Raw genomic sequence first — 223,730 nt, 5'->3', positions numbered from 1 at the left:
GACGTCATCACATTAAGTCCACGTCATTGGTCGAAGGGCATTATCTGTGGAGCATTTGCTGCCAGCTCGAAGAGCGCTAGGAAGGAGAAACATTTATTTAAACCAACGAGATTAGTGACCTGGAAATCGACTCCACTGGCCAAGGAGGAGGAGGTGAACTATAGAAAAGGTCTTAGGCGCGGGTTGGGGTGATGTTCCCCTCCCCGCTGTGGGCTCCTCTTCTATAGGCCGGACGTCAGGTGGCCGACCGACGATGTCGTTCGGCGACCTCTTCGGCCCGCTTCGTGGCTCGGTGTTGAACCTCCGGGTCCGAGCCGAGCAGCGCAGCCTCCCACTGCGGTTGGGTAGAGAGCTGCAGACTCTGCGATGGCTCTTCTTGATGTGCGGTGTGTCAGCCTTTTGGTGCCCACAGAGAGAACAGACGGCGCCGAATCATAGAGCTGGACTGCTCTGGGAACCACTGGCCAATTTTGATCGTAAAACATTTTAAAATATTCGCCGGAAATAGCTTGGTAAGAGGTCCCGTTAAGTGGTTGAGAGTACATAGCCCTCGACGACTTTATCAGCAAAACGGTTATCACAGACTCTCGCCTGGCCTGTGAACATTATCTTGCAGGCGAAATATCACCTCTTGCCTCGCAAATTCTAAGACGCGCTCTCGCCGATCCAACTCGTACAAAAGTGATCTGGCCTCCTGGCCACCAGGGTCTACGAAGCAATGAGGCCGCTGATGCGGCCGCCCGAGCGCTCACACACCGGGCTCCCCATCCTAGCTCTCATGGCTCAGAAGCTCATAAACCGCTTCTGCGGTTCCGCGAAATCCTAATTTATTATTGCGACGTCCAGCCACCGTCTACCGGGCACCTGCCAAGGGGCTGAGTAAGGCGGAGGAGCGAACTCTGCGGCGCCTGCAGACAGGAACCCTTCTCTGTCCTGCAATAGCAAAACACTTCGATCCGAACACAGATGGGCGCTGCCCGCACTGTGGAGAGATCTGCGATATCTTTCACATGGTGTGGGCATGTACTCAGAATCCTCACCTTCCCCCCTCCCCCACCCCCACCCGAGAGGCATGGGAGACTGCCCTCCTCAACTGCTCCACACTGGAGTCCCAAAGGGCTCTGGTCAAGCGGGCGCGAGACGGGGCCTCGTCGTGCGGTGTCCCGGACTAAGGATACCGACCATGCAGCAGGTTTTTTTTTTTTTTTTTTTACCCTCAAGCTCTCTTTGATTAAAGTTTTTCACCACCACCACCACTCCACCGCCAGAACTTGCGTTCTGGAGTCAGAGCTAGCCAGCACGATTTCGCATCGCTCGAGAGAAGGAGCGGTAACTAGATCACCCGGAGGTGGCCCTATTTTACAATCCCACAGAATGTGATCGTAGTTGGCTCGTTGGCCACAGTATTTACAGTTTGCGTTGCATAAATCCGGATAAATGTGCGCGAGGAGGGGTGCGTATCGACTTCGTCTGTAGACGACACCACGTAACCTCTTGTTCTTTAGTCAGGGTTTTGTCCGGATAGGGGAAATCTCTCCTATCTAGTTTAAATGATTGGTGATCATGTATGATATGATCACATGAGATATGTGATCATGGAGTCCTTCGTGAAATTCAGGGAGCCAGACTCATCCATTGCCCGGCCGACGAAACCTCATGTCGGCCAAGAACTGTACAGAACACTACATGCGAATTTAGCGCGCTTGCAGTTAACAGCTATTTTTTTTAAAAAAAACGAAGAATAACGTATAAAAGCGTGAATTTAGGAGTACCAAAAATAAATCAGGTCATTGCGTTGTTTTTTTTATGCCTCAGGGAATGCTAAACTCGCCGCTAAATGTGACCATATCAAAGCTCCATCAACCTTGTGCTTATGTCATATGAGTGCGAGCCATGGTGCGAGCGCTTCCCGTTGTCGCCGTTGTGCTCGTTTGCTTAGCGCGTTGTAAGGGGCGCGTTTTCAAAGTTCAACCGGTTCAACGGTTCAACCAAGTTCCCGCAAGTTAAAACCAAGTGCTTCAGAGACGCTGGCGAGTAAAGTGGAGTGCATGTCGGCGAAGAGTGGATCGCATTCAAGCTGCTATAAGCGAAGCCTCAACTTCAGCGCCGCTTTTGCTACCTCGGAGTGCAATGTCTGTGGTGGGAAACTCCTTGGCCCATCGAGCGCCACACGAGACGCTGTATGGGTATTGCTGGTGCCGGAGTGTCACCAACGAGGTGCAGAGCTTGATGGGCATGTGCTACGACGCGCTCGTTCGAGACGCCCGCGTGCTGCATCGCGTGTTGCATTCTCTGCCGGCCGCTTTCATTCGGGACCTTCTCGTTAGAGCCGTGCGAGATGGACGGGACAGAGCTGCGCAACTTTTGGTGTCCGTATGGCCAGACAGCTCGCTCAATCTAGCTGATGTTCTTGGGTGTTCTTGCCCTCTAATTCACCACCCTGAGCGCGTTGTAGCGGCAACAGCTATCTTGAGAGCCTTCGTAGAGCTCTCTCTCAGAGGAGACAGTCACCACCTTCGCTCTCTAGACGCCACAGGCTTCCAAGTTGGTCGCGAGCTGCTAGAATTCCTAGAGCGCGAGATGGATACGCGTAGAGAAATACTGAGGCGCTCGGGGAAGCAGTCACGGCGCAGTCCGCGCACAGTGCGGTGCGACGTGTTCATTTACGGGTCACGGGCGTTCCGAGGGCTCATCCACGTTTTGCAGCACCAGTTAGCCAGGTGTGTGCTGCGGTTTGAAATTGTTTACCTGGAGGTTGAGGGCATCGGTCAAGATTATCTGCAGAAGCTCCTTGAAATGGTAAACCCGGACGCGCTGGCCGGCCTCAGCGTGGCGTACAACTGTCTTCACAACGAGGGGTTGTGGACGATTTTGGAGCAGTTGCGCCGCTTCCCCAGGCTGGGAGCGCTCGATTTGTCCTCTAACTGCGTCTCTCTCCGTACGGACGCACGGCTCCGTGATTACCTTTCGGACACTTTGCTAGGCATGCCGCAGCTGCAGCGGTTCAACGTCAAGAGCTGCCTCATCGGTGGATGCGTCAGCGCGCTCCTGGCACGCTGCCCGCGCGAGATGACTCACTTGGACCTGAGCGCATGTGGCCTCCAGGTAGAGGACATCCAGGCCATTGGCCGAATGCAGAATCTCGCCTGCTTGATGCTCTCGAATAACGACTTCTCCAACATGCTGGCAGAATTGACAAGTGTACTGTTTATGTTACCGTGCCTGCAGGTGTTGCACATGTCAAACTGCAAACTGAGAGCAGACTTTTTTGTCACTCTGTGGGAGTCAGTGAGGATTTCAAGTAGAATTCTGCGCTCACTGGACCTCACGTGCAACAAACTCTCGGTGGAAAACTTTGCAGTGATTCTGAGGGACCTTGAATGTGGTCGGTTCCCTCATCTAGTTCTCTTGTGGCTTCCTGCCCTAAGCACTCCTAACCCTGCATACTCCGAGCTCATCAAGCGCTTAAATGCAGTTAATGCTCGCCTGAAGGTACAACCTCCCTTGGTCTAGTGCATATTTGCTACGACTCTCTCCACTGCCACAGGCAGTACGAGTGCTGCAATGAATACTAGGGCTTCTGGTTTTAGTTTTCGACCTGTGCCAGCACACAACATTTGAATGTCAACCAAAGTGGTAGGCACAGCTTCTGGGAAAATGTGCATGAATTTTGGTGTTAGGTGCTTATTTCTGTTTCGTGTGCAGCGCAGGCATGCTGCATGTGTTTATTCTGCTCTGCTACAAATACCTGCATTGCTTCATGAACATGTGTGGCGTAGTTTTTTTATGTTGCTACTGATTTGTCTGAATTCACTACCAAGCAGTGTTCTGCTCTGCATGTAATTGCTTAAATGTTTAATGAAAACTGAAAGTGCTACTAATTCTCTTCATTTCCAAGAGAGACACACAGAATAAAATAAACGGTAGGATTGTGCAAATCGGCCAGGACAGGAGGCATAGAAATGAAAATGGCACCATGGGCACAGACTTCCAAATGTTTTTTCATCAGTAAAAGCACATGCTACAAAATTGTGGAACTGAAGCTCGCAACCACCTTTGTCATTCACACAGGTACTGGAATATGATAGCATACAGTGATCGTATTCGTCTTTCCTTGGATAACCGAAAATACAAAAAAAAAACAATCACATTATTGTGCTTTCACTCATGAATAACCTGTTTGATGTCTGTGCCCATGGTGTCATTATAGTTTCTATGTCTCCTGACCTGTCTGATTAGCAAATTCCCACCTTTTATTGAAATGAATTTACTATACCAGAAGAACGTTCTATTAAAAACGCACAGAGGTTGAGAAAGCTAATACTTCAGAAGATCGCTTGAAGTCGACAGCCAGGCTAGCTGGTTTCTTATAAGATGGTGAGGCAATGCTAGTGCTAAAAAGAAGGAAGTACAAGAGAATCAGAGGTGGATGCTATGTACGCTTGATATAAAGTGAAGTTTATTGCCAGTGCGATTGACAGACACAGCATCAGGCAATGCTAAACATTGCAAAATCATTTAAAGAATACCCAAGAGAGAAAGGTGACAATAAAAGAAAACACAGTGGCCACCAGATGAAGCAATTTCAGCATGAGATTTTTGGTCTTCATTTTTTTTGTCTTTTTTATGTTTTTTCAATGTTTGTAGCCACCATTCATTCTTTCATCTTTGCCTTTTTAGCTGTGGTAGTATATCTTGCCATGTTACAAGAAACTGAATTTTGATGTTTATGAATCCTTGCTTCTAGTCAACCTTATTGCGACAATAGCGTGTTCGCCCTCATATTTGCACTCAGCCAGCAACTTATCCTTCTGACATGCAAGTCTGTTTTTTTTTTTTTTTTCACCATTAATGCCTGTAAGGCATGCCGGAAGAACGAAAAAATTATGCACCTGGACCCTTAGCAGCAAGTCCAACCTTTGCACCTTCGTTTGCACATCTACTCTGGATGGAATGATGACTAGGGTTTTCAGACTTCTACTCTCGTGGCTTCTAAAATGATCGAGTTGTTGCAGATAATTTGTGTTCCTAAGTTTGTGAGGAAGAAGGCTCAAAAACAGCAGGAGGTGCGTGGTACCTAACCAGGTAGCTTGCATGTCTTGGCATGCTTACGTTGCTAGAAAATGTTGAAGCGGACTCTGGCGGTACTAAGCTGTGACCAGAAGTTTTATAATGCACTTAGCCATAATCCGATGGGTCATTTGTCTATGGTAAGAAGGGGTGCAGTAGTTGCCAGAAAAGTTAGTTTGATGTATTGCTAATGGTATGGAGTGTTCGCTGGCTATAGGGCCACGAAGTGGTTGCTAGAAATGCCATGTTATTTACGGAGCAAGATACTTGGCATACTAGTTCCTGACGAAGAAGGCAGTTTTGTTGTACCTTAATTTTTTCAAGAAATTTTCCGCCTTTGTGCAGTTATTTCGCTCAGAGTCCGAGTAGTAACGTCGGATATGGGCGCATCAAACTGAGTGGTGTGGTGCGATCTCGGGTTTTCCAGCCATCGGAACTTCAAGACTATGTGCTCTACAACACATCCGTCATTCTGTGAAATGGAGTTAGTTTTCAATGCAGACGCTGCCCATGTATTCAGGAATATCAAGGGTCAGCTTCTAAACTCTATCGTGTTCACATTAAGTGATGCAACTATCAGCGACCACAACCTGCCTTCACATGATGTGAAACTAGAGCACGTACGTGCTGTCCTAGAGTTCGACAACGAAAGGGAGCTGGAGCTCGCGCCGAAGCTTTCTGAAGCACATGTTTCCTCAGGACATTTCACAAAGATGAAAGTGGGAGTTGCAGTGCAATTTTTCATAGAGAGCCCCGCTGCAATCAGGTACTTGGTGAAATAAAAAATACTGGAGCTAGAAGCCGAAACCTCAGCATGGGAGTGGCATACTCTGATGTCATCGCATCACCCCTCCATTTCTCTTAGTCTTCAGGACATGGAGAGGCATTATGAAGCTGTCTACTCTCAAGCTGGCCATCAATACTTTTCAAAGCATGAATATGGGCAGCACCTCGTAGTGGAAGCCATCACAGGCAGGCCTTCTAATCACCATTACTGCTGTACTTCAACTCAAGGACATTCTTTTGAGCTCTGAAAGTTACACTTTCTTTCTCACTGGCAGAATACTACACGATTGCTTGGAAAACCTTTTCTCTGTTGTTCGCCTGAAGAAGCCGATTCCAGATGCTTTGGACATGAAATATGTTCTCAAACTTGTGTGCATTAGCCAATTTTTGCACACGTCGAAGACAACTAGCTATGCTGTCGATGATTCGGAGTATCTGGTCGATCTACTGACACATGGCAAACGTGAGCTAGCTGAGCCAGACCCATCTGAAATCGATGACTCCGAGATACTCTTCATTGAAGAGCTGACACCTACAGAATGTAGCACCCTCTTTCATATTGCCGGATTCCTCCTGAAAGGCATTATCAAAGTGATAAGCTATTGCAAACAGTGCAAAGCTGCTCTGCTAGGTTCGACAGACAGTCAGCATTCTTACCTGACAAGGCTAAAGGAATACATCCAGAACGGCGACAACCTACATTACCCCAGTGCTCAAATAATGAGTATGCTAAAGTCATGCGAGGAACTATTCAAGGGGATCATGGAATGGACTGAAAGCCTTCTTGCTGTACAATCTCCTTTACAGGCTGTTGTGACGTACTTGAGCAAAATGGTAAAGTTCAACGTAAGGGCTTGCCAAGTACACATTGCAAATGTTCAGAAGCTTCTCATCTCCACCTATGCCTGAATGAGGTTATTCATTCACCTGCGTCAGCTTGAAAAAAAAAAGACAACGGCCGCGGAAGCAAAACGTGTGCTGAAGTCAACTTACAGTGACACCACAGGTTTGATTTTGTGCACAGAGCTTGTGTGTACTTTTTATAACTTTTTCTATAGCATTTTCATATTTTTCGTATATTGTTGTAATAAATTGATGGAGTGGTGTTGCAAAGCTTTTTATCACTACACCTTATTTTTTGTGGATTCTTTCAGTGATTTGTACATTATGAAAAATAAATATTCAGTTAACGCGACGCGAACTTTTTGCCAAAGTAAGCTCAATGGGCTGGAATTGTTCGTTTTATTGGGAGTTTTTAACGGCTGCGCTTCCAGCAAACCTTTTCTTTTTTTGGCAGGTTAAGAAAATGCTATTCAACGCCTTCCCGCTGCAGTGACTCGATGGTTAAGGCGCTCGAGTACAAAACCGGAGTACCCGGGTTCGAACCCGACTGCAGCGGCAATGTTTAGATGGAGGCAAAACGCAAAACGCGGCTGTGTGCTGTGCGTTGACAACGAACCCCAGATGGTCGAAATTATTCCGAAGCCCTTCACTACGGCACTCTCTCTTTCCCTACTCTACTGCTTAGCAGTAGTGCGCGGCCAGCGGCTGTTTTATTAGGAGAACTTTCTTGGTTAAACCAGAGCCCAAAAACATGGACCCGAAGAACCACGAAGGAAGACGGGCGGCGAGATCATTGGAGTTGGACAGGTTCCTAAAGAAGAAACGGATATGGTTCTGTATGTTGACGTGTCCAAGTACAGAACGAAGGAAAACGCTAGGGCGGTAGCAGTAGTGAACGCCAATGGGAAGATAATTACTGGTGCATCAGTGCGCACAAGGACAACACAAGCAGCGGAAGAGATCGCCATAGCTCTAGCCCTGACCACGAAACTCCGGCCAAAGTTTCATATAGGGACAGCGCGCGCCGCTAGGGGCGCAGCTATCGGCGAGGGGGCACGAGTCGTTGGGACGTCTGGCGACGATATTAGACTGAAGTTAAGCTCTGATCGAGGTTACGCTGGTCTGATGTGTTCGTTCCGAAGGTGGACGTGGACGAAGACGACGGTGTACAATGCGCGCAGCGTGCGAGAGTGTGTTGCAGTTTTAGTTTTTTTCTGTTTGGATCTGCACGAAACCCTGGCCAATCTCCCACCGTGGGTATGTGCCATCGTTTTTGAGGCAACAACAACAAATACACGAGGCATGATCGGCTGCTGCGATAGCATAGTGCTCTCGTGAAGTGGCCAGCGAAGTTGATCCGTTCGCGCCGCCGGGGGTTCAAAATTTCCAGTCACGGCAATATTTATTTTATTTCGGCACCCTTAAATTCAGGGACGCCACAAGATTCTTGGTTGGGTTTAACCCCGTGAAATAGCGCTTTCGCACCAAAATCCATCAGCACATTGAAGAGTACAGCTGTCTGAAATGCAACGTCGGCACAGATTTGTGCAAGTACGCTGGTTGGCCTTCGAATATCCGTGGGACGGCGCCGGGCCTAAGTGTCAGCTTCTCGCGTTGCAGCGACACTGCTTCTGCGTTGATCACGAACTTAATTCCGAATTACGTCCGCGGGACAAAATGCCTCTCGCACACACGGATATGCTTGGAGTATAAGCTAAAGCCACCGCTTTCCTGTTAGGGTATCGCCCGCTTCCATATTTTACGCTGCTCGGCGTACCTCGGCAGACAGAACAGCGAGGCCTTTTCCTGCGTACCTCCGTAGCCGGTGCGGCAACCCGCCACGCAGCAAGTATTCGACATCGCAGCCTTGCACGTCACGTGCACTGTACTTATTTTGCAAACGAAAGCAAAGTGAAAAGAGAAAATAGTTGCAGCCGCACCGCCGGCGTCCTATTCCGCCCGTAAACTCGCGGCCATAGAGACGCTTGCTTCCTCGCGTCGTTGCCCCCACATAGAGTTCCTGTATATGCTCTGGGAGCATATACAGGAACTCTACCCCCACACGACCCTTAGCGCCACCTCGTGGAAGGCGCGGTCAACATATGAAGCTCTCCCATAGAGTTACGGAGAAGTTTCATGACCATAAGGACGATGCCCTGACTGAAGCCAATCGGCAGGGACTGAGTTACTGGCAGCGACGGATTCTCAGGCTGCAGCGAGGGCATACAGAGATGGAAGGATCGGCCGAAAAGCCGCGCGGATCCTCTTCGAACAAAAACAACACAGACATGGATCAAACAACACAAACATTCAACACACCACCATTTGGGTCCCTGACACTGGGGTTGAGGGAAATCTCATGGCAGACACCGTTGTCCGAGGGTTCACGAACCGGAGGGCGGGTTTGCCGGTGGAACCCTTCAGCCCGCCAGAATCTTACGGGGAGGCAATGAAGGCGTTGTTGGGAGCGCGCAAGAAGTATGCGGCTCCGGCGGATCTCCTCAACAGAGAGCAGGCCACCACGCTCAGACGACTACAAACAGACACCTACTCAAGCAGAGCCGTGTATCATAAAATGTGGCCGAACAGATACGCGAAAGAGTGCGTGTGGTGTGGGGGCTACGCCACAACGTACCACGCCACCTGGGGCTGTGAAAAAAGCCCTTTATTACCAAAGATAATTAGCCCTAGTCTAGAGCAGTGGGAGGCCCTCCTGACTGACTCCGACCCGAGCACACAGCTTATGCTGGTGACGAGGGCCAAGGCAGCGGCGGAGGCCAACGGGATCCTGGAATAGGGAAGACCGACCACTGGAGCTCCACATCTATCTATCCCCAACCCCCTACTCCCTAACTCTTCCTTTTGTAAAAATAAATGTTTTTACTACTACTACTGCTTAGCCCACGGCGCGGTTGAGGTGTGCTCCTAAAAGAGAGCGACAGTTACCGTGCCGTTCGTTTCCTATAACCACGGTTATTTTTAAGGCCAGATAACATGGCAGCTGGGTTTCGCAAAATGTAAAATACTGGATGTGGAAATACGTTCCAAACACCGCACTTTAGCGTAGTTTGTGTGTGTGCTTCCGAAGAATAACTGCCTTCTAATAGGCAGCCACTCAGGTTCTTGACTTCGCCAAAAGTACGACATTTTATCATTTGAGTCATCCGCCTTCTATTCATAATGATACGTGTCGCTCTGTGAGCAAAACAGCTTACTTTCAAGGAAGCGCGTTCGGCCCCAGTGCGTGCTCCCGAGAGAGAGAGAGAGAAACTTTATTATGGCAAGTGTGTTTAGACCCCCCTTGGGTCCCTGGACCACCGCACGGTCCCACTCTACGTCGGAACGTTCATGTGGTGTTTGTTCATGACGTCGGCACCCCGAAGCACCGCAGCAAGTTGCGATGGCGGTTCCAGAGACGAGAGCACGACCTCCCAGTCTTCCCAACTTGATAACGCGGGCTGTCCCTGCGGGGGAGGATCAGCAGGGCAGCCGAAAAGGATGTAGGAGAGTGTGGCGTGAGGGTCGCCGCACAGGGAGCATGCTGGGGAGGTGCCACAGTAGAGAGATAGCAGCTGAGGGGATGAGAGAGAGCGGGTCTGGAGGCGTCTCCAGAGGATCTGTTGGGAATGGGTAAGGGAGGGGTGTGGAGGAGGGTAAGTCCGACGGTCCAAGCGGGGTATTTGCGTGAGCTCTGCAAAGGTGTGCGCCCGTTCTCTCGAGAAACCTGGATCGAGGCCGTCCTGAGCCCGGCAAATCAAACCTCGGGCCAATTTATCGGCAGCCTCGTTTCCTGGATTCCCAGAGTGAGCCGGCACCCACTGGAGCTCTACTCTTCGTGGTAAGTTTTTACGTGACGAAAGGAGTGGGCAAAATTATGTCGGACTCCGTAGCAGACGACGCGGTTGTCCCCACCCTCCACGAAGCTGCGGTGGGGGCGCGCGCATCGAGGCACCCTACATGCGGGGTTCTCACGCCCCGAACAGAAACCTTTAACAGAGGCGAACGACTACTTTGCTTGATAATAAATACAAATGTCAAAGGAAAGAAACCGATAGCAAGACAACCTTGAAACAAAGTATGATCCTCACGAAATACTCAAGTATGATCCTCACGAAATACTCAATGGCAAAAGAAAATGATGGATAAGCCGACGTTGGAGCTCTATATGACGGCTAAATCTAAGATTAAAAGAGGATTAAAAGCGAACTGCGATGGCTGCTCACCGTTGTACCGGTTATTAGTTAAGTCCCATTGGAAAGAGCGCTGTTAATTTCTTTCTTTATTACGGTCTGCGACAAAAAAAATTTTACCGTGTGTGTGTCAAATGGTTAGAAGCACCGACATTTTCGGGTGTATTTTTACTTTCAAATCATGCGTAACACACTGATTTAGCACACCAGAGACGTATTATAGACGTATGCTGATTTATCGGACGCCTCGTGTGCACGCGCAGTGACCTGGGTGTGCGCCCAAGGCCGGTGAACATAAATTCCCGCTTGAAATTCGCTCGCATCCAGTGTCTATACTTATAACTAGATTTATTCTTCCATGCAGATTTGTGAAGCATACAAAAACTGCAAGATAATAGCTCGTTGTTCACTTGTTGCCATTCGGCTTCTGGACCACTGTGATGTCAGAGTTTCTATGAATCAAAACGGCAAGGCAGCGGTTATACTGCAGTTTTTGTACGCCTCACATCATCTCATACGCATCTGTGACGTCGCCACCATCGTCTGGCAACTGAAACTGCAAGGGAAAAAAAATCAGGTACAAATGATTTATTAAGAACTGACGAACTGTACATGGTGATCTATGTTTATTGGTGTCGTACGCAACATTCCAGGCAGAAACACACTCCGAAAAATTCACCCTCCCCATTCCTTTAAGATAGGAAAACAGATGACTACGGAAGCCCGGAAAACGCATAACAACCCGGGGAGTCGTGCGACGTTGCCCAATAGTTTCGAATTGTAATGTGCAATTCTATGAAGAGTTTCGGTTGAAATAAGATTCTCTAAAATCAGGCGTAAGCTGACCGCATGCCTAAACGGTTCTCGGCACGAATGAAATAATTTAAAACAGTCCCAGACGATCAATGCGATTCATGAGACAGAGTAAGCGTTGTCATTATAATCGGATACAAGTCAAGAAAAAAGCGGTCTTTTCTCGTCAGAGGACCCCCTTCCAGCCAATAACTTCAGGCAATTCTCATGAACCTGCTAGCGCGAGTAGCACGACAATGCAGGGAGCGGACTATCCCTTTCATCTGCCACTCCCCTCACTGTCACGCTAGGAGGTTCAAGAGAATTGGCCGACGCCATTGGCTGGAAGGGGGTTCTTTGGCGGGGAGAAGCTGCGTTTTGCTTGACTTGTATAGGCGGATACAACTCAAGAACCAAGCGGCTTTTCCCCGTCTCAAAGGACCCCCGTCCAGCCAATGGGGTCGCCTGATTTTCATGAACCTGCTGGCGCGACAATGCAGGAATAAGACTATCCCCGACCATGGAAGGAGAAGACTATCCCCTTTCATCTGCCACTCCCTGTATTGTCACGCTAGCAGGCTCATGTGAACAGGCTGACGTTATTGGCTGGAAGGGGTCCTTTCAGTGGAAAAGCCCCTTCATTCTTGAGTTGTATCCGGCTATAATGTTCTCCCCATGACGGTGGGGGGCGGCATGATCCAGTCCATCCACGGCCGGTCTCGACGCGCGCGGTCTACACCCCCCCCCTTCCCCCCCCCCCCCGCGCCACTTTCCCCATCCTCCGCTCTCCTCATCGCGGTTTTCCTCTCGCCGCCCATCCAGCGCCATCCTAGTGTCTAGGTGGCTTTGGCCCATCGCCTCCCACCAACGCTCCCACTCCCACCGACTCGCGCTCTCTCCACTTATTCCTGGCCTCTCCCTCTAAACTTTCCTCTTCACCTTGTCTCCTCTGCCCCAAGGAGGAGGCTATGCCCGAGGATTCATACGCTAATGGGGGTTCTAATGATAACATATTAAAAGTCTAAAACCGGTAAGGAGTCAACACGGTGGCCGGTCACCGGCATGTCAGTGGATAAGGCATGTAAGTGATCATTCCGTTCATTCCCGTCGAATGCATGCTGTGTGAAGATGTTTAGGTTTTCTTTTGCCTGCATATCGTTGGATATACGTAACACAAGAAAAAAGCGCGGGAAATACACGTCCTGCTGAGCCGACCTGCCACGTCGCTTGATTGTTTCAGATTTTCTGGCCCAGCACTTGGCATTCTTCCCCACTCCAGAAAGGCGGCGCCATTGCTCAGATATCGCGGTCGCGTCCGTGCTCAAGGAAGGCAGGACGTGAACACTCACGGGTATTTATTACAACTGCAACTACTAACGAACAGCTATAGTCGGCTACAACAATACGTTGACGAGTGTCTTCCTAAGTGCGAGTGATGCATAAGTAGACAGCCAGCCGTGATGTGGAGAAGCTTACAATCCGGTACTTTCCCAAATTTAGCTCGACTCCACACTATTTGGTACGAACAATCCTATAACAACAGCTGCCCAGCCTGCGTGAAGGTCTCAGACCTACTCCACATGATACGGAACTGTCCAGAGCAACTCGAGAAATACGAGCTTAGATAAATCAGCCGTATAAAGAGCGGCAGACGAAGTTGGCCCACTCAGAGCATCCCTTTCAGCTTGAGCTGATCGGCCGGGCCAGGAGGAGGGCACAGAGGAGGGCTCCGTGCTCCTTTGTTGGGCATAGGCGCTTTAGTTGTGGCTTACTGTGTGTCACAACTATCGCCCGTCAACCGGCTGCCTGGTGCAAGCCGCTGAGGCACAGGGGCCGCTTTACGCTCTCCTGTGGCCTAAAAGCGAGCGTTGTGCAACATTTATTTGTTGAGGTCGGTCAGCCCGTGCGAGGTGCACGTGTGTCGGTGCGTCAGTCCTCCAAAGGAACTCAAGGGGTTGCGGGTTTAGAAGAAATATTTACTCGAATGCAGGAAAACACAAAAAACAGGTAAAACGAACAGAGGAGTAGCCGAAAAACTATACAAAACACGAAACGCGACAAGCAAGAGAGAGACAATACAAAGAACACACAAATCCAACTAGAGAGAACAAGAAGGCGTACAGGGCATGAAAAGAAGTAATATACAAAAAGTTAGATAGGAAAAAGAACAGAAAGTCCGACGGACAATTCACATACGGGGGCTGCGGCGATGACTCTGGTTCGGGTGGTTGTGGATGCAACGATGGCTCGACGGCGGCGGGCCTTGAGCGATGGAACGCGTGCCTCGGCGCGGTAACTCGGCCCTCCACGCCCGCAAACACACCACCCAACCTCTTCAGCTGCCTATTTCCTCCCGACTGTGCCAACCGCCCGCTGCAACCTGGACGGACGGGCAGATCGCATACTTCTTCCCTTTCCTTCATCATTGTGGCGCTTTTGTCAACGCGGTGACGACGGGGCAGAGGGGACGCATTAACCCGCTCAGCTCCCTCAGAGCGCCGCGCGGGAGAGCAGGAGGGAACGCAAAAGGTCAATCTTCCGTGACAGGCGTCGTCGAGTCGGCTATGCCTGCATTCTCCACTTTAAAAAAAAAACAGCGCACCCGTACCACCGGCGATCGCTGAGGTGAGCGGACGCGTTCACATCGGCTCTGTCTTCTACAGATGTTTTCGCAGCGATTTCAACAGCATTTTACCGCCAATATTTCACCAACGGATCCGTGAAGTCGAGAGGCATCGACGGATACCCAGTTTTGAGGTGGGCCACCATTCTTCTCAGAGATATTGAATTATCTGCATTCCGACCGCGCCGTAGCTTCGCTGGGCCTAGGCGCGTTCGCCAGACGCTAGGCCTAGCGGGCGCAACAGCTGCGCGCCGCCGACGAACGCGGCGCCAAGTGTACGGACTGTTTTGAACGAAGCGGCACAAGCCGACGAACGTCACTCAAGAATGAACGTGCAAGTGATGGGGGAAGACATTTCCGCCGAAGAAATTACCGAAGAAGCCGGATGGAAGACCGCCGGAGAGCGGCGTTCGAAAACCCGAGACCGCGGTACGAATTCGACGCACGACATCGAGGCAAAAACGAACGCGCATGGCACCAGCCAGCAAGGTACGAAACCCAAGAATGTCAAGGGAAAGGTTATTAAAGCGGGACGCATGCCCAGACTACCGAAGGAGGAAATCAAAATCGTGGTTCGACCACAAGGCGCTCTCGACATCGTTAAGGTCGGCGCCCCGACGGTCACCGCCGCAATCTTCGCAGCCGCTGGCATAACGGGAGATGAAGGTGCAGAAGACACGGTCTGTCCCAATTCACACCAGAACATCGTCGTCGTCAGCACAGCGAAACGAACGAACGCGGACCGCTATGCCAAAATACGGCAAATTGACATCCAAGGAAAATCACATGTAGTCAACGCGTATGAAACGGCACCCGATAATACAACCAAGGGAGTGATTCATGGCATCCCCATTGCGCACGGACCCCAGGCACTGGACGAGAACATAGTAAACACGAGAAACCCACTTGCACTGGCGGCCAAACGCATAGGCACTACGACCACGGTCGTTATTGCCTTTGACGGACTCAAGGTGCCCAACGTCGTCAGGTACGGCGCAACACTCGTCCGTTGCACGTTGTATCGCAAGCAAATTGACATCTGTTACAAGTGCGGACGCCTCGGCCACCGCATGGACGTTTGCCCAAATCCCGCCAACCGCATATGCAGGGGATGCGGAGACCGCGACCCCGACAAGGGACACCAGTGCTCGCCCAAGTGTAACCTGTGCGGCGGCGCTCACATGACGGCCGACAAGGCCTGCAAGGCAAGGTACAAGACTCCGTACGTGATTCGCAGGCGACGATGGGAACGCCAAAACGCAAATGCCCAACTGACACAGCAAGACTTCCCGCCCATCCAGCCGCGAGATCAACGTCGAGTTCGCGTGACGGATCCCGCTCCCGCAGCCGGCAAAGGGACAGCCACGATCAGAAAACATCGAGATCCAGGACACCAACTCCCGGAGACAAGGTGAGCTGGGCGGATACTGTCCGGGGCACCGCGCGGGAGGGGGTCGTAACAGCGCCTGTAGTCCCAGGGCAAAATAAGCAAAATCACAAAGCCGATAATGGCATTTTAGAGGCGCTCAGGAAAGAGAACGCAGAAATACGAAAAGAGAACGCGGTAATGCGCGAATTAGTGCAAAAGCTCATGTTGGAGATGCAAGAACTCAGACGCGAGCACGCCGTGGTGGAACAAAACAAACAAATCGCACAACAGCAGGTGCCAACGAGCGTTCCGGACGCGAACGCGCCCGCCCCGAAGAAACGCGCGCTACAACAACAGCACGAGGGTGGTTTCGAGACCCAGGTTCCAGCCGAAATTACAGACATCAAGACAATGCTATGCACCATGCAAAGTACCATTGAGACCCTTCACGCAACAGTCCTCGGGCTAGCAAACAGGACCACTAACCTCGAAGGAAACATGCAGATAATAATGAATCACTCCGTATTCACGCAACACGGACACGTGCCGGCTAGCTGTGATGCGGGACCGAGCCACCATCAAGGGCAGGCGGACAACTCGCTTCAGCATCAACATGGCCAATGATAAAGGGATAGTAATATGGCAGTGGAACTGCCGTGGCTTCGCCGGCAAAAAGGCGGTTCTACAGCAACACATCCGGCACGCAACACGTAAACCGGACGTAATATTACTACAAGAAACACTCACCAATGTGGCTACTTTGACTGGCTACAAAACGCATGACAGCAAAATCAAGGGGAGGGGTGTATGCACGCTCGTTAGGAAGCGTCTCACATTCGTTGAACACGAACTAAGTGGCGTCCAGATGGAACACGCTTTCATCGAACTGATACCCACCAAGCAGAGGAAACAAAGTATATTCATATTGAACGTTTACAGCAGCCCGTCAAAACACCGCCAACGCTTCCGTGCGCTGTTTCAGAAGACGCTGAAGATTGCCGGGTCCCGGACGTTGATTGCAGGGGGCGATTTCAACGCGGCAGACACAGCATGGGGTTACGGATACAGCACGACCAAGGGAAGACAACTCGGACAAGATGCGCATGAACTCGACTTCATGTTACTTACGGACCCGGCGCACCCGACAAGAATCGGTAACTCTACTACCAGAGACACGACCCCGGACCTTACGTTCGCCCGAAATACCGGGACGACGACCACCACGTGGAAAAACACGTCGACCGACCTTGGGAGCGACCACATGATCGTCGAAATATACGTCCAGACGCCAGACAAGGCGCAGGACAAGCGAAAGTTCCAATGGATCGACTGGGAAGACTTCAGAAAGAAAAGAGACCAAAAAGAATCTGCAGGCGATACAATCACGGACATCGAAGCCTGGACCCGCTCGCTGGTTGCAGACGCCAAAGCGTCAACCAAGACCGTCGAAACTGAGGTTGAAACTGACAAGATGGACAGCCGCCTGGCGCATCTCATCGAGGCGAAGAATTCGATCCTGGCCAGGTGGAAGGGCCAGAGACTCAATCGGAGACTTAGAAAGAAAATAGCTGAGATCAACCGCAACATCGAGGAGCACTGCCGAACGCTCAACCGCCAGCAATGGGACGAGTTATGCAATGCAGTCGATGGACAACTGCACAACGGGAAATCGTGGAACCTGCTCAGGTATCTGTTGGACGAAACGAAGACCAAATCCCACCAGAGTGACTGCCTCGCACGTCTATTACACAGGGAGCTCGAGAAGTACGGTGAAGATGCAGTGACCGTCCAGTTACTAGCCAAGTACTTGCCGCACACGTCGACTGCACAACACGGCCCTTATGATGGGGATCCGAATGTAGAATTGGATAAGGACTTTAGTGCAGAAGAGATCAGGACGGCGCTGCACAACCTACACAGCAGATCGGCGCCAGGCCCTGACGGTGTGTCGAATCGCGCCCTGAAGAATCTTGACGACAAATCCGTGGAACAGTTAACGGCATTTATCAATGACTGCTGGCAGCGCGGCACCCTCCCGCAACAATGGAAAACTGCGAAAATGATACTAATCCCGAAACCCGGAAAAGCACCGAGCCTCGAAAACCTTCGCCCCATATCGCTGACGTCCTGCGTCGGCAAGACCATGGAGCACGCATTGCTTAACCGCTGGCAAGCCCACTTAGAGCACAAAGGGGCATACCCACCATCCATCATAGGATTCCGCCCACAATTGTCCACGCAGGACGCAATGATACAACTGAAGCACCACGTTCTTGATGGCAAGACGAGAGGCACCAAAGCAATTCTCGGCCTCGACCTTGAAAGCGCGTTCGATAGAATCGCGCACTCGGCGATCTTACACCAGATATCGCGGCATAACCTAGGTGTACGCACGTACAACTACGTTAAAGATTTCTTGACAGACAGGCGAGCTGTTTTAGTGGCAGGGGACCTCCAGCTAGAAGAGCAAACGCTGGGGAGCACCGGCACCCCGCAAGGCTCCGTCATCTCGCCCACGCTCTTCAACCTGGTCATGATCGGCCTAGCAGAAAAGCTACAAGAACTGAAAGACGTCCGGCACACAATATACGCCGACGATATAACCCTTTGGGTGCACAAAGGCAGCGACGGTCACATCGAAACGGCACTGCAACTAGCAATCGAGACAATAGAGGAATACCTAGAGGGTACGGGTTTACGATGTTCGCCGAAAAAGTCGGAACTCCTACTCTACCGCCCCACGCAGAGGGGCAGACCACCCGGGAGTGGTCGCAATGCGGCAACGACAAAGCGCGAGTACGAAGAGATCAGACTACGTACGAGAGACAGAGCAACCATCCCGATAGTACACACGATTAGGGTCCTCGGCATGATAATCGAGGCCAACGGCGTCAACGGCGAAACGATCACTAAATTAAAGCACAAGACAGCTAACGCCATGCGAATCCTCAAGAGGGTCACTAGCAGAAGAAACGGAATGAGGGAGGAGAGTCTCACACGACTCATACACTCTTTCGTCATTAGCCATATTGCGTACGTTGCGGCATTCCACAACTGGTACAAGGGAGAAGAAGCCAAGATCAATGTCCTCATTCGCAGGGTGTACAAGATAGCACTGGGTCTACCCGAGTCCACCAGCACGCATCGCTTGCTCCAGCTCGGACTTCACAACACGCTTAGCGAAATCGCCGAGGCGCAGCGCACTTCACAACTGGAAAGATTAACGGGAACGACAGCAGGCCGCCAGATCATGGAAAGTCTCGGCATCCGTTACCACGTACAAGGCCAGAAAGTCGCCATTCCAAACGCGATCAGACAAACGCTAAGAGTCGACCCGATTCCACGAAACGTCCACCCGGAACACAACCGGGGAAGAAGAGTGGCCAGGGCCAGAGCTCTCCTGCACAGCCACGGAGACGATACGGGGACAAGGTTCGTTGACGCCGCGGAATACGCAGAACGCTCGCGATTCGCGGTTGCGGTCGTCGATTCGTGCGGCAAAACGCACATAACGTCAAGTGTAGCGTGCGAACGCGCAGAAGAGGCGGAGGAAGCGGCGGTGGCACTCGCCCTCACGGATCCGACGTGCACCGTGGTTTTCTGCGACTCGCGTCAGACGGTTAGAAACTTCGCCAAAGGATGGATCTCACAGAGAGCGGCCCGAGTCCTGAGGAACCGACAAGTCCAGCAGGAGGTAGAATTCCAAACCAGAATTCAATGGTTCCCGGCGCACATGGGAAAAGTATCGAGGACGTATCGCAACCGCAACGAGACGGCACACGCCAAGGCGCGCGAGCTCGCGAACCGCGCCGGCGACCGTCGTCCGTGGAATAGCACCAAAGACTGCTTGACCAGCTACAACGAAATTACCAAGGCCCTCTGCCTGGCCCGCCGAACCTTCCCTCCGCCCAGCGACAAGCTGGACAGGGCGCACGCGGTGACCCTCAGACAACTGCAGACGCTCATGTACCCCAACCCGGAACTATACCACAGGCTTTACCCCGGTACATACCCGACAAATATATGCAAGGTCTGCAACGCCAATGTATCCACTTTAACTCACATGCTCTGGGACTGCAACAAAAACCTTCACGGTGCTAATTCCGGAACCCTCCCGCCGCGGTTGGCCGCTGCCTTGCGCAGCCCCAGCCTCGGGGACCAACTCTGGGCCGTCCAGCAGGCCCGCGAGGCGACGGCGAGGCAGCGCCCCGACATCCCCACGTGGGAGACCTAAGGCCCCGTCGGCGAAAGCTCTGCAGGACTATGAATAAAGTTGTTACCAACCAACCAACCCGTACCACCGCTGTAGAACTTTCCACTCCTGGAATTCCAGTCGGCTTCGTTCGCCGATAGCCGAGCCCCGAGAGAATTCCTGACGAGACACATTCCATTGGTCTGCGACACTGTGCTTTGACTGTGGGACTGTGTTCTTAACTGGGTTGTGGATTTGGTTTTGTCTTGTTTGTTTTTATTATGTTTTTGCTTCTCTGATTTTCGTCGTGGCCGGCAGTTTGTGTTTTGTCTTGGCTTACTGTTACCATGACTATACTGTGACTTCGATTTTCTCATTTTCTTTAGTTATTTCGCGGACTGCATGCTGTGCTTTGGCTGTCTGCCTGTGACTGTGACATTGGCTGTGATGTGCCTTTTGTTTCCTCTTCTTTTGATTTTCTATTTTTTAACTGCTCTGATGTTGTCTTTAAATCGTTTTTTTTTCGTTGCAGCATTTACTTCTTTTTCATTTATTTTGAATTGACGTTAAGCCTGGCAAAGCTTTGCTGGTCCGGGCACCCTCTCTCTTTTTTATGTTTTCTTTTTTTACCTTTTGTGAGAGGAGCAGTAAAAGGGAAAATGGGGTCCCACAAAGGGAACATGTTGCCGGAGATAGCGGCCCTCCGGAGGCGGGCAACGCATTGTCACACAGCATTCACAGCTTGGTGATGGGGTCAAGGCAGCGCGTCGTCGTCGGAGAGAAAGCTGTAGCTATTTCGCATAGACTCTACACCCTAGCGCGCGACGGGCAGCCGAAGTCCGCTCGCTCGCTCCAAAAAACAGCAGCGTCGCTGTGTCACGATATCGTGGGCGGCTCGAAGTTTGGTTGGCGCCAAGGTTATAATTATTCGGGCCAACCTGCGCACCACTGCACTCTTCGTAAATTTGGAGGGGGAGGAGCGACAAACTTCTCCAACCCGCGTGCAAAAGATGAGGTTCGACTGCTGACCGGTGATAGGGGCCACGCCTGATTAGCCGTTGACCGGAGGCATGAGGCGTACTCAAGTTAATTAACGAACCCCTTTACTTGGGCAAAGAACAACCACAAAATGCACAAAACAAATCGCAACAAAAATAAGCGTCAACTCACCGGCGCGACGCCAACAAGCACAAAATCAGAACACAGACAACTATTAACAAGAAAAGGAAAACGACAGGGCAAGAACTATACAACCACGTTACAACAACAAAGCAATACTGTACAAACGGTTACGACAAGAAAGAGCGATAGGACAAAGAAAAGAGTAAAGCGAGTGGGGAGAAACGGTGGCTTAGCTGCGTAGTGGCAAGGTCCGGTCGTAGGGAGCGTCGGGCTGCGGAGGCGCGCGGGGCTGATGGGGGGTTGCGGATACGGGCGAACTTGGGCCACGCATCTTCCACGCGTCTTCGGGGCCGCCGTCGCCGCGCTCTACACGTCAGACACCTGCCTTAGCTCGCTTGCCGACCACTTCCCTGGCTGACCTCATACACGTCCGCACGTACCAAATCTCCAAGCCAACTAACTCGCTCGCGGTTTTCCCGCCACTGCGTTCCCGCGGCTAACCAACAAAAAACAAACAAACAAAAGCAAACGAATCCTCAAGGCCCCGTGCACCAATGATTTACAGATGTTGAGAAGGGGGGAGAAGAAACACGAGGAAACTGAAGGGGACGCGAGGGAAAGCTACGGCCCTAACGAGAAGCGATGCTAACTTGCCAAGGTCGGGAATGGCGCTAGGGCATTCAACTCGCCGCTTCCCGTCCCTAGATCTTGCACGCGCCCGCTTCCCGGCGATAATCCTGGGGCGGGGGCGGAGTAAAGTCACTTTAGGGCGGAGTAGCCTTGACCCTCCAGTGTCGCGAGCGAGCGGTCAACTGGCCCCGCGAGGGATGCAAAACCGTCGCCGCAGCTGGTTTTTCCCTTGCTCCGTCGCCGCCGCTCGACGGAAGCGTAGAGCAGGACCCGGCGGCACCGGCCGCCCGATTTGGGGGGGAACGGTCCAAAAGCAGCCCCCTCCGTCGGCTGCCGGCGTGACGGAGGCGACGGAGCAAGGGAAAAACCGGCTGTGAGAATGTGGCCTCACAATGCGGCGGCGACGGTTTTGCATCCCTCGCGGGGCCATTGACCGCTCGCTCGCGACACTGGAGGGTCAAGGCTACTCCGCCCTAAAGTCTACTCCGCCCTTCGTCGGCGGCGGCGGCGATGCACGGGTGCGCGGGCAGGGAGAAAATAAAAAAAAAGCCTGCTCATTTTTGTACTCTCCGTCGGGAGATGCACGCGTCTTGCGCCCCGAAAAGCGCCCGCCGTCGAGGAACAGAGAGCGGATGACAGTTTTATTTCATATGGCAATATACGAGGTGCTCGAGCCAAAACGGGTCTGCGAATGAGCATTGTGTTTGCACCAGGCGTGGGATATACGATAAATGATTTGTTTTTTGTTTTTTCGGGAGGGTAACGAAGTGGGGGACGAAAAGACTGCTGCCAGGTTTAAAGCGAAGTGAAGGGGATGGCTGATGCAAAGGGGAGCCATCCAGGTTAAGAAAGGAGAAAGGGGCGAGAGAGGTAACTGCGGAGATAACGAAAAGAGCAGAAAAAACAAAATTCCGTTCACCCATTGCTAGCTCTTGAGGCCCCATTGTTTTTATTAGCCGTTTAAATTGTTTTGCTAGCTTAATTCTTGAATGGTTGTATAAAGACCAATCTCTCAAGCCATTGATAACAAAGTTCATTACCACCCTACATATGTTCAATTTCGTGCATATTGGCCTGAATACTGTGACTGCAGCACTCATTTCTGCAGCGGCTTTAAAAGTAGCTTGCTATACTCATATACAAGGGCGTCCGCAGAATTTTTTGCAGGGGGGGGCCCATTGGTTGTTGGCGCCGGAGGGGGGGGGGTATATTCGTAGCGAAAAGGCACTATTTGCGGAGTAAATTTATTTATTTATATATAAATAAAAAATAAGTAAAATACACACATGAAAGAAAATTACAAGCAGCAAATTAAAGCGCGGATTGTAGAGATACATTGGAGTTTATCAACAAAGAAACAATTAAAATTAATAAAAATGCAAAAAGATACTATCAATACTCGAAGTGCTCAGTCTTACTGCATACGGGTTCTCGACTCACCCGAATTGATGACCAGCACACAGCGCAATATGTTCACAAACACGCAACTACAGTCACTCAGTCAGTCTTCCTTGAACAGCAACTGTAGGCGCCTCGGATTTTTCTGGGCGAATTGCGTAGTTACACGGGTGATAAATTCATTTCTGTGCTTCATTACACGCTCTCAGTGCACAGTCATCATATATATTGATTGGAAAAATGGTTGAACGAGTACGTTGAAAACAAAAGATGACTATATATACAACGAAAACTTATTTACAAGATAAATGCACGCTCGCAGCTTCATACACCTCGCTCCATCTTGCTCGCGCATCCGCACAGTCGAGCAACCGCACACACACTGCTCGCCGCTCGTCGTTTTCTCGTCCGCTGTCTTGGTTGTTCTCACCTTCGTTGACAACCCGCCACTAAAAACACCGAAGCACAAACACACTGGGCGTTTACATGAGCCCGACAAAAGTCGGGTTAAGCAGGCTGTCGGGCCGAGAACCGGTTGTAGGGGGTCGAGCAAAGGGACCGTCGAGTCGAGCTGGGCCAGCCCGACTGCAGGGGGTGGGTTGGCTCTGCCCTACCCGGCTGGAAGGAGCATGTATACGCTGCCGCATCGGCTTAGCGCCTCCTCTCCTGCCTCCTCTCCGGTCTGGCTGGCGCTGTGCAGGAACTCGGAGCACTCGGCGCGCGCGCTCTTTCTTAACGGCCTGTGCATGAGGGGCAGTTGCTATCTACCGCCGCAACTCTCCGGGGGCTGGTTCGGTTACTTTGCACATATTGCTGAACGGCTGCTCCGAGTACTGAAGAAGAACTTGACGACCATATCTTATGCAGCCACTGCTATCGGCACGCAAAGCAGGGAACTAGTAGATGGGTCTCAAAACATTGAAGTCGGCATGCAATGATGGCGCATAGTATTAGCGAATAGGGCTGTATCATTTGCGTCTAGCAGGAATAAAAGTGAGGCAAGATATTACAGGGCGAAGCCACGGTTAGGAAAACATTTATTTTCATCTTCAGGGCTGGCACAGTCTCTGTCGATACTTGGAAATGCATGAATAAAATAATAGCACTTGCCGTTTGAAAACATTCGAAGTATCTGTGCCATCTGTTCTCACTGCGTGAAACACACCAGATCAGAAAGATCCTTTGCTCTTTGGAACTCCGATATCGTTTCACATACTTAGAAGGACTGAAAACAATAACAGGCGCTGCTTGTAATGACCTATACAACATTGTTGTGCGGCTCGCAGTTCAAGGGATGTCAGTTACAGCCTTAAATGCTTTCGCGTTGGCTTGTGGATGAAACCAGAAGGCTTGTCATTTTGGTTTGTCAATTTCTTTGTGTAGTTGACGAGAAGAATTCGGAGAAACTTCTCAGAAATGAGGTGTGTTAAGCATTTGGTGTGGCTTCTGTCAACCCATTCCGGGCAGCATAGGACGGGTGAATCTTCTTGATGTGGTTCAATGATTAGTTACAAGACTTCGAGAATTTCGATCGTGGGAGATACTTGACCGCCTTTTCAAAAAAAAAACGCCGGAATCACTAGAAACCCCGGCTTTGGATAGTGCTTTTCACCATGATTTGTTTTCTCGGCGCCTGCTCAGGCCGTAAGAAGAGAGCGAGAAAGCGCGCGCGTCGAGACCGGCCGTGCTGGGAGATTTTTTTTTCTGGCAGCGGAGACACCCATTAGAAATCAAAGCGAGCCGCTGCCGGCCTCGAAGACAGCGCGCACGTGAACGGGCGAACCAACCGGCCGGAAAGAGCAGCAGCGGGAAAGGGAACTTTTGTCTGGGCGTCTTTCCTCCTCTAGCATGCGTGTAGTTTGCGTGCTCGACGCTAGGGGTAGCGATGGTCTCTGCCCGACAGAAAACCGGTTCATGTAAACGCGGTAGGGTCGGGCTGGTCAGCCCGACATCTGGCGCACCCCGACCCGACCCGCAACGTCGGGCTCCATGTATACGAGGCTACAGAGGCGCGCACACGTGCAAGGGCTTACTTGCCACAATATCCACGAATGCGCACTTTTGGGGTGTAAGGAACGCCGCGCGACTTCCGAGGGGAAGGGACACCCGCAACTAATTCGGCCGGAAAATTTGTTTTTGTGCTTTTATGGGGTTCAGAGCCCCAAAACGACTCAGGCTATGAGGGACGGAGTAGTACAGAGTTTCGGATAATGTCGACCACCTGGGTCTCTTTACCATGCACTGACACGCACAGTACATGGGCGCTGTTGTGATTTGAGGCCCAGCCAGAGGTGACAGGCGAGCCAGGCAGGCGCCATCGGGCTGCGTTGACCAAAGGCGCTGGTTTTCGGAGAAGACGCAAGGAACGCTGGTGTGGGGGCGCCTCTGGAGACTGCAGCTGCATTCGATTCAGCCGTGGTTCTCTGCACCGCCGGAACCGGTTCACGGTGCGCTGCACCAAAGCGCTCGATTCACAGCGCCCCCTGCACCACCGTCCGCGATTGATTTTGGCGCAGTCGTGGTGCCGCTTCGGTGCAAAGAACCGCGGCACCGTCAGAGACGGAGGTGCAGGATAGTGGTGCATGTGTTTGACGGCGTGAGCAGACGACGCGCGCAGCCGACGTTTTGTTTGTTAACATCAATGGCCAACTAAACGATGTTTACCCGTTTCTCGCGACAGCCTGAACACCCTCTTGAATTCGAAGCTGAAATACCTAGCTACTACGCTTTCGTAGTAGTTGGGGATTCTGCTGCGGTCTGTCCGCACTGTGTTGCTGCAAAAGAAAGCACCACGTCGGCTTCCTCATCTTCGCTGTCTGACGGCTCAGAAAATTCCATAAAAGTGGATTCGGCGATGTCGTAGTCCATGACTCCACGAGGCACGAAAAACAGACGCGACGCACCGCAACACAGCACACCACGACGGACGAGAACCAGATAGCAGACGACAAGGCCTGTGCGTGCACGCGCTCGATTGAAAATCTCCGCACCAGTGATTTGTGACGCTGCGGACGCGCTGCACCTGCACCAAGAAACTAGAATTGCACCGCGCCGGCACCAACGGAAGTTTTTCAGAATTAGTGCAGAGAACCAGTTCTGAATCGAACAGACCTTGCGTCGCCGTGAACAAAAGCAGCTAATCCCCTTTGCCGAAGGTTCTGAAAGCGGCGCTTCTACCGCACCGAGCTCTCCCGTGGATCGGAGGAGACAGCGCGCGGCGGCGGCGCCAACTCGTCGCCCGCTTGCCCCTGAGCAGCCCGACAAAGCGGGGGTGGACACGGCTGATTTGTCCTTCCCCCCTCAAGAATTCATCGGTGGCCGGCGTACGAACGTATCATGATTATAGCGAGCGACCTGTGCCCTGTGCACTGTCTGCCTCCGTGTCGCTATCTCTCTAGAGATCAAAGAAACAGACACCCATCTCAAGACGGCTCGAAGCACATGCTCGCCGGTGCCGCTGCATGTCTGCAACAGGTCGTCCTTCAGCAGAGCTGGCGGTGGCGTGGTTTGAAAACGGCGGAACGACGCGCGCCCGGACGCGGCATTTCGCAGATGTGACCAAGCGTCGAAGCGGGGCTGCTTTTACCCTTTTGGCTGAGCGCACCACCGCCCCTGGCGTGCGGCCATCACTCACGGTTCGAGTGAGTGATTTTCCAGGGGGGTGCAGCCGCCCCCCCTTGCCCCCCCCTCCGGACGCCCATGCTCATATATATTTGTTTTGGTGCTGTGCGCGTGGTGTTTCGCTGCGAAAACAGGGGAGTTGCGTAGAGCTAATAAACTAACTTCAAACTTTTTCCACCGCTTGAGAGATCGCTTCGCTTTTTTTTTTCTCCAATCAGAGCCCAGTGAACCAAAGCGCAAGCAGACGACAGACGACTTTCACCGCTACTTCGGCATGTCCTTCGGACACCCTCGAGCAGCGTTTTTTTTTTTTTTTTTTCGCGCGGAAGAAAAAAAAAAGACACTGACGTAGAGCCACGTGGGAGCAGCGAGCGCTCGCCCAAACTGGTTTGCCGGTGCCCGGCGCCTCTTTCGATTAGAACACAAATCCGTTCCGTTGCGGCCGGGGTGCCCGGCTCCGTCGCCGCCGCGCCGGAGAGGAGACCGGCTGTGAGAATCAGGCGTGAAAAACTGAGGCGCCTTGCCTACCTCTGCTGCAAAAGTAAAATACGTACAAGACAGGTACGACTTTGTGACACGCTGCCAGAGCTGCTTGTAGCAGGAGGCAGAGGATGCGCGGCCCTCTCTCGTTTTTTTTTGGCTCCGCCCCCGTTTGCTCCAAAGCTACTCGCACGCACGCGCAGTAGTTTTACGCCTCGGAAGGCGAGATCAGTACAGCAGCAAAACGTTCAGTTGGGCGATTTGGTAGATATTCATGATGTAAACAGCGCGAACCTGTGTCCCTTCTTTTTCTTGTCCCTTGTAGTTCGCGCTGTTTACATCATGAATATCAGTACAGCAGTCGTAAAGAGTGCTTCAACATCTCCCACCGCACGGAATGTGTGCTGCGCGTACGTCTCGCCAAAAATGAAAGGACTACTGCACCGTAGTGTGGAAGGATCTGATGCCAAATTTTTTTTTAATTACACTCACAAACCAAGCATGAGAAAAAAAAAGAAAATACATCGGCATGTAAATACACCACGGGCTGCACTATGCGTCACGATAAAAGTGGCGGCCTCTAGGACGAAACGAAAATATTCCAGCAGTAAAAATTTACCAATCGAGCTAATACCATTTTCTTGGGCTTACGCATGCATATCCACTGGTTTATTCGGGAAAGAAAAAACGCGTCTTCTGAACACGGCCCAAGCAAAGGAGTGCATTGATATGTCACCGAAACATATGACCATCTTGCGGCGGCCCTCCATGCAGTGCGTCATTCTTGCTTTTGTCAGGCGTCACCGCTTACAGGCGCTGCACGTGAGCCCTTCGCACGGGATGGGGCAGGTGACGTACTACCGCTGTCGCCGCGAGTACGAGCGCGTCAGATGAGAAGCTCCCCCCTGAGAACCACCGTGGCGTCACCTCCGATTTGGAGCCGATGTCCGCCGGCCGGAACGCGGAGGAAGAGGTCGCCTCCGCGGGCCGATGCTTGGTGGGCTGCGAAGACGAGTTTCCCACATCACTCTACTCATCAGTATCGCCACTGCTCAACCGTTGCCCACATCACTCTGCGCATCAGAATCGCCACTGCTCAACCGTTCCGCGGTATGTATAAAACTTGCCCAGCTAGACACTACTCCAAACACCAAATCGCTGGATGTCCATTAGTATATTCGCTGAGGAGTCCGCAGGTGTTTTATCAGTGCGACACGACGGATTCGAACAACACTGCTCCAACTCACTACATGATGCAGTGGAGTGGAGTGCGAGGAGACGGCTTCCGTAGGTGTGCTTTTATCACGCGTTCGCGAGCCAACCACAGGCCTCCGTGAGCCCCCACCTTGTACGTGGGCCGACGCCGAGACCTTCGGTGGAGGACAACTCTGCGGCTTCTGTAGAGGGGTATTCATAAGGCGGAGAATTCCATCCCTCAGCAGGGTGTAGCGTGCACACACCACAAAAACGTCATGCCTTTGGGCGCTCAAAGGCGTGACGTTTTAGTGACGCGCGCGTGTACCCTCCACGCTGGAAAGGAGTCGAATTCTCCCCCTTGTGTATACCCTATTAAAACGGCTCTCTTGTTTTGACCCACCCGGTGGTCTCTAGTCCCTATCACCCCAGTTATCTACGCCTTCTGTTTACCATACAGTTAGGGCACGGACACCCACAAAGCATTTTACATGTGGAGCACTAAATACTGCCCCGGTATATTAGTGGTTTTGATACGTTTCTGGCCACTATGAAGGAAAAACAACACTGTTGAAGCCGGGTTGAAAGGAACTTCGTCATCCTTTTCTTTTTTTTTTCTATTCTAGTGAATTTACTGTTCCCACCCGCGCGCTCTAAACTATACTCCATCTGAGTAGTTCCTTGCAGCACTACCATAGCTGCGATGAGTGCACAGGCGACGTCCCGACGCTGCAGAATGTATTGCCAGTTTAAAATAAACGTATGAGATAGAATATGTTTAAAAAAAAATAGCGTGCATTGTGGTGTATGGTCTGCGAAACGCTATTTCAAATCGAGCCTTATCGTACGCTTGCGTTACGTACCGCTATTTCCCGAGCGTGGCTCTTGCATACGCTACAGTATCGTTTCCAAAGTGGCGGGGCCCTTGGCAGCATTATATTCCTCGCTAAGTTGGCTACCATGGAGGAAGGAAATCTAAGGAGAGGCCCTCGCTATCCAAGCTGCGCGCCAGAAAGTGTGCCGGATGTCACGCGCTTTCGCAAGGACTACTGGGAGTATTTGGCCGCCAGCGCAGCCAATAGTAACGCTGGGCGCAGCGTCGTAGTCTGCTGCAGTGTCTGCTGCGCATGCGCAAGCGTGCTGAGACGGCGCGGCCAAGCAGGGAAGGGGGTGCAGGGGCAAGCTTGAATAAAAAAATGCGCCGTTGACTGAGGAGGACTCTACCTTCATAGCGCTGCAAGGAACTTATGAGATGGAGTACAGTAAAGACTCCTGGCTCAAGACACCTATCAGATAAGTTCAGGCAGTGAAGTCTTCAACGATTCTGGCCTATCTTGTGCAACGCTTCGTCTTTTTGAAAACACTGGGGACCTTTAGCTGGGACAGCCTGTACACACATAAAAGCATCAAGACAGCTGGTGGCTGTCACTGGGCAAACCATTCTATAAGGGATGCGTGCAAATGAGTAGGATTCGTGTAGATGCCAAAGTCGGTGTTGCTTGACTTTAGAATCGTGGATCTTTCCATTCAGTTAAAGCGACACTGGGCTATGATGACGCTTTATGATGACTCCAGTTAAATTTAGATCACTCGAGGCTCACTAACGTGCACTCAATTCACCTCACAGGTGCCTTTCCGTTTTTATAATCGAAGTGCGGCCGCCGCGGTCGGTATGGTACCCGCGACTGAGTTGCTGAGGCTGCCGAACCACCACGTAGAGGCTGCTGTTTAACAAGTCTATACGAAGCTGGGCTAGTTGGCTCGCAGTCATATGTGAGCAGCCCGACGAACAGGAAGCATCACTCTCGGGTTGTCTTTCCTTTCAGTATCACCGACATGTCTATTGCGCTATTCCTATAAAATGACTTCGTTTAGCTTATGGTTTAGTTTTGATCGAACGCATCATGTGGCTTAGCTGGGAATTATAGCGTTAGACAGATTCAGAATAGCCCACCTTTCAGCTCCTCTTTACCGAGAGCAGCTGCCCAGTAAGGACCGAGTACAGTGTGAGCAGACCCTGGGAAGAAAGAAACCAGACAGCTTTACGAAGAACGCGCGACCCTTGTGCTCCGTAGTGGTGCATGCTGGTGTCGCAAACTTCTGTCGCACTCTTCTCAATAAAAAAAAATCGTTTTCATGAGTTCGTTATGGTTGTATCACCGGCTGGAAGGCATAGTAGCTCAGCGATTCCACTCGATCGAGCGGCCCTGCCGAGGTGCGCCCAGGACTAATGCTAATACTGTGTTGGTACTAATAAAAAATGGCAGAAATGCAAGAAGGCAGATCTATAGCTTACCGGTGACTGGGTCTTCGGGGATGCCGTTCCAGGGGCTGAAGTAGCGCGAGAGGAAGTCGTAGTCGCCGCCGCCGCGAACGGTGACAGCCACGCCACGCACTCGACTGTCGTTCTCGGCACGTAGCATTTCCGCGGGGCTCGGCCTCAGCGCTTCCAACTGCGACCTGCGCGTATCCAACGCACGTCGCGAAACCACTCCCACGTCCATGGTACGGGCGCACCTCAAACCCTCCACGAACCCTGTACGGAGGCCGTATCGCACGCGCTCTTCGCTCTTTGGAATCTACCTCCCGACAACCACGAACCTTGGAAGAAAAATTCGCAAGAATCTGAAATCCACTTTTCTCGACACGCATGAAAAACTTCTTTGAAGGCGCTCTATGCTGGGAAAACTGCTACGTTCTCTTGTTCACCCGCTTCGCCTGTATTTGTCCGCGTTGTGCGCCATGAAGCAAGGGCAAAATAATGTGGCAGGATTCGACTCGCTGAGGCCGCCACCGAAGGTCCAGCCACCGCGAAGCTTCGAGCGCTTCGCAGCGCTGTCTATAAAGGCGTCACGTGAATAAATTACGACTCCGAGCTACAAGCGTTTTTTCAGAGTATGGCGGCAGTGAGAGCAGGAGATAGTTCCCACCTGGTGCAGCGGTCATGCAGGCGCACCACAAGCTTCTTCTCTTCGGCCGAGTAACGCAGCTCAGCTGCCGGGACGTCGCCGAGCACAGCCTGCGGAAGCGCGAAGCTGCTTTTAAGTCTGCACACACTATAGGCGACAACTGCCCAAAGGCCGAGCCGGCGACGCTAAAACATTTGTGGGCATGGATGCAGGGACCTAGCCAGAAATTATTTTTGGAAGGGGCCTAAGGTAATTTTTTGCATCGAGTGGCGGTACGTTCCGGGCTGTACATTCCTAAAAAGAGCACTGCCAAGTGTCTAGAGAAACAGGGCGATGGGGATGTCGGAAGGGGGGGGGGGGGGGGGAGGGGCAGGACAGGGCACCGGCGGGGGACTATATCCCAAAAACCTTCGACAACTTATGCCCGACTATTTGAGCGTGTTCATTCCGTGCATGGCAAATTATCTTTAAAAGAACTCCTAGACTTTTGTCCGCAGGAACTATTTGAATGAGTGAAGAACCCATCTTTAGACAAATTTATGGGGTATAAGGAATCTTGTTACGTACGAGGCCTAAAAAAATTGCTTTCTCTCTGGGTTTGTAGTGAGTGAGTTTGATTCAGACCATTCACGGAGTAGGAACAGACATTCTGCTGCTTGCTGTTCTCGATCTTGCACCTGTGCAGATCGGCAGAATATAGAGGTGTGTCATTTGCGTAAATGACAAAAGTTGGAATCTTACTTATACTATGTCGTTAACAAAAATGAGGAAAAACGGTGGTTCCAAGACACTTCCCTGCGGAACACCAGAAGAGAGGCGTTTAAAATGTTATAACTCGTTGTTTACTGTTACTTGTTGGACACGGGAACTGAGGAACGATCTAATTATTTGATGAAATTCTGCGCGAAAACCACGGTTCTCGAGTTTGGGAAATATTTTGAACAGTCGACAAAATGACGAGAGTGAAAAGCTTTCGTTTGGTTTTGGTTTATAGGAGTTTAACGTTCCAAAGCGATTCAGGCTATGAGGGATGCCGTAGTGAAGGGCTCCGGAAATTTCTACCACTTGCATCGCACATTGCATGGGCCTCTAGAACTTCCGCCTAAATCGAAATTCGACCGCCGCGGCCGGGATCGAACCCGCGTCTTTTGGGGCCATAACCACTTAGCCACCGCGGCGGCTTGAAAAGGTTTCGTTCAAAGGACTCTAAAATTAGTTCTTTTTGTGTTAGAAGTGCAGTTTTTGACGAGAAATTTTTCTTAAAGCTATGCTGGCTAAGCGTTAGTATGTTGCATTTCTCGCTGAAACTCGGCATTCGCCTGCATAGTATATTTTTAAAACACTTCGAGAAAAAGGGGAGAACAGAAATTGAGCAATAATTCGATAGGTCATTTTTGTCTCCACCCTTATGAACTACGGCTACTTTGGCAATCCGCATTCCTTGAGAAACGCTGCATATTCGAGGCAACAACTAAGATGTGTTTTAAGGCTGGGCTAATTGCACTGGCTACATATTTTACTGGCAAAATTTTGAGATCGTCTATGTCTCATGACCTGCTGTTGCGGAGAACCAAGAGTCAAGTCGTGATCTCACTGGCGTCTGTTGGCATCAAGGATACTGTGGAAGAAAACAGCAAGTCAAGGAATTTCACATCTGGGGGCCATGATTGTTGTGTGCCAGTGACACAAAGGATCATTTATTTTTCTGCATATGTTTTCCACTCAGTGGTGTGTTGTCAACTAAGACATCAAACATGCCGCTGGATGTCCCCCTCGATACAAATTTAATTCATCGTTTTGGTCACGATGACACTCCTTTCCAGCAGCGTTTGTCTGGGGACTAGTTGCTTGATGTTTTCCTTACCTCTCTTCTTTCTTCTTACAAGCCTTCCTTTCTGCTACTGTAGCGTCTGCCTTGTACCCAATGCTATATATGTTTGCGCAAAAAATATTCCGCAGAATTTTTTTAATACGGCTGAATTAAATAGTTTTTCCATATAGGCCTACTCTTCACGACGGCGCTGCGCGTGCACTTGCGAAACAGTTTAGTAGTGTAGCCAAGTAAATGGTCCTTACGTTCAAAGCATAATGAGGGCAGGTTGGAAGCATCTGTGTCATTTAGAGGTGCCGTATTCTGTGTACCAATATGACGTCATTCCTACTCGTCCAGGTCAAAGCTATAAGCTCCCAAAGTGATGTTAAACGACCGTACGCTGTTGCATTACCCCACCGCACAATAAAACTTGTGCTTGTTCCGAGTTTTTTTATCAGGAGTGCAATTCTGGGATCAGCAGAAGGTGCGGTAGAGGTCGGCGCTTTGACATCCGAGAAATGCCGAGAAGCGTCATGAAGCGAAAGGCGTAGGTGCCGCCAGTGTTGCGAAGTAACAACATAAAATGCGAAGCAACAGATGCATAAGAGTAGCCGTTATCTCGGCGTATTCCGTATTTTTCCAAGCAAAAAGTGGATGCTCCATATACCCCAGTTTCCAGGAGGTCTGGTATAACCAGCCCAAGAGCTCTGTAGCTGTCTGGCTCGATCAAGCATACATGAAATGTGCGCTAGCTAGCTATTGCCACGTCTACATTTTGTTCAACAAGTACGTCAATGACGTTTTTGAAGGTCAGCTTTAATTTGACACATTTTGCGGATACAACTGCAGAAGTTTTGTTAGAGGCGGAACTTTCTGTACAAGGCACAGGCGCAAAAACACTGGGGAAAACCGACGCACGGAGCACACCACGACTCCAAGCAAGCCGATAAAATCTTTGCTACCTCACGACGTTTTGTCTCACACTTGAGCTTCAATTCAAGTTAATGAATCGCAATAATATTAAGTCGGGGTACTATTTATGTACGACAACTTTTCTCCGCCAAACATTACGGAAACAAATAGCCATGGAAACTGAGGAGCATAGGCGATGTTTTCTTTTTTCTTTCCCAACTTGTGGTGTTAATTAATTGGAGATTAATAGTGTAAATAATTAATGACCTAAAGATAACTGATAAGCAGAAGGAAAAACAAACACATGCCGCCTGTGGGATCCGAACCCACAACCTCCGAATTTCGCGTCCGGTGCTCTACCAACTGAACTATGGCGACGGCTGTGCAATCTGCTGCTTTCGGGGATATTTATGTTCAGTGTAACCGAACCTTGAGAGTGTTCACCAGCGCCACCCTCATCCGTAGCAGCGGACGTATTACCGCGAGTGCCACGTAGGAACGTGGTCGAACGGTGAGGGCGGAAGCTGTGCGAGAGCCCTCTTATGCTACCTATGGTATGAAGACTGCCAGATTCGGAGGCCTCATTAAACTATTAAGCATACAAGTGAAGGGAAAAGAGATGCTCGGTATGACATAGACTGAAGCCAACAGCCACGAAAACCAAGGAGCATAGGAGATGTTTTCTTCCCCCCACCCCAATTTGTGGCGTTAATCAATTGGAGATTAACAGCGTAATCATTGAAGATAATTTTTTGACCTAAAGATAACTGATAAGAAAGCAGAAGAAAAAGATGCCCAGGCTTAGCTTGGTTAAGCCAAGAATGCGTTGCATATTGCGCGGTCTTTTTGCGCGAGACGTATTGCTTGGCGGCACTCGATTTTCTCAGCAGCTTTTCCTCCGTGACGTATGGATGGATGGATGGATGGATGGATGGATAGGAGCGCCCCCTTTGAAACGGGGCGGTGGCAACCGCCACCATGCTCAGACGTCCTTTTTTTATTTTTTTTCTTATGTATTTTTTCTTTCGTATTTTTTTGTTTTTTTTTGTTCTTTTTTATTTTTCTTTATTTATTTTTTCAGGTGGTTTGATGACGTGACGTGACGTCACCAAACCACGTGACGTCACGTCACGTGGTTTGGTGGCTGCCCGGCCGCGCCCAAGGGCTGAACTGAGTGACTGCAATATGCTACGCATAAAAACAAACACATGCCGCCGGTGGGATCCGATCCCACGAACTCCGAATTTCGCGTCCGATGCTCGACCAACTGGGCTACGCGTCAACGACTGTCCAATCCTCTGCTTTCTCCGCCGAAGTGCAATATGTGCACGCGTTGAGATCGATCCTATAACCTACGTATACAAGGGCATCGCCTGTAATTGTCCCAGAAAAATCGACGTCAGAAGGAAACGCCTCTAGCTTGCACTTGCATACTGGGCACACTATAAAACGGCAATGGCGGCGGTGGCAAAAAAAGATGAGGAAACGCCGCTCCACTCACGTCAAGGAGGCTCCGGTACTTTGCCTCTTCCTGCCGGAACGGGGATGACACCGTGGGTTGTGGCGGGAAGAGACAAAATTATTCATCACTGGTCCATTTTTGCTGGCACGTAAAGGCTTCTCGATGCTCTAGCTATATCGCGCCACACCTTCCGGCAGTATGCCTCAGCCACCATAGTGGTCCTAGTGGCCAGTTCTGTCAATATTATGACATGCCCAGCGACGTTTTGTTGTTACCATTTCCATTTAGCTGGATAAACAAACCCTGATCGCAGGCCTCTGCTCGATCTCAATTTTAGTCAGCTACGCGAAGAACCATACACTTCATACTAGGTTGCAGAGGCGTCATTAGAGGGTGCTCTTACAAGGTGTGCAGCTGCTGCCAGCGCTGCTGCGCATGCATAGTGGCGCCTGCATGCGCAGCGCGCGCCCTTTAATCCGGTATACGTCTACGCTAATAGGTTTCCGCTATGCTAAAACTCTCTAATGATGGAAATTCAGCGCAAAAAAAAAACGCAACACACGGGAGAGGAAACACGAGACATGCTTCGCCGTGTGTTACGTCTGTCTTTGCGTCGTCATGGGCGCTTTCTTTCCTGCATATGTGTCAGTTGCGCTGCAGCATGCATCACACCATTTTTCTCAAAAGGGCCATTCCACGCTAAACGCATCAGACTTTGCGCTCGGCCCTCCCCGATTTCTTTAATAAATTTTATTGCTCTCTATATAATGTCGAAAGTAATTTTCCTCAATATATTTTTGGGGACAAATTTTTCTAGTCAGCTGCCACCCCTTTAAATTTTCGAGACGAGGGAAAATTGAGCTCTTATTTAAAAATGTACAAGCTTAGTTTTCCGTTTTCTACGCTCAACAATTTTCCTGAACAATATAGAAGAGAAGCCTTTTGCTTTAATATCAGCCCAGAACTAAGAGCCTGCAGGAAATGCTTTATTTTTCATGTTTTCAGTTATTTATTTCAGCACAAAAATATCATGTTTACAGTTTTTTTTTTTTTTCAGGAAACGTTCGCGACATGTGAGAACATGTACCAACATAGCACATGCCCCAGAGAGCCGATGAAGCGTTTTAGATACGCTCCATCGGCTCTCTGGGGCATGTACTATTCGATAAAAGTGTTTAAACTCGAATGGAGTAGAATAAGTTAACGAAAAAATTCCGAATTAAGGAGCAAAAAAGTGCGATTTGCCACGTATTCAGGCTTAAATTCCATACTGAGGTGGTTCGAGTAAAAATACAAAATGCGGTTCATTACATATCATATGATTTTAATTACGCGCTCAGCAGTTTTTTTATTGGAGCAATTTTTGCTTTAGGCGGGAAAAATTTTTTTTAACTTTATCATCGCCGCCAGTGGTGGTTGTCCCGTTATGCAACTGGACTGAATGGCAAGCTCTTGCCAGAGTCTCACGGGAGCCTTTTTGTGCTCTGCTTTTGAAGTGGACCCTGAGAGCTGTAGAAACAAGTTGCTTCTCCCCAGATTAAGTGAACATTCAAGTTCCTCTGTCTTGTCCTGCGTGGTTGCGTATCACAATCGAATGATTGCGATACACAATCATTTGCAAAAACTTTCTGAAAGATAATCTATCGGCTCATGATCTTCAGTTAGCTATGTCTCTCATATTTACTGTGGTGACATTAGCATGTCATACGGCTGAACCTGTCACTTGTGATTAACGCCTTTACGCTAACAACACTCTTCGCTGGATGCTGCAATGGTATACAGTAAGATGTCTTTTTTATGCATTTTGGATCAGTCCTGTATTCTATTTGTTTGATTAGGCGAATAGCTAGCGGTGCATACGTCGAGAGCCCGTCACTGTTCTTGTAAGCACCTCAAGTGAGAGGCGCTGGTGCCCGCTAGGAGGAGGGCGTGGGAGCATGAACGCCTGAACGTGATATTAGGATTTCGAGCAGCGCCGCAGTCATGTTAAACTTTTTTTTTCTCTCCTGAAACAAAAATTGCTCCGATAAAAATTGCTCAGCGTTATTACAATCGTATTAGTTATGTAACCAGCTGCATACACTGAATACGCGGCAAATCGCACCTTTTTGAGACTTCGATTTTTTTTTCCATTTGGGTATACCGTTCTATTCGAGTACAAACATTTTGTCATGTCCTAGACAGTCCAAGAACCATTTATTATCGCTCATGCATGTCGCGTGCGTTTTCTGAAAAATTATATACATGGCACATTTTGGGCTAAAAAAATAATCTCCAATATATAAAGTATTTCCTGCTGGTAGTTATTTCTCGGCTGATGCTTTCATACTAAGTTTGAGAAAAGATCTCGAGCGTATAAAAAAAAAAAGTAATTTTTGTTGCTTTATAATGACACTTAGTTTTTCACTATTCTGCAATACATGATTTGGAAATTTTTTTCCCCCAAGAATATTGAGCGAAGTTACTTTCAACAGTGGGATAAAGATCCATAAATTTATGGTTCATGGTTTATGAGGGTTTAACGTCCAAAAGCAACTGAGTCTATGAAGGACGCCGTAGTAAAGGGCTTCGGAAATTTCGACCACCTGGGGTTCTTTAACGTGCACTGACATCGCACAGTACACGGGCCTCTAGAATTTCTCCTCCAAAGAAATTCAACCGCCGCGGCCGGGATGGAACCCGCGTCCTTCGGGTCAGCAGCCGAGCACCATAACCACTGAGCCACTGCGGCGGCTCTGTTTGACGTGGGATGACCCAAAAGCAAAAGGTATATTGGCAACCTTCGAATCAGATTGAGCACTCACCACTATCACCGATGTCCTCGCTGGCAAGTCAAGCAGGATGGCGCCGTCTGGCTCTTTTGTTGCTTTGAGCACACCACTCTTGGTGTGGAACTGAAGTTCTTGGGACGGATTTCCTGGAAATGAGGTTTTTGTCATACTTTTCAAGAAAAATGCACTCAGAGTTAAAGGTTTATAGAGCACGCAGGTCGCGAAAAAAAAGTTAACCGGAGCAGGCACGTCCGGTCTAGTAGAATATTCTCCTATAAAAGGTCACAAATAAAAAAAAACTGCAGTTGGAAACAGTGGGTCACAGTCGGTGGCATCCTGTATTACTCCGCTAACAAATCACAACATCGAATGAAATCAGCTTTTTAATGTTTGACTATATCAAAGAAGCTAGAGAACTCGAAATAGTTGAGCTTATAATTTCGTCTTGTGATTAGCTCTTTGTTTAAGTAACTAGGAAGGCTTTAACAACGGACAAATTTTTGTCGTGAAGGAATTTTGTGTGACGGCCCTGAATGTGGGCGGATTTTCACTGTAGAATTCACTATAGTAAAGTCGTCAGAGGCACTTACGAATTCTTACGTGTGAGAAGGTGTAAGCGAGCATGCTCACTTCGTGAACGCAGTCGCCGCGCGCTGCAGCGTGATGTAACCTATGCCACGCAGCTGGCAATTCTAACTCTGCATGGCTCTACGTACCCGACGCGACGCCGCTGTACGCCTTCTGATCTGGACGCTGATTTCGTGAAGGCAGTCGCCTTCACGAGGGTATGACGTGATAGCTATCGTCTTATGGGTATGACGTGATAGCTAACGGGTCAATGCCCATACATGCAGAATTGGTGTCTTTATACTTCACATTCATAGACCCCAGGTAGTCCTCATACTACCCCTGGCGCAGATGCAGCGGTTAAGCGGTGCACCACTGCCCTGGGATAGCAGGTGCTGCCACCGGTGAGACTTGTGCGATCCAGCGTGTCCCAAGGAATCTCGCGCGACCCATCATTAATTTAACCGCCCCATGGAGGAAGGAAAGAACTAAGGAGAGGCCCTGACGTCACTTTTTGTGAAGCCGCCGCGCAACCGGAAGTTGGCTCCGCTTTCCTCACTATCTTTCTTCTCCACCGAGCTACGGGGCGGGTATCGCGCGCGGCTCGCAAGCGCTTCGTAAAAGAAAGGTATAAAAAAACCGCGCCGCTCGCCGCTACACTCCTACACCTCCCTCCCCGCAAACACGCACCTAGACACAGACCGGCGCACAGGTGCGGTGAACCTTTTCCGACGCCAGGCGAAGACAACATCACCATCCTCCTCGGGCTACCGTACACCCGCCGTGTGGCCTTCGAAACGCAGCTCAGCATCGCCGAGAGCGGCTTCATGTTTCTGTGCCGTTTGGTGAGGTGCGAAAGTTCGCTGATCAAAACAATCAACGCTTCTTCGCGTGTCGAAGCGCGGTTCCGGAGTGCCACCTTTTCGCGAGATTCATTTCAATGCATCGATCGCTCCGCGTAACGACACCAAGTTTGACGAACAAAATATCGAATGAGCGGTTATTTGCCGCATTTAAAAGCAATCCTAGGTGCGTGCGTAACGTCACGACGCTACGCATGTAGACTTAAACACGCAAGGCCGAACACACCGTGCCGAAAGCCCGTCCACCGCCACCGAGAAACACTCGGGCCCCTAGCAACAACGACGCTAACGACGCCGTACGCCGTTGCTAGTAGCCCGAGTTTTCTTAGCAACAACGTTGCTAGTGGCCCGACTTTTTAAGCCTAAATTTTGACGTCACTTCCGCCACATTCTCGCTAATGCATTGGGAATACGAAGGGCCTCTCCTTAGTTTTCCTTCCTCCATGAACCGCCCCCTGCCAGGTTGCATGAGGACGCCATCTTTTATGGGTGTCATCAAGTTAACACATACACACAGACAGAAAGAGAGACGGCTTACGCTTTAATACATAGATGCGTTGTATCCGCGGTATAATAATGTGTAATAGTCATAGCTGAAAAATAAGTTCTGTCCCTTGATCCGCTTCGCTAAACTCTAAAAGGCGCACTGCGGGCGAGTGCGGACGCTGCCCATCTCGACTCTGGCATGCGCATCGTGGCCGCGAGGAAATTAATATCGTTTGCCGTTTGTTAGTTCCGTAAGCTTTCAAAGGGGCCCTGCTATGAAAATCAATCAGGGAGTTTATGTTTTTTGCATGCGCAGTATAATGCTACATCGTAATGCCTCAAGGACCAAAGAGATCCCCGAAATCGTAATATTTATATTTTAATCTGCTCGAAATGCTCGTTTCGGGCCGATGGCATCGAAACGTAGCGGTGATTTTCAGAAGCGGAAGTGATGTGGCAACCAGAATGGGTGCTGTCTTTCTGATTTGCATCCAGGTCCAACTAGTTCCCTTGAGTTGAGGTGAATAATCTGTATTAAATGGAGCTGGCACAGAGCCCTATTCACGGGAGAGGAGAAGTAGGGAGAGGGAAATCACATTTCGAGGTCAGTTCCTGCCTCCCTCGCAAAGTCCTAGAGGAAGAGTATGTCGGGCCCAGGCGTCGTTGCTCGGTGTGCGTAATCCAAGCACAGAATGTGGCGACATGCCTTTTGAGATGTTTTCTGCTGACGTCGTGGTAGCCATGGCAGTCTCACAACATGTGCTGCGCCTGTTGGTAGGCTTCCATGTTGCACTTTCTGCACGTTACTGTGTCCACATGTTCGTTGGCATATACTTGAGCGTCTTCAGCGTTACTCTGCCGGTCGTCTGTCTCAGCCGCGAGCAGCTCGTGGCGCCTAGGTTTCTTATTGGACAGCCATTCAGCAATGACATCTGCAGTGAGTGCGTATTCCGTGCGGGCCTTATGGATGAGGACTTGGACACTGCGGTGAAGTCCAGGAGGCAGGGGGTTGGGATTAGCTGGCGTGTGCGCCGGGAGGGCACACCGTCTTTCTTTTCTGGCCACTTTGACATGTGCGGCCGGGTAAGGTCGTTCGGTGCGGGCAGGATTGTGTGTGCCGAGACGGAGCGGTCATCGCTTACGGTCTTGCTCGCCAACACGTGCGCGGCCTCGTTGCCGACGCCGCCACCCTGTCCCTGTATACCCTGTCCACTCTCACCTCCAAGCCATGGGCTCGAGAGAGTGCGTGGCTCCACGTTTTGATGTTGCCCAAAATGGGGCCGATTCTGCAAGAGTCGTTTCAGGGCATCTTGGCTGCCGGTGTATATGATCACTCGTCCTCCGGGTCCTTGCAGTCAACTAAGTGACTCCTCTATTATTTTGTAGACTGCGGCCAAGACCACTGAAAGCTCAATTCGAGCGGAGCTGGCCGTGTGGTCTTATTGATGCGTAATCTTGCAGTTACCATGAGGTGACACAAAATCAAGTGTTGCGCAGTTTGTTGACGGGTCCCAGGTCGAATATGTAAAAACTACGTTTTCGCTGTATTCGCTGTAAATTCGACAGTCGCAGCCGGGATCGAACCCGCGTCTTTCGGATCAGCAGCCGAACGCTATAACCACTGAGCCACCGCGTCGGCTGAATGCAAAGCTACAAAAAGAAATTTAACCAAGTAGATGACACATGTGCAATATGTGGTAACTCTATATAAACAATTGAACATCTTATACTCTAATGCAGTGGTATCCCTCCGTATGTCGATGCAGGCACAGTCACTCGCCCTGAGGTCCTAGAGTTAGAGATAACAAAGGTCATGTGAATAACAAAGGTAATGTGTGTTTCCAACGTCCTCTTTCTTTTCTACAGCAACAGCTGTTCAGAGCATGTTTTCTACAGCCTTGGCGTAACATGAAATGGTACGAGGAGAAAAGGGGAAGAGAAAAAAGCAGGTGTAACGCACCACGCTGACTGGTTTGAACACAGTGACGCTTATAGTGACGACATGGAAGCACGCCACGGTGACTGATCCGAATCCAAATACAGTGATGTCACGGGCACGTCATGACATCCCGCTGGGTGCCATTCCACCACTCCATCCATCCCCTCTCACTCTATACCTCACCCGTGTCCCTGCGCCTTTAACACGGGACGGCCGCCTTATATGGATGGATGCGCCACTGTTCCTGACCCTACGCCCGTATATGCTCTACGACGGGTAGCATCACACGGCTACTCCAGCTCTCCAGCGAATGCCGGGGCAGTGTAGTTCAATACCGCTCTGGTAGAGGCGTAACAAACGTTCAAAACCCCCACCAGAGTGCTAAGGACTCTGCCCCTACCCAGAGTTACTAAAACACACCGACCGGCATGCGCATTTCACATCCCAGCTGTTGCTGAAATCGGAGTCCTTGTGTGTGTTGTCCGCCGCTGTCTGTGTCTGCGAAGTGATATATGCAAAGAGGACCCCAGGCCGCTGAAGGGAGAAATTAGAGACTTCTAGAATAGGGTGTCCCTATCGGTCAGGGGCATAGGGGAATAGCGGGGCGCATGTGCGCATGCAGGCGCAGGACAATAACGCCTCTCCGTTTTGTTGTCCTGATAGCTGAAGGGGCCTTATTGTACTGCGCATGCCACTGGTACCCTGCTAAGCCCCCAACCGATAGGGTCACCTAATTCTAAATGTCTCTATTAAACGTCATACAATTAAGGCTGAGCTTAAGTCCCCCCGAATTTTTTTTCTCCATCTTTTCGCAGCGCTGGGAATTTGGGTTATATGAATAGCAAGCAGACGAACCCCACTCGCCAAAGATGGCGGCCGCCGTCGCCAGAGTTGCGTGACCGCAGAGAGCCACTTCGTTCTGGGGCGTGAACCAACGCAGCTTGAAGCATGAGGCTGAAAAAGAACGTCGAGTCAGCATGAGTCGCAGAACGATCGGGAGAGGGAAAACTAAGAAAGCACGCTTGTGGCAGCAAAAGGATTCAGATCCTTGACACACGTCTTCACTCACTTTTGTCGAACTGGTCTTCAGCTTTCTGCTTAGACACAAAAGCAGTCTCCGAGTGCTTCATCTCCGCAGCAATCGACTGCTTGCGGTGGTCTTCAATCTCCTGCGCATAAATTAACGCGCATTGCGAGAGTGAGCACATTACAAACAAAGGTTAGGAGAGTCATGAGGTTAACTAGGTAGTGTCAGGTGTTTACATTTACAACACGTCTCAGTACCGGCAGCTCGCGCGCCATCATGGCGCATGAGCAAATCGCCTTGGCACCATACGGGAAGCTGTAGGAAGCTGAGCACACTCCTGCCGCATCGGGACCAATAGGTGGTGCCCAAACTATGGTGGACATTGCGTCACGGCGAAGCTCTGTCACGTGAATTTGGACTTCCGGGTCGTTCCTGCGGTTTCGTTTGTGTAGGCATTGCTTGCAGATGTGCGGCTTTGACCTTTCGTTCCTGATTACTAACGCTCGCATAGCTGGAAAAGGGATGTTGTGCGCTGCCTCAAACTGCAGCAACGAGATGAAACGAGATGCAACATGATCCGAGCGTCATCAAGCAGTGAGTGGCGAAAACAGTACGCCGTTTCGATCTGCTGGCAGACTGCCTGCAACGTGCTCCACGGACAACTCTAGGCTTTACTTCGAGCATTTTGTTAGCGGTAAATGTTTGAAAGTGTTGTGAAAGCTATAGGGAATTTGGTAAAGTAGGTTGTTTTCTTTTCTTGGGGAGCACTAAGTTCTCGCTCGGATAACTTCGGCTATGTGCCACAGGTGTTCTCGCATGACGACAGCAGCAAGGCGCTGTTGTAGGTTTAAAAACATGCGCTATCACCCCCCCCCTCCCCCTCGGTCGCTATACAGCGTGAGAAGATATGGACTGAACGATATATTCTTCACGCATTTGTGCTGCATGCGAGTTGCTCAAATCCTGAGCCAACACTTGCCAATCCCCGACATTCTGGCTCTCGGGTCTTTACTACTCGGTGTTCCAACCTTCAGGATCACAACATTCGCTGCTCTGGAGGTTCCACTTCCAGAGCAAAAACTTCCAGAACCTATACTACGTCTGCTCCAAGCTCCAGTTGACCATGCCTAAGCCGAGGACAACCACTACAACCTCCGAAAGAAACACCCGGACACCTTAAAGAAAACCGCCTGAGACTAATAAATTCGCTTCCTGCAGGACGATAGGTTTTGCCCCAAATTCTCGGATAAATTTCTACGCATGAGAAAAGTTGTTAAAAAACACATTCGTTCCGAACTTCATGCTAATATATTCCAAAACTTATGTAGCATCCTCCGGAGCTCCACACGGTCTCCGCGTTTATGTTAAAACCAGCAACGTTCAATCTGTCTAGTAGCAGCACTGCAAAGTGGGAAAACACATCAGCAACGGCTGCTTTGGGATTTCCGCGGGTTGTTTTGGGTGCGCACCAATCATCCCTAAAGTCATTAACTAATATAGAAAAAAATTGCCGAACCGCTCTAATTTTCTTGCGCGCCACCCTTGATGTGTAAAAAGACAAAAAGTGGGCCGAGATAAACTCCATCAAGTCCAAAAAGCTTCGCGCAACAAAATCTTCCTGTGCACGAAATGCCAGATTGCGTTGCCACTGTCACCCCAGCTGCAAACCTCAATTGTCGGTCTTTCAAACTTCACCTTGACTCATGATGAAGAGAGCTCACTGGTCCATTCTTCAACAAGGGCCATTGTTCCAGCTTGTTAAAATAAAAATGCCATTTGAATGAAGCCATCTGCGTCGATATTGGAGCCTAACTATTCGTTCAGGTTCGTATTCGAAAAATTGATATTCCACACCCCTAGTTTTCTGCGTTCGTTGTTGCGCGTATTTCCCAATATGTGCAATGTTAACAAAATTCTTGGCCAAATATATGCCAGGCCCTTGAAAAAAACATCGCGTGGACCGATCTGCCTTCGCGACAAAAATTTTGCGTTTGCCTTTTTTCTCCTCTTCTGAGGACAAAACCATCTTGACTGCCTTTGAGTTTACGGTTCAATGTACGTACGCTGTCGTCCTGTAGAAACACCACGGCCGCAGGGTTGCCCGAGAAGGGAGCCTTCGTGAAGGCATCCACGACGAACAGCGGAAATCGACCTGAGCCCGAAGCCACTTCCATTTCGCCGTTTCCAGCTCCTGCTGTCCGCACGACATAAACTCACACTCGCACTGCGTCTCTGACAAAGAAGGGGCAACTGAAATGCCGCAATCTCGTTTGCTGCAGACCTTATCGCGAGCAGTTTTCTGCTGCCTAGTGGGTTGTAAAGAAAGATAGACTGCTTCTTATCGTCTGCGGCCTGAAAATATTTGACTGAAGTCTGTCCCTTGTACGTACGGTGCTTGAATAAATATGCATGCAGTGTTCTTCCCTTAATATGATGCTGCAATAGTCCAATCACTACGGGAAGTTCCGTCGGAAGCAAGAAACTCCGCTTTCAGGTTTTCGACTACATTTGCGTTCGAATTGCGAGATTCTTTGTTCCAAGTTCTCATTTGTTTCTCCTAAACGGGCGCAGTTGCCATCTTGCGGTTTCTTTTAAAGATGTAGCCTTTCATTAAGCTTGGGTTGGCCAGATGGCAGCACCGCCCGTTTGGTAAAAAAAAAAAAAAGTCAGTGTGATTTTCGGTGGATCTTATGAGTGCTTTAGCATGCTGCTAATAGGTGAGGTGCGTTTCCCAAGTGAATGCAAGCAACCATGAAAAAATCGTCTGCCAGCTACTTCCGGTTCCAAATTTCTTCCACGCAATGCCTTCTGCATTGCAATTGCCGTGCATTCGGGCATTGTTTATTCGCTAATCTGTTTGTGCTGCGACATTGCGTATTGCACAGCATCACCGTAAGATCAGCGCGTGCTGCTTATGAACACGTCCTGAGTGCAGAAATTAACAATAATGAAAGGTAAGAGTGTTTTCTCGTGGATTCTAATATTGCCAGCATAGGCTGGCTGTTCGGCGTATGCACGGCAGTCGACTGTGTGCGCGGTTGAACTATTTTAACGCGTTGCTCATTATATATTAGTTTGTTGTTGTTTTTTTTTTGCTGCACCACGAACACGACGAAGGTTGAGCTTGCACAGTTTAGCAAACGATAGATGTATTTGCCTCAAAGGGTGTAAAAGCTGTCAGTGGGCTAGCAGACTATCCACACATGCAACCGCGCGCACAGCGCGTCTTAACACATCGCACTGCATACGCATAGAAAACCTCCTACCGTTTGCACTATTTTGGTTGTACTTCATGCGAAGAAACGCTACGAAGCAGAACAGAGCTGACGTCTAGTTGGTCTTGCGACGATGCAATACAATCAGCGGTGTTGCAGTGAAAATAAATTAGTGTAAGAAGCGAATTAACACAGCGACTGCTGTGAAGCAAGCGGGTAGGGGGAGAAATTTGGAACCGGAAGTAGCGGTAGCAGACGACTTACCCATGAGCCTCTGCGCTGAATCTGGAAACGCACCTCACCTATTCTGTTGTTGCTGAAATAAAGTTCTCGTATACGTCTCCTCACAATATTCTCATGTTATTATTTTCATTTTTGCAGCACAATGTTCCGCTTAATTCTTTTGGTCTCACACGCACTGCTCTTTTTCTGGTGGTGTTTGACACGCTAAAACTTTGTTATGTCCGAGGTGATAACTCTAGTTTCGTTATTTTGGGGTCAACACACTTAGTTCGTTATATCCGAGGTAACTTACGAAAGTTCGTTACATCCGAGGTGGCATTTTAGGTTTAGAGTTAACACGCAAAGTTCGTTATATTTGCGGGGGAATAGTAAGGTTCATTATATCCGAGGTAGTATACATAGTTCGTTATATCCTAGGTGGTCACGCGGGACGACGGTCACCATTTCCGCTTGCACAGACTCTCCTAATGCTAACGCATTAATAATACGTCACAAGCGTTTTCTGCCCTTGTCATGTGGGCTCAAGGGCGGACCTTAGCAGTTTGATGCCGAATACAAGGAATTCGCCGCGATGGCTTAGTGGTTATGCGTTCGGCTGCTGAGTTCAAGGTCGCAGGATCTATTCCATGCACCGGCGACTGCCTCTCGATGGAGGCGAAATGTAAAAACGCCTATGTGCTATGCGATGTCAATGAACGTTTGATTAACAACCCTAGGCAGTCTAAATTAATACGAAGCCCTCCGATCTAGCGTCTCTCATAGCCTATGCGCAGCTTTTGAATGTTTACTGCGACCCCAGCGGAGCGACTCAGACAAATGTTCAGGTACCTTTTTCTAAATGAAAACTTAAAGGTCAGTGCTGGGCTGATTTACTTGTTTTCTGTTTCCACTGCTGGTTTTTACCTCAACTCTGAAAGTCTTAAACGTGTGCACTCAGATGACTGCTGATCCAGATGGCGGTAATGGTGGTGAAAACTTTATTTGGAGCAAGGGAGTTTTGGACACGTATGTCCTTGGGCCCCCGAATGGCCCCACTGCACTCAAACGTTCATGTCCCGGAGGCTCATGACGCTGGCAGCCCGGCATGCGGCGATGGCTTGCTTGGCCGGGTCCTCGGAGCGCAGTACGGTCTCCCAAGCCTCTCAAGTGGTAAGGTGCTCCAGGCCCCGCGGGGGAGCATCCGCCGGACAGAGGAAAAGAATATGGTCGAGAGTGGCTTTGAGGTGGTGGCAGAGGCTACAGGAGGGGTTTGTGTGGACTTGGTGATATCACGAGAATATATAAGGGGAGGACAAAGTGCGTGTTTGGAGCCGCCTCCAAAGTGTCTGATGGTAATTGTCGAGGGAGGGATGGGGTGGGGGGTAGAGCCGACGCTCGGCTTTGCAGGCGTGCGTCATTTCACTGAATTAGTGCATGCGCTCCGGCGAGAACCCCAGGTCGGAGGCCGCCGGTGCCCGGTTGAGAGAAGCTCGGGCTAAAGCGTTGGCGGCCTCGTTTCCGGGATTCCCGGAGTGGGCAGGCACCCATATCAGCTCCACATGGCGGGGCGGGTGCGCGGCGAGGGACTCCAGTATGCGAAATGCAGAGACGTGAACTCTCCCGCGAGCAAAATTTTGTATGACAGCTTTAGAATCTGACAGTATATATCGAGCCTCCGTGCGTGTGATGGCCAGGGCAATGGCGGCCTCTTCGGCCTCCTCGGAAGTGGCAGCGGGGGATATGTGGAGGGTAACAATCGGTTGGAGGGAGGGGTTTGTGATGGCTACACCCGCGTCCTCGCCTGTGCATGCAGCATCCACCCAAACGGCAAATGGTTCCGTGCCATATAGTGTTTGTGGAGCGCCCGAGCGCGAGCTCTGCGTCGGGGTTCGTGGTAGGTGGGGTGCATGTTTTTGGGGAGAGGTTTGATAAGTAGTTCGCAGTGAATATGGCGGGGGACCTGGAGCTGTGTGGGATCCGTGGCTGGTAGGCGGATACCGAGGGTGTGTAGGATGTGTCTCCCGGTGGTGGTTCTCGCGAGACGTATGTATTGTGTCTGTCGGTGGGCCTCGATAAGCTCCCCTGTCGTATTGTGTAGGCCTAGTTGAAGGAGTTTTTCGGTTTAGGTATTTAGGGGTAGGTGTGGTGCTGTCTTAAATGCTGTTCGAATCATGGCATCCAGGGTGGAGACTTCCCCGGCCTGAGTTCAGGTAGGGGAGCGTGAAGATAAAGCGGCTGAGGACAAAGGCATGAATGAGACGACATAGGTCATGCTCCTTCATGCCCCGGTGGTGTGCAGAAACGCGGCGGATTAGGTCTGATATCGACACAGTTGTCTGCTTGAGTTTCCGTATGGTGAGTGTTTTCACCGTTGTTCTGGATGTGTAGGCCAAGTACCCGGAGAGTGTTTACCTCCGGGATGTGCCGGTTTTCCAGTGTCACGGTGATGGGGGCTGTGGGGCGGTTTCGTGTTGTGGGCGGATTATGAGGAGCTCCGACCTCTCCGCAGAGCAGGAGAGTCCGATACTCCGCGCATGTGTTTGGGTGAGGGTAGCTGCCGACTGTAGAGTATTCTCTGTCTCCATTACTGCCATGGGTGGTCCATAGCGTGATATCATCGGCATAGAGTGTTTGCTGAAGGTGAGGGATGGTTTGTAGATTGCGGGCAAGGGAATTGAGAGGGACATTGAACAGAAAAGGGGAGAGGACGGACCCCACTAAGGGTGTATGGGGGGATATGTGGGGACCGAAGTGAATTTCGGCCGTACGGTTAGTAAGGAATGTTTGAATATAGGTCTACATACGTTCACCTATGTTCATGGGGGAGAGAGCCGCCATGATCGCTTGATGGTCCAGGCGATCAAAGGCCCTGGAGAGATCCAAGGCTCGGACAGCTTTTGTGTGACCCGGAGTGAGGGGGTCGAAAATGTCCTGCGTGAGTTGGAGCATGGCGTCCTGTGCCGACAGATAGGGACGGAAGTCCACCATGCTGTGCAGATAGAGGTCTTGCTCCGCCATGTGTTGGGTGAGTCGGGCAAGTGCGACGTGTTCGAAAAGCTCGCCTAGGCATGAGGTTAGTGAAATGGGACGGAGATTTGAGGGTGTAAGAGGTTTGTGGGGCTTTGGTATGAATACGATTTTGGCGTGACGCCTGGATTGGGAAGAGTGCCCTCCTGCCAGCATTTGTTGAAGTACCCCGTGAGCTGGTCGATCGATTGATCGTCCAAATTGCGGGGCATGGCATTAGAGATCCGGTCAACTCCTGGGGTGGAGTTAGAACAGAGAGTCAGGAGGGCCGCTCTGACTTCTGCTTCCGTGATCTCTGCGTCGAGGTTGGCATTCGGGGCGCCTGTTTAGGGGGGCAGGGGGTTTGAGGTACCGGGAGTTGTATGTGTGTTTCTAAGTATATTGATGAGTGCGTCGGGAGAGAGGCCGGTCTTGTGTATAAGGCGCGTGACGTGGTGTTGTGTGGCTGTTTTGTATTGCGTGGGGTCAATTAAGTAACGGAGGAGTTGCCAGCTACGTTTGGAGGACAGATTGCCAGCCAAACTATCGCAAATCTGACCCCAGTTTGATCGGCAGAGCTCCTCAGCGTGCTCAGTAATTTGTGTTTGCAGCTCGGCCAGCCGCTCCCTTTCCAGCGCTCTAGGATGCTATGGTGGGCCTCACATAGGTGGGCCAGGCGAGTGTCGAAAGTGGGCGTATCTGATGTTGTGACAAAGGGTTCGCGTGTGTGAGGAGACATCGTCGAGGAGACATCGTGTGAGGAGACTGGTCGACGTCTGTAATGGGAACGTCAGGGAGCGCCGTCCGCGTGGAGCGGACAGCATTCCAGTTGGTGATTTTGTGTGTTAGGTGACGGGCCTTTCTTTGCTTGTACGGTACTGTAACGGAGAGGATGTAATGATCGCTTCCTAATGTATGACGTGTTGTGGTCCACGTAATACCAACAAGGTTGCGGCTCAGTGTCGAATCCGGGCTGGTGTCCGCGCTGACACTGTTCCTCGTGGGGGTGTTAAAGTTGTTGTGTATTGTGAGGCGGAGCTCTTGTACCAAGGACCAGAGACGCCGGACTCGTCCAGTGGTGGTGCGGTAGCCCCAGTCAGTATGCTGACTGTTGAAGTCTCCTCCGATAATCAATGGATGCTTGCCTGCAAGACGATGGAGATCTCGCAGTAGCGTTTCCAATGAAGCCATCGGGTGAGATGGTGGGTGGTATATATTGGCGATAAAAATCGATGGTATTGAGTGTTATCTGTATGATTTCTGTGATTACGCAGGGCGTCTCGGAGGTGATGTGATGGGTTTGGTGTGTAATGGAACGATGTATGAGTGTGGACGCCCTGGGTGTATTCGTGGCTTCCGAGTGAGCAGATGTGTAGCTAGGAAGTGTGGCACGGCTATGTGTGTCCTGAAGGAGAAGGATGTAGGGCGTGGAAAGTGTGGGGAGGAGGAGTTGGAGGGGTGGGTGCGCGCTTTCCCCGGAAGCGGCGGCAGTTCCACTGCAGAATTGATAAGGAATTAGGAGGTAGCCCCGCCATAGTGGAGCTTTTGTGGGGTGAGGGTAGGTGGGTTGGCTGGGGAGTTCTGTGGGGTAGGTGGGCGAGATTGAGGTGGCGGATTGAGGAGTAGCGAGGGAAGGGCCTGGTCTATTGTTTGGAGGCAGGCGTCGTACTGTGCAAGGCTCATCTCTAGGGTGTGCACCATGCGCTTAAATGCCGCTTCAATTTGTTGCTCGAAGTGTTGGGAGCAGGGTGTCGAACCGGAACTGAACCCGAACCCGAAACCGGAACCGAACCCGAATTTTCGCCCGGAACCGGAACCGAACCGAACTCATATTTTTTTCGCCATCTTGGAACTGAACCCGAACCGGAACGATTCAAAGGAACCGTTCCGAACCGGTTCGGGACCCGGTTCAGCCCCAGTTTTTTTGCATCCCGGCATACGTCTTGTTTTCCGACAAAATGAGATGATCTATCGCATAGATCTACCCACCCGTAGCTGTCTGCGCTGGGAAGTGAGAAAATTGTACCCAGTATATACGACAGCAAACTTACAGGAGATGTGGTGCCTGGGAAGAAGCCTAATTGACCCTTCTGTAATGTACTACCGCCAATTCTAAACACTTGTAGAGTACGGTCCACTGTTAAAGGGAACATGCGATCGCGTGGCCTCCGCGCTTCGCGGAGCGCTGCCGCCGAGAACTTGTGGGAATTGTCGGCACAAGACGCATGCGCAGTAAGCATGACGGCTGGTCACTCCGCGCATGCGCCTGATGCCGCCTATTCTCGCCGCATCCAGGCGGCAGGGCTTCCTGAAGCGCAGAGCACACGCGATCGCATGTTCCCTTTAACATTGGACCGTACTGTACGTCAGGTTTATGTGAAATATTGAGTTAGTTCTCCTCCCCTTTTACATATTTGCGTAAATCTTTAATCAAACAGTTAGGACTGCTCTAATTCAATGAAGTACTATAGACACGAAACTTTTGCTTGGTGCTTTCTACTTTCGAACAATGCGTTAGACGTTGCTGTACATGGAGCACCACGTGGTATTCACCAAAACATAATAAATAATTTATATTTGAATTTCTTCTTGACCCTGTTTCGGTTTCACCAACATAACGATGGGTGTGACGTGTAGTGGAAATTAGGTCGCGTGAGGGGCTACAAAACGGCAATATAACTGCTGATACGTCGTTCGTTGTAATGATAGGTCTTGAAGCCGGCTGATTTAAGTGCTACAGTGAGTCAAAACAACGCATCAGCGTTTGTATTAGCTTTCCCGTGCCTCACGTGACCTAATGTCGAACTCACGTAACAGCCATCATTCGGTTGATGAAACCAAAACAGCATGGAAGAATAAATTATTTTCTAAATTATTTAGCGGCTGTAGCCGAATACCACACGGTGATCCATGCATTCTAATATCTATGGCGTCATTTTAAAGGAGAAAACACGCAATAAAACTGGGTGTCTATAGGCATTTTTCTACCGCTTGAGAATGCCTTCCTTTTCTTTGCGTCATTTCCCGCAAATAGACGAAATATTAGTGCGAGGACCCAACAATGCTGTGAGAAAAGGAAATGGCGCAGTCTGTCTCACTTCTTGATGGACACCTGAACCGCGCCGTAAGAGAGGGAGGAAGGTGGGGATGAAAGAAAAAAGAGAAACAGGCGCAGTAGGGGTGGGCTCCGGAATAATGTCTACTAGCTGCGAATCCTTAAAGGGCAACTGCATAGGTTTTAGAAATCGACGAGCTTAAAATGGTCAATTTGTGAAACTTCCAGGTAAAGTATGCGAAGTCCTTTTGGACTAGCATTTGAAACGGTGACGTAATCACCAATTAAAATTGCGACGGCCTTCAAGCTTCTCCGCAGCGCCCAACGCTAAGGGGGGACGCATGATGACGTCATTGAAAGTATCCGTACATTTACAACGCATAAACGCCTTTGAAAGAAAAAAACCAACGCCACCGAAGTCAAAGCCCGGCGAACGTTGTTTGACAGCCACCAACCAGGCACGGCAGGGCGTGGCTGACGGCAGCAGTAATTTGAAATCATACCTTCCGTGACATCACACTGAACTTCGCCGCACTCCACTGTTGCTTTGAGGAGAAGTGCAAAATTTAATCGTCGATTACGTCACTATTTTAAATGGTAGTGCAATGCAAGAGCGGGGGCTAGTTGGTGCTTCATACTGATCAATTCGTGCTACAAGGCACAGACACACGGAAACACAAACGGGCGAAGCGCGTCGTCCGTTCGTGTTTTCGTGTGTATGTTCCTTGTAGCGCGAATTGATCAGTATGGGTAGTGCAAAAAACTTAGCATACTTTACCTACAGCCTATATAGATTTCAATCCTTGAGTATCGCGAAATTCTCAAAAAGTAGCGCAGTTGCCCTTTAGCGTGCACTGACATCGCGCAGCTCACGGTGGCTTTTGCGTTTCGCCTCCAACAAAACGTGGTCGCCGGAGCCGAGTTCGAGCCCGGGTACACCGAATAAGTAACCGAGCGCCCTAACCACTGAGCAACCACAGTAGGTAGTGCAACATTTACTTTTGTTGGCGCTCATTGTCTGAGACAGCAAATTCTAAATAAAACCCCTCACGATGGGTCTGTAGGGCAATAAAGAAAAAAAAATGGCTCAATGGCTGTGGAGCTCGGCTGCTGATTCCAAAAATACGAAAACCAGCGTGACGTCGAAAATCCCCAGCTGGTCTCCGTTAATCTGGAGCCCTCCACTACACCGTCTGTCATGTAGCCCCAATGTCTACTCGACACGTTATACCTGAGATATTACTACTGGTATTACCAAAAGAAGGATGTATAAATTGGTGCAGCTTCTTTTTCTTTTAGAATCCGCATATTCTTTTTTGCACGCGACGGAAATAAGAAACGAAAGGCGGGTTCTTGGCAACGGTGGAGATGTACTAATAAGAAAAAAAATAAAAACCGATTACACAAAAGGACAATGCGGAAATATATGCGCTCGCTTGCATGCGATATTGATTCCACCCAGAAAGATGCTACTGCGATGAAATGTAACTACGATGAAGTGATTTCGTTATGCCGATTCGCTGAAATCGTTCTGCTTCTAAGAAAGAATTGCTGCCAGTCGTCAGCGCGCGGCTCCATCCGCTGTTTTCGCACTGCTCGATCTTGAATTCTCTGTCTGGCGACTTATATCTACTTCTCGCAGTCATATTTGCTGTTCTTAGTGTCTGACACGACAGGCTTATGCTTTTTGGCGTTTTTTTCGTAGAACGCTTGGGCGACTGAATACGTTGAGCCTTCACAACAATCTGCCTCGGCTATATCGGGTACAGGTGGGTGATGAGGGGTGGAGAGATGGGTGAAAGTTTTTGAAGGTGCATTTTTGCCAGTGAATGCTCTGATGTACGCCCACCGGAGTGTGAATCAAGGATGGAGGCTGCACGCACACAGCGAAGTTATTTTTGGGAAAGCAGGCTATACTGCTACCGCAGTAAAATGAATAACTAAAACAGTATGCATAATCTAACCTCTGACTCCGAGCGGGATTCGTACTAATGGCGGCGGAACAGAAAACTTTGCTTACAGATGCTTTAAGCTATTCGGCTATCTTGTAGGCTTTTTTTATGGTTGTTGCATGGAATATTTGGAACCTCTCTGACCCTCGTCATGCCTTACTTGACCGCGTCGATTTCAGCGATCTCGGCATAAGGCATGCCACCATAACTCCCTGCCTCCGCCCGCACATGCTATGCATATGCACACCACGCGACTAGCATGGCCAGCAAGGATTTCAGAATTATCAAATCGCTGTTGTGAGTTGATCCACGACCATGGTCAGTAGCTTCGCTTTTTACGATGCCCCTTTCTCACGCGCACCGCGCTTCTTCCATTCGGGATCCTTTGCCGAGCCGGCGAACGCGTAGGCAATGATTGCCCTCGTTGGCCATCGACGCGGGTTTGGCCGGCGGTACTATTTGAATAGAAAATTACAGCATGTCGTTACCGTGCTTTTTTTAGCGTTTACAGTGTTACCGGACGCCGGACTTAACGGTTAGCGCTGCGCACAGCAGTGCCGCCTTTTAATTCCACGCATTTCTGGGTTGACATGTTCTTTCCGGGGCGGCGTCGTGAAGGTTGAGGGGCGCTATTACATTTGCGTGCTTAGCGGAAGGACGACCTCTACAACCTCGGGGTAGTTCACCACGCCACCTCGTTCGCTATAACCGAGTGGTGTGGCCAGAGTTGTTCGCTGTATCTGCGACGAATTTCCGTTGCTCTTATGCATGTTTTCATATTAGCACTACACCCGCTCGCAATAAGCGAGCGTTCGTTATATCTGCGGCCATTAAAGTGGGCTCCACTGTACATCCGCTGACTTTGCTTTAATACACCAGCATCAAGAAAGTCTAGGTAAGGCTGTATATGTATGGGTAGAGGAAGTAATGCCCGATCGCAACATTTGTCATCTGCCTTGTGGAGAGGCCGTACAGGTAAGTAAAAGCGAAGAGTGAGAAAACCGAATGAATCAGCACTCGCGAGCATGTCCAGTAAAGACAGGCGAGCACTTAGTCACCTATTAAGCACAGCTGCCAGAAAGGGGTTGTTTGTTGTTTTGAAAATAAATGCCTGAAACAAGTTGGTGGACAAATGGTGCACGCCAGATTAACCACTCTTTATCACTCTATCAAGGGCGCAAAAAATTCTGTTGACGAAAAGGTTGCCTTTCATAGCGCCCCAGTAAAAGGCCCAAACATTCTATCACACACAAATTTCTTACTTTACTATAGTGAGAAGCCGCGATTACCTGAGTTTTTAAGCTACTGAGCTATAGTGGCTTGGGATATATAACGTGAGTCACAAAGGCGATGTCAAATAGGTGATTTAAATAAAATATGTTTGGTAAGTTCTGGATGTTAGGGAGAGCCAGTGCTCCCACGAGGCTCTCGTTGGGTGGGGGATGGGCGGTGGAGGGATTCTCGAACATATTCTTACCATGCAGTAAAGGAGGGGGGGGGGGGGGGGGGGGGCAAATCGGTTTAGTGGTGACGGAAAGGTATCTGCCTGTATGTATACGTGCCGACACATGACAGTTTCGTTTCTCAGTAGTGCGCGGGAACGTAGAGGGCACGTGCGGCGGAAATTTTGGTGCCCCGTAAGTACACTGCGTACGAGAAAGTACCAACTGACTAAAGCTTTAAGGGAGACCTATTACTCGCGCTACGGGGTCTCCTCAACTGCTGAAGCAGGAGGGTCTTGTACATGCAAAATCCATCGGCTTTTCGTCCTACACCTCATAAGGTGGATTATACCTTGGGGGATTCCCCTAAAAGCATTTGGTCAACACTGTTCCCACTTCGAGTTATTGATCAATTCGCTCTCGCCCTACCATAAGCTTGCCGTCCTGGTTAGCTCAATTGGTAGAGCGACTGCTCCGGTGTAGCGGTGGTCCTGGGTTCGAACCCCGGACCAAGACGAATTTTTCTTTAACTACGAAGTTTCTGAGAAAGCTGTATAGCTTTCCTTTTTAGCCGTTTGGCTGCGCTCGGGTGGACGTCAATGAGTAATTACTCCCTTATTACAAGGTGGATTATAGCGTATAGTATACATAGCCGATTTCCATTAATTTCGAGTTCATTTCATTTTGCGGCCCTTGCTGTAAATTCGTCTTTTTGCTGCGGACAATAAATAAAATAGGAACTCACATTAAACAATTTTTTCATGCTCAAGTAACCCAGTAAACACGACAAAAGGAAGACGGGAGACGACACGAGCGCAGACTAACAACTGGTTATTTTATTCTGGGAAAAGTATATAAAGGCGCAGGACTACAGGAAACAACCCCAAAAAACAGAACAAAGGTTAAAACTTAAAAACCATGCTGCTCATGCACATCGCATTCTGACGTCTTTTTAACGAAATTCGAAGAGTATCTTCCACAGCAGACGGCACTCCCCTATATCCTGGACCTCACACAACGCCAAGAAAGCCTGACTCCTTATCTACCAAATTGATAGATGGTGAAGCAACACACTCATCGGCTTCCTTCCAGATTCCATTGGCCTCGACCAACTCCCTACAAATTCAAACGGGGTTATTAAACAGGACACTTGTCTTATCTACTGGGGGAAGCAATCGTTGCACTCGCTGCAATACAAAGCCAACACCGCTATTTTTTTCACCCATCTGTGATGTTCGAACAATTGCTCATTGCTTCCCCAATTAGAAAGACAAGTCTCCTGTTTAATCACCCTGATCGAATTTGTAGGGAGATGGTCGAGGCCCTTTATGATCAGGAAGGAAGCAGATGAGCGGGTTGCTTCACCATACATCAATTTCGTAGATAAGGAGCCAGGCTTTCTTGGCAACTGTGTGAGCTCCAGGAGATAGGGTAGCGCCGTCTACTATAAAATATAGTCTTCGAATTTCGATGAAAAAGATGTCATGACTCGACTATGCTGGCATGCGCAGTACGGTTTTTTAGTTTTAATCTTTGCTCTTCTGTTTTTTGGATTGTTCACGGTGTCCTGCGCCTTCATATACGTTTCCGAGAATGTAATAACCAGTTGTTAGTCAGCGTCCTGTGTAGTCTCCAGATTTCCTTTCTCATGAACCCTTTACCAACTAGCCCAGTTTTATGTTCTTGTAAACAAATCTTTTGATTTTTTATTTTGTACCGTGATGTGCAAGAAAAAAGAAAACGCATAGCAAGGTTGACTGAAACCCCTCGGCGTTATAATTGTTTTTGTCCTGAACCAGTTTGAACCCGTTTGAACCGGTTCGAGACGGTCCGAACCGGTTCGAACCGGAACGGAATGGCCCTCTGGAGCCGAACCCGGAACTGAACCCGAAAGGCGTGAACCCGAACCCGAACCGAACCCGAACCGAACCCGAAAAAATGCCGGTTCGACACCCTGGTTGGGAGAGGTGGTCGATGAGGTGATTGAATTTTGCCTCTAGACGCGCGTCCATCTCAGCGAGTTTAGCGTCCAGGCGGGCCTCGAGGGATGTAAGGTCGGTCCGGGTAACGGGTGGGGGCTCTGTTGTCCGTTTTTTCTTGGGTGGGGTAAGGGTGGGGATTGGGAGACGGACTTTCATGTTTTCTGTTGATGTTTGAGGTAGTGTAGTGTGCTGGGCGGGATGGACGGTTGGTATAAGCTGAGGAAGGACGGAGGTGGGGGTCTTGATAAGAGAGGTAAGACGACTCACCTTTTCTCGCAGGGCCTGGAGCTCCCGGTCACGGGGATCCACCTGTGTGTGTGTGTGTGGGGGGGGGGGGGGGGGGGGGTCGGGGGCTTGCTGGCATTGTTGACTCTTGCCGGCCACTCTGTCCGCCCAGGAAAGTTGTTGAGACTGTTTGTCTTGGCGGCGACGAGATGAGGAACGCGACTTGCTGGAACGACGGACGTTGGTGCGGTCCGCGTCTCGGTCCGGTGTGCGGGAGATGTGCTGTTGCAGTGAGGCGGGCGGTGAACGGCGTCCCCCTGCCTTTGCATCCTCTAGTGCCCGTCATGAGGGCGCCTCCACATAGTATGCAGGCTGGGGTGCATGTCGGAGTGTCCTCTCGTGGGTGGGGGACGCCACATCTTGGACAGTTGTGTGTGCGCTGAAGGGTGCACACGTCCGCACGGTGTCCTGATTGACTACAGTTTGTACATGCGTCGAGGTGTACTCTGTATGGGGTGCAGGTGTGGAGGCAGCCTCCGTAAGAGATGGTTCTGGGCACCGCACGCCCCCCCCCCCCCCCCCCCCCCCCCCCCCCCCCGGAAAGTAATAAGGATTGAATGGGTCTGTCCCATGCGGCGTGCATCAATGATGGGGGCCTATAGGGTCGGGGTTTCCTCCCAGTAGGCGTTGATAATAACTCCCCTTACTGCATCATCCTTGGGGGGGGGGGGGGCGATGTAGGCACTGACAGCATTGGGTTGGTTTCAATTGTGAGTTGTGAATGGCGACCAGGCGAAGCGCGTCGGCTACCAACCTATTTTTTGAAGTAGCCTGTATTCACGTGTCAGCGATGTCCTAATTTGGTTTATGGTTTATGGGGTTTAACGTCCCAAAGCGACTAAGGCTATGAGAGACGCCGTAGTGGAGGGTTCCGGAAATTTCGACCACCTGGGGTTCTTGTGCACTGACATCGCACGGTACACGGGCCTCTAGAATTTCTCCTCCAAAGAAATTCAACCGCCGCAGCCGGGATCGAACCCGCGCCTTTCGGGTCAGCAGCCGAGCAACATAACCACTGAGCCACCGCGGCGGCCTGCCCTAATTTACCATGATGTTTTATTGTGTTTTGTTTACTGCATTATTCTTTTGAATTGTGTCGTGGTTGTGTATACGTAGCAGCCAAGGGGGCGCGGACACGAAGAAAGAAAGAAAGAAAGAAATAAAGGAGGAAAGAAAGAAATAAATAAAGAAAGAAATAAAGGAAGAAAGACGGAAAGAAAGAAAGGAGGAAAGAAGGAAAGGAAGAAAGGAAGAAAGGAAGAAAGAAAGAAAGAAAGAAGGAAAGAAAGAAAGGAAGAAGGAAGGAAAGAAAGAAAGAGAGAAAGAAGGAAAGAAAGAAAGCAAGAAAGAAAGGAAGACAGAAAGAGAGAGAATGAAAGAAAAAAGAGAGAAGGAAAAGAAGAACGGAATGAATAAAGAAAGTAGGAAGGAAAGAAAAAAAAGAAATAAACCCCACATTTCATGCCATCGCCGAGCACAAGCGGACTAAAATATGCTGCGGCGGTTTCTGGCATGTATGCCACGTGACGCCATCGGTGTGGTATTCTAATGGCTCCCACACCGTGTCTGCCCAGTCGAGCATAAAAGAACGATCAGTTTCCTTCCCGACAATAGAGGATTCGAAATATGCTGATGTGTTTTACCCCAGCAGTGTGCCTGGTCACGTCCCGTCATTATTCACGTTAGATATGTGTCCTACATTGTGTTCTTCTAATAGTTCACTAAATCCCCATCAGTACCAATACATCATCCTCAGCCCAACTACTTCCCACTCGTCTCCAGTTAACTCTGTCCTGCGCCAGCTGCGGCCATCCTCTCCCCGCGAACTCCCTAATCCCATCCGCCCACCTCTCTCCAGCCAAAGCCTCCTACTCCAGCCCACTGCTACGTTTGTCTTGTCTTCGAATCCACTCCGCCACCAAGCGACCATCGATTTTCTGTTCTCTGCATTACATGCCCGCCCATAACCATTTCCTCTTTTATTTGTTTAACAATACCATCAACCCTCGATCTTACGAGGGCCCTTTCTAACCAGTTCCGCTCTCTTCCTATATCTCTGAACGTTACCCTATCATCATCTTTTCGATAGCTCGTTGCACTGTCCTCGGTTTATTTTCGAGCCTTTTCATTAGACTGCACGTTCCTGGCCCACTGGCGAGTATCGTACCTGGGTCATTACACGCCAAGCGCCCAAGACGTTCTGCTCGACCATCTCCAATTTGTTAAAAAAAATTCACGGAAACTTATCCTAGTGTGCGTAATCAAAGCATAAAATATTTTTACCCCAAAAAAAATTTGTTCGCGATGCGAGCGCAGTTTGAATATTTAGAAAAGGCGAGAAACCAGGAACCGCTCAATAATTAATAAAAAATTCAAATTTTTAGAAAACATCTCGCAATATTTTTTCATTTAGATTTGCGCACATTCTGGGCGGAGCATGCAGCTTTATACGGCATAAATATTTTTAAAAAATCGAAAGAAAATATGAAAATACCATTTTTGTTGTTTTTTGTTTTAAATATCAACTTGCTCTCGGAAATTCAGAAATAGCCGTTTTGCTTCTTCAGATGTATAGTAAATATAACCAATATTACTGGTGATGAAGCTGCCTACATCGAAGTAAAGAAAAATACTAAAGTTGCAAAAAAGTGCGTTTTGAGCCAAAAACACTCGCCAATTTCATCCTGAGGTGGTCAAGCAAAGATGCAAGCAATAGCGGGTTACGTAGAACAAACCTCTTTCGCATGCGGTCTGATCCCTCCTGCCCCAACTGCCCCTCACCCTATGCCGATGTGGAGCATTCTTTCAGAGCCCAGTAGCCCTCCGAACTCTCTTCATCCCCTCTCCCCCCTCCCTGCAGTACCTTGCTGCGTCGGACCAACTGGAAGGCCAGGACGCCCTGGTGTTCTATGCCCAGGATATTTTGAGCGCTTAAAATGTCGCTTTCTGACAAAGTGCTTCTCTCTCTCATCGTATTACGTGAACCCTGCAGGCCACGAGGGCCTCGAAGGGAACGAAAGGGTTGACGCATTAGTTCGCGATCTTACCAACCAAATGGAGCTGTCTATACCCTCCACCTTGTCCGCCAACCCCCCCCCCCCCTCCCCCCACGTATTCAGAACGCCTTGAGACCCACCAGCTCGACCGCCGGATTTATCCACCTCCACACAGGCGCCTCAACTCAGAGGTATCCTACGCCTGGCGTCAAATTCAGATGAATACTTTTCCAAATCGTTCAAGATTCCACAAAAATCCATCCCACCCGCTACCAACATGCCTGCCCTCGGTGCAGCGCTAGTCCGATACTCTCTCGTATATCATGGTTTGGTTTGGTTTATGGGGTTTAACGTCCCAGAGCGACTCAGGCTATGAGAGACGCCGTAGTGAAGGGCTCCGGAAATTTCGGCCACCTTGGGTTCTTTAACGTGCGCTGACGTCGCACAGTACCAGGCTAAACCGCAACATTTACAGACACCGAACATGTCACCCGAGAAGTGGCAGGTACAACTGTCCGGCGCCATCTTGGAGAGCCCTCATCCAACTGATGCCGTCGCTGGCTAAGGCCACAGGGGTACTGGACTAAGGACTTCAAACACCAGCTCAGCCAAAACCTTTTTTTGGTGATTAACCTTTTACTTTCCAATGTTGCAAAATTGGAAGATATGAAATGCATTTTTTATTTCTCTTCGAAATGCATCCTTGTTGGAGACTTGCCACGTAGTGGTGACGTCAGTGTGGCAACCAGGAGAACGGCAAAGAGGATGTAGCGACCCGCGCGCCCGGCAGTGACAACATGCCGAAGAGGACGAAGCTGTGGGCGCGCGCAAAAGGGGAAAGCTCGGACCTTGGCCTCGTCCGGGCGCAGCCGCCGCCGCTCCACCGCAATCTCTTCTCCGCAGCCCTCTAATAAATGTGGTCGCGGTCGCCTCCTCGGCGACCTCCACATCGACCTCTACAAGGGCTTCCAAAAGAAACCGTTCATTGGGCTGACTCGCGCCAACAAAGAACTGAATGGCTCGGCGGCGTCGAAAGCAACACTTGCTCGGCGGTCGTCGAACAGAATGTGTTCCGCTCTCGGCTGCGCTAAATTTAAAGCTGGCAAGGAAACATCGAGATAAGGCGCGAAAGCAGCTACAGTAATCTGGAACAATGTAGATTTTTCAGACAGCGATGTCGAAGTTGCCACCGGGTTCCAACGAAGTCCAAGGGACCTGACAACATCATAGTGCGGTTTCTTTCACGAGCTACCCGCGACAAGGTCTTGCAAGCAGCCAAAAAACACACTGAACACATCCCACCTAGGCTTTGAGGAAGAAGACCCATTGTTCGTCAATGAACATCTGTTAGCTGAAAAAAAAAGAGATATTTCTTGGAACGGCCATCAAGGCAAAACGAGATAAAGAGTGGCGCTTCGCATGGGTTTCTGAAAGCAAAATACTGTTACGGAAAACGGAAACTTCCCGGGTCATTTATGTGACTTGCGAAGAAGACCTCGACAAAGTATTTTAGCTGCATCTTTTCATATTCCCTCACAAATCAGTTCCCTCGTGGCGTCGCCATCGGATGGCAACAAAACCCTTTCCGTTTTTCACAGTAACATTCGAAGTATGCGAAAAAACATAGCTCTGCTTATCTCCTTTCTATCGTTACAAAAAAGAAAATTTCCCCTAATCGCAACAATCAAACGTGGCTGAAAAAAGGAGAGAGTTAGTCGTTCCAGGTTACACGATGATGTCTCATCCTCGTCTGTCTTCCACTCATGGGGGTGGCGTTGCGTTTTTTGTGAAAGCAGGTCAACACTTCTCTGTCTTGCATAATGTCACATGCAGTACTTCTTTTACTGAAGCCCTCTTCATCCATTTAGAACCCTCGCTCATAGTTGGTGTCGTTTATCGGCCTCCCAATTCTTGCCAAGCTTCTTTTCTTGATAAATTTGAAGCAATTTTATCCTCCCTGACACGAAAGCCAAAGCAACGAATTCGTATTGTGGGAGATATAAACATTGATATGAACAATGCAACACACAGCGAATACGCGTATTTACTCAAGTCTTTCTCCTGTAAAAATATTATCAAGACACCTACTCATGTTACGAGCACATCAGCAACGTTAATTGATCATGCACTCGTAAATTTCACCACAGGTATTACTGCTGATGTTTTCGATGACCCCTTGTCTGACCATCTTCCCATATTTGTCAATACAGATAATTTTCCAAAATTAGAAAACTATTTTCTTCACCACCTAAGCAAAATAAACTACTAACTATTGCGTGACAATTTTTTATCAGTTAATTTTGAGGAGATTTATAACGAGAATTTTGACACCGAATTTTCAAACTTTATTAATATTCTTGCAGGTGCGATATCAAACAATACTGAAACGATCAAAGCTCGCTCTCGCAGCACACCAATTTGCCCCTGGATGAATAAGCCCATTCTTGAAGTTTTAAAAAGAAAGGAATACTGGTATAATAAATGGAAGCACAAGAAAGAGAACAATTTTTACTTGCGTTAATATAAGGCGATGCGTAACAAGTCGGTAACAATGATGAGGGCTCGTGAAAGGGAATTTTACAGACAGCACATAGAGAGGGCAAATTGAAACTCGAAAATACTCTTGGACATGGACAAAGGCATTGTGGGTAGCAAACAGGCATCGCATATACTCCCTGAAACAGTAGACAGGGGTACAGTTGAAACCTTCAACTCAACTTTCGCCTCTATGGGCCCACCCTTAGCGCAGAACCTACAGGACTTAAATGCAATTGACCTTGAGTGTAAGATCCCCAATAGTTTTGTTATGTTCCGAATTGAACTAGAAGAAATACAGACCGTTGTTTCCACGATGCCGACGAATAAAGCGACAGGTTTGGACGGCATAAGCAATAGGACTGTGATAGAAAAGTTTGACATCCTTGGTCTTGTCTTGTGCTCGCTTTTTAACCATTCTGCTAATGCTTCCATGTATCCGTCTGTATTAAAAACAGCGAAGTTATTACCAGTATATATGGACGGTGACCGATACGACGCAAATTGCTACAGGCAAATATATTTTCTTAGCCCAATTAATAACATGTATAAAAAATCCTTGCAAAGAGATTCAACAAGTTTTTAGATAAATACGGTATCCTCAGTACACAGCAGCATGGTTTCAGGCCACACTATTCAACTTCCACAGCAGTTCTGTCACTTACCCAGAAAATTAATGCGGCTTTGCACAACGGTATGTTAGTTGGAGTAATATTTTTGGATTTAAAAAATGCATTCGACACAGTTGATCATTCTACACTCATAACAAAACTAAAACACTATGGCTTTCGTCATAATATTTCCGGCCTACTCACTAGTTATATCAATGACCGTCAACAAGTTGTGGGGATGAATTCCTTTACATCCTCACCGCACAAGCTTTACACTGGAGTTCCGCAGGGATCCGTACTTGGTCTGTAGTTGTTTTCCCTATACGTTAATGACTTACCTTCATTTATCGGCTGTTCAAAAAAACTTCTGATGTAAGCTGATGATTCATGTTTAATAATAATGGAAGATACAATGAAGGAGTTAGAAGAAAAAGCGAATCAAGAAGTCCATAAAATAGCGGAGTGGTTCTCGGTTAATAAGCTGACAATAAATACGAAAAAAACTAAATACCTCATATTTTATTCAAGAAGGAAAGTAATTAACCCAACTGATGTCCGAATCCTGGCAAATAATGCACTTATAGAACACACGTTTTCATTTAAATATCTACGTGTCACATTTGACAGCCACTTACACTGGCAAGACCAAACTCAGGCAGTCTGCAGGAAGTTGGCGTCTGGATGTCATGCTCTTCATCAGGTTAAGGAATTTTTTGACATGTCTACATTACGTATGCTTTATTTTGCCTTCATTGAAAGCCATCTATCATACTGTGTCGAAGCATGGGGTGGAACTTATCATATGTATTTTGATCATATTATCCGCCTACAAAAGCGTGCAATAAGAATAATAAATAAGTCTAACCGTTTTGAGCACAGCAAACCGTTATTCTGTAAGTCAATAATTCTTCCATTTGATTTATTGTACCGATTAAAAATATCTGTATGTGTTCACAACATAGTAAGACACAACCGCCCTTTTCATGCATCAGTACTTCTTCCCCCGCTTCGGTCCACTATAAACCTCTCCTTCGGCAATTTCAACCTCCCTCCCATCCGCAATGTATATGGTGAGCGCTTAGTGCAGTCTGCTGGGGTAAAAATCTGGAACGTGATACCTATTTCTCTGAAAAACTCCCACAATTTTGCTGGTGCGTTTAAAAAACACAACTGAAATAATTGATTTAACCTGAAATTCTTTTTTCGTCATAGTTTTCTGTTATTATGTACTTTGTATGTAACACGATAGATTGTACTCACACATGATGTCCGAAAGTTCTCTTTGCATGTCATGTTTTCAAAGCTATTTTCTTTCTTTTTTTTTTGGTTAGACGAATCTCATCTACTAGTGTTATTTAGACTGCTTCGCTTTTTATCTTGTACGCTTACGCTATTCTGTATAAGTCCGCCGTTTTTTAATTTACTTTTACGTAGTTTGTGTACTTGGATCCGAACTAGCCGTTGGCTATGGGCCCAAAAAGTGTTTTGTATTTCCTGTAAAAGGAATTCGAAATAAATTAAATTGAATTTGAATGAGCAGGTCGCCGACGTTTTACCCTCGAAGCCCTGGGCTTCCGCCTGTGACTGTCCCTCTCACATGCGCTGAGGTTGCCGCCAGACCACGACGCCTACGTCTCCAACCCATCCGTCGCGCCGCTGCCACCTCCGCCGGCACACACCCGTCTTAACCCGTCGCGTCGTCATGAACCCACGGCTGGACAACCACCCCATATGTTATGCCTGTGGCTTGCCGGGCCATGTCGCATGGCTTTGTCGCTCACGCGCCGAGTTTTCGAGACGGGGAACGCCCATTCCGCTACGATCCTGAGTCTCCTTCGCTACTCATTTCCTCCAGCATCTCTGCGGACTCCTTCCATCTTGACCGTTCTTCATCCTCTTCACGTCGGTCGCCTTCTCCCCGTCACCGATCTCTCTCCCATGCGCCGCCGCTCACCTTCCCGCCCGGAGGAAAACTAACAGTCGCAGTTCTGGAGGCAAGAACTGCGCTTCTATCGAACTGCCCAAGTCTTCCGTCTTCCCCCGTCAATGTTGTCGAAGCGTTTGTCCATGGCGTCGCCATTCTCGCCCTTGTGGACACGGGCGCTGCTGTATCAGTTATTAGCGCAGCCCTACTACGTAAAGTGACGACGCCTGTTTCGAACTTTTGCCTCCGCACTGCAAGCTCGCACCGCATTCAACCTCTGGCGGCATGCGCAGCACGCCTTGTTATCCGGGACTTTGTGTATATCGCCGAGTTTTTCGTGCTGTTCTCACGACGTCATTCTGGCTGTGACTTTCTCACCCTTTGTCATGCGATAATCGACTGCTGCCGTGCCAGCATTGAACTGTCTCCGCTCTGTCCCGCCCTGCCGTGCGACGCCTCTCCCCGAGCGGCCGGGAAAATGCTGGTCGCTGACGACACTCAGTACACTCAGGACACTCAGTACAAAGTAACAAAATTGGCTAGTGGTGATCTCCTGCTCGAACTGCTCGACATAACCCAAATATCAAAGCTTGCGAACATTGGAACCTTTGGTTATATATCTGTCTCCGTCACACCACACACATCATTGAACACAGTAGGCGGTGTTATCGCAGACAGTGACTTCCTACACCTAACAGAGGAAGAGGTGCTTGGAGTATTGTCTCCTCAGAATGGGACTAATGTATATGGAATTACAATCTGCAAAGAAAACAAAGAAATTCCGACGAAACACCTGGTTCTGACTATTGCCTCCTGCACCCTGCCCGAGTCAATCGAGGTAGAGTACGCAAAAATCTGCGTCCGACCATATATACCTAACCCTACACCTTGCTTCAAATGCCAGAGGTCTGCCAGGGCTCCAAAAGCTGTCGCGGCCGTGATACCTGTGTCAAATGTGCCTCAAATGACGACAAATCCGATGATTGCGATGCTGCACTACGCTGCGCTAACTGCGAAGGTGACCACGCAGGTCATGTCTCTCTTGGAAGAAAGAAAACGAAATAATTACCATGAAGACAAAAGGAGGAGGAGGATGTAGAAGAGGAAAGGCAGGGAGGTTAACCGAAAGAATAATCGGTTTGCTACCCTACACGGGGGGGGGGGGGGGAGTGAGGGGATAAAAAAAAGAAAGAGAAAGGAGAGTAACAGAAAATTGAAGTCACTCTAAAACGTCACTGTTCGTTAAAGTCACAGCATATCGTGCAGGCCAGAAGTTCTCAAGAAGCGGAGCAGTGCCTTGCAGGCCTTCTCCGCCGACGACCGCCGCGGCCAGTGGCCGAGAATCTTCATTTCCGTGAAAGGGCGTGGATCTAGGCGCTCCAGCGCACGGCTGAGGGGGACTGCCTTTCGGTGGTGTAGGCAGGGCAGTCACAAAGAATGTGGGTTATGGTCTCGTCATGCCCGCAGATGGAACATGCAGGACTATCAGCCATACCGATTAAGAATGAGTAGTGGTTGGTGAAAGCTACACCAAGCCACAGGCGACACAGCAAAGTTTCTTCTCGTCGTGGTAGGCCTGATGGCAGCCGGAGCTTCAGATCTGGGTCCAAGGATTGTAAACGGGGATTGCAAAATTGGCCGGAATTCCAAGCGGCAAGCGTGATGTCCCGCGCAAGTGCGCGAAGCCTGCTCGCTGCGTCTGATCTCGCCGTCGTCGTGAGCAGTTCGCGCGACCTCATCCGCGCGGTGATTGCCCAGCTGCTATGCCGCTGTGCCCCGGTAGCCACTGGTAGATAATGTCATGTCCTTTGTTGATGGCAGAGTGATGTAATTGTCGAATTTCTGCGACCAGTTGTTCATGGGCTCCACGGCGAAGAGCAGCTTGTAAGCCTTGGAGGGCAGCTTTCGAATCGGTGAAAATAGACCACCGCTGAGGGCGCTGCTGACTGATGTATTCAATGGCGACACGAAGAGCGGTGAGTTCTGCACCCGTCGAAGAAGTGCGGTGACTTGTCCTAACTCTAATTTCTGTAGTGCTTGCGGGTATGACGACGGAGCCAGAAGAAGTGATAGGGTTCACTGAGCCGTCGGTGTAAACGTGCACCCGGTTTGCATGGTGCTCATATAAATATTGAAGGGTGACTTGTTGTAGTTCTGTCGGCGATAAGTCTATCTTCTTCCTGATGCCAGGTATCGAAAGAAGCACACGGGGATTGTGCAGGCTCCAAAGTGGCGAGGACGGTCTAGAGGCGGGTGTAAACTGGGACTGCAGAATGGCGGGATGTGCCGGAAATGTGCCCTCAGTGCGTCAACTGTTAAGTAGGTAGGGATTGGATGCTCCTGGGCGATGAGTACAGATGCGGCCGTAGAGGCATATTTCGGCAATCCTAGGCAAGTCCGGAGAGCTTGAGCTTGAGCGCTTTGCAGACTTCGTAGGTTTGTTTTTCGAATATTTCCAAGTACAGGGAGGCTGTAGCGAAGAAATCCCATGAATAAGGCGTTGTAGAGCTGCATCATCGACCGCACCGACGCTCCCCACGACTTTCCCCCAAGAAAGGCGAGAACGTGAGAAATCACTGTCAGTCTCTTGTTCATGTATGAAATATGAGGGGTCCATGATAGATTTCAGTCGATGATTACTCCCAGAAACCGATGGCTCTTTACGTAGGGTAGTGCTGTGCCGTTTATGCATACGATGTAAGGAGACATGTTCTTTCGTGTAAAGGCAACCAGCGAGCACTTTTCGGTTGAAATCTGTAGGCCTTGCTGGCGAAGGTAGGCCGCAAGAATACTTGACGCCTTTTGAAGTCTCGCTCGAACTTGTGGGCGCGTAACTCCGGATGCCCAGATACAGATGTCATCCGCATATATTGAGAGTTGCGCCGACTGTGGTAGTATATCGACAAGCCCGACAAGTGTAAGGTTGAACAGCGTTGGGCTGAGCACTCCACCCTGCGGGACTCCACGGGAAGTGAAATGAGAAGATGTTGGACCTTCCTCTGTCTGCACGAAGAGAGATCTGTTGGATAAATAACTACGTATCCAGCAGAATACGCGACCACCAAGCTCGGCAGCTTCCAGAGCGTCCAAAATAGCCTGGTGGGTTACATTGTCGTATGCGCCCTTTACATCCAGGAACAATGCCGCGGTCAAGCGCTTCAAATGTTTTTGGCGCTGGACGAATGACACTAGGTCGACCACGTTGTCAATTGAAGAGTGTCCACGTCGAAACCCGGACATTATATCCGGATATATGCGGTAGCGCTCCAGGTACCACTCAATGCGTGTAAGTACCATCCTTTCCAGTACTTTGCCAACACAACTAGCCAGCGCAATTGGACGGTATGATGTCAGGTCAAGAGGCGATTTCCCTGGTTTCAGGAGCGGAACTAGACGACTGGACTTCCACTCGTCTGGAACTGTGCCCTCATTCCATGATTTGTTGTAATGCTCCAAAAGGACACGCCTAGCTTCTTGTCCAAGGTTTGCAAGTGCAGTGTATGGCACACCGTCGGGTCCCGGCGATGATGATCGTCTGCAACAAGCCAGCACGGCGTCAAGTTCCTCCACGGAGAAGGGAAGGTCCATCCGAGAATCCCGAGAAGCAGGAACATCGCTGCAATGCAGCGTCGCAGATGGGGCAGATGGTCCTGCTACCCTAGCGCAGAAATCCTCAGCTACCTCGACCTCGCCACGTCGTTGGAAGAGTGCAAGAGACTTGAAAGGGTGCAGCTTGTGGGGATGTTCGAAGGCCACGAACTACATTCCAGATGCGTGACAACGGTTTCCGTGGAACAAGCGTTTCACAGAATGACCTCCAACGTTGTGCCTGGACTGCTTGAATTCTGCGCTGAATTTTCTTTTGCATGCGCCTCGCATCTCTGAGGTCAAGGCTCGACTTTGTGCGTCGGTACCTACACTCGGCACTCCGCCGCCGTGATCGCAGGCGCTGCAATTCCATATCGAATTCCGTGTACTTTTTAATTGGGGTGAATAACCGTGTCGCGCTCTCCATGGCTTTCTTAACTTTCCCTTCAAAACTTGCGGATGAACCTTCTCTGGATGCATCTTCCATATGTGCTTGAAACACTGACCAATCGATGCGTCGCATGCGTGTGGCAGAGGTGCATGTGGAAAAGCCAGTAATGGTCAGATATGTAGGGATATGGTCACTGCCGCGGGTTTCAATATCCGAAAACCACCGGACATTGCTGATAAGGCATCGAGAAACGAAAGCCAAGTCAAGGCAGCTGCTGTAAGTTGTCCCTCGAATATAAGTTGGGGAGCCGTCGTTTAAACACTGAAGATCATGGTCAGAAGCGAAGGACACAAGTTTCCGTCCCCTAATGTTCATTCTAACGCCTCCCCACATGGTGTGGTGAGCGTTAAAGTCGCCCATGACGATCCAAGGGCCGGGTGTAACCGCGATCAGGTCACTCAGTCGTGCGGCGTCAAATCGACTTGATGGAGACATATACGCACCCACAAGCGTAAACGTGAGATTACGCCTCTTCACTGTTAGACAAACGTACTGGTTGTCGTTATTAGTGGGAACTGGATGAACCACATATGTAAGTTCACGCCGAATGTAGATGATGACTTTACTGTTCCCTCGGTGCGTGGGAGATGCAAACGCCTCGTAACCTGACAGTCGCAATATCTTCGGCACATTAGGCTCACAAATGATAAGGATGGGGAAATTATTTACGTAAACGTACTGCCGAATATCTGTAATTCGGGACTGAAGTCCGCGGGCATTCGATTGAAAAATAGAGGCTTGCCGCAGCTGCTTTTGAAATGTTAATTCTGGGGGAGCCATTGTTCCTGCTACTGTAACGCCGCTAGGACTGGAGTTAGCGCATCCAGTACTTGCAGCGCATTCTGTGCCGCTGGCGTACGCAGGCCTGCCAGCACAGCGCGGATGGCACTCAGGATGGACTTCAGCATTGCCATAACCTGTAGTTCTTGGCCATGGCTGAGATCATGGCCTTTCTCCGGATCAACAGTAGGCGCCGAACTTGGAGATGGCATTGACTTTCCTGACCCAGTGGATGTGGGAGGTTTCGGGAGTGACGGCCAGGTAGCGGCCGATGCAGCATGTCCGGCCTCATCAACTGTCGGGCTCCCTTGGTGTAGTACGGCAGGCGGAGGAGGAGGACAAGATGCAGCAGTGCTAGAGCCCTCTCTGTCAAAAGTGACGGCTTTCTTAGAGGACCTTCGACGACGCAAGCTTCGGCAGCCCGCAAGGCTTCCGTTACTCAGGAGAAGCCCGCAACTGCCCTGCCCGAGGGTTCTCCGCGACACTACACCGCCTCCACTGAGGCGATGGGCACAAGTCAGAGCTCGCCTTCACTGCAACGGCGGTGGAGCCCTTTTGATCGAAAAAAAAGAGAGAAAAGCCCAATAACAGGCCCTCGACAGGCAGGGACCTAAGGTTCTGAATGCAACTCCCCCCCCCCAAAGAAAAGAAAATACCATGGCGTTCCTTATCCACTGGAACTGCCGTCGAGTTCTAAATAACTATGGTGAAGCAACAGACCTCTTAAATTCTCTGTCTCCTGTAGCACTGAGCAGGCGAGTAGGCGTTCTGATGGCGTTGCCATCGTAGTCCAGAACGGTGTCGCAACCCACGAAATCAAGCTCCAAACGAAATACAAAGCAGTCGCAGTCACCGTGCTTACTTTTGAAACAATTACCATATGCTCAGTATATCTTCAACCAGATCTCACGGCAACACTTCATGACCTAGAAGCACGTTTTAATCAGTTACCAGAATCATATCTGGTAGTAGGTGACTTTAATGCCCACTCTGTGTTTTGGGGGAGCAAACAGACTGACACTAGAGGTCGTGTTTTAGAAGATTTTATTCTGTGCAACAACGTTTGCCTGCTCAATGCAGGCAAACGCACATATTGCTCTCCATCTTGAGGAAAAATGAGCTGTAATAGATTTGTCTTTCAGCTATCCATCTGTTTTCACCGATTTTTAAGTGGGATGTTCTTGACAACCCGTATGGAAGGGATCACCTTGCTGTGGTGATTAACTTTTCATCACCACCATCCATAATTCCAACTAAACCACACCGTTGGAAGTTGCACTTAGCGGACTGGCCACTGGTTCGAGAAAAGGCCAGTCTGGAGAAAATATTTTCGGATAATCTTAGCATTGACGAACTAAATGAAATTTTTACGACATGTATCATTGCGGCTGCACGTCTAGCTATTCCACAGTCATCAGGAGTAGTTCGACGGAATAACAAGCTTTGGTACACACAAGAATGCAGAGAAGCAAAAAAACAAAACAAAGCCTGGGGAAATTTTGAACATACCCCACACATGAAAACCTCATAAATTTTAAAAAAGGCGGGGGCAAAAGCACGGCACTTCCTTCGCAATGCTGAAAAAACTTCCTGGAAAAATTACGTATCTTTCATAAATTGTTCAGTTACGTCCAAACAAATGTGAGAACAAGTCCGCAAACTTAAAGGCAGTTTTTCTCCTTTTACAATTCCTTTCCTAACAGCCCCGGATGTACAAAACAAGTATAGAGGAACAAGCAGACATCTTAGGTGAACAGTTCTCAAACATTTACAGTTCTTCGCACTACATAGAATCATTTTAAAGCATAAAAACGCAGCGGAGAAACATAGACTTCCAATAACTGGTTTATTCACAATCCAAGAAATGAACAAAGTTCTCTCAGCCAGAAAAAAGGCTGCTCCTGGCCCTGATAATATACAGGGTGTCCACGCTAACTTTAGCCATGGATTAAAAAATAAAGTATTCGAAGTAGGCCAGGAAAACCGCTTACTTACATCTACCAACCGGCTTTCGCATCATAGGCAATTTTTTGTTTTGCAATTAATTAGCAATTAAGATAATTTTACTAAATGTGTAAATATTTTCTTTAGACAGAAAATGTGAATAGCAAAGTTGGAGAGCACCTTCAGAAACCCCAATTCCATTTATTTGCGGTAAAGAAAACCTCACGTATATATTTTTTCTGAGCTGCAAAGAAAGCCCGCGAAATACAAAAAAAAAATCACGTGACTAGCGCATTCGCCCGTCCCGATTGTGCTGCTCTCAACCGTCGTTTAAGTGAACGAAATCAGCTGCTGGCAAGGCGCGACGACCTCAATGCGCCGGCAGGCTGATACGTCAACGGTGGTTGCGGCCCCCCGCGCGAGCCGGTCTGCAAGCGTGGCGGTGCAAGTTGCAGCGAACGCGCCGGGCATTATGAGCTATGACATGGCCAAAGGTAACAAACACATATTCGACGAGTTTTATTCGTCACTGAGAGGCAAAAGAAGATAAGTAAAATACTTGCCTGTTCTCTTTTGCCCCTCAGCGGCGAATAAAACTCGTCGAATATGTGTTTGTCACCTTTGGCCATGTCGTAGCTCACAATGCCCGGCGCGTTCGCTGCAACTTGCACCGTCACGCTTGCAGACTGGCTCGCGCGGGGGGCCGCAACCACCGTCGACATATCGGCCTGCCGGCGCATAGAAGTCGTCGCGCCTTGCCAGCAGCTGATTTGGTTCACTCAAGCCACGGTTGAGAGCAGCACAATCGTGGCGCGCGAATGCGCTAGTCACGTGATTTTTTTTGTATTTCGCGGGCTTTCTTTGGAGCTCAGAAAAAAGATGCACGTGAGGTTTTCTTTACCGCAAATAAATGGAAGGGGGTTTCTGATGGTGCTCACCAACTTTGCTATTCACATTTTCTGTCTAAAGTCAATATTTACGCATTTAGAAAAATTATCTCAATTGCTAATTAATTTATTGCAAAACAAAAAATTGCATATGATGCGCAAGCCGGTTGGTAGATGTATGTAAGTGGTTTCTCTGGCCTACCTTGAATATTTTATTTTTTAACCCTTGGCTAAAGTTAGCGTGGACACCCTGTATATCACGAAATGCTGGCGCATCTTTCCCAGCCCTCTGTGCAAGCATTCTTGAAATTTAACAAAATATGGGCACTCAGAAAAGTAACGGAAGCCTGGAAGAAAGCAGTCATTGCACCATTCCTGAAACCTGAAAAGCAACCAACATTCCTCAGTAGTCAGAGGCCAATAGCCCTTACTAGCTGCCTCGCTAAATCCTTTGAAAGTGTCCTGAATATAAAACTAACTTTTCTCTTTAAATCCAGCGAACTTCTTGATAACCACGATGAAATAAAAACTGGTATGGCGCAAGAAACGGGGACACAGAAGGCACACAAAACACAGGACTGACGCCAGTCCTGTGTTTTGTGTGCCTTCTGTGTCCCCGTTTCTTGCGCCATACCAGTTTTTATTTCATCATGAACCAACTCGCCCAAACTAGAGTTTTACTTGATAACCACCAGTGCGGTTTTAAAAAGGCATGCTCAACAACAGACCATTTAGTTCGCCTCGAAAATACTGTCCGAGAAACTCTTATGCACAAACAGCTTTTATACACAAACTTTTATACACAATCTTGCCGTCTTTTTCGACCTCGAGAAAACATACGACACAAACTGGAGGTTCGGGATTCTTCGCGACCTAGCAGAGCTTGGTATCCGTGGCAGGATGTTAAACTGCCTTAATGATTTCCTGCACAACCGTTCCTTTCACGTACGCCTAGGCTCAACCCTCTCAAGAAACTTTTGTGGACGCCAGCTCATCCCCGCCGACGGAGATCCTTCGCCGGACGGCGAGCAACCCGAACTTTGAGGCAGAGCAACCCGAGCCGCCCGTGGGAGGAGAGAGAGATGTGAGGAGAGGATGAGGAGGACGAGCGCTCGCGTGGCGCGTGAAGACAACAGACTCAGGGGTTGGACACAAAAGAAGCAACACGGCCTCTTGTTAACCCAGCGCTCCTTTGTAACGTAATGACGAATAAACGCCTCTGAATTGTTCTTTTACTCTAACATTTGAGAAGTGGGATAGAGTCAACGTTCGCCCGAACTTACGAAGTTAACCGGCAAGCCCCACCATGCCTGTCACCTGCACAGGAGCATCTTCAACGGATACGGCAAACGAAGATGGCGGACGACCGCGCAGCATGCCGCGCAGCGATGTCGGGAACGACGACGCCGACGACTCAAGCCAAGACGGATCCGACAACGCGGTGACAAGTGGAAACTTACCTCCGATACCTCAGTCAACGATTAACGTGGCGGAAACCCTGCAGGCCAGCGTTCAGGCAGCAGGGAGAGAAGCCATCAACGGAATTGCCTTGATTCAGACGCAGCAAGCAGCAGCCACACCCATCATCGGCGCGGGAGAGACAGCTCGGTTAGTTCCATCGTTTGATCCAGTGTCATTCAGCTCTCCGACAGTAGACGCGTGGATAACACTCATGGACGACTTGGCACAAGTCTACCATAGGTCCGACCGGCTGACATCTGGCAACGCACTCTCGAGGTTGGAAGGGCCTGCGAAGACATGGTATGACTCCCTCTCTTCCGTCAACAAAACATGGCCGGAATGGAAAGAAGAAATTAAGCGTGCCTTCCCCAAGACAGCGGGATTCCAACGACTCCATCGAGAAATGAAGGAGCGACGACAAAAGCGCGGTGAGCCCATCGAGTGTTATTACTACGACAAGCTTTCGAAAGCTCGCCGTTGCAACCTCACAGATGAAGCTTGCATTGAATGCCTCATCACGGGGCTAAACGATGACAAGGTAATTAGAGCAGTGAGCGTACGCAAGTACGAGTCGCCGGAAGACCTTCTTCACTGCCTGTAACGCCTCGAAGAAAGATTGGTAAATACTGCCTCCAAAAGTTCAAACTCAAGTGGTCGCCCGCACTATTCTCGTTTCCCCGCATATGCCAACGCCCATGGCAACAAAAGCGAAGCAATGGCGTCGACCTTGAGCACTACCGACCGCAAGAACCTTTGTCCGAGGGCGAGGAGGAAGCCGCCATGGAATGAAAGAGGAGAACCTCTCTGCTTCAACTGCAGCGAGTACGGTCACGTGTACCTCAACTGCCCGGCACCACCGCGAAAGGCGAGATGCAACGCTTGCGGACGAGTGGGCCATGGAGAAAAAGACTGAAGGGCAAAAACGGAGAGAGGAGCGCGCGTCGCTCAAAACGTGGTGGGCTTTGACCTCTGAGCTGCTGAAGAGGCGAACGAAAAGTACTTTATGATGGCGAAAGCGAACTGCGGTGACATACGAGCATACGTCGATCTCGGTAGCAATGCGTAACTCTGCGGAAGCAGGATGCCAACCTAATCGCAGTCGCTAACACGAAGTTGACCAAGCCGTTCACTATCAGGAGCTACAGGTCCGTACATGTGACACCATGTGGGGAAACGAGCATCACCCTCACGGTCGACCAAGCTACAGCGGACGTTCCCGTCCTGGTCGTGCCAGACGCGTCACAGTCCATACCCCTACTTGTGGGCTAACCTTTCACCGATCAACCACGTGTCACGATTGTGAGGCGGAAGAACACCGTGCGGATTTTTGAGGAGCACAGGAACGAGGACAATAGAGACGACACGCTTCAGTCCATTGAAATTCCAGAGCTCCGAGAACGACCTGTGTGCCTATGGGCGAAGGAAACAACGATTGTGCCCCCAGCTCTACGCCAGTGGTAGCGCACCACGCTCGGATGTCTTCGTGGACGTGCAGCTCAGGTGCCAAGAAGGTCGAGAGCATTGAATATCACGCTGTGTCCTCAGCGTTGACGGTACCAACGAAACACTCGTCCCTATAATGAACATTTTCAATCATGAACTGACCATTAAAGAGAACGAGCGTGTCGCACGAGCGGAAATTTGCTACCCAGACGATGCACCGCCACGAGAGGGTGAGTCAGACACCAGCATTTTTTTATTTATTTATTTATTTATTTATTTATTTATTTATTTATTTATTTATTCGGAAGTCCTGGGTTCGGATCCCACCGGCGGCATATGGTTGTTTTTTCTTCTGCTTTTCTGATCAATTAGCATTAAGCGATAACATATTCAGTAACATTCTAAATTGATCAACACCACAAATTAAATAAATAAATTTTAAAAAAATCCCCTGTGCCCCTTGGTTTCTGTGGCTGTTGGCTTCTGTCATATTTATAACGAGCCCCTCATTCCCCTTCCCTTGTTTGCTCAGAGCCCGAAGGCATTATAGAGGGGAGTGGGGATACATAAAAAATTCAGCCTAAACAGCAACAACAAGGAGACAAAACAAATATAAACCAGGAATACATGACAGAGTGAAAACACAGGAAGGCAATGAGATTCGAAATGCAGTGAGGATACATTAAAACAGTCTGTAGACAGTGAAAGGCAATTTTTATACAGTGATAAACGAACACATACTCAGAAATAAACATTAAGGACTTTACGAAATGCAATATTATCAGAAATACCTGCGATGTCGTGGGGAAGGTGTTCCAGCTTACCCAAGTTGTGGGTATGAATGAGTCATGAAAAAATTTGGTGTGACAAGATGGGATTCCAACTTTATGACGGTGATCAACGCGTGCTGATACGTAACATGGTCTTGACAGTAAGTTAGGTTTGCGAAAGCTGTTGTGGTAAATTTCATGAAAAAGACACAATCAGGCTATTGATCTGCGGTGGGAAAGAAGTGGTAGGGACAAACTTGATTTCATGGCGGTTACACTGCTTGTTCGGTGATAATTAGGAAGAATAAAATGGCATGTGCGGTTCTGCACAGCTTCCAAATCTGAAACGAGTAAATCGATGCCAGGGCTCCAGACAGATGCAGCATATTCTAACTTGGACCGTACCAATGTTTTATAAAGTAATAATTTTATTAAACTAGATGAACGTGAGAAATTTCTGCGAAGGTACCCAAGCATGCGATCAGCGTTATTTATTATGTATTCAACGTGACTTTTCAAAGACAGGTTACAAGAAACGTAAACAAGGTCCCGGCACCTGAAGCATGGGCAGCGGTGCGCAGCACATACCATAGAGATACAAGCATGATAACATCACGGCAACAAAATACAAAAGAATTGGTGACATTATGTATACAAAACGAGATGGAGAAGCACTGTATTAGAAAGTGCGGTCACGGTATATAACACACAAGATATATATATATATATATATATATATATATATAATAGCATAACAAAAATGCAATTAAAGAAGCACTGCATGCATTAGAGACAACGGCAATAGAACACAAGATACACAATAATTATACAAAATAAGTGCACAGGCACTGCACGGAAAACATAAACCATATAAACATTGAATATTTACCAAAGACTAAAAGCGTAGTAATTAAATAAAGTAACATGATATGCAGTAAAAAAGTAAAAATAACGAAATGTACGCCAAAAACGAGGCAACCTTACGAAATTTTGATGTTAATAGAGGGTAAATTTCTAACAAAAGCTTCTTGATGTTTTCTTAAAACCATTTAGAGAGATGGTAAATTCAGTTTTCAGGCTAAACACATTGAGAATAGTTGGTACCTGACAATCCAAACTGTTTGTCGTAGTTTGTACGGATTCTTGGTACTACTTTCATTATTTTGCGGAAGGGGTACCTCATTGTCGGGGTATCATTGGTGGAATCATATAATCGATTTTTGTGTATATGCTGCAGCAGGCGAAAGTTATAAATCTGCTTAGTGTTTAGTAGACTATATTTTCTAAAGAGTGGAGCAGTTGGAAAATTTAACGGTAAGCCATAAAATCCTTCTAATGCCCGCAAGGCTCTTTTTTGGAGTGTGTGAAGTTTTTCAATGTTACCAGCTGTCATGGTTCCCCAGACTAAAATACAGTACGATAGCCTGGAATAGAAAAAGGCACAATATATTGCTAGCTTAAGCCAAACAGGTAGTAAAGGTGCAATTTTATATAGGCATCCAGCATCTTTGCTTAATTATGTAATTAGCTTTGAAACATGTACATTCCAGGACAGGGTGTCATTAAACCAAACGCCAAGAAATTTTTGGTTTGGTTTGGTTTATGGGGTTTAACGTCCCAAAGCGACTAAGGCTATGAGAGACGCCGTAGTGGAGGGCTCCGGAAATTTCGACCACCTGGGGTTCTTTAACGTGCACTGACATCGCACAGTACACGGGCCTCGAATTTCTCCTCCAAAGAAATTCAACCGCCGCGGCCGGAATCGAACCCGCGTATTTCGGGACGGCAGCCGAGCACCATAGCCGCTGAGCCACCGCGGAGGCGCGCCAAGAAATTTTTGATTAGTAACCCGACTTATTGTAGTGTTTGCATATTGTATATTGATAGGTTGCGATATGAGTGCATTAATAGAACTGAAAATAATGTAGTTGGTTTTTGTCAGGTTTGAACTTAGGTTATTAATTTGCAGCCACACATGAAGTTTCTTTAGATAAGAATTTACACTTGTTTCTAACTCCGACATGGAAGTTGCAGAAAAGAAAATATTAGTGTCATCCGCATACATAATTAAATGAGGCGACCCTGGTATTTTGGAGAAGTCATTAATATAGGTGATAAACAGGAGTGGTCCTAATATTCAGCCCTGCGGCACTCCCTGTCTAATAGCACAGTGATTGGAAGATACATTATTTACCTGCACATACTGAGATCGATTACATAAGTAATTATTTAGCAAATCTAACGCAATACCACGAATGCCATAAGTTCCTAGTTTCTGCAGTAAGAGTTCATGCTGCACACAGTCGAATGCCTTACGGAAATCCAGAAAGAGACCAAGCGTATATCTTTGATGTTCGATATTTTTAATAATTTTCTCCTTCACTGTTAATAAAGCTTGTTCCGTGGATTTGTTCTTCATAAATCCATATTGTGAACTATCGATAGTGTTATATTTATGAAAGAAGCCCATCAGCACATTATTAATGACACCTTCAAAAACTTTAGAAAATATTGACACAACAGAAATAGGTCGATAATTGGACATTTCAGTTTTATCGCCCCCCTTTGTATACCGGAGTGACACGTGCGGTTTTTAGCGCATCTGGAAATACGCCAGCCGTCAACATATGATTAATGATATGACTCAGTATGTCACATATAAATACTGACACATACTTGAGTGGAAGTAGGTTAATATTTATGTCGCCCATAAGTACAAATGGGAGCTTAGTGGAGATCAGGTACTCAAGAAAATTTTCAAGAAATTTAAAAGTGTGATTTGTTACCAGCATGAGGTAACAGCTACACAATATTTGTAACGGACAGAGCCAAACATTCCACCCTGGGATCAATAACAGAGAATTCGTCCAACAGAGAGTACGGATAACCATTCCTCACATAAAATGCAAGGCCTCCACCTCTTCCTTGCAGAAGTATTAGGTCATTACAATGATAATTAGTTATGCTAATGTGATCCTCATGGGATAGTAACCAAATTTCTGTGAACAAGATCATATTTAATTGCACACCCAAAGATTCCAGGATCATATTAAGGCTATCTTCCTTATTGTTCATACTGCGGATATTGAAATGCAGGGCAAAAAACGCTTGTCTTTGCACATGAAATTTGTCTTTGAGTGACGAAGAGTCATAAAGAAGATATGGATAAGGATAATCCATGGAAGTTCCGAACCAGTTAGCATATTAGAATGGAAAAAGCACTACCGTGTCATCTTATCAAGATCTGCCCGCTCAGCTATCCTGATGACGTCACTTGTTTCATCTTTCCGCGCAAGAATCTTTCCCTTGTTTGTCCAAACAAATTTCCAGGACACTTCCTTCTTGCGCGCTTTTGCTGCTCCTAACAACTGTTTGTTAGCCGGGGTGAGGTGCTCATTGACATAGACGGATCCTCCTTCCGAGTAGCCAAGGTCCTCGTTCGTAATCGTCTGCTTCCTAGCCTTTGCAAGAAAAGCTAGCATGTCGCTTATCTCGCCTTACTAAACGACAACAATGTTGAATTCATCCGGGTTCCTTGTGGGAACGTTGTAGCATGTGTCAATATCAGAAGTGGTGAGTGGTTCATCTATGATTTCAAAAATTTTTGTTACTACATCGACAGGTTCCTCCTGAGATGCGACACCCTTTACCTCCAGATTATTCATTCTGCCGTACTGCTCTAGTTCTTCAATTCGTAGTGTCAGCCTGTGGTTTTCTGTTCTCAAACTTTCGTTGCACTTTATCAACTCGCCTATCTCTTTGCGAAGGGCTTTGACATCCGAGCCGATAGCACGAGTTTCATCGCAAGTGTCGCTAGAAAACTTCACGCTTTCTTTTACGCTGCGAAGGCCCTAATCTCACTCTTGAAATCCTCAATGACCTTAGCAAATTCTTTTGACATGTTGCTATACAGTTGGAAACAGAAAAGGATCATCCAGGTTTGGCAGCAGCGCGCAGCAAATTAAAGTACCTCAAATTGACAATGTGCTTACCTGCTAATAGCAGTAGGTTAGCGTCGTGCTTGTCGCCTGCGCACCGCTGCCAAACTGGTACAGAATGCGGGATGGTGACAGCTTATAAAGGCAGTCGAAGGCGGCGATCCCACGCTGTGTGATAGCCGCAGCCACTGATCCGCAGGGGCGTTGGCTTATCATTTGTCGATGATTACTGCGATGTGCTCGGGCCTTTCTTTTCCGGCGGCTGGGCGAAATGCGTTCTTGCGGTGTAAGTGCGTATCCTCCAGCGTTGACAGGGCCCAGTCGATCTCGTAGGCACCGGAGTGGTAGACAGTAGGTTAGCGTCGTGCTTGTCGCCTGCGCGCCGCTGCCCAAGTCCTATCCTACTGGTGGGAAAAAAGATAGGAGAGCAACGAATTTGCGTGGGCTGCCGTGCCCTCAATCATGTCACAAAAAAGGATCGGTATCCGCTGCCTTTAATTGAGGATCAACTGGACCGTCTGAGAGAGAAATGCTTCTTCACGAGCCTAGATCTTGCGTCAGGCTACTATAAAATTCCTATGACCGAAGAATCGAGACACAGGACTGCGTTCGTTACTCCAGACGGCCATTACGAATTCGTTCGAATGCCATTTGACTTGGCCAACGCACCGGCAGTGTTCCAGAGAATGATCAACGCTGTACTGGATCCCCTACGATACACCGTGGCTCTCGCCTACATGGATGACATCCTGTTGCCCACAACGACCGTGGAAGAGGGGCTTGACCACCTGAGGATGCTTTTGGATGACCTCCGTGGAGCGGGATTAACGCTGCGTTTAAGCAAGTGCCATTTCTTCTTCGAGAAAGTCGATTACCTTGGCTACGACATTTCTGGCAGAGGAGTGCGACCCGGAAGTTTAAAGATCCAGAGCGTCGCTGACTTTCCCGAAGCAATGAATGTACACCAGGTGCGTCAGTTTTTGGGCCTCGCAAGCTATTTTCGGAGATTTGTAAAAGGGTTCTGTAGAGCCACTGAGCTTAAGACCGCCACGCAGCAGCCGAAATATATGTGTTCCTGCCGCCCTGCAAGCTGTTAGTCGACGCGGTTGAGACGGTCGCGTCGACGAGTGCCCGCGCCGAAGAGCTTGCCGGGTGCGCGTTAGTGAGTTACGGCGCGCCGGCAGTCTCTTCTCGGCCCCTTTGAAGGATCCCCGCCGCGAGAAGCCCTAAACGGCACTTGCACCCGCACCGCTTTTCGGGGGAGCGCTCCTTTTTCTTTTGCTTGTGCGTGTGTGTGCCGACTCCGCGTATTCACCGTGAGGGAAACGGCGCCGCTTCTGGGCGACGCGCGGGAAGCCGGGAACACGGACTGTGTTTGGTCGGTGTCAGTGGCGCGCTTTCCGAACGCTGGCATTTAGTTTTCTTTTTCTTTAAGGAAACGGGCGGCTTCGGCGGCGGCATGCCATAGTTCTTGAGCTGCGCGGACAGATATACGCTTCAGCTACGCACATTTCCCGAACTTGCGGCCTAACGGCGGCGCCGAGACGATTTTTCTTTTGGCCGTGTGCTTCTGTTACCGCTGGCTGGCGCCGCTTCGAGGAACAGGGCAAATGACGGTTCTGTTCGTGTGTTTGTGTGTATTCCTGTCTCTTTTAGGGCGCGCAGGCCGACTTCCTGAGGGGAAGATACTCTGTTATGGTTTCGTTGCGTTTTGCTTGTGATGTATCTTATATCAGTCACGTGCACTGTGGGCCCGCCTAAATACACGGCCACAGGCAACTGTTACGTCACGAGAGGGCCGGCCCAATCAGCGATGAGCTGAGGGGTTAAGAGGCGATGTTGGCGGGAATCTGGGGGTTCTCGCCAGGAGCTTTTGACCGGGAGAGCTCTGGCGGCTCCATTCTGTTGTTGCTAGATCTCCCTTTGTCCAATTCTGTATTCACTGTACCATCATGCTAATCTTATATGTATAAAGTTTTTTTTGTTTCTACAACGAAAATTATCGTCATCGTACTTCGCGCAAATGCCAATCACAAGACCGGGCCGTAACGTCAACGAGACGGCCTGACCTCGCTACGCAACAGCAAGCGAGGAGAAGAAAAAGAGTGAAAAGAACACCAACTGGTTCCCCAGCATTGCTAAACCTCTAACGCGACTGACGTCTATAGACGCAGTTTGGAAGTGGATCTCAGAGCACGATGCTGCGTTCACTGAACTGAAGATGCAGTTGACTGAAAGGCCAGTTTTGGCGCATTTCGCGTTCGATGCAAGAACAGAGGCGCACACGGATGCCAGCAAAGACGGCCTAAGAGCAATACTTCTGCAAGAACAAGCATATAGGCAGCTTCATCCTGTCGTCTACGCAAGCCGGCGGACAACTGACTACGAAGAGAGATACCACCCATACCAACTAGAAGCGCTTGCGGTTGTTTGGGCGTTAGAAAAGTTTAGAGTGTACCTAATCGGGATGAACTTCAAGGTGCACATGGTCACTGACTGCAACGCAGTACGGGCAACGATGAGCAAAAGGAATCTCCTGCCCCGTATTGACAGATGGTGGCTGCGACTCCAAGAATTCACCTTCGACATGGAATATCGTAAGGGGGCTGCAATGGCTCATGTTGATGCACTAAGCCGCTCTGCATACGACCCTCCAGAAGAGACAGATATTGTTCCTGGCCTTCACGTCCTTGCGACATGCATACCGACAGAAGACGTGCTCACCGTTGCCCGGCTGAATGATCCAAAGGTTCAAGCTTTGAAGGAAAGGCTAAAAAAAAAGACCTATCCAAAGAAGACAGGCGTGTCAAAAACGAGTACCGGTTGCGTAACGGCATAGTATTCAAGAAGAACCAAGAAACCGACTCGAACGAAGGATTGCTGTGGGTAGTTCCAAATCAGATTCGGTGGAGAATCGTCAGGACATGTCATGATGATATTGGCCATTTTGGAGCTGAGAAAACCTTGAAGAAACTTAGGGAAAGGTATTGGTTTCCCAGCATGAAGCGTTAGGTTAGAAGATACATAGCTTGTTACGTCGAATGTCTTTTCCACAAGACGCCGTCTGGAAATAGACCGGGCAAACTTCACAGCATTGACAAGGGCAACAAGCCATTTCGATATATACACGTCGATCACCTTGGCCCGTTCGTAAGAATCAAGTCCGGAAACGCCTACATAATTGTGGTCGTCGCAGTCCGCAACACACAGCTGCACCAGTGGCGCAGTTTCTACACGATGTGGTAGGAATCTTCGGCCCACCGGCTATGGTGATCACGGTCCGCGGAACTGCTTATACAAGTGCCAAATTCAAAGCAGCGTGCGAAACTTACAATATCACGCACGTCAAAAACGCTACTGCCACACCGCGAGCTAACGGGCAAGTCGAAAGATATAATCGCATGATAACCCCGGCAGTGGCAAGCTTGACGAAAGATACAAACGGCAAAGACTGGGACTCTGCGTTGCCTCAGGGGATGTGAAGCTTGACGAAAGATACAAACGGCAAAGACTGGGACTCTGCGTTGCCTCAGGTGGGCATGAACAATACGCTCCACAAAGCCACTAAAACTACTCCGTTCGGACTGCTCTTCAACTTCAGGCCACGGGGCATCAAAGGCGACACCGTGGAAGACGCCCTCGCCGAGGAAGTTGACCATGAAGTCGAAACCAGGCGAGCCGTAGCGGCGGAGAATATCCGAGAAGACCAACGCAAGCAACAAGAGCGGTACAATAGGAAGCGGGTGGAAGCCCCGACGTACAATCCCGGAAATGTTGTACTAGTAGGGAGAGAACCGGCTGCAAGTGGGGAGTCACGGAAACTGAAAGAAAAATACAAAGTACCGTACATCATCCTAGAAAGGCTTTCCAACGGCAGCTACCGCATCAGGAACGGGCCTCGGGCGCGGCAGATTCGAAGAACGTGCAGCAGTATTGTACCGGTTGACAAGCTGAGGTTTTGGGACCGGGAATTCAACGATACAAGTTCTGAAGAATCTGAACGCGAGGACGGTTCCGACCGGTACGGTCGGTGGCGCAGGATGGCCGATTGTGAACGCCAGCTCATCCCCGCCGACGGAGATCCTTCGACAGAGGGCGAGCAACCCGAACTTTGAGTCAGAGGAGCAACCAGAGCCGCCCGCGTGAAGAGAGAGTGATGTGAGGAGAGGATGAGGAGGACGAGCGCTCGCGCGGCGCGTGAAGACAACAGACTCAGAAAGAAGCAACACGGCCTCTTGTTAACCCAGCGCTCCTTTGTAACGGATTGACGAATAAACATCACTGAATTCTTCTTTTATCCTAACAATTCAGAAGTGGGATAGAGTAAACGTTCGCCCTAACTTACGAAGTTAACCGGCAAGCCCCAGCATGCCTGCCACCTGCACCGGAGCATCTTCAACGGACATGGCAAACGAAGATGGCGGACGACCGAGCAGCGATGGCGGGAACGACGACGCCGACGACTCAAGCCAAGGCGGATCCAACAACGCGGTGACAAGTGGAAACCTCCGATACCTCAGTCAACGGTCAACGTGTCGGAAATCCTGCAGGCCACCGTTCAGGCAGCAGTTAAAGAAGCCATCAACGGAATTGCCTTGCTTCAGACGCAGAAAGCAGCGGCCACACCCATCATCGCCGTGGTAGAGACAGCTCGGTTAGTGCCATTGTTTGATCCGGTGTCATCCAGATCCCACAGTGTCATCCCACGCCGGAAGGGAACATACAAAGAAAAGAGTAAATAGGCCGCTGGAGGCTCTGCGCTAATTTCAGTACCCAGAGTTCTTTCATTCGTGCTCTGACGGCGCACATTACGCGAGTCCTTTTGCTTTTCTCCGTCGAAATGCGGCCGCCGCGGCAAGATGTGCTCAGCAGCCGAACTCCAAAACCACAGAACCACCGTGGCGATCGTGGTAAACACCGGCCGGGCGCACCCAGCATGCACGCAACCTTCGATGACGCATCACTGCAGGACCAACTTCCCCATTTTAGAACGTACAGCCTTTGCCAAAAATATACAGCCGAAGGCTTTTGCTTTGGAGCCCTGCAGCGTGGCTCATTTTGCATCCTCAGCGGCCCTGGTCTCTAGAAGGTGGGAGGAACTCGCGTCCTCAACCCCCCCAAGCGTAGGACTGCCCAACGTGCTCGAGAGGCTCGCTACACGGCTCAGAACCAAACCCCTCTGGCTCTTCTTCTTTTTTTTTTGGCAAAGGCTGCACAGGCTGTACCTCACAACTGGGAGCGCGTGACCACCGCGCATCGAGGCACCCTAGTGTTAACAAGGCCTCCCTGGGGTTCAGAGATAACAATGGTCATGTAAATAAATCAGTGGTGAAAGTTAACAAAAAGCGATTGGAAGATTAGTGGCTCAAAAGCAGAGGGGACATAATTTTAGAAATGTAGGACTGAAAACGTATTTATAGAAAATGACGAATTTTAAGACAATTTGTAACACTTAAATAAAAATAAAGAAAAAAATGAGCATGGTGGCAGCTGCCACCACACCGTTTCAAATTGGGCGCTCCTATCTTCCATCCATCCATCCGTCCGTCCGTCCGTCCGTCCGTCCGTCCGTCCGTCCGTCCGTCCGTCCGTCCGTCCGTCTGTCCATCCATCCATCCATCCATCCATCCATCCATCCATCCATCCATCCATCCATCCATCCATCCATCCATCCATCCATCCATCCATCCATCCATCCGTTCATCCGTCCATCCGTCCATCCATCCGTCCATCCATCCATCCATCCATCCATCCGTCCATCCGTCCATCCATCCATCCGTCCATCCGTCCATCCGTCCGTCCGTCCGTCCATCCGTCCGTCCGTCCATCCGTCCGTCCGTCCGTCCGTCCGTCCATCCGTCCATCCGTCCGTCCGTCCGTCCGTCCGTCCGTCGCGCGGTCGCTGCTCGCGCAGGGAGCGTGCATGATGTGCGGGCCATGTTTAGATGACTCATTTCTGCGCTAAGCTTTGTTCTGAGCGGGCCACCGAGGAGAAAAGAGAAGCCCCAAAGCTAGCACATCATGCCTGGGCGCAATTCTGAGCTTCCGATTGAAGAGAGTTGCTCAACTAGCGGTGCCCCTCTATCCCGAGTGCAGACGACAAGCATTTAACCGAGAATCCTGCCATTAGCCAAAATCAGTTCTGGCATTTTATTTCTCCTCTCTCTCTCTCTCTATCTCTTTTAAAGGCGTAGTCGTACTGATCAGATACGTTTTGCCCACTTGCATTCAAAGCTACATAACCCTCAAGCAGCGAGTGGCTTATATATCTTATATTTCGATCCTCGACCATGCAGCATTATTCGGCGATGGCATCAAGAGCCTATTTTAAGTGGGAAGTACGTCTATGTGCCATGGCGAGTTCTGGTTCTGATAAAAGGCGCAGTACTGGCGGTCTTAACATATATTGCGAAAAACATGAACGACAAATACATGCTCCGTAATAGCTAGGTGAAGAAAAATAGAGCTCTAAATTGCTAAAATTTTACTTCTCACATATGTTTTTGTACCATCATTTCACATGAGTAAATTAAGAAGAAGCAGACAAGAAACGTAAATAACGAAACAGGTATAATACGCAGCGGTTCAAGGCATATTAGTTTAAAAAAAGAAAAGTTGTCTCGTGCTCGTTTACACACAATCGACAACGCCGACTACAGGGAGTCGGCTGCAGTTGTTTTTTCTGCTGCGGTCTTCGTCTTTGCGCTGTTTACCTTTCAATATGTACCACCAACTCGCCCATTTAGCTGTTTTACAATTAATTCGTCCAAAGTATACTTAAATTCTTGCAAATTGGCAGTCCGCATTACAATATTTGGAACACACTTAAAGATGCTGTTGAACAATCTAATGCTCGAAATTGAGTTTCGGGAAATTTCATTTTGCTGTGGACAATGTATGTAAAGTGTACTTTCGTAAATATGCAATCAATCCGCCTAAAGTGTACTTAAATTCTAAAAAAAGGACAGTCGCGTAAACTTATCTGCATTACACTTGAAGCTATAGCGTGGAACTATCTAGGGCTCGAAATGACGTTTCAGGGAACAGTGAAAACTCTCCCTTTCCTGTCGTCCTTTCGTTTATGGTAACTTCCAGCAGGAAGGTAATCACCACTTATTTATATTACGTGCGGAGAACGTGATAGCACTATACCGGCAATGGCGCCTTGGGTAGTTACGGGCCCGAATATGCCAGCGAAAAGGACCCCGACTGGCACGCCCGTGTATCCGTTGGCAGACAGTTCGACTCCTGACTTATTACTAACGCAAGTTTCAACTACCATTTCGGTTCTAGATTTCCCCCAGATTCGAATGCGACCAATATGGCACTCCTGCGATAATTTGGGTGCCCACGGTCTTTGCGCAAAAAACGCTTACCGGGCAAGATAGTGCGTCGCTCTCGGTGGGTATTTATAAGGCAAGCCACGTGCAAAACATGTCGGAGCACTTGTTCGCTGCTTCACTTTCGTCGTGATTTGCTGTGTAGGTATCTTTGCCGTTCCCATTCCGTCACATGACCTTATAATCTCATACACCTCTTGATTGATGATGATTACGCGTGTACATTTGTTCTGCAGTTGAAGCATTAACCCGTCTCACTCTATGGAGCCGTCCAATAGACCTTTTTTAAGCCCAGCTGAATATATTTTTCATGTATTAAATGTATATTTATAGTCTATTTCTAATGTACTCTAATGTATTTAATGTATATTTTTAGTATATTTCTGATGCATTATAAATATGCTAAGCGGGCAAGAAGGTACTTTTCTCGTATTTTTAAGAACGTTCAAAATATTATTCCTAGTATACTTAGAAAGCATTCGTATTGGAGTTTGAGCATAGGGACAAAAAAATGCGCAATAAATATAAAATAAATACAATATGTTTGAAATGCATTTTTAGCACATCCTCTTTTTCGCTAAAGGCGTTTGTGCTTGCATGATAGAAATTCATACATTTTTTTTAAAGGCCGAGCTGACGGATGCACACCGCGCAGTTTTCTCGTGTACTGAGACTTCTGTGGGAGCTCATCCCAAGTGGTCGAAATTATAATCCGAAGGCCTAGCTTCGCTACGCATCATGACTAATACAGACGAAGTTGTGAATGGCACATCGCAGTATAGGCGAAGTATGCATAGATGAATATTCATCTAAGCGAACCTAAAATGAGGAGCACTTACTACAAATTCAAAAATGTTTCTTCCCCAAATAATTACCCCAATTTTCTTCTTAGTCTGAACTACTCCAGCAGCCCTGCCGCTGACAGCAGGGGAGAGTCTGCGGTGCGGGGCCTGTGGTAAAAGCGCTTGTGCAATAAGGACGGCCGGCGGCTGCTTTTTCCAAATGATACAGTGTCAGCTCCAACATGCGCAAATGCGATGGCTGCACGGGCTGTTAGACTTAGGAAGGAGCCAATTTCTTCATGCGAAACTCCATTATATTTGGAAGGCTTTTATTAAAAATAAATAAAAAATTTAAGGGGCACTTTGACTGTCTAAAGTGCGTAGAGGCGAAAGCGTTTTCCGCACCACTTTGACTGCCGCTGTGGCACTGGTGACGTCACCACTGGATGACATAACAAATAATTATATACCAATTACTAAGTAATGACAAATACTAATTAATGAATAAGTAATGACTAATGACTAAATACTAATTGACTGCTAATTAATGACGCTTAAGTTTCGCCTTTAGGAGTGGAACACGACCGCGTGTGCTGCCAGGGAGTCCATGGAACGCCAGCACCCGTTCGGCACGATGCCTTGCCCTTTGAACGCAACGCTTTTTGGGGAAAGGAAATGGCGCAGCAATTCTCTGTCATCTCAGTGGACATCTGAACCGCACCGTACAGGAAGGGAGGAAGTGGGAGTGAAAGAAAAAAGAGGGGCCGTAATGAAGAAAATGAAAATTGCATTTGAGGAAGTGAGTGAGTGAAAACTTTATTAGATCTTTCAAGGGTTTCGCGGTTGTGAAGTCTCCGTCGTCTTCTCTGGCGCTGGCGACTTGAGGCTTCTCGTCAGCAAGGGTGGGCCCCTATTCCAAGGCTCCACTGAGTCGTGCTGCATCAGTCGCGTGCTGCACGAAGGCCCTTTGGGTCGCGAGCTCGCCGCTGGTGAGCCGACTCTCCCATTGCTCCGCACTCGGGTGTTCGTGTTGGTGGAATGCTTTGTTGCGTTCGCATTCCCACGTGATATGATAAAGTGTAAGTGTGGCATCGCACCAAGGGCAGGTGGCTCTGTATTGAGTCGGGAACATCTTATTAAGTATGAGTAGGTTAGGAAAGGAGTTGGTCTGTAATCTGCGCCAGCCGGTCGCTTCCTCCTTTGTTAGGGCTTTGTGTGGTGGTGGATATCTAATTCTAGCTCCCCTATGCAAGTGCAAGGTCTCTGCGTATCCCCCCTCGCAAGCCTGTAGGCAGAGCTCTGGATCATTTGACTGCCCTGCTCGGAATACGTTACCTCGAGCTAGGCTGTCTGCCCTTTCGTTCCCCACTATGCCCGCGTGGCCCGGGATCCAGATTAGGTTATGCCTGGGTTTCTCCTCGGCGGAGGTTACCCCGCTGAGTATTTTAAGGGCTGTTCTGCTGTTCCTGCCCCTCGTGTAGTTCCTGCACGTCTCCTTCGAGTCCGTCAGTATGTTGAGAGATCGGCCCGTTCTGTAGCCTTCTGCTGCCGCCAGCGCAATGGCAATCGCTTCGGCCTCCGCTGTGCCGGCGACCTTTGCCGTGGCACACGTGATCATGTTTCCTTCCTTGTTTACCACTACCGTCGCGGCTACGCGTTCTCTCTCGCGCGGGTATACGGCAGCGTCCGTGTATACGGTGTTGTCTAACTGGGCTAGCGTTCTCTCCACGTACTCGGCCCTCGCTTTTCGTCTGTTTTCGTGAAGATTGGGGTCCATGTTTTTCGGCAATGGTCCCACGTTAATGGTTTTCCTAAGGTGGTCCGGTACGTCCGCGTATCTGTCTACCAGTCCGCTCGTGTCCCGACCCAACCTTCTTAGGAGCGCTCGTCCCGTGGGGATTCCTCTGAGTCTCGTGGTTTGCGTTCCCAGCAGAGCTTCGGCGAGCTCGCTGAAGGTGTTGCTGATGCCTAGCTGGAGTAACTTTTCGTTCGACGTGTGCTTGGGTAGGTGCAGAGCAGTCCTGTACGCCTTCCTGAGAATGATGTCGGATTGCTCTCTTTCCGCCTTGGTCGTCGCGTGGTACGGCAGGGAGTACGTGACTCGGCTGACAATTAGGCTGTTAACTAGCTTGAGAGTGTCTTCTTCTCTCATTCCATATCTCTTTTGGGAGACTCTACTGATCATACGGCCCACCTGCTCTGCCGCCATACTCAGCAGGCTGATGGTGTGGCTGCATTTCCGGCTTCCTTGCAACCACATGCCCAGGATCCTTATCATGTTCTTTTCCGGGATGTTCTGTCCCTCGAGAACGACCTCCAGTGTCGCTTGGGTGGGATGCTTGCCGACCCTGAGGAGTTCCGACTTCTCCGTCGAGCATCTTAGGCCCCTCTCTCTGATGTAAGTTTCTACGCAAGTTGCCGCTTCCTGTAGTGTTTCTTGCTTCTCCCCGAGTGATCCTTGGGTGACCCATATCGTGATGTCGTCGGCGTACATCGCGTGTTGGATGCCCTGGATCTCCTTGAGCCGTCTTGCAAGTCCAATCATTGCCACGTTGAAGAGGACGGGCGATATGACGGATCCTTGGGGTGTGCCTTTGCACGGCGTGGGGAAGACGTCGCTTCTCAGCTCGCCCATCCCCACGGTCGCCGTTCTGTCACTCAGGAAGGCTCTGACGTAATCGTGCGTTCTCTTCCCGCAGTTGGTGTTGTTGATGCCTTCCATGATGGCCGCGTGGCGTACGTTGTCGAAAGCCCCCTTTATGTCGAGGAAAGAAAATTTGAGGAAAGAAAATTAAGCAGTAACTGTCTCACATATATCGGTGGCCACCGCTCAAAAGCGTGACACCTCTGCTGACAAGCTTTTGCTGACAACCTTCTGTCGACAACGATGAGGCATTAAGGCTTTCGCATTAATAATTCGCGTAGTTTAACGTCCCGAAGCGACCTATGGGCAGTGAGGGACGCCGATAATGGGTGTCTCCGGATCATTTGACCAAGTGGCCAAAATGCGAAAAAAAAATCAGAAAATCACGTGAGCAGTTTCTTTGTAGGACACATTGTTTGTTTATTTTGAGCGAGGCATCAACTGGAAACACGAAAATTCAGACTGACTTCACCAAAAGAATTATACGACAGCGGTGCCTATAATCACGCAAACTTTTTTTTGGCTGCTTTGCGCTCGTCAAAAAATGAGGCTTCGGCAAGTGTACCATGTACCACATAAAATGGTTGTGTGCTGATAAAATGCTTGGGACAAAAGTTCTTCTTAATGAAACAACGAACAGCTACAGCAAAAAAAAAAATGGAAAGTCAGTGGCAGGGTAGGAAGTCCCGACTCCAACGCTATCTCACGTTCCCATGTCACACCAAAGTTCTTGTCGATGGAAATCTGCCAACAGCAATAGGAGGTCGTCAAGAGAGAGGCGTTGGTCTAGCCGCCGCATCTCCTCTTCGCCCGGCGGTCTAGGGTGAGCAAGAATGCATTGAGATGCAGGAAGAAATCGTGGTAACGCACTTCGAAGTGGTCGAAACGCTGCTCCTGCGCGTTCCTCGCTGGTTCCTGGCCGACGTCCATGTCTGGCACCATGGCTCCATTCTCCGGCATGGCTCTCTCACCAGGCGGTCTCGGTCTTTCTTCGTTCATGGTGAGACAGGTGCAGTACGCGGGCCTTGGTCTCCTTCCTCGGGCAGTGTGGTCGCTGATAACCAGCTCTGATGAAGCCTCGACGGAATCTTGCCTTGACTATTGCGCAAAGAAAAATTGGAACGCAGCTAGCTTAGCAATGGAACATCCGTTTTCTCGTGCGAATATGACCATGATGGCGATGATGATGATGGCTAGATGTCTCTCCGGATAAGCTACGATCACTGCATGGTCGTTGTGAAATGCATGGAGGAAAAAATAAAAACTGAGGAGGGAGCGTCCGGCGACAACCTTGAAGCCTAGTCTTATCAAGTAAAAATGAAGTAAAAAAGGAGAGAGTTCGTCCCCCGTGATCACGCCACGTGATAGCGTGCGGTGAAATCTAGCCCCGCAGCGCGCGCGCATGCGCGATCCAGCGCGGCAGACAGACTGTAGATCAACCTCCTTGCTGTAGACACCCCACGCCATGGGCCACGCAGAGGCGCGCACTAAAACATACCAGAACCGAACACATAAATTACGGGGGAGGAAGTGACTTCCCCCATGGTGAAAGCGGCAGGGAGGAGGGTGAAGTTTTATGGCGCGAGAAAGTTTCCTTACACACACATCAATTAATGGCGCGCCGTACTTAGGTAAGGACAGTACGATGGAGACCATGTAGGATGCAGACGGAGCGAGACGCAACCAGACCATAGTGCCGGACCCGGAGCATCGAGCCAAAGCGACTTTTGACTCACCACAATACTAATTTGATAAGTGCCTCCCGCCGCTGTGCGTCGCAAAATAGGAACAATGTTCTTGAGCCACCACAAGGTGGAAAGGGGCCGCCGCGGTGGCTCAGTGGTTATGGTGCTCGGCTCCTGACCCGAAACACGCGTGTTCGATCCCGGCCGCGGCGGTTGAATTTCTATGGAGGCGAAATTCTATAGGCCCGTGTATTGTGCGATGTCAGTGCACGTTAAAGAACCCCAGGTGGTCGAAACTTCTGGAGACCTTCACTACGGCGTCTCTCATAGCCTGAGTCGCTTTGGGACGTTAAACCCCCACAAATCCTACCAACCAACAAACCATCAAGGTGGACAGAGAACGCAAGCGCTAACTGCACTGTCAACTTTCCGAATAGTTTTTTTACAGCTAAAACAGCGGAGGGTGTATGGTGCAGTGCACGTTACATGTGCGTAGTGAAAGGGTCACACGTTTAGCTCTGCGAGCGGGAAGGATTTTCAGCGAAGACTAGAAGTGTAAACAAGTATCCAATGACCTCGGATATCACAAAATCCTTATGTTGGCCGTAAAACGCTGCATATTTAATAAATATCATACTGTATAAAAAAAGTCGCGGAAACACCCAAACCACTCAGCTACGGCTGTTTCACATCTAGAATGTATCTTGATTAGACATGCAAGAGGTCTGTATGATAGCTAGGCGTTAAGGGGAGCTGTGAAACATCTAGAAGCCATCCTGTCAACCCTTTTCAAGACATACCAAGGTGTATAGTGGCCGTATCATATCTAATATTCTGTCAGTTTTGGGTGACAAACATATTCTTAGATATCTTCTATAGTTTTAAAAATGTCTGGTACAATTAGCTGGTCAAAACATTTATCAATACATCTTGTACTATACACTACATTTCACACGTTCGCAGTGGAGTGAAAGCCACGAACTCGAGGCGACGGCTTTTAGGCTTGTCATGTAACCCTGCCAGTGCATGAGAACAACACATTGGAGGAAGCCGCCGTTTTGCGCTCGTTGCTTCCAGTACACTGCGAAATACTTATGAAATGGAGCGTAGACATTGGATCTATCGTAAAATGACACTGAAGAGAAACTGATGTTGCTTTGTATTTATAGAATACCTGCTTCTGACCACAAAAACAGCCATCTTACGGAAAACAAAGCTCTTGAAAGGCAGAAAAATCGCCGCCACGGATCACGAATCTCGCAAGTACAAGCATGATGACGAAACAGGAGAAAAGATGGGACGGATCTCTGAGGCTTACAAACGTGTGTGAACGCCAGCTCATCCCCGCCGACGGAAATCCTTCGACGGAGGGCGAGCAACCCGAACTTTGAGTCAGGGGAACCCGAGCCGCCCGCGTGAAGAGAGAGTGATGTGAGGAGAGGATGAGGAGGACGAGCGCTCGCGCGGCGCGCGAAGACAACAGGCTCAGGTGTTGGACACGAAGAAGCAACACGGCCACTTGTTAACTCAGCGCTCTTTTGTAAGGGAAAGACGAGTAAACGTCTCTGAATTATTCTTTTATCCTAACACTTTGTTCAAGAAAATGTAGTACCTTAGTGGTGTATTTTAGGCACAACGCTCTTTGTTATAAAAATTAATTCCATACCCAAAGTAATCCCGAAGTCCATAATGTATTAAATCTGTGTTGACGATCTTCAAATAGCCTGCACGTCTTCAAACCTAGTAACATGCGAGAGACAAATACAGTTGACATTGACTAAACTAGTGACATGGGCAGATAGGAACGGTTTCCAGTTTTCCATGCAGAAAACAGTGGCCATTCTTTTCTCGCTCAAACGAGGCCTACAAGCCGTCCCATTCATACACCTGAACGAAACACAGCTACGTAAAAAATGAACACAAATTTCTAGGCATAACCTTTGACAAGAAACTCAATTTCCTACCACATATAAGCGCACTGAAAAAGAAAGCTTCCTGATCCTTTAATGTACTCAAAGTACTGTCACGAAAATATTGGGGGAGGGGGGGCAGCAGGACATAATTTTTTACAAATTTACCGGTCTGTGGTCCGCTCTACCTTGGATTATGAATGTATAGTGTATGGGTCAGCAAGACCATCATACCTTAACCAGTACATAATTTAGGTTTGCGTCTTTCCCCTGATGCTCACAGAACGTCGCCCATAAACAGTCTTTATGTATAAACCAACGAATCGTAACTTACAGACAGAAGAACCATACTCACATGCTCATACATTTTAAAAATCCGTTCGCCGCCCAAACACATATGTTACCCCATAGTCACAAAGTTCCCGTCTAGAACATTGTGTGACAACAAACCACTAGCTATCAGGCCACTCCTTCTGCGTTTTGAAGAGATGTGCCAAAACCTCGGCGTACTAAATACATTATCTGGCATTGCTCGAAGGCGGAACCCACTGCCTCCATGGTACAATCTGTGATTTCAGTCTTAGACATTTCCTAAAAAGCAAACTCCACAAAAGAATTTCTTGCACTCCTGGAAAAATACAGTACTTTCACACCTTTTCATACACAGGGTTCAAAAACTGATGTTTGCGTAGGCAGCTCAGTGGTGCGGGGAAATTCGGAGAAAACAGTACGACTTCCACAGTGCGCATCCATCTTCGCTGCAGAATGTTACGCAGTCTGTGTGGCCATAGAAAAAATAGTAAACGAGAACCTCACAAACAGTGTTATATACACAGACTCATTAAGTGTACTTAACAGCTGTCGACTCTAGAAACGCAATCACTCTTATACTTGGTGACATCATACACAACATATAACAGCCACAGCTCGAGGACACATAAAACTCTGCTGGGTCCCGAGTCATGTCGGAATAAAAGGCAACGAGAGAGCAGATTAGTGCGCTGCTCAAGCTCGTGGCAAGGAAATAAAAAAAAAAGTAGATATACCCTTTAAGGATTGCATGAACTTAGTACAACGGAAATTAAGAAAAAAGTGTCAGTTGGCTAGCAACAGCGAAGTGAATAATAAACTACACTTGGTAAAGCCGGTTTTAAGTGAATGGAAGTCATGTGTGCACCAAGAACGTTTCAAGGAAGTGATTCTCTGCCGTCTTCGTATATGACACACACCACACACACATAATTTCCTACTGACAAAACAAGCGAAACCCAATGCGAATTATGCGAAGATGAGCTAACAGTAAACCATGCTTTATTTCCATGCAGAAAACTCGAAACACATAAGAAAAACCATTTTGCAGTTTTTGTACGATGAACATACACCATTTCATCCAGTATTGCTCTTAGGTGAAGATGCACTTGTTGACTTTTCACATGTTTGGAAGTTTTTAAAGAGAGCTGGTGTTCTAAACCAGTTGTAGATGTTATAATAAATAGTAATTTATAGCAACAAAAAGACTTTTTTTAACCACACCTCAGCCAATTTCTCATTCCTGAGAAGAAGGCTGAGGTCTTTATTCGATTAGTTGAGAGCCTCGACATCCTTGCGCAGGCAAAGATGCTTGCAGAGGTTGCGCGACTTTCTTGAAAGCCTTTACTAGCTGCCATTTTTAAAATATCTTTCCTTCGGCATCACTATGTAGTAAAACTAACGCTTAGGCCATTTACACCGCCGATCACTTTTCACATTTTTATAAAATTCTCCAGAAAACTTTTCTATGCCATGTGCTTGGCGCATGATGGTCTTAGCTGCCTATGTGCCATCAAACTCAACACAACACAACTGTGAGCTCCTTGCCGGCGACCGCAACTTCTCGTCTTGGACACGCCTTTGCCTTTGATGCGGCGTTCTCCACGCTTCGGCCAGGGTCCCAACTTCGGCGCCTGCTTGTGTCCCCTCCAACCCTCCGCCATTTCTACCCCAGCCAACATACTGCAATTAACACTGACGCCAGCGGCGTGGGCCTCGGCGCCGTTCTGGCACAACGGAAACCCGGTTTCGCCGAATATGTTGTTCTGTATGCCAGCCGCACATTGACAAAGGCCGAGAGGAATTATTCCGTAGAGGAAGAGGAATGCTTGGCGATCATTTAAGGCTATTGGATAGTTCCACCCTTACATATGTGGTCGCCCCTTCTCTGTCGTTACCACGGTGTAGGTCGTTATTGATCACCATGCCCTCTGCTGGTTGTGCTTCCTCAAAGACCCCACTGGCCGTCTTGTCGTCTTGCTCGTTGGGCGTTGCGGTTACAAGAATGCGACATTGAAGTAGTCTATCGATCTGGCCATAACCATTCTGATGCCCGCCTCTCCCGCTCCCCTCTACCCTGTGACTGCGACTCCACATCTCTCGTAACCACTGATTCCTCTTCCCTTGATATTGCCTACATGCCATTTGAACAACGCCAGGACCCTTAGATCGCTTCCCTCCTCGCTTTCCTGTCTACACCCCCTGTGCGTCCAGCGGCCCGGACTCTCCGCCGTCAGGCCCGCCGCTTTGTAATACGGGACGGTCTGCTTTACCGCCGCAACTACCTTCCCGACGAGCGCAAATGACTCCTTGTCATTCCTCGGCACCTCCGTTCCGACATATGCGCCTCTTTCCACGCTGATCCCCAATATGCGCACTCCGGTGTGGTGAAGAATTGCACGCGCCTTCAACTCCGCTTCTACTGGCGGGGAAAGTACTGGCGGGGAAAGTCCGAGAGTACGTTGGCTCCTACCCAGAATGCCAACGCCACAAAACCCCTCCTTGTAGTTCCATCGTTCCCATGCAGCCCTTGCCTTGCCTCACGCGCGCATTCAACCGCGTTGGTGTCGATCTTTACGGGCCCCTTCCCACCACTACGGCCGGACACCGCTGGATCATAGTGGCAGTGGATCTCCTCACCCGCTGCATCGAAACCTGTCCTTGCCATCCGCACGTGCGCCAGACGTTCCCTGACAACACCAAACGTCCTGAGGACGTCCTCAAATGATCAGAACGTCCTCAACCCGAACAGGACATTCTGAGTGCCTTTTGAGTGCATCGATGGCTAAATTTCCTCACCAGGATGTCCCCAGTATTTACTTTGCTGGACGACTCGAGGATAAAAATTCCTCAAATGTCCTACAATCGTCCTATCGCACCATAATACTGTGGAACGCAACAGAGATCAAGCCAGCTGTATCTCTCGCACTCCGCTCTCAATAATTAAAATTTGCAGGTTTATTAAACGATATGTGTGTGCAGTAGTCATCTAATGAAGGAAACCGTTGTGATCCCCAAAAATTGTATGCTTTAAGGAGATATCAAGATATTTTTGCTTTTACATCTGTTCTTATGTGTCGCATGCTTGGGATTTCGCCTCCATCGACAATCGACCGCAGCGGCCGGGATCGAACCCGCGTCTTTAGGGTCAGTAGCCGAGCACCATAACCACTGAGCCACCGCGACGGCTTCTGCGGCCCTTGGTAAACCTGTTCGTTTTGTTTATTCTGGTTACCTTCGCTTACATCAGCTTTGAATACGGCACTCCCATGAAAAAAAAGAGCTTTGATACAAATCCTGAAGTAGTACTGAAAACGCCCCCAAGCATGATCCTCAAGATATCCCGAGTATACGCAACGGATGGATACATGGATCCTGGTTGGACTGCTTGAGGACCAGTTAGAGACAACCTGAGGACGTCTGAACATCCTGACGCGGACATCCTGAGGTCACAATCAAGACGTCTTTGCATTGTCTGGCTTGCGTATTTCATTCTACGTCATCTCGTTTTGCGCCATGGTTTCCCTAAGGAACTTCTGAGTGACCGCGGCCGTGTCTTCCTCTCAGACACCGTCGAAGCCCTACTTCGCCAGTTCCGCATTGCCCACCGCTCTACAACGGCCCACCACCCTCAAATAAATGGCATGACTGGAAGTTTCAATCGCACATTGAGCGACATGCTAGCCATGTATGTTGCCTCTGACCACTCAAATTGGGACCGCATTTTCTCATTTGCAACATATGCTTAAACACTGTCACACAGAGCACAACTGGCTTCTCTCCCTTCTTCTTTACGGCCGCGAGCCTACCTTTACCATGGATACCGTGCTTCTGTGTGACCCTGATGTGTCCGAATCATACCCTTTCTGAAGCAGCGACATACATGTATGCTGAAGAATGCCGCCAGCTTGCCCGCTCTCTCACAACCCAGGACCAAAGCACCTTCGTGCCCCTACCAGTCCTGTTCCGTCCTATAGCCCAGGCTCGCTCGTGTGGCTTTGGGTTCCGTCAACCGGTCCGGGTCTCTCCAGAAAACTCCTTTCAAAGAACCAAGGCCCGTACAGTGTTATCCGCCAGACCTCTCCATTGAACCGCTTTCGCTGCCCCAGGATGCGCGCCATCACGGCCGTGAAACAGTGCGCATTGACCGCATCAAGCCGTACTACGATACGCCTATCGGAGCCGCCGCGGTGGCTCAGTGGCTATGGTGCTCGGCTGCTGACCCGAAAGACGCGGGTTCGATCCCGGCCGCGGCGGCTGGAATTTCTTCGGAGGAGAAATTCTAGAGGCCCGTGTACTGTGCGATGTCAGTGCACGTTAAAGAACCCCAGGTGGTCGAAATTTCCGGAGCCCTTCACTACGGCGTCTCTCATAGCCTCAGTCGCTTTGGGACGTTAAACCCCATAAACTAAACTAAACTAAACTAAACTACGCCTATCGTGCGTGCTCCCCAAGTCGGCAGGATGCCTCCATTTTCACCGGGAGGTACTTGTAGCGTAGCAGCCACGCTCGCTAACAGTGGTCGACTGTGTGCGTGAAAGACGACGACGATCCGGAGGCATGCAGCTGGCTCGCAGCCCGAGCGCATGGCCTGAACCTTAGCAACCTTTGCATAGCGATCTAGGTTCTGCTGAGCCACAACCCCCTCTTACAACTACAACACTTAATTTAGCCTGCTTCAAGAGTTAAAATGACTACAAACGACGTATTGGAAGTTATATTTACGTTGTTTTCATGCTTCACATAAAATTACGTCACAGGCATCGTTCGGTTGATGAAACCGAAATCGAAATAGCATCAAGAAGAAATACATTTATTTGGCAGTCGTAGGCGAATACCACGCGGTGATCCATCCATGTATTCTAGTGCCTAACACATCATTTGAAAGAAGAAAACACGCAAGCAAAATCTATACTCTCTATAATCGTTTAAACCACGGCCCACGCGTGGATCGTTGCTCCTGCCTACTATGGCATCTGAACCGCTGTATGCGATACATACAGCTCGTACGCTAAAAAAAAGCATTATTCAAGCATAATAGTTTTCTCACTGCACAGGTTACAAACGCTGTTTCGGACGACATTAACGTTAAGTGAATTGTGAATTGTGGAGCGGAACAAGAAACAAAATTTGGAGGACGCTTAACCTTTAAGAGTGGAACACGACAACGTCGTGCGAGATAGAGAGAGAGAGAGAGAGAGAGAGAGAGAGAGAGAGAGAGAGAGAATCCCTTTAGTGAAAAAGCAGTGAATTTAGCCGGCGTCTAAAAATCACTGGAATTATACTCTGAGTGGGGAAGGGAATTTGGAGATAAATGCAGAAGGAGAGCGGTGCGGAAAAGGTGAATTTAAAAAAAAAGGGGGAAAGATAAAATGCGGCCATTAAATGCTTCTACGGTGCATCGGCGAGTAGTGATGTCGCATATGAAATTATGAAGTGCATAGTCCGACATATGAGCGAAAAAAGTTTATTGCATCTAGAATGGCTGAGGCCAACATATTCAAGGTGAAATTGGAGCTTGTCAGTATGTCCAATGTCCTTTAAATATGCAAATAAAAAGTTCATTGCATGTCTCTAGTTGCCTAGGGCAGGCTAATGGACCTGAAACACTGTCCATTGTTAGAGGCACTGGGGTGAACTTCTCCATGCAATCTTCATAGTGCGCATGCTCGTTAGCATATATGCAGGGCACACAAGCAGGATATGTTTTATGGTTTCGACCGAGTATAGCTGTCACAAAGCGGATGGTTCATTTGACCGAAACGGTATCGCAAGCCATTTGTGAATGCAGTGTTTAGGCGAAGTCGGTGATAAAGTTTTTGCAGTCTTCATCTGAGGTGTGGGTCAAATGAATACAGAAATTGGTAGCGATGTGTCGGCAAGCTCCAGAGCCGATACGTTTCTTCGGAAGCAAATCTTTTAGCCATTTGGGACGCATCAGATTTCGCGAAGAGAGTCCGAATATATCTTCGATGTTGGTGGCCTTTACGGGCTGCTGCATCTGCTTTTTCATTGGCCAGAATGTCACAGTGTGCTGGCATGCACTGAAATGTTATGCAGTGACCTGCTACAGTAGCCAAATGATGTAGATACCCGATGTCAAGGAAAATGGGCTGATGATTTGTGTTCTTCAGCAGGTTGGAGAGGATCTGCAGAGATGATTTGGAGGCGGTAAAGATAACCCATCGGCTAGGGGTTCGGCGTGATATATGAAACAGCTTCCTTAATGCCGTGTAGCTCAGCTGTCGTATATGACTTCCGCTGCAGCCGGTAAGAAAGGTCATGGCTTGTCGAGGAAACATAAAAAGGCCACAGGAAGAGCTTTCTTGAGTAGTTGAACCGTCGGTAAAGATGTAGGTATGCTGCGTATATTTCTCGCTTAGATAGGCTAGCGTAGCTTGCAAGCGCTGCCTGTGGCATGCGGCTCTTTGCATTCACACCTGGAATAAAGTGCTTCACCGTTAGAGGCAAGAGTGTCCAGGGGGGAAAGGACAGAGGCAGTAGTTTCTACGGCTGATTAATAGTGGGGAGCGGCAAGAGCTGCACAGCTTGGCCAAAGCCAGAGTTGCAGTGAGTAAGGTGCACATGGTGTAGGAAATGCTTCCTTGGATGACATGGCGGAGGTGGAACGCATAGTTTCCTGGGCGGCAATCACATCTGGCGGGAGACAGCCTGCTTTTGCGACTGTTCCTGATGCATCGGAACCCTTTGGGAGGCCAAGGCATATATCCGCAGGGTTCCGCGCGGCCTCGAGAATTTTCTTGTTTGTTGGAGATAACCTTTGAAGCACCGGTAGACAGTAGCGCAAGGTTCCTTCAACGTAGGCTTTTTCAAGCGGAACCACTGAACGGCAGTTGCTGCCCCACTGTGTTCCCGCCAGGAAATTGAAAACTTGAGATGCTGCACTAATCCCCTCGCGAAGTTTTTTTTTTATTGAGGTGACAGTTAACTCGAAACTCTGATCCTCGTGGTCACGGCACCAGTTAAGTTGAAAGACTGGTCCTGGCACCAGTTAACTTTTCTCCTCCGGATCGTCGTCTGAATGGCCGGTTCGTCTATGATCGTACGTGGCTAGCAGTTCGAAGGGCGCTTCGCGCCTTCGTCCACTCGTCCGGCGACACGCTGCCGGTTGGGGCAGCCACTCCAAACTTCTTGAGAAGCAAAACTTGTTTATTGAAGACGGGACAAGATACAAGAACTTAGAGAAAAAGGCGGTTTAAAAGGGCTGTAGAGAAGCGGCCGAGACTGAGACTCGGCGCGCTCCTTTTTCTCTTTGTTTGCAGCGGGTTTTAATACCTTCGATAATTCGGCGGAGCTTTATTAAATCTGCTCTCGCCCAATTTCAACCAATACTGCTGCGATGGCACCGTGCATACAAGTGGGCGGAGCCCAGTGCTCGCCAGAGCCCGACTCGGCGCACCGCGCACTTTTCGTGGAACTTCCGCACTTTTCGAGGCGCCAGCAAAGCAGTCGGGTGGTTTCAGAAGGCGCCGACTTTAGTGACACCCACCCCTTGAGAGCTAATCTCCCTTCAATGGGAAACTGTCGTCGGCCCCTTGGTCCCCATTTCCCGCGGCTTTGGACAGCGTCCGCAGCACGCGACGCGCTGTCATCATTGTCAACCCCTCCCGACTTCAGACGGACACGGTAGGGGGGGGGGGGGGGGGGGGGGGAATTAAGCTACTGGCGCCGTAGGCTTCTACCTTAACAGTGACCACGAGAGATTGCTGCCTATCACAAAACATACGAATCGCTGTGATCGTACGTAAGGTAGTGACCGTCCACCTAGGAGGAGCGGATATCGAGTCATCGCTTTTCTTGTAAAAGCCATGGCAACACTCTTTTCTGGCGAGAGACGAAGACCTCGGAAGGGGGGGGCGGGGGGGGGCAGGTACATCGAGATGTGCAGTAGCGCTCTCTGAAGACGTTGCTGGGTAATATGGCGCGAATGTGACGCGTTCCAGATGCATATGTCATCTGCATAGATCGCTATGCGCACTCCTCGCAGATGGTTTCTTGTTATGCGTGAAAGGGTAATATTGAAAAGGAGAGATCTGAGCACCACTCCCTGAGGTATGCCCCTCTCCACTGCGTGAAACAGTATTGGACCATTTGGAGTGCTCACAAAAATTTGTCGTTCTTTTAAACCGTGTCCAATCCATTTGTACAGCCTTCCTCCGAGGCCGACTCGCCAAGGCTGCGAGAAGTGCATGTTCAAAAAGGGACTCAAAAGCGGCCTTGATGTCAAGGAAAACGGCTATCGGGATGTATCCAGCATGAAGGTTCTCTTCAAGTGATGAGACGAGGCCAATGACATTATCAGTGGCAGACCTGTTCTGACGGAACCTGTTCATTTCTTGGGGATGCTCATTTCGGCTTTCGAGGTACCAAGTTATGCGTTTGCAGATCATTCGCTCCATAAGCTTACCTACGCAGCTCAGTACGGCGATGGGCCGGAAGGATGCGTAGCTAGTTGGCTGCTTACAAGGTTTCAGAGCAGGCACAATTTTCGCCAGCTTCCATTCTGTGGAGACCTCTCCAGTCATCCAAGAAGAATTGTAGTATTCCAAGAGTCGAAGACTAGTAGTGGGGCAGCTTTGCGATGGCGTCATAGTCACTTCATCATGACCCAAACTTCACCCAAACTTCGCGCACTTTTTGCGTGAAGTTCCCAGACACCCTTAGAGCGTGGGGGGGGGGGGGGGGGTAGCGGTCTCGGACTCAAAGGAGATGCCCTCGACTCGGCGTGGCAAGCTCTAGCGGAGACCGACTACCAAGTGACAAGAGGTTTTTGTTCGTTTGGTGCCCAGCTTTCGCGGTCGCAAGCCAGAGAATGGGTCTGAGCCAAAGGTTCACAAACAAAACAAAGTTTATACAGCAAAGAGACGATACAGAGGATTTCACAATCACTAGTACAGACACATTAACAAAACAATGCAACTCGTGCAAAGTTACACGCAAGAGAGAATACAATACAAAGGAAATATTGCACCTAAAGTGCACTAACACAAGAGAGAGGCAAAACAAATAAAACACAATTTGTTCACCGGGCACTGCGACGGTCCGACGTCCAGAGGTCCACGATGGTGCCGTCCCGCAGACTGGCGCGCGCTGCCTTGTTGAACCGCGGCTGGGCGAGTGGTGTGGTCCCGGGAGTCGATCGGTCGCGCTCCACTGAAGCTGCGGCTCGGACTAAACTGACAGCGGTCAACGCCCTTCTTATATAGGCTTGGTCCGCGTCTGTTTGTTCTACGTGCCAAAGTAGGCGCGCACACACACACAGTATCGGCCGTGCAGTCTCCTTTTCCCTCTCGCGCTGGCCGCGCGTCCTCATTGGTCAAAAGCCGGGAGTCGCTTCGAGGAGCTTCTCGTACATGGAGGAAGGAAAAAGGAAAATTTTCCTTCCTCCATGTTCTCGTAATATCTCGCGTGGCGCCGCCGCCGACATGCGAGTGAGAGGAGGGGGACATGTCTTAGCGCACGCAAGGCTGCGCCCTTTCCGCCGGTTAGGAGTAGAAGCACCTCCGACGTTCTCGAAAAACGACGTCATTGCTAGCGGTGATGGAGGGGGCAGCCACACGCACACAAGGCTAGTAACTCTCCGGGGGGGGGGGGGGGGGGGGGTTCCTTCGCCCCCGTTCTACGACCCGCGCTGGCGAGATGAGTCCGCGCGGCGCTGTTTTTGTTTCTTTTTTCAAAAATGCGCCGAATTTTGTGACACCAGGAAACGTGCGTCTGCTCGATTCCGCAGTAGCTGTGAATAGCTCCTCAATTGTGAAAGGCAAGTCCAACGCTGGCACAGCCTCCTGTGGGATACCTGATAGACTATCTGCGGAGAGTCTCGTAGGTCCTGGCCCCGCTGACAGTATAGCCTGCAGTATTCTTCTGAGACTTCTTTTAGGGATTTTCGTTCATGCAGAAAGAGTGCAGCGAAGGGGTGAAGCTGTTGGAGAGGAGTACGCATATACCTCTAACGATCCGCCAAATTTTTGTTACTGGTTGGCGAACATCCAGCGTAGAACAAAAGTCATGTCATCTTTGCCGACTGAGTTTATCCAGATAGCGCCGAATGTGTCGTTGTGGCCGTCGGCAGGCACGGAGGTCTTCAATGTTTTTTTTTTTTTTTGCGCATCTTTCCTTTCATCTCACCCGCGCGAATAGCGCACAGCTAGCACAGCCTTTGAAATACCTCGATCATCATTTGAAGGTTGCCTCTCATTTCTGGCTGTAATTCGTGTACTCTCTCCCAGGCAATGAACTATTGTCGGTACTAATTCCTCATTCCTGGTTGCGGCAGTAATTCCTCTGCTTGTAGCGTTCTTGTATGCATCCCAGTCTGCAGATTTTATAAGGAATTTCTTTGGCGCCGTCTGCGCGCGGACAGCTCCCAAGCAACCACCGATATCCTTCGGACGACCGACGGAGGTCCGTTTCGGATGTTCCGTACGTCCGCTGAACATCCGCAAACAGAGGTGAACGTCCGTCGGCCGTCCGGTAGAAGGCCAAAGGTATACGTTTCGCCCGCCGACGTACGTCTAGTTGAGTACGTCCGTTGGCGGATCTTTCTCGAATATTCGCATATATGGTGCATGCGTGCTTTGTTCACTCCACGCGATGCAATAAAACGAAAAACAATTTGATGCATAGCAGGCATATTTTATTGTAGTTGATGATACATCAGCAGAGCAATGGGTTATATTCGTAAAATTTCTTAAATCTGACTCTTCTAATGTGACAAGCTTGGGACACACATCCATAACCTTCCCACCCGCAGGATTTCTGAAAAAAAGAAAGCGAGAAACATCAGTCATGTGAAACAAATGACAAAATGCAGTAGCCTAAGTAAAAACATTTGAACTAATTAACAGAAGTGTTTAGTGCTGCAAGTATAACGTCCATGCGCTTTAACACCTCAATAAGTATAAGGCAATGACAACTCTTACTTTTCCACACCATATTTAACAATGTATCTGTTCTTTATTTATTCGTATAGTTTATGTTTTACAGTCATCAATTCACCGCCTTAAGGCATTAACCTGCGTAGCACTGTACGCGACTGTGCACAGAAAGCCGCAAAGCTTCCGTTGCGAACCACTGCGAACTACACGTGCTCCTTATGTTCTGCCTTTCGCGCGTTCGCACTCTTTATATCGGAACAGTGAACCTAGCGATTCCTTAAAAATTAACAATATGCGAAAATACTCCGTCCCACAACTTTGCAGAGGGGTGGGAATTAGCCGCGCGAGTTGAGGGCTCCCGCAGCTGATATGCAGCCCCCGATTATAGCTCGCTGGTTCCCCCGATTAAAGGTCGCCGGTTCGAATCCCTTCCGCGAGCTAGGCTTTAACTTCACAGTAAGTTTGTGCTGTACTAAACGCTGAATCGTATGACACCATCCGGAACATTCTGCGGCAAATGGTTGGCATGAAACGATTTTTTCTGACACGCGGGTGCTCACACTACTACGACGCCGACAGCTTTTCGGCCGAACGAGCTTTATGCGCTGTCGCGTAAAATAATTTTTATTCGCTTATTTATCTTTCTCAGCATCAGTGACATCCCACCAAATTTATGTCACGAAATGTACGAAGAGAGTGACGAAAATGAAACTGAAACGAATGATCGCGAAGTTAGCGAAGTCATAGCCACTAGCGCCTGCAATGGCTAGTTCTGAGGATTGGCATAGTGTGGCTATTCATCGCACGGTGGCCCGTGCACGGTTATCTTACAATGCGCGGATGCATTGGATGACGTTTGTGTGTGGTGTGGTGGGCGTATATGTCGCCGGTGCCAGTGAAAGTTTTTGCGTGATAGCCGCGCATTGGCCAGTGCAAGTGTATTTAAGGACGTGGCCAGCGCATCATAAGGTATAAAATATTTGTTTGTTTGTTTGTCTCTGGGTGCACAGAGAACAAGACGAGCGCTGTTCCTTGTTCTCATCTGTAGTTTCTCTTTTGCTGTGCGCATCTAATGTGCTTGATCAATTAGCCCAAGCTGCTACCAAGGCTACGTTAGGTTCCTTTATGCGCGTCATGTGTTAATGAAGCGAAGTCACTGATATAAGCGTCAATTCATGCTTAGGTGCGTAGTTGTCATTAATTTTACGTTCGCCTGTGTGATCACGTGCGGCAGCGACGTGCGCGACTGTCCGAGCATCAGGACGTGTACTTTTTTTTTTTGTTTTTGTTATCAGCATCCGCACAGTACTCGAGTAATATTTACCTGGTAGGTATTGCCAGTGCGGAGATTAAAAAAAAAAAAGTTGATGTATTTGTAATGCAGAAAGTTGGGCGAGTTGGTAATACATGTTGAACTGTTTTTGTGTCCAGTAGAAAACGTAAATTTTATGCTTAATAATGTCCTCTGCCACCTTAATCAAACTTTGGTTACGCCGCATTCGACACAGTCGAATACAACTATAGTCTGCATGCAGTGAAGCTCCGCTTATAGCTTTTGTGGTTACCGAAATAAGCTTATCGCGAGACGAAGTTATCAGCTCAAGAATTCCGATGCGCTTGTTTGATGCAGTCAAACATTAAAAAGATTTTGTTCACTGTTGTGAATGGCCAGTGGAGTACTACAGGACGCCGCGGACCATGGCCCACTGTTGCTTACCGCTGTTTTTTTTTTTTATGCGTATCATACAATAGCTGTCATTTCCAAGTAACCTGTTGTGTTTGTTATAATACAGATTGGGCATTACAGTTGGCGGCAATGGTCCAGTCAATCGAGTTCTGTGCTATTGCACGGGATGCTACAGTGCTCGTGAGTCACCAAGAGACATCTGCTGACTTTGAGTACCTGCTTTCGGATGTGTTAAAAGAGATCCCACCTCATGCGGACTTCAAGACAACCCGGTCCCGTGGTGGGTACGTCTACTCCGCAGTTAATACGATTGTTTTACATTTGTGAAAGTGCTCACAATCATGCCATGGCTGATAGTTTTTGGGGAATTGGATGCGGTATTTGTACACTACATGTAACTCCAATTTCCACAGAAGTGCATAAAAACACAAAACTATGTGTATTGCAAATCAGTCATTCAACATCTTTACTGTCATGATGCAAGGGCATTGAGGCTGCTAGCATGATGTGTCTAGCGATCTGACGTAGAACATAAGACATATGCTGGCTATTACGGTGTGTTTAGGTGAACCTCCTAGGGTGGAGTAGGTTTTAATCAGGGGAATAGTTATTAATTACAGCATCTTCTATCTGCTAGCCTTCCTGATTAGCCTAATTATTAAAGTACTGAACAGGTCATGGTCCTGGGTCCGAGCCCTGGACCAGGGCAAACTGTTTTTCAACTGTGAAGTTTCTGAGAAAGCTGTGTGGCTTCCCTCTGCAGCAGTACGACTGTGCTCGGGTAAATGACAACAAGTAATTCCTCATAAAGGATTTTTAGCGCAACGACACAACACAAGAAAGACTACAACACGGGCGCTTACTCCAACTGTTTAATCAAGCGTAAGCGCCCGTGTTGTCGTCTTTCTTGTGTTCTGTCGTTGCGCTAAACATCCTTTATTATGTCTGAAAACCAACTAGCTCAGCAGTTAACCCTCTTAAAGTAATTCCTCCTTTATAATTTGACTATGAGGAAAAGCAGAGCAGCTTATGAAATGCCTTGGTTGTTAGATTCAAGATCTTGCTTTGTCACTCTGATTCAGGAGGTGTTATACTCCAAATCTGAGCATTGAAAGTTCTCTATAGTCTCCTACCGTATGTTCTACAACAGTCCAGTAAATTAAGCTTCAAGGTTTGGTTCGCAAGTCTAAATTGCTTTTTTTGTACTACTAGATTGGCATGCCCTATTCTGCTGTATTGTTTGTCAGAAGTTGTATTGTGCTGTATTTTATCGAACACACAGTACCTGAAAAACGTGGGATAGTCGTGAATTAAGTAAAATCTTTTAATCTGTAGGGCTCCAGTTAGTGTAATGATTTTAATTAATCTCTGTACCTTGTGCACTTGCGTTTTATGCAGTGGCTAATGCCATAGTGATAAACAGCTGAGTGCAAGTGCCAGTGACTGGAGTGAATTGTGATGCAATTGATGTGTGCTTTCAGGCATGCACTATCAGTGTACACCTACTCTGCATATATTATAAATGTGGTTTTTAATGAAAGGGTTGATCAATAATAGCTTTTGAATATTTCAAGGAGCACTGAGGACAACTTTATTGAATTTTTGTTCTTAGCAGAAAATCGATTCTAGCCTCTTTCTTTCTATGTTGGTGTTTGCTTGGTTGCAAAAGATGCATTTATTGCTGAGAAAATTAGATTTAGCAGTGGAGCGCTTTTTTCCCTTCTCTTGATTCAAACTTGTGGCATCAAGGCAGAGAGCGGCTCCGTATTCACTGCATGGAAGGGCATGGTGGTGTAACCGAAAACCTTTTTTTCGCACAACCAACAAAGGAAATGTTCTAACCATTTGGCCTTCCACATTGACTTAGTGGGTGTGGCATTCAATGCCTGAGCCTGAGCTCAGTGGTTTAATCACCACCATGATACTGCATTTCGATGGGTGAAATGCAGAAGTGCTCCTGAAATGAGATTTTATTTTAAAGAACCCCAGATAGTAGACATTAATCCAGAGCCATCCACTAAGGTGTAGAGGTGCAGACATAAGTAAACAGAGCGCTCTAGTCAGTGCAAATTGCAATCACTCCTGTTGTGACTAAAATCAAAACACTGGTCATTCATGAAAAAGCACACCACTATTAACTACCATCCTGTACATGCCACATATCCCAACTTCCGTTAGACTGTTCGTGGAAGGGGTTAGAAGGCAACAGCATGCTCCATTAACTTCTCTCCGCACCTGTAAGTCATAGCCCACAACATTGCTTTGGCACGTAAAAGGTCCATCAACCATTAAACATAATGTAACCCTTTATTTTAATCATGTATGTGGAGTATTGATTGAATATTGTCTTTACACTTTGTGATTTGTTATCTTAGTCTTCTCTTATGACCTACACACGTTTAAGGAACTGCACATAAAGCCCATAAGCATCCTTCCTGTATTAGTCAGTGTTTAGAGGTATGCCCCAAGATGGGGTTTATTTGAAATAAAGGAGTAATTACTCCTTAGCATCTGCCCAAGGGGAGGCGTATGTGTGGCAGCAGAGGGAAGCTGTAAAGCTTCCACAGACACTTCATGGCTGAAGATAATTTGCCCTGGTCCAGGTTGAGTGGATACTAATGAGTAATTACTCCCGTAATCTTTCCTGTATATAGCCAGTTGCTTGGATCTCTGAAGCTTGTTGTCAGGCGTCTTGAAGATGCATGCTGTCAAGATGTGATATCATCCTGGAATAGGGTTCTTCACTGCAATTCCCCTTGCTTCTTGGTATAGGACTATAACTTCATTTTAGTAACCAAGCCAGATAATAAAATGGGATCAATATGAAAATTGACTTCCTGAATTTACGCGCTGTATCAGACGGAATTTATCTGCCATGTTAGGAAGTGTGATCTTTGTGGTTGAGGTGATGTTGAGGTTGGGCTGCGAGTAGAAAGCTGCTGGGCATTGTATTGAAAGTTACTCATGTCATCTCGCCTTGTGATGGATGTCATTCGAAATGTTGAAGCATGGGAACCACAGCTAAGCAAAGTTCATGATTTAACAGTTTCTAGCTGCAAATGAAACTTCATTTTGTCAAAGTTCAACTGGCCTCCACATTTGCTGTTGTCTTTTAGAGGGCACAAGCTGATGTTTCTTAAATGCAGGAGTGAAAGAGTAGTGCTCTTCCTTATGTGAGTACATAATAGGAAGCATTGCTTTGTGATGGCAAGGTTCTTCTGTTTCTCTTCATTATCTTTGCTTAACGGCTTTTAAAGCAAGTGCCCATGTATTTGTACATTTTAGTTGAAGTAACTATGCGAAGCAGTTATGTTGGATAAATCATTGTACATGACGTGTACTTTTAGGTATGTGTTCCACCTTCTGGTGGAGCAAGGTCTTGTCTATATCTGTGCCACACTACCAGAGGCCAGCATGCACCAGTCCTTCACTTGTCTCTTCTTGGTAAGTTGCATTAAAAGGACATTCAAGTAGTTTTAGTGTTGCTGTTGATTGTGCATAGTGTGATAATATCTTAGCCTAGCATTATCAATGCGTCACATGCAAAGTATTCATTTTGAGTTACATATGGTAGAATGTTGGCGACATTTCAAACTCCCGCTGCCTTTGTAATTGCCCTGGCATAGCACTTGGGTACCTCTCTCCCATTGTAATTGCCGTGATATAGCACTTGGGTACCTCCCCACCATTAAGGCAGAAGTCATCCACTCTGCAGAAGGTGGTACGTGGTGTGGTGCAGTGTTATTTTGTCTTACATGAAACCGTGAGCACTGCAGTAATCTAAATCGCAAGAGGGTAGCAGTTTAGGCTAGGTGTTAAAGGTGCACCAAAGAGGGTACTGAGCTTGTCTTTTTCCTGTGGGAACTCTATCTACACGCTCCGATCATTCTTAGAAACTTAGAATTATTGTCCTGTGTGGCTGATTTCCCTATTAAATCGAATTAAACGTCCCAGCTCCCGCCTTTTTTTTTTTAACTCACCTTCGAAAAGAGGAAGAGTCGGCCAGCGCATGGAGTGCCTCTCAGCCAGTTGCGTCGCGGCTTGCCGCTCTTCCATCGGCGGAGTGCTGCGTAGCGATTGGCGAAAGCAAAGAGTCCACGCGTATATTTATTTCCACAGGCCTAATTTGCGGCTATGTAGTCTGCGACTGAAACTATTTATTAACGGAAACCTAAAAAACAAAATAAAAGCGAAAGCGAAGCCTCCACGCTACTGGCTGAAAGGAACTCCCCGCGTTGGCTGAAAGGAACTCCCCGCGTTGGCTGACTCCTCTTTTCGAAGGTGAGTTGAAAAAATTCAGTTTCTAATTCGAAATAATTCGAAGTTTCTAAGAATGCTCAGAGAGGGTAGACTGAGTTCCCGTGATAAAAATAAGATTTCAGATTCCTCTTTAGCGCACCTTTAAGGATCCATGTTCTTATGGTGCAGCATTTCGTCCTGTATTTTCATCTCCTGTGTGTCGATCTTGGGGCGGCACAACATTATGGGTATTAATTTAAATCCTTTTAGGCTTCATACCAGTATGTAAGCCTCTACTGTGCTGGGTGGTATGATATGGTTATAATGATTGTTCTCGTGTAACCTCTTCAATGCATTTGTCTGATTTTTGATACCTTCATTAGAAATTCTTGAATTGGTCTGTTGCAGCTGTGCGAGTTGAAAGTGGGATAAAGCAATTTAAGGTGCACCATATATAAATTCAGTGTAAAAAAGCTTTTTTTTCCAGTGTAGGTGTTGGGACGCACTTTAGCACGAACCTATTGGAGGGCAATTGATGACTGGTAAAACAAATGTCCATACTGGTGGGCCTTAGTGTATAGGTATGATTACAATCATTCAGGCTCAGTTTAGCACACGCTGGCATATGACGTTGCTTGTGAGAAGAATTCTGCATGTGTGAATCCCAAGTTGATGAAGAGGTTACTTGAGAAAGCACTGCCTGTTTAAATTTTTCCACTGGAAAATGTCTCCAGAAATTCATAGTAGTTTCGTCTTTTTTTATCAAGGTCTAATTATTTGGGCTGTCGTATTTGTGACCATGTTTCAAAGGAGGTAAAACAGAAGAGGCGCCTGTGTCCTATGCCATGTTGGCGCATACTAAAGAATCCCAGATGGTCTGAGTTAATCTGAAGCCCTGATTATGGCATCCCTCATAGCTGATGTGTCACTTTTGGACGTTAAATCCCATAATTTACAATTTACATTTGTTGTCTGCCTCTCCTTTGTCACATGTTAGCTTTAAAGGAGTACAGACACCAAGCTTTAGTTGTGTGCTCTTTCTTTGGAATGATGCACAGCACGTTAGAAAACATGGACAGCTATGTGTATTGTGCCAACAAGTGCTAAGTAATTGACAATTGAATTTTTTCCTCTTCTGTTTCGATTTCAACAGCCAAACAATGGCTATGATGTAAAAGGTGAGTTGAGGTCATGTGAGGTATACAAAATCTGCAATATAGTTGCTTCTTTCTTCGTTTTGACTTACCCCAGCTCTACGCAAGCCTGCTTGAGAGCTAAAATGGCAGAAAATGAACAACCAGTGATTATATCGCAGTTTTTGTATTTTGTAGCCCCCCTGGTCCTGCAGTGGTGGCCTAGTGGCCTGAGCATCTGCCTTGTATGAGGGAGGTGTGGGTTTCAATCCACAGTGCCACTGGGTACCCACCAGTTTCCAGTGGGTACAGGCTTTCGCCTAGCATGATGCTTGGCTTCTCTGGGGTGAAATGCTTGGAAAATTGGTCTGGATATTGGAGCAAAAATATCTTGTCCCGTGGTGCTCTTTGGCCATAGATGCCCTTGCGCCATTAAAACATCATCATAAGTTTTTTTATGCCTCCTTCTGTCACCTCATCTCTTCTTTTATGTCACAGCTGCAGTTTGGCTGTTGTAACCGAAATCGTTCAGCTGGTGTAGGCGAATTCCATGTTGTGACTCGTGTACTGTTAACTTGCGCACCTGTCCAAAGAGAAAAATCATGCATCCAAAAATTTGGTATCCCTACTCCTTTAAGTTGCTATATGTGCTCAGCATAGTTGATTTGACGTTATGGTACTACAGGGCTCTGCATTAAACTGTGCTTAAGGGCTGCATGTGTGATGATCCAGTCTCAGTAGTTTGTTGCTAGCTTCATGAAACTACAGGAGAAATGTGCCAAAAAAAAAAGATATCTTGTCCCATGGTGCTTCTTTAGCCATAGATGCCCTTATGCCATAAAAGTCCATCATCATCATCATCATTTATTCTATGTGATCTTGATGTGTGTAGCAAAATGCCATTGGAGAGAGGTTTCATTTTTTTTTTTGTTTACCGGTTTCCTGACAACCTACTGCTGGTACACTTTTCACAATTGGTGGTGATCTGAATAAGAAGTTTTCGTTAGATAAGGATGTTGAGGTTTAGCCTTAAACAGTGGTGTAGCCAGAAATTTTTTTCGGGGGATGCTATACGCCATCGGTAAAAAAAAAAAAATTCTGTGCTTAAACAGTATCTTAGTGACTTTTCTTCTTTAATAAAGCTGTAGGGTTAGTTTCATTCACTGTAATATCTACATAAAAATACGAGTGCACACAGGATCCCAAGGACTTCATTCGTAGAGAACATTTATTTTTTCACAAAAGAACACTCGTATGAAAAACCGTGGCTATTTAAAATATTTTCACACCATATACAACAACGCAAATGCTTCTGCTCTACAACAAAGTCAGCAACTGCGAACGAATGGCATTTGTCAAAACTTCATCCCCATACATATGAACCTGCACCCGGCCGCAGAGGCCTTTTGAAAAAAAAAAAAGGGGGGGGGGGGGGCACTTTTTATTTTCGCGATAGTTTACGATCATTTGAAGACAGTGCAAAGAATGAAAAAGTAAGTTGATGTGAAAAAGTGTGTTTAATTGTGTGAACCGTGCCTAGAATTAAAAGGAGTGCCATACATCGTGTGATGGTGAAGAAGAGTGACTCTTTTCTCCAGTACCCCGCCGCAGTGGCTCAGCGGTTACGGCGCTCGGCTGCTGACCCGAAAGACGCGGGTTCGATCCCGGCTGCGGCGGCTGAATTTCTTGAAGGCGAAATTCTAGAGGCCCGTGTGCTGTGCGATGTCAGTGCACGTTAAAGAACCCCAGGTGGTCGAAATTTCCGGAGCCCTTCACTACGGCGTCTCTCATAGCCTCAGTTGCTTTGGGACGTTAAACCCCAATAAACCAAACCAAACCATCTTTTCTCCAGTAACTTCTGCTTCCTATTATAGAGCCGCGACAACATATATCAATCTTTTCGAGAATAAACTGACACCTTTTTTTTTCGTTCCTAAATTTTACTATATCGATGCGATGTGTAAATAGCATGCGTGAAAAAAGGCCGAAAAGAGGAGGGGAGGGGAGAGATGTAGCACTCAGAAAATTTTGGGGGGTGTTCTGACACCGAAATACCACCCCTGGCTACGGCCTTTGCCTTAGAATATAGGTTCAGTTTTTGACTCGCAAATATGGATGCTCAAAATGTGCAGGGTTTTTAGCATATAAAGTGTAAGTTCGTATACAGCCATGCTAAAATCCCCAAACCACATTCAGGTATGTAGTGGTGCACTTACAGTACCTCTGAAGCGCCGCATCTGTAGAAAATGACAAGTCTCATCCTTGGCCTTAACACCTGCAATTGTACCGTGAGTGCTCAATTACTTGGCTGCAAAAAGCGCACTCTGTGGCCTGGTGACTTTTGACCAAGGCTTTGTTTGTACAGGTGCCCACAGAAGTTTCGGAGCATGGGAAAGATAAAAAAAAGCTTGGTCTAAACATGCAGCTACTAACTGAAGTGTATGCTTTGTACTTCCCCAGCTAACCTGCCCGTTGCACCCCTCAGTATCAGTTAATGTTCCCAAGCTACGAGGAATTGAAGCTTTGTTATGGTTTCTGTCTTCCGAAAACGTCTTTGGGCACCTGAACATTAAGGTCGTGCTTGTTTTTATGCTCACTGTGAATTATAAATTCCAAATTTTATGACATTGTGTGCTAGTTGTGACCAAATTGTATATACAGTCAAGCCCGAAGGTTGCGGAGATTGCATTCACTCTATCCAAAATACTTTTTCAGAGCAGACCCTATCATGGCACTCTTCAAGCTCTTAAACACTGTCATATCACGTGCTCTTTCTCAAGCACCTTGCTGCCAATGGGACTTTTGGGATGCGATATAAGTAGTCACATTTGAAGCGTTCAAGTTAACTGGTAGTATGTTGGCCACCTAGTCTTCGGTCCTCGGCAAAGCCTCCCTAGGCCAAACGCTAGGCCAAAGCATGGTATAACTAAGGCCCCTAACTTTATGTGGTAGAAAATTCTGAGTTCCATGGAATGCAGAATAAAGCATCTATGAAATTCTGCAAGAAGCATAAACCGTATGAAAGAAACTTGCATGTTTATTTTCTGAGCTCATGCCTTTCATGCTGTAGAGGTGCCTCTTCTAAAATTGAAGGTGGCTGTAACTCAGCATCAAGTAATGTTTCCTGTTATCTTGACTGAAAGAATAGTGCTTGTTTCATACTAGATCTCCATAACAACTGAATGATCCCTAAATTTGCATCAACAGAGTTGATTGTGATAGACAAATATTTGAAAGCAATGGAAGAGAGTGTTTAGGTCACTGCTTCCATTCCAGCGAAGATAGACAGGTAGTTCAAATCTTCATCTTGTTCATCTTAGAAAGAAACTGTGCAAGGTCTCTGTCGTTGGACTTCAGCTCTCGAGTAGTTTTTACGTATACTTGCCACTGAGCAGCTAGGACTAAGTCTAGGTGCACTTGCGAACTTTAACCTTTTTTCTGGTAGAAGCCTGACCTACAGTGGATCCTCCTCCAGCTATGGTTGGCCTGGACAGTTTGGGATTGCATTATAATTGTAATAATAATTCTTTAAAAGTTTTCCCAAGATCTCAAACTCTTCATTTTATATATTTGTGCAAATAAGGTAAATTAAACATTTTCCCATTGTGCTGTCATTCCTACTGATGTCTATAACAAGAGTTGTATCAAAAAATGAGAATTTGGCTGCCAACACAAACATCCGTGAAAAATGCCTAAATCCACAATTTTTTTTGCGAAATCACGGGAAACTAGGAGCCTTAGATATAACGCAGTGCACACATGCGCAGAGCATACCGTCTGCTTGCTGCCAGCATGTGGCAACGGCACAGAACATCGAGATTCGAAGTAGTTTCACTTTCAACGTTGCCCTTGTCTTGCGCCCACCACACTTCTGGTTCCACTTCAGGTGCCCTGCCAAGCTAGCATGCACGAATGCATTGAATGACATTGTAGCTGGAGGGTGTGTGCTTGGCTGGCAGTTAATTGCAATTTTAATGCCGCCTTTTTTCCGGTTGTGAGGTTCTTCTGAGTGCAGAGAAGGGGTACCACTGCATGGAGAAGTTTATACAGCACCTCCTTATTCATTCTAATCGAGTGATGTTGCCACAGTTGTCAGTTTCTTCTGAGATGCAGTGCTATTGTCATAATATACATACTTTTACAGTAGCACCACCCTAATTCGTAATAAGGAAGCATTATTATAACTGCGGGCGTTATAATAATGGCTGTACATGTGCGTATATGAACAGTCATGGAAAACATCACCGGAAATGAGAGCGGCAACAAAAAGCTGTAGGTTGCTCCATGCACCACAAGAACAAAAAATAAGAATGAGATCAACACTGGCACCAGAATGCTGCTTGTGTCTCCTATTGAGTGAAATGACCCCACAATGATAATGCTTATGAAGGTGAATTTGCAAAGCTGAAAGAAACAGAATGCAATAAAAAGCTTTCCAATGGTAGAATGCACTCAGGGAGTAATCATGGGAATGACACATCAAGGTGTAACAAAAACATGCCCCTTGGCTCGCCCAGCACTCATTACGCTGATCCAAGCATGCTTGAATGCATTCCTTTGCTGGTGTTTATCTCATTATTGGTTCATGTTCTGGTGGCTGCACGGTGCCACCGCTAGTTTTTGGTTGTCACTTAGTCATTTTAGGTTGTGACTGTACATTGTATGAATATATTTCAACAGCTGACCACTTTTTTCACGGTATCATGCAAGTGCCAACTGGCAAGTGTGTTAGCACATTTTCATTGCACAGAGTGGTGTTACCAGCGACGATAGGTATGTGCATAGAGAGCTCATGCCATCATTTGTGTTATGCCCACGTGTTCACTTTTGTCCACGCCAGCCGCCGTGATGGCTCGCTGGTTATGGTGCTCGACTGCTGACCTGAAAGACATGGGTTTGATCCTGGTCGAGGCGGTCTCATTTTGATAGAGGCAAAATGGTAGAGGCCTGTGTGCTGTGCTATGTAAGGGCGCGTTAAAGAACCCCAGGTGGTCGAAGTTATCCGGAGCCCTGCACCACGGCATCCCTCATATCTTGAGTCGCTTTGCGATATTAAACCCCATAAAACAAAACCAAACAATTTGTCAATACCGGGATAAGGTGCTGACACACTGATTGGTCAATTGTTGTGCAGTTGTTTTAAAACATTGGCTGGCCGTATACACAGAATTGAACAGGCCACGAATCTGAGACCGAAGTGCGAGCTTGTGAAATTTAAGAGGAATATTTTACTGATGTTTGTGTGTTGCATAGCTATGTTTGTCCATCAACCTACTGTGGCCTTGAATTTTTATAGCTTGAGACACCAGCAGATTTAGACCACAGAACAATGTTAAATTCATTTACTCTGCAGCTCGTACTTGTGTATGCGTTACTTCATTCCTTTATACTCTGCATAGTTGCAACTGCCCTTATCCATTTTGTTCCTCCCCTTTTCTTCTCTGTCCTTTCTTTTTTTGGACTTAGATAAAGCAACGTTTCATGGAGGGAAGCTTGTCATCTCGAGCAGGGACAGCACAAGAGCATGAGCTCGACAGAGACTTTGGCTGCGTCATTGCTGATATTATGGTAAATGTTATGTTTCTTACCACAGGAAATGTTTGGGTGAAGTAACAGCAGTGGTGAATTTAGTAGGGTGGTTTGCTAAATCTTGTTGATAAGTTTTGATGATAAGTTATTAAACTACCCTTATAGAAGCGGTGCTAACACGCTACTCTCCCCCACCTTTTGCAATTGAATTTCTATGGAAATGTATGCATACTTGCATTTTCTTTTATACTTGGTGTAATTTTAAATAGTGGGAAAAATTAAAGTTGTTCAAGAAAGATATTTGGTCCAACAAAAACTGGTGAGGCTGAAGCATTACAGAGGTCTCATTATTTCTTGCTGTAGTTAGTATTGTCCTTTATTCTTCGCCCTTGATTTTGTACAAAATTTTTCATATAAAGCAGAAGACATCAAAATTTTATCCTCTGCAGAATGGAAAAGCTAAGGGAACCGGGATGGATATATATATATATATATATTTTCATGCCGTGCTTGAGCTGTGCTAGCTGTCTATACGCAGAGCCACCGACAGTGCCTAAAGATTGCCCTGAAGAGCTCACAGTAACAGTGCTATTGCTTTCACATGTCGTCGTAGCGCAACTGCAACAGTGGCCGTACCGGGGACCAGATTTCACAACTACATCGACAGGTGGAGGATGTACGTGGCATTATGGCACAAAACATAGAGCGGGTCGTTGAGCGAGGTGACAGGCTTGACAGCCTCCTTGAAAAGACACAAGACCTGGAGCAAGCGGTCAGTTGGCTGCAGTGAAATTTTTTGCCTCGTTTGTGGACTATGAAAGAGTGATTGAGCTGCTGTCCACCTTGCTGTGTGTGATGCTGGTCTGCCCAAGTGTTGTTGGCAGAGCAGCAAACTCATCATGATTATGCTGTTTTTAAAAGCAAATTCCTAGTATCTTTGGTTTGCTCTTGATGTTGGCGTAGGCACCAAAGCTGTGAGCTATAAGAGCTATGAATTTAACTTCTGTGCTTCAACTGGACAAAATGTGATTGATAATAGTTTTGCATATTGGGTATTCTTTCTTCATGGCTATATGCACTCATAGGCTCAAGGCATGCTCTTTGGTAGCTGCCATGCTGTGTACTGCCTGAATTCTTAGTCACGGCCTGGGCAGGTGGATAGAAAATTTGGACTGGGCCTTAATCGATCAGAGGCAGTCAAGCAGCAGATAAAACTAGTACGGTGATTTTATCTCTAATTTTGTACTGCGCCCTGCTAGCTAGAATGTTAAATTTCCAAGACATCCAAAATTTTTTTGAAGAATATCTGAAGTGGTTAACCTCACTGTCCATTTGGTGGTGCTCTGTGAAAAAATGATTTTGTGATCCATTATGACTTGCACTATAGTTTTGAAAGGAAATCTTTTATGGTCTAGCACATATCTGTTTGCATTAATGATTTATAGCTGAGGGAATGGCTTCTGGATGTGATGCACAATTGATTTACAGTTGCTAAAGGGTTATTACGGTTATTTTTTGGACATGTAACCATATTTTAACGAGCAAAAGGCCTGTAGTTGTTTAGTTATTAGTATACTCTAGACAATTTTTTGTTGCTTTTTTATTTTTTTGATGCTTAGCAGCTGTTCTGGCTTTTTGTATTTTTTGCAGTTGTTCTTGCCCTATTTGTGAAGTTTTACATTGTCACTTAAAAAATGTACATTATGTTGAGAAGGCAAGCTGCTATGTTTGCCCATTGTTCTCAAGTTGTCTTTTTGAGGATGGACTAATTTAAAAATAAGTAAATATGCAAGGTCGTATCTTGCAGTCGTGTAGGTACATGTGCCTGCCATGTTTTTTGCATCTAGCAAGTAGCCTTTGCTAGTTGTAAGTATTTCTATCATGGGCATTTGGTAATGCTTCCTTTTGACATTACAGGGGACAGTATTCCGAGCCACTGCAAAGAAAGTGAATCGTCACATGTGTCTTCGTAATGCTCGCATGATGATCGTCATCGGAATTATCGTAGCTGGTGTGATCACCTTGATAACCTTGTTTGCAACAGGTGTGATCAAGACATAATTGGTTTTGCTTCCATATGCGAGGCTGCATTCCATGAAAACAATCCCCTTGGAGATTTGACAGTGAATAATATTCCAGTATGAAATAATTTTGATGTTTGGAACTCCTGACTGGACACATGAATTAGTGGCCAGATGTTTGTTATTAGTGGCCATAGCATGTTTGTAATGTGTGATACAGAGTACATCAAATATTGCTAGAACTTGGTCATTCCAGTGCGATTTAGCTGCAGTCTTGACCATAGAATGGTGTGCATTAAGTGCCTCATGTTCTTAAGTTTGCCGCTGATATGTGTGTGTTTGACCCAAGCTCTGTCTGAAAGCAACACACTTCTGTCATTGCACTAGGTCCATCATAAACATTGATGGAAGGGGCCATTTCATTAGGCTTTTTCAATGTAGACTGAGCTATACCTTTGAAAGTTGCATTACTAATTGATGGTGGTTACCCATTTGTACATGATTTTTGTCTACCAGGGTGGCCTTCTTAATTCTTCAAGGAGAAAAAAGGAAAGCCTGTTTTATAGTGAAGCAAATGTGATTCTAATGGAAATCTCATCGCTGCTAATGCAAACTTGTGTGGTTGTTGACCGTCACAAATACAAATGACCAACTTGGAAACTTGGTGATGGCATGTTTGCAGTTTTCATGATGCGAAGTGAAACATAGATGGATAAATATGTTCAGTGTATTTGTGTGTATGTGTATTCTGTGAGTATATATACCAGGTGTTTCAGGGAAACGTGCAACTCATTTTTAAATATAGATTCTTTTTAGGTTAAAGGAAGCTTTTTGCGGCATAATAATACCAGTGTTGGTGGAGTAAAAAAAGACAGATGAATCACTTTAACTAGTAAAGTGATGTACTAAATTGTAATAGTAAACTCTTTGGCAGTCATATGCGCTTGATTGCAATTAGTGACTTGTAGCTGGCTGTTGATAATAGCCGTATCAGTTTTTTAAATTTCACTAACACTATTACTCTCGCTGCTCTGGCTCAACAAATTTTGGTAATTTCTGACGCCATTCGAAAACAGTGTGTCTGCGAAGAGCACAAAGCGAAGTCCATCAAATCGCGACACTCTGTGAAGCACCTGCCATTCTCTGCCTCGTCCGTGATGGAGCAGCGAAGTGGACAGGAGTGGGGAGCACGGAAGCGTGGGTGGGCCAGAGATTGTCACATGGCACATGCATCATGGAGTGTCACAATTTGATGGACATCGCTTTGCACTCCTCGCAGCCGCATGGTCTTCGAATTGCACACGAAATGGCCCAAATTTTTTGAGCCAGAGTGGCGAGAGTGATCGCGTTTTCGAAATTTTAAAAGCTGATGTGGCTCTTACTAACAGCTGGCTAAAGTCTCTAATTGCAATCAAGCGCCTATCGGTGATAGTTAAAGTTAACTATTACTATTTTGTGAATCACTTTACTAGTCCACGATTCGCCTGTTTTTGGACGTCCGTCAACACTAGTATTAATTAGCTGCAGAAGGCCTCTCTTTTCTTCAAGAGCCTTATTTTAAAAATTAGTGGCAGGCTTCCCTGAAACACCTAGTGTATATATATATATATATATATATAGTGACATTTTTTCTAGTGTGTAAAGTGCCGACTCGAGAAATTACTGTTGGATTCAACATATGGTGCAATACATCTTTTTTTCCCTTTCACAAAAAGTGTTTGCCCTTACGTCCACTGCCAACAAGCACATGGCAGAGGTAAGAAATGAACCATTGTTGTAGATAACTTAATCTACTTTAAAATTTCTCGACGAATTTCTCTAGTCTCATGACTAAATGATAGCAATAAATTCCTGTGAGCTGAAGATTACATCAAGACAAAGATTTTTGTACCTCTCTTTACATACCTCTACTCTGTGGAATCTATATTTACACAGTAATATATACTTTTTGGGTTCAGTATGTCATGCATGTTTCTTCAAAGCAATAAATGCTGATATAACTGACCGTTTCTGGCGACTGTATGTGTTCATTTGATGCATGCAATGATGGGAATGCTATATTGCCAATAGCGCCAACCTGCGCCATTTCATTAAACATGCTACATGCTGCTACAAATCCATGATTATTGATAAAATTGTGTCGGTGCTGCGCCAAAATGCCGTTCCAGCAACCAAAAACTGTGGCGAATCCGAGGTGGCACAGGTAATTACTGAAAATGCACAGGCATGAGTCTGGTTTCTTCTCTCAGTGTATGACGAGGAAGATGAACCGTGGAGTCCAAATCTGCCCCTTTTCACTTGTTAGCCCTTTACCACCTACTGTTAATGCATAGCATGCATGCATTTTGCACATATGCCTTGATGACACTGCCAACATTGTTTGAAATCAACACGGCGAGTAAGATTTCGCATGTGTTACAGCTGCTACCTCTATTTTGCAGACCTCATTCATGCTCACTGCAACCCTGGACCAGGACAAATTTTTCTTCAACTACGAGGTTTCTATGAAATCTCTTTGTAGTTGTATGGCTATGCTTGAGAGGATGGTAATGAATTATTACTTCAGTCTGTTTGCACAGTAGAACCACATAATTCAAACTTTCGGGGTAGAAAGTCCATTCATATAAAGAGGAGTTCATATTGCAGCACTTAGCAATGATGGGGTTGACATACCATGACCACACTGTGCACTCGTGATCTCAAGCTTGTGTCCTTACTGGATGTCCTCTGCGATGTGAGCTTGTGAATTGCAAACCCACCACGGTGGCTCAATGGTTAGCGTGCCTGGCTACTGAGCCGGGGTGCCTGGGTTCAATCCTGGCCACGGCGGCCACATTTCACTTTATGAAAAACGCAAAGGTGCCCGTGTGTTGTGTGATGGCAGTGCACGTTAAGGAACCCTAGGTGGTCTGAATTATTCTGGAGCCCTGCACTGCAGCATCCCTCATGGCCTATGTCTTTGTGATGTTAAGCCCGACTATTAACAATTTGAATCAGTCTCAGTGCAAGAAATTACTCCAAACAGAGTCTCTTCGTCAGAAACGCTTAATATTTTTTTGTTCGCAGTAAGCACGAATTTCTTTCTGGGTGTGTTGATGCTCACCCAACAGCAGAACACGTGTTTATTGTTCAGGAAATTGCATTTAAATGTTTTTCCGCTGCTTGATTCAAACCCTTGTCGTATACTCCAAAATAACTCTGTTATAAATGTTTTGAAGGAAATGGCACTGTAGCCTAACTTCTTGGATCTGCACCAAAAAACTGGCGACGCACTGTTTAGTTTCGAAATCGGCTGGTGGTGCCTTCACCTGGTCATTTTCTTTGCCTTTTCTAGCTTACAAGAGCGCCGTTCTCAGTGAAAGCCTTTGTCGTTAGACCAAGCTACTCTGTCGATACAGGCCAACTTCTCAGTCCTCAGTGTCCCTTTAATTAAATATTTTGGGAAGCAGTGAGGCGTGTGCTACATGCCTGGAAAGTCCAAGGCTATGAGCGAAGGAAAATGGCACTGCTCTTTCACTCGGGCCATGCGTGTGCGACAGAATGCTTTGTCATGAGAGGCACAGCCATATTGGAGTGTAGGAAATCATCTGTGCTATACGGCGTGGTTAAGGTGGCTTTGGCGGCTTCCATAGCGTGAGCACTTCTGTGCAGTATCGTAATGCTACCAAAGCAAAGTGCTCGTGCTCATCCCAGAATGATTGCTGTGACCCATGCTGTGACTGGTGGTGGCCTGTTTATTAACTGTGGCTTTCTGTGGCCAGTTTCAGTCAATTTTAGCAGGTTTGAGGTGCCATATGAAATTGCGACGCGGGAATGAACAGTCTCAGATCTCGCAGGGATTATTTTAAGCTTAAATTAAGAAAACTCTAAACTTAAACTGAAGAAAACTGAAATGGCATTTCTCAACTATCTCTCCATCTTTCACAAATGAAGTTTTGCACCAGCGTTAACAATACAAAGGTTTGCTGATTTATCTTCATTGATCAACTGGCAAGTTAGGTGCATTGAAGAATGTGCGGACCTGGTCAAGACGACTGCCTACAATCCTGCACTGTTGATTCCGATCTACAGGCAACGTGTTGTCATTTTTTAAACATTGGCACCTCTTAGGTGAAAGATCCTATATAATCGCATTTGTGCCTTATTTCTCAGCGTACGGCTCCTGCGACAAAACACTACGAAGCTGCTCCAAATCAAATTTTTGCCTGCTACAAAGGCAACTCCAAAGCCTGCTCCGAAATTCTTGTGGAGATTCCAACTGCTCTGCATGTTAGATTCTGCATTCTCCTCAGTATTTCTCATCCTATGCCAGTGATTATTTTAAAAGCAGCAAACTACATTCACTCTCCATTGTAAAAAATGCAAATGCACATGATCATGCTTAGATTATGCTTAGAGTGCTTTAAGCTACACGCATGATAACAGAAGTCTTGTTGCGAAAAGGTTTATATACTTGATGCACATGTATTACTATTGTTTAAGAATTGCGAGCTTCTATGGTGGGAGAAGCATGGGAAAACAAACTCCCACGAGTGCACCCCTGCCCAGCTTGGTCACGTGACTAAGGTGGTGCACTCTTAGCCCTCTTCCAAGGCGAAGTGGAAGCAGTAGTAGCTGTTCTGCACCTTATCCACCCCTGACGGCACAAGACCCACTTGGATCATGCGACTACACAGGGAATATTCTGGAGAAAATGCCCGCTCCCTGGCTTGCGAGTTCCTTGTGGATCAGGCCCACCTGAACACTCTTTTTGGTGGCAGGCAAGCACAAGAGTTTTCACTTGCAACAAGTTTTCACTTCGTACAACAGTGGCATCCATTTTCCCTGGAGAAGGTTCTTTGTGCAGCCATCATTGTTTGGGTAGTGGAAATGCGTTCATGCTAAGTTTGATGACTCCCATAATGAAGTGGCTTTCACACTTTCATTGCCATGCCTATTGAGCGCGAAAAGCCATGGACCAATAGATACTGCATGCCATTTCAAAGCCACCAAAGTGCTTTTTGACTTGTTGCTGTATCAGTTATGTCATCTAAGAAGTTAACTTTCAGTGTGAAGGAAGTTATTATTTTGTTGTAAAGCGGTGAATTTTAGTCCACGTGAATAAGATTGTCTGGGTGCTCATCCTGAGCTAGCAGCCTTGAGCTAAACCCGATGACCCATAAAAAAAAAGACAGTTGCAAGTGCAGATGTGCTTCATTCGACGCATTGTTCACAAGAACATTGTCGAGTTCCTACGACTGTGTGTCTGCTAAATTGATGCCAGCTTGTTTTCTCACCTCTTGCTTCCCAATTTAGTGTCCACGACGCATTTCACTGCTCTTATGTGCTTGTTGGACATCTGTATATGCCTTCAATGTTAAGCAGTTGTGAATAGTAACAAATTGGCCTTGATTAGTGAATTTTTTTTTTTTGTAGCTGCAAATGTTATTGATATGCAACTGTATCTTTATGCATACTCTTTAGTCGCTTTAATTCAAAACATTTTTCCACCTGGGGCCAAATTGTGGAACGATCACAATCTCGAAACAGTCACAAAGCCCCACTCCTATTGGTCGACACGGACTGGTGGACATATCGACCAGTAAGAGCGGGGCTGATGGATCTGTTTGCGACAGGTTAGTGATTTGGCTCCTGATGTATATTAGCCATTTTTCCTTTCATGATATTCGCATATCATGCTGTCATCTTCACAAAATTTTGTATTTTACAATTTTGCTTGTGTGTCACGATTCCACGCTTACTCTTGAGATGTCTGTTATCCAGAATACCATTAATGTTAGTTGATGTGTTTGTACTTTCTAATGGTTTGAAATAAAAGTATTTGGAAGAAAATAATAGCTTTTCTAACACCTTCAATAAATAGATGCTTTCTATGAGGCAGGAAACATTTTTTATAGTTCGAAGTATTTGCCTGTCAGAGAATTTAAACCTTCAGTTGCTTTATGCAATGAAACAAGCGACCTTCTGTTTATTTGACGTTTAAAAATATTCTTTGTTTTTCATGTTACAAGCTTCATTCAAAATCTTTGCACAATTTTCATCAAAGTTTGTATTGAATAAAATTTCACATTATTGTCTTATATTACTATCTGAAGTGCACCCGCCGCGGTGGCTCAGTGGTTACGGCACTCGGCTGCGGGTCCGAAAGACGCGGGTTCGATCCCGGCCGCGGCGGTTGAATTTCGATGAAGGCGAAATTCTAGAGGCCCGTGTACTCTGCGATGTCAGTGCACGTTAAAGAACCCCAGGTGGTCAAAATTTCCGGAGCCCTTCACGTCCCTCATAGCCTGAGTTGCTTCGGGACGTTAAACCCCAATAAACCAAACTATCTGAAGTGCACACTATCAAATATTACATTCATTTACTTCATTTTGATGTGCTGCATGTTTATGTAACCAACATATTATTTTCGTTTAAAAATAATGTGAACCTATAAAAAATGCCCATTTTTCTCATGGTAAGGAAAGAGTTGGTCATTTCCTTTTTTCGAAACACCTCACTCATGGTTATTATGCAGAGGTGACTTAGAGACATGATTTGTGACATATTGCACACAACAGCAGCTTTTGAGCATATTTTAAAAAGTGTAGCCTTCAAGGCAGCATTTGTGCCCTCTTAAAAGCACATGCATGCAAAATGCAAAGCCTTCTTTAAGGTTTTGCATGCTTCTTTGTGCATGTTAAGCCTTGGCATAGACAAAGGCCTCTTTCTGTTTTCCTAGTCTTTCGATAAGATTAAATGGACCACACTTGTTTAAAGGGTGGACTGCATGTAGAAATGTGGAAAACTTTTACACAAATAACTACTTTAGGACCTTCATAATTTTCATAGGCACATGCTGTAGCACTAAACAGTGCTGCCACTACCATACTCTTCTCGTCTGCATGGCAACGCCACATCTTGCTCAGACCTGGAGTATGTGCCATCTTTGATGAAATTCTAGCCACATCAGGTAGCTTGACACACACCTGCAAAGATCTGTAGCCATTATTTCCAAAATGATTGCATAGTTTGGAAATTGCAAAGTGGGTCAGCTCATGCAACACAGTATAATCTTGCAACCCAAACAGGAGTTCATAAGACAGCAGAAATTGTTGCAGACCTACAGACATTTCATGAATGGCCACGAGAAGGCTCTTATGTTTCAGCTGCGCTTATTCTTTACTAGTTAGCTAGACACATGCTTTCAGTTTTTTCATTCTGTGCTGTAGACCTACCTATATTGTACTGCTGTCCATGTCCATGAAGCTGGTCGCAATTGTAAGGCTTGATCACAAAGAATTTGCATTCAAAAAACCAGACGGGCAAAAAAAGATGTAAATTATCAATTCTTTTAGAGCAATAGGTGGACTTGAATTGGCTACATTTTGCATTGATCAGTATTACATCGTGCAGGTATATGCAAGGGTTCATCACTCAGTCTTCCTGTCCCTTGACACCAATGTCCAAGATTGCCATCAACGAATGCCTCCACATGGAACTAGATGTCTCGGCAAACACCCCTAGCTGCCTCATTCAGCAAGAGCACCGTGCACAAAATGCAACATCCTCGAGAAAAAAACCACAGCTTGCAATGAAGCTCATTGCCCCTGCCTGACCACCACCTGCCAAGGCTGTGCAACACTGAAAGCTATAATATGACAACTTACACCTCAACATCCGTGTCCCCAATCCCCAACCACTGTGGGACCTTCAACCCTACATCGCTGTGCTCCCACTGCATAAAAAACGATCTTCCGCCACAGGACATCATTAGTTTGTTTGGTTTTCAGCGTTGTCCTGTGTACTTCTCCTGCTAGTGAACGCGTCCTTTCCGCTGGTTTTCCAATTGCCATGCACTGACCGGCCCAACAAGCTATGCTTCTTCAATACTATGCTTCTTTTTTAGGCATCTTTCTACCTGTTCAGGCTCCTCCAGACCAGGCTGCCTTCTGCGTCTGCACTATCGCCTACCTCTCCGGCAAAGCCCGGTTTTATTCCCATGCGTAAAAAATGATCTTCTGCCACAGGATGTCATTAGTTAGTTTGGCTTCCAGCATTTTCCTGTGTACTTCTCCTGCTTGTGAACACGTCCTTTCTGCTGGTTTTCCACTTACCATGCACCGACTGGCCCAACAAGCTACACTTCTTCAATCTCTACATCAAGTAGCATAGGCTTGGAGCGAGATTCTGCATGCCACATAGAGCTTGTAATCTCAAGACCCTATCCCATGGCACCTCCTACAAAGATGCCACCACCTCAGACTACAATGCTACGATTGCATTTGTAGGCCCCACCACCATAAAGTAGTGTGGCAGGACTTGTTGCCCAAAATGCAGCCTCAACCTACCTACTTCATTCTGTGACTCAGAAGTGGAACATTTAACAAAATTTTCTTACTCCTCCTTTCTCTCTAGCATATTCGTTCAAGGACTCCTTGCTAATCGTAATGCCGCTTGGATTTATTTTCATGCCAGCCACTGTCTTTACTACTGAATGTCCAATTCAAAATTGGACAACACCCTCAAAGAAACTTTCACCATTCCTACTATCTCTGTATGGCCTCTGTTTCCTGCTTTATTTGCCTATTCAAAACAACATTGCATTTTGGCATACCAAGTGCAGTTCCTTTCAAACAGAAAACCATATTTGTCAATCTTACAATCTGCACTCAGTAATGGAGAACATATCATATATCACTGGTAAATTTTAAGCTCTAGAAAAAGGAATTGGTCTCTGCCTGCCTTCAAGTTGCATAAGTGTCAGCTTCCACATAACCAAATTCAAGAAGGAAAACCCCTCTCCCAATTATCGATGCGTACTGGCACATTTCATTATCTAAAGTATGCTGTCAAAGGGGGCAACATGAAGGCATGCAAGTAGCAAACACCCAGTGCAGATAATTCTGTTCAGTACAGCCCACTCTAATAAAGAACAGGTGATTACTATTTAGCCATTCATAGCCTCATGCAGGGCTGAAGTATGCAAAAATTATTGTTTCTTTGACCATCACTTGTGATGTCTAACAACTAGTTCTTACATCAATAAGTGCCGTGGTACATATATTTGAATTCAGTACAGAATGAAGGTCAACTTTCGCCCTTCAATGTTAGCCAAATGCTCTGGGTCACATTGGGCCATACTGCGCGCATGTATTCTATTCAAGGCTCGCATGGACCCTTGAAATCCTTGAATACCTTTAGTTTTCAAAAAAGATTTTTAAGGGCCCTTGAAACTTCTTAAATTTTGATATATCCTTAAATTCCTTGAAAAATTTTGATCAGTCTGACCTAGTGCTTAAAGAGCGAATTTCTACATAGTGACGAAGAGTTGGGACGAGTCTGCGAAGGTACCAGTTTCGTGAAAATACATTCTCTGTGACGTAAATTTGATGGATTGCGCACCCGAGTGTGAAATTCCACTCTCCCTCCTCTTCCTTTTGCTTTCCCGTGGCAGTAGCTGGCGCATCATGTGGAAACTTTCGCAAAACCTTGATTCAGTTGGGACCAGTGATGTAGTCAATGCAAAGCAGTTTCGCAGCACCATTTTTCCTTGTACATCACACCAGGAAAAACTTTTACCTTCTTCACGTTTTTATATTTTTATACTTTTATGTTTTCACCTGTATAATTTCATCTGTGTCCTTCATAGCTTTTACCATTCCCCGCCCTTCTGGGTACTTTTTCATTGTTTTAGGTTGTAGCCTGTCTGGCCTTTATTGTCCGCATTGAGGACTGAATATTCTTCCCGAGGAACATCAGTGTTGCTACAATGTAAAAAACTGACCCAGAAGGGCCATCTAAAAAGCTCCAAGCACATCAAGCTTGTCGCTAAATCGTGTGTAGTAGCAGCAGCATTACAGAAAGTTTGATGCCCACTGAAAAATGACTGTTTGGAATGCTTGCATTGGAACATAATGACAATTTAAGTTCTCAGTGTAATAGAAAATGCCTTCAACATTACAATCAAATCCATTTGGAATACATGACAGAATGCTTGTCAGTGTACCAGCTGCGATGAAGTCAAAAGCCGTGGTAACCTCCTTAGTGTGCTAACATCTCTGAAGTTGAAGGCTTCCATGTATCTTGTGAGCCAAGTGTATGGTCTGTTCTTGGGAAATGAAAAAGAAAAAGCAGCAGCTAGCGAGCAGGAAAATCGAAAATGAAAGGTGGTGCCGATAAAAAGGGAATCAGGCAAGCCCTAGATTCCTAGTCCCAGCGATATCTAGTCTATGTGGTCGAATATTTTTTCCACTCCTTGATTATTGCTTCATTGTGTCCCTGGAATCCTGGAGTTAATCTTGAATTTTAGGTCGAATATTCTGTATGAACCTCGATTATATTCAGTAGCATCAAAAAGGTGTAAAATTAGTTTAGTGGGAGCAGTCCTAGTTGCCTCATGTTGTTATCTGAAACCTGTGTATAATGAATACAAATTTCAGGTGTTAATGGCACAAGGAAATGCACCTTGAAGTTTGTGGGGTGCATACTAGTACCTAAACCTTGTGCCATTTTATTCAGCCATGACTTTTAATAAAGACCAAGAGGTATTAATGAAAAAGCACGTAACCACTGGTTTTATGTAAAAATGTGTATAGGAGCCTGTGGGCATGTTTGCATCAAATAAAGGGAAAGCCCATGCTTTTAATATTGTTGCCACCGTATGCTTTGACAAAACGTGTTTACTGGACAACTTACACACCTTTTTGCAGAAAGCACAGGTCTCTGTGGCTCCAAAGCTGTGCGTGTAATATTTTCATACATTGCATTTTCAAATCAGGGTGGGAATGACCGCGTGCATATACATGAAAGAAAGCATTCTTCACATAATTTGTTAGTTGTTGCCTGTCCTATATTTTATACTTTTATCATCTTTTGGTGCTGCTTTAAATTAAATTACATTGGTATCTTTCGTGCTGTTTTAATGTAACTAAGGTATGTTGTCATTTATACAAACAATTAAATATAACACACACAGCCAAATCTCGACCAGAATTCGAAGGGGGACCAAAAATTTTTTTCAAATTACACAGATTTCTAATTATGCCATGCCACAGCAAACTCATATTAGCACTAAGAAGTGCAACAAGATATATATTGCAGTATTTTAAAAAACTAGAAGCTGCTTAACATGCTTTGTACCTTGTCAAGCACATGCAATGAAGGAGAACAGGGATATGATAGCAAAAGATGGCAATGTGTGAAAAGTAAACATGACTAACAATTTAATAGATTTCACAGTGCCAAGGAAAAACAGCACCAGTGGCACTCTGCTACTGAGCACAAGGTTACAGGTTGTTTCTGGTTTCTGGTTGCTGCAACATTTTCATGAAGGCACAATAGAATTATGCATGTGTACCGAGATTGTGGTCTATGGTCTATGGGGGTTTTACGTCCCAAAGCGACTCAGACTACGAGGGACGCTGTAGTGAAGGGCTCCAAAAATTTACAACCACCTGGGGTTCTTTAACGGGCACTGACATCGCACAGTACATGGGCCTCTAGAATTTCGCCTTCATCGAAATTCGACTACCGCAGCCAGGATTGAACCCGCGTTTTTCGGGTCAGCAGCCGAATACCATAACCACTATGCCGCTGCGGCAGCTCGTCATCGTGGGGCCCAATAAAGAACCCCAGGTGGTCAAAATTAATTCGCAGCCACTGCAGTTCATTGCTATTTACTTGATTACCAATGTGCAGTCTTGCCAGTTCATTTAATCATTAATTAATTTCTTCAGAATTTAATTATAAGAAAAGCATGCACGAGACATACTAATAAGTGTCAAGCTTCTACCATCATCACGAGCAAGTGTCAAGCTTCTATCATCATCACGAGCCTGACTATGCCCACTGCAGGGCAAAGGCCTCTCCCATGTCTCTCCGATTAACCCTGTCCTTTGCCAGCTGCGGCCACCGCTTCTATAAACTGTACCAATAAAATATTTTCTTTTGTTCATATAACCACAGCCTATTCCAAAACGTAGCAAGAAATTCTAATGACAATACCATGTTTATTTCCCAAATTATTTTCTGATTTATTGGTTCGGCAAGTCACAATATTTACTAATCACCGCAGTGTGACTTTTCTTGCCACTGCAATGCATTCAAAGATATCTAAACCTTAACTACATATATTTTATCACTTGTCTGATGTCTTATCACAAATTAAATTCAGGTCACTGTCAGCCTTTGGCACACATACAAACACAGTCTGCTGGTGAGCCTGAACACATTAGTTCTTGTTGGATGACCTGGCAGTTAATAAAACATCCTCAGCAATAAAGGTGCAATAGTTAAAGGCATCAGTGACCAATTACGTGCACCATCCCGATTGCAGGATTCCCTTCTAGGCAAAGTAAAAAAATATAAGAATAACAATTCTTTAAACAAGCATGCAGTATTTGAATACTGCGGAGAAGCTACAAAAAAATGTGAAAGAAAAAGGTAAATTACTCATCACAGAAGGTTGGGATTCATGTCTGTGTTTTTAAAGTGCACTTTTTTCTCATGGGCTTGGGGTAATTTAAACTGTTGCTGCATTAGACTTCCATCAAACAACAGGAAACATAAACAGTACAACAATGTTTATTTCATCAGACATAGTGTACACAAACTAACGAGTAAAAACTTGTATAGACATTAATCAACAGTGATTTAACACACAGCTAAAATTGTACAAAGAGTGCTGCCTCGAGGTGTGGAACCAGATATTGGCACCCTTGATTAATTACATCAAAACTGCACCACAAAGCGTGGTTTCACAGCAGAAGCATTTGTACATGGTTTACAAGATTACATAAGAGCTCTATTCCTATATATAGCTTCATTTGTATGGAAACTCTGCAACAGTGATCTCCCACAACTTAATTTCTTCCACAATTAGATGCTCTGCCCCACTTAAATGTATGTTAAATTTTCAGTTCTTTCACAGGCTCATTTAATACATTACATAGACGCCAACTTCAACGCCCTAACATCCACATTGAAAGAAGCTGACAGTGACCAAAAACACTCTGCTTCGCATTGACAGATACAATATTACTAGTCTTGCCACTGTACCATTAATCCACAAATATATTACCATGATATTACCAGCTGCACAAAAAACTGTAATTTTAATCTGGCATTGAAAATGCATAAAGCTAGGTGAAGCAACCATCTGTGGCAAAAGTGGCACCATCAATGAATCCCACTACATGACCATATATCAGTATACATGACCTAGATGTTATTAAATGCAGTGAACTGTTTCTTTAAAATTTGTTTTATTTTATAAGTAGTTATGCTCTTTCCAGTGCATTTTCTAATATAAAAGACCTGTGTTAAAAAGTGCCACTGCACTTATCTACCCCTTCCCTTTGCATTACATTATCTTCCATTATCTTCCCTTTGCATTACATGCTTTGGCCATGCCCACTATTGATTTCAGCTAGGATTTACATCAACAAGTGGAATGCGGGAAACTTGGTGGCTTCATAGCTCAGTGGCATGCATTGGCATTTTTAAACTAAAGGAGTAACTACTCATTAGTTTTCATCTGAGTGAAGAGGCTACAAAGAAAAGCTACACAGTTTTCTTAGAATCTTCACCGTACCACCATATGTCCGGGGAAGTTGCTCTACCAAGCTAACCCGGACACCTATCACATAGCAGGACGAGGCCGAAACAACTGCCAGCTCAGTAACCTGTGTAGCTTTTCTGGTAACCATTTGCTGTACTCAGGTGGATGGTAATGAGTAATTACCCTCTTAACTGAAATAGGCTCCACCTTGGGGAATTCCCCTAAATACAATGGACTGATGCTGTTGTACACAAGCATGCACACAAAAAGAAGGTACAAGCATGCATGTATTAGCATTGAAGTAATCAACAGTCCTGAGGGCCTGTGAAAAGATGACAACCACATTTTTCAACAACAGACTTGCTCTTGTTAGGGTCACATTTGTTTTTGGTTTCTTTTTCTGGTGTGAAACTGCTATTGCGTTCAACTGTCACTATTTTCATCACTGATATATACATAAAAAGAATTGCATTTACTGGCCAAAAAATGATTTACAGTATATTACATTTCTTGCACAACCACTACATGGTATCAGGCACTTAGGCTGCCAAGATTTCCACCTTGTTAAAAAAAATTTTGACCCTTAAAAATCACCTCTCAGTCCCTTTAACATTAAAAATTTGAAGCGACAGCCTAATTGTGGTACACTAATGCTCAGACAAGGCAATGGCTACCAGTGCGAAATGGCCAGCATCTATAATAAGCCAGAAGAGTAAAAGCCACCAGTGCTGCACAGTGAAATTAGGTAAAGTGTTTTGGCACATGACAAAAAGATGTCACATGCACGTGCTTGATGCACAGATCTGAAATGCGGCACTACAGCCCAGTGCACAGCTCTGATATAGCTGCCAGTACAAACAACAAGCACCACACTTGATGAGGCACACAGAGCTGGCAACACCACACAAGGGCATAGGGCTTACAGGCATGAAATTTAACCATGTAATGTAACCATGCAGTGGAATGACTGACCTTGTTCCCTAGCCTTCTAAACTGCATCACAGCTGGCGATTTCTTATTTTTGTGTTGCAGATTGAACTTCTGCATTTACTTGTTTTGCAGATTTACACCAGTGAATGAAAATGAAACAAAACTTTAGTGAATTTACCTGATTCGAACACCAACTGTTTCATAAAATTTGAATTCCTTTTGAGGGCTTCTATGATTAGAGACAAGCACAGATTTGCACATATATTGTGAAATTTGCAAACGAGGATTGCGTACGTAGCATGACAGATGTCATGAAATGCACTAAGATGCTGAAGAAATAGTTGTAAACAGGCCATGCTTGATGAAAAATGAAAGCATCAGAGCCCTGAAGCCTAAACATTACTGGAGATTAACTTATGAGCAAGCATTTGGGTGTGTAAAATAGAAAGCTGGACCCAGCTAAGTGTGTCACCACTTTTGCCCTTCTCAAGAATGCCAAATCCTTCATAATGTTCATTTCTTTGCTGGCTTTATCTCAATCAGTAAAAATTGCTCTATAGTTTTTTGACACACATAAATTCAATGCACAAAAAAAGTTTCACGTCGCATGACTTATATAAGTATAGAATATTTGTTCAAAAATATAAATTAACATGGAATAAACAATGCAACCTATACAACCTTGAATTCATAACCTGCAATTCTAGAGCAACATGTAAATTACCATGTTCATTCAATTAGCTGCCTGGCTACCCTGGAAAGAAAGCCACAGATGAGACAAAAACACTGCATTATGAATGTGCATACCCATTAATCGCCTGTTATATATTTCTGGCACCCAAAAAGAAAATGAATAAAACAATGAAACATAACTGCATTGAAGATGAACACCTGATTGTCACTTTCTAATGCAAGTATGTTACAATCTAGTATGAATAATAACATATGTCAACCATTGCAATTGCTGCATAACTGAAAACTTTGTTTTGGAGACTGTTGTGCAAATTTTGCATCAGCATTTATACCCTGTAAAAGACTTGCTATGTAATGCTAATACATTAATGTTCTTGTGTTCTATAACAAGTGCTACTAAAACCGCTCTGCAGAGTGTCTGCTAGGAATGTTAGAATATACCAACACCAGGTTTAAAATTGTGCACAAATTTGCAGAGTGCCTTCTTCAGTGCACTCTCACAGAGACATCAAGCGGACGGATGTTTATGAGTGATTCAGGGTGTGCCATAAAGTACAGAGCATACTATAAAGGTTGTAAGTATATTTGGTGGTTTTCAGATGAATGGTAGTGCCTTGTTAGCTTTCAATGCACACATAAAGCACATTTTCTTTATGTTGCTGTCATCAGCTACTCTGTACCACTGTCCTTTTGCTGACAAACTACAAGAGGTAAGTCACACATTGGTCGTTATGACACTGATGAGGTGTAAAAAAGTATACAGAGAAGACACGGCAGTACAGTTCCATGCACTTGTACAAATCTGGTGACAAAATGCCCTTGGGTGACGCCATTGCGTGCCATTTGGTAACCAGATGTCACAAGTCAGTTGGCTCACTATTTTCACTGCTAGCGAATGCCTGTCTTATGCAGGCATTCTTTTTTTGACTTGCACACACTTTTGGCATAATGCTATTCTGTATTCAGTGCTTTAATCACAGGTTCCAATGCTCAGTAATCTTGGTATACAGCGAGTAATACCATGAATTGTATGAATTGAAAAGAAGTGTAAGAATTAATAAACATAAACGTGGTTATGGAACGTATGAATCTAGCTATCAGGCACACATGCCATTCATTATACAGCCATGCAACTGCTCGTTTACTACTTCCCAAACAAAGCAGAAGGCAGTATTCTCACAGTCTCTTGAAAAGGCAACATTAGTATATTTTTCATAAATATTCTCACATAGTTGGTTGCACAGTATACATGTGCTTTAAAAAGAAAAGACAAAAGGATATCACAAGTTCATACATGTCACAAAATTGGGCAGCTGAAAAAAATTGCATTTCATCACAAGTTTAAGAATGTTCATATATTTTTTACACTTTGGCATATCTGTTAAAAATGGCAAGTTTTAATTACTAGGGATTAGCCTCATACATAAAAAAAGCCTTATTTTAAGGCCCACAGCTGACAGAAGCAAGACGACACAACCTACACTGTTGGCCCTCAGTTGCTATGCACGTGCAATTTCACGCAGTACACTGATAAGCTTACAGAGTCCATACAGGTAGTTTTTATCACACTCCAATGTTGGGAAGACATGAGCAAAGTCAATCATCTTAGCAACACAGCGAACTGCCTTGCCATCAGAGCTGTCAGTCTGAGATTCATATACAAGTAAAACTGAACTTGAGTAAAAGGCATACAGATGCTGAGTCTCAAACCAGCGTCGAATGTGTTGCAGTTGAGCTAACAAGTCTGGCAGGAATGTTGGCACATTGGGTTGTTGCTGTGTCATGCCTAAAAATGTCTGAAAAGCTGCGAAAGTAACACACAGACACTGAAAACTCCCAATCTGCCACGACAAAATCTCCAGAAAAGAACTACAATAGACTCTCGTTCAGACGCACTCTGCTGGGACAAAATCTCCGACAAGCTGAGCAGTTAAGGGACCTTCAGTTTCCCACAGATGTAATTAAAAAAAAAAAATCTTTCCCACAAGCCATCAAATAAGCGAACACTGATTAACATGCAGTGTAACAGTGCCACAATGTTTACCATCTCACAAGAACAAGTGGCCAGCCAATAGGTTTTTTGCTAGAAAGATGCAAGGGCATAATAGAAAATCGAAGAGCATAACTGAGCAGGCTTGCATGAGCAGGCATTTCAGCCTGACAAGAACAATGGTGAACATGCAGTTAAGCACAGTCTGCTGTTTAAACCCAAATACAAATTTATCTGCTGCACGACGGTTTAAGACATCCTTAGAAGTACTGAGCAGATATTCTCCTATGTAGCAAAAAAATCTGGTGTAGTAGAAAAGGCCAAATCCCACAACAAATGATAATGAGTGAAAGTGTTGTGTGCCGGATATCTGAAAGTATTTTTTGGAGTTCTTATCAAATGTTTCCAAGCAAACTCCTCAGTTATACTTGTTCTATTACTGGTTAAATTTTGAAGTTTGTTTCACTCACTCTCATTTGTTCGTTCATATTACTCTGAAGGCCCCTAAGAGCATTACATGAGAGGGGGGGGAGAGTTTGCAACAGCACTAAGTTCAAAACCATTTAAAGTTGAAATTTCTTGAAAACCACAAGAAAATCAATTAATTCTGAAAGCTGTAAGCAGCAGTACACGTAGCAAGGTAACAGCAACGGTTACAAACAAGAGGAACTAGTCTGTCAAACTGTAGCCAAAAGGCTAGAGTCTCAAAGACACGAGGCTCTTTTCTGTATTAAGACGAAAGCCTTTCTTGGCTCATGAGCGGCGTGGGCGGAAGTTGTAGACAGAGGCTGTCCGCAAAAGTGTCTGCACAAACTGTCAATCATATGTTGTATGGTTCTTAAAATAATAAGAAAAGAAAATTGGGGTCTAGGTGGAAATCGAACCCGGGCCGCCGAAGTGCCATAAATTTCTTGAAAGAAACTGAGGAGGGTTGGGCACAAGTTCTGGTGCGTTCAGTGTGGAATGATCCAAACGCAGCCAACTAGCTCAGTTCTGACCAAGAGCCTTTCTTCTCCATTTAAACAATCTGGTAATTGAATGCAAATGTCGCAGGAAAGCTTTCAGAGCTTTAATGAAACACTGCAGAAAACTGAAGCAGCCAGGTACTGTTAAACAGCCTGTGAGATAAAGCTATTATAGATAACAGTGAAAAGTTATCTAAAGTTCCTCCAGCATGTTCAGAGATATCACATACAAGTCGAATACACTAGAGCGCCATTTTAACAACACTGCATGCAGTAAAATTGTGCTTATTGTAAACAAAAGCACAAGTTTCAATTGAATTTCTATGCCTCCTATGGCTACCCAACATTGTCATTACAATAAACGGCACTGTCCACGATAGTGCTACACACTTGCTGAGCCTTAATTTAAGACTTAGGCATTGGCAACTGCGCACCTTAATTTATGGCATATTTTTTGAGAACCTAGAGGCCAACTGTTAGAGGTACATACTGTGTGCGGTTTGTAGATATTTCAGTCTCCACAAAGGTGCCAACATGGATGACAAGGCTTCAGAAAGTTTAGCAGTACAGCTTTGGTATTTTGCCCTAAACTAACTGAGCTTTACCAAAATTCTCAAAACCAGAGGTTCTTCCTCAATTCACGGAGATATAGGAAAATGTAATAAATTTTGATCAGTGGCATGGAAATATTACCACAACTTCCCATATGAAATATATGTGACAAGGTAGCACGATATTTAGACGTAAACGCCTATACTTATAGACCATAATTGGTACTGAAAACATTTTTCATTCATAAAGTGAGAGAAGTGCTTCTTCTTGAAAGGTATTTAATAATCTTTCTGTTGTGTTAACACGCAGTTAGTAAGCATAACTATATCAAGTTTAAAATGGACTTCAAACAGCTCATTTTTATTTTCAATTTTTTTATTCTCAATCATGGAGGTTATTTAAAGCCATGCTCAGCACTTTTCTAGAGCCTCTAATATTAAATTTTCCGGCATTTACATATGTTGTTAGATCCTTGCCTAAGCTCTTACACAGGAGCCTAAGATAAACAGGAAGAAAACAGCATACCGTCAAGAATGGTGTCTGGTGTCTGCTTGAGGCCATAATCCTTCCCATATATGCGGTACTTCTGTTCATGTTTGTCAAAAACCTGTGAGAAAACAGCAAAGAAATAATCTTTCTTGTTTTCTTCACAGTCACTTAAACTGTAAAAATACAGCAAAGGTCATGTCGACCAGCAGCACATCGGATCTTCAGGGATCGGAGCAACCGCAAGCAATGCACCAAGCGCACGGACCATCTGCCAATCGTCCTCCTCCTCACCCTCATATAAACACGGAGCAGATGACGGCTCAAATTACAAGCATCCCGTTTCAAGCTGCTACACAGCAGATCTATCACTGTATTCCTAGTAACCACACCTATGTAGCCTACACAGGAATCGAACCCCTGACCCTCAGGTTGCGAGTCATACGCGCTACTGCAATGCCATGCAGGCACGTTCATGCAGCTTGGTTAACGCGGGGCTTTACATGTATGCCGTGTGGTCTTTCACGTAATGACTGTGACTGTGAGAGAGGACACAGTGTCCATGTCTGCATGGGCAAGAGGAACCACTGTCGTATCATGCCTAAAGGCGGAGCATAAGTGTCCGCTCAACTTTTTTAGCACAGGGATCCCTGAGTTTAGGCTACACCGCCATTCACTTCCAAGTGGTGACCACGGAGTCCTTTTCGATCGTGACCTCAGTAGTGCAAATCAACAGGGGGGCAAAAAATGTTCCATTTTTAAATCCCATTTCTCAGCAAGTATTTTGCTGCTGGAATAACAACAACGTAGCCAGTAAGAGTCACAGAACTGATTTCTACTGCAAACAAAACTTTGATGGAGTGGATTAGTGTCCCTTTAATTATGGTGGCTATGTTGTTTTTCTTCTAGGCACTCGACATTCACATAAAGGATGCAAAACTGAAAGGTAATTCTACTCACTACTTATTCTGACTGTTTCCACGAAAAATACTTTCGAATGCACCCTCATTTATTGCTCAGCACCAGCCTAAACTTTGTAAGGAGAGTGGCAACCAGCAGAGAACAAACTATCATATAGAGTAATTGCTTCGTGGACGAGAAAAACAGATAAAATTAAGCAAGATGTCACACATTACATGCGCGCAAAGCAAAATTATGTCATGCAAATGTGCACAGACTGCATGCTTGGCACTCACAATACTGTCGCAAATCACTGCAGATAATCAGGTCAATTTCAGTTCGTACTTTCCTTGAGTTGGCCAAATGTTTTATTGTATCCCTGAAAATTCTGATTTCTCCAAGTGCACAAAGTTTTCCTGATAGTTCCAGGTTTTCCAGGTCACTAGACATCCTGCATTACTCTGCCAATGCTTATGAGGCATGAGTGTACAGCATAAATCCTTTCAAGTGACTCCAGTTAAATATTTTGTTTAGCACAACTATGCATGCAGGTCTCCTCCCATGTGAAAAAAAAAAAACTGACTGGGTTCTGCCACTACCCTATCAGTGCTTATGGTGCATGTCAGTGTAAGCACAGATGCATTCATGCGACTCCAGTTAAATTTTTGTTGAACACAATTATGCACAAAAAAATTTGCTGGGTTCTATCATTATCTGGCAATGCTTATGGGCATGACACCCTCATTTTACTTTTGCTCCCACAGTGGCATGATGATTTTTATTCATAATGTTTTATATATTATACAAAATTATACTGTTTCATTGCAAATGAAGATATGCAATTATATGTTTGATAACAATACTGAAATTATGACTAAATTTATCTACAGAAAGGCATACGATCTCTCTGATATAGTTTCCACAAAGTGGAAGTACACTCCAATGTCATACGACCATCACACATGCCTAACACATACAAAAATTACACATTTGCTTCCTCTTCCACACAGTGTAAAGAAACAGTGAAAGGCAATACAAGATACACCAATTCTGTTGAAGTATTTTCAGTAAATGCATCAGTATTTGCTTTTTTTCTTCATTAACATGGTACTGTGGTGAAAGCAATGCAGTCCAAAATGGAAGGGCAAATAAAAATTAAAACAGCAGTCATTTGCTCGTAATGAGTGCAAGAATGGAAAGAAGAAACAAAGTCAGTACAAGGCTTAAATGCATCAGCGCCATATCGAAGCTTTCACATAAAACTAAATAAATAGGTGAAAAAACACCAGACAGGACACTGCATGCATAGAGAAAACAATAAAAAAAAAGTTCAAAGAATTTTCAAACCTAAGAAGTTTGTGAACACTGCTTCAAAATTATCGTCTAAAATTCTCTGCTAGATTATTCCCATTTTTTATTTAAGAAGTAGAAGAACTTATATATGACTTTTTTAGCAACATTGGGTTAAAAGTGCTTGTGTTAATAGGCCTCATATACAATGAACGAGACTGTGCTCATTTTCTCTTATTTAGGAATGCATAAAGATTAATCTGGCAACTTGTCACTGTATGTAGCTCTTCATGTGTGCTCATTAATGACCTTTCTTGGTTTTCTTGTTTTGACTTGCTCATCAATCAGCTTTAAATAAATGCAGCAGAAGATAATGTGTCGCTCTGAAATTTATGTAGATCTGTCCTCGGATATTTTCAACCAAAATTTCTCAGCACAGACATGTTTTGTACCGAGCTCATTGGCTGATCTCATAGATGTTACCATCAGACATTGGTCCAGTCAAGAAGTTCAGCAGTGTCTCACCCGCATGCCAAGGATACGGAAGCCAAGCTGCCGGCTCCATGGGTACTTCGCATCTTCAAGGGCAACTTTCTCAGGGGTAGCCAATGGGTCATAAGTTTGAGCCCCTATCTTCACATCCATGACGCTGGGCCTCCGGAACTCACGGGTCACATCGTCCAATCGCAAGTACTCCACTTCTGCCAAGGAGGCACACATCCATGAAAGTAGCCACCAGGGGGAAGGCTGGTGGCAAAGCACAATGTGCAGCACCTCATATCACGGCCAGGCTATGTTAAGTAGCATACTTCATGCGTAAAGGAACTATAAATTCAACATCTCAGCGTTACATTTCTTTAGTGCAGTCTAACATTTGGGCCCCTCACAGTTATTTGTTATACGTTTGGCACAGATGGCTGTTCTAAGAAATCAGAAACTTGCAAGCCATATTCTGTGCCAGAGTGACTGAATCATGATATCATGAAATAGTATGGTGCGATTAGGCCAGCTGCATACGACAAGACTATAGCAGCCTTTTTTTCTCATTATCTCGATGCTTGGTGTGCTTTGCATACTATTCATACATCACACTTTTAAAAAGCCACTAATCCAAAACATTCCATCATACTCTAGGCATTATTTCTCGAAAACAATCTTTGAGGCACATCTAGTAAACTTGCTCATCTAAATATTATCATCTCTTGTAGTACAAAAAATGCAGTCTCCATAGGTACTTACATGATTAAACTATTTTGCCACTCAACAAACCCATTTTTGGTGACACCTGCATATTTTACAACCTTTAAAGGTAATTTACATACTTCAGCTGACTTTGAATTATGGTTTGCAGTCCCTTTCAAGAGTAAGTAAAGGACTGTCCTGAGAAATACTGTATAAATATACAAAGGGGATAAATATTTAGAAATGCCAGTTTTTTGCTCGCAAACATCAACTGACCTTCTGTTCTGCACACTTGAGCAGCACTAATTTGTGGGGGCCAGCTTGAACACTGGGACAAAGGGAGACACACAGAACACATTGCTGCAATGTATTCTGTGCATCTTGCCACATCCCAATGTTCAAGCTGGACCCCACAAATGGAACCACACCAACTAGCCCAGAAGAATGCCATTCTAGCAGCACTCACTGGAATTAGTGCATTTGCTATACAAGCCCAGCGGCTCCTTCAGTGTCTTGTGCTCCTGTGGCTCCTACTGGGCACTTGCACGTTTTACAACAGAGAAACTGAAGCAGCATTACCAACAGCTTCATCATACAAGTAGTATTTTCATACTTCAGCTATGTGACTACATTTTGCCATCTTCAAAAATGCAACTTCCTTCATGTCTCACTGCCTCATAACACATGCTGGGTGAGTAGAAGCAGTTTTGATTGTATCCACATCTCCTTGAGTAAGGATGAAATCATCCTTGGCCTTCATCAACAACATGCTTAGTCTTGTGCTCTTTTCAAGTGCAGGTCAGATGATTAAATATTTACAGTAGCTTCACAAGTAAGTGTGAACTGACCACCAGGGGCTAATAAAAAGCAAGCAGTACTTCATGTAAGTTGCAAAACTTAATTCATTGAGTGCCAGGCATTCTGTACCAAAGTACATTTTGCCGCTTATGGGTAAATGAAAGTAACTTCCTGCATAATTCCTTTTGCAACTGCTCACCACTGTACCTAACAGAGATTCAAGACCTTTTTTATTCTTTAATATCTGTTCTGTTTTCTTAACTGACAGGTTTTCTTTCTACTAGGTGCCAAGATGATAACAGATGCTGCACAGTTCAACAATTCTTTGTCACTGCATTTAACAATTTTTTCAGTACATAACTTGGAGTAAAAGTTGACTTTCCTAGCAAGACATCTGAAGAGCAATCTGTGAGACTTCGTACGCTTTGTCAACATTCTTTAAAAATTTTTAAAAAGCAAAGAGAACAGATTAAATGATGATTTTTCTATTCACTTTCAATATTTTCAGAAATCTGCAGTGCATCCATTAAAATTTGAAGGCCTATGAGAATGTACAATTGCTGCTTCTACATTACAGTCATAGTCCCATCTGCATGCATATGCTCTGACGTGCAGTACAACACAGGAGGTGGTTATTCTCAAATCCAAACTTGCCCCTATTTCTTTTCATCATCTCACATTATTTTTATATAAAATGTGTGACACACTTTTTAACGAAAAGTAATGCAGTCTAATGCTGCACTCGTGCCTTGTCCAAGGAAGTTCGTTTTCCAGGTTCCTAAGTACTTAGGCAAGAAGGCTCTCAGGGTCAGAAGCTCTGGTGGAGAATCTTGGGCACTAAACACTCGTTCATAAAACTTATGCTCTCGCAGTGTGCGCTCGTCACAGCTCAGCAGAGGCTTCAGGATGGACCCATCTTTATGCTTCAGAAGGCCTGCAAGTAGTCAGGAGACAAAAAAGCAATGAAAAATTTCCCTGCTCATTTGAGGTTGTAAAAGCTAGCTTCTCCAGATATCGAACTAAAACATACCTTAACATGAAGCACAAAGAGATTAACAATAAACAAAAAAATATAGAAACAGAGTTAGCTATGACTGCTTAAGTTAATCATTCCTATGCAGCCCCGCCGCGGTGGCTCAGTGGTTACAGCGCTTGGCTGCTGACCCGGAAAACACGGGTTCAATCCCAGCCGCCGCGGCTGAATTTCGATGAAGGCGAAATTCTAGAGGCCCGTATGCTGAGCAATGTCAGTGCATGTTAAAGAACCCCAGGTGGTCGAAATTTCCGGAACCCTTCACTACAGCGTCCTTCATAGCCTGAGTTGCTTTGGGACGTTAAACCCCAATAAACCAAACCAAACCATTCCTATGCAGGCAAATTCAATACAAAGGCTCCAAAGCAATTAGGGGCTGTTTCCCCTAAAGACAGAATGTAGAAAGAATGAGTCCATCAAAAATGAGAGACTGAATAAAACTACCTACGGAGATTCACATAAGTTGGTCGCTTCATACAAAAATGAAATGCACAAAGACGTCCTTTTTGATTATTTTTGATGTCTTGCAAAGGTCTCAAATCATCATTGTAACCTTGTTAGCTCATTTTTAACTGTATGTATATTTATCACTAATGTACAATCTGCTTTTGCCAAATAAATGCCCTCTATGTTACAATGTAAGGTACAAATATTTTATGTCTTATACTGAGGTAGTACGATATTCACCATTTGGAAGTGGCTGGCACCCAACTTTACTCTACATTATTAATGGTTGCCGCCAACTTTATTACAAGATTATTAATACAAAATTTTCTTTCTGCAACTGCAGCACTAATTTAATCTGCTTGTGCCATGCTAAAGAAGCCAGAGGCAGATTTATGGGGGCGCAGTGGGGGCAATTTCACCCCCCCCTTCCCCCGAGCGCCAAAATTTTGCATGAGCTAACAATGCTGAATGCCACTTTTTCCATGGAAAAAGTTGGAAAAGTTAGAATGGAAAACTGGAATTCTAAATACCAACATGCTGCTTCACTTTCTCCAAAAATGAGGCAAAAAATATCCACGCTACTTTGAAGTGGGACACACTGTACAGTCGCAGCCACAATAATACAGAGCATGCTTCAGCAATGAAACTTCTTTCACACCTTACCAAGGCATTAGGTGGAACCGAATACATATGCTGGCAAATGCTGCTGGCACACAAACACGCATAAATGGAAGAAGCCTTCTTATCTCCCCTACGTAGCATGTAAAAAGAGTCACAACAGCAAAGTGTGCTGCAACTGTACTGTACATTCTGGCTGCAACTGTACATACTTTCAGTAAGCAGGCATCTTCAACCTGCAAAAACTGGTGATGGCTGTTACCTTGGAAGCACAGAGACACAACGAAAGCTGTCTGCAACACCTGTTTCCAAGATAAACCCAAAACAGTGTAGCTATTATGTAGCAGAACAAGCACAGCATGAGCAAAAGCCAAAATGCGTACTCTTTGAAGTACACAGAAAGATATATGGCGTTGTAATTCACAAAATTATCACATTCTACACGAAAAATAGTCTACTCTTCAGCGTTGTGCTTAGAGAAAGTCACCAGCCTTGTTTTCTGAAAGTTTAAGGTATGTATACACATGGCAGTATACATAAAATATTTCTGCTCTGCAAGAACGTTTTGCCTGCTTGGGAGAACGAGCATGCATAAAGGCTTCAGTGGCTATTCAGTCTCCACAAATGAACCTTTTTTTTTTTGCTTGGTACACGCACCCTTCATTCCGTCTTTTGATAAAAATACCGACAAGAACATGTTTAATGGAAGGGCTTTTAATAACTGCGGAACCGATCGTAGTGGTATGGTTCTTATTACCGATGCACCTGAACATTCTTATACAGGAATTTACAGCTGCATCGCCGTGTTAAGAGGCATAGAAGTAAGACAGCAACGCTGCTTAACAGCGCGCAGAAAATTCACTAGGGAAGGCAATTTCACAAATCACACGGGCAGATAAACCGCCATGCATGAGGCAGCACGCCAAACGAAAGTAATTCATTGAAAGTAATTCACTGGACTACTTGGCAAGCCGAAGGCAATAGCGTTTATAGGTATGCGTACGCTTGGCCATGTTCAAGTAAACTTGGGCGAATTTTACGAATTACCAAGTGACAGTCCGTAGGAGATATATTACCAAGCAAACTTCAAAAGTCTAGTCTCATGCTTTTATTCACATAAAATTCAGCAGCGGCACTAAAGATGAGGGCGTAACAGCAGCAGCGCGCCAGACATCCCTGTCAGCATACAGCAGTATGCCACGGATAAGACCTTAATGCAGAATAACACAAGGATAAATAAAGAAAAACACAGAGACGGAAATGAACACTACAGCGAACATTTTGCGGGATGATCTGAATTACCTAACTTGGTTTTTTTGTTCCCGTGGACGTGTCCGGCAATCTGATAGTCGAACAACAATGTCCCTTCGGGCAATGGAGTTCCTTCCTTCATGATTGGCTTTGAGAAACCCGTTAGGATTGCGGACCGTATCGCCCGACACAGGCCAACCAGTGAGCTGATGAGATTTGCAATGTTTGCAAACTATGAACTGAACTCGAAGCACTCGAAGTAACCCAAAGTAGTGCAGTGCTGAAGTCGTTACAGTCACACAGCACCTTTTCAGAGCATTAAACCCATCGCGAACACATAGTACGTACTAATCTAATAAAAAATCACTCAAAACTCGTTCAATCTACAACTTCAACCTTCAACTTTGACCTGTGATCGAATTTAACTTCCGTTACTTCCGTTGCCTCCGCCCACCTCCGCCATAACTTCCGCTACTTCCGCCAACTCGTTCGCATTTTTCGTATTCCAACAGTGACAGTGACAAGCAACTTTATAATTTTGTTATTATGCCTTGTTTATTAAGACCAAGCTTCAACGTTATTATTTTTGCGTATATTTTCGCAACTATGGCGCGACCGTAACTGTGCGGTTCGGACGGCTTCGGGCAGTCATGCAGTCGATTAGCACCGCATAGCGAAGCGCTGATGAAAGTGGGTGAAACCGTTTCTGTGGCTTCAGCGCTTAAGCTTGTTGACTAAAAGATTGCAACCAGAGGACGGAGAAGCAAATAGTGTTCGCGGCTACAGACAACTGCTGTCCGTTCTAGTTACCAAACTGCAGTCCTGCTACAGTTAGTTTTGTTTAGCGTCGTAGCTGAGTTATCAACGAAACTTTTATTTTAAAAGCAGTATTCGTCAAAATCGTCGCTGCCATGGGAGTCTTCAAGCTCTCAAGTAGAACTGCTTGCTTCTTACTTTGGCTCTTCATTGTTCATAGTGTTCAAGGTAAACGACAATAACTTGTGTGATCTGTCTAACGGCACGAAACACGCTGCAGTACCTTTGACGTCGAGAGTTTTGTTGAGGGTTCACGATCGTAATTTTCTGCTTTTGTGGACGACTTTGCCTAAATCGGTACTGTTTCTCTGGGAGCTATACTTTTGAGAGCCGATCATGTCTTGTGCAATGTATTCTGTATATGCGTGCGCGTGTCCGGGTGTTGCAGGTGAGCTTAATTTAGGCATTGTGTGGTGCCATGTAATCAGACATTATTTAAGTTTTCGCTGATAGACATCTTACATTTAGTAACGTTGGGGGTGTGTCTGCGCGCAATAGTAAATAGTGAGACATGGGAGTAAATAAGAAAAATTTGTCATGTCAAAGGTAACTAAAAAGTTATATTTAATTGGCATTACATAACAGTAGTTTTTTCCCACTAGTTGTGATTTATAGGCAGGCACAGCCTTTCATCTGCAAAGCATGTGAAAGAAAAAAAAAACAGTCCTCAGTGAAGCACACAAATGCTTTGGGCCACGTCTAAATGCCCTTCATTTCGCTTGTACTTGAGGAAGCAGTTTGCGACGTTTGTTAATAGTGCTGTGCAGAATGTCATAGTGGCTGTCAGTTTCATTTGAGCACCATTTAAGAGAGTGGAGTTACGTAGCAGCTCCGCTTTGGTTCTTTCCAAAGAATGGGCAGGCTAAGTTTGTTCCTGCTTTTGCAGTGGCATGTCATTTCATTGGTTCTGGTACATCAAACTTGTTTGCTGATTGTATAGCCCTGTAATGTGAGAAAACAAGGGACAATACCTTGCATACAATAGCACATAAGGTGCATACTCCAGTACGTTATTGTAATTAAGGAGCCGGAAGTGGAATGTTGCAGCCCTAGTAAATTCAAAAGAGAGATATATTTTCGATTATCGCGTTTGTGGAGTCTGCCAGGGATTCCATCAACTAATTGTATTTCTTAAAAACACACCAGTAGTTGAAGGTTGTTAGTATATGTTAGAAAGTATAAATGTGTTTTTCCGAGCTACAGAAGACAGTGGTTAGAAGAGAGGCAAATGCCATGAAACTATTGCATGCATGTTTATTTCTTGTTCTCAGAAAGTGCTTCAGGGCCTCTTTAAATACAATAATGATATTTACATACTATAGAAAGCGGGACTAAATGGCCCCTGTATTTATTTCGGTTTCCATTTTTCTGAACCTCATTGCAACTGCAAAGGACAGCTGCTTAACTTTTGTAGTATACGTTGCCTTCCAATGACATAAGAGGAGCAGGACAACTGTATGCATACCATGACAAGGTCTTGAGACCTTTCTCAGCCACCTTGTGCATGTCCAGAGAGTGGGACCTAAAACCCTTGTTATCATGGAGTTTGTCCGTTGACTTGTGCTATCATCTATGATTGCCATATTGGTCATTTCCACTCTTTTTATCTATTGTGTTCACAACTGCATTTTATCTTCAATATTTGCCTGCAGGTCTACTAGCTAATTGTGAAAATAACTTGTTTTACAATTACTACTGTAGTAAGTTGTGATAGCAGTCATAAGTGGCTGCTCCGGGCATGGTGCTGGTTGTGCTGTAGCATTTGTGATGTTTTGGAAAGTATGTTGCTTGAGGATCACACTCAGCTTGGCACTGAAGCCAAGTCACTCATGTTCGTGGGTGCAATCAGGCACACAATTCTCATTTAACTGCATATAAGTGTTACCTGATTCCATCAAAAATTTTGTCCTATGGCTGTCTCAACCATTAAACATACATTCCAAAGTTTTTGGTATTTTGAAAATGAGAAAAAGCAGAATTATTTGAACTTTGAATCACAAACTCCTCAACCCTGGTGTACGATAGGCACTGTTTGCAACAAGCTTTTGTTGCGCTTCTCACAGATGAAGAAAGCATCTAGAACCAGATCTTCATGATGTCTGCATTTGCATGAAATACATGTTATCATGGGATGGCTATATGTTACAGTGAGAAATTAACAACATTACGCTGTACTTTAAAAACGAGCTTTGGAAGTATCAACAGAGGAAACAGACCTTTGGTCCTTTTTTGGTGGATAGCTTCTTATACACTGATTGCTTTTCATGTTTCATGCTGGCTCAAGTGATTTCCTGCAGCTTGTCTGTGGGAGGCAGTACTGTCATAGCAAGATCTGTACAGCTATGTTGGCATTACAACCATGGGCCTCATCTTTTCTGGAAACAGAGTAAATTAAATGTATTCTTGCTTGGAAGGTTAGGCGATTAATATGTTTAGAAGGCCAGTTTGGAACTCTTCCTATTTTTAAAATTGTAACTTTTTCTTAACCGTGACTGTACTATGTGTGTGTGTATTTACCACATGATGAGAGTTGCATCAGTGGTCTAATGCTAGCTTTGCTAAGAAACTGCAGAGTTGTGTAGAAGATCGCAAAGATCACCGAACTTAGAAAAAAGTGTAGGAGTATTACCTGAGGGGCAAGGAGCATATTTTGGGAGGATCGTTTTTTTGGGGATACTATAACTTTTGCCTGCTATCTTCCTTTGATGCAGCAACAGGCATTCAGTTTCATTTCTCAGAGTACTTAATGCAGTATGCTTGGCATGTTTTGCGAACATGCTGAGCTGTGCCTTGTTTCTAGATGTGCCAAATCAGTCACACTTGTAGTATTGCAATGTTTTCATTTATAGGGCTAGAATGGGTGTGTTTGTGGTTTGTAGAAGGCAGCCATTTCATTAGCTTAAAGAAATACGTATGAGGCTGTCCCATTTTTTTCTGCATTATTTGTTTTTATCTGTTTAAAAATTTTCATTTTATTTTCTCTTCATACACGCACACATGCATGCATATATACACATATATATTTTCCCTTTTTCAGTTTGTGCTCTGGCGGTCCCTTCTATGACTTTGAATAAAGAAGGAGGTGAAGAAGCAGCAAGAAAAGCAGCTGCAGCAAGTGATGGCTTTGAAAAGAACGCCAAAAAACCAGATGCACCTAATGCTGCACTACCTGGTGTAGTACATTCTGAGAGCAAGAAACCTGTTGAGAGTGGTGAGGGTGGTGACCCAAACAAGGTTGTGCAATCAGAACCTACTTCCACTGTAGGAAGCCAAGCTATAGGGGAAAGCAAGGTTGTTGGTGTCCCACTGAACAGCCATGCTCAAGTCAAGTCGAACCAAGATCACCAGGTTCAAGTGGAAAGTGGTGGAAGTGCCCAAGAACCAAGTTTGTTACCTGCTAAGCACCTGGTTCCCAAACCAGAGCATGCTCCGGTGGTTGAGCAACACGAAAGTGGAGTTGGACGTCCAGCCTCATCAGGTGGTGGCAAGTTGACTGCCAGTGCAGGTAAATTACCAATGTTATTCGAGTCACTTGCACGGTGAAAGCAGGAACTCCTGCTTGCAGCTGCTTTTGTAATGGGTTGGCAATGTTTTTGTGGGATGCCATATAAGTGTGGTAATGGTCACATGGGCTTTTACTTTTAATTCGTACAGCTGGCATTTGAGTAATTGTCGCTATGGGGTCAGTGGTAGTAGTAACTCTTAATACTACAGCCTCCCCTCACTATTAGATCAGCAGCCTGATCTATGACCGAGTTGCTATTGGATGTGTATCCTGCTATGACTTCGGGGATGAAAAATGTATATGATATACTCTTATCATTTTTCTCCAGGCAGACGTGCAGAGTTTTTGGAGACAATATGCAAAAAAAAAAAAACTGTGTGACAGCACCTGCTCCTTACATGCATATACTTTCAGTAGAAGTAAAAGCCATGTTACTTGCAGTGAGCATCTTGAGCAACCTGCAAATATATAATTTTCACTAGTAATTTTCACTAGTAAAATCATATGTATTCTAATGGGGAACGCTGCAGTTGAAGTTCCTAAGAAATGTTAAAATAGAGCATTTATTTTATGCTCAGACTAATAATGCTCTGAACCCAAAGTAAGTAGTTGAGCATCTCAAATGCCTTTTTTTTTAATTTTGAGTAGACAAGGGAAGGGATATGAGAGGCTCGCTACGACATACATATGAAGGAAGCCAACAGCCTCCGAAACCAAGGAGCACAGGAGAGTGTCAAATACAAGAGTTTAAAACTTGTGGTGCTGATTAATTGGATGTTAATAGTGTAATTATTTTATTGCTTAAAGATAATTGGTTAGAAAGCAGAAGAAAACACAACCACATGCTGCTGGTGAGATCCGAACCCACAACCTCCGAATTTCATGTCTGGTGCTCTACCAACTGAGCGACGGCCGGCCAATCTTCTGCTTTGGGTGTATTTATGTGTAGTGTAACCTAATCTTGAGAGTGTTCACCTGTAGCACCCTTGTCCACAGCGGCGGACGTAGTAAGCCCTGTATTACCGTGAGTATGACATGGAACATCATCGAATGGTGAGGGCAGAAACTGCGTGAGAACCCTTTTATGCTACCTGTGGCATCAAGACTTCCAGAACCGAGGCCCTCGCTGAACTATTGAGCACCGGCGGCATTTGGTTTTTTTCTTCTGCTTTCTAATTAGTAATCACTAAGCGATAAAATAATTACACTATAAATCTTATGATCAACACCACAAATTTAAAAAAAAATACAATAATAAAAACAGTCTCCTGTGCTCCTTTGTTTAAGTGGCTGTTGGCTTCCCTCGTATATTCTCTTTTAAATAGGGCATTTTAGAGCACTTACTCTGGGCTTGGTACGGTAATGGTTAGAGTGTGAAATGAATGCTCCGATTGCTCCATGTAAGTGTTTCATTCTAATTCAAATCTTGTTTTAACCGCTGGGGTGATGTTCATATCTGTTTTCAAAACAAGAAGGAGCAGCAATGCTCATAGGTGCCGTTACTCAAAGCAGTTCTGCTCGCTTGAGGCATAAAACATTTTGGTCACGGGTGTGAACACAGGCAGCTTTATTGCCTGTATGCATTATCAGCAAAGCTTGAAAGCTTGTTTGAGTTTGGCTGCATATGTCATGGCACGTGAATAAAAGGGAATATGGGTGGAAATGAAAATGTGACTCCCAAGTCTGCTACTATTTGGTTAAAATAATGCCGAAGAGAAAATCACCTGAGCTGATCTAGCAGTCATAAAGAAAGTTTGTCCTTATGGTAGGCAAAATTAAGGCACCTTTAGTAAAAGAGAGAGTCTTAATTCATTTGCATTAACCTGGCAGATGTGATGTGTCTTCCTCAGTCAGGTTTACAAGTTAGAAAGTTTGCAACATCACCCCTGCTCCTCTTGCACTGGTACACTGGTGTACAGTAAAGCGTACAGGGTGAATCAGGAAAGTGCATTGTTTGCTTGCTGTTCAGATGGACTCTTCTGTTTCATATACAGCTGCGGATGCAGGGAAGCAGCACCCTGATGTGAATGATGCGACAAAGCATCTTGAAGCTGAGAAGACTTCAGTCAAGAAACCATTTGAAGGCTCTGCAGCAACTGCAGGTACCAGCCTCGCTGCAACTTCTGAAGTGACTACATTGGCTCAGGAAAAGACATTGGCAACAACTACCTTGAAGCCAGCTGAACGTGCACATCCTGTCACTTCTGAACATGCAAAGCTTTTGCCAGATGCACCATCTCAAGGTTAGTACGTCTAGAAAAGCATGTAGTCTGAAGCTTGTTAAAAGTGACATACAACAATGCATAATGATAGTTGGTCCAACTATCATTATGCATTGTTTTGTTTGGGTGCAGTCGTCAGTGGGATTCATACTGTAGGATTTGGTGTCAGTATAGCTTTTTCTGTTGTTCCGCCGCGGTGGCTCAGTAGTGATGGTGCTCGGCTGCTGACCCGAAAGACGCGGGTTCGATCCCGGCCATGGCGGTTGAATTTCTTTGGAGGAGAAATTCCAGAGGCCCGTGTACTGTGCGATGTCAGTGCATGTTAAAGAACCCCAGGTGGTCGAAATTTCCGGAGCCCTCCACTACGGCGTCTCTCATAGCTTGAGTCGCTTTGGGACGTTAAACCCCATAAACCAACCAACCTTTTTCTGTTGTGAAAGCAGGAGTAGGTATGACGAGGATATAAGGTTGCAAAAATAACCTTGTTAATGATGCTTCATTACTTCTTTACGCCATGCAAAGCTGTTGAGAGCATGTTTAATTCTGTATTTGTGTGCGTACGAGCGAGCGAGCCTTTTCTCTTTAGGACTCATAGGTACAGCTGGCCACTTTTTTAAAAGTATCGCGTGAGCATCGACTACCTGGTGCTGATGCACCAGAAGACGAAAGACGCAAAAGCATGCAAGGGCGAGGGCATTTTCGCAATTCCTGTTCCAGTTGTTTTTATCCCCTGCATATAGTGCAGGTGATATTTGCAAAAAGCACACATTTGCGATAAAACAGCCTAGCCTGCCCAAGAAACCAGGTAGAATCATTACTTATGACACACTAATTGTCGAGAACCCACGATATCGGTGCAATAATTTAATTAAACGCTTTCGAGGCGCTACCCGCAAGTGCATCTAGGGCCTAGCGTAGGGCTTGGAATGTTATATGTTTGCATCAGTCCAGAGCCACAAAACACGCAGCAGATAGAACACGAAACAAACGCTCTCAGAAGTCAGCCATGAAACTTGCTTCACGGGCCGTAACAATGCGATCTCAAGGACAGTAGTCTGAAGCCAATGGAGATCAAAGGCAAAAAAACTGCGCTCCACTTTGCCTTTCACACTCGCTTGTGGCCCGACGGACTAGTGGCAAAGTGACTGCAAATGGTCCTATAGTTTCGGATTCCGGCATGACGCAGGCCTTGGAGATTATCGAAAGTTTGCTCTCATATTGCCTACTGCTCGTGAGAGGAAGCGACCGCCAGCACGAAAGAACCGTGTAAACGATGCACAATTCGTATTTTCTTTAGCAGAACCGATTTGCATATGAATTCATGACTTTTTTTTTTTTACACCTGGAGGCCCATGCGTCCTGCAGGGAACAGACGCCGGCACAAGGCACGTACTACTTGCTGCTCGTCCAAAACTATCTTACGCTCCGCAAGTTAATCAGCTAAGTTAATCAGTTAATCAGAGGCACCAGATCAGCTGATCTTGGAAAATCCGTAACTTGACAGATCAGATAAAATTACCAGTACTATAATATTTATGAGCAGAAGGTAAGCAATACAGGTAGGCATAACATTGAGAGGATTTTGCAAACACTAAAAAAAGGAAGAAGCTTGAAAACGGCAAAAATGAAGCTAGGCATGGACAGAAAGCAGTAAATAGAGTTGATTCTTAGCATGGTGCAAATAAGACAGGACAGGTGCCAACTTACAACTGAGGTTTATTCGCCCATAGTCTCCCATTTTTATGATGCAGCTTAGCCATATCACGGAAGCCTTTCTCAAAAATCATAAACTGTCAACAATATTCAACATACAGAGTCTTGGCTCAAGTCCAAATCATTAAAAGTACTATAGACACCAAATTTTTGCTTGATTGTTCTCTTATTTCAATTGAAGCGTTAGACTTTAGAGCACATGGATCACTGCGTGGTATTCTTTGCCTACGGCCACTAAATAATTTTCGATTGAATTTCTTTTTGATGTTTTTGTTTCATCAACCGAACGATGTCTGCAACGTGTAGTTTATACTTAGGTCACGTGAGGTGCAATAAAAACAACAATGTAACTGCTGATTCGTCATTTGTTGTCATTCCAGCTCTTGAAGCAGACTGGTTTAAGTGTTGCAGTGAGTTAAAATTATGTATCAGTGCTTTTATTGCAGGTATTTTCATGCCTCGCGTGACCTAAGTGTGAACTACACATCACAGCCATCGTTTGGTTGATGAAACCGAAGCAGCATAAGAAAAGAAATGCAATTATAAATTGCTTAGCAGCCATAGGCCAATACCACGCAGTTATCCATGTATCCTAATGTCTAACGCATCATTTGAAAGAAGAAAACATGCAACTAAAATTAAGTATCTATGGTCCTTTAAATCTCAATAGTAGCTTTGTGTAATTTTAAACATCATCTACATGGTTTGTGAAGTTGATGGATGAGGTGAGGTCTAAAGCAGAACAAGTATTTCCTCAAACATGTGCTGGCTCTTTGACCAGCTGGAATGAAAGAAGAGTAGTCAATGTTAGGGGTGTGCGAATGTTCAAAATTTCAAATAGTTCATGAATAGTATTGGCTATTCTATTCAGTTCGTGCCACACTTTTACTATTTGAAGTATTCGAACCTCCGAAACATTCACACATTACTAAATTTCTTGTTTACTTGAACTCGCGGCCAAACATTGCGACATTTCCAAATGGTAGCAGCTATCACTTGTCACATGAGTAAACATGCCCTTTTCTCATACGATTGACTTGGCTGCCAGCATGCCACAAAAGTGCGCACGTAGCAGCTGCGCGCTTGCGGGTTGGAAAATGTAGTGCAGCACCTCACGGCACGTGATTACGTCATGTCATGATGCAGTCGACGTCTGCCGCCTGTGAACGCGTTGACGAAGAAAGCGAATGGGTGCAGAAACCGCTTGTGGAGGATGATGGAACTGGCCAAGCTGCAGCCCACATGCGCTGCTGCCAGTGTCTTGCGGCGGCTACATTGATCCTTCACAATTTTCATCTATTAGAATCTAGAAACTGTGTATCTTAGGCCACAGAGGGCAAGAAGAAAGCTAATGCCAGAAACATAAGTCTCAGAGCCAGACCGCTCGACCGTACCGCATACAGTGTGGCCCATGTGCTGGGGACAAAACCACACCAGTCGTGCAGCTAGTTTCATTTTCTCACCTTCAGGGAGGGGACATAAGAAAAGTGCCGTTTGGTCGCATGGTTATATTCTTGCATATTTGTTTTCCTTGAAACATTCAGCCGTTAAACACGGGACGGAGTCATGCAGTTGTCATTCACATGCTTGACCTTTTGTGAGGTGACCTCATGAACATTCTGTGCGGCATATTTCTGCACAAACTAACGCATTGAAGTATAGTTTATTTCCGCGCACTATTGAAGACTGTAATTCGCTCCCAAAAGAAATTTTGATGCCTTTAAAGAAGACGTTCTGGAAGTGTACCTGTCGCACTGACATAAATTATTGTATAGCTTTGTGCATTTAAGGTGTATATGATCTTCATGCTTGTTTGAAATGTATTTTGTCTCTTCCCACTCCTGCTTGGGCCTAAATAAGGACTGGGGTATTGTGAAATAAATAAATAGAATTGCCATACTTTGGATTTTTCGGGAACAATACTTGTAATTTTTTTGTAAGTTCTAGCATCATGGTATCTTAGGTGGCTCCCGGTCTGCTTTCTTGTTCCAACACAGGGGTTCTCAGTCTTTTTAGCATCAGGGAACCTCAACTGCATTCGAAAGGTGCTGAGGAACTCCGCATGTCTTGGATTCCACCTCTTGATACTTGACATGCATGCACAAAAGAGCTTGCTGCTGCAGAGCCCCTCAAAAAGTTTTGATATTTAGTTAATACTTGCTGGCTGTGTAGTGAAACACTGTTCTGTGAGCAGTTGCAGTATGATCAATCCCACAATAAAAAAGAGTTAAAGGAAAATTAGGATTTAAGGCATGCATGGATTTAGGTGCTTGGAGAACCTAAAAAACACTCCCATGGATCCCAAGGGTTTCTTAGTACCCAGTTTGAGAACACCAGTTCTGACATGAGCACACTGTACAAACCTTGGTTTTAAAAAGTGAGAGTGCTAACTCTTAATCCAGTGGTCCTTAACCATAAATATATCAAGTACTATTCGATCACTGTGGAGGTGGTTATAAAGCCTAGGAGAACATGGGTAGAAGGATTGCAGATGAAAATTGGTTTCTGTAGATTGGACTTGTTTTAAGAGTGTACACACTCTGATATTTCAAGAAATGTTGTATATTATTACTTTGCTTTCTTGCCATCTTCGAAATTTAGGAGTACATTTCAGCACTCGATACTCAAGCCACTGACTGAAATATTGAAGTCCCTGAAAAGACTTGAACAAGCATATGCAACTCTTTATAGTCTTGTTGTCAAGCCGAAAAAAAAGTTGGTTGCTTCACTGAATAGCAAAAAAGCCTTAAAGATTTTTCAAAACATCTTTAATAACCCAGATGAAGCCGCAAACGCTAATTTGGGAACCACTTCTCCAGACCAAAAGTGTTGGGCTCATTTCTGCTACAGGAATTTTCTGCGCATTTGTGTGTATTTGTTGTGCATAGCAGTGGCTGCCCTTACGCATGCCTGAACCCTTCCATAGTAGCGCCCAGTTTTTGCAACTATTTGTTACTGCATTACTAGTGCATTTATTCTTTCTCGCAGGGCAAGGAGTGGAGAAAAAGTATTCAGATGTATTGCCTGACGTGCCCAAAGACTTTGGTGGAATGCCTTTAGCTAGTTCAGGTGAGTGGTTACATTGAGCATAGTTTTGGTATTGTTATGTCGGTACAGCCATGGTAGGCTGCTGACATGGGTTTTAATTACGACTCAGAAGGCAATGATAGCCGTTGTTCTAGAACAGTAGCCAGCTGCAGCGGCCATAGTCTTGGTTGTTGTCTACGTGGCAGACAGAACAGTCCTTCCACTCTCAGAGGAAGTCTCATATTGGACTGGCGGACATCTCACCTTGGGACGTGTCTGGTCGTTGCAGTCATGCAAGTCATGCATGCTGGCTTGAGCTCACATTCAAACTGCAGGTATGTCTATTGGAGGAATCAAAGTTGACTCCAAAAGTGTGTGACTGAGAAAAGTTTGAGTGGCGAGGGGACAAATTGCGCACCGTTTACCCGGCTCTCTTGCACTGGTGGTTGCTTGCCCGAACGAGCAGCTGTGAGAGCAAACTTCCGGTAACTCCGGCGCATGCTGGTGTCCGAAACTACCAAACCACTGGCTGTTCAGTTGGCCGCTAGTCAGGCGGCCACGCGCAAGGCACTGTTTTATCGCCTTGTATCTCCATTTTGCTCAGACTGCTGGCTTCGCGATTTTACTGTTGCATCTTTATTTCTTAGAACTGCACATGTGCCATCATGCTATTCCGTGGGGATAGCTAACCTGCCATCGCAGGCCAGTGGCGTATCACTTAAGCGCTGCACCACTGCCCCAGGAGTGCTATGAGGACTCCCAGGGACCTATGACTGTAAAGTAGAGAGTGCCCATTTCTGCATACCAGGTGTTTCAGGGAAGACTTTCAGTAATTCTCAAAAATAGGTTTTGGAAGTAAAAATATGGCTTTTTCAGCATAGTTTTACCAGTGCTGGTGGACACCAGAAAACCGGTGAATCGTTTTAAGCTGGTTAACTAATTTTTAATAATTAACATTTTAACTATTAGTTAGGTGCCGAGTTGCAATTAGAGATTTGTAGCTGCTCGTTAGTGACGCCATATCAATTTTCAGAAGCTAGAAAATGCAATTACCCTTGGCGCTGTGGCTCGACAAAATTTGGCTTTTTTGACTAGTTACGCGCACTGGAAAGATTGCTTTGCTTGCATGGTTTTCAAAAGCGCATGTATTCTGGCACGATGTAGCCAAATTTTGTTGAGCCACTATGCCAAGGGTAATCAAGTTGTGGCATATGAAACCCATATCCTCAGTGGGATGAAATATCCCAGAAAAAGTTTCAATCGTGCATTATGCTCTGTGGTTGACTGGAAAACTCCTCGTGCTACCTCAGCGAAGATGATTTTGCCGTGATGCTAGTGAGCGCTGTTTGCCTGGCAGTATTCGATTACAGCTTGTGCAAAGTTCGGATATCGCCTAGGAAGGAGGCATAGTCGAATGGAGGCCAAGTAGAAAAGTGCTTGTATTATCAAATCGGCATTTTGGAGCAGGCACGCGTGCCAACAGAACGTGTGCATTGTGCTATGCATGGAATATGGTTATTATCTTGATAAAGGAAATGTGCTGCCTTCTCCTTTCCCTTCTCATTCTTCTCTCCCGTGTAAAGCTACTCTTGCCTGTGCATAGAAAATTGGAGCAGGTGCAGTGAACACAAGGTAAATCAGTAAAAACAGCTGTATGTCAAAAAAGGAAGAGTTAAGTGCAGTTTAAGAGAAAGAATATATCAGAAGCAAAATTTGTGTTACAAAAGAAATGTATATCTTTCTCTTCAAGGGTCGTGGCATCAATGCAATGCCAATGGTCGGCTGGTTCACCTTTGCACGCCTCGTCCAGGCAAGCCATTGCACGTTGAAAGATACATACCGGTTACAAATGACCAAAGACTTATGCACTGTGTTCATTACTGTATTTATGTAGAACCACTTAAAGCCCATGTGCTGCAGGGACGGAAAAGTTTTTCTGATCTCTTCAACCACATGGCTGGGCAAAACGATATGTTTTGCTGGACCCCAGTCGACCTTACACCCACCGTTCAAATTGCTGGTAGGCAATGTAACTGTATTGATAGACTAATAATGCACAACATATAATCAAAACTACGTGTTGTCTTCTTTTGAAAATAATATCATTCAAATAACTTACGCGTTCAGGTCTCTGAGGTTGTGGAAACGTGGATGGTAATGCTGAAGCTTCCTGTATTCGACCTCAGGTATGAACGGCGTGAGCCCGTAAATGAGAAATTCGGTGTTTTCAGTAAGGCACATGTGCCCTTGCAGGATTCTCTGCTCGACCTGCGAGTCTTTGTGGCAGCAGATACTCTCAGTGCACGATGGCATTAATGCGCCTCAGGTACAGCTGCACCTGCAATAAACATGTGCATGTTTATTCCTCCTCAGACGAAGCAGGCCTCTCCTGAGACCTCTGCCTAGTGTAAACAACATGACATCAAAGGGGCGTTGCTGAATGAGCAAAACCGTCCACTCGAGCTTCTGAACCAGCTAAGCTAGCTTATGACCAGTGCTCCCCTGTCGTCTTTATTCTCCCGACTAAAGACACCTCGCAGCCTTTCTTCTCCCGATTATAGCCCCCTCGGTATGCAGCATGCTTCGCCAATCGGACCAAAAGCACATGCTCTGATGATGTAGACCAGGAGGGGTCTATTGACGACTTGCAAAATTGCAATTCCTGCCCTACCCACAAGCGGGTTAGTGCAAGGGAGAAGCATCAGTCGCCCACCATTGTTATCTTTTTTTTTTTTTAGAAAAGAGAAGGAAATTCACATTATAACCTGAACTCCAGACAGTAGCCATCAGCTTTCGAGATCAGGTGTAAGGGGCACTAGCTGAAAGGGTACAGTGGTGCTTTCCACATACCTCGCATTCCTTTCTGCAGCCGCACACTGAATAGACATGATGCCAGCAGTTAATTTCTCTCGGAGACCATCGAGCTTTGCGGCGAATGTGCCAGAAAGAGGGCCTACAAGGGGCGCTTTGGGGCACTCGCTCACTTGAGAACGCCTGAAACAGGTGATGCTGGCGTCTTAATAGTGTGTCATTTCTGGTCTGGCTTGTTAGTTGTCCAGCACACCGCTAGGGGACTGCATCGTCTGCTACAGAGGTATTTGAATGCTTCTGACTAGAATACTAGATGCTTCACAGCCCTAATATTAAAAATGATTACTGCTCATAACATTCACACACATCAAGCACAAAATTAGCCGTAGTAAACTTTTGGTCAAGTGGGCAAGCCTGCGGGCAATAGGGGAGAGAGGGGCTGTTAGTGTTGTGTGTGTGTGTGCGCGCGCACGCGAGGGAGAGGTTTTTTTTAGTCATGCTGGCCTCTTTTTCTGTAGGCAACGTCGAGTATGGCCCTGTGAAGGATAGTGACTCGGGAGAGGACCTTGGGCCACCCCTGCCAACGCAGAAGAATCCTGCTGTTAGCACCTCGGCGCAGCTTGGTGCCCAGCCTGTCGTGGGGTCCGTGGGTGGCAGCCGTCCAGAGAAACCCCTTGATGCCTCAGCAGCTGCAGGCAGCATGCCCCTTCTGCCAGCCCAGGATGACAGCCACTTTTTTGCCTACTTCCTGACTGCTGTGGTGCTTTGTGTGGTTGGGTACCTCGCCTTTCACAACAAGCGCAAGGTTTGTGTTGACTGGAACTTTCTAAAATAGCTTTGCCTCTTTGTGTATACTTCAAGTGGACACTTTGACAGAGAGGTGTGCTAGAGTTCTCCAGTGGTGTATTCCTAAAGTGACATTACCAAAGAGCCAAGTATCATGATTTTTCTTACTTATTTTCTCTGAAGTGCAGTCTCCATACGAGTGAAATTCGAAAAGAAGAGTGGCTTAGACGTTCGTTTATCACAGCTCTTTGCTGAGTAGCTGCAACAAAAATTAACAGAAGCTTGTTTGTTTTGTTCAAAAGGGTCCTGAAATGCCTTTCATTGATGGCACTGTTTTGTTTGTTCGTGGGCTTTCTTCCTCCTCTCAACATTGCCAGGGTGCTAAAGATCACAGAGGCAGGCCTAGCCTAGCATAGAGAAAACACATTATGAGATGGTCATGCGTCAGTGGCACCTTTTTGTCTTTTTGAAGATGTTTGAAGGTGCACTTGTGAGCATGCTGCCATGCAGGGAAGCTGGCTAGTAGTCGTATTTTAGTTTAACTGGTACGACATAAGCAGTCCTGATTCATAACAAGCCACGTAAGATGGCGAGCAATTGAAAAAAAAAAAAAAAACAGGAATGGGCCAGAGAGGGCGTTCGAGCGTTCTTTTAAATATCTAAGCTTTAGTGCATCACACAAACACAGTATACAGTGAAAGCTTTGGCATAACAGAACTGATTGGCAGTTTTGAAAAAATACAAAATGGTTCAGTGTTTCTGGCCAGGGCAAAAAAAAAAAAAAAAAGGTGCGTTATATGATGGCTTACGGGCCGTTGAGGAAGAAAAGGTAGTGAATGAGCCGTGTGGAGTAGGGAAGGGAAAAAAATGGGTGAGCGGGCACAGAACCGTGCAGCATGAAACATGAAGTAGCGAGGCAAGAAGTGGTGACATGGCGGCTGCTGCAGCAGGAAAGGCTGCATGCATTAACGCAGGGAAGGCTTCCCACAAAGTATTGCAGTGTCATGCTTCTCGGTTTGTAGAATTTAAAATTTTCTTCTGCAGAAAATGAGAGGGCTTACCAGTGCTAAATTTTACGTCTCATTTATCGCTTGGCTGTTGAACCCAAAACCGAAACAGCATGAGAGACAAAAAATTTATTATAAATTATGGAGCGGTCATAAGCAAATACCACAGGGTGATTTTTGTATATACTGATGTCTTGCATTTCATTACAAAGAAGAAAACACCCAATGAATATTTGGTGTCTAACCTTACCACCCTCAGGAGGTGGTCCAAAGTCCGTTAATAGTATTAGTGACGGAAAGGTTTTTGTGTTCCACTGGCACGTTAGTTGCACGCCAGTTTCCTAAACAAGCTGGCTGGAGCCAGCTGATCTGCCTCATTCACACTTCTTAATATCAGAGAAACTCGGAAACGTTACGTTGTATATTTAGTACCAGTTTCATAACATTAGTAATGAGGTTTCTATTTCTCTTCACGTAATGCTCAGGGTGTTACACTTTTGGCATGGTCTCCTAGAAAATCCTTAAATGAAAACATGTTCACAGCTGTTTTGCTGGATACTTTGTGATAAATATTGCTCTGTCTGCAGACTTTGAACCACTTAATGTGGCAACTTTGAAATTTTGTATCAGTTATTCCTTGAGACAAACTTCTTGCCCATTTTACTGCCATTGTATTAAAGCTTCATATAGGTCAAATTGTTCTGGACATAATTGTATGTTGCGTGTAAACAATTTTATTTTGTGTCTTGTTCTTAATTTACATGAGTGGGGACAAGGCATTGTTGGTTTACGTTCATTTAAGCGCAGGTGGAAAATAGCCAAGGTTTGACAGAGGAAGGTAACCATGGCCTTGCATAGAGTTAATTTATATTGTTATGTAGTGGTGACGGTAGGGAGTTAAGGATGCACGCAAGCACACTAAGAGATGAACTGTTAATTTGGGCGAACTCTTGCCCTCAGAAAGAAACTGTGCTAAGCTTTGGTGGTAGCAGCAAGTGCATTCAGTGGTTATTGGGATCAGGTTAGCAGTTGCTGCTGGCCGTACTGTATTTAAAGATGACTGGGAGCTTTCCATATAAGGTGCCTGAAACACCAAGAACTATCCCAGGTATTGTAGAAACCTTTGCACGTTATGTTCATTCCACAACGATGTAGTCATGTCTTGCGTAGCAGAGAAAGGGTTATAAGGGTGCGTGCTGGTGGCTGTAAACAAAGAACATGAAAAACAATCTTAACAAGACTTCGCGGCGATCTGGTAGCAGTTATTTAGTTGTTTTGTCACACATTTTCGGAAGATAGTTATGCACCTACATTAAAATGGCAGAATCATAAACTACATAGACTGGAGCATGCTCTAAAATAAAGCGGTTGTTGTTATAAAGGTTTTTCTTGTTGATGTTTAACATTGCAGCTGGTGAGAAAATGTAACAGCGGGATTTTTTGGGCAATTGCTACAATTCTTTCTGTTTATAATTAAGTTGTGCATTGTTTCTTTTTTTTTGATATTCATGAAAAAACTGCAGATCCTGGCTCTGATTCTGGAAGGCAGGCATGAGCGCCAGAGGAGGCACAATGGGAACTACCGGAGGCTGGACAATGCTGATGACGCATCAGCAGTCCGCAAGGGCCGTGGCAGCTTTTAGGCAGGACGACCTTGCTCAGGTCACATCACTACAGTCCCCCACAAGCACTGGCAGCAGGGCTGCTAATGCTGACCATCATTCAACATTTCATGGCCACTTCAACTTTCTTGGGTTGTCTTTCAGTAATTGTTAAGCTATGACTTTTATGTGCCTCATTTGTTGGTCTTTATGAAAAGGTGTTTTGTGACATGACACTTTTCCAATGTCAGGACAGTGAACTAATTAATAATGTGGCGTAGAAATGTTTCTTGCATGCTCCTTTGCTTCAATACCTGATACTGTGCTTGACGAGAGCTTGTGACTGTCTGTGCAGCGTATAATGTCACATTTATTCATTCTGCCCTTTTATGGAAAGACAATGAGGTACAGTGTACAGTTCTAGTCACAAACTCTAGTCAAACATAGCCTTACAGGTCGAACAATGAGAGTTAAGCTTTCTGTCATCAAAGACCTTGTTGGAATGTGCTTTATTGGGTGGAAACAGCTCATCTGGCGTGTCGTATATGTTCTTGTAGTGCCCCCTCTGTACCTTCAATGCCAGTCACATAATGTGCTACACAATGCAACCCTTTCAGACACCTTGCTTCATTTGCCCATAGTGATGTGGCACTGCTCAGATGAAGTCACTTTGTAGAACAAGCTGCTGGAGTGACTGGCAAATGCTTCTCTGTGTAGGACTGCCTCACAAAGGAAAAAGAACGTAAAAATTAGTTGTCCCATTTTTCGTGTCAGGATGCTAGTTGTAGGGTACTCTCCCTTTTACTGCATGTGCAGAGCAGAAATGAATGCTAGCAAGTGGGCGGGTCAGAAAGGAACACAGCAGGAGAGGGCTTGATTTGCCTAGACTGCCTTATCTCATTGGCATTGAAAGCACAGAGGAGGAAGTGATTCTTTTAAGGTGCTCAGAAGTACCTTGCAAGATAATATGGTTTGCTCGCTTGTTTTGCACTGTATTGCCACAGATGTGTGCTCAGGTTTTCTGTCACGTAGGCAATGTTGTTAGATGTTAGTATTTTGGCAGGAAGCTTTAGTGCATGCATTTTCTCATGCCATTGCCATGTACTAAACTGACTTGTATGTTGTGGAGAACCATTCTGTATATTTTTCTTCACGAGGTATGTCACCAAGAAGAAAATGTTGTGGGTTAGGTGACAGAAATGGAGAACAAGCAAGAACATAATGCTCACATTTTTTTCTTCCCCTTTGTTAGCAGCTGGAACAAAGCATAGATTTAGAGGCAGTTTGCTAGGCATAGTTTATTAATTGATTCAAGTTGTGTTACTCTTGGTTGATCAAGTATTAATTTCATCAGAATAAGGAATACAGTCAAGCACAACCATTTTTCAAATATAAAAGTTTCTTTTTCTTTTCTTTTTCAAAATAATAACCTGGCACCATCTGCATAAAGAGTGCACAGTTCGTGGCAAGTTTTGTGCACATTTGCTTTTGACCTTAAGTTGTTGCACTGTATGGGGTCATTGTGATATTGCATGACTAATGTAGAAGTCTATAAGTCAAGGCTGGTGAGTGCGACGTTTACAGTGACTCTTTTCTTGCATATGTCTTAATGTCATGATATGCTGACTTGTTTAAAATTTTTTTGCTGTTATTCTTGAAAAGCCTGCACAAATTTATAGCATACTATCAAAGCAAACAGCAAAAACATAACTCTGTAACTGCAGAAGAGTTCTAATTATAGAAGTGTTTGAAGTATTAAATTTGGTAATTGAAATGCATCTTGCGTTCAGAGTAAGTGGCGCACTTTGATTTTAACAGCTTTATTTGCTTGCCGAACAAATTGGACATTGTTCCTTTGATGGAAACAGGTACTTCTTATTTTCTTTTTAATTGTAATTGTTTTCATTGTGTAACAATAGAAAAATATTTGCTTTCCTCACAGTTGTTTCCTGATGAGTGGTGTGCAGTTTCTTTGAATATTTTGCAACAGACATGACATATGTACCAGTTCCTTATGCAGTGCGATGTCTACAATATATTGTGCATGCTGTGAGATACTACAAAGGCAGTCATTGCATTTGCAAATGATATTGCTCAGTTCGGAATGTGAAAGTAATTTGGGCAAAAGGCGCTTATGGTGCACAGGATCATCCTAATTATATAACTGGCTTGAAATTTTACATAGTATTATACCATTCAGTCGATCCTGGATATATCCAATTATTGTTTATATCGAACAGTCAGAACATCTCCTTCAAAGTCCCATGCAGAAGTATAGCACTGTTCATGTTTATTGAACTCCCGTTCTCCAAACATGTGATATATCAACTGTGCCCTTGCAAGTGGCGGTTCTTTTAACGGCGTCCCCATGATCACTTTTTGTGTACAGAGATGAGTTGGCTGTGCTGCCTTGGACACCTACTGGCTGTGCTAACAGCGTAAAACCACGTGACTAGGTGAACGTGGGTGCGTGAGGGTAGTCTTTGGTCTCCCGTACTCATTTTCCACGCGACACCGCTGTCATGCACGAAAGGCAGCTTTCGGTGCACGGCTTGTCATGCAGTGACAACCACCTATCTGACGATAGTCTAGCGGCGGCCATCGCCTGGTATGCTTCGCTTACTTTGCTGCCGACGGTGTTGCGGAAACAAACTGCCCCTTAATTTTAAGAGATTCTATATAGTGTTCTGGTAACAGGACTAGGCCTCTTACCATAGGGAGTGGCTATCTCCAGGCACCATCCGCTGCGGTTTCGATGCACCCAGGCTAAGCCTAGCAACGCGTTGCTAGTGGTGTGCTGCTAGCATGCCGGCAGGCACATCACTACTAGAAGCATGTCACTAGTGTCGGTGCTGTGTATTCTTGCTTCTAGTTTACAAAAGCTTACCTACTGTCATTTTTTATTTATCAAATTATTGATTTATCAAACTATTTCGGGGTCCCCTCAGAGTTTGATATATTCAAGATCGACTGTATATGATGCTGCACTGTAATATGGCCCCTGTCATGCTTTCTTACTGTGTGAGTTGGAATCCTGTATCATATAGTGTGATTTGGTACAGTAATATACATAGTTTGATGTGTGCACATTTCATTCATTATGATTCGCTCATCAGGTATCTCTAGTCAGCCAGATAGTAACTGACTGAATTAGTTATCAATTTGGCTTGCATCCTAGAACATGCAATTACATGTGGAGTTGGCATTTGTTAAAGGACTGTAGACAATTTTTGTTGCACGTTTTGTTCTCTGTAATGACACATAAGACATTAGTATGTGTGGATCATCATGTGGTGTTCACCTACAACCGCTGTAATTTATAATTTAATTTCTTCTGTCATGCTTTTTCAATTTCATCAACCGAATAATCACTCTGTGGTTTGTAAGGTGTGTTTAGGTCACGTGAGATGTGAAAAAAACTGCAGTATAACTGCTGATATGTCGTTTGTTGCTCTTGAAGTAGGCTAGCTTAAGTGCTGTAGTGATATAAAGTTATATAAAACCACATATCAGTGATTATGTTGCAGTTTTTTTCATTCTGCATGTGACCTAAACACACCTTACACGCCGGAGCCATCGTTCAGTTGTTGAAACCAAAACTGAAACCGCTTCCAAAAGAAATTCAATTGTAAATTATTTGGTGTAACATTCAATTATAATGCCACAGGGTGATCTGTGTATACTAACGTCTAACGCATTATTTGAAAGAAGAAAACATGCAAGCAAAAATTTTTTGTCTGTTCTATTTGTGTTGCAGCTCACAAAGCACTGAATGCCTAACGTACTATTGTGTTTGTTCCTGCACTGTTCTACACGTCTAGCAGTTTTAAATTAGTCTAGCTAACCCTTTTCAGTACACATGATGTCCATAGCATCAAAATGCAATGTAGTAATGGCTGTGCCACTCTGGCTTTTGCTTTGCATCATTGAGCTTCTTCTTTCAAGTGTTCAGTAACATAACTATAAAGAGAAGGATCAGCAAACCTCGGTGCTGCTTGAAAAGGTTTTCCCTCTAGAGATGTTATTAGCTGGACATAGTCTGAATTCAGACATTGATTGGTGATGGCTGATATCTTATCAACAACTGCCATTGAAGGTTGTTATTTATGTTGACCATTAGTTGACATCAAGATATAATAACACATCTGTTATGTGATCTTAGTGCTGTACTGTTTGTTGAGAAGACAGAAGGCATGTACAAGATAATGCATGAAGTTCACTTATTCCTTTTTGCTTTTGGTTGTGCCTTGCATGCATTAACCCATTTCCACATGTAATTTGTGAAGTGGTTGTGATGAGTGTCATGTGGCAACTGTCTAGAGCTGCGTGTGTGTAGCAGCAGCAATGCATATGGCAAAGTTGGTTGGAATATATGCATTTTACTGGGGTAGCAGTATCAATGGATGTTAACAGTTCTAGTTCCTTTTGGTTATTACAACATGTTAAGTTGTCTTGTTTCTGTATCACTTTAGTTCAGATGTGGAAGCGGGGATTTTAATGAATTGTGCCCAAGAAATGGTAGTTTAATTTCATTTAAACGTTATACAGGATGCAGGATAAAAATCGCATGTGCTACTGCTTTGTACTCGTGGTACATGCATTTTTTATGCCTGTATTCTTTTATAAATGTTATATGCTAGAAGTGCAGCTGGCCACTTCAGCCTGTATAGTGAAACAAAAAAAAGTGCCTGAAATACTTTTCATAGCTGCATTTCAAAAGATCCTTCTCTTGACAAACTTGGGGGGTCTACCTTTGTGAATGCATCTGCTAGCACTAGTGTACGTCTGGTGTCTGTTCTCTTGAGTGAACCCACTTGCCATGCAGGGTCAGTGGCTGCGTTATTGTGCTGGTGAACGCCAAGTTCATGAGTTTGAAACTGGCCACATTTCGGTGAATGTCTAATGCAAAAATGCTCATGTGCCGGCATTTCAATGCATATTAAAAAAGTAACCTCACATGGTTAGAATAATCCAAAGCCCTCCACAGAAATGTGCCTCAAAGCCAGGGTTTAACTTTATGGACATCCTTTGTTTTTATTTTTTTTGAGTGAGCTAGTCTGCATATATTGAGGCATCTACTGCTGCAGCAAATGTCTGCCTTTAGTTTGGCATTTGTTTTCCTGAAACACATAAGCGTTTTGTTGCAAGTTGAATGGAATAACAACAATCACTCAGTCTGCTGATTATGTATATATTGTACAGTAGTGCAAGTGAAGCACAAGTTCTTTGCCAGTGTTTGTGTGTTGCAGTTGGTTTATTGATACTGTGAAAGCACCATAGTCTTCATTTGTGTGAATATACGTTGGAAAATAACAGCCGCATTAAACATGAAAGTAAACTGCAGTATTTGTTTTAAGGGGTGCCTTTATTTAGCAGATGAGAGATGACAACGGTTGAAGTAAGCAGTGGATACATTTCTTATGTGTGCAGCACACAACTGTTGTGCACTGCGCACTACACACATGACCAGTCTGACAAGGATGATGGCTCACAAGTGATGCGCACGACACTACAACGCTTCAGTCAGTTGCGAAGTCCCACACAGGCACAACAGCATGCAATGAAGATGTCGCAGTTTTACCGTTCAGTTGTGCAGATATGAATGCACACTTCCGAGAACAGTGTGGTCAGCAAGTCGGCATAAAGCCCTCGGCAACTTGTATGTCGTCAGCCCGGTGTTGCGACCACACAACTGTCTTGCACACGCATGCAACCGCTACTGCGTTAGACGGGTGCTGCCGGCGGTACCACACGCTGGGCCATCAGTTTACCATAGCCTCCGCGACCACTGTCGTAGTCCGTCCTGTACTCGTCACGCACTTGTCCGCCACTCTTTCCACGGCCGTACTGACGTCCTTCAATAAAGCCAGCATCCCAGTCAGTGCGAATGATCCGGTCATCCAATTTCGTACCGTTGATGTAACGCATGGCATTCTCGGCATCAGCACGCGTGTAGTACTCGACAAAGCAAAATCCACACGGAGTTTTGTGAAAACGGTCGAGGCCCATAATAACCTTCTTGACATCGCCGCACTTTGAGAAGAGTTCGTAAATCTGTTCTTCTGTTGTGTAGAACGACATGTTGCCAATGTAGAGTGTCGAGCTAACACGCAGCAAGCGTTCTTGCTCCGCGCGGCTCCCCTTGAAGTGCTGGTCCCGGTAGGAGCTCAGATCGGCCGTCATTGTTACGGCTTCAAGTGGTAGGACAGGCCGCACTATTCAAGCGAGACCAGCTGACAACACTCAGCGCAGTACTGCAGCCGCACGGTTGCACCTAGCTGCACCCGCTAGTTGCACGTAAGCAAAGCACGTAGAGGCTAAAGACCTACTGGACCTACTGCACTGTACTATAGATGGCTGTTCTGTACTACTACTGCCACTACCACCGCTCCAACGCGCCTGCTCCAGTTCATTCCTTTAACCGCTAGGGCCGTAACGCTACGAATGACATAGCGCTAGTAGCGCTAGTGCGCTAGTCGGAAGCTGCTGCCAGCATATTAACTCTATGGCTGCCAGAGCCGCTGGCCGTTAGTTTGTTTGTTGCAAATTGCTACCGTCTGATGCTAGTATGCTCCAAACGAAACCAGCGAAGAGCAAATAACACGAAATGGATCGGCAATAACTACAGAGGCGATGTTGGTCAACCACCTGGCTACACCTGGCCAATGCTAGGGGACAACTTTTTTTTCGCAATTCAGAAGAGGCTAGACAGAAAAGGGAGAGAAACGGACCTTTGTCCCCATGCCGTGGGGCTGGGATTTTCGTTGTGCGGCTATGGGTGGGAGGGGCGAATTGGGAGAAGTTGGAGAGACGGTGCAGGGTAGCCGTGGCTGAGGAACCCACTACCCAAACCACGCGGACGAAGGCCCGCCTCTCACCCTTTCCTGCCTCTTCTGCATTGACAAAGTTGTCAGAGCTCTGCAGGCCCGTGGGCTGTGGGTTCTTGCATAGAGCTAATATAACAACTCCAAATTTTCCTTCAAGTTTAGAGAAGAGGCCGTCAAGCAGTTTTCCTTCCTCCATGGGTGGAAAGGCCCTCTCCTTTTTTTTTCCTTCCTCCAGGCGTGCGACTCTTTATGGTGAATAGACTGATGGACTGATGGATAGAGACACGGCGGATGGAGTCAGTGATGAAGTGCAGTGCCGACTGCTCTCCCTCTAGGTAATACATGGAAGAAGGTTTCCTTCCTCCATGAGGTAATATGAGAAACTATCCTCCTTGCCTACGTGGCTAGATGTAACGGTTGATCTGTGGACAGCGCAAACGCTGCTGTCCGCTGCAATTGCCTCTGCTATCAAAGTGAAATAAATATCCGACGTGTTATAAGGCACAAAAAAAGCCTTAGCAATTTTGGTGATCCTCCGAATGCAATACGAAAAAAAAAAACGAAATCGTATTTCAACGGCACTGGCTACTTCAGTGTGGTCGTCGTGGGTGGAGTGCTGTCTGGGTGCTGCTGCCGGGTGTCTGGGTGCAGCTGTTTTGATATGATCTCTCTGTGTATTCACGTCTGGCGGTTACAATATGTGCATTATGTGAAGATGTGGGCTCAATTGCCCACCAAATGTTTGCTCAATCCAAAAACAGAACTGTGTACACTCGCTCCGTGTGGTAGACCTCGTCACTATAATGTGGTGCCATTTTCTTTCCAAACATGTAGTATAGTTTGAGGACCGTCATTTTTATGGAACTGCTCTGTACCGTAGCACGTATTACCTTTTACCTACTATCAAAGGGAACAGTGATCTATATGTTGCTACAACATCGATGTATACGAATTGGTGAAGTAATTTCTGGGGCCGTGTAGCTGAACCCCCGTGTGAACTGCAGTTATGGGGATGCGAGTGTATACTTACGGGGGCACTGTATGCAATGCGTATAAGTACATTACCTGTCGCTATGAAGAAATGTTGTGGAGTTTAGTGCTTCTGTGTTTCGGAGTGTAATGTTGATGCTGATGGCGTCGCGACAACGCAAGACGACGAACCGGCCATCTTGCGATCTCTCAGCCGAGTTTTATTTGCGCAGTTCTCATTAGAGTATTGTTTTCACCCATATTGCGCGTTGAGTGTGTCTCGATGCCATCACGTTACCGAGCGATTAGAGTAATTTTCCGAGCGGCACCATGATGTTGCCACATTTCTTCATCGGATTCGTAACTCCACCTCATAGTCTGGGGATATGGCGTAGTCGTCGTCCGACGGGTACCTGAAGCACGTTGCATCTTGTTCGTCGCCGTCGTCGTCCATGGGCCAACATGGGCTCTGGCGACGGCAGATCCCTGCAGTTCGACCCTGCAGGCAGATTCGACAGTAGCATGGCCTTGTGATCGTAGTAGCATGTCGACGTGCCTTACTTCGTGCACTGTGCATGGTGAAGTCGATGCCGGTGCCTCGCGAAGTGGTGATTGCATCAGAATCTTAAGCTGAGATCGGTATGCATCGCGCCAATGAACGTTGACGTTCAACATGCGTCCTGATCAAAGCATTCTGCGTCTAGCATGGACGTGCCGCCGCGTAGAGCCGAAGGCAGATTCCTGTACACGAACGTTGGTCTCGTACGATCGTCGGCAGTGAACTGCAGCCTCCGGCCGCACTTTCTATATGGTCATGTGGTTGCAAGACATAGAATATTTGAATGTCGTAGTTTTAGAGCGCAGCTCTTTGGCGTCCGTTCCTGGGTTTCGCGTCGTCGTCGGCCTCGTAACCAGCTCCGCCCCCCTTTCATCCCCCCAGCGCTATCGGCGTCAGCGGCATCAGTCAGTCGCTGCTATCTCTTCCCTCCTCCCTTTATCGTGTTGTCCGCTTGCTGCGCGCGCTTCTGCCCCCATCGTTTGCCGCTGGGTGTACACGCCGCCCCCCTCCCCCCTCTTCCTGCGAGTCTCCGGTTGTCAAAGCGCCGGCTCGAACTTAATTCCTTTCTTCGCTCCTCCTCCAATGCAACCCCTGTGCGGTGGCAATCAGAGAGCCAGATCGGTGGCGGCGGATCTGTATATGTGCACCGCCCGAGCCGAAATTGCGAATACGTGTGAAAAATAAAAAAAAAAATTCTGTGATAGCGCATACATGTGTTGCTCGATTTCTTTGCCTCAATCTATCGAAAAGGTGAAACAGCTTATTTTGTGCGCTCAAATTTTGCATTAGGAAGTAACGTAATCGTCGGTAATTTTTTTTCATGGTATAATGCCTACATGACTGCCAATATTTCTACTAAATGTTTTTTTTCATCCTATGAAGGACACGTACAGGGTCTGTAGTCGGATCACTTTTCCCATCATTTACTTTACATATAATACAATGAACCATTCTTCAACAACAAAGAATCCACTATGGTGGTCAGTGACTGTGGCATTCAGCTGCTAAGCACATGTTACGGTTCAGTAGTCAAAGCCGCCATACTTTAACGGAAGTGAAATTATGCAAAACCAGCGGATTTCAGTGAACATTAAAGGAGCCATGCAATGCTGCCAAAGCTATAGCCAGACAAAACTCAAGGACGCAGAAGCACTTTCCCCTCAAAAAAGGCCCTCCAGCCAATGATGTCTGCAGTTTCTAATGGTGTTGCACGTAATCCCATTTCATACAGGCATCTGCCAGCAACCCCCAAAATAATGCTAGGGGACCAACCGCGACATCATTCGCTGGAGGGCCTCCTTTGAGGGGCACTTGCCTGAAAAGTAGTTCGCCACAAGTCCAGTGTACACACAAAAAGTATCTTAATAATATTCGAGCAGCACGAAGCAACATGGGGATGACGATGGCATATGAGCACCAGCTTCTATTTAAATGTCTTTCCTTGTGTCAGAGCTTGAGTACTGCAACTGGCAATGTCATGGACTTCGTTTTACCGCTTACCATGTTTTCATACTGCCCCTCACTGAGACTTTGAGAAGTAAAAGTGACATATGCGGCAGAGTGATGCAAGGCTGGTATATCCGCGCCCAAACCGAATTTCACCAGCAGTGAAATTTATAATTACAGGGTTCAGTAACTGAATGTCTAACTGCCTTGTCAATGATTTGCAATATGCCAAGCATGTTGTTTTATATCGCAACACAATTTCATCAAAACCTTCACCAGAGCATCGAGAAGTATGAGCGACACGGAGCAGAGCGATATGCTTTTCCAGACTTACTATGTTCATAGTGTCCAACGACAATGCATGCAAGAAGGACAAAATAGTCCAAAGCCTTCCAATAAAACATCTCTCATAGCCCAGTGTTACACTGATAATAAAATACAATAATTTAACAGACCGTTTTCAATAATGTTAAGCTAGCTTCGTAGCAATGCTGTTTGGTTAGTAATGATGGTGCAACCATTTTTATTGTACAAAATGTAGGTGAAAATCATGTGTTTTAAGACGCCAATGTTGATATGCTGCAGTGATCGCCACATGAACTGCTACCAAGAATTGGCATGCGCCTCCATTTCTTGATCAATGTGCAATGTGGAAAAACCAGCCAACTTATGAAAAGGCCCATTCAAGGGCAGAATTTTTCTTCTTTCCAAACTGCATTTCCCCGAGAATCTCTTCCACCACAGGCAAATAGGGGCTGATCCAAGGAAGTGCTCCATAGTAATGTTGACGTAACAGGCCTTCATTTGGGGCTCCTCACACACACAAAAAAAATTTAATTAGCTGGAAGCACCTTTACTCAGTTTTATACTGAAGACATTTTTCACTGGTGTTCTCCATGCGAGGTGCAAAGTGGCACCAGTTGTTACACTGCGTGCCTCAAAGGCAAATTTCTGAACCTACAGTTATGTCACCACAACTACCATATACTCTCTTTTAATGGCCACACTTTTTTAAAAATTCCAGGTGTCAACTTTTGAAGGTGTGGCCCACAGACAAATAAAACAACAACATATAATTGTATTTTTTTTTCTCAATTATCTGGTCCAGAACAGGGAGTGCGGCCCATACTCGAGTGCAGCTTTCACACGAGATTATATGGCAATTGATTCTAGCCAGGCAATCACAACCTACCAGGACTGAAGTCTTTTGATGCACATATGGTGCACACTGTTTCAAATACCAAGGCTCAGTAACCCTCAAGGGTCTATTTCGAAAGGTGATGCTCCATCAGGGAAAGGTTAGGAAGAGTATGGAAGAAGGGGTGCAGTGTGACAGCCCCAGTCTATTCTGGAGACCCTGCTAAACTTCTCAAGAACAGTACCCCCTTTCCATATCACATCCTTTGTTCTGCAGTCTAGCAAAAGTGCTCAAAACATTTGTGCATTTACACCAGTTCACACAGAATGAGGTGAAGCTTTCTGTAACTAGAATGTTACAAACCATCATGTGAAACAAGCCTCTAATTGCAAAATCTTTTTTTAGTCCTCAGTAAAATTAAAAAATAGTACACTGGTGTACCAACACACACTGTACAGCACCTTATGAGAGAAACCACTACTTCACCAGGTGCTTACTCAATTACCTTGCATCCACAAAGCTTACGTTATTTCCTTTATCGTCGCATAAAAGCTAGACACGTTCAAAATAATTAGAATCTCGGTGATGCGATTACGGCTGATCTTAATTTAGAAAGTGTCTCGGATAATCTAGTATGTACAGAATACGTTAAGATTTGGGATTGTACGAAAAGATTTTCAGGCTGGCACAGATGACATGAACGCACAACTGACCACACGCGAGCTGGAACGCGCGTGGGCCCGCCAGGTTGGTCTCTGAGAGATTGGTTACGCAAAGATCAATCACAGGGATAAGAAATTACAGATTATAATCTGTTTGACACTCATTTTCTGGCCATGTCTTGGGACAGTGTGAGCACAAATACAATTGCAAACTGCTACAGCAAATGTGGATTTACAACAGCACCGGTCGCACTGGCGATTGACAGAGTCCGACGAGGATTTCGCTACTGAAATCTGGGGATGCTGTACATTCAAGCTTCTCACGACTTCGTCACCGCGGACAACATTGCAACAAGCGGGCTGAGGAACATTGAAGATGATTGATGGAACGAATGAACTGTCGTCACCGGACAGCGATGAAGAAGAGCGTGACCCAATGTCATTGGTGGCAGAAACTCTCAACACCCTCGATGTTCTGCGCCATACCGCAAGAGTCGGCAGTGAGAGACACGAAACTATGGCACGGTTTTATGCTCTCCAGGCTGGGCTTATCAGCAAAATCAAAGCCAAGAAGGTGCAAACAAATATTACCACATTTTAGACAGAGAATAATTGAGCCAAATAAACTGTGTTTCATTCTCATGTTCAACTTGGGTTGCTTTTGATCACCCAAATCAGGATGATAGAAATATTCTTCAGGGCCCCGCTAAATTCGTATCATCAAGATTCTGCTTAAGTACTGTAATGATGCATTTCTATGAAGGGCACTTAATACACTTAATGTAACTGAAAATAGTGGATGTTATGAAAAATTACCTGGATGACAAATGAAGGCCCACAAAATTCCAGTGATATGGAATAAGTAGCCCTATCCTACACATGCAGTGGAGGTGTACCCTGATGCCAAAAAGGACAAGTACAGATGATTACACAAGAAAACAAAAGTAAAAAAAAAAGTTCTTTATTATAGTCGCCTATCACAGCTCACCGCAGCTCCTGTCTCCAACCAACCTGCTGTCCAGCCAATGTCAGGACCAAAATTTAATATACCAGAATGGTGAAGAACCACTCCCACAGCGATGACTGGACGTAACTTATTTCAGCACTCAAAGAGGATGCCTGTGGCAGTAGAGGCAACGATATGACAGGCGACTGTGATGTGATGTGGTGCTCAGCATGAGTGTCGTGGGCAACAGACATAACTTCGATGGCTCACTACTCCTCTCCTGATCCAGTGCCCCTCTTGAGTCGTTGTGACTTTGGTGACTGAAGTGGTGACCTCTTTGGTGACCGGTCTGCATGCATGCAAGCAATGTAACAAGTTACTCGTTTTACTTCATTACTCAAAACCCAAGCTGTACTGCATCTTAGTAGATACGAAACCCTGAGAGCCAAGATTTTAAAAAGAAAAACTAAAGGGAGCGGGGATGAGGATGGTGAAAAGAGAAAGAAAGCACATGCAACGAATTATGAGTTGCCCTCAATACACCATCATTTGATAACACCCAAGCACTCTGTATGGTGTAGCAGCAGTACAATCCCAAAGGAACCCCAACGGCTTTTAACATCAAGAGTGTCTACCATATAGGTGTTCTAAAACTCAGATTTTTCAACATTTTCACAACTCATTGCATCAAAAATTTATGCAAGACCCGCTGTGTGACAGTAACTGTGTGACAGTCAAGGATACTGCCTCAATGTGGTAGCTAATACGGCTTGAACAACAGCTAGTGTGAGCCAATTTTTGTGTGCCAAATTATAAGTTCCACTTTGCTCTGTGGTTAAGGGGGGACGAGGATCTTTACGAACTTTTTTATTTATGGATATAGTCTCATGAAATTTCGCACACAGATGCAATTTTCTCTTCTGATTCCAAATATGTAATCATAATTGAGCTGGTGGTCTTAAATCTTACAAAGTCTAGAATGTAATTAGGCAATTTCTTACGCAGCTTTTATGAACTCTCTCATTGCATTTTGTTCCGTTTATTTACATGAATTGGTAACCAGAGAGTTCCCATACCCGGTGACATTCTTTGTTTATCTTTAAAGGGATGTCATCGTGATATACTATGCTGAGAGTAAAAGGTCGCAGTATTTGACGCTGCAACTCGTTAAGCTAACTGTAAAGTGCTATTTATATGTGGCCTAAACAAAAAAAAAGGAAGAATGTCATCGGGCATGGGAATCCGCTGGCTATCAATAAATGAATTAAAATCAACAAAATGCAGTGAGAAAGTTCATTAAACCTGCATAAGAAATTACCTAATTACACTTTAGAATTTAAGATAACTTTTGATCGAAGATCACCAGCTCAGTTATGACTACATTTTTGGAATCAGAAGAGAAAAAAGCATCTGTGTGCAAAAATTCATGAGATTCAAGCTATATATAAAAAGGTTAGTTTTAAGACCCTCGACTGCATCCAATGCCTGAGAGAACAAAATTTCTTTGTTTGCATCCACATCATTTGTCAATGCTAAAGAGTGGCGATTGTGGGCTTAGCATGGAGGAACGGTAATCTCACAAAGAAGGCGGGTATAAGTTCAATACATTTTGCCAAAATTCAGCAGCAAGTAGCAGGGTTGACCTCTCGGTGGAACTGGCACAGCACTCAAATCAATGCTGTATTTCTTGTCGCTTACATGTTGGGTAAACTACAGCAGTTCCGATAACTGTAGCACTAAAACAACAGAACTAAGGCCACTGTCAAAGAAGTAGCTAGAGCCACCTGATGCGATGCTATATGAACACAACATTCGGCTTAGCGAGACAGCGTTCGCAAACACACAGAAAGTTGAACTGCGGCACGCTGCATGTTGCCGTTACAATAACGGAATAAGAGAGAAATTTGGTGCGAAAGTAGTGCCACCATGCAGAACCTCATATTACTGCAGTGGGTGAACCATTTTAGGGCTACACAACTACACAAAAAATCTCCACTCACTCAGGTCACGAGTTTCCTTGGTGAGCCAATCATAGTCCACATCACTGGCATTTGTAGTACCCATTTCCACATTTTGCTTACTGGCTGGCTTCCTCTTCTGTAAATAAAATCAAACAGCAGAGAAAAGAGTGCATATTGTATTCTAGCTTAGTGCTACCAACAGAGTTCGCAGCTGCATGCAAGCTAATTTGCAAAAGCCAGGAAGTTGAAATAACAGAAATGTCAAAGGCTTTGCACAATTGTCAGCAACTTATTTCAAGTATGCCTAGTATAAGCGAAGTTGGCTAAAATGCCTTAAACAGCACATATTAGGGAGATCACTGGTATAATTAACCTGCAAGTCCTTCTGTCATAGCCACATAAACTGGCTCTTACAAATGAACTTATGTGAAAGAACGCACTGTCAGTCATGGCAAAGACAGGTGAATCCCGAGAAGAATGTGTGCAGGCTGCTCAAGTATTTGCTGTATTAGAGGTCTCTATGCAATGAAACAGTGCTGCCATATACGCAGTGTCCTATGTGTTCACGATGCGCCTTGGTTTATAGTGGCCACAAATGAAACAACCACTGAAAGGATGTGACCTGGTGGCTAACGTTTGATTCCAACTGACCCTACAGTAAAACCCTACAGTAGACAGTAAAACCTCAATGATTAATATGCCTGTAAAAGCTCTTTAATTCGACCCCCGCTAATTCAGATATCCTAATAATTGAACTGCCAGCTCGGTCCCCGTCAATGGCCATGTAAGTCTATGACGTCAGATGCTTGCTATTTGGCCGCCACGGGGCTTGCACCGGTTAATTTGAACGGGCTTCCGGTATGACTGGCGTGATAACAGATCATCGAAGTAGCCCAACTCAAAACCTGAGCTCCAAGTTTTGGAGTCACTCATCTTAACAGTTCTGCTCTGATGCTCCCGATGAAAAATGCACTAGTGGCAACATAAAGAGTAGTCACTGCCAAGCTTTTCTCATCACAAAATCAGGTCCCCATTGTCAAGCATTTCACCAAATAAATTTAACATGATGCCAGCAGTTCTTAACAGTTTTTTGGGGTCATTCTATATGAAACCTTCAGATAATTCGAACATTTTCCCTGGTCCCTTGTAGTTTGAATTAACAAGCTTTTACTGCATACTTTAAGGGCATTGCTACTGTATTCAGGCTCGTCACACGATCTCAGAATGAATGAATATTGCAGTTCATGCAAGCAAACAACTGGAACTTCTAATGACATTAGCCCTGCAGTGTAAGACACAACGGTTGATCTGCAATTTGAATAGAGGAGCAAAAACTTTATTAACCGAGATCGAAATGGTGCCAGTGAACAAATAAACAGGCACTTACACTGACAGTTCCTAGGAACTGCTGTGCAGCTACTAGCAGAAGGACAAGACATGTAGCCAAGAACATGTACAAGAAGAACCTGCAATGCATAAACTTCACATCTCACGACAAGTGAGCAAAGTCCAGGCGCATGAGCTTTCACATACATGCACAAAATTGGGCTAATGGCACCTTGCTTTCTCCCTTCCGCTTGTACTTCAAATGCTACCTTGCAAGATGCGATTGCAAGATGTGAAGATGTGATTAAGGTTTGGAGTTTTCAATTTAAACTGTGGGAAAAAAAAAGAAGAAAAACCCGATAAACATATACCAAATTAAAATTTTCAAATTCAGTTTTAACCAAAAAAAAAAGTGCAGTACTGCTGAGATGACACCACATCTTTCTGACTATCGAGCACAAGTTACGGATGGTCACAAGACAGAATTAACAAAGCACTAAATCAGAAGCTTAGCGAAACATTATGATCACCGGATTAAGTAGTGCAGTTGTACGTTTTGAGGCAATATTGTTCTGATGCTTTAGACACACACTGTGTGCAGACTGGAGACCAAGAGGCTCTGCCAACCTTCTCGCGTCGCCAACCTTAGTCTTCTGGCATAGTATCTTCAGCTCACTGACTGTCATTACATTATTACAGCAGTCACCGTATAAATGCATGTAAGGGCCGCACATTTTTTTTCTGGATTCGAGGGCCTATTTGACAACTGTTAGGCCAACAGTTGCTCGCAGACGGAGCTGATCGCGGAGGCTACGGCACAAGCATTTAGAAGGCTATCGCCGCGTGGGTCACGGAAAGTCCTGCTGCAGCCATTACATGGATTACATGGAAACAAAAATATTTCCTTCGGGAAAACAGGGTGCGGCCCGTACACGGCTGCGGCCCTTACACTCGTTTAGTATATGGTACTCCATTCAAGAGGTTTTTCCACTGCATGAGAGTGAGAACACTTGACATTTGCAACCATGACAAACAACCACCAAGGACGAAATTATGCACAAGCACTTCGAAAAGTGTCTTCTTGCTTCAGTGACTGTTCAGCAACATTTGTGTTGTGTTGGGTTTAATGGCACATAGGCAGCTAAGGCCATCATGCGCCAAGCACAAGGTATAGGAAATGTTTTCTGTGTGATTTAATAAAAATGTGAAAAGTGATCAGTGGTTTAAAGGGCCTAAAAGTTTACCTACCTACTAATAACAGAGAAAAAGAGATTTAGGAATGGCTAATGGTAAAAGCTTTTAAAAAGGGTCAGGTAGCCTCAGCGGCCATCCTTGCCTCGGCAAGGATGTCGCAACTCCAAACCAATCAAATAAAAACCTGAGCCTTTTTTCTCAAGAATGAGAAAGTGGCTGAGGGACATCATGTGAACCACTGAGTCATGACTTATATCTTGCTGAGACAACCTGCTTCTGTTAAAAATTTAAAAACACAGGACATGTCAGCAATTGCATTATCACCTGTGAGCAACGCTGGATGAAAAGGAATGGATTGATTATAAAACAGCGAAAAGCACTTTTTCCTTAGCTTTTCGAGTCTAGAGCATTGCATTATCACCTATGAGCAACGCTGGATGAAAAGGAATGGAATGATTATAAAACAGCAAAAAGCACTTTTTCTTTAGCTTTTCGAGTCTAGAGCATTGAAATAAAATGATTTACCATCAGTTCATCTCCACATGTACAAACTGGTTTGTCTTGTTTAGTCAGCAGAAAGTTGTGTGTGAGGTGTGCATGGCCTATACGGAGACGACATGTAACGACTTCCTTAAAACGTTCCTGGTGCACACATGACTTCCATTCTCCTAAAACTGGCTTTACCGAGTGTAGTGTATTATTTATTTCGTTGTTCCAAACGGACTCCCATTTTTGTCGTGCTTTAAGTTTACGCAATCTTTACACAGCATATTCACATTTTTACATTTTTAGTTTGCTTGCCACGAGCTCGGGCAGCGCAGAAATCTGCACTTTCGTTGTCTTTTATGCCAACATGACTTGGTACCCAGCAGAGCCTTTTGTTTTGTCCTTGAGCGATGGCACTCTCAAGCCGCTCTTAGCAGCGGCTTGAGAGTGCGTCAGCACTTCCCGCAGCGGCGGCCCTCCACTTCACCACGGTGAGCGGGCACGCTGCGTTTGCTCGAAACGCCACTGACAGCGCTGCAATTTGGTAGTGCACGGGCGCAGGCTCGTGGTATTTTTTCATATTTCGCGGGCTTTCTTTAGATGCCGGAGAAAAGGACCCCGTAGGAGATACGATGCTACAATAAACTGGATCGGTTGTTTATAAACCTGCTCTACAACCCGACGTAACGGTCTTGGCACTAAAATGAATATTAGAAAATTTGCATAATTCATCTTAGTTAATTAACTAATTAAGCGCAATAAAAAAAAATATTCTGAGGAGCGGCACATCACGGCGAACAATGTACCATTGGTTTGAGCGGGCTGCGGTTTACCGCTTTTTTAAAATCCTTGGTTCAAGTTGCGTGAAACACCCTGTATAGTTATGGTTTCGTAGCTGACGACGCTAACCGCAACCACTTCCAGTTTTGTGTTAAGATTGATTTCTTGAGCAGGGACGCCGCTCTGAGTGACAATTGCGACGCCTCCTGAGAGTCCATTTGCATGCTCGCGATCGCGTCGGAATGTTTTATAATGTCTCAGGATGTTCATATGTTGTGGACCGAGGTTGGTTTCCTGAAGACATAAAGCTACAGGAAACATTGACCCAGGAAAATGTGTTATATCATTGTAATTCCTAAGCAATCCTCTACAGTTCCATTGAAGTAGGAAAGTCATGTTTATGTTTTTGGGTGAGGATTGAAGGGATTTACTTGTTTCTGGGGCCGTCATCAAGGTCCTGTCTTTTCTTCGCTCAAGAGAGCAGTTCCGCCACTGCGAAGGGGCGATCGGGAGTTACCTCCATCACCTCACTAGAGGTGCCGGAGGACCGCGGGGAAGCCGCGGATGTGTTGGTGTCAGGCCTCCCCCACGGGGGGAAGTCCTGCGGGGTGCCGACCCGTGAGCCGGCGCTCCTTGCTTTGGAGATGGCAGAGCAGCGTTCGCTGTCCCTGCCTGGTGCGCGGATGGCCCTGCCATAGGCTCGGTGGAAGTGGCCTGGGCAGATGCCGGAGTGCTGTGTGGTGCGCCGCCACTGCGCACCACATCAGCAGTTTGTTTTTGTGGAAAAGTTGAAGCTGTTCTTTGCGTAAAAGAGTTGTCGCTGCGCTTCGTTAAATGTGATATTTTGTTTTGTTTTCATTGCAACAATCTCTTTCTCATTTTTCTACGAGGGACATGACCTTGAATAGGCGGGGTGATTGCCTTCACAGTTTGCGCAGCGAGGTACTACTTCTTCACAGCTTTCGGAAGCGTGTTCTTTTGAGACACATTTAGCACAAGTTTCGCGGCCACGGCAGCTTTGAGACCCATCACAGTACTTTTGACATTTGAAGCACCTCCATGGATTTGGGATGTAATGTCTGACATTTATTTTGAGGTAGCCTGCTTCTATGCATTCGGGGAGTGTGCTCGAGTTGAAAGTCAGTACTAGGTGCTTTGTAGGTACCATATTTACTCGCATATAGGTCGACCACAAATATAGGTCTACCCCTATACATTGGGCTCACCGAGAAATAAAAAATTATTCCAATATAAGTCGACCCATTGAACTAGCCCTTTTGCTAGATTTTAACTGATGGAAATTCTTCAATCTTAATATACATATCTGTTATGCGCAACTACAGCTTCGACATGCATGCCGGAGCTTTCGTTTTGATCACGACCGCTCTATGAACTATAATACACTGGCTTTGGTACCTATTTAAACGCCAAAATATACTGCTTCCTAAGCTGTCTACCACGCTAAGACTGCAGAAATGAGCGAAAGAGCAATGTGGGCGTGACAACAGAACTCCATCAGCTCGCTACTTTTGCTCTCCTTGGTCACGAATATAGGTCGAGGTTCTTTGGTCACAAATACAGGTCGATAACTAATTATGGGCAAAACTTCTGAAAAACAAATAGGTTGACCTATATTCGAGTAAATACGATATCTCTTTGTTGTCTTCCCTTATTTCGATACGATATACATTTATGACATTCTGTTCTCTGCGGCCTTCAAGCATCTCTCCCTCGGTGAGGTGAATGAAATCTGATTCGGATATCACACCACGGACGGTATTTAGAGATCAGTGTGCTGTAATTGATACAGGGATTTCCCCGATGGACACTAGGCTGGAAAGTTTCGAGTATTGGGCAATGCCTCTGAGTTCAAGGAGCAGGTCACCACTAGGCATTTTGAACAGTTTGTACCCGGGACCCAAGGCAACAGTTAGACTTTTTGAAATTAAGAAAGGGGACATGCTTCTAGCGGTTTTTTCTGTTCCTTCACTATGAAGAACACGGAACTTTGGAAGTGATTTTGGTTTTTGGAAAAACTCTGCAGTTGCCTCGTTCCGCCCTCTTTTGTGAGAACGATCTGGTTTGGAAAAGGGGAAGCCATGAAAAATATGTGTCGTTCGGCCGTGGTGCCAGCGACCCACCATGGAGCTCAACGAGGGGATGGGACAGGAACTTGCAAGCAAGCCCTGCCCACGCCAGCTGTACACGCCAACTATAACCAAATATGACGCAACTCAGGGTAGTTGGCCACACAAGGCTAACCCTAGCCGCCAGGAAAAAAGGAAGATCTAAGAAGTGAACAGGAGATAGGAGTGTTGTAAGAACGAGATAGGAAAGTGAAAGACGGAGGGGAGGGCAGGAAAAGGCAACTGCCGATTTCCCCCGGACGGGTCAGGCTGGAGGTGCTGTCTACGGGAAGCTGGGGCCAAAGTGGTGTGTTGCCTCCGCTGAGGGGCCTTAAAGGTCCAAACGCTCAGCATCGGCTCAACCACCAGGATCCCCTTTTCCCCGGACGCGGCGATGCCACGTACGGCTAAGCGCGGGTGCTCGGGTCCGTGGTGGCGCACTGCTCACCATCATCCCCCTGCGGGGATGTCCCTGCGGATGCTCAGGAAGCCGTGGTGTCGCAACTCACCAACGTCTGCATGAATCATATGCCCCTGTGAGTGTTCAGCAACATTTGTCGCTGCTGTCATCATGCAGATGTGAGGCATTCTGGCTCCTACAGGGTGCCTGCTGCGGTCACCTTTTGTTTCTTTAAATGCAGACCTTTGTTCTCATGCAAGTGAAGATCTTGGAGGCTAGGCTATATTCCATTCACTTGGAAAATGTGATCAAAGGGACTTTTTCAGTGCAGACTTCACAATCTTGAATTGAGTGGCAGGAAAATCTTTATAAATACAATTTTTGCGGCAATAAAAACCTTTTGCTACTACATATTATCAATATGGCTAGAAAGAGGCACAGAATTTTTATTGTGAACAAAATTAGCGTGGAGTGGTCCTCGGTGCCTTTTTAAGTCGATCACTTAGCTTACTAGCAGCCACATTTGTGCCTGCATCAAAAAAGATCATGCAAATCAATTCTGTGCAGTATCAATGTTTGCTGGCACAGGTGAGTAAGTTGTTTCACAGCAAATAGTTCTCCATAATATCTCGCTCATAAGCCCAGATGAAGACAAGTCCTCTTGTTGAAACATCTGCTTGAGAACTGAGGCTTCACTTTCACCCATGTTCATTTTGTACTCATAAAATTAAGATATTTGTCCCATTTTGCCGCAGAATATGCTGATTATTGTTGCACAAGTTCCTTGAACACTCATGCCATATCAAAAACAGCTTCACTGGATGTCGTAAATAGCTTTGTAGAGCAAATATTTCTAACATATAAATGCTCAGAAGAGGGACAAAAGCATTCCTACCTATAGCCATATTACCATATTTACTCGCATCATGAATGCATATTTTTTTCTGGAAAAAAAAAACAGCAAAAATTTGGGGTGTGTATTCATTTCGCAAAGTGAAGTATTCAGAATAAGAGGCGGTAAAAACTGGACGAAAAAAGTAGGCTGGAATAAATAACTACTGCATCTGGCACGGCTGATTTTGAAAATAAAACAAACGCACCCTTCAGAATAGTTTTCATACCGGAGAGCACAGTTGCCAACTAACATAGGAGCCCATCATGCTGTCAAGAGAGCAACTCTAGTCCACTTTAACATGGCTCTTAGCACTCAGCGCGAAGCAAAACTGCTACAAGTTCCAACAATCCTCAATATGGCACACTGAACAGAGGAATTCTTTGCAACCAGGTGTGGTTTGTTCTGGTAGTTAGATACCTGGCAAAAAATTCTTATAGACCGGTCGTTCTGCAGGGTGAGACATAGTAGTCTATACATTCAACGGCTGGCGTCTTATATTATTGCGTACTTGCTGGTGTTTAAGAAAAGGCAGTGGCCAACATTTCCCATCAGCAGCAGACTGCACGCAAAAAAAATGGGGTGCATTCATTCTGTGAATAAATAGCTACTATTTTAACACTTTTTAAACCGAACGTTGGTTCAACTTCAGGGGACATTTAGAATTAAGCCACACTACTGCAGAACCAACCTAGAACAGTAACTATGGTTATGCTTCCTTTCTTCTCAGGCTTCAAGAAATAATTTTGGTCGGTAGTTTAGTATTGCTGACCACAGAATATTGTGCAAAAGCAGTTTTTTTTTTTTTTTGAAGTGGACCTTTCCTCAATATCATCGGAGTCTGCAACGCTGTCAATGCCAATGCCAATTCTCTGCCTCCTTTCACACATTTTGCTCCACTGCTGCGTTGCTGCCAAAGCATGCAGCGCACATCTCACTCACTACCGCCACATAGTTCCAAACACGAATGACATTTTCACTGAGCCAGGGAGCCAGTCATGCATCTTTCCTTTCCCTTTGGGACTGTCTCAAATTCCTCATGTCTACCAGCAGATTTCGCAGGGTCGGAGGCTTATAGCGTTTTTTGCACACAGATGGAAGTTTATGAAGGGGACGATGTGCAATGCATAGCGCCAAAGTGTGGAAGTTTAACACGAGGCGTGATCGGTTGTGGCCAAAGCTCAGTGCTCTCATGCAGTGGCCAGTGAAGCTGATCTGTTTGTGCTGAAGTGGGTTAAAAACCCAGTTGCGGCAATATTATTTCTGTAGCTATCTGAGAGGCTTCACACAAATACTGCCTGTACAGGATTGCTAGTTAAGCAGTGCTTTCGCACTAAAATGAATCACTTACGCCTCTCCATCAAGTCCTTCATAGATTTCCACTACTTCAATTGTTTTATTGAAGACAGCACCTTGGAAGGCATTACCATATTCTTGAAAGGAATTAAAAATAAAGTACATATAAGGCAACAAGCAACAAATTCGGCAGAAGAAAAACACTCAGGACACTTAGGCAACTATACAGGCCCAGGATAACGAGCCTTCTGTTCAAAAATTCTTGCTACTGCTTTCTTATAGCAATGTTCTGCTCCACGTATGCAGGGGAGCATCCTGGCCAATTTCCATAACGCACTCAAATATGATCCTCATAAAGCGGCAGCACTTGCCTATCATGAATCCAAATTAGCAATAGTCACGCAGATGCTTCAAGCAAGGTTGTTTTAATCACTTAACCGTGCATACTTTGAATGTGAACTACTCCACACTAGCTTGCGATTCGTGCATTAAGCAGTATGTATCAGTAGTTTTTAACTATTACATGCCTGTCAGGGCAAAAAAACCGCAGTCTGCGAAAAAACAATGCGGCATTTGGTGCAAATTATCATCTCAATCCCATTTCATAACAGCCTCAACAAGGTAAGAAAAAAAATGAAATGAGGCTATACTCCAAGCCTTTCTTTTTCTTTTTTTTATGGACATCTAGCCCTTGCTTCTCAGTTCAGAACTAGGCCTCTGGCATAAACGCACTGTACCAGCAAGACCTGCACCATTATTAATGCGGTTTCAAGTTAACTGTGTCAGAGGCGGCACACGACTTGCAGACAAAACGTACTGTATTAGCAGAATTACAAGTCTACCTTTTTTTTTTTCCATTTTGAAATTATGAACTTGGGGAGACGACCAACAATCAAAACCAATGCATGGCACCATTAGTAAAGGCGAGACAAGCGAGATAGCTGGGATGCTATAGTGTGGTTCATCATTCGGCTATTCTGCACGCTTGTTTCGAAGGTTTTTTTCTTTTTACTTTTACTGCGCACTTGCCGCTCATGGGAGTGTTGATAGTTGATGGAAAGGCCGGAGTTCCTATAGCGGCGGCACCGCCACTCAGAACAGCAGTGTTTCTGGGGAGTGTTGTTAGCTGATTGAACTGTAGACACTGCTTATGCATAGTTTCTCTTTGGCTCTGTTAGCCACACTTGACTTGACCGCTGGCCACGTTTTACCAGTTTTTACTGCCGTGCTTTGTCAATCATCATGAATGCTCAGACTCTGGTAAGCATTTGGAGCTTGTTCATGGCTACATTCAAGAGGTTTGGTTTATGGTGGTTTAACGGCCCAAAGCGACTCAGGCTATGAGGCCCGACTCTCTGCCACTCCCTGACAAAGTTTGCCTTCCCTTTGTTGCAGCTAGGATATCAACAAATCCCATTTGTGCCCTGACCCACTCTGATCTCTTCCTGCTCCTTATTGCTACAGCTACCATTTAAAAATGTGACACCCTTTAGCACACCATAATTCAAGGATTTTTCAAGGTCCAACAGAAATACTAGGACTTTAAGAGCCCTTGAAAACACCTTTTTTTATACTCAAAGGTTTTCAAGGACACACATGGAACCTAAAGTCTGCAACTATGCAGACAATAGCCGCCGCGGTGGCTCAGTGGTTATGGTGCTCGGCTGCTGACCCGAAAGACGCGGGTTCGATCCCGGCCGCGGCGGTTGAATTTCTTTGGAGGAGAAATTCTAAAGGCCCGAGTACTGTGCGATGTCAGTGCACCTTAAAGAACCCCACGTGGTCGAAATTTCCGGAGCCCTCCACTACGGCATCTCTCATAGACTGAGTTGCTTTGGGACGATAAAACCCCAATAAACCAATAAACCAAAATTAAGGTACACTAAATTAAATGGCATTATGCATGAAGTAGGCTAAACACTGAGGGCATGGAGCACGTTATCCTCCTTAAAAGTCGCACTGGGCTAGTTTTCTTCTTTTCACTCTCTTTTTCGCTCTCTTCTATGGAGACTTCTATTTGTTATTTTTTGTCCCAGCAATTTCTGAGCTTCCAACTGCTCTGAAGGTGCCGCCCACCTGGGTAGACGTGCATCTCTCTCTTATCTCGATCCTTCTGCAGTGTAGTCGTTATCAACTTTACGAGCAGGTGCACCATGTGCCTTTTCGTCTGCCGCAGGCAGTGCTCATGCGGCGCTGATATCTGGCCATCCTTACGCCGCATAATGCATACTGTAACACCGTGTCAGTTACAGTTAAGTACAGCTCCAAACTGTTTAAGTGATCTACTCCGTCCCTACATGCCTTTTAGTCTGCCGATGTCAATGTGTCGCAGGTGATGCATGCACGGTGAAGAGATCTGGAATCTGCAAATCACCCATGCAACAGCAAAGGTGCCTTGCAAGGCAGGTTCCCCGCATTACGTCGTGAAGTTGGGCAGAGGTCTTCCTGTCAGGGCGTGCTCGCTGCGGGGAGGCTTTTTATATACTTTACCTTTGTTCGACAGTGTTGCACAGACGCTCCACGAGTATCGTTGCATGGGGTTGCTGGGGTTCGCAGTTGCTATGAAAGTTCGTCTTAACTGAATCACGCACGAAACAGTTCGTCTTTAGGAGACTTTTTTTTTTTTTTAACACACAAAATAGCAAATTACTGCCCCAGAGCTGCACTATAAGGGACACTGCAATGAACAGCTGCAGAAAAGTTTTAACCACCTGATGACAACAGCACAATGCGAGCACTCGCAAAACTTTATGAGCACACAAAATAGGAAATTATGCCCTAAAGCTGCACTATAAGGGACGCTGCAATGAACGGCTGCAGAAAAGTTTTAACCACCTGATAACAACAGCACAATGCGAGCAAAACTTTATGAGCACACAAAATAGGAAATTATGCCCCAAAGCTGCACTATATTGGACACTGCAGTGAATGGCTTCAGAAAAGTTTTTGTGAAGATGCATTTGTTTAACATGCACTGAAACTGTGGCAGCCTTTTGATGGTCAGCAAAAGAATGCCTCGGCTACAAAAAGCTGCCATATTAAGTGGTCTTGTTCCAAAAAAAAAAACCAACAAATTTGATTTGAAAGATGACAGCACAAAAGGGCAGTACGGTCATTGCTACCATATTTTAAACGTTTTTACAGAAAAGCAGCGACTATACAAATGTGCAAATGCCGTACGCAGTTCTTGGACACTAATACTGCGAGGAAGAAATTGCACAAGGCTTGAACACGGGCTAGCTGAAGAATTCTGCGTGAAAAAAACATAAAAGACCACACAATGGCGCTCCAGGCACCGTTACAGTTAACAAGCGGTATATGAGCACTGCTACATATGGTTAATTAAAGGGCAAGCTCAAAAGAAAGTCAGTGCTACTAACCTGTTCACTCTCTGCTGCTTCTTGCTGCTCAGAGCCACTTGGTGCAGCATCTTTATCATCATGATCATCCTCCTCTTGTGCTAGTGCATAAGGTGGGCCTAAAAAAAGTACACATTAAAACAAGGTCACTACTGCAAGACACGTTTTTACGAGTGGTTGAGGACTGTTACAAACGGCTGCCTGCCCTCCTAGAACTGATACTTTTCTAGACAAGGTACTGGCAATTTCAAAATAAGCTGCCAGGCTCTTCTTTCAAAGAATAAGGTCTTTCGCTCTCACAAGGATGCTTACGAGAAACAAGGTTTAATTTCTTTTTTTTTCCTTCAGACTTTTGTGCTTTTGGAGCCTTCAGGAAAGAAATCTGAGAATATGACTTGAGTATTCAATCACTTTCTGAGAAGCTTTCAGACCTAAAACAACAGCTTACGATAGGGCCTGCCAAACGCTGCTCACTGGTTCGCCTCATTTCGCACAATTCGCGAAATGAGAGTGCCATTCACTACAGCTGGCTACTGGTGCTTTCAGAGGTCAAATCATACCTCTTTTGCAACACACAGCTAGTTAAGCGCGAAATCAGCCCGCCATATATATATACCACAAGTTCAACCAAGAGTGAGCTTGCCAACCTAAACTGACGACATCAGGGCTGACGATAGCATGCGGTGTTTACTCGCTGGTCGGCAGCATTAATTCAGTTGATGGATCAAAGGCGATACATTATACAAATTAGCATTTAGTTGCCTGAATCGATTCCAGTGCTCAAAGTGAAGACTGCCCTAAAAATTCGCCGAGTTGCAAGACGTACGCTTATCCACCAGAGATTACAAGTGATCCCTAGAACAATTACCAAGCAAAATCACGTAAACTTTTTCAGGTAGCTTATAGTATAGAAACATTTAGTTACTCTGAATAACCACCAAATAACAATCTAAATTAGTGGACCCGTATTAAACACACCTTGAAAGCTGTACTTGAATGTACTACACCCATCTTCCTACTTCCATGATGAAGCAGCAGCGAACAGCTTTCTGCAAAAAAAAGAAAAAGGTTAGTCCTCGAGCCTACGCCAAATCTCAGTAGACCACGATAAATTCAAAAATGCTTGGCAACTTTGTTATTGGTATTCACATTAATGAAACCCAAAATAACACAGAGGTGAGAGACACACCGACACAGTTATCATCCTTGACACGAGAAGGTATTCTATGCTTACAAGAAGCCGCCGCGGTGGCTCAGTGGTTATGGTGCTCGGCTGCTGACCCAAAAGACGCAGGTTCGATCCCGGCCGCGACGGCTGGAATTTCTTTGGAGGAGAAATTCTAGAGGTCCGTGTACTGTGCGATGTCAGTGCACGTTAAAGAACCCCAGGTGGTCGAAATTTCCAGAGCCCTCCACTACGGCGTCTCTCATAGCCTTAGTCGCTTTGGGACGTTAAACCCCATAAACCAACCAACCAACTGTGCTTGCAAGAAGTCAAGAGCTAGGAAATTGAGCATTTCTCATGATGGTACACGCCCTACAAACCACTTGTTGGATGCAGTCTCGAATTTCAGTGAAGTTCTGCCCTCCTTTCCCTAGACTCAAGCAAAAACAAGTGTCAGGACTGCTGACAAAAAGATTATGTGTACGCCAAATTGCAACAGACCATGATAACTTCACGAATGCTCGGCAACTTTGTCAATGGTATTCATGTTAATGAAACCTACAGCAGCACAAAGAGGCAAGAGACGTAGCACAAGTCTCAACCAACCTGTAGCTTACACCACGATATATATCATACCATAACTCCAACTCTCCCGCGAAAGAATGTTATAGATCCTGCTCCATTGTCATAAAAGTAGTTCCCAAGCAGTGCACTGCACTTACCTCCGTAAACAATCAAGCCTTCTTTCATCCGAAGTCGGTGTAGTACGGCGTTCCAGCGTTCCAGGAGAGCTTCAGGCGCTTGCCGCATCCTTCGAATAGTTCAAGTTACATACCACTTTCATCCACAGACTAAAGAAAGCCGCACATTTTAGCTGCATGGTTTGCTTCTAATTTGTATAGTAGAGCCCTCACGGCTTCCCTAAAGATGAAAAAGTTCTTCGAAGGTGAGGACAGGGGTTCTCAGAGAGATGCAAAACCATGCAGCCTGGTTACTTAAAGGTGCCCTGCGACGTACATAAAGCATGGCTTCTTCATTCTTTGTATGCAGAGTAAGGGACATTGTGAGTCCTGAATGCGCAATGAGATCACCGAAATCATAATATTTGATATTTTAATCTTCACTAGAAATGCTTGTTTCGAGCCGATGGTGTCGCAACGCGGCGGCCATTTGCGGCAGCGGAAATGAGGTGGCATCTAGATAGGGCGCTGCCTTTCTCATTGGTTGGGCGTCCAGTTTGCATATTGTTCCATTATACTTGCGAAATTGATCCAAAATATTATGTCTCTGTGTACTGAAAGCTTTTCGCATGCCACAAAAACTGGAAAGAAGCAGGGAAAGCGAACGAAAACTAACAAGAATACAGCTAGGGGCGACACTTTCCATTCCGCTTCAAACCTTTGTGGCGGCCAGCGGTGTTCAAAAAACGTTGGCTCAGGCCAGAAAGCGCGCGCGTCGAGACCGGCCGTGACCATACAACCATACCAAGACGGCAGCGAAAAAAAAAAAGCCAGTCGACACACCTTGCCCAAAATTGTGGAGAGAAAGGCGGGACAGGAGACGGGAGTCGAGTTTGGGGGTGACGGGGGCTACCACAGTCCGACTAAAAAAGAAACTTCGGGGAGCTTCCTTTGTGGTTAGTCACCCCTGCCCTGACTAAGGCGTCGCGTACACGGGGGGAAGACGCCGTCAAAATGCGCGGCTGTCTACAGCCCCGACAAAGCAACCACTGCATGCACGCTTCCGCTGCGTGTGCGCTGGGCGCGGTTCTGATTGGTAGCGCCCAATCTCGGTACTGGGTGAGTGAAATGGGCGAGTGAAATGCGTTTTCGTCTGAGCTTTTCATTTCGAATTTTCAGAGTGGAATAACTTTTGTTTGCATGCTTCGATTTCAATAATTCTTTTTGCTCTGGTCTCTGGAAAGCATGATGAATCTATTTAATGATATTAACTGGTACTGAGGAAATCATCGCGGTGAGAAACACTGTACTTAGCCAAGCTACGACCGGCTTTGAGCCAAGCATGGCCAAGCCAAACACGAAGCCTCCTCCTCCTCCTCTCGCCAGTCTCGCGCGCCGCAGCAACGCAGCAACCTCGGCCGCATCGTTTGCATCGTTTGGCATGGCTAGCATGGCTCTAATGAAAGGCACCTATGATTCAAAGGATTCAAGTTTCTCGTCCGAAGACGAACATGAACGAGAAGAAAAAAGCGAGGTGTGTTATTACATTTTATTTTCTGACCGAGCAGGACTCTAACGCATGCCGTTCTCTTCTGTCTTCAATCTTGCAGGAGGATATGAGAAGCAGTAAGTCTTGACAGCATCAGCCAAGTCGTCTTAGTTAATAGAAATGGTTCAAACATTTTACAGGCCTGCCGCATATGCCTTTTGAAGCGCATCAAGCTCTCAAAGAAAAGATTGGTCTGAAGATGTACGTACATTCATTCTTTATAGGTTGCAATCTCGATATGTATGGAACTAATACGTCTTTGCAGCCTTTCTGAGAGGTGGTCTGTTTGTCGTGCCATTTTAAGGCGAAAGCCTTTAATGGTTCATCGTTGTCTGTCCGTCCGTCCGTGAAAACTGTCACTCTCTAGCTATCAATCATCCGGATGGCGTCATCAGTGATGTAATACGTCGTAACCAAAAATCATTGAATTCATCGTGGCATAGTATATGTCGTCATCAGCAACAAAGGCAGTCAAATCGGCGCGAACAGGCTTTCGCCTCGCGCATTTTAGATCGTCAAAGTGCCCCCCTAATTTTTTTTCATGACTGTAGCTGCTGGATTTGCAAAATCAAAACGCCCGTGTGCTCTCCGGTGTCAGCGCACGGTAAAGTACCGCAGGTGGTGAAAATTAGTCCAGGACCCAACTATTCACAGTGTGGCCTCGAGGTTTCAGTGCATTGTGCATACGAGCGTCTGTTGCCGCAAACTTGTCAAAATGCGCGGAGATTCATTACCATCCCAGGATATTTGGACTCCATGTATGTGTAATATTACTCCTTGATTTATGTTCGACAAACTTAATGGGTAAGCGTTTGAACATGTCTGGGACAGACAGTGCAAGCATGAGCATGAAAGATCACTTGCCCGCTACAGTGCAGGTGCTTATGTGCCAGCAGGTATGTCTTGATGCAGTTGATTTCTGAAACCTGTTAGTAAGAAACTTGGGCATGGTGCTTTATCCTGATTGATAATCATTAATAGTTGACCTCCGGTGTTAACAAAAATGAAGGGACCCATGTTTCCTAGCATTAGTGCTCAGAGGATTGAAAACAAGTTTTTGTGGGGCGCAAGACAGTGCCGCTTGGTCGAAACTCGTCACTGCTGCTAAGACTTCAAAAGTTCAGGTTTTGAAAATTAGTCGTTAAACCTATTTTCTGCAGAAAATAGGTTTAACGACTAATTTTCAAAACCTGAACTGCAGAAAAAAAAAAAAACACTGCTATGAATGCAAACTTCCATTTGTGCAACACCGTCATGCTCTGTGTCTTGTTTTGTATGGTTTTGGTGTTAGTGAAGTGCAGTTTGAAATTAGTTAATGTCCATGCTAGACTCTATTTTGATAGAATGAAGGTAAAATGTTGTGAGTACTAGTGGAGAGAGGTCACGATACTTGGCTCTGACGTGTTTCACTGAAGGCTGTATCAGTTCGGGAGACAGGTGTAAATGGTCCTCAAACCTCACTGCGGTTGTGTTCACACTTGTATTTAACGCAAAGGGTGCATTTGTTGATGGACAGTGTCCACCAGATGGCTGACATCAGCATTATGGTGGCTGTCCTGTTGGTGGTCCAGGAGTGTAGCAAAGGTCTGCTCATTTGTAAAATCTTGTTGCCACTTGCACCGTGGAAACTTGGAAAAGCTATGTGAGGTGCACCATCATGTTGTTTGGGACATTGCGTGCAAGCCATTGGTATGCTTTTATATTGGCTTGTCGAAAGTCAATGAAAATATGGTTGGAGAAGACGTGAATGGTCTGGGCATTGTCATTGGAGATATTAGTTTGCCTGGCCACATGCGTATCTGTATTATGTTTATACATAAGCAGTCAGGAAGCAAAGTGTTCTCATATGCCCTTTCTGTGCGTGTTTTCAGGTATGAAGAGGCTGTTTTTGGCTCAGACCGCAGAAAATCAAAGGAGCACTTTACTCGGGAAAACAAAAATCGGTGAGAAAATAAGTAGATGTTAGACCCTGTCAAAGGTTATAGTTACTTCTCATCACATGTGCAAAGTGCATATCTTCAAAAGGCATCATTTTCAGTTTGAAAATGTGTTCTTGTATGCTGTCAAAGAGGCATGGCGATTCACTGACTTGGTGATAAACATCCAGTAACAATTTTAGCATTGAAAATGGTGGAGTAAATAATACTTTGCACTCGGTGCGTACAGCTATGAACAGTAAGTTAGACCAGTTGGCTGCTTGTGGACACGTGCATGGTTGCTCACTTTTTGCATTCTTGTATTCTTGCATTTTAAAATTTTTGCATTCCATTTTCCTTGCGGAGGGATGCTTAGTAGTCCTTGGTAATCAGGATAGCAGTATTCACGGGAATCATTGAGAATCATGTTACGCAGAAGTATAATTGATGCCCTGAAAGCAGTGCTCAGTCATGATGTGGGTGTGTGTGGGCCTGATATAAATTGCATAACTAATATAATTAATCATCTGGAAGTGTAGAAATTTTTTCTCTGCAGTCTTGGCACACTCCTCTCAGCAGTTAGATTTTCCTCCCACTAGGTAATAATTTGTGACTGAAAAAATAGTTCTTCGATGCCTTGGTTAGGCTGTGATTTCCTTACTGCTGATGGTTTTATTGACTCAAATGCTCTTTATTAGCCTGTGAAGGCCTCGTGCAGAGGTATGTTGTATTCTGTGCAGTCGTTATCAGAATGACCTGCAACGCTCTGGTGGCCACCTTCTCCTGGTTTGTGTTTGATAGAAAATGAATACGCTGTACTGCACAGTACCAGGCATGCGGGCGCGCTGCTCAGCTGCTATATACAGAACTTTGCAGCAGCGCCCGACTTGCATTGCTTCGTGACATCAGCTTGTACAACTTGATGCATGTCGCAAGTCGTACTGCACGCGATAGTACATCCCTGTGTGTAATTTACTTGAAAACTTGAATGTGATTTTTTGTCAGGTACCCCTTCCTAAAACTTCCCTTTTCCTTAGGCTGTTTGAAATCTAGCAGTGCCCTGATTCGATTGGCAGTTATTTTAGTTAAGGTCTTGAGTATGACCGACATGAAGTTGATGGGTCTATAGTCTTTTAGGTGTGTGATGTAGACTTTCTTATCTTTTCTTATTATGTCTTTACATGTGCAGGGTTGCAAGCTTTCCTGCTATTGACTCCACTTTCTGACTGGTTTGTCCACTACAGTCAAACCCGGATATATTAAGCCCGAAGGAGATCATGAAATAGCAAATGGCAATAAATAAGCTTATCTGTGACCTAGAAGCAAAAATACATAGCACTAATGCTAGTGGCGTGCTTCCGGCGTTATGTGCCGCGTGCTAGGCCTAACCTGATTTTCATCGAAGCTGCATTGGACGTGGCTTCGGAAGTAGCTGTTTCTTACCACAAGATGTCTAGTCCTGTTACCAATACACAATGAATAGAATAATTGCTCATTAAAATTAAGGTACACTTGGCCCCGCCGCGGTGGCTCAGTGGTTACGGCGCTCGGCTGCTGTCCTGAAAGACGCGGGTTCGATCCCGGCCGCGGCGGCTGAATTTCGATGAAGGCGAAATTCTAGAGGCCCGTGTACTGTGCGATGTCAGTGCACGTTAAAGAACCCCAGGTGGTCGAAATTTCCGGAGCCCTTCACTACGCCGTCTCTCATAGCCTGAGTTGCTTTGGGACGATAAAACCCCAATAAACCAAAATTAAGGTACACTTAGTAGAATGTGTTGTCAGGCTAGTTGGTTCAATATTTAAGACATGGTAGTTGCGTGAAACACACACACACACACGACAGGGTACGGGACGAGCTCTCGTTCCGTACCCCGTCTTGTGTGTGTGTGTGTTTTGCGCAACTACCATGTCTAAGGTACACTTGGTTTCTGCAACGCCTTCATCAGCGAAGTGAGTAAAGTATGCCAGGTGCGGACCACTGCTATGCATTAGTTAGGCTGGCTTCACTGCATGGCAGCAGTGTAGTGGGGAAAACAAGTACAAGACTCTGAAGGTCACCCTTAAAGGGCCACTGACCAGGGTCCGGACATTTTTGAAAAACAAGCCCACTGCATAGATGAGGCATCGAAGATAACCTCTGCAAAATACTAGAGCCATGCGCGCCCCGAAAAGCTGTGAAAATTCAAATCAAAGCCCGCTCGTTCTTTCCTTCAACAAAAACGGTCTGCCCCACTACTCTGAACCCTGTTGACGTCATGGGGGGTTACTTTCGCTAAAGGCACTCCATTGGTGCATCGTTCTGACTGACGGGAGAAGGTTGGGCGTAGCCTTGGCGTCGCGTCGTCTGCACAGCGCTTTCCGCAACGCCTTCTGTTCTGGCACATGCCTAGAAACCCGCATGAAGGAACAACAACAACAACAAAAAAAAAACTGCGGAGGGAGCGTACGGCGACAGCCTTGAACCCTAGCCATAAAAAGTAAAAAATAGTAAAACTGAGTGAGTCGGTTCGCCCCCCCGCCGTGATCACGTCACGAGACGCTCTGCGTGCGCGCTCCCTTCTCAGTTTTTTTTCTTCTATGCAAGCCCCCCAAAACAAGGTTTTAATTACTAGTGCAGCAGAGCCGTTCCCTCGCTCGCCCACTTGACCGCTCCGCACACAAACTGCTTATCCTTCGTGCATCTTGCGTACACCTTGACTCCAGTGAATGACATGGGCTTTGGAGCGGAGAAAAGACACAAACACACAGAACACAAACACGCATGGAGAAAAGCAAACGGGCGGTTGCGGGGTCCGCGCTTCGCCGTGTGTTTCGAGCACAACCGACTTCCGCCCCTCCGCTCGTGAAACGGTGGGGAGGCCTAAAAAAAAATGAAAAGGTGGCTCGCTAACTGGGAATGACAAACAGATGTATAAAAGGATGCGCACTCCACAGACACCACGCCTCCGGCTTACACCGGAGAACGAAGGGGTGATTTTGCCTTGCCGAGCCTACTCGACGAGGAGTGGAAGAGAAAAATTTCGAGGAGGGAATGGAAGGAGAGGAGGCTCGCTCAAAGTGAGGTAGAGAGTGTTTGGGACCATGGGGTGGGCAGGGGCCCTTTAAGGACCAGCGGCTATCTTGCCTTCGCATTACATGCCCTGCCCAAGCCCATTTCTTCCTCTTGATTTCGACTAGGATGCCATTAACCTGTGTTTGTTCCGTCACCCACTCCGCCCGCTTCCGATCTCTTAACGTTACAGCTATCATTTTTTTTCCATAGCTCTCTGCTTCCATAGCTTCCATAGCTCTCTAGGAGAGGAGGCTCGCTCCAAGAGCGGTAGAGAGTGTTTGCGACCCGAGGGTGGTCACGGGCCCTTTAAACACTCTGCTTTCACCTCATCATGTGGTTTCATAGTGCTAGCGCTGTTAGCAGGTGCTCAAGCCGTGTAGCCGACCCATCTCCACGCGCGAAGTGTTCGAAGAGTACTGGTTGAAGCGCTACTTGCAGTGCTGTGGCATGGCATTTGATATACGAAACGACCGGCAAGAGTGAAGCTCAGTATACTGCGTGACATTCCTATACTATACACATGATTTTCAACGAAAGAACTTTTGTGTTCGATATAAACGGGCTCAACTGTATAATGTACAGTAAAAGACTCTTCTGCTACCTTAATTATCTTGTTATCCCATCGAGGTTGTGCAGTGGATATAGTGTTTAGCTGCTGAGCCCAAGGTCTTGGAATTGAATCCTCACTATGGCAGCTCCATTTAAATGGAGGCGGAGTTCAAAAGCGGCCATATACTATTTGATGTCAGTGCACGTTAGGAACCCCAGGTGGTTGCGAGTAACCTGGAGCCCACCACTATAGCATTTCTCGCAGCCCATGTGCAGATTCGGGGTGTAAAACCCCAGATACAAATATAGTACTAATTATCGTGTTGAAATTGTTAATGACATTTCCATGTCTGTCTTTTACTACATACAACTGGTTTCTGCCAAACCCCAGTTTTTTCCGTATTGCTTTGAGACTTCCTCTGTGTTTTAGTGGTTCGTTTGTTTTCTTCATATTATCCTCCTGAATGTTGCTGTTTATTCTTTATTCAAAAGAACCCGCAGCACCAGAGGCATTATTGCAGGGAGCAAAGAGATTTGCAAAATCCTTCCACACTGCTATGGCACACCACATCCTCAAGTAAACGATTCCATTCTTCAGCGGTTCAAACAAAAAATGAATTTTTAAAAAGATAAGTTCTATAGGCGTAAGGCCGAATGAAGACGTAGACACAGAGATTCCCATTTGATTGTGGTAAATAAAATAAAAAAAAAGTTTTCAGCCCTAGATTTTTTCTATGTTCACAAAGCGACACCAAGCCTAGGTCTTTCTTTAACACAGTGGAACTAAGAAAGCGATCATACTTTCCGAGGACTAACCTGGCAGCAAGAGACTGAATTCTCTTGAGTGCATCAATATGACCACGGTGAACCGGATCCCACACAGCACAGGCGTACTCAAGAATAGGCCTGACATAAGCATGATGTGTGGCCTTTTTTACAATTGTGTTCTTTGGGTTACATTCTAAGAAGCTGAGAGATCGTCTAGCCCTACTAATTATACTGTTAACCTGGGCTGATCACGAACCATCTTCTGAAAAAAAAAAGCACTCCCAAATATTTGTAAGTAGATTGTCTTTAGGAATTCTCCTTGCAGCGAATATTGATAAGTTAATTTCGATTTTTTTCATATCAAAGATACATGTATGCATTTTTGCACATTCAAAGACATCTGGTTTTTAACTCACCATAGTTCAACACGCTTCAAATAATTAACTGTTTGTGATCCAGTTCCTCAGACACTTTTTGTGTACAGAATGCAATCATCAGCAAACAACCTAATGTTAGATTGTATGCCTGAAGTAAAACTGATACCAATTAAAAACAAAAGTAGCCCCAAAACAGAACCTTGAGGCACTCCCCACGTAACAGACCAAATCTGAGTTTATGCCGTTGGTTAATTGGTTTCATGATTGTAAATGGCCCTCAATCCATGTGGCGACTTTAATGTCAATCTTTAGTTCTTTCAGTTTTTTTTTGTCTAGACAGGATGGGAGACAAGTGTCAAAAGCTTTCCTGAAATGTGGGAAAATAAAATAATTCGACCATTTCGATCAAGTTCGGAAGCTATGTCATGTTAGAATTCAATCATCTGCCTTGTACAAGACAACCCCTTTCTAAACCCGTGTCGTTGTTCAAGAAACGTGGAGAGGTAATGTGTTTCATTAATTCCGAAAATCACGTAGGTTCAAAGAGTTTACAACAGACTGGAGTAAGCTAAATTGGCATGTAAAGAAAAAAATTGGAGTAAAAAAATTGGCAACTTTTTATATTATTACATAGAGGCAACTGGCTGCAGCAGCAGAACAATTCCTTAAAACTCTCCGTGAGATGCCATCAGGTCTTCAAGCTTTTGATTCATCAATATTTTCAAGCAGTTTCGCTATACCGTCATCATGCTGCACTTTTTCATCCTGGAAGTGACGGTTGTCACGAAACAGCAACACAGACTGAAAAAAATAGTTAAACTACCTAGCCTTGTCATAATTATTAGTCGCAACGTGACCTCCATGCTCGAGAGTAGGAAATAGTAGCTTATCTTTTCCACGTTTCATATATCTCCAGAATTTCTTTCTGTTGCCGCTGGTAAGGTCTAGGGCTAAGTCACAAAAATACTTATTCCAGCTCTCCATTGCCTGGTGCTTATAAAGTGACGTTAATTCCTTTAGCTTATTGAAGTTGTTCACTGACTTTGTCCTGCAATATTGAGCATGTACCTGGCGTCTCTTCTTCGAATTAGTTGGCCACTGATCCATGGCTGCTTACTTTTCTTTAATTTCGAGGCTGATATGCCCAGCATGTGAGGATGGGTCAGAGTGAGAACTCTATCCTTGAACAATACCCACAAGCTATTTATGTCCATTGTGCCTGCCATGCACTCGAACAACAAAAATTGGTTCTGTAGTGCCCCTGAGATCACCTTGTAATCCCCTTTCAAAACAGATGATTCTCTCCTATCTTTGTTCTTTTTTTTTTGCCTCTGTGAGAATTCAGGACTATATTAGTAGTTACCATTACCACTTCCATTTATCAATCAGCCTTGATAGCTTTACAAATTTTGCCTTGTCTTTGGGACCTGAAACTTCATTTCTTGGTATTGTTCAAAAAGATCTGGTTTTCTACAAGATTTTGTAACAGTGTAAGGTTTTGGGCGAGTGGGTAATTCATGAAATCGTTCATGGCGTATAAAAGGCACACAAACGAAAAGGATGGTTTGGTTTATTGGGGTTTAATATTCTAGAGCAACTCATGCTATGAGGGACGCCGTAGTGAAGGGCTCCGGAAATTTCGACCACCTGGGGTTCTTTAACGTGCACTGACATCTCACAGTTCACAGGCCTCTAGAATTCGCCTCCATCGAAATTCGGTCGCCGCGGCCGGGATCGAACCTTCGTCTTTCGGGTCAGCAGCCAAGCACCGTAACCACTGAGCCACCACGGCAGGGGCAAACGAAAAGGAGAAACACGTGACATAAGTGCTTACTTCCACTGCACTTTATTTGGCACACAGTCTCTCATAAATTCCGAAGTTGGAAAAGAGGAAGAGTATCACTTGAGATATTACCGCCAAAAAAGCATGAAAAGAAAAGAAAACACCCGAGATCCAACAAACCTGAAGCTGCTCTTTTTAGAAGAGTTGGCTGGTGCCTGCTCTAGCTACCTGATCCCGTACCTCAGTTATGAATTTCTGGTTAGTTATTTTGGTCGGGTTGCTGTTCATTGCACCTACATCATTCTGTACTGTTTATGCTTCACCATTTCTCATTAACTGAAAAAGCCCTTTGACATCCCATTTAATGCACCGTAACTCCTCAAGCCAATTGCACGAGTTTCAATGAATAGAAGGCATGGACCACATAAACACTTGCTGCTCTTCACTTCTCGCATTTTTTTTTTAATAGTCTTGAATACCCCGCCGCGGTGGTCAAATTTCGATGGAGGCGAAATTCTTGAGGCCCGTGTACTGTGCGATGTCAGTGCATGTTTAAGAACCCCAGGTTGTCGAACTTTCCAGGGCCTTTCACTAAGCCGTCCTTCATAGCCTGAGTTGCTTTGGGACGTTAAGCCCCAATAAACCAAACCAGTATTGAAAACTCGAGTCAAGAAAGTCTGTGGTTATAGTCAGTGACTGCTCATGTAATAAATTTGCATGTACAGATATGTATTTTGAAGTGAAGGACACAGTAATTGCACATGTTTTAAGGCCGATGATTCTTTCAGTGCCATACCCATTAAAATCTCAGCAGGTTGTGCGAATGCAGCGTGCTGAAATTTTGGTGAGCTTTGCGAAACTTGTGAATCGGAAACTTCCATAGCAGTGTCCCTCGTGTTTTGTAGTGAACTGCACATAGTGCCTCTGTCATATCTATGCAGGTATGTTATTTAAGTATGTTTGTATGTGTGTGTCTGCTTGCTATATGCCTCAATAAGTGTTCATGAATAATGCACATGTCCATCATGTTAGATATACAGGAGTTTTTTTATTTTTTTTTAACTAATATATGAGCACTTACTGTGGTTGTAACCAGCATCTCTCAATCTGTATTGTTCCCCCCCCCCTCTGCTGAATGGTGCAGCTTTTGCTATGACTTGGGCAGTGTCATGGTGTTGGGCTGGTGTTGAGGACACACCTGAGGTGTTTGTGCAGCAGTGTTTCTGTAGTGCAAAGATGTGATACACTACATGGTTTAGTGTCTGCCACCAAGCATGTGACAGTAATAATTTATTGTGAAAGTATAGCTGCCATTTCAAGCTTTGTGGTTAAGACTGACAACCCATTTTGAGATACAGCTGATGAAAATGCCTTCCAGCTGATCTATATTTCATCACTAGAGCTAAACTTTATTTTTAGAATATAGCTTTACTGAGGTCTTACATTTCTAAACAAATAACTGGAAAAAGCCGCCGCGGTTGCTCAGTTGTTGTGGTGCTCAGCTGCTAACCTGAAAGACACAGGTTCGATCCCAGCCAAGGTGGTCGCATTTCGATGAAGGTGAAATGCTAGAGATCCATGTACTGTGCGATGTCAGTGCAGGTTAAAGAACCCCAGGTGGTTGAAATTTCCGGAGCCCTTCACCACAGTGTCCCTTATAGTCTGAGTCGCTTTGGGACGTTAAACCTTATTAACCATAAACCACAAATAGCTCAAAGAAATAATTCTCGGCATCTGATCTACCCTTTTATTTACAAAGTTCGTGGTCTGTTTTAAAGTAGTACATGGGGAATACAAGGCATTGGCATTATTCTCTATGTACAAATTGACATATGCATGTGCATATGCACATGATGCCTGATCACAGGTCGCATTGTTGCAAGCACCTTCTAGCTGTTGTTCATGTCTGAAAATAACATATATTTAAGACTAATGTGCTGTTGCATTCCACAGGCCACGTGAAATGTCTGCCAAGCGACAAGTACCTGTCTACAGGGAAGTCTTTCAGGTGAAAAAAAAGGTGAGCATGCACTAACAACATCTTCTATAACAGTGTGCTAAAGAGGGTACCTTTTGCTTTAGGCCACACAAAAAAAGTGACTAAATTCTGTGCAAGCAGCATGACTGGTGAAAGGTGAAGAATACTGCTGAAAGAAAAGATGCGTGTGAAAATTTTAAAGGGGCCCTGAAACACTTTTTGAAACCTGTGTAATTGTTGGATTATTTCCTAATGAACATGTGCATCAAATACAGTTGCACATATAGAGGACTGGCTAGCAACTGCATGTATCGCAACGCAGAGCCCGTAAAAGGGTGGCGTGCAGTAATGCAGCTTAGTTTATAGCATATGTGTTGCCTGTCATTTCTATGTAATTTTTGTGTGTGTGTGTGTGTTTTACAAAATTGTTATGAACCAACTATCCCAGTTCCAATATGTTGTTGGATTCCTTCAGTGTCATGAGTGGCAGATGCCAGTGTTAGCAGAAGTGAGGAAAGCATGCCAAGCAGGTGTAATGAGTTGCATCACTAAACTTGTAGTAGTGAAAGAAAAAGAAAATATGAAGTGTAATAAGTCACATGTAGCTTCTAGTCTAGACATCATGATGGGAAAGGGAAGCCTCGGAAGTGCTGGGGATCAATTTTTGGTCATTGATCGCTCTGCTGGCACAAATGGCCTCCAAAAATTTCTTACATTTGAAGTGGTACCCCTCACACCAAACATATTTTGAGACTGACAAAAGGTGTTTTAGTTCCCTTTTAAAACCTATAGTTCTTGTTACACTTGTTAGCAGGCATTTTATGCTGAAGTCCTTGAGACATACACTGAAGGAGTGTGCTGAGGTGGCAAGTAAGAAAGTATAGCAGATATTTTGCAGCAGTGGCATCTCTCACAGTTGCATTCTAGGCCATTGCAGTGCCGTGCTTCTTGTAATCAGCATGGAAAGTGTCAACTTCAGTGGCCTGGTGCAGCTGACCAATGTTTACTAAGTCAGCTTCTCCTAAATTTACCAAGCACCTGTTGGATTAAGCTTAACACGTCGTCTGGCACTCATCTTTCATTCAGTAGCAGCACCGTATTGTTTTCCATAGTTTGCACCAAAATTTTCTTTTTGTTTACTTTAGGAGATGGTGACTATGCTTTATCCAAAGCACAAAAAAATTACGTTTTTTTTTATTTATAAAAGTTTTTATTTAGCACATTTCTATTCTTTGAAAATCTAGGTATTAATAACAACAGAATGTTAAGGAAGTGCTTCTTCAGAGAAATGACCAGTAAATATCTGCATGTACTGTGACTATGAACATTCAAATCCTGCTTCTCTAGTTTGTCATGAGTGTGCCAGCGCTCAAAGCAGGATACTGCACGCAGGGCTTTCTGACCTCGCCTGCAGCAGATGCATGTTTCCTTCCGGATATGCTTCCCATTATTGTCCCACTTCAGGCAGAGTACCACGCAGCGCCATGTCGGTTCTTCATCATAATCATCATCACTGTCACTGAAATCTGGGGCATCATTGCTCTCGTGATCCGCCTTGGTCTTGTGTGCTGTGAAAAATTTCGCCGTTCAGCCAAAGAAACGAATAGCCGTTCAGTACCTGTTGTGCCACCTGTCAGCAACATAAAACTGCATTGGACGAACTCTACTCCTTAAAGGTGCACTGACGAGGAATCTGAACTCGTCTTTTTGCCGCGGGAACTCAATCTACACGTTCCTAGCATTCTTAGAAACTGCGACTTATTTCCCTGTGTGGCCAATTTCCCTAATTAAATCGAATTAACGCCCGGCTCCCGCTTTTTTTTTCCGAATTCTGCCTCGTACGGTGGGCGGAGTCGACCAACGCGGGGAGTGCCTTTCAGCCAGCTCCGTGGAGGCTTTGCTTTCGCTTCATTTTGTTTTTTAGGTTTCCGTGAAGAAATAGTTTCATTTGCAGATAATATAACCGCAAAATAAGCCCGCAGAAGTAAAAATACACGCGGACTATTTGCTTCTACGGACTACTACGTAGTACTCCGCCGATGGCAGAGCGGCAAGCCGTCACGGGACTGGGTGAAAGGCACTCCCCGCATTGGTCGACTCCGCCCACCGTACGAGGCAGAATTAAAAAAAAAAAAGGCGGGAGCCGGGCGTTAATTCGATTTAATTAGGGAAATCGGCCACGCAGGGCAGTAAATCGCAGTTTCTAAGAATGCTCGGAACGTGCAGATCGAGTTCCCGCGGCGAAAAGACGAGTTCAGATTCCTCTTCAGTGCACCTTTAAAGGGGCCCAGAAACACAATCTTAGTTGACTGTTTTGCCTGTTGATCGCATACAGTGAGTTGCAGTGGTGCTATTAGCGTCAGTAATACCATGTATATTCCATTTTTTAATATTTTAGTGTCCTGCCAAAAACAAATTCATGGCTCTGATGGTGTCCCCACACAGTGGCGTGCTTTAGCAGCGGATATGACATCACCTAGCGCGAGCTTGATGATTCGACAAACAGTAAATACAGTAGACTCGCGATAATTCAAACTCTGATAATTCGTACTTTCGGTTAATTCAAACAAAATTCAAAATTTTGGTTGGCCCGCTATGCTTTCAGTGTATTTAAGAGCCGCTTAATTCAAACTCCGCCATTCAGTCTATTCATACTTTTTGCGTGTTCATACCGAAAAATATCTGCCGCTTCGCTGCAACTAGCTGAAAATGTGCGTTTTTATATCGTAACAGTAAAAAATCTAACAATAAGTGCACCTCACCGCACTATCATTCGTCAACATGCCGCGGAGAAAAAAAAAGACCCGACGGGTACAAAAGTGATGCTTGTCGGCTGACTCTGTAGCACGTGACCTGCTTTTCGGACTGACTACGCCAGCCGTGCACGCTCGTTCCCCAATCGACCATGTCGCCGCGGGGAAGTATCGTACACTTTCCGTCAAAGAGAAATTGGCGGCCATCGAAGAGGTCGACGCTGAAGTTAAGAAGACTGCAGTGGCAGCAAAATATGGAATCACTAAAAGCACGCTGACAACAATCCTAGAAGTTAAAGACAAGCTGCGGAGCAACGCAAGCCGCTTCGCGCCCGACAGAAAAAGGCTTAGGGAAGCGGCGCACCCAGAACTCGAAAAGGCTGTTCTCCTTTGGCTGAAGCGCGCACGGAGCTCCAATCTGCCAGTGAGTGGACCAATCCTGCGGGAAAAAGCTGAACAGCTGTCGCTGCGCTTCGGAATTGAAGGCTTTAAGTGCAGCAATGGCTGGATTTCTCGCTTCAAGGAGCGACACGGCCTCGCCTTCAAAACAGTAAGTGGTGAAGCTGCAGCAGTCGATGAAGCCGTAACTACCGACTGGCAGCACACGCGACTGAAGAACCTGCTGCATGAATACTCCCCGGCTGACACTTGCAGTGCCGACGAAATGGGGCTGTTTTTCAAGTGCCTTCCTAATCAGACGTTGTGTCGAAAGGGCGAGTGGTGCACTGGCGGAAAACTTAGCAAAGAGAGGCTGACAATCATGGTTTGTGCTAACATGGACGGAAGCCACAAGCCTGAACTTTTTGTTGTCGGAAAGTCAAGCGCCCCAGGTGCTTTAAAGGTGTCCGAACACTGCCAGTTGATTACGCGGGAAACACACGCGCATAGATGATGCAATCCTTATTTGAGGATTGGCTCCGGAAACTGGACGGGCAGTTCAAGCGGGCGAAGAGGAAAATCTTGCTCATCGTCGACAATTGCCCTGCACATGGCGAAGTGGAGGGGCTGGAAGCAATTCGCCTCGAATTTTTGCCTCCCAATACGACAGCTGTCCTCCAGCCCCTTGATCAAGGGGTAATAAAATGCCTGAAAGTCAATTACAGGAAGCTGCTACTGAAGAGAATGTTGGTGTGTATGGACAATTCAATGCCATACACCATAACACTGCTGTCATCGTTGGGGATGCTTGCTACTGCATGGAATGCTGTGACGCCAACAACAATACAAAATTGTTTTCAGCACGCCTTCCGCATCCCTGGCTGCAGCAGTGACTTGCCTGACTGCCAGCAAAGTGAAGAAGGTTGCCTGCAAAGTGATGACGCAAACGAAGTGCTTTCTGCTTTGCAACTGCACAACGTAGCTGCCGACCTCGGCGATTATGCAGCTGCTGATGACGACCTGTGTGCGTGTAGGGAGGACACCCTTAATGACTTGGCAGCGGAGGTGATGCCACCAGAAGGCAGTAGTGAAAGTGAGGAGGAGTTGCGAGAAGAGGAATCCACTGTGACATCTGCACAAGTATTCCATCACATTGCTCAAGTCCGCCGATTTCTGATGGCAGCAGAAAACTCCCAAAATGAACTGGCTGCTCTCACTGGCATAGAGAGCTTTGTGTTGAAAGCGCATGTAGCACGAAAGCAGTCGACCATTCATGATTTTTTTAAAAGGTCTGGTCAGCAGTAGATGATGACTAATAAACTTGTTCTGTACCTTCCACCTCTGCAGTTTGTTTATTTCGTGTAGTTGAGGTATGGAAGTGCTTAAAAATGATCCAAATAGATGCCTGATCATAGTGTGCTCTGTCATCTGGCCCAGAGTTGTGTATACAAAAACTTCTGATAATTCAAACAAAATCCTGGGGTCCCTTCGAGTTTGAATTAATGAGAGTCTACTGTATACTGAAAATTGTGTGAATATATAGAGACACATATTGTCACCTGTCGGTGTTTTATATTAGATCAACAAAAATAACTTGTTCGTCTTAGATAAAAGCCCTGCAAAGCAAGTAAAAGCAAGTAGAATAAAAATACACTGCCAGGGGCTCTGGCATGGAAACGACGCTGCCAGTCTCAGCAAGAACAAGTTACAAAGAGCAGGCAACCATGGAGTGCAAACTTCCGCGACGTGCTCTGGCAGGCTGTTTTGATTGGTTGCGCCAAGTGCAGTCATTGGGAGAGCGTAATAGGAGTGGGAAGCCCCACCAAAATCGAGTTGAGGGCAGTGTTTCGTTTGCTTGTATTTTGAAATTTCTTCATTGAATAACTCTTGTTCCTGTGCATCGATTCCTGTAATTCTTTTTAAGTCAGCATCTGTGTGACATAAGGAATCCACCTGAAGTATAGCCGGTATCCCCCCAAGCAGTGTTTCGCAGCCCCTTTAAACCACACACAGTTGCCAGAAAACAGAAAAGATAAGAAAACAGATAAGCCAAAAATGTCTGCATGTGAACGAACATGGCGTGTCACTGTCCCGCTAGGGTGTTAAAGGTTGACTTTAGGTGTGGCTGTAACTAGTGAGCTTTACGCTGTAAGTTGTTTGTTTGTGTATGTGTCTAGATCATGATTTAAAAAGTGAAAATAGTAGCTTTGTGATTATATGAATTACTAAATGCCTTATGCTGGCACTTGAGCTGTGCTGGGCGTTAGGCCATGTGGTGTGGCAACTTTGCAGGTGAAGTGTAAATTGTGAATGTGTAAACTGTGGAGTAGTGTATGGTCTTAAGGTGTTTATACCAGGTCCTATCTTTTTGGTTGCACAAGTTGACAGTGCAGTCGAGCTTGCTATAATGAACATTGTCGCCACATGCCATTCATTCATTATATGCGTATGTTTGCAGTAAGTGGACTGTAAGCAGAAGCAGACAGGCCCCACAGTTAGGTGAGCGGAAGCCAGGTGTTGTTGCGCACCATCGGCTAACTCCCCCATTTTTTGTAATTCCTTGGAGTAACTAACCTGGGCCCCTTTCATAGCTTCGCACAAAAAGTGAAACCAGTACTGATATTCTTGTAGGACTGCAATTAAGACTACGCTGTGTGCCCCAGAGCACAAGTTCTTCGTGGCTGCGTGTTCGCTGTGACTGAATTTTGCATCCGCAGATGTTCTATCTCTCTTGAGATTCAGCACCATAGCCCTATATAAATCGTGACAGTCACATTGTCTTTGTTCGTACTAAGCATATGTTCGTTATAAGTGGGGCCATTAATAAGTGGGCTGTAACCGAGAGCTAGACTGTATTTTATTTTCATAACCCCCACCACCACCCCCCAGCTGCACACACCCTCACAAGCTACCTTTTTCTCGGACAAAAATTTAAAATGTGAATCATGCTTTTGTACAACTATCGCCCTCTCGTTGTCATGATAGAACTCCATTGATCAATCCTTCTATATGCATTATCATCATTTGCATTGCCCAAGTGCATGTACAAGTTTTTTATTTTTCTTCGGGGAATCATGGCTGCCGCCTTGATCTGTATTTGTTGTTCCATCATTAGTAGGTAGAAATTTCAAAATTCCTGTACACTGCTGTGCAGTTTCAAAAAATAAACTACACATGAATTGGTTCCTCATTCAAAAGGTCTATTCTTTGCAAGTGTCATTATCGAAATGACTGTTGAAATCTGTGTTGTGTATGTCACTTGAAGGTACTGACACAGTTAGTCTTGCTCTTCTGAAACATGGAATTATTATTTTGGTGGAGACGAGATGCTTCACTGACTCATTTGGCCAGCTTTCCTAACGTGCTGGATGAATAGCCTTTGTGGTAGTTCGCCTCTATAACTGTCTGATATGATACTCTGAAAGTGAATTGTAGAAGGAAACTTTCATGGATGTCATGGAATAAAGGGTAGTATAAAATTGTCATTTCTCATAGTTGATTTTTATGCTTTAAAAAAGTGCATGTTGCATTGATGACAGTTTCAGTGAAAGGTGCTAAAAATATGATGAATTGACCGGTCTTGGTTATGTGGTATTGTCATTTCACAGTGTTCCCAAAATTTAGGAATATGTTTTTGCTAGAAAGGTTGGCATAACATGGCTTCATGCTTTGTGTTTTCTTTCTTCAGGTTCATCAGGACCCAAGGTTTAGTGCTAGCGCAGGAGAATTTGATGAAAAGGCTTTCAGGGAAAGTTACTCGTTTATTAATGATATACGAGCCAAAGAACGAGACGAGCTTGCAGCCATGGTTCGGCATGAGAAAGATCCTCAGAAGCGCATGGCACTGCAAAAACTTCTGAAAAAAATGGTTTGTACTTTGTGCCTATTTTGTGTGTTCACGACATGTGATTGTAGATGTGGAAAAATAAGCCACACCTGGTTCTTTTGTATGTGCACACGTGCATGTTAATGTGTGTAAAATTCTTTTGTGCTGCTGTGAGTGAATGAGTGTAACATAGAGGCAAATTGGAATTGGAGGTAAATTGGAAACATAGTGTCAAGCAATGCTTTACTTTGCATACAGACAAACATGATTATTTAAGGAAAGTTTAAAATTTGCTAATAGGGCAGTCTAGGAAAGAATTCCAACTTAATAATAGATGCTTAGTGTGTTTAGATGGTAAAACTACCTAGGTCTCTGGCAATGCTCTTTAATGTGCAAATGGCTGAGTGACTTAGCGGAAAAATCTAACACGCCGTAGTGTGCGTTACTGCTACATGGCACTTACAGCTTTTCCAATTCAGCTTTACAGTAGAACCCCTGTATAGTAAAATGACTCGGACCAGCAAAAATCTTTACTATATCAAGGTCTTTACTATATCAGTTGGTGATGGCATGGATCTGAGGATGCTCTCTGGTAATTCATTGGCTACTTACTAAACACAGTGTTGGTTTATGAAAGAAACACTAACAAATACCTTCCATCCTGCTCTTATTGTCCCTTTATGCGATAATTATTTATTTTGAGTTACCACACTTCATGTTGTCATGTTTTCGATTTGTTTACGTCTTGAGGAAGTACCACATTTGCACAAATACAGTGCGGCTACGAATATAACGCGAGTTTGATTTCATGCGAAAACAAAAGTCTAGCGTGAACACGACATCATTTTCCGCAGCCTCAGAGTCGTTTAAAAGGTAATAATTATACGCGCGACACGGTCGAGGCGCGGCGGTACCGCTCACATGTAGTGCCGCCGTGCGTCCGTTTCTTGCCGCCGCTTCCCTGTGCTTCGCGCTGTTGTGCTGCGAATTTTCATCCTTTTTTCCCTTCTGTACTCTTCACTGCATTTTTACTGTCTCCGTTTTCAGCGACCCGCGCCTTCTTCTGTCTGCGTTCATAGCCCGGTTTACTTTTTTTTTTTTTTTCGTGCGCTGCGCGCTTTGCTCCACAGTCCCAAGAACTTTAAGAGGTTGGCTTCTCCTCAAAACTTTTGTGCGTGGTGGTGAAGCTATCTCAAAAAGCGCCGTTTTATCGTCTTTGGTATGCATTTGCCTCCGAATATCAGCCTCGCGGCTGCCGCATTGTCATCATTCCGCGGGAGGTACGGTGCCTCGACCGGACCCGCTTTACTATAGCCGTTTTATTTGAAAAAAATCTTTACTATAACCGAAAAAAAAGTGTGCAGTCGTCTATGGGAGATGAAATGGGACCGCAGTTTCACTTCACTATATCCGAGTTTTTACTACATCTGAGTTTACTGTGGCGGGGTTCTACTGTAGTAAGTCAACGCTTGAGGAAAAATTGTCAAAAGTGATGTATCTATTTAATCACATTTTTTTTAAGCAAAACAAAAACATTTCTGATTTAATAGACTGGTTACTTTCACCATTTTCCCTCTAACATTGACTTACAAGTCTCTTCAATTAGCATTTATGTCTTCCATCTGTCATATTTTTTTTTTGTTTTCAGGAAAACCAGGAAGCAACAGAAAAGATGAAGCGGGTGAAGGCTAACTTGGATGAACAGTACCATCAGTTCCTTGCCAGCCACAGAGAAAGCAAACCTATGTATCTGAATAAGAGTAAGTTATAGTTTATAAGGCAGGATCGTAGCAGCTGAGTGTTTTTATAATCTGAAGGTTTCACATCAGGCCCTCTGAAAGGAGAACTGTGGCAGTCCTTAGCAGTCGTTCCGCAAGCCACCAAGTGGGGTGTAGCATTCTTGATGACTGGAACCAACTGGGTCACTGTTGCCGCTGTGTGCAGATAGAACAGGGAGAGTAGAAAGAAAAAGGGAATGAGACTGGACATGCACCAAAATGACAGTGGTGACTGCCACCTTGCCCATCCCTCCAGTAGTGGAAGCGTTTCTGTGAATGTCGGTTTTTGTTTAGAATACGCATTGGTGCATAAGTTGTCATTCGTGCGGGTTGCAAAAATTCTGTGTGAAATCACGGCAATGGCAGTGCTGCAAACGCAAATATATATAGCAACACGCAGGTGCGTGTTCCTCACCATTAGCTGACAAATGCCATATCTCTTCTAAATCTGGCAGGTGAAGCGGGTGCATCTGGCACTCCGAAAATGTTCCCAGTGACTATAGGACAGCCATGCAGCTTGTATATGTAGCAGTGAGCCCCCCAGTGCCTCCAGGCTTCGGAGGTTTGGCGAGGCGTCGCAGGAGGAAGCCTAGGCTTCATGTGACTAACTTCTGTTTTCTCTCAAGGGCAGTTCCGTCACCAGTTACCAAAGTGGGCCCAAAGGAGCTCCCAGAGCTGCTGTGCACATCCTAGATTTTGCTTAATGGGTTAATTTTTCTTTTTTTTCTTTGCACGAATCTCATTATCCATGCTTTCATGTGCTGTCAGAGAAGGCAGTGAGAAAACTAACATTACGGCTCTTTCTTACTTTGTGTTTAGTGTTTTCGATCTGTTGAGTTGGGCAATTTAGTCTTGCAAGATGTCAGGTGCTTGCTGGTTTAAAAGCACATACTGTCAATATAGCACAATTTAGTAGTTCATACCCCCTGGCCTGGTGCCGAGCTTCCCTGGGGTTAAATGCTTGGGAAAATAAGCTTTTGAACCCACCTAGTGCTGGCCAAACAAGTTAGCCACGCTACCCTCGTGCCACAGATTCAAATCAAATTGTCATCATCAGTTTAGTAGGTCACCAGGGTCCTGAACACAAAAGGAGTGAGATTTTTCTTCTGTGTGTGTTTTATGTATAGGTTTACAAGTCATTTGGAATATTAATGAGATTGGAGCTTTCAGAAGCCAATGTAACATTGCATAACAGAGCCTTCTGTGTCACAAATAATTTTTAAACAGAAGCACAAATGGAAGCTGAACAGATTTTAGAAATGAGCAGCAAGGATAGTGTGATGTTGTAGGTAAAACAAGCCCCTTCTTTTTTGCTGTAGCATTTGAAACAGTGGTGTAATTGATTAAAGCCTTGACATTGTTAAGGCTTCTTCTCACAGCACAGCACTGGGTTAGGTACGGCAGCAGCAGACAAAGGTGATGATCATGTCAATGACAGGCGTGATCAGACTTCACTTCTTTAGCCTGGCATGCCTCACTGAATGCTTTCAAGCAATGCGGCGTGGAAGTAACATTGGGTGCCGTTTGTTTTCTTCTTTTAAGCTTTTCTGGAAGATTTTCTGTGTCGCTTTTAGGGATCTTCATGAATGGAATGGCTTATCACACCACTGTTTTGCACGGCCTACGTCTGTATTAGCACTGTATGAGACATCTTATTTCATAAATTTTTATGGGAGGAGACTATCAGAGCAGTGGGTTACTGCAGTGAAGAGAAAGTTTCGCACCTCCGAAATCAAGTGTGGTGTGTATGGTCCATTTCCTTGACAGTGACTTCCACCAAGAGCCTTCCAACATGCTTTCTCTCGGAATACCTATCAGATCAACAGTATTGAAACCTGGTGCAGTGCCTGTTGGACGAATTGTTAGATTCACATTTGAAAAAAACGCTGGCTACCTGGGACATGGGTCATGAGGATGTGCCCTTTGTTTACTGTTATGTATCACATGAAGCACTTTATTGTGACAATGCAGAAAACTGGTAAGCACCTGTGTGTGCTTCCCATACGAGACAATGTAGGCGCTGCCTCTCCGCTGTTGGCACACACTTTTGTCACTGCTGTTGCCAGTGCTGCTGGCTCCATCATGCGTGCTGCGACACCAGGCTCTCTCATGAAGCAAGAATGTAGAAGTTCATGGAGGCTCACTCCCACACATTCAGAGCAGAGTATATTAGCATGTGTGCATGTAACTAGAGAGGCCTTCTCCTAGGTTTTAGCGACGTTTCGAAGGCGCTTGTGGTGATTCGATTTGGAGGCTGCAAAAATCGAACGGTAGTTATGTTGGCTTCTCCTGACAGCATCACAGGCGTACAACAGCTGCATGCTAGCTGCCAGCTAGAGTGGCTTCCCTGCATCACAGCCTGTTGCGTGGAGAGCGGTATGTCAGAGCGAACGCTGTCAGCGTTTTCACTACCTTCGTGACAGCAGACGTGAACGCAGAATGGTTACTGCAAGCCTACTACCATCCATTGTCCACTCCACTGCTTCCAGGGCACTGTTGACAGGTGCAAAAGGCATTAACATGTGCTGACTGCCGGATTACTACCCCACATGCCACTGTATCTTTCGTGCCGCCATTCGCCAGTACAAGATAAAAATTCAAACCTTGGCATGAATGCTTGCCGCACCGCCAGTCACATATGTAGTGCGGCGAAGCCCGTCACCTGCCACCTGAACTGGTATCGCGCGGCGGTAGGGAGTTAGATATATCCATTTTATGGCCAGCCGCGTTTGATATACAGTGAAAGCTCGTTAATTCAAAACTCGATAATTCGAATTTTCGGATAATTCGAACAACACTACTTGGTCCGGCCAAGCTCCATAGAGATCTGTGTATAAAAAAGCCCGTTAATTCGAAAGCGAGTCGGTTCCGTTACGGATAATTCGAACTAGGCGCCACCGCGTCTGGGCGGCTTGGCACACAGCATGTGGCCAAAAAAAAAAAGCACCTCCTCCGCATAGTTAGAGGCTGCCTACCTCCTAAACGGGCACAGAAGATGGAACTAGATAAAACCTTGGAAGAGTGGGTAAAGCTTAAATGGCGCCATCAACTGGCGCGGTGGCCTGCGGCACCGGAGGGAAGGGGTGGCGGCGACCGCGCTGGCCCTCTTTTCTGCGCAACCTCCGCAACTCGCAGCTAAATGCTCGTTAATTCGAGCCCTGTTAATTCAAAAATACGGATAAGCACTGTCAGCGCGGTCCCAGCCAACGCCCATGAAGGCTATGACTTCGGACGGGCGCTACAAATTACGTGCGAAAAACTTTTTTTTTCTTTGCGAGTGTTGTCCATGCTTCCACCCATCGGTCGGTCGCCAATGGAAGCACGCGCTCAGCCGCGAAGAAGACGCCGGCACAAGCGCTGGCACTCTGCCAAAGTTCGCTTCCCCCTTGATGGAGCTAACGTCAAAAGTGATGTTATCGCTGCGCAGCATCTTGTCGCGCCGCCAAGAAATGCGTCGGAAAACGGGGGGGGGGGGGGGGGGGGGGGGGGGGGGGGGGGCATGACGGTCTGAAAACGAGGCTTGCACAACCGAACAAGCGCTGGCACTCTGCCAAAGTTCGCTTCCCCCTTTGCTGGAGCTAACGTCAAAAGTGATGTTATCGCTGGCAGCATCTTGGCGCGCTGCCAAGAAATGCCTTGTGGGACGGAGGGAAGCGTTAACGACTGACGCTTTTTTTTTTTTTCAGATTCTTAGGCAAAAATCGGAGGTGGGTGGGTTCATTATGTGAGTGGGTTCGTTACGCGAGTAAATACCCTACATACACCATAATGCAAATGGTTCTTGTCGGTTTTTTCGCGGCCATTCGATAATTCGAACATCGGATAATTCGAATGATTTTCCCGGTCCCGTGAAGTTCGAATTAACGAGCTTTTACTGTATCAGTAAAAATTGCATGTGTTTTTTTAATATTTGCTAATGGTTCGATATATCTAATAATTCGAAATGTTCATGTTCGTAATGTTGAGGTTTCACTGTATTGTTATATTCATCTGCCATCAGTGCCATACGTTGCTGTAGTTAATAAGAACTTACCACAATTTCCAGCTCCTCTCCAATGAGCTGTTAGATTACTTATGGACTATTCTTCTACAGCCTGTTGCTCAGTGTTTTATAGTGTCTTAGTTCAGTGTGTTGAAGAGAATGCTGTTATGTTGGGTAAATTTCAAACAAAGCAGTTTGACCTGAGCAAAACTATGGCTACAAATGAAAACAAAGCTATACTTCTATAGTACCGATATATGAAAGCTGTCCTTGAAACTTCATAGTTGAAGAAAAATTTGTCCTGGTGCAGGTTTTAAGCCTAGGATCACTACCTTGATAAGGCAGTCACTTCAGTTAGGGAGCTAATCATAATGCCTAGCAGAAGGCTGGGTGACTCTGCATTAATGGGCAAATAAGTTTGTTTGTTCATGCATTTAAGCAAAAGTGCCCCTTGGTGGAGTGAGTCTTAGACAAGTGCATAGCTACTCTGAGCATTTACCTGAGAGTAGCTTTGTGGCTAGAAAAAAAGGTGTACAGCCTTCTCAAAGCTGTAAAAAACATTAGTGCTTATCTGAAAAACAAACCCAGGCTACTGTTTTGCCAAGGAAGTCTCCATACCAACAGTTTGCTATGAGAGATTGAGGTGCACCTTTTCCTAGCTTATTTCCATGATAAAGGCTGAGCATCAAGGCGAGAGGTAGTTGTACCCATCAGAAAATCCAAGGGGCTCTGAATAGTACTAGGATTCACACCAGTTTGCTTTCCATATATGAGGCCAAGCGGTCGTATAGTTTGTCCTCACTTTGCTATCTTCTAATTGTCTTAGCTCAACTGCTCTGCCAGTCCTGGGGTCAGCTCCCAGAGTACGGTGAATTTTCCTTGAACTCATATATGCCTAGTATCTCTCATGTAGGACGTCACTTTTTTGTCTGTAAAAGTTTATTGTATAAAAGCTCAACTTTTCCTGTGCAAGCGTTGCATTGTGTGCGTTCTGAAAGAGCCATCGGTGTCTCTGGAAGCGGTGAGCAAATTCGACTGCATTGACTACATTGTGAGGCTGTAAGGAAAGCGTACAAGGTTTGCGCATTGTCGTGGGGAAACCATTACACATTATCAGAAATGAGACATCAGAGCTAATGTCAAACATTTTGAGCTTTGCCACATGCAGTAGGTAGTGCATTTGCCCGTGTCATCTGTGATAGGACGGTTCAAAAGTCAGTGTTGAGAAAAATATTCGCATCAATAAAGGGATGATTCTGATTTTACATAAAAAATGTAATTTTTTTAGTTTCCTCAAGTTTAGGCATATATATGAGCTAACTGCAAGGTTTCTTTGGAAAGGCGCAGTGTATAGGCTTAGTTGTACGTGTGTGGCTCGACTTGGGGCATTATTAACATAAATATTTCCTTGTGTTTTTAATGCTGGGTTGCACCTTTTCAACAAAAATAATGGATAGCTTGGGAGGCGTGGCAAGAGTTTTCTGAATCCTCATGCCTTGGCACTAAACCACAAAGCCTCTTTTTACTGCCATCCTTGTAATGCTCTGATTGTCATTTCCAGTCACTTAAAACATGCTAATCCTTTGGGAGAAAAAAAAGCGCAGCTGTTCCATGCATGCAACCCTGCACATTTGGTACAGCGGTGACTCAGTGTTATGCCTCCACTTAAGAAAAAGGCAATGAAAGGCTGTTGACAGCTAGTATGCTTATCGTGGGCCTGTTGCATATAGATGCACATACCCAATTAAATATCGTTGACATCTTTGTGCAAGCATGGAAATTTCTGACCTGGCAAATAACTTCATTTGTGACTGATAACTTTCTTGTGTGCACAAGAATTCTTATATTTAACAAGTTATAGAGTACTGAAAAAGCTGTTTATAACATCTTCTAGCATGTAGTTGTCTAACGGACAGCAAGTCTATACTTCATTAATCAATAGTTTGAAGTTTGGGCAGTATAATATTGTCGAACATTTTTTTTTTTTTTCATGGCATTAGGTGTATGGGGGCTACCTCTGGGGTAAATATGGCCACTGTTGCCATATTGTGTCATAACCTGAAGCTCCTACATTGACTTGAGGCTGGCCAGCGGGTGAGAATGGCTTAAAATGTGATGCAGGTGGGCCCTTTGTGTGGGCGAACTTGTGCAGAGGTAGAGGGGATAGGGATGCAGGTGGGAAGAGATACATCACTGTCGCTGCTTCTTTCCAGAAAAGTGAAAAGTCTAGGAGCTTTTTCCTTACCTTTAGGGAAGATGTGCAAAATGTGCTAAGATATCTGCAGGATTAACCTTGTGTTGACTAAGAAGCTTGTTCAATTTATCATTTCGTGAAATAGTGAAAGCTTGACTGTTTGTGTTCTTTTAAATGCACAATCCAACGTTTTACATATTGAGTTGCTGCAAAAATCATTTGATCTGTACTTTTGGCTGATAGTGTGGTATACAGTGTGGACATCTTCATCTCATCCATGTGCTTATGGTGGTGGAAACTGATGATACAAGATTTGCATCACCAATTTCTGCAGGTCTGACACACCTGCTTGCAATTCAGAGATGTAATGGTGGGACTTGCATATTTTCTATCTTTTTTCACAGCGACGAAACGAAAAATTGAACTGGCTGAAAGATTCAAGCAACTCAAGAAGGCTGGCAAGCTGGAGAAATACCTTGAGAAGAAGCGCAAGAAGAATGTTCAGAAGGAACGAAAAAGGTTACCTTCATCGGGTACTTGAATTATTTGTTGTTGAAACCTGCATCATGCTCAAATGCAGAATAAATGCATAACTTTATTTTGTTTTTCAAGTCACTCGCATGTACTGTTGGACCAAAATTGGTCGTGTGCAAGAGGATACGTTTACTTACTGGTGGCTGCAGTTTTAGTGGAAAATTGGCCAAGTCCTTGTCGAGCCAACACACCGCAATAACATATAGCAGTGCAAGAATGTGACCAAATAAAGTAAAGCCTAGCTGCTTGTTTGAAAGAAAAATGGTACAGGGGACACCCTGTGCTTATGTTCATGTTGTATCATGCTCGCTCACTGGTAGGGGAATAAACCTGCCAAGACCCAATGTCGGTGCCATGCAGAACTGCAGAGTGCTTTGTATGTTTGCAGTTTGATGCATGCTGTCCTGTTTGCCTTGTGTTTCGATGGTAACGGGTTTGTTACTGACATATCTTTGCTCCACCATTAAGTGGCACTGGCTGTAACGGTGGCTTGGATAAAACCACTTCAGACGTGCATCGGGTTCTGCTAACAAGAAAAATCTGAAAATTAGAGTGCGTATGTTTGGAACCTTCTATTTCACAAAAAATAACATGAAAAGCTCAAACTCCAAGAATTTGCGCCCGGTGCACACTTCCACGCTCGTAGAATTGCAGCCCTATCCTTCAAAAAGCACATTTATGCCAAATAAATTATTTTCTTTATCATCTGAGGCTGTTTCTGCAACTAAAAATCAGCTACAGTATCCTTTAGTAAAACATTTCATTGCATGAGAAGGAAAAAAGTTTCAGCAACAGACAGCACTTCCTGGGCACACTGCTGTGCTTCGCGACATCCATCTTTATTTATAGTGTTTCAAAGTGATCCTATTTTCTACACGAAATTGCCCGACCATTCTGTCCAGCAGGGATTTCTAACATAGCTGGCATCACCGACTTCATGAGGACAGCTCTAGACGCTTCGATAAAAAGTTTGCAAAAGTTGTGTCCACCTTTGTGGACGCGGTGTCGCAAAGATATAAACTCCAATATAGATTCACCACGCGGTTTTTTCTCTGGTTTTCTTAGGCCGTCTAGCCGGAGTTTCCAGCATGGCGTTGAAATGCCTCCAGTGGCACTGCGAAACAAAACGGGATGACTGGGAATCGCTTTGTTTTCAGCCTTTTGCTCGAAACGCGTCTTAATTAAAATTCCTGAATAACTTATTTCAGGGGCAGGCTGCGCGCTTATCAGGATCGACTTGTTTCAAGCCCTACATTTTGCGTTTGATATGTCGAACCTTGCCAATCCAGAAACGTAAAAACTGCTCGCCTTTCGACGGCCAATGTAGTAGTAGTAGGAAGTGGTTTTTAATAAACATGGTAAATGGAAGGAAAAGATTTTTGCTAGCCGTGGCATCTGCCATCGCTGCAAGAAGCACCTGAGCTGGGGCAGCGGAAATAAAGGATAGCAGGCAGTGTGTAGAAGTGAAATGAAAGAGGTGAGGGGACAGTAGAAAGGGTGGGGGAGAACGGCCAATGGACCTTTTCCAAATGCACACGCCTCTAGCGGGGGTCAGGCAATCAAGCCTTCCGGGTCACCAACTGGCAGCGGCGGCACGTGGTCCACTACATCTGTGTGTGGCTGCCTGCTCTGTCTCCCATCTGTTCTGCAAAAAATTCCTTTACAGTGGCGGTGTGGGCTTGCATTTGGGCATTAGTTAAGAGCAGTCGTCTAGCCTTAGAAGGTAGGCGTAAGTCATCTCTGGACACACTTCTGCCATGCTATGTGTTTTCAGCGCTGCACTTAATCTGTTTCATTCCATAATCGAAAGATGCAGGCAAACGAGACTGCGTCTTGCTCAGTGTGTGTGGGACCACGTGTGCATTTGCATGGGCTGCAGTTCGTTGCATTCGAGCCACTATATCGCACAAACGCTGTTCTTGGGAAGACACGTGCAGCGAACTCGTCCGCCATATTTGCCAGAAATACCAAGCGAAATCTATGGACAAGATGTGGTGCACGGACGCTGCTGGAAAAATGGTCCATTCCGCAATGTAATCTTGTGCCATAAAACCACAACTTAAAAAGTTTATTACTTATTTCTTCTAAATAATACAACCTTCCTTAATCTCCTTTTAATTACACTTATCCCGCATGTAATCTCTGCCTTTCCCTATAATCCTCATGCATAGATTGTACCAACTTATCTTTATTCAAAAGGTAAAACCTGCGGACC

The 223,730-nt window shown here is 45.8% G+C and overlaps 9 protein-coding genes across 22 annotated transcripts; 4 read left to right on the top strand and 5 right to left on the bottom strand.

Moving 5' to 3' along the window:
- Positions 1–1,866: 1,866 nt before the first annotated feature.
- Positions 1,867–3,877, top strand: LOC149351686 (uncharacterized). The gene has a single exon (XM_089581049.1). It carries the CDS (start codon positions 2,131–2,133, stop codon positions 3,511–3,513), a length of 1,383 nt encoding a protein of 460 aa, XP_089437175.1. The 5' UTR covers positions 1,867–2,130; the 3' UTR covers positions 3,514–3,877.
- Positions 3,878–27,565: 23,688 nt separating this feature from the next.
- Positions 27,566–45,524, bottom strand: LOC149351685 (phenazine biosynthesis-like domain-containing protein). Of its 2 annotated transcripts, XM_089581044.1 has the most exons (9): positions 45,123–45,520; positions 43,102–43,201; positions 42,888–42,986; positions 38,211–38,323; positions 35,446–35,475; positions 31,241–31,329; positions 30,607–30,770; positions 30,265–30,327; positions 27,566–28,118 (listed from the first exon to the last, which is right to left on the bottom strand). In XM_089581044.1, the coding sequence occupies exons 1-9, from the start codon at positions 45,231–45,233 to the stop codon at positions 28,003–28,005; spliced, it is 885 nt and encodes a 294-aa protein (XP_089437170.1). In that variant the 5' UTR covers positions 45,234–45,520; the 3' UTR covers positions 27,566–28,002. The 2 variants fall into 2 exon arrangements, with proteins under 2 accessions (XP_089437170.1, XP_089437171.1); XM_089581045.1 differs by lacking the exon at positions 30,265–30,327 and having other exon boundaries at positions 45,123–45,524.
- On the top strand, positions 28,035–123,732 carry LOC149351683 (vesicle-associated membrane protein 7-like). Of its 7 annotated transcripts, none has more exons than XM_089581038.1 (6): positions 28,035–28,226; positions 108,908–109,085; positions 112,149–112,245; positions 119,640–119,741; positions 120,316–120,474; positions 121,620–123,732. In XM_089581038.1, the coding sequence occupies exons 2-6, from the start codon at positions 108,931–108,933 to the stop codon at positions 121,761–121,763; spliced, it is 657 nt and encodes a 218-aa protein (XP_089437164.1). In that variant the 5' UTR covers positions 28,035–28,226; positions 108,908–108,930; the 3' UTR covers positions 121,764–123,732. The 7 variants fall into 7 exon arrangements, 6 of the variants coding, with proteins under 6 accessions (XP_089437164.1, XP_089437167.1, XP_089437166.1 ...); XM_089581041.1 differs by lacking the exon at positions 28,035–28,226 and adding an exon at positions 75,110–77,068 and having other exon boundaries at positions 108,922–109,085; XM_089581040.1 differs by lacking the exon at positions 28,035–28,226 and adding an exon at positions 75,111–77,068.
- On the bottom strand, positions 89,785–91,831 carry LOC149351684 (uncharacterized). Its single transcript, XM_089584033.1, has 2 exons — positions 90,766–91,831; positions 89,785–89,878 (listed from the first exon to the last, which is right to left on the bottom strand). Exons 1-2 carry the CDS (start codon positions 91,818–91,820, stop codon positions 89,785–89,787), a joined length of 1,149 nt encoding a protein of 382 aa, XP_089440159.1. The 5' UTR covers positions 91,821–91,831.
- Positions 123,733–134,269: 10,537 nt separating the features above from the next.
- LOC149351682 (inositol polyphosphate multikinase-like) lies at positions 134,270–148,874 on the bottom strand. The gene is made up of 5 exons (XM_089581036.1): positions 148,450–148,874; positions 145,798–145,983; positions 143,595–143,770; positions 140,919–141,000; positions 134,270–138,690 (listed from the first exon to the last, which is right to left on the bottom strand). Exons 1-5 carry the CDS (start codon positions 148,538–148,540, stop codon positions 138,386–138,388), a joined length of 840 nt encoding a protein of 279 aa, XP_089437162.1. The 5' UTR covers positions 148,541–148,874; the 3' UTR covers positions 134,270–138,385.
- LOC149351681 (uncharacterized) lies at positions 148,868–171,229 on the top strand. Its single transcript, XM_089581035.1, has 6 exons — positions 148,868–149,382; positions 152,252–152,719; positions 154,714–154,962; positions 159,643–159,723; positions 163,011–163,297; positions 165,809–171,229. The coding sequence occupies exons 1-6, from the start codon at positions 149,310–149,312 to the stop codon at positions 165,926–165,928; spliced, it is 1,278 nt and encodes a 425-aa protein (XP_089437161.1). The 5' UTR covers positions 148,868–149,309; the 3' UTR covers positions 165,929–171,229.
- A 3-nt stretch (positions 171,230–171,232) lies between these two features.
- Positions 171,233–172,919, bottom strand: LOC149351680 (nuclear cap-binding protein subunit 2). The gene has a single exon (XM_089581037.1). The coding sequence runs from the start codon at positions 172,067–172,069 to the stop codon at positions 171,611–171,613; it is 459 nt and encodes a 152-aa protein (XP_089437163.1). The 5' UTR covers positions 172,070–172,919; the 3' UTR covers positions 171,233–171,610.
- Positions 172,920–178,413: 5,494 nt separating this feature from the next.
- LOC149351679 (translocon-associated protein subunit alpha-like) lies at positions 178,414–195,244 on the bottom strand. Of its 4 annotated transcripts, XR_016290622.1 has the most exons (8): positions 194,942–195,244; positions 194,141–194,229; positions 193,232–193,302; positions 192,275–192,372; positions 188,950–189,031; positions 184,612–184,931; positions 180,434–180,530; positions 178,414–178,782 (listed from the first exon to the last, which is right to left on the bottom strand). XR_016290622.1 is itself a non-coding variant. In XM_089581033.1 (4 exons), exons 2-4 carry the CDS (start codon positions 181,869–181,871, stop codon positions 178,703–178,705), a joined length of 267 nt encoding a protein of 88 aa, XP_089437159.1. In that variant the 5' UTR covers positions 181,872–181,874; positions 181,928–181,971; the 3' UTR covers positions 178,414–178,702. The 4 variants fall into 4 exon arrangements, 2 of the variants coding, with proteins under 2 accessions (XP_089437159.1, XP_089437158.1); XR_016290621.1 differs by lacking the exons at positions 184,612–184,931; positions 188,950–189,031 and having other exon boundaries at positions 194,141–195,244; XM_089581033.1 differs by lacking the exons at positions 184,612–184,931; positions 188,950–189,031; positions 192,275–192,372; ... (1 more) ...; positions 194,141–194,229; positions 194,942–195,244 and adding exons at positions 181,782–181,874; positions 181,928–181,971.
- Positions 195,245–195,464: 220 nt separating this feature from the next.
- Positions 195,465–221,579, top strand: LOC149351678 (ribosomal RNA processing protein 36 homolog). Of its 4 annotated transcripts, none has more exons than XM_089581029.1 (9): positions 195,571–195,632; positions 195,709–195,724; positions 195,788–195,848; positions 197,519–197,590; positions 201,657–201,741; positions 206,046–206,112; positions 212,890–213,069; positions 214,676–214,787; positions 221,386–221,579. In XM_089581029.1, exons 4-9 carry the CDS (start codon positions 197,521–197,523, stop codon positions 221,520–221,522), a joined length of 651 nt encoding a protein of 216 aa, XP_089437155.1. In that variant the 5' UTR covers positions 195,571–195,632; positions 195,709–195,724; positions 195,788–195,848; positions 197,519–197,520; the 3' UTR covers positions 221,523–221,579. The 4 variants fall into 4 exon arrangements, with proteins under 4 accessions (XP_089437154.1, XP_089437156.1, XP_089437155.1 ...); XM_089581031.1 differs by lacking the exon at positions 201,657–201,741 and adding an exon at positions 198,753–198,792; XM_089581028.1 differs by lacking the exon at positions 201,657–201,741 and having other exon boundaries at positions 195,465–195,632.
- Positions 221,580–223,730: the final 2,151 nt, after the last annotated feature.

Source organism: Amblyomma mixtum, chromosome 3 (genome assembly GCF_055824585.1).
Source record: "Amblyomma mixtum isolate Tamu chromosome 3, ASM5582458v1, whole genome shotgun sequence".
Lineage (NCBI taxonomy): Eukaryota > Metazoa > Arthropoda > Arachnida > Ixodida > Ixodidae > Amblyomma > Amblyomma mixtum.
The sequence above is the reverse complement of the archived record's forward strand: the minus strand, read 5'-3'. Positions and strand labels throughout refer to the sequence as shown.

What these genes read in the sequence shown, in the direction of transcription:
- LOC149351686 (XM_089581049.1), top strand. Translation starts at nt 2,131, where the DNA reads ATGTCTGTGGTGGGAAACTCCTTGGCCCATCGAGCGCCACACGAGACG.
- LOC149351685 (XM_089581044.1), bottom strand. Translation starts at nt 45,233, where the DNA reads ATGGAAGTGGCTTCGGGCTCAGGTCGATTTCCGCTGTTCGTCGTGGAT. An exon ending in AGTACCGGAGCCTCCTTGAC is followed by an intron (nt 31,330 to 35,445) that starts GTGAGTGGAGCG and finishes GCGCTTCCGCAG; the next exon opens with GCTGTGCTCGGCGACGTCCC. An exon ending in CTGCATGACCGCTGCACCAG is followed by an intron (nt 30,771 to 31,240) that starts GTGGGAACTATC and finishes GGATACGCGCAG; the next exon opens with GTCGCAGTTGGAAGCGCTGA.
- LOC149351684 (XM_089584033.1), bottom strand. Translation starts at nt 91,820, where the DNA reads ATGAGAGAAGAAGACACTCTCAAGCTAGTTAACAGCCTAATTGTCAGC. An exon ending in TACAGAGCCACCTGCCCTTG is followed by an intron (nt 89,879 to 90,765) that starts GTGCGATGCCAC and finishes ATTTGGAAAAAG; the next exon opens with CAGCCGCCGGCCGTCCTTAT.
- LOC149351683 (XM_089581039.1), top strand. Translation starts at nt 107,955, where the DNA reads ATGCATTGGATGACGTTTGTGTGTGGTGTGGTGGGCGTATATGTCGCC. An exon ending in ACAACCCGGTCCCGTGGTGG is followed by an intron (nt 109,086 to 112,148) that starts GTACGTCTACTC and finishes GTGTACTTTTAG; the next exon opens with GTATGTGTTCCACCTTCTGG. An exon ending in CACAAGACCTGGAGCAAGCG is followed by an intron (nt 120,475 to 121,619) that starts GTCAGTTGGCTG and finishes TTGACATTACAG; the next exon opens with GGGACAGTATTCCGAGCCAC.
- LOC149351682 (XM_089581036.1), bottom strand. Translation starts at nt 148,540, where the DNA reads ATGAAGGAAGGAACTCCATTGCCCGAAGGGACATTGTTGTTCGACTAT. An exon ending in GAACAAAAAAACCAAGTTAG is followed by an intron (nt 145,984 to 148,449) that starts GTAATTCAGATC and finishes GACTACTTGCAG; the next exon opens with GCCTTCTGAAGCATAAAGAT. An exon ending in ACCAGACACCATTCTTGACG is followed by an intron (nt 138,691 to 140,918) that starts GTATGCTGTTTT and finishes TTACTTTCGCAG; the next exon opens with CTTTTCAGACATTTTTAGGC.
- LOC149351681 (XM_089581035.1), top strand. Translation starts at nt 149,310, where the DNA reads ATGGGAGTCTTCAAGCTCTCAAGTAGAACTGCTTGCTTCTTACTTTGG. An exon ending in AATGCCTTTAGCTAGTTCAG is followed by an intron (nt 159,724 to 163,010) that starts GTGAGTGGTTAC and finishes CTTTTTCTGTAG; the next exon opens with GCAACGTCGAGTATGGCCCT. An exon ending in CCTTTCACAACAAGCGCAAG is followed by an intron (nt 163,298 to 165,808) that starts GTTTGTGTTGAC and finishes AAAAAACTGCAG; the next exon opens with ATCCTGGCTCTGATTCTGGA.
- LOC149351680 (XM_089581037.1), bottom strand. Translation starts at nt 172,069, where the DNA reads ATGACGGCCGATCTGAGCTCCTACCGGGACCAGCACTTCAAGGGGAGC.
- LOC149351679 (XM_089581032.1), bottom strand. Translation starts at nt 181,871, where the DNA reads ATGCATTGCAGGTTCTTCTTGTACATGTTCTTGGCTACATGTCTTGTC. An exon ending in AGTTCCTAGGAACTGTCAGT is followed by an intron (nt 180,531 to 181,781) that starts GTAAGTGCCTGT and finishes TTTTATTTACAG; the next exon opens with AAGAGGAAGCCAGCCAGTAA. An exon ending in CAAGGAAACTCGTGACCTGA is followed by an intron (nt 178,783 to 180,433) that starts GTGAGTGGAGAT and finishes GCATGCATGCAG; the next exon opens with ACCGGTCACCAAAGAGGTCA.
- LOC149351678 (XM_089581028.1), top strand. Translation starts at nt 195,540, where the DNA reads ATGGCTAGCATGGCTCTAATGAAAGGCACCTATGATTCAAAGGATTCA. An exon ending in GAAAAGATTGGTCTGAAGAT is followed by an intron (nt 195,849 to 197,518) that starts GTACGTACATTC and finishes GCGTGTTTTCAG; the next exon opens with GTATGAAGAGGCTGTTTTTG. An exon ending in AAAAACTTCTGAAAAAAATG is followed by an intron (nt 213,070 to 214,675) that starts GTTTGTACTTTG and finishes TTTTGTTTTCAG; the next exon opens with GAAAACCAGGAAGCAACAGA.